We start from the raw sequence: 288,358 nt of genomic DNA on the forward strand, positions 1-288,358 counted from the left end.
CGTAGATTCGCGCGGTGGAAGGTGCTGGACGAAACGACTATGAGTGACCACCAGTACATAGAGTTTATAGTCGCTGAGAAAAATCCGAGAGGGAACATCAGGCCGCATATTGGTCACAAGAGTCCCTCCTGGAATCTCAGACGGCTAAATAGGGAGAAGTTGGTGGAGTCACTAACCGATGCTCGGGCTATACACGAGTTAGGCTGGATGACGAAGCCAACTTCAGTGGGTGATAAAGTGCGTGAGGCGAGGCGAGTAATTATTGCAGCGTGCAACTACTCAATGCCTCGCCGGCAACAAAAAAGAACTAGGAAGGGAGCTCTGTACTGGTGGAATGACGAACTAGCTCGCTTAAGGAGAAAATGCCATGCAGCAAGAAGGAAATATACCCAATCTTAGGGAGACCTTCTGCTGCAAGAAGAGTGGCAAGAAGCCAGGCAGATTTTTAAGCGGGCTATAAGGAGTAGCAAAAAATCGTGTTGGAAGGACCTGATTGGAGAAGCGGAGAAGGACCCATGGGGCTCGGCCTACAAAGTCGTCACTAAGAAATTAGTTTCGAGGCAAGGAACACCTGGTCTTGACAATCCGATCTGGGTCCGAAAGATTATTAAGGCGCTGTTTCCCCATGTGGAATCTGGCCCTAGGGAGGACTTTTCCTCTTGTGTAGTGCAAAGGGAGGAGCTTTTCACGCTGGAAGAGCTTAAAAAGGTGGCAAAGACGTTGAGGAACGGCAAAGCGCCAGGCAGCGACGGAATACCCAACGAGATCCTCAAAGAGGTAATCGCTGTGTATCCAGAGTTGCTTCTCGACGTCTTTAATACATGTCTCGAGAGTGGAGAGTTTTTCAGTGACTGGAAAACACAGAGGTTGGTCCTCCTGATAAAAGGGGATAAACCTCTAGATAAAGTCTCATCGTTTAGACCAATCGCTAAGACGCGATCTTAGCAGTTCTCGAAAAGGCGAAAAGAGTCAAAGAGGGATGTAAGAAGGGTTTTTGCGCGCTCGTTTCAATCGATATCCGTAACGCGTTCAATTCCGCGAAATGGGACATTTGTATTAAAGCAATGAGATGTAAAGGGGTACCAACGTATCTGTTGCGAATGATAGACAACTATCTTAGCGACAGATGGGTTGTCTACGAGAGCGATGCATGTTATATCAAAGAGAAAATGACTGTGGTTCAATCAAAGCAGCTTTATGCTGCCCCTGTATGGGCTTCAGCCCTCAAGATCCACAGCATCTCTGACAGACTTCTCTCGGCCCAGAGAGAGCCAGCAAGGAGAATAACGTCAGCCTTCAGAACGGTGTCTGATTGCGCTCTTCGGGTGCTTGCTAGATTACCGCCAATAGATTTGTTGGCGATGGAAAGGCAGGAGAATTTCCAGCTCTCCAATGATCTGGTAGGCAACCCGGAGCGTAGAGAAAGACTCAAAGCTTTAATCCGCCTAGAGTCAAGAAAAAGACTCGTTCTGAGTTGGCAGGAGAGATGGGATGGGGAATTGAAAGGTAGATGGACTCATCGCCTGATTCCCCACCTCGCCACATGGTTAGATAGACAACACGGTGAAGTAAGCTACTACCTTACACAAGCGATGTCGGGTCATGGTTGTTTCGGACAGTACTTCTATCGGTTTAAAATAGAAGAAGACGCGAAATGTGTGTACTGCAACGGTTCGGGTGACGACGAAACAGGGCACACTAATGACGCGGAGCATACGCTTTTTTCCTGCGGGCACTGGCGTGAACTCAGAGAAACCATGTTTTCGACCGTGGGCACTGAAGTCACGGTCGACAACATGGTTCAAATTATGTTACAGAGCGCAGATTCATGGCGCGAGATAGAGTCCTTTGTCATCAAAGTCATGCAGACAAAGGAGAAGGACAGAAGGATGTTACAACACCATCGGAGAATTCCTACAGCTCGGCTGGGCGCTCGCGGAGGACGGAGGAGACCTTAACTGGACCTCCTCTCTCTTCCGCTAGCGCTTAGTTAAGGATTTCGGATCTGGAAGTAGGTAAGGAGACCTTCACTGGCGATGTTAAGCTTGACGGCAGTTCCGCCAGGGGAGATATTTCTCGAAAGGGAGTGGTTTTTAGTAGGTCGGCTAGAACAAGAGCGGTCATCCCCACATAACCTAGGAGTACGGGCTCCAGGTATCTGACTTGGACGTAGGCCTCCAAGGTTATAGCAGATTTTCCACTTCCCACGCAAAAAAAAAGTATTATTATTATTATTATTATTACTCGATTATTTCGAAAGGATTTTATCAAATTTAAATTATTTTTAAAAGATTTTATTAAATTTAAATTATTTTTTAAAAGATTTTACCAAATATTAATTTTTTTGATATTTCTTAATTGTATGTAATTGTAAAACTATTGTCGTTTAAAAATTATTTAGAAATATTTTTAAAAAAGTTAATTTTACGAATTTGTTTATATTAAATTGTTTGAAAATATTCTACCTTAATATCTTTAAAAAGAAAAAAGATATTAAGATATTAAAACTTCCGGAAGATAAATTGACTTGGATTTTTTATTTTCGTCAATTCAGTTAATAATGACAAGCTGTCCCGATTTACCCCATGAATTCGAAAATTTGGTGTAAATGCGGACAATATTTCTATTACATTTTAAAAAGTAGGTAGTGCAATGATGGAGTGAAAAATTGATAGAAAAAGTGGGAGAGAGTAAGAGGAAAAAGTTGATGACTTGAAATTCGTAATCAACGACCCCAAAAACCCCCGATTTTTTGGGTCTCAAGCAAAGCCGATTAATTCTTAAAAATAACAGCGATATTAGATCCGCCATTTTGAATTTTCAAAATTTCACTTTGGATTCGTATTCAGGGACCCAAAAAAGACCCAAAAAACCCTGTTATGTTTGAATTCGATTGTTTATGATTTAATTATTATTAATTTAAAAGATTTTATAATTTAATCGAATTCGGACTTAACTGTATTAAAAAGAATTTTTAATAGTCTTAAATCAATAAAACACTCAGTATTTTATAGTAAGAAATGGATGTTAAATTTATTTCATAATAAATACTGTTATTAAAAATTTAGGATCCCCCATTTAAGTACGTTATTAGTTCAACGTCTCCGATTAGACGGTATTTTTAGGTGAAAGAAAAAAAAGGAAAGGTGGCAATAGTAAGGTAGAATTTCAATAAAGACACTAAGTAATATGTGTAATATGATGTTACAGGAGTCTATTTATTTAGTACTTTTAAAAAGATTAATGTTAATTTAATTACAATTGATATTGTCTTATTTTTATTACAACGAGAACGATCGCGCGCTGCCGCGCGCGCGTTTTTTCTCTTGCATTTTTATTCTTTAAATTACAGTCTTTTGTTTGTTAAGGTATTAATTTGAGTGACAGTTTCTGATAATAGGAATTTTTAAATATTATTCAATTTAATAAAATAATAGCCTATGTTGTGCGTAAAACAATTTTTTATACCTTTACACTTTTAGTTCTGTCTTTATCTGTTTCTAAATGTATCATTTCTAAAGTTTATGGTTTTGATAAAAAACAACACTTTTCTTTGCTTAAAGAAAAGCGTATATTTCAAGAATGGCACATTTTATAAAAAGTTTTGTACGATGAAGTTATAGAAAACCTTTTTATAATCAAAGTAATCTATTTTTTAATTAAATTTTGTAACATTTAAAATCTTCCATAGTAAATTTATATTTTAAAAAATAGTGATGAAAGAAAAACGTTACTAAATAAACAATTTTTAACTATTTTTCACTTAGCTAGCAAAAAAACATCTCTACTGTCAAAGAAAGCCATAAACAGAGGATATTAAATTAAAAATTTACTTTTGTTTCTTAAAATCGTTCCTACTTTTGCTATAAAAAAGAAATATAAGTGTGGTTTCTGTGAATATTATACAAAAAATGTAAGTACTCCGTCATTTCGAAGAAAATAATTTATTTCAATATATGCTTTTCTATAAGATTCATGGGATGCAAAATTTCGTTAATAATCTTGAGAAATATTATCTTTAAACTTTTTTCAAAGTTCATTTGGATGAACTGGTTGGCAGTACATTAAAATACGTACAAATAAGTGACTTAATTATCTGAAGTTTGAACTATTATTTGAAATTAGGAAATTAAAAGATCTTTGACCAATTCATAAGAAAGAAACGTGTAAAGAAATCTTACGTGTGAATCTTATTACAAAAAAATGACGTAATTTACCAATAACATGCGTCGAAGAAAGTCTTACGCGTAAAGACAGCCATACTGAGACACACTCCTTTTTTAAGAAAAAAAATATATAACGACTCAGACATTTTTATAGAAAAAATATTTACTTTTATTTCAATAATTCAGTGTAAACATAATTCTTAATTAGTAAATTAGGTCTTTGATTTCCTAAATATATAATTAATGATTCCCAAGATTATCACCTGTTAAAATACGACAACGTAGCAGATTGTTTGATAGTTCTAATACCTGCATTCGCGTTCAATTACATAAACCTTTATTAATACTAAGATTTCGAAGTAGCATGACAATACAATTGGCTCTTAATCGTAATTCATAAGGCGGGAAATTTGATGGATTTAAAGTATTCAAATACTCTGGTAAAATAGCATCATTTATACTTGCATTATCACAATTTTCGGTACTATCAACACTTGTATAAATTCGCTCACTTTTATTAGCAAACAGTTCGAGCACCTTGTTGTTAATTTCATCAACATCAACATTTCGAGCAGACAATATTGCTACTTTTGCTAAATCATCGTATTTATTATTGATAATTATTTCTCCAAATATTTTATGAATGATATCACCATTTTCTACACATTGCTCTAGTGCTAGTATATTATTATCATTATCATTTAAAGTACCATTTCCAACTGATAATAAATATTCTGAAAATTCTTTTTCACCAGGTAAAGTTCTCATATTTTCTGTTAATGATATCACCTTAAAATGACTCCATAATGTGCTAGATTTAATAGATAAATTAACTAATTCGCTTCTAGTAGCATTAACTTTAACAGGCAATAATTGTCTAAAATCACCACCCAAAAGCATAGTTTTTTCACCAAATGGCATATCAACATTCATAAAATCGCGTAATGTTCTATCAATTAATTCAATAGCATATCTTGGCGCCATTGGAGCTTCATCCCAAATAAAGACATCAACCTCTTTTAAAAATGTAGCTTCCTTAGATTGACTTTTAATATTTGATGTAGAGTCATAGAACAATGGAACAGGCATCCCAAATGTTTTATGTACAGTTTTACCACGGGGAAGTAATATTGCGGCAATGCTTGTTAACGCCATAGTACAAACACTTTTTCCTTTACTTCTTAACAAATGGTATAAAGTTGTATAAACAAAAGTTTTTCCGGATACACCTAGTCCATCAATGTAATAACATGAAGAAGATGGTATTCTTTTATCTTGGATAACTACATTTAACACTTCATTAACAATATCCTTCTGTTTGGAATTCAGTTTCACATATTGCATTTCACCAATCTCTTTATGTTGTTGTAATGACATTTTGTTGTTCGTTTGATTTTCTGTTTCAATACTTATTTCATTTAACTGTATCATTTCAAAAAAAAATTGCGAATATTTGATCCTTCATGCAACAGAAAGTTAATTATATGATTATATGCTCTTTTATGAGCTTCATTAGATGGATAATTTTTCTAAAAATCTTCAGACATAGCCTCTTTAAACTTTTCCCAAAGTTCGTTTGGATGAACTGGATGGCAATAAATTAAAATACGCAAAAATAAACGTCTTAATTGTTGTGGCATCATCCATACTTCTTCTTCTGTCAAAGCACGTTCCCATTCTTCATCATCTTCAATAAGGCCTAATGCTAAACATGCACTACGAAAAGTGTCATGTACAATATTGTTGACAGTTCGCAGATGATCATAACTTGTAGCGCCTTTAACTACTATTAAAAGTAATCTAAGATGAAACAGTTTTGATTGACTGGGCGAAATTGAATACATCTGTCCAATGACATTAAATGACCCTTTACGCTTCACCCATTTTAATGTATTTTCACCACGTTCTTTCTTAAAAACATAATAACATGGAATTTCTGCATATATATATATTGTCTAGCTTGTGGATCACGCCTATTTTAATCGAAGTATTCTAATAACATAGTCCGTTTCTGTAAAGCTTCATTTATAGCATCATCATTTGCTTCTTCACTAATGGTTACAGTATGCCGATTAATTAAATGAACAGGTAATCGGAGAATAGAATGACTTTTACTCTGTAATGGTCTACCAAATATTCTATCACATGCTTCAACAGGTGTTATTTTATAATTTTGTTTCAAAGTCACTAATAAATGCATATGCGGCAATCCACGTTTTTGATATTCAATGGCATACACATAAGCAATCACTTCGCCAAATAATTGTTCCTTTGAAATAGTATTAATAAGTTTATCTTTTTTTATGGTAAAAAGACGCGATACAATATCTGGTCTGTCAGAGGCAGTTTGGTTAGGTAATAAATTTTCCTTAATTTCACGCCAGTTTGGATTACACGTCATCGTAATAAAAAGATCAGGTTTACCAAATTTTCTCACAATAGCCATTGCATCTTGGTAATGCTGTAACATATTTCTCGGAGAACCTGTGAAAGATGATGGAAGTATTACAATTTTCCCAACTTCATTGTTCGAATCATCAGCTCTTCTTTGTAAATGATCAATTAGACCTTCGTAAGTATCTGCACGAAGTTTCTTTTGATTATTTCGACAGAAATTTGTCCTATCTTTTTCAATTTTCACATAACTGTCGACAATCCATTACTGAAATAATCTACCACCCTTTAAAAATACATTGTTGTCCCTAGAAGCCATTCTATGCCTGATGTATGCAGCTCTTGATACACGTTTATTTGTATTAGCGCAGGTCAGATTTTTGTCCCAACCTCTTGTTCCATGTAGATAAAATAAAGGGTATATCCATGGCTCAACATTGGGATTCATAGAACTTATATATTGTAAACTTTTTGTATTCTTATTATATACGGTAACATATAATTCTGGAATATCACCATCAGCAGTTGTAGTAAAAATTGCTGCAACTTCATTGACACTTTGTAAATTATAACGTCTACTATCCATCCCAGGCTTTAATGAAAATAATAATTGCATCTCAGGCTCAATTTCTGCATTATTTTCAGTCATTGTTTTTTTAATTTCTTCATGCATCATACGGTAGGACTGTGCAAATAGGTTACAGTCCCGAAGGGCTGTTTCAATTCCATCAACAATATCTCGGTTTAATTAAACATTATTCTTACAACAAATTTCGGAAGCTTCGTTTTGATGAACAATAAATAATTGTCCAAATGAAGGAGTATCGTTCCTTTCTGCATACAAAGATGTATTCATTTGATAATAAACCTGACCATGTATTTTGAAACAATATGGTCCTGGTCGTCTATTGTTAAAATTAATTAAGTTAGCGTTGAATGAAGCAAAACCAAATGAATTATTGTAAGGTCGTATGTTATGAAGAAAATGCCCAGATAATTCGTAGGTGCCATCAAATAAATTTTGTAATATGAGTAAAGGAGCAGGTAGATCTTCAAGAATGACTTCGCCATGTTTACAACAATCATGAAATGAATTTTTTTTATTAGATACTCTTTCTGCTTGGAAATGTTTAGCATTACAATGCTCACATGAAATGTTCATCGCACCAGCAAAATGTTCTTCTATATGCGAAACTGAAATACTGTCAGAGAAATTTTGATTCTGTGCAGAATCCCGTTTGCTAAATTTGCTGTAACAGTTACATTATCTTTTGCCAAAGATGTAGTAACAGTTGTAGAGGATTTTTCTGAATTTATATTTGATTTTGACACTGTAATAATACTGTCCTTTGTTTGAAGTGATTGAGGGTTAAGAATTCTATTATTCTCTTGTTTTTTTTGTCGAAACTTTTTTTAATAAGCAGCTTTCTTTTAAAGTTTTATGACTTGATGTTGTTCTTCTTTCTCTAAAGAACGTATTATTGATCTTTTTTTTACTTGATTTTCATTTTTTAAATTAGTATATTTTGTAACATTTCTTGAATCATTACAGTCATCATTAGTTTTTGATTTTATAAATAATTCACTGTTAACTTTATGTTCACAAAGTTTTACATAAGAATGATCACGTGTAATGTTCATTTCATTACAATAACCCATCTCTATATGTGACTTTGAAATAATATCAGACTGATTTTGTTTTTGAACAGAAGTATGTTTATTTTGTCGAAAGGTGCGCTTGTAAGCAACATTTCTGTCACGAATTGACGTTTTAACTTTAGAAGTAGAAATATTTTCTTCTGCTGATGATAAAGCTGTAGATGTGCTTTGGGGCCTCGTATTTAAAGTTTGCTCTGCACTAATGAATTCATTAGAATCCAATGATTCAGAGCGAACAATTTTATTATTTTTCGCTTTTTTTGTCGATATTTTTTTTGATAAGCAGCTTTTTTTTGACGTTTTATGATTTTATATTTTTCCTCTTCTTCAGGAAAATGAACCATAGCTCTTTTTTCTCCTTACTTCTCAGTTATTATTAATCTTGTATCTTTCATTCCATTGCTTGAATCAATAGAAATATTATTAACATCATTTGCTGGAATTAAAGGCAAATCTTCTAAACAACTATCAACAAAATTTTTTTTACAAACATTGCTGGTTGAATTCAACGATGATAAATTATTGTCAACAATTTTATTTTCTTCATTTTGGAAAATTTTTTCTCTAGCTCGATTCCTAAGAAGACACTCCCAATTACATTCAACAGTCATAGTTCTAATATTAGTCGACCTTACTGACGGAATAGTAATTGACAGAGTGGGGCATAATATTAAAAAATATCGATGTTGCGAATGCTATTGCATATATTTCACAAGCAAGACTATTGTTTGGTTGTTGATCAACAGTTGTGAAAACTACTGGAGGTTTAAAAGGATATCTACTTAAATATTTCCTTTGATCTTCATTTAAACATCCTTCATTAAGACTATCATAAATATAAAGTCTCATTCCATCATAATAAGTGTAAATCCAATGACCTTTCTTGATAGGTCCACTAAAAAGTATTTGAATATGCTTTTTACCTTTTTCAATCAGACTAATAAATTCAAGCGTATAAAAATACAAAGTGCTTTGCATGCTAAAAGCAGAATTTGATTCCCTTCTCAATAATTTTTCGAATTCATCAATATGAGTATCATTTAACATTCCTCCTTCAGTAAGTATACTATTAAAATCTGTAACACTTAAATTAACAGTTCCTTCTTTGTTCGACATGATTTCTTTCAATTTATTGAAAAGATATCGCTTCTAAAAAATAGTTTTTCATAAAATTAATTAATTCAGAACACATGTAAATAATGTTACTATTGTCACATTTAACAGTAACTGGAATTTTTATCTTATCCTTTCTTATTGAAGATTATTAAGAATGTAAAGAATGTATCTTCATCTATTAATATTATTAATATTATTAAATATAAGTATATTTTTGGTAAATTTTTCTGTTTTGTATCTGTTTTGTATCTGTTTAGTATCTGTTAATCTAGTATCTGTTAATAGAGTATCTGTTAATCTAGTACCTCTTGACTAAATCTCTGTTTATCAAGTATCTGGTATCTCGTAATCACATGTTATTTTTAGTACATCTTTAATATTCATAAAGTTTTTTCCAAAATAATAACTAACTACCAAAATGTTAAAAAACAAAATGTTAAAAAATCAATAATTAAGATTTAAAAAACAAATATTAATCAATATTAAATAATAATTATTACCACTATAATATAATTATGTACTGTAACGCGGCATTTTATTTGCCGCGTACAGATTAATAAATTCTTGTCATTAATTGACTTTTGACTTTTTTCTTATTCACGTCAAATCGAGAATCGACATTTATTTTCTCCTTCTGAGAATTATTCTCTTATTTATCCACTTTCGCAAAATGCATAGTTTCAAACCTGTAAAATAGCGAACCGTCAGATCGCTGGTCAACACAATTATTGTAAACATAAGAAAACTGATACTTCGATATTCTTTCATGTAAAACTTAACACCGCGAGTTCTTGACTTCTCAACGCCCGGATTACTGCAGAGATATTGCTCTGTATTCGTCCAACATGGGAAATGTTTCCTTACTTATTACTGGAAATAAATGCCGGTCATATTAATTGGCAGTAAAACTAATATCCATCGGTGGGGACATCAGCTGTCATAACACTGGCCGCAGCCATCTTGCGAACCAGTCGTCGTCGTGCAGTGCCTCTCGCGGAGACTAAACGAACATTATGAACTCTTCTCGACAGTCGGTAATTTACCTAATTACTGACTGGCGCGCATCGATTACCATCGGAAAATCTATGTAACAAGTGCGCGTGGGACTCACCACGAAGTGAAGATGCGCGTCGAATTCGGCGTCCCCGTCGGCCATTTAATTGATTCTCAATTTGACGTCTGTTAATGTCAGGTCGCAGTGGACCAATTTTGTTATAAAAATTAAATAAAATTCATATTGTGTGTAAACCTCCTGATAAGATGAGCCGAGGAACAATGCGGGGGCGTCGGCGCATCTCCGGTGAGTCTCAAAAGTAATAATGTGTTGTCTCCTGACGGAATATTCGATCAAGAATAAACTTGTCAATTTTCTTTGTTTCACGACATGTCATTTTTGTAACTTTTAAACAGGTCCCGTCTGGACCTGTAATTTCTTGTGATTAAATCAAAAACTAAAACAAACTAACTGGTGATTTCTCTTACCCCGCGCTCTCCTTGAAAAGATTAAGCTAGCATAAAATTAATTAAAATAATAGGTTTGAATATTTTTCCATAAAATATCTCTGGCGTTCGGGCATTAATTCAAACAACAAAGTAACGTGTGTTTTATTTAATTAGTTGATCCTGAAGTAAACAAAAATAAATTCTTGAAATAAAATAACCTCATTTAGAGTAATAAAATTCATAGTAATTTCTCAAATAATTATAAAAATAGTAAGACACCCGTTATAGTACAAACATCAGAATTTAAAAAATCAATATTCTACATTTAGAAATCAAAATAACAGGCAAATGTCCTGTATTCCTTTAAACCTTAACTTTAATTAAATTAATGTATCCTTTAAACTTTAACTTTAAAACTCTAACTTTAATTAAATTAATGTATTTAACTTTAACCTTTAACTTTAATTAATAAAATTAATTAAATCCTTTAAATTAATAAATTAAATAATTCACACATTATATTTACAAACTCTTCCTAATAAATATATATACAAAAAATATTAACAAAAAATTTAATTTGTATTTACATGTATTTTAATTTTAATACTTACGTACGTAACGTATGCAATGTACTTTAACTTTTTTCAAATGTACAAAAGAATTGCAACTTTTTTCAAATGTACAAAAAAACAAAACCACAAAATTCACAATCAACACTTTCAGAAAAAAATCACTCAGCAAATAACAGCCAATACTTCTTATCGAAACGATACACTTGTCACACTTTGCAAATGGCTGACAGTTGCTGACACTTGTAATATTTTGTAATTTTTCATACCAACCAAAAAAAACTATGAGTTTCACACTGAGGTGAGGTTACGTAGCGAACAAACAATTGTTTGGAAAAAAAAGATGCGCGCGCAACAATTTTGAAGCGTCTAAAATGAATCATAAAATTGAATATATTTTATTATTAAAACGAAAATTTAAAAGTGTGAGGTCACCATCATTATAAAATTCAGCCAATGAGGAACACTCATTATAAAATCAGCCAAAAATCAGCCAATGAGGAAAAAGTTCTACACTTGAAGTTTGCTGCTTTGACATCAGTAAGTAATGTCGTCTCGATTATATCCAATCAAAATAAAGGATTTTGAATTTTATCCAATCAAAATAAAGGAATAAAGGATTTTGAAAAAATAGCCAATCAAGAAAAAGTTCTACACTTGAAGTTAGTCGATCTTACGCACCTCGTTTTTAAGAAAGGATGTATACCCTTTTTTACTTTATGATAATTATACTTAAAAGGAAACTTTTACAAAATCACATTTAATAAAGTAAATCCCAATACGTAGAATTAGGATAATAGAAAAAATTATGATATATAGATATACTTCTGTTTTAAACAATAATTGGTATTTACGAAAATTAACTAATAAATGTGTGTGTGTGTGTAAATGTGTAAAAATAATTACATAATAATTATTGATTAACTCACCAATTTGTAACTTATTTAAAAATTATATTCCTTTTTTTTTGTTTCAATGGAGACAGAAAAGTCTCTTATTACTATGACTTCTTATTGCATCTATGATAGTATTTCACGTATTCACTTTTGCTTCCTTTTTATTTTTATCTTCTCTGTTATTATTCTTAATAGTCTTTAAATAAAATCTTTTTTTTTAGTTTAAAAAGAATGTAGAAGTCAAAATTAATTTTAATATTTAAAATCTTGGGGTCACAAAATTTTAAATTTGTAATTAATTTTGAAATTCTTAGTTGCACGAAGGATGAGAGAAATAAATCTTTCACACAAATTATATTCTTGAATATTTCCACTTTAAATTCTATTTATCTCGAAAAACTTCTTTAAATATTTTCTTTAATCTTTATATTTCTTTTTAATAAAATCACTTTATTTCAACTCTATTTCAACTTTATTTCAACACTTTATTTCAATCAACTCTGAATAATCATTATTATCTCAATATTATATACTTTCAATACCGTAATTAATTAAATGCAATTAATTCAAATTATAATAAATTCAACCCTTAAACTTGGGGAAATAAAATACAAAAACCTCCGCCTTTTGCGGGAAAAGAAAAATTAAGGATATGATAACGTCCGCTCTGCGGGAAATATTTAATAAAACTCGTCGATTAATTCCAAAGGGAAATCGTTCACACCCTAGAATTTGACTCAATTTTGGTAGGTGGGAGAAACTTATGCACACGGCACGCCAATACTTTATTGTTGCTAAGGAAGCTTTTTGCAAACTTGCAAATTCCTTAGTCAATGGCGTGATAGAGTTCGTTGTTCTCTATCGGATTTTACACGTGTGTGTATATGTATTCTCGTTTGATAGTAATTTTTATAAGTACTTAAAAGAGTCTTGGTGTAAGTGACTATTTTTGCAAAATTGTCGAATTCCGAGGCAGTCGCTACATTTCCTTAAATGATTTCTTTTCATATTCCTTTTATCGAGACGATAACTTAGTAAATTTTAAATACTAAAAAAAATTAAAATAACTATATTTTTATGGATATTCTCTATTATGTTCTAATAACAAATTGATGAGTAATATATATAAATGTTATACCTTAACATTTATTTATGCTTGTTTAATGTAAAGTGTACTTAATTTTAATTAATGTATTAACCCATTTTCTTTGCTTCTACACGGAGAGAAATCTGTTGCTATTATTGCTTGCAGAATCTTTACAAATTTTATTAGTCACTGCAGAATAGAATTTTAGCTTGAGGTTATAATAATTTATATACGAATTCATCTATTTAATGTAATGGAGAGTTCGATGCAATAAAAACAAAAAGCAGCTGCTAATTTTGCACGAAATCTTTATTATAAATATAAAGAGAACGTGCTATAAAAGTATTAGATTCTTTTTATAAGAATAGCTCGAACTCCGACTGATTTTCAGGCGGACTTTATACAACACAATCTTACCTGCGTATACGCACATATAACTCACACACACATAATATTTATCTGGATGGTTTCGAGGAACGGAACGCGTACAAAGCGGTGACGTTTGTAATAACATAACCTAACAATTTTCACATGTTGCTTATATATTGAAACACGAATAAAAATGCAATAATTTTTAAATAATATACTTACTATTAAATAAATATTATCTTTTTATAACAGCAACAAGTATTAAATACTACATATAATATATAATAATGTTTTACAGGACAAAGAAATATCAAATATATATATAGAGAGAGAGAAATATATGGGCAAATCTCTGAAAACTTTAACATTTGAATTTGAATTTTTTTAAAAAAATTTTTGTGAGCACAATTTTGATATTTTTAGTATTACATCTTTGACCAAAATAAATTTTATTTTTATTACTGTTCAACCATTATTTGGTTGCCTTCTATTTTAAAATATAAATTTTTGGAAGGAAAAAAATGTTAGGTTATCTGAATCGGTAACAAGATATACATAAACATTTTATCTCCTACACTTAAGTTATTTCTCAGTATCACAAAAACATAATTAAATATGAAAATAAATATAATAAACGTCTAATGCAACTAATAAGGACAAAATTACAATAAAAAAAATTAATGAAAATTTTTTACGTATAATTATTTGAATTAGTAACATGAACTTTTCTAATTATTTGATTGGCTGAATTGTTTTGAAAAAATATCGAGGATCTTAATATAACCTTGAAAAACACTAACAGTTTTATGAACGTTTAATAAATAATAAATAAATATTACTTAAGTGCCTTCCGTTGATAAATTTTTCATTCCGCGTTTCCTTTTTCTCGCTTTTTATTTTCTTTTCTCTGATTTTCTTTCATTTTGACACTTTTTATTACATTTTTGGTTACTTCGTGATAAATAACATAAAACAAATAAATGCGAAACTTCAGATTGATTGGAAAACGATTGATTTGACCAAGCTACATATTTGACGAGCGACAATTTGAATATCCACGTAAAAAAAATAATTAAATAAGAATTAGAATAAATAAAAACATATGCACAGTTTTAAATACATCTAAAGTAATATGTGCCCCAATTTTGGAGCAAATTAAATAAGAAACTTTAGAGAAATTAATGATTTGACCAGCGACATATTTTCCGTACTACACCAGTATCACAAATATCCAACAATTATTTTGCTTAAAATATAGTTGAAAATAAAAATCACGCACATAAAATTTGAATTACAATTCAATTATGCCTCTTATTTCAAATTTTATCATTTAGTTTTTTAATGTTTATTTTATAAAACCATTTTGATTTGACCAGCGACACAAAAACAGTTAAAATACCTTTAGAAAAAGTGAAAGTGACACTTGCAAAATCATGGTATAGTGAACTTTAATAAAGAAAAACATAGAAAAAAAAACAAAATAATTTATATCAATGGTGAAATCGTAATCCTTATTTTCTTTTTTAAAACATGTAAATATTTAAAAATCATTAGTTTTTATATTTAGGCTGTTTAAGTGAAAATAATGTGAGGGACTTAAAGGTTAAAAGTTCCAGAGATTCGCCCATATGTGTGTGTGAGTTATATGTGCGTATATACACAGGTAAGATTGTGTTGTATAAAGTCCGCCTGAAAATCAGTCGGAGTTCGAGCGATTCTTATAAGAAGAATCTAATACTTTTATAGCACGTTCTCTTTGTATTTATAATAAAGATTTCGTGCAAAATTAGCTACTGTCTGTTATGCTTATTGCATTGAAAGTATTTTTACAATAAGTATATGAATCTATGCTAAAAATATAAGAGAAACATTAAGCAATTTAAGTAATGTGCTCTTTCGAGTAATATTAGCAGCAGATTTCTCTCCGTGTATATAATGTTAATAATATTTAATTTAAAAAAATATTTAAAAAAAATAAAAGATCGTTGCGTTTTGAACGTAACAAATACCCCCCTTTTTTGGGCTGACGTTCCTTGGCAGCCTTTTGTTTAGCATATGATTTTTGTGGAGTTTACATATATTCCTGCTTCCAATGTTTTACAATATTTAGGTTGTTGGTGTTGCTGAAAAATAATGGTTTTTTCAACAGAGGCAAACTTTTGGTTGTAACTTTATAAAAAAAATTCGTTTCCTCTTTTTTTTGTTTTAGGAAGATTTTTAATTAAATGAAGTTTGCTTTTGTTTTATTAAAATAATAATAATAATAATAATAGTCGGAAATTTTTTTTGTATACTGATAAGTAATTTTATATTTTAAGTCACTTAGATCAAGCATGGTAAAAAAATGCTCTTGAATATGTAATTTTTTAAATTTCCCTTTTTTTTAATTGACTTACTGAGAGCTTAAAACTTACTTTAATTACTGATACATTGTTGCATTTTTTTTTACCAGGCTAGATTTTATTTGTCTTGTTTCGATGTACAATGATGTTTTTTTTTATAAAAAATTTAAATGATTAAATTGATGATTTCTGGTTTATTTTTTTTTTTAAATATTGACGAACATGATTATAAATTATTTTTTCATGATCAAATTATTTCGGATTTTAAACGTGGAGTACATAGAATAGATCTTTTGCAATGAAATGTTTTCATAATGTAAAAATTTGAGTTTACTGTAATAGTTTGTTTAAATTTGAGCACAATTTTTCTTAATTTGTCTTTGTTGATTATAAAGAATTGTTCATTTTCTCAGTATATTTTTGCTTTTTTTTTAGGAATTTTGTTGCGTAGGTTACATGGTTTTATTTGTTGTTTGATTTATTTTTTATTTATTATTTTTTTTAAGAAAACAAAGTTAAAAGCTATTTCATGTTTTTTTATTTGTATTTTAAAGAATTACTTTTTTTTATTTTGAATCATCTGAAATTTGGTACATCTACATGAAATGACTTTTACAAAATGACCTATAGGTTACTAATTTTTATTTGGTATAATAATAATGATAAATATTAAATTTTATGCTTAAATTTTGTTTAACAAGAAAAAATATGCTGAATTTATTAAAGTTGCATTCGTAACGTAAACATAGTTCGATGACTCGTGTTGGTTCTGATTATTGTAAAATTTTAAAGAAATAATGTTAATTCTTATTGTTTGACATTGTTTCTTTAATACAAGTTTTGAACAAAATCATTAAAAAAAATAACAAATACAAATTAATGAAATTTATGTCTATATAGTGCATAAAAAGAATGAAAATTTCTGATTTTCTATCCCCATACCCCCCTTTTTTGCACTGTCGTCCCTTGACTCTGTTTTTATGTGAAAAAAAACGAAATAACGAAAGAGTATTTTTGAATGATTTTCATGTTCTGTTATTCTGAAAATAAAATAGAGATTATTTTTGTTATGGGATCGTCTCCGTTCGGTGGAATCTTTGTTCCCATGGTTGTATTTGCAAGCTTGCAAAATTTCTTGTAGAATTCAATTGTTTTTCAATATATTTTTTTTTAAGAATTTAATTATTTTTTAAAAGATTTTTACAAAATGCTTTATAAATTTGAAAAAATAATATAATTAAATCTGTCATAGAGTATAATTATTTTTGTTATATACAACATATTTTGTAAAGGACTCAATGTCTGCCAATGAATAAATAAATAAATAAAATTTTTTGAAGTACACTTATTATCATAAAATGTTTGTAAAACTTTTCGAAACAGTTCAATTATTTTCGCAAGAAATAAAATTCTTCTAAGCAAAATTTAATTATATAAAAAAATGAATTAAATTATTCCCTAAGAAATTAATTATTTTTTTAAATAGTGATATTTTTCTCTGGAATTCGATTAGTTTCACAAATAAAATTTTTCACAGGAGTCTAGTTCTTTAAAAAGGTTTTTAATAACTTTCGTTGCAAGAATTCATTTATTTTTATAAATAAAAATACTTATAGTAGAATTTCAATTTTTTTTATAAAATTTTGAAATAAAATGATAGAAAATTGCATTTACAAATTTTTTTAAATTCGCCGAAAGAATCCAATTATTATTGAAATTGTTGATGAAATTCTTCATAGAAATTCAATTCTAAATCATATGCAATTACTGAATATTTTTTATTATTATTTTTTTTACCTGTTTAAATAATTTGATTCTCGGGAAATTTTGTAATAAAAATTCATTAAAAAAATGAAATTCACTTAAAATTTTAAATTATGATTGAATATTAAAATCTATTGTGAATTTTTAGAAATAATTGAATTTTGAAAAATGGTTAATCATTAAAATCTTTGAAAATTTGAATTTATAATTGTAATTTTTTTTTAGGAAATAAAATAATTATTTTATTACTCTTTCATCTTAAATTTATTATAAATTTCTTTATGTTCAATTGATTTCTTCATGTTTTATTACAATTATTCTCATAAGTTATTTATTGAATGATTATGAGTAAAGTGGTATAAACAATACGTGAGTGCTTACAAATTGAAAAAAATTTTCTTTTTTTTTTGAAGTGAGCGAGTTTTTTAGATTTGTTCTTATATTCATTAAATGATTCAATTTATAGGGGGTGTTTGAAATATTTGGCTGAGAAAAATTATTTGCTGTAATGTTGATTTTAATTGCGGTGTGGTGACAGCATCTACTGGGGAGATGATTAGTGAGATGCATTGTGAAATGTTCTCGCGTATGCATTTTTAGTTCTATCTTGTTATCGTCGCTGTTATGAGCGTCAGTAGTTGATTTCATGTGCTACGTGTGATTTATTTTTGTTTTGTTTTAATTATTTTGTAGCTGTTTTCTTTTATTCAAATATTTGTTGTATTGCAGTTTCTTAAATATGCTGACGTGAGATTTTTGTTTTTACTGTATTATTTCTGTCGTTTGGAGATTCTGTAGTCTCCAGCTTAGATATATTTTTCTAATGCTTTCCCTTTGGCTTCGTCCATAAATTACGCCACACGTTTTTATCCCATTTTTGACCTTCTCCCCCCCCCCTTTGTCACACTGCGTAACATCTGAAGGAACCCCCTCCCTCTAAATTACGTCACAATTCGTAAACCCCCCTTTAATAAATTTTTCCAAAATGAATCACTGTCAATATCTAATTTTACATAAATAAAGTACATTTTTTAATATTTTGAAAACAAGAAATATCTGATCAGTCTCGGTTTTCCATGGACATGTAATCTATTTTAATATGGGACGTTTCACGTTAAGTGTGCCACCCCGTTGGCCAAAATTGAGAGCTTCCTAAAAAATTGGTTATTCCCAAAAGTTATTCATATATATAGGTACTTTCGAAAAATATGTGGCCTTTTGAAAAATCCAATATGGCGGCTCCAATATAACCTACAAATGTATCTAAATTAAAAAAAAGCGACCTAAAAGTGCTAATAAAAAGGGATTGAATGAGGAAATCACCTATGAATTGGGGGTAAAATTAGCACAAGGATACATACTTTGTATTCTATAAGCAAAAACGTTAATTTGATATCGAATTTCAGAAAATAAATATGGCGGATCCAATATGGCGGACAGAAAAATTTTAAAATGCATCGGATTTGCTTGAAAGTTGTTACTCAGGGGTTTTTGGGGTCGCTGATGCCGAATCTGATGTTTATTTTCAGAAATTCAAAATGGCGGATCCAATATGGCGGACAAAAATTTTTTTAATTCATCAGATTTGATTGAAAGTTGTTTCTCGGGGGTTTTTGGGGTCGCTGATGCCGAATCTGATGTTTATTTTCAGAAATTCAAAATGGCGGATCCAATATGGCGGACAAAAATTTTTTTAATTCATTAGATTTGATTGAAAGTTGTTTCTCGGGGGTTTTTGGGGTCGCTGATGCCGAATCTGATGTTTATTTACAGAAATTCAAAATGGCGGATCCAATATGGCGGACAAAAATATAAATTTTTCAGGTTTTATTGGTACTACTTAGTATTAAATCAATAAATTAAATAACACATTAAGTTAAATTTGTTACAAATATTCTTCAAAATTGTTTAAACAAATATTTGTTATTTATTAACTTTTTAGTTTTTTCCATTGTACCTTGAGGGATGTAGTATTTATCTAATTTTGCAATTTATAAAGCTAATTATAATGACCGATAAAAGTTATAAATGTCAAATCGATATTTCAGCAACTGTTTAATAATCATATAATTAAACAATTAATTGTTAAATTTTTTCTAATTACACATAGAAAATGCGTATTTTCAAATCTACAATTTACTGAACAAATAATAATAAATAAGTAATATGAATGACAAATTACAGTTAAAAAAATATTTATTTTAATAATTATTGAGATAACCATTTCACGAAAATTCTTTATTCATTAAATAAATAAATTTTTCGAGGCGCACCGTAAAAAAATTAATAAATATCAATAATAACTTAATTAGATAATTATAAAAACAATTGGAGGATGAAGTAATTTATGTTTTTAAATTTTTCCTTCCTCATAGAGGAAGTATCTTTATTTTTTAATATGTGTAAAGCCGAACACAAGAAAAACTTAGGAAAAAGCATTTTTTTAACGCACCATATAAAACTTTCTGAAAATCGACATCAGATTCAGTATCAGCGACCCCATAAACCCCCGAGTAACAACTTTGAACCAAATCTGATAAATTAAAAAAATTTTTGTCCGCCAAATTGGATCCGCTATTTTAAATTTCTTAAAATTAACATCAGATTCGGCATCAGCGACTCCAAAAACCCCCGAGAAACAACTTTCAATCAAATCTGATGAATTAAAAAAATTTTTGTCCGCCATATTGGATCCGCCATTTTGAATTTCTGAAAATAAACATCAGATTCGGCATCAGCGACCCCAAAAACCCCCGAGAAACAACTTTCAATCAAATCTGATGAATTAAAAAAATTTTTGTCCGCCATATTGGATCCGCCATTTTGAATTTCTGAAAATAAACATCAGATTCGGCATCAGCGACCCCAAAAAACCCCTGAGTAACAACTTTCAAGCAAATCCGATGCATTTTAAAATTTTTCTGTCCGCCATATTATATCCGCCATATTTATTTTCTAAAATTCGATATCAAATTAACGTTTTTGCTTATAGAATACAAAGTATGTATCCTTGTGCTAATTTTACCCCCAATTCATAGGTGATTTCCTCATTCAATCCCTTTTTATTAGCACTTTTAGGCCGCTTTTTTTTAATTTAGATACATTTATAGGTTATATTGGAGCCGCCATATTGGATTTTTCAAAAGGCCACATATTTTTCGAAAGTACCTATATATATGAATAACTTTTGGGTATAACCAATTTTTTAGGAAGCTCTCAATTTTGGCCAACGGGGTGGCACACTTAACGTGAAACGTCCCATATATATATTATATATATTATATATTATATATATTATTATTATATATATTATTATTAAAATTATTATTATTAATATTATTATAATATAATTATTATTATTTCATAATATTGAAAGAACAAAATTATTAAAAATTCTACAAGGACATATCCCTACGTTTTTAGGGTCGCTTTTTCGAATGGCATGGTAAAAAAAAGTAACTGATTACGAATCTGAAGTCAGATTTAAAAAATTCAAAATGGTGGATACAATATGGCGGACAATAAAATTAAAAATGCATAGTATTCGCTTCAAATTTGTTACTTGGGGGTTTTCGGGGTCGCTGATTACGAATCTGAAATCAGATTTTAAAAATTCAAAATGACGGATTCAATATAGCTGGATGATAAAATTAAAACTTTATCCTATTGGCTACAAAGACGTTATCGTATGTTAGAATATTTAACAGGGCATGAGCAGTTAATACGATGCATTTTTAATTTTGTGGTCCGCCATATTGAATCTGCCAATTTGAATTTTTTAAATCTGACTTCAAATTCGTAATCAGCGACTCCGAAAACCTCCTAGTAACAAATTTGAAGCCAATTCATGAAGTTTTAATATTGTCGTCCGCCATATTGGATCTTACATTTTGAATTTTTTAAATCTGACTTCAGATTCGTAATCAGCGACCCCGAAAACCCCCAAGTTACAAATTTTAAACAAAGGCGATGCATTTTTAATTTTTTAGTCTGCCATATTGAATCCGCCATTTAAAATTTTTTAAATCTAATTTCAGGTTCGTAATCAGCGACCCCGAAAACACCCGAGTATCAAATTTCAAGCGAATACTATGCATTTTTAATTTTATTGTCCGCCATATTAGATTCGCCATTTTGAATTTTTAAAATCTGACTTCAGATTCGTAATCAGCGACCTCGAAAATCCTCAAGTAACAGATTTTAAGCGATTTCAAGAACTTTGGAAAATTGTATCGGTATCACAACTAAAATTGGATTAAAAAAAATACTTCCCAAAATTTTATATTTTTTGAGTATTTTTGAAAATAATAAGGGTTAAACGTCACTTTTTGGAAATTTTGACCATGCCATTCGAAAGAGCGACCCCAAAAACATATGGACATGTCCTTGTAGAATTTTTAATAATTTTTTTCTTTTAATATTATAAGCTTGAAACCGAAGTTAAAAATCAGCACATTTGGGCGTTAAAGGGTTAAAGAAATGAATTTTTTTCCATTTCCATACGTAAAAGAATTTTAAAAATAGGGGAGAGTCTCCAGTTGTGAGACGGGTTTTATTTTTGACCCGTAAATTGTAAACGAGTAAACGAAATTGTAAATAAAATACAACGTTCGAAAGGTAACAGAAATACGCAACTTTTATTAAAAGAAAGTGTAGTGTTTCGATGAACTCAAAAATGTTACGATACATTTTCCGAGCACATCGCTTTTGTCAAAAAAAAAATGTCTCCAGTTGTGAGACACTCATTAAAAATTGCTAAAATTTAATAAGTTTGGCATAAAACGTTATGTTTAGTGGAAATAATTAAATATATTAATCTTTATAAATAAGATCAGACTTTTGTCTGTACATTGCATAGAATTTGAAATTTCATGTTTAGTTTTTCTATTCGAGTAGTAAGAATTCCAAAAATGACAATAAAAAAATTATGTATGTATGTATGTATGTATGTATGTATGTACGTCTGTGTGTGTGTATGTATGTATGTAAGCCAAAATCATATTTTTGATTTTCGACAAAATTTTGAATTAATTTTTTTTGTTGAATATTGTTCAATTTTTTATTAAGTTGGTAGTGATATCGATTGATGTTTTTAAATTTTTAATTACATTAATTACATTTATTTTATTAAAAAGTTTAGAGTCATGAATTTGATGCCGATTACAAATTTTCTAAAATCAATTAACGTGAGAGTTTGCAAACAATTTCTATATTGATATTTTCAGGTTTTAAGTTTGAAAATTTCATAGTATGTATTATCATATTTAACGTAGAAAATAAAATATTTATGTTCAATATAAAGGGTATACAGTAAAAGTATCAATAATACTGAAATTTGACTTCAGCGGGCACTGGGACACAGAAAGTCCTTAAGATGCCATTAGGGCAAATTGGGATTTATGAATCAAAATTTTTTTTTTGAATTCAAGAAATTTTTTAGAAATGACTTTGAAAATAAATAACAAATTCCTGTTTATGAATTAAAATTGTTCTTCTTGAATTTTATAAATGTTTGGGGTATGGTGTTGCTTTCCAAAATTCTATCCAGGCATTACGCAAAAACGGGTAAAATGTAAAATCCCATGTGGAAATTTTTAATAGGGATATGGAAAAATTATACCATACGGTTTTACATAGGAATCAATATGGTTTCCTTTATAAAAGTAGATCCCATGTAGATTTCCCATGTGGGAATCAAAAACGTGTTATAATTTCTACTAATACATTTAACAGAGTGAAAATCCATGAAATCATCCAATATCCATGAAATACAGTTTCCTTTTTAATCGGAAAGGTATCCCGAGAAATAGCCGGGAATTTAATTCGACTAGAAAAATCGGGAATTTTCTTATCTAATTAAAAAAAGTTTTATTATATTAATTCATTTTTAAAAAATTGTTTTTGCTTTAATTTCTATTGATGTAATATTTTTATTTGTCAAAATTTAAGACCTACTTTCAGATTACAATATAGGTCTTATTTTTGATTTTAGCAGTCGTAACGTGGGGCCTACTTGCGATACAATTAGTTCGAATTAGACTCTTATATAACTCCAAAAGCTGGAGGAAAATTAGTATTAATTATTAATGCATTAATTAAAATACTACGAACGCATAAAGTACTACAAATTGACAAATACTGTTCTGTAAATCTGAATTAGTTGAAAATAGTATTTGATAGAAAAAGTCATTTACTGATTCAAATGGTAATATTTTGATAATGAAATAGTTAATGGTAACTAATTATTAGTTTTTCCCAGTCAAATTAAATTCCCAATTGGTAGATACCTGTTCAAATATATTAGTAGAAACTAAAACCCGTCGAAGACGGGTACGACAGCTAGTAATATATATTATTATATACTAAATAATAATATTTATTCGCCAAAATATGACTATCAAATAAACACATTTTAATAGCATCAACAAGAGCATTAAAAATTATTTCTTCTGAATCAATTGACTTTTTTCCACTTGACATGCTTGCAAAGGCGTATTTTTTATGCTGCCCAGATGGGTGTTGACACCGTCTCACAACTGGTGATATGCTGTGTCTCACACCCATAAATTGGCGCTATTTTGAAAAAGGAAAATTAAATTATTTTCAACCGTAGATTGGAACAATGCAATATTGCATCACAAAATATAAGGAAAACACTAAAAGAAAATGTATTACATTTACCTTTTCTAATTAATTAACTTGGAAAAAAAGTACTTTGCATTTATTGAAAGAACGCTTTTTAGTCAATTATCACACACAGTGTTGGTATTTAACAAAAACAGTTTATATATCCGCTTCGGCGTACACAAAAAAGTTGGCTCATATAAAAAGAAATGTTTTTATATAAACCAATCGGCTTTTTAATATTGCATGTTAAAAAATTGACTGTCTCACAACTGGAGACTCTCCCCTAATAAAAAACTATTTAGAAAATTATATCAAGATTCGTGGTAGAGAATTGCCGCTAAGTAAAAATTAAAAACCGTGTATAGGGTAAACCAGACAGTAGTCGGCCACTTTTCAATTTTGAATAGCTATAAAACCGTATGAGATAAAAATATTTTGATTGTTGATAATCATTTCTAAGCTTTTTTAAGTGGCCGATCACTGTCAGATTCTTACTTGTGTATTTACTAATTTTGTTAACGAATAAAAATTTATTTTTTATAAACATGATTGTTTTAATAGTTTTGTGTGATCGTAAGGAACAACATTACATAAAAGAATTCGAAAAAAATATGAAAAGGCACTTTTAAAACATTGTTAATTAAAAAGATTGCCTTAAGTGGCCGACTACTGTCGGATTCTTACTTTTTTTTGTAAATTTTTTTAACGAATTAGAAATTTATTTTTGTAAATATCAACTGTTTATCGATAAAATCGAATAACTCGAGTAAATCTTCACTGATTTTGCTCAATTTTTTTGTTGGAGAAAGAATGATAAAAGAAAGAATTATGATAAGGTTATTCAATATTTTGGATACTTTTATAGAACTGAAGCAAAGAAAACTAAACTTCTAAACGGATTTGTAAATATTAATTTTATATATATCATTTATTTGTTTCGAACATCAAGTTCATACAAAAGAGTTACTTTGAACAGAGTACAATCGTTTCAATTACAAACCTTATTAAATCTAAATCTATATTTTTAACGCATTTCTTATATAAACTATTATTGAATTTACATTATTATTATCTGGAGAATTTAGAAGGTCAAACCAAGTGTTCAGTATAATTGATTGTTCGTCGCTTGTACAGATATATTTTTTCCTAATGTTGCTATGCAAATCACACTCTATTAGTACGTGGTACAATTCTCTGCCTTTCAACTCTCGATACCCACAACAATATTCGATGTCGAATTTATAAAATTTATTTCTAAAAATAACTCTAGTATTGTAATTATTTAATAAGCGAATTTGCGCAAGAATTTTAAGAAAGATGAGTGGAAATTTTAATTTCAAATAATTTTGTATTCCTTCTCTCAAAGTAAGATGCGGATAAATTTGCAGAGATCGAGAGTTAGATACCGAATTTACATCTTCAGCTCGCAGAAAGTTTTCATATGTTTTAATTAATTTTTCTTTATTATTCTTTACAAATTCAGCATTCCATATAATCTTTTCTCCAATAAATTCGAACATTTTTTCTACTTGCAGACACCAGTTATATTTACATGGGGTTTTCGCTAGTTTTGATAAATTAATAAGTCTTAATAAACAAATTTTAGGATATCTATTATTTTTCATACTTAAAATTTTTTCAATTAGATTGAGGGTTAATTTAAATACTCTACTCGATAATTTGACAGCACCAACTTCTAATCTTAACGCGTAGTTTGGAGTATTTTGAGGGAGTAAAAGAAGTTTTTTAAAAAAATTCATTTGTATCATTTCAATTTCCTCAAGATATTTTAATCCCCAAACTTGAATAGCATAGAAAAGAGTACTAGCGACCAAACTATCAAACAATTTCGGTATTGGTTTCCAAGTGTTTAAGTCCATTTTATTTATGAGCGAAATTGTTGAGCTCGTAGCTATTTTCGCAGAGGTTATCGCATTCTTTGACGCTTCTTCGGAGGACGCAGATTGACTTTGAGGAATTCCCAAATATGTATAATTTTTTACTATTTCAATTACTGAGTCACCATAAGTAAATTTCAACTTTTTGTTTTGCGCGTGTCCACCTTTTCTATAAATAATAATTTTCGTTTTCTTTTCATTTACTTCTAGATGGTTAATAGTGCAGTATCTATGAAGGGCTTTTAATATTTTATTTAAACCTGATAAAGACTCCGCCATTAATACAATATCGTCCGCATAAGCAAGTAATATAATCTCATTATTGTGACTCATGGAAATACCTCGTATTCCTTCCAATTTTAGGAATTCCTCCAAGTCCGCTACAAAAAGTGAAAACAACAAGGGGCTGCTAACTTCTCCCTGAAGTACCCCTTTCGTTACACCTACTGGAGTTGATACGCTTCCATTATTTTGAACGGATTCTGTTGCCTTTGTATAAAAATCCTTTAATATTTTAGTTAATTTATACCCCAATCCTAATTTATACAATTTGCTCCAAAGTAAATTATGTGACACTGACGGAAAGGCGTTGCTAAAATCGACAAATAAGGCGTATACTTTTCCTCCCCTTAAGCTTAACCGATTTTGAACTAGGGCATTTAAAACAAATATATTATTAACGCAACTTCTTTGTTTTCTAAAACCAGATTGAAATTCTGGAAGTAAGTTTTCTTGTTCAACCCAATGCGCGATTCTATTTGTCAATACATTTGTGAAAACTTTTGTTATACAGTTAACTAAAGCTATAGGGCGGAAATTTCCTGGGTCGTTTATATCACCTTTCTTATGTAACATTCTTAAATTTATATTTGACCAGTTTTTTGGTACTTTTTCTTCAGTTAAAATTTTATTAAAAAGAAGATTTACATAATCGATCCATTTCTCGGGTAGGTTTTTTAAAAATTCAAAAGTAATTTGGTCCGCCCCTGATGATTTGTTTTTTTACATTTATTTAGAGCAGAAATTACTTCATATTTAGTAATAGGGAGTTCCAATTCAGTGTTACTATTTTTGTCCATTAATTCAACTAATAATATTTGTTCTGGAAATGTCTCTTTAATCTTAAAAAAATCTGAAAAAAATTTATGCTATGTGTCAAAGTCAATATTATTTTTATTATTACTTCTACTTCGGAAACCATTTATTATACTCCAAAAACTTTTTGATTCTTTACAATGTGATAATTTATCGAGAGTTGAATCTTTGTAAATCTTCTTTTTTAACTTTTGTACATTAAGATACAATTTTTTATTATTATTATATTGTTCAACAGATTTTTGATTCTCAAAGTTTTCAGTTTTACATTTTTTCAAAGATTTCTTTACAAATTTTTTCAATAAAAAACATTCGGAGTCGTACCATGGTTTGGATTCTCCACTTTTATTTTTTGTTTTAGAAACCATTCCAACTAACTTCGCTTTAGATTTTATGGCATCTGTCAGATGTTCGGCCATCGAGTTAACGCTGTGGAGATCAGTCGGAGCGCTGCATGGAAGATCACTCATTGCTTCAAAAAAATTTTCAAATAACTCATTCCTCCATTTTAAATTGCTTATTGGATTTATTATTTTTTCTTTTTTTTCTAAGGTAATGGAGATAGGAAAATGATCCGAACCTGTTATCATTTGCATAACTTCAAAATTTTTTATTTCTGAGATAGCTGTCAAATTCACCCATGCTGAGTCATTTGTAGATTTTCTATTTTTTAATACGTAAGTTAATTGACCCGAACAGTCTCCCAGTGATCTACCGTTTAGTACAATGCACCCACTATCCTCCATACAGCGCACTAACTGCCTCCCTCTTTTATTTATTGTCTTATCTGTGTTAGATCTTACGAAGTAAATATTAGAGTTCTCTGACAATATATTTTCATTTAATTGATTTAATTCCCCTATTCTGGCGTTGAAGTCCCCACCCACGATCAATGGAAAATCAGAATATTTATTATTAATTAATGTAATTATTTCGTTAAATTCTAAGCAAAAATGATCAAAATTAAAATCTGGTTTTACATATACTACACCTAGGATAAACTTTGTCTTACTAGATACGATTTTTACAAATATACATTGCTCTGTAATTTTTATAATATTATGTTTATAAATACTTGACTTTAGAGCAATAAGTAGACCACCGCTTGCTCTTACTCTCTTTGCTGATCTTACTGCCGGGCTGCTTATCAAGTCGAAATTGTGGGGAGAACAGGAGTGCGGCGGTTGACATCATCCAAGTTTCAGAGATACAAACAATGTCGATATCATTGAGAAGAGGAGACAAATCCTTCCAGTTGGACCATCCATTAATATTCCAGAAGATTATTCTAGGGTTTTTTTCCTTCGTATATAGCTATGATTTATTGACAGGGAATTTCTTCGCTTCTTCGTTGGCTGCTGCATTTCGATTTTGTGGAATTAAGAATGCTTTAAGAGGGTTAGCAGTCATTTTATCTGACGATGTTTTTATCTTTTTCTTGCTTTTATTCTTGGATCCATGCGATCTTCCTCTCTTGGTTCCGCTCGCTGTAGAAGCCATAGATATAGTCGATTCCTCACTTTCAGAGTAATACTCGGATTCTCTTTCCACTTCTGAGAGTTCCATTTTTTTCAATTGTTTTTCGACATCTTCAACATTTAACATTTCTTCGTCTACAATAATTTTCGGGCCTTTAATTATTGCAGTTTTTCCTTTTTGTTGTAATATCTCTTTATATTTGAGTAGAATTAGGTAATTATTTTTTCTTTTTTCTCTTTCCTCTTTTGAAAGGTCATTGGCTATAGCAATATTCATATTTGAAAGAGCCTTTCTGTTTTGGAATAAAAATGATTTGCAATTCGAATTATTGAAGGAAATCAAAATTGGCCGTGACCCTTCTTGTTTACCCAGTCGTTTCACATCGGTTATAGTATCGGTTGGTAGGTTTGTGTTTACTCTATGAATTATCTCTTTGACTGTGTTGAGCAGATTTTTGTTTTCATTCTCTGTGTCCGGGACTTTATACAATATCACGTTCTTACTTCTCTCTTTATACGAAATAAAATCCACTTTCCTTTCGCATTCCTTTACTCTTTCAGTTAAAAATTTATTTTCTTCCAATAAACTGTTACACTTCCTTTTACAGGTACTTAGTTCTGCTTTTAAAGTATTGTTGTCTCGTTTAATGTCTTGCAAGCTTGAATCCATTAAATCCAGTTTATTGTTGGTCTGTTTCACCTGTTCTTGTATGGAGAGTAGTAGTTTTGTGAGATCTTGTGAGTCCGAGTTATTAGTTGTTGTTTCTTGACTCATTTTTGTACGGTTTTTGAAAGCTTTTTTAAGTGGCCGATCACTGTCAGATTCTTACTTGTTTATTTACTAATTTTGTTAACGAATAAAAATTTATTTTTTATAAACATGATTGTTTTAATAGTTTTGTGTGATCGTAAGGAACAACATTACATAAAAGAATTCGAAAAAAATATGAAAAGGCACTTTTAAAACATTGTTAATTAAAAAGATTGCCTTAAGTGGCCGACTACTGTCGGATTCTTACTTTTTTTGTAAATTTTTTTAACGAATTAGAAATTTATTTTTGTAAATATCAACTGTTTATCGATAAAATCGAATAACTCGAGTAAATCTTCACTGATTTTGCTCAATTTATTTGTTGGATAAAGAATGATAAAAGAAAGAATTATGATAAGGTTATTCAATATTTTGGATACTTTTATAGAACTGAAGCAAAGAAAACTAAACTTCTAAACGGATTTGTAAATATTTTGGAATATTAGTAATTGGTATAAAATCTCGATATATATTTCAGGCAATTTTAAAACATTTCGTATTTTTTGAAATATTTAGATTTTTCCGAAAACAATTCGATTTTTTTAAAATTTTGACAAATGTAGAGCCTACACTGAAAAAAATATTTCTGTCTTAAGAAGATTTCTCTTATTTCAATCGATAATTCAATCGATAAATATTGAATTTTCGGAAATCTTATTTTCTCTCCATTTTCTATTTCATTCAATAATTCTGAAACTTTTCGCTGATTTCCAGATAACATTCTGATTTTTTCATTGACTGTAAAGAATATTTTGATTCACGTCAAGAAAATGTACTATTACATACTTGTATTTACGAATTTTTTTAATTACAAAATTATTCAAAAACATAACTCCTTTTTAAATTATTTCTTCTTCTATTATTTTTCAAAAAGAATTAACATTTTCAAAAAAAGTTTTAATTCAAAGCTTTTTCAAATTAACTTATAAAAATTTATTATAAAACATAAAGGAATCAATTACTCAAAGTCTTTGATTCGGAGTGATATATTTCTTTGTTTTATTATAATTAATAAAATTTCTATAAAATTATAAATTTTTTAAATAAAATAAAATTATATTTTATTAATATTAATATTGTATTAATTCAATCATTTTTACTAATAACAAAATTATTCACAGGATTGCAATTATTATTAATAAAAGTTTTGCATTAGAATTCGTTGTATTTTTATAGTTTATGAGTCAAATAAAAAATACAAAATTTCAGAGTTTTCTTATGAATTCTAAAAATTTAATTTTTTCCAGTACTTTTAATAAAAATCCTTGATTCTTATGTTATCTTCCTGAAATGCTCCAACCCTGCAAAATTTTCAAATTGAACATATACTAAATGTTTTAAACAGTTATTTTAATTTTCTGTATGAATAATTTAAAATTGTTATAAGGAATTTTATTAAAATTTCTTAGAATAAATTAATTTTTAAATATAATTTTTAGTAAAAAATTTTAAAATAAATATTTTTTTTCATAAATTTTATTAATTTTTTTAAAATTGAATTCTTTTAATGAATTTTATTGAAAATGGTAGATATTTAAAATAAATTAATTTCTGTAATAAGGATTTCATTTTTTATATCTATAGTAGGTTTTAATAAATAAGTGCAAAGATTTATAAAGACGAAAGTTTATTTTATAAACATTTTACAACATAGCGATTTTTAGGTTCAATGTTTAAATAAATTAAATTTACATATTTTGTAAATTTAAATTTTGTAATAAAAGTAAATAAAAAAAAGTAATAAAAGTATTGTCTAGAAAAAAAAATCTGCCTGGATATTCTGCGCATTTTTATCTCATTTTATTACTTTTTAAAGTAGTAATTAAAGTGTAATATATATTTATATGTAATATATATATATTTTTTGAAACTAATTTAACTTATTTACTTTCAATTCAGGAACATATAAAAAATACAAAAATGGATTCGAACAAAAAAACTTAACAGCATGTGACTGTTAGAAATTTAGTGGCAACGTTCTCGATAACTTTTCTCTTTAATTATTTAATAAATTGAGCTGAAATTTTGTTCTAAAGTCTAAAATACAATCAAGAAGGGCAGGTAATGTGCTAAAGTTTTGATATTTATATAATTAATTATTACAAATTACTTTAAAATTATCAATTATAATGCACGGAAAAAATGGACTCAATTTACTGAATATTTAAAAAGAAAAGGGTAAATTAAAATTAGTAAATTTGCATCTCTGACAACTTAAAAAAATAGTTTTCGATATAGAGCTAACACAAAAAATTAAAAGCGCTGCCATTTTCGCCTGCCATCTCTATCTCCATCCTTTCGGGATCGCCATTCTTTTTCCTTCTTCTGTCTCATCCACTCCTCTCTCTCAATTTCCCATTCCTTCTCCATTCTTTCCTTCTCTCTATCTCTTTCATCAAGCCTCATTTTTTTAATAGTATTTTCTAAAGCAGTAACTCGGGTCTCCAGCTTCCATCTCTCTTTGTCCGTGAAATCCTTCAATTTTTTTATCTCTTCTTTCCAATCCTAAAATAATTTAATAAAATTAGTTTTTAAAACATTTTAAAAATTTAGTTAGTAATTTTTAAAAATTAATTTTTAGAAATTATTTTTTATAATGAAATTTTTTTTGATAAAAAAAATAAATAATTTGATTTTATTTCTCTTAATAATAATTGAGTTCTCGTTATGAATATTGTTATTTCTAAAAATAATTAACCTCCTCTGAATGATATTATAATTTATAAAAATATTAATTTTAAATTTTATGAAAAGAATTGAATTACTGCGAAGAATTTAATGCCAAATTTTAAAAAGTTTGATTTCTTTGAAAAAATGTATGTGAAATTTTCATTTTTTTGAAAAATAATTGAATGTTTGTATAGGATATTATTAAAATTTTTGTTTAATAATTGGATTCTGTTGTGATATTTTATTAAAAAAGTAAAATATTGAAAATTATTTTATTTAGAAAAATTGTTTAAAGTAATTAAAAGTTTGACATGAATTTTAATAAAATTTTGAAAATAGTTTAATTTTATCACATTATAAAATCATTGATGATCAGGCAGGGTTGCCACAAATATTTAATTTTATTTTTCCCTGACTTTTCCCTGATTTCCAGACAGAATTTTCACTTTTTTCCTGACCATAAAGAATATTCTGATTCACTCTAAAAATTATTAGATACTCAAAAAAACATTTTATTACATTTACTTACGAATTTCTTAGATTGTAAAATTATTCGTAAACATCAATAACTAAATTTTTAAATAAGTATTTCATTATTATTTTTCCATAGGAATTAAAATTCTTCAAAACATTCAAATTCAAACATTTTTAAAATTCAACAACTTATAAGAATATTATTATAAAACATGAAGATATAACTTACTCCGAGGCGATGACTCGGCGTGATTGACATCTTCATGTTTTATAAAAATTTTAATTTCCATAAAATTTTTCAAAAAAAAATTAAATTATTTACAAAAATTATAATAAAATTATAAGCAAGAATTCAATTATTTTCATAATAAAATTCTTCACATGGTTACAATTATTTTTAATACAATTTTAAATAAATTTCTCGAAAAATAAAATTATCATTAAAAATCTTTTGCAAGAATTAAATTAGGTACATTTTATAAATAATGAAATTTTTCGCTGAAATTCAAAAATTTTCAAAATTTACATTTTTAATACAAGTTTTCAAAAGAATATAATTATTTAAATAAAATGTAATAAAATTCGTTGTATAAATTCAATTATTTTTACAAGTAATAAAATTTTCCACATGAATTCAATTATTTAAAAAAAATTAAAATTCGTAGTAAGAATTCATAATTATTTTCATAAATTATAAAATTTTATTGAGGATTTCAATTATTTATAATACAATTTAAAGTAAATTCCTAGAAAAAAGGAATTATTCTCTTAATTTTTTTGTAAGAATTTAATTACATTTCACGAATATAATGAAATTCTTCGTTGAAATTCAAATATTTTCCCAATCTACTTTTTTAATAAAAGTTCTCAAAAGAATTTAATTATTTAAAAAAATGTAATAAAATTCGATGCAGGAATTCAATTATTTTTATAAATAATAAGATTTTACATTATTTCAATTATTTAAAAAAAAATTTGAAAAAATTCATTGCAAGAATTCAATTACTTTTATAAATTAATAAAATTCTTCACAGGATTTCAATTATTTTTAATACAGTTTTAAGTAAATTCTTCGAAAAATGTCACTATTTTCAAAAATTTTGTTAAAATTCTTGGAAAGAATTCAATTATGTATTTTTAAAAATTCATGCTATAAATGCTTTTAATATTCAATTATTATCTAAACTTTTAACTAATATTTATTTTTAAATCAATTTTTATTGGAAAATTCTACAAGAATTCAATTATTTAAATACAAAAATAAATAATTTATTGAATAAATGAATGTTTTTCGAAACTAAATTATCATAAAGAATTTTATCAACAAATTTGAATTTTTTCTAGAAATTTTAATAAAATTTTCAAGAATAATTAAATTTTTCGAGGAATTTAATTAAAATTGTATTAAAAATAATTGAAATTCTACGATGAATTTTATTATTCATGAAAATAATTGAATTTTTGTAAAAAATGTTATTATTTATGAAAATAATTGAATTATTGCGATGTTTGCTTAGAATTTTATCAAAATACTTTTTTTAAATTATTGAATTCTTTTAAAAAATTTTATTATACCTGTAGATATTGGAAATCATTTAATTGAGAAAAATTTTTTGAAAATAATTGAAATTTTGCAAAGAATTTTATTAAAATTTTTGAAAATAATTGAAATTTGGAGAAGAACTTTATTATTTTTAAAGATAATTGAATTTTTATGAGAATTTTTTAAAATTTTTGAACATAATTGAATTTCTGTGATGAATTTTATTACTTTTGAAAATAATTGAATTTCTGCAATCATTTTTAACTTCTCCAAAATTCAATTTTTTCCAGTTGCTTAAATAAAAATCCCTGACTTTTCCCTGACTTCTCTGACCAATTTTACTTTTCCTGACTTTTCCCTGAATTCCCTGATTTCCCTGACCTGTGGCAACCCTGATGATGAATACTATTATTTATAAAAATAATTGAATTTTGTCGAAGAGTGTTGTTATTCATTTATAAAGATTATTTAAATGTTGACGACAATTTGTTTTAGATTTTTGAAAATAATGAAATTTTTAGAAAGAATTTAGTTATTTACTGTCAAAAATAAAAAAATTACGTTTTGTATTAGATTTTGTAGTGATTTCATAGTTTATGAGACAAACGAAAAAGAAACAATAATCCCTTATTTTTCCCTCAATTCCATGGCCATAAAAATTTAAAGTAAGTAAACAATTGATTACCTCATTCTTATATCCTGAGGTCTTATTTGCTGTGAAAGACTTTTGCTTTGGAGTAACAGTTTGCTGCAAATAAGGCCTATGCTGCACATACTGCTGCTGCTGCTGCTCTGAGTATTGCGGACTTATGAACTGTTGTGGGTACGCGGCTTGCTGTTCAACATATTGTGGCACTTCTTGCTGCATTTGCTGCCTATATTGAACCAGCTGTTGGTTCGGCATATTTTGCTCAGTCGATTGGAAAAATTGTTGCGGTGACTGTTGTACTGGAATTTCCTGTATCGCAAATTGTTGGTGTACTTGTTGTTGCGAAAGGTGTGCTGTATTTAAATGATTTGCCTGAAGTTTCTGCAGCGGCAGTCTTTGTTGCAGCTGTTGTGGTTGCGCAACTTGAATCGTCGGCGGTTGTTGCTGGTGTTGTTGCACTTGCGTCAACTGCTGATGCCTCTGTTGCGCATTTTGCAGCTGGAACGGACCAGTCGGAAGTTGAGATTGCTGTTGAGACGAGCCCGGGTTTGGAAATACAAGAGGTTGTGTCGGAGGCGGTGGCTGTCTCTGTATATTTTGCCGCTGTAACAATTGCTGTTGCGACGGACCAGCCAAAAGTTCAGATTGCTGTTGTGACGAGCCTGGGTCGAGAAATACAAGAGGTTGTGTCGGAGGCGGTGGCTGTCTCTGTATATTTTGCCGCTGTAACAATTGCTGTTGCGACGGACCAGCCGAAAGTTCAGATTGCTGTTGTGACGAGCCTGGGTCGAGAAATACAAGAGGTTGTGTCGGAGGCGGTGGCTGTCTCTGTATATTTTGCCGCTGTAACAATTGCTGTTGCGACGAACCAGCCGGAAGTTCAGATTGCTGTTGTGACGAACCTGGCTCAGTTACAAACGCTAGCGGCTGCTGCTGAGTTGCATTTCCTTGAGATTGTGACTGATCCTGGTTTCCGCCATTTTTTACTACAGCGCTATACATCTGAAATATAGTTTTAATGTTGATAATTATTTTTTAAACAAATTTTTTTAGTTAGTAATTTTATTTTAATATTATAATTTCTATTATTTTTTATTAAAGATATCAATGATTTGAATTTTATAAAAGTAATTAAAATATTTTTGCTAGTTCTAAGTGTAATTTAAATATGAGGAAAAAGGAAATGAAATAAACAGCGATCAAGAATTGTTAGAAGAAAACGAAATATTAGAGGAAAAAGTAAGAGAAGAATTTGCAGTTGAAGTAAGAGAAAAATACGAAGATGGTAAGGAAAAAGAGAGAGAAAATTATGAATTTGTAGAGCCTGTACAGGAACAAACACAGTCAATATTGGAGGAATTTGAAGAAATAGAAGAAATTAATGAAGAAATAGTAGCAGATGAAGAAGCAGACATTGAAAAAGAAAAAGGTACCGCGAAAGATTTGATTACGAATAAGGAAAGTGATCAGAAATCTACAGAAAATGGTAATAAAATTAAGAAGTTCAAAAATGTGAAAATCTTTGACGAATTCAACACCGAAGAAAGGGAAATTTCAAAGATGAGCTACGTTATAAACGAGACTCTTAAGAAAGTTGTAGAGGAAAACAACCATAAAAAAGGTTGTCAAAACAAAGTGTGGAAAATCGTATCTCGTTATAGAAAAGGATTAAAAACTAAGTACAATCTACAGTGTAATGAGTGTGGAGCACTTGTGCCAATTTGGTCAGAACCTAAAAGTGACGATTATTTAGATATTAATTTGGGTTCTGCTCTTGGCACTATTTCAGCAGGAATTGGTTATTCCACAATAGAAGAAGCACTCGCAGCTATAAATGTGCATTACATGAGTCCTGCAATGTATATAAAAAATCGATTTGAAATAGGAATGCATTTGATAGATATTAATAAGAATGTAATGAAAGCTGCAGCTCAGAAAGAAGCAGAAATGGCAATTGCAAAAGGACATGTAATTAATGGAGTACCATACATAACGGTTGTGGTCGATTGTGCATGGTGCAAAAGAAGTTACCGCACATCGGCATATGATGCCTTAGGAGGATGTGTTTTGATAATTGGTTATGAAACAAACAAAATAATAGATTGCATTATAAGGAATGTCCCTTGTGCAACGTGTCAACGAGCAATGAAGGATGAACGAGAACCCAAAGAACATAAATGCTTTTCTAACTACGATGAAAGTAAAAGTTCTTCAAGTATGGAAGCTGAAATGGTTGTCGAAGGTTTCACAACAAGTGAAGACAAATATGGATTAATTTATAAATATAGAATTGGTGATGGAGACAGTAGTACAGATGTATTACTTGCAAATCATGATCCTTACGAAAAACATAATGTTGTGGTAAAAAAATTAGAGTGCACCAATCATAAATTTAGAAATTTTTGTAACCTTATCGAACATGTTACATCAGTAAAAGCTCAAGATGAAGATAAAAATCCCGGCAATTCAGTGGCCCGAAGACTCTTAGGAAGCAAGAAATTAAAGTTACGAATTGAAATCATTTCAGCAATTGATAGACGCAGAGAGGATGAAACTTTAACATTTAATCAAAAAATTGACTTGTTATATAAGGATATACAGAATGTAGTAAGCCATTGCTTTGGTCAACATGCAAACTGTGCAAAACTGGATTGGCCTTGTAAGGGTAGAAATTTACTAGGAGAGGAGAATTTGATTCCTGTATTAAGTAAAAGTCATGCTTATGCAGAAATTGTATCAGGATTACGCTTGTTAGGACGTCACACAGAAAGTTTGTTGTACAAAGTTACAACAAATGTTGTTGAATCTGCCAATAACAATCTTTGCAAAGTTGTTTCTGGCAAGAGAATTAACTACACTGCAAAAGAAAGCTACACTGTACGTTGTCATGCCGCTGCAATGCAGTTTTCAACAAAACAAGTTTTAACAACTGTGTTTGAAGGTATTAACAAAGAAGTACCTCAAGTTGCAGAAATAATGGAAAATCGGCGAAAATTGAAGATTGAAAACAATAAAAAGTATGCTCAAGAAAAGAGAAGAACCAAAAGGTTCTTTAGAAAAAACAAGGATAAAGATTATGGACAAAATTCAAATCAACCTGATATATCAGAAGAATTATTTGCAAAAGAAAAAGATTCGCTAATGAATGAATTGGAAAAATATCAAATTGAGAGAGATGCAGTTGCAGAAAGAACAAAAAACCAGTCGGAATCAAGTGAGTGGAAGAGAATACGTCGTAAAATGCTTACAGCTTCAAACTTTGGTCGTGTTTGCAGTAGGCAGAAAACTACGTTGACTGGAAGTTTAGTAAAAGGAATATTGTTTAACAAAGTTGTAACGGATGCAATGGAATATGGAAAATACCACGAAGAAGATGCCAGACAGCAGTTGGCAAAGAAATTAGGTATTACAATTGAAAATAGTGGATTCTTCATAGATCCAGAGATAAAATTTTTAGGATGCTCTCCAGATGGATTAATTGCAGAGGAATTATATGATATAGATATTCCTTTGAATGCAATTATGAACAGAAAATGTAACGAATTTTCGTATGAAGTAGTTGCAGGTGGCATTGTTGAAATAAAATGCCCATACTCTGCCAAAAATATGAAAATTCAAGAAGCAAAAGAACAGATTCCTGCTGTCAAAAAATGGTTTCGTAAGGATATGAAGTTTCTAAAAACTTCACATGAATATTACTATCAAATTCAGGGACAACTTCACTGTACAAGGCGAAAATATTGCATTTTTGTCATTTGGACATTGTGTGATATGGAGATGACGGTAATTTTACGCGATGACAAATTTTGGGATCAAAAGGTAAATAAATTAACAGAGTTTTACTTACATTGCCTTCTTCCTGAAATCATCGATAGCAGACACCTGAGAGGGTTTAAACCTCGCGAACCTCAGTTCGTTCTAGATGCAAGAGAACCTTATATAGCTATCCAAAAGGAAAAAAAAGAGAAAAAGTTTAATGCTATTCTTCAGAAATGTATTGAAACTGAAAAGGAAAAAGCAAATATCGAAAGTACTTCAAAAACGAGTCCAGCAGCAAATCCTTCCCAACCATCATTAAAAAGAAAAGCAGATTTCAAAAACTGTATACAGACAACTGTAAAAAAAATAAAAGCTCACAACGATTTGGAACTTGCGGAACCATCACATGTGAATAAAATTTTAGCACCATCAGAAGAAGATGTGTTTCATCAATTAATAAATATGGAGCATTCTCAAAATGATTGGGAACTTGCGGAACCATTAAATGTGAATAACATTTTAGTACCATCAGAAGAAGATGTGTTTCATCAATTAATCAATATGGAGCATTCTCTTCAAGATTTAAAGAAAATAATACTCAACGTTGAAGTATATTTGGATGATGACTGCATTGATTCATTTCTGAGGGTATTACAAATGTACTACCCAGAATTTGAATTTTTAAGTGTGCACTATCTTACCAATTCAAAATTCATAAAACCATGTTTAAACAATATTGACGTGCAAATAGTTGGTGGAAATTCTTCCGTTCATTGGCGCTGCTATTATTTCTTCGATGGAGTTTTATACATTTACGACAGTTTATACATGCCAACGTATGAAAAACTCACCAAACAAGAACAAGTATACATCAATCGACGCTACCCAAACCTAACTCCTGACAAAGTCATACCACTACAAGTTACTCACCAAATAGATGGTACAAGTTGTGGAGTTTATGCAGGAGCATTTGCAATGTCCTTATGTTTAAAAGAGGATCCATGTACTCAAGATTACTCTATAGATTCGCTTGAAATGCGACAGCATTTTTTTAATATGATAAAGAATAAGGAAATAACCCCATTTCCATTAAAAAATGAAAATGTAATCGAAATACTAGATGATTAAATAATTATCTGAAAAAAGAAAAACCTGAGAAAACCTCAGAAGCAGCGTGAGAAAATTTAGTAACACTACAAAAATGTATTTATAAAAATTTTCAAATTTAGTTTTCAATGTATGCTGTCATACTATCTTGAGAGAATTTAATTGTACAGCAGCGTGGGAAATATTGTAAATAGAAAGACTTTCTTCAGGAAAAAACAAAATAGTGACTGGCTGAGAATGATCTTTGTTGTTTTTAACTTTATTTCCAGAGTACAACGTTGTATGAAACTCAGATGTGTGACGTTGTACAGCAGCGAGGGATTTAATTTTTACATTTACAGCAGCGTGGGATATTTTATAAGAAAAAAGTTCTTTAAAAATAAACAACAAAGTGGGAGGATGAGGGTGGTTTTGTTGTTTATAACTTTATTTCCAGAGTACAACGTCATGTGAAATTCAAATTAATATGTGACGTTGTACAGCAGCGAGGGATCAAATATTATACTAAGTCATGAAAACTAAAAGCAGCGTGGGAAAATTTATTATTAATAAGAATTTAAGTAAAAAGTACAGCAAAAAAGGCTATTAAAAGTCGTCTTTTTTGTCACTTAATTTTATACATAGTCTTAATAATTTTATTTTCAGAGTATGGCGTCATAAAAAATTAGCAATTATGACGTTGTACAGCAGCGAGGGATTTAATTTTTACATTTACAGCAGCGTGGGATATTTTATAAGAAAAAAGTTCTTTAAAAATAAACAACAAAGTGGGAGGATGAGGGTGGTTTTGTTGTTTATAACTTTATTTCCAGAGTACAACGTCATGTGAAATTCAAATATGTGACGTTGTACAGCAGCAAGGGATTTAATTATTACATTTAACAGCAGCGTGGGATATTTTATAAGAAAAAGCTTCTTTAAAAATAAACAACAAAGTGTGAGGAAGAGGGTGGTTTTGTTGTTTTATAACTATTTCCAGGATACAACGTCATATAAAACCCAGATATGTGACGTTGTACAGCAGCGAGGGATCCAATATTATACTAAATCATGAAAACTAAAAGCAGCGTGGGAAACTTTATTATTAATAAGAATTTAAGTAAAAAGTACAGCAAAAAAGGCTATTAAAAGTTGTCTTTTTTGTCACTTAATTTTATACATAGTCTTAATAATTTTATTTTCAGAGTATGACGTCATAAAAAATTAGCAATTATGACGTTGTACAGCAGCGAGGGATTTAATTTTTACATTTACAGCAGCGTGGGATATTTTATAAGAAAAATGTTCTTTAAAAATAAACAACAAAGTGGGAGGATGAGGGTGGTTTTGTTTTTTATAACTTTATTTCCAGAGTACAACGTCATGTGAAATTCAAATATGTGACGTTGTACAGCAGCGAGGGATCCAATATTATACTAAGTCATGAAAACTAAAAGCAGCGTGGGAAACTTTATTATTAATAAGAATTTAAGTAAAAAGTACAGCAAAAAAGGCTATTAAAAGTCGTCTTTTTGTCACTTAATTTTATACATAGTCTTAATAATTTTAGAGACAGTATCATTTATACACAAAAAGTAAAGTAACAAATGTTTATTTTACACACCCAATAAAAATTTTTTATTCATCAACAAAAAATTATCTTAGGTGCTTTTTATACAAAATATGAAATAGTAAGAAGGTCTATTTTACAGACAAAAAAAATGTTGGCAAATATTGTAGGTCTATTTTACAGACAATAAAAATTTTGTTATGGGTCTATTTTACAGATAAAAAAAGTTTTGTTTTGGGTCTATTTTACAGATAAAAAAAAGTTTCGTTTTGGGTCTATTTTACAGACAGAATATTTTTTATTTTTTGTCTATTTTATGGGCAAACCAATTTTTTGATTTTGTTATATTTTACAAAAAAATTACAATTTTTTGTTTGTTTTTGGTCTATTTTACTTATATAAAAATTTTCACCTGTATGTAAAAGCCCAGACAGTACGTAAGCTTGCAGCAAGCTTGAGGCAAGCTTGCCGTGCAAGATTTCCAATATTGATTTGCAAGTTTGCGGCAAGCTTGCCACAAGCTTAAAATGTACCAATTATAGCAAGCTTCATGTGCAAGTTTGCTGCAATATTGCACTAAAGGTTGCCGCAAACTTGATGTAATCTTATATGGAAATTGTTTCTTATATAAAATTAATAATTTATTATTAGCAACAAATTTATATTTAATATTTTTTTCTAACACACGCACGGAAAGTACATCATTTCTTACCTGTGTAGAGGGTGCAATTTAACCAATTTATACGGGGAGTGCCTATACACCGAAAAAAATGCCTACGACATGTATACCAGGAATTGACTAGGTTTCCTAGTTAAGAGAGGAACCCATTACAGAATCCTAGTCAAAGTAATAAAATTTAATATTAGACGTACATTGTGTATCATCATTATTTGAAATTGCTAATCAAATTCTTATTTTCAAATAAAAGAGAAAAATTAATTAAAATAAAAAAATTTAATTATTGTATTTAAACATATTTATATTTGACTTAGTATTTATATATCTTTAGAATTAATTTAAACTTATGAAATAAATATTTGACGCTGGGGGGACGCGAACACCTGAACCTAACGAATACGCACTTTGAAACCCGGAACGATAACCACTACACTAAACACGCACTTGGTATTTTTATACTTTTTAATAGACACTAGATTTTCGATTCAAAATACAATACTTAATCAGATGATGTTTTATATCTTTCAAGTACACAATTTTATCTTATATATTATCTATATCTTATATATTATTATATGTAAAAATTTCGACGATTTATATTGAAACCTAACCAAAAAAGTCTGAAAGAATTGACTACCGTCAACTGGGTCTATTTTGTGCACGCGAGATTTTTAATGAATAATATTATTAAAATGAATTATTTTAATCTGCTATTTTGTTAAATTAAAGTTTATTACATGACAATAGAGAGCACAGAATGTTATTATTTAATTCTTTGTCAGTTGACAGAAAAAAATTCCTAAAAACGGAAAATTTCTGAAAATTTTTCTTGATTACTTTAAGAGAAAAGTGGAAAAAATTGAAAAACCAGTATTTCATGAGGCTATTTTGTGCACTTAAAAAATTCAAATATTTTTCAGAAATTTGTTATTTAGTAAATAAAAAAGATTATGTGTATCATTTTTATACATTTTTGTCTTACTTTTCCATCAAAAAAATATAAATACGTTAATTAAAATCATTAAAACGATTAAAACCTGAACCGGTGCACAACGTAACTTCAAAAAATGAACTTTAATTAATATTTATAAGTTTTTCAAATTAATTTAAAAACTATTACTCTCTTTTCTCTTCAAATTACTTGAAAAGTAGGGGAGGATGGGGCAAGGATAGTTAAGGGGCAAGGATAGTTAGTTGCTGTTTTGCTTAGACGGCTTGCTCAAAAATCGCGTAATTCATAGTATATTCGCGTTTTAACACCAAAAGATGATTGTAAAAATTGCAAGTCAATCTGTCACCATTTGCGAAGTTGGGAGATTATTTTTGAAAAAAGTCTGTTTTGCTAAAATGTCAACGTAATGTTTATCATATTGTTTTCTACATTAGAATTTCAGAATATTTTTTTACGTAAGTGTTTTCCGGAGTGGAATTTCCTGCTGAATACGAATATCGTATTTATTTTCAAATTAATTCATGTCGTTCCTTAAAATTTAGAAAAAATTGAAATATGGGCTCATGGGGCAAGGATAGTTAGAGATAATATGGCACGGTAAAAGCGTGTTAATACCATTGAAAATTTTAAAAAAGTTTTAATTGTTCTTTTTAGGTTGATATACATAATGGTGCGTAATTATATACGAAAAACGAAGCTTATGACCAAGAAATTGGTGGTCGTCTGATGAATTTTAATATAATAATTGCAATTCAGAAAATGTTCCATACATATTTTTAATACTTGGGATATCAATATTGAATAGTCTAAATCCAGTAAAATAAAAAAAACAAAAATTTACTGATTTTCTATAACATTTTTGGCATTCGAATTCTTTTAACTATCCTTGCCCCGGTACTGGGACAAGGATAGTTAAAAATTTTTGTTTACTTTTTCATTCGTATCTCGTACGGATTTGAGTCTACAGTAAAATAATGTACAGCAAAATTATAGCCAAATAACCAGGCTTTCCAAAAATACTTTTCATTTGCAGATACATAATCAAGTTTGGCCGCTAGATCCGAAAAGGTCTTACCTAACTATCCTTGCCCCATCCTCCCCTATATTAGATATTAAATTGTTATCTATTTAACCTTAAAAATATTAATTTTAAGTTTTTGTAAAATGTCCTTCGAAACGATTAAAAAAGCTCCTATTGAAATGATGTTTTAAAGTTATTTACAAGTATTTAAACGATAATTTTATAATTATATTAATATATTATTATAAAATGTATATTAAAAAAAGAAAAGAAATGTTATTTAATAACTGCGTAATATATAATTTAAAGAAAGATTGCTAATTTTTAGTAGATTTAGATTTTAGCAAAATCTTAGTGTTTTATTTTACATTTTTTTGTATTATATCTACAAAAAAAACTTTACTATGTCATTCTTTTTTTAATTTACTCTCAAATAAAGCAGAAACGATTAAAAAATGTTTACGCAATATTATAGAAAGACAAAGTTTGATGCAAAAATAGCACCATCCCGGGAGCTATTGCATGTGTACACAACTTTCAATGACAAAAAATTTTTTTCTTTACCAAATTCATAGGAAACCTTCAGAAGGATGTCCACAATATATACCAAAAGATGATTTTCTTTTTTCTTTTAATTCTGAATTTTAATAAATCTTTGAATCAAAAAAAGCTATTTGGTGCATAAAAAGGCCCCAGTTGACGGTAATGTAATTAAATAGTTTAATTTCTAAAACACGAATTATCTATATTTCCAATGGTTCCGAAAAAACAGCAATTTTGATAAATGTGAAAACCCCATTTTATGTGCAAAAAGTAGACACGAAATATAATAAACAATCGTTTAACGAAACCACGATAATTATCACACGAAAGCATTAAAGGTAAATACTGTCAAAATAGAAGCAGACCAGGATTTACAGGATTGTTTTACAAGGCTTGGATTTGTTAAATCAATTAAGAGATTTTAACTACAATGATTAGGAATCCTTATTACTTTTACTAGGATAGATTAACTATAGGTTCATAGTTAATAATACCATCGAAAGTTTTTTCGGTGTGCATATATAAAGTACTGTAGTAGTATTAGTTGTAGGGAACCGCAGAACTGCGATACGCCATCTGATATCGACCTGTTGCGTCAGCCATTTTTAGTTATATCTGTTTTTAAATATATGTTTCTGAAAAAAATATAAAATCAATATGGTTGACGCAACGGAATCATTTTCATTAGATTTCATTATGATTTTTGATCCCTATAATGAAAATAAGTTTATAAATATGTCAAAGAAAGACAATCCAAAACTTTGCTAATACAATGCTTCATCTATGAAAACTTTGAGGAAAAAATTTTTTTTTTAATTTTTGAAAATTTCAAAGTGGTGTAATTTCTTAATTTTAAAATGCATGTTAAATGCATGTTAAATGCATGTTTTAGTAATTTTATTCAACAAAAGTTGTTAACCTATAGAGATATATAAGTATAATTAATGTTAAAAATTTAATTATTAAATAACCTGAGGTTTCTCAAAAAATGGATTGTTTTGATAAAAAAGAAATTATTGCTTTTGATGAAAATTCAGATATTGATGAATTAGATATTGAAGAATCAGATATTGATGAATCAGATATTGATGAAATGAATCAATTTGACGAACTTCTGTCGTCATTAAGAAAGCAATTTGAAGGTACATTTTATTAATCAACCAAATGACATATTCGAAATTTGAATATAAGTAAAAAGATATTATTTTGAACAAATCATAAATTATAATTTTTAATTTATATATTTTTTAAATTTTATTCATTTTAAATACACCAAATATTATTGATAAATCTTTAAAATTAAATAAATAAAAGCCTAGTTAATTGATTATATGATTTTAAAAACTTATTTTTACTTTTGTAGAGCTAATATAAGTTTTTATATAACTTCTAATATAATATTAACAATCTAAGAAAAGTAGAAATTGAAATAAGCATATTTTTCAGAATTATTGAAAAAATCGATGGAATCAAAAAAAAAGTCTTCAAATCATAATTTAATTAGTGAAAAAGATCCTGATGTCGATAATGAAAAAGAAATTGGTAAATAAATTAATCATAAGAATATTCATGAAAAATCGAAATATTAAAATAATAAAGCATATAAAAAAATGTTAATGTAGAGAAAAATTTGATATATATTATCAGAAACTCGTTTTAACGTTTGATTAGGTTTTTGTTAGCTAAATCGAGAAATCTCACTTTTTTTTAGTAACGTACACAAAAAATCATAATGCATAGGGGAGACTGGGGTAAACCCGCTCACTTTTTTTCAGATCGGTAAAAATCTAGAAAATTATTCTCTAAATCCAAGTTAATTTATATCATTTGATAGCTTATGATTTCTACGAAAAAATGGTTTTTAATTTATCTTTTTTAGTTTTACTTAGAGAAAGTTTTTAATACACATATACCAAAATATGAAATTGCAAGTTTCCAGGGTAAATCCGCTTACTTTATCTTTTCAAGACGAAATAGTTTTATTTTTTAAATATTAAATTTTGTCTTATTCCCGTCTTAAGTATGATTTATTATTGATAAACTATGAGTTCTATAATAGTTCTATAAATTGGTTTAATAAATAATGAATATACACTACCGTCGGGAATTATCGGTACGGTTGCACTCGCACGGCCCAAAAACATGCCAATCTTTAAATCACGATTTTTTTGTAAATACAAATGTTAGAAAATTAACAAACATAGTATTCGAAAGATTACTAAATTCTGCGATTAATGATACATAACTGAAAATTTTTATAATTTATACAAAGTTTGCAACAATCGGCAAATTTGAAAAAACAATTTTTTAAATAAATTTTTTTTGGAAATTTTTTCAACCCCTGCACATTTTTTAAAAATTGTAGAAATAATTTGAAACTTATATAGGTGTAATCATTCAAGTCTCATCTTTAATTTAACACCAAAAAAGTTAAAAAATCTTCATCAGTTATCGACATATAATATAACTGTGGATTTAAATAATATTGTATTTTATTAAGAGAAAGTGAAATGTAGTTACAATTTTGGTTTTAAAAAGTCATATATTTTGTTATTGTTAAAATACAATACGTGAAATTATTTTATTCTAAATTTTAAATTTAAAATTAAGTTAGCTGCTAACCGCAAGTGTATTCCTCATATTTCAGAATCAATTTAATTAAATCTTTTTTAAATGAGACAAAACTATACATGTACTTCGAAGAAGGACATCCAATAGCAACAAAAAAATTTGCCAAATAAATTAAGACTCAAAAATAATTATTGAAGAACTTAAAAATCCAAAAACGTTTTTTTTCTGACACCTAAAAATTCGTTTTTCATTTCTCATAAATGCGATAAATCGACTTCAAGTATTAATGTTTTGACAAGTGCAAAGTGTTTATTCATTATAAACAATTATTTTAATTCATATTTTTATGAATTATTCCCAGTTATTCCAATGTTATTGTAATTTTTTCATAAACCCAAAATGATTACGCTTTTACTCATTTTGAGTCTTTTCCCCAGAAACTCAGAATGAGTCGAAGGGGTATCATTTTTGTTTCACTTCAAAATAAGTATCATATGATACTAATTTTGAGTATAGTTTTTTTTGTGAGAATATGACTTTTAAATTGTGACGTGTTATTCTTGATTTAGCGAATAAGAACCGAACCGACCGCTAAATCGAGTTTCTGGTGTATATATATTTTATCATTTTTTAGATAATGATTTTACGCAGTATTTACAAGAAATTAGTAAAATTCATGAGAAACACACAGAAGGAGAAGAAATAACTGATGAATATTCATATTCACAAGTTAAAAGTAATGCTTCTTGTCTTGGATATACTTACAGTTGTTTACACGATAAGTAACCATCTACGTTAATAAAGTAACGTATAAGTATGTAACGTTTAAGTATGTAAGCTTAAAGAGGTTTGTTTTGTCATCAACGAGATTTTGTAAGACATCAATTTTGGAACATGGTTAATAAAAATTTTATTAATTATTATACACGGCGTTTATTATCTTAATTCGAAACAAAGAACAATAAAATATGAATATTAAATGCGAAAAATGAATTTAAGCAATTTTAGAGTTCAATTTTGAGGGTTAAAAAGGCTTTGAAGATCAACGATATGCTTTAAAATTGTCCTTAAGTTTTATACATTGATTGTTAAAATTTATTTACTGTTTGTGATATTTTTCCATTATTCTGTTGTAAAAATGGATATAATATTAATATTAGGGTTAGTCGAGGTAAATCGAAGCAATAGTTATTTCAGTTAAATAAAAATTTCTTAAAATTAGTACAGCCTTAAATTTTGAACCTTAGATGACCCCCAACAGGTTCTAAGTATTTTCCCATTTTGCGTTTGTCAACTAGCGGTAGTAGTTTAGTTCATTTACACTTGTTTTACGCCCATTAAATGCAATACAAGAGGAGAATAGTTATAAAAAAGGATACAAAATATAAAATACATTAATTAAAAGAGAATTTAAGACGCAATCTCCACAAGATCTGAACTAAATTATCCTTACCCTGTAAAGACCGTAAGTATTTTTGGGTTTTTTTGACACGCGGAACAAACTCTTGGAAGCCTTGGTAAACTTATCTTAGAAATTTTCACAATCCAATTTAATATGAGTGGAAAAATTTTATGAGAGAGATGAAGAACTTCTGATTCTAATCTTTCCGCATAGTCCGGCGTGTTGATGAGCAAAGCAAGCCGTGATTTCAAAAACAGTTGTTTGACTTTTCCAATTTCGTGAAAGAAATGTATGCCCCAGATCAGAACCCCATAAAAAACTATGCTTATAATGAAATTTTGTAAAAGCTTATTGTAAGTGTCCTATAAGTCCATTCGTGTCGAATATATTGTCTTCAGGGTACTCACAAGTTTAAAAAAGGGATGCCTAAATAATTATAAGATTACTAGATCCATGCTGTCGAATCCATATTTAAAGAACTTGAAATTTTTTGCTAATCAGCATTAGCTGATCTTGTAAAAATTAAAAATTTTGTTTTCTCTATAACCCAGGTAGAAAAATTTAATGGAAGCCTAGATATATGCTAGCGCCACCACTGGAATTTGTATGGCAGTTTATCTCGCCGACGTCTTCTAGCGCCTTGCATGGCGCGAGCACTTTCTGCTAGAATGCAACATAACCACAAATATCGCTGTTGCATAAAGTATCAACGGTGTTTGTTTTTTTGTTAAGGAAATTTTAAAAAATTTTTTAAGTAATTAATCTAACAATTTATCACCAAGAATAACAATAAATACTTTTGATGAATTAAACATATTAATTTCTCTAAATTCAAATTAGAAAACATAACCTCGAACTGGATTTATGTTTTCTTTATTTTTAATTGACCTTTCAGAACAGTTTTATTGGTTTTAAATAAGAACATAACTTTTGCAATTAAATTATAAGTGATTTTTTAATAATAATTTAAACTTTTGGAGATAATTTTCATAAACTAATATGTATATATAATTCCACAAGGTTAAGAAGTGTGATTACATTTATTAAAACGAAACGTGTAATTAATTCTTTAAATATGTATAATTTCCATTGTAAACAGATAATTAGTAAATATTTTTTATATATACTTTTATTTAAAGTCATCAAATGAAATGACATATAAGAATAATTGTTTAATTCGCGAAATAAATTTTTGGCAGGTGAGGTTATGTACATTCTGTTATGTTCGCATTCTAGCACTGCGAGCAGAATGCGAGGAAGGTGCTAGAGCACAAAAGTGTTTCAAATGCTGTCAGCGCCAATACAGCGCAATGGCGTGCGAGAGTGGCACCTTACTAGCGCCACCAAATTTTTCTACTAGGGAACCACCAAAGAGTTATCTTTACAATAATTTAAAATAATAAATATAAATAAAATTCCCTGATCATATTTATCATTTTCCGGCTTAAACCCAACTTATATAATTTGTCCCAAAGAAGCTGGTGCAAAACAGATAAAAAACATTTCCTATTGCATAAAAAATAAAAATCAAAGAATATATCTTTTCACTTTTTTTACTCTTATTTGAGAAACAATAAACTAAAAATTCATAGTATAATTTATAATTGTCTCTTATTAATATTATAACAAAAATTAACTTTGATTATTTCTTTTTGCAAACCTTAACCGTACAGAGATTATGCTCGTATTGTATCAGTACGAAATAATTAAGTATGTACGTCTTGGTACGGTACCAGTATAACGACGGTATGTCGTACAACTAAAATTATAAAATATAAGTACTCCAAAAAAGTATGAGATTAGTATAATACCATTACGTTGCACTATCATTTATGAAAATACAGCATATTCGTACGATACAAGTACCATACCGGTACACCGTACTCTGCGTGGTAAAGCGAACATAACTTTAATTACTTTACAGTTGTCAATGACATATGCCTCCAGTGCACATGGTGCAATGACTTTTTATGGAAAAGCTGACTTTTGGGATGCAATCCAAAAGTTTTAATCATTGTAACATGTGTCTTTATATTTAAATTAGAAATCAGTTGTTTAGATTCTATTAATCTAAATGTGCCAATTCCACGTGAGATTTCAGTCGACCTCTTAAAATCAGCCAAAAATATTTTTTTTCTATTCTGTATCGAAAAAAAACAGATACGTATTTCTTTTATTTCTTTATTTTTGTTTAATTGTCCAAATTTTCGAGTTATGAATTTTCGAAATTTTGCACTTTTAATTGTAGACCTATATTCAGTAGCTTACAAGTCCAAAAATATTGAGTTTAGAAAAAAGTTGTCATAGAACGAAAGTTTTAGTTTTCTTTCGACTTCTGGGAATTGAAAGCAAAAAATATTTTTCATTTTTATTAAAAAAATAAAAAAAATTATAAACAAATTAATTTTTTTTAGCTTTGTGTATGATAAATTTTCAATTTTCTTTTTTCAAAACATACCTGGAAATGATAAAAAGGTTTTGCAGAAAGTTTTAGAGTGGGTCTGACAACTTTGAATTCATTTTTTGAAGCTTTGAAACGGTCAAAATTAATGAAATTGGTCTCATTCTGTAGATAAATACTTCAGGAATAAGTATGCAAAATTTGAAAAAAATCTGACGAAAACCATTTTACGCGACTAATACCTTAAGCTCTATTTCAATAAACTGATATCTATAATTTCCGAAATCTCTCTTGTTCAAAAATGGGAAACTTAGTCGACCCTTTTTAGGTGCGCCGCGCGACTTCACAATGGGTAGCACCGCGCAATATTCTGGAAGTGACCTGCACTACCAATATTCTTTCCTTGCTGGTTTTTATTTAAAGCTTAGATTACAAGGAAAAGTCTGTAAAAGCAACAATTTTTCCAGTAACTTTTTTAAATTTTGCCAGAAGTTAAATTCAGGGTAAGAAATTTAAAAAAAATAGAATAATTTCTTTGTGTTTATAATACGATATCTTGCTTCCCATTTATCCAATGTGTGTGGCTTTAAATAGCTCGAGTTGTTTGCTGTTGCATATTTTCTTCTTGCAGTGTAGTTAGAGCCTATACAGCACGGAACGATCGCGATCGTGCTAATGCGATTGCAAATTATAAACAATTTCTGAATTGTTCTTTTTAAGTTAAAAGACATAATAGTGCGTACACTATCATTTATATACGGAAAACAAAGCTTATTGACCAAGAAATTGGTGGCCATGCAAGATGTGTAAGCTTGCACGGCAACCTTGCGGCAAGTATTAAAATGTCATAATTTTTCAAGCTTACACTGTAAGCTTGATGCACAATTGAACTGCAATCTTGTAGAAAGGTTGTCTTCTTGGCAAATTTTTAATTATATAAAATTAAATTATTAAATAATCAATTTTTATTTAATATAACATAATTACATGTATCAGACAAATTTTATTGTTATACACATATAAATTATATCTATAATTTGAGACGTATGAACCCTCATAGAAAGCTGCGTTTTTGTTCGATACTTTTATTTTATTTTAAAAATACAGTTTTATTATTTTAAGCAAGAGTTATTATTATTAATTTAATTATTATAAATTATTATCATTATTTTAGAGTGATTAAAACTACAAACTTAACATAAGAGTTTTTACAAATGTACTGGACAATAATTGACAGGGCACATCACTTTACCTCGACGTCAAACTTCCTGCTTGGTAACTTACGAAAATAATAAGAAAATAACGGGCTATAGCGAGAGTCGAAGCGCAGTCACTAACAAGTAACACTACCCAACTGCCACGTCGGGATTGACTTCTCCCAATAGAAATTTGATAGATAATTAACAAATATTTGATACGTGTTTTTTTATTTCGACAGTCATGATGTTTTAAGGGTTGAAAATAGTGTCTGAAACTTGATATTTTACTATATTCAACCGCAAATAGCTCAAATTATCAAAGTTTTTAAAAATTGGTCCAAAATGGCTGAAAATTCTTACTCGGGGGTTTTTGGGGTCACTGAATTCAAATTTGATGTCAGATTTAAAAAATTCAAAATGGCGGCTAACAAATTTTAAAAGTTGTCGGATTTGGCTGAAAATACTTACTCGGGGGATTTTAAATTGACAGATTTAATTAAATTGAAAAATTATAGCAGGAAGAAACTAAATTTAAACCTAATTTTTTTACCTTTTTTTTAACTTTTTTATATTTTTTGCATTTTTTTGTTTTTTATATTTTCAATTTTTTTAATTGTTTTTTTTTTAATTTGTAACTTTAATTTTTCTTTTTATGTATTTTTTACTACTGCAACAATTTTTCTGATTTCTGTTTTCTAAAATTTGTTTAAGGATTCCTTGCAGGTATTCTATTCAAGAACCTTTATAGGATCCTTAATGAAATTATAACTGGTGAGTTGTGCAATAGTGAGGAGTTCTTTCATACTATGGATCAAAGAAATGTGTAAAACACATCATCTTTTTACACCAGGCGCATCTGAAGAAGACAAGTTTTACGCAAAACTCGCATGTACCATCACAATTTATGAAACAGAAGCTAGAAGCTAACTGGTGTTTCATATTTGGAAGGTTTCTCAGAAGTGTAACCACTCTTATACCAGGAATATTTGAAAAGGTTTATGAACCTAGGAGCTGACAATTGATTATGAGTTAGTGACTGTATTTTTAAGATATTATTTCTTGTATGCAAATTGACATCATAATCATACAGAATAACAGAATCAGAAAAATGTTTCACAATGTTCTTCCATGGTCTAAACCCATAAACATCTAAAGGCTGTATCATACCTGTTGTACGTCTGCAGGTATCGTAAAAATTTTCAAAACTTTTTCATTGGTATCAATATTTTCGAAGTTTTTTTTTCGTTTGCCCTGTCCAGGAATCTAAACAAAGTATCGATTGTTCATCTACAACAGGTAAATATATGTTTGTGTACCATTCATTTGCTAGAGCGGATGATAATTTCGCAGATGCTGAACATAACACAACTATATTGTCTGCTTTGTTCAAATTATTTTTAACAATTGGTCCAAATTTACCTCCTTTCTCTTGCAAGACAATAAGTGGAGATTTCAGCAGTCCACTAGCAGTTACAATCGGCTGAATTGTGTAGCTATGTGTCAGTGAATTCAATGATTGAGCTTTGCACTCAACTTTTGTTTCTCTTTTAAAAGACAATGTTCTTCCGGCATGCAATTCTAAATTGAAACCTGATTGGTCTGAATTGTAAACATTATCAGGTCCAATTAAAGAAATTTGTTCCCGAATTTTGCACACAAACTCATCTGAATCTTTATTTGATATTTGAGTTTGGGTGACGAATTTGTTAATTTTTCTCTATACAATTTTGTGTTGTTGCTTAAAATTGTGAACCCATTTTAAAGAAGTTTGGAATAATTTCGGAGACAAATTAACTTTATCCCTCGCGTTCACAACCCATCGTTTTATGCTCATATCATGAATGGATAATCCTTTATCATGAGCATCTTGAAATTTATTTAATACATCCTTATAGATTTCCGACAATTTTTCAAATCTGTTTCCACCTTCTAACACTTGAGCTTCCCATCTATGAAGCTTTTTTCGATCTTGTAGATTTTTAAATTGGTTTTGAACTGTTGTAAATTTTAGATTACCGTTTTTACCTGACTTTCAGTAAGAGACGGCTCTTTTCTTATATTCTAGATCTATTGTACATTTATATTTTTTATTGTTATCGTTAATGATAACTTCTGGCTCATATTAAAAATCTTCATCGATGGTATGCTCTAGTATTACAGTTTCTTCGTCAAAACATAATGTTGAAGAAGTTTCTAAGTACAGTTGGGCGTCTGCGGCATCTTTTATAAGATTGCTCAACTGTTCTGCAAAAATTTTTTCATCATTAGTTATAACTGAATCAAAACCATCTTGTGGATCTGTAACTAACTGCTGTCGCAAAAGTCTCTGTGTATGACAGAGGATTAAATTGTTGTTTGTTTAATCTTGAACTTTCCATCCAACAATTTTAATTTTTTTTGGTCGCCATTTTGATTCCGCCATTTTGAATTTATTAAATATGATATCAAATTTGAATTCAGTGACCCCAAAAACCCACGAGTAAGAATTTTTAGCCAATTTGGACCAATTTTTAAAAGCTTTGATAATTTGAGTTATTTGCGGCTGAATATAGTAAAAAATCAACTTTCAGACACTATTTTCAACCCTTAACCCGTTGCCTGTGTCCGGCCCACGGGTGGGCCGTGAAAAAGTATGGCCATAACTGTTTCCGACCCACCCGTGGGTCGTGTTCACTATCACTCAAAATAAATATACTTTGTATATAAATTGATAGATATTTTTCTTTATATCAATATTATAAGAAATTATAAGGGTCATTAATTATATTTTAGAAAATAATTGAATAATTAGTTATAATTTGAATATATTATACTATTTGAAAAAGTATCAGATTCCGCTGGGCAGTTTGGGACAATCATGTTGTATTTTCCTCAAACAGTTAAGGGGTTAAAACATCGAGACTGCCGAAATAAAAAAACACGTATCAAATATTTGTTAATTATCTATCAAATTTCTATTGGGAGAAGTCAATCCCGACGTGGCACTTGGGTAGTGTTACTTCTAAGTACAAATTGTGAACTCAAATCTGTTTAACCTCGACGATCGCAAGCCACGGAGTATCGCTACTGAGACACATACCATCCAAACTATCTGTTATAAGGATAAATTATTTTTCACAATTTTTCTTTTTTTCTCGATAGTTAGGTTATTTAGGTTTTTAAGCCTAACATAAGACTAATTAAGTCATAAAGTAACTCGCTCAATTTTTACGGATTCATTTAGAATTGTAACTATAATTTCTCAGTTAAATTATATAGGGAAGCTTTAAAGTTTAAGGAGATATTAGATTAAGTTGATATTTCAGTACGCCAGCGCTTGGGTAGTATAACTCCTTAAAAAATAATAGTTCTAATAGAAAAGTCAATTTACATTTTAATAGAATATAATAATTATTTTTTAAAATAAATAATAGGGAAAAAAGTTCAGTAGTAACAGCTTATCAAATCAGTAAAACCTCAGAAATCCGAGCAACGATTATCCGAGATTCCGGGTAATACGAGGCACATATCTTATAATATCTTTCATCAAAAACTTAAAAAATTGTGCATTAAGAACACTAAATTCTTCTATTTCAAGTACAATTCAATCAACTGGCAATTATTGTTTTCCTTGAGAGCAATAAAAAAATATCAACAGGAAATTCATCAGATGTTTAAAAAAATGTAATTAATTCCACATGAAAATCTATCGTCTGTTGCCACCAACAGGTATTCGATTTTTTGTAGGATTTTACATGAATATATCTTTCTTCAAACACGTAAAAAATTATGCATTAAAAACACTGAATTCTTCTATTTGAAGTACAATTGAATCAACAGGCAATTATTTTTTTTCTTGAGAGCAATAACAAATTTATACTTGAAATTCATCAGCTGTTTGAAAATAATTTAATCACATGAAAATTTATCGTCTGTTGTCACCAACAGGTATTCAATTTTCAGTAGGATTCTGTATGAATATATCTTTCTTCAAACACGTAAAAAATTATATATTAAAACACTAAATTCTTCTATTTGAAGTACAATTCAATCAACAGGCAATTATTGTTTTTCTTGAGAGCAATAACAAATTTATACTTGAAATTCATCAGCTGTTTGAAAAAATTTAATTACATGAAAATTTATCGTCTGTTGTCACCAACAGGTATTCAATTTTCAGTAGGATTCTGTATGAATATCAAAAAATTTAATTAATTCCACATGAAAATCTATCGTCTGTTGTCACCAACAGGTATTCGATTTTCAGTAGGATTTTACATGAATATATCTTTCTTCAAACACGTAAAAAATTATACATTAAAAACACTGAATTCTTCTACTTGCAGTACAATTCAATCAACAGGCAATTATTGTTTTTCTTGAGAGCAATAACAAATTTATTCTTGAAATTCATCAGCTGCTATCAAAAAATGTAATTAATTCCACATGAAAATCTATCGTCTGTTGTTACCAACAGGTATTCGATTTTCAGTAGGATTTTACATGAATATATTTTTCTTCAAACACGTAAAAAAATATGCATTAAAAACACTTAAGTCTTCTATTGAAGTACAATTCAATTAACAGGCAATTATTGTTTTTCTTGAGAGCAATAAAAAATATCAACAGGAAATTCATCAGATGTTTAAAAAATGTAATTAATTCCACATGAAAATCTATCGTCTGTTGTCACCAACAGGTATTCGATTTTCAGTAGGATTTTACATGAATATATCTTTCTTCAAACACGTAAAAAATTATGCATTAAAAACACTGTCATCTTCTATTTGAAGTACAATTCAATTAACAGGCAATTATTGTTTTTCTTGAAAGCAATAAAAAAATATCAACAGGAAATTCATCAGATGTTTAAAAAAATGTAATTAATTCCACATGAAAATCTATCGTCTGTTGCCACCAACAGGTATTCGATTTTTTGTAGGATTTTATATGAATATATTATTCTTCAAACACGTAAAAAATTATACATTAAAAACAATGAATTATTCTATTTGAAGTACAATTCAACCAAAAAGCAATTATTGTTTTTCTTGAGATTAATAACAAATTTATTCTTGAAATTCATCACCTGCTATCAAAAAATGTAATTAATTCCACATGAAAATCTATCGTCTGTTGTCACCAACAGGTATTCGATTTTCAGTAGGATTTTACATGAATATATCTTTCTTCAAACACGTGAAAAATTATGCATTAAAAACACTGAATTCTTCTATTTGAAGTACAATTGAATCAACAGGCAATTATTTTTTTTCTTGAGAGCAATAACAAATTTATACTTGAAATTCATCAGCTGTTTAAAAAAATTTAATTACATGAAAATTTATCATCTGTTGTCACCAACAGGTATTCGATTTTCAGTAGGATTTTACATGAATATATCTTTCTTCAAACACGTAAAAAATTATGCATTAAAAACACTGACATCTTCTATTTGAAGTACAATTCAATTAACAGGCAATTATTGTTTTTCTTGAAAGCAATAAAAAAATATCAACAGGAAATTCATCAGATGTTTAAAAAAATGTAATTAATTCCACATGAAAATCTATCGTCTGTTGCCACCAACAGGTATTCGATTTTTTGTAGGATTTTATATGAATATATTATTCTTCAAACACGTAAAAAATTATACATTAAAAACAATGAATTATTCTATTTGAAGTACAATTCAACCAAAAAGCAATTATTGTTTTTCTTGAGATTAATAACAAATTTATTCTTGAAATTCATCACCTGTTTTAAAAAAATGTAATTATTTTCACATGAAAATCTATCGTCTGTTGTTACCAACAGGTATTCGATTTTCAGTAGGATTTTACATGAATATATCTTTCTTCAAACACGTAAAAAATTATACATTAAAAACACTGAATTCTTCTACTTGAAGTACAATTCAATCAACAGGCAATTATTGTTTTTCTTGAGAGCAATAACAAATTTATTCTTGAAATTCATCAGCTGCTATAAAAAAATGTAATTAATTCCACATGAAAATCTATCGTCTGTTGTCACCAACAGGTATTCGATTTTCAGTAGGATTTTACATGAATATATCTTTCTTCAAACACGTAAAAAATTATGCATTAAAAACACTGAATTCTTCTATTTGAAGTACAATTGAATCAACAGGCAATTATTTTTTTTCTTGAGAGCAATAACAAATTTATACTTGAAATTCATTAGCTGTTTTAAAAAATTTAATTACATGAAAATTTATCGTCTGTTGTCACCAACAGGTATTCGATTTTCAGTAGGATTTTACATGAATATATCTTTCTTCAAACACGTAAAAAATTATGCATTAAAAACACTGAATTCTTCTATTTGAAGTACAATTGAATCAACAGGCAATTATTTTTTTTCTTGAGAGCAATAAAAAATTTATACTTGTAATTCATCAGCTGTTTAAAAAAATTTAATTACATGAAAATTTATCGTCTGTTGTCACCAACAGGTATTCAATTTTCAGTAGGATTCTGTATGAAAATCAAAAAATTTAATTAATTCCACATGAAAATCTATCGTCTGTTGTCACCAACAGGTATTCGATTTTCAGTAGGATTTTACATGAATATATCTTTCTTCAAACACGTAAAAAATTATGCATTAAAAACACTGACATCTTCTATTTGAAGTACAATTCAATTAACAGGCAATTATTGTTTTTCTTGAAAGCAATAAAAAAATATCAACAGGAAATTCATCAGATGTTTAAAAAAATGTAATTAATTCCACATGAAAATCTATCGTCTGTTGCCACCAACAGGTATTCGATTTTTTGTAGGATTTTATATGAATATATTATTCTTCAAACACGTAAAAAATTATGCATTAAAAACACTGAATTCTTCTATTTGAAGTACAATTGAATCAACAGGCAATTATTTTTTTTCTTGAGAGCAATAAAAAATTTATACTTGAAATTCATCAGTTGTTTAAAAAAATGTAATTAATTCCACATGAAAATCTATCGTCTGTTGTCACCAACAGGTATTCGATTTTCAGTAGGATTTTACATGAATATATCTTTCTTTAAACACGTAAAAAATTATGCATTAAAAACACTGAATTCTTCTATTTGAAGTACAATTGAATCAACAGGCAATTATTTTTTTTCTTGAGAGCAATAACAAATTTATACTTGAAATTCATCAGCTGTTTAAAAAAATTTAATTACATGAAAATTTATCGTCTGTTGTCACCAACAGGTATTCGATTTTCAGTAGGATTTTACATGAATATATCTTTCTTCAAACACGTAAAAAATTATGCATTAAAAACACTGAATTCTTCTATTTGAAGTACAATTGAATCAACAGGCAATTATTTTTTTTCTTGAGAGCAATAAAAAATTTATACTTGAAATTCATCAGCTGTTTAAAAAAATTTAATTACATGAAAATTTATCGTCTGTTGTCACCAACAGGTATTCAATTTTCAGTAGGATTCTGTATGAATATTAAAAAATTTAATTAATTCCACATGAAAATCTATCGTCTGTTGTCACCAACAGGTATTCGATTTTCAGTAGGATTTTACATGAATATATCTTTCTTCAAACACGTAAAAAATTATGCATTAAAAACACTGACATCTTCTATTTGAAGTACAATTCAATTAACAGGCAATTATTGTTTTTCTTGAGAGCAATAACAAATTTATTCTTGAAATTCATCAGCTGCTATCAAAAAATGTAATTAATTCCACATGAAAATCTATCGTCTGTTGTTACCAACAGGTATTCGATTTTCAGTAGGATTTTACATGAATATATTTTTCTTCAAACACGTAAAAAATTATGCATTAAAAACACTGAAGTCTTCTATTGAAGTACAATTCAATTAACAGGCAATTATTGTTTTTCTTGAGAGCAATAAAAAATATCAACAGGAAATTCATCAGATGTTTAAAAAATGTAATTAATTCCACATGAAAATCTATCGTCTGTTGCCACCAACAGGTATTCGATTTTTTGTAGGATTTTATATGAATATATCATTCTTCAAACACGTAAAAAATTATACATAAAAACACTGAATTCTTCTACTTGAAGTACAATTCAATCAACAGGCAATTATTGTTTTTCTTGAGAGCAATAACAAATTTATTCTTGAAATTCATCACCTGCTATCAAAAAATGTAATTAATTCCACATGAAAATCTATCGTCTGTTGTCACCAACAGGTATTCGATTTTCAGTAGGATTTTACATGAATATATCTTTCTTCAAACACGTAAAAAATTATGCATTAAAAACACTGAATTCTTCTATTTGAAGTACAATTGAATCAACAGGCAATTATTTTTTTTCTTGAGAGCAATAACAAATTTATACTTGAAATTCATCAGCTGTTTAAAAAAATTTAATTACATGAAAATTTATCGTCTGTTGTCACCAACAGGTATTCGATTTTCAGTAGGATTTTACATGAATATATCTTTCTTCAAACACGTAAAAAATTATGCATTAAAAACACTGAATTCTTCTATTTGAAGTACAATTGAATCAACAGGCAATTATTTTTTTTCTTGAGAGCAATAAAAAATTTATACTTGAAATTCATCAGCTGTTTAAAAAAATTTAATTACATGAAAATTTATCGTCTGTTGTCACCAACAGGTATTCAATTTTCAGTAGGATTCTGTATGAATATCAAAAAATTTAATTAATTCCACATGAAAATCTATCGTCTGTTGTCACCAACAGGTATTCGATTTTCAGTAGGATTTTACATGAATATATCTTTCTTCAAACACGTAAAAAATTATGCATTAAAAACACTGACATCTTCTATTTGAAGTACAATTCAATTAACAGGCAATTATTGTTTTTCTTGAAAGCAATAAAAAAATATCAACAGGAAATTCATCAGATGTTTAAAAAAATGTAATTAATTCCACATGAAAATCTATCGTCTGTTGCCACCAACAGGTATTCGATTTTTTGTAGGATTTTATATGAATATATTATTCTTCAAACACGTAAAAAATTATACATTAAAAACAATGAATTATTCTATTTGAAGTACAATTCAACCAAAAAGCAATTATTGTTTTTCTAGAGATTAATAACAAATTTATTCTTGAAATTCATCACCTGATATCAAAAAATGTAATTATTTTCACATGAAAATCTATCGTCTGTTGTCACCAACAGGTATTCGATTTTCAGTAGGATTTTACATGAATATATCTTTCTTCAAACACGTAAAAAATTATACATTAAAAACACTGAATTCTTCTACTTGAAGTACAATTCAATCAACAGGCAATTATTGTTTTTCTTGAGAGCAATAACAAATTTATTCTTGAAATTCATCAGCTGCTATAAAAAAATTTAATTAATTCCACGTGAAAATCTATCGTCTGTTGTCACCAACAGGTATTCGATTTTCAGTAGGATTTTACATGAATATATCTTTCTTCAAACACGTAAAAAATTATACATTAAAAACACTGAATTCTTCTACTTGAAGTACAATTCAATCAACAGGCAATTATTGTTTTTCTTGAGAGCAATAACAAATTTATTCTTGAAATTCATCAGCTGCTATCAAAAATGTAATTAATTCCACATAAAAATCTATCGTCTGTTGTCACCAACAGGTATTCAATTTTCAGTAGGAGTCTGTATGAATATATCTTTCTTCAAACACGTAAAAAATTATATATTAAAACACTGAATTCTTCTATTTGAAGTACAATTGAATCAACAATCAAATTATCTTTTTTTCTTGAGAGCAATAAAAAAATATCAACAGGAAATTCATTAGCTGTTTTAAAAAAATTTAATTAATTCCACATGAAAATTTATTGTCTGTTGTCACCATTAGGTATTCAATATCTTTCTTCAATCACGTAAAAAATTATACATTAAAAACATTGAATTTTTCTATCTCCAGCTGAATTCGAATTTGATCATAATATTGTTAGAGTATTTTAGGTCATTTTCTTCGTTTTTTACAAAAAGGAGTTTGTGTTTTATATGGAAGAAAATATTTGATTAAGAATTCACAAATATTAAAATAAAATTTACGAACTATTGTTTTCTATTGTATACTTTTTTACCCTAGCTAAAAATTTAGGGTTAAGTTTTGAATATTAAGTATAAATTAATATATATATATATATATATATATATATATATATATATTTATAAAATGTATAACTGTTTCAAAAATTATATTTAATTTTTAAGATAACGAGTGAACATTTATTTATTATTTGTTTAAGTAACTTTTAAGTAGTTTGTCTTAACGATTACAACAATACGCTTAATATTTATAAGTAGTTTGTCTTAATGATTATAACAATATGATTAATAGTTTTTATGTTTGTGAATTAATAATTGATGGTATTCAGAAATAACGGGCTTGAATCTGTTAGATAAGTATCGAGGTGATAGAGATCGACGTGATATTGGTTCAGAAGATTTTTAACGTCTGTTTAAGTCTCTCCTTAAATATCTAGTGGAGGAAGAAAATTTTTCTGGACTCTCAGGAGTGTTCCTTCTTAGGTTTGATCGGTTAAAATAATATTGAGGAGAACAAGAACGTGACCTTCTCCTTGGAGATTGAAAATCATAATCTGGATCCCTTGAAGAAAATCGAGAATAATCGAATGATCTTATTGGGTGATTTTCATGATATTCATGACATTCATGACAATTTTTTGACAAATCTCTGGACGAGTATCGAGAGGAGCAAGGGCGACTTGATTTCTCTATTGGTAAATCTAAATGTCTGTTTGATTCTCTTGATATATTATGAGGAGAATGTGGTTCTCTAGAAGAGTAACTTGAATATTCTGAACATTCAGGAGCATTCACCCATGATTGTAAAGGACTTGAGAAGCGTTTGGGAGAATGAGAACGTCCAGGTATTGCACTTGAACAGTATGAGGATTTATCTAATTCTGTTGATAAATGTCGAAAATCGGTTAGATTCATTGAGTCACTGAATTGTTCTAAACTCTCAGAAGCATCCATTGACCGTTGCAATTTGCGCGATAAGTATTGAGGGGAACGAGAATGACGTAATAGTTGTCTTGAAGAGTCTAGAAACTTGTCTGATTCTCTGGACAAGTATTGAGAATTAGTGGATAATTCTGATAGGTGATTATGATAAGTTGAATGATCAAGAGTACTTCTGGATAGTTGAAATTGGTTTGAAGAATATCGAGGAGAATAAGGACGTGATGTTTTCTGAAAATTCAAATGGTTTTCTGTATTTCTTGTTAAATTTTTAGGTGCAAAAATAAAATCTTCTGCTTTATTTGAATATTCTGAATGCTGAGGATCGTTTGATATTTTCGATTGACTCAAATAGTGTCGAGGAGAACGGGATCGACGTGTTGATTTTCTAGGTGATTCATTAAATGAGTATCTAGGGGAACGAGAACGATTTTAAAGCGTCCTAGATGATTTAATGTATGTGTTTGACTCTTTCGAAGAGGAACATATTCCTTTATTTGAGTTGTTGTTGTATTTTAAACATTCAGGAGAAATTTCCGATTGTTTTATTCGGTTCGAAAAATATTGAGGAGATCGAGAATAAGGTGTTTTTGATAAATATCGTGATGAACTATAAGGTTTTCTTTCGTGACTGGAATATTCTGAACGTTCTGGAATTTTTCTTAATATATGCAATTCAGTAGGTGATGGCGAACGACATGATTTTTCACTCGATGAACCTTTATATGTTTCTGATTTTCTCGACAAACGTTCAGGGAAATCGGACAGCGAAATTGGACGTGATATTGTTTTCGGTGAATCTGAATATCGATCTAAAGCGTCATACATATATTGAGGAGAACGTGATAAATTTGCTGAATGATTTCTGTATTCTAAATATTCTAAATATTCAGGAGAATATTCTCTACATCGCATTTGATTTGAAGAATATCTAGAAGATCGTGAACTATGTGATGTCCTTTTTGGGGATTCCGAACGATAGTCTGAATCTCTACATCTAGATAATTTTGTTTGAGGATTAAAACTCTCTGAAAAATTGTCAGCAATTTTTGATTCGTTTAATTTGTTTGACGAATATTGAGGGGAACGAGAATGATTTGAAGTTCTCTTTAATTTCATTTTGCTAGTTACATCCGTTAATGTACATCGAAAGGTAGAAGATGGTTTCATATTGTGAATTGACGATTGAATTTGGCTTGATAAGCATTGTGAATTATTAAATTGAGTTCTTGTGGGTGATAATGATTTAAATCTTCTAGTTGAATGCAGCAAAGGTTTTTTGGGAAAATAGGAGTGATTTGATAAGCAATCAGGGTAGAGCAAAGACTGTAAATTAATGGATGGCTCATTTAATTTTTTCAAAAGTCTAAATATTTGTGAACGTATTGTTCTTTTGTCTGTTTTGTTATCAGTTTCGAAATTTTCGTCTAAATTTATCGAAGTATCGACAGTATTTGGTTGCAAGTCTTTTGAAACAAGTGAATCGCATGATGTAGTTTCAAGAGGTTCTAATTCAACTAAAGGTTTAGAAATCGGTGGTGTACTTTTTAAAGATTTTAAATCCTCAGAAGATTTTGAACCCTGTAGTACATTTTTTGGTGACTGCAAATCTTTTAAAACGAGCGAATCGCGTGATATAATTTTGAGTGGTTCTAATTCACCAGGAGGTTTTAAAGATTTGGAACTCTGTGTTATATTTTTCGATGATGGTAAATTTTTTGAAATGAGTGAAGTATTTTGTGAAGATTGTGGATCATCTACTTGTTGTCTAGTAAATGACGTATTGTTTAACAATTTCAAATTATCACAAGATTTCGAACGCTGTTGTGTATTTTTCAGTGATTGTAAATTCTGAAAAATTAATGAACGCTCTTTTGTATCATTTGGCTTTTGCAAAGATTGCTTACTATAACCTGGTGTTTGTTGTGATACATCTAAATTTTTTAAAATCACTGAACTGTGATTTGCACTTTGTGATAAGGGGATATCGTTAAAGGATTGTAAACCGTGTGGTTTATTTTTTGATAACTGTGAATCTTCTAAAGGCTGTAAAATCTGATGCGTAATTTTCAATGATTGCAAATTTTCTAAAGTTTGAAGCGGTTTTTTTAAAGATTGAAACTCCCCTGAAGGTTGTAACTTTGATAGTTTGTCCTTTGAAGATTGTATTGATAAATTTAGTGAAGGATTGACTTGAGTTAATGTAGATGATGGAGAATCGTTCATTGTTTTTTCATTTCTTCCATGATGATTTTCAGAATTGTTGATTAATTTTGGTTCTTTAATTTCTGTAATTCATAAAAGATATATAAATAATTATTATTTTGTACCTTATGAATAATCCCTTAATATAATTTTTATTTTTTTTAATTAAAAAAGAATTATCATAAATTAAATCATTTAATCATAAATTAAACGCATTTGGAAATTCTATGCTTTTTTATTTTAAAATTTGAAGGTTTTCATCAATCTTTTTGAGTTATTATAATTAATGTATTAGGATGATTGTTATAACCTTAGTTTTTAAGTTAAGTATGTTCTTTTACCCAGTGGGAGGTTACTTCTCGATATCTCTCGTGGGGACTGAGGGGGCGAACCCTTCAAAAAAGGGTCGGCCGCTAGAAACCGAATCTTCTGTGTTTCGCTGGGCAAAGTCCCAGGGTACAGGGATTTAGAGGGATATTGAGAGAGACGGGATAGACAGAGGCTTAACCGCGGGTCCATTCTGAAGACTTACTTCTGGAGGAGTCTGACCAAGAAAAAACCCTTCCATGGTTACATTGGCTGTGCCATGGCGATTGTGGTGCGAGTCTCGGCCACTTAATCCGTGATGATCTCGTGTCCATGGATGAATAATACCAAGGTTACCAAATCCGTCGGGTTCTTCCGTGGGGGTGGACGGGGGACAACCATCGCTGGGCATTACTTTGCTCTCGTAAAGTTTGGGAACGGTTGTGTTACAGGAGGGTCCCGTCTTCTAGACGAATCGTCCCTGTGGTGGGGCTCGAATAGACCCGGTAAGAAGCGAGGAATTGAAAAGAATTCAAAAGTTCATTTCTTTTGAATGGGCGAATTTCCAAAATAATTCAATTCCTCAGTGAAGCAAGGAAAAGTAGCAAAATCTATTATTCTTAATTGACTTCATCAAAATATGAAACGCGCATTCAAAAGAGTGAGAGAGTACAACAAATCAGTAGAAATTTCTATTCCATTGAATTGCTTTACTATAACTCAATATTTCACTTGAAAAAAAGGTTCGGTTTTGAAAACTTGACGTTAAACATTGAACACTTGAAAATTTCTTTCATTTATTTCAATAAGAGAATTTTTTATTTTATCGTAAGCACTGTGCGTTTTAACCATATTTTCATTTTAATAATTTAGCACTGAAATCACAATGAAATTCACACAACGCGAAAAATAACTAGAGGAGCTCCTACAAATAATTAGAAAGATTAGGCTTTTTCAAATTGTTTGTCAAAAGTTCTATTCCTTTTAATGCGTTTATAAAATTCGAAGCAGTCAATTGAAAAGAATAAACATTTCTATTCGTTTGAATTGACTACGTAGAATCGCTTAAAGTCGATTGAAAAGAAGAGCTCTATTTCTTATTTTTTTTCAATTCGCTTTTACAAGATTTACTTTGTCGATTCAAAAGGATAGGATTCTATATTTTTTTGGAACGTTGAGAAGCAGAAAAATTTTTTGCGCATTCAAAAAAAATTGAAACTCTTAATTCTTTTTTATCATCTCATTTACACGAGTAATAGAGAATAATTATTTTTTATGATATTTTGCTGTTCACAGAGGAATTAGGTTTTTTTGGAAATTCGACTATTCCGAAATATTAAAAAATCCTCGTTTAACAGAATATTTCTGGAAATTTAATCTTTTTCTATTCCTCGCTTCTTACTGGGGAGTTATCTTAAACGAGACTCTGAGATACCAGGCGAACTCTCAGATGTATTTTAGCCTTATCCTTGAATACAGGCTCTTCTAGAATTGACTTTCTTTCCTCTTTTTTCGTGGGATCAAAAATGGATACTACAAACTTGCAAAATTTAAATTCTAAATATGCGAGTGTTAAAGAGTCCTCTTTGAGGGATCTGAATGCTGGCATGGAGGCTACGCTTGGAGCTGGGGTGGGGACCGCAGGGGACCCAAACTTGCAACAAGTAGATAGGGTACAGCAACATGATGATGATGGCTAATCTTGACCAATTAAGGGTCGCCACGATACATGGTGAGATGGAGGGGGACGAAGTATCCCCTCCATCTCACCCTATCCTCACTTTGGAGAGGTTTCCCTCACTAGGGAAGCGATCCTGGTGGAGTGCCTGGACTCAGACTCTAGGGAATAGCTAAACAGCCGTATGCCTAGGTTTAGCCAGGCGGTAGGGGGTCTCAAAATTAAGGTGGAAGACAGCTGATCAAGCTGGTAAGGCTTGATAGGCTTGGGTACCTGGTCCTAGAGTGAACCAGGCTTCAATCTTTAAAAACATAGATAGACAAAATACCGGGGTGGATACATCCGCTTGGAGGGTGTATTCGGGAGGCGAGAGGGGAACGCACCAAGCTGCGGCTGTGTGCTGGACTCTCCCGCTTGGAGTACTGGAGAGCGACATTGAAGCTCTCTAAGCTCGGCAGTTGAAACTGTGTTTTAGACTGGGACAAATCACTCTAAGAGTGACGAGGCAAGATACTGACACAGTTGCTGGGCAGGGTACCCAAGGGGAGCATGCGATTAATTTGCATCATTGTAAAGGCGCTTCGGCGATTTTAGCCAAGACCTTGACAAAGATGCAGACATCTTTAGCCTTTATTCAAGAACCTTGGTTTTTAAAGGGGAGAATTAGAGGTCTGAACGTCTGTGGGGAGCTAGTTAGTTTACCACAGGAACCAGTTCCAAGGGCGTGACTGATCTATAAAGGTCTAGACGCTTTCCCTCTTTTGGAATTAACTACTAAGAACTTAACTGTAGTTAAGGCTAAGTATCTGGAAAAAAACTGAAATAAAAGGGTGGTAGTAATAGCGTCCGCTTATTTTCCGGGATCAGGGGATGAACCGAGATCTCGATGAACCTGCACCATCTAGAGAGGTAGAGAGGTTGGTAGATTACTGTCAAAGGCGAGGGCTCCCTTTGATAATAGGTTGTGATGCCAATGCGCACCATGTCGTATGGGGCAGCACAGACATTAATGACAGAGACAGAAGACTTTTAGATTTTCTGATAGATACAGATTTAGATATTTTAAATCAGGGTAATGAGCTGACTTTCGTTACTTTTAACAGAAAAGAGGTGTTGAATATTACGATCTGTACCAAGTCTTTGTGTGATGATGTGAGGGACTGGAGGGTGTTTGATGAAGATTCCCACTCGGACCACAGACTTATTACGTTTAGAATGGAATCGAAGGATCGGGAACATGAGAGGAGACGTAATCCTAGAAGTACTGACTGGACTTCATATATTGAGGACCTCAAGGCCTCCATGGTATACTTTCCCTTCATATAGAAGGCGGGAGGAGTTGGAGCTTGCAGCGGAATATCTGCGAGATTCTATTGTCTGCTCCTTTGAAAGAAATTGTGTAGTTAAGAAAACTGCCGTACAAAATAAAAAGTCTATAACTGACATTTGCTTTTAGGTTGTTTTTCCCGTATACAAACAAGCTAACATCAACCTAAAAGAAAACTACAGTTATAGACTTTTTTATTTTGTACGGCAGAAAATGGCCTCCAATGGGGGTAGTAAATGGTGGACCCCCCGTTTGTAGGAACATAGGAAAACAGTAAGACAGCTTTTCAATGAAGCCAAGAAACGTAGGCATCCGCGAGCATGGGATGAATATCATATCGCTCGTGATTCTTACAAGAAAGAAGTAGAGAGGGCAAGGGCTGTCAGCTGGAGGAGTTTTTGCGAGGGAATCGAAAGGGTACCAGAAGCATCAAGACTTCATAAAGTACTAGATCGAGACCCAATGGCAAAATTAACTACTATTAAGTTGCCTAATGGGCACTATGCCCAGGATAAAAAGGAGTGTCCAAAGCACCTGATGGAGGTAAACTTTAGAGAAGACTTTAGAGAAGGTTCAAAGAACAACCACGGTGTAGGACCAGCTAGGGACCGAAGATATCGGGAACACTGAAAACTAGCAGTCTGGAGTCTGGTACAATGGGTTTACCAACCAAGGTGCTTACTTTCCCTTTTTAGGAAAATCCAGCTCGATCTCAGGTGTTAGATTAGATTAGAACTTAATAGAAGTCGACAATAAAATTGCTCCTCACTGTGGAATCAAGTATAGTAATCAGAAAATTATAAATAGATTGATTTGACTATCTCGAAGGTAGTTTGTTAATTATCCAGAGAATTAGACTAACACTTAAAATCTAACCTACTAAGTTTAACTCTCCAGTTTTCTCTGTTTTTGTTCATTTTTAAAAAGTTAGGATTTTTTAAAAAAGGTGTGTCAATTGTGTCACGCTGTGATTCAAAGAGTTGAAATTTACAGTAAAAGTACTTCGAAAATACGTTACAGTTTATAATCCTGCTGTTTAAAAAATAAAAAGAAATTAACATTTTAATATATAAAGCTTATTACCCCTTGAAATCTGACTAAGACTTATGTTCGCTGTAGATTCAGAACTGCTTTCAACAATGATAGTTTCATTTTGTTCATCTATTGTCAAGTCACGATTTTCTGCAATAATGTAAAGTAAATCATTTATAATTAAAAAAATTGTTAGTAAATTAAAAAATATAAAAATTGTGACTTTAAAAGTATAATATAGAGATTGAATATATTTCTTGCTCTTGAGAGCAATACAAAATTTCTTATACTTCAAATTCATCAGCTGTTTTGAAAAAATTTATTTAGTTGCTTATGAAATTTTATCGTCTGTTATTACCGGCAGGTATTCTATTTTCAGTAGGATTTTATTTGACTATCTCGGAGGTAGTTTGTTAACTACCAAGAGAATTAAACTAACTCTTAAAACCTGACGTACTAAGTTTAACTCTCCAGTTTTCTCTGTGTTTGTTCATTTTTAAGAAAGTTAGGATTTTTTGAAAAAGGTGTGTCATTTGTGTCACGCTGTGATTCAAAGAGTTATAATTTGCAGTAAAAATACTTCGAAAATACGTTATAGTTTATAATCCTGCTGTTTAAAAAATATAAATTTTAATATATAATTATTACCATTTGAAATCTGAATAAAACCTATGTTCATTACAGATTCAGAACTGTTTTCATCATTGATGGTTTCTTTTGGTTTATTTATTGTCAAGTCTTGATTTTCTGCAATAATGTAAAGCAAATTATTTATAATTAAAAAAATGTTAGTAAATTAAAAAATATAAAAAATGTGACCTTAAAAGTATAAAATAGAGATTGAATACATTCCATGAACTTTATAACCTAAGAAATTGTTTATTCTTATTCTTATTTATTCTTAATACCTAGGAAACAAATTATTTATGTATGTTTTATTTATGTTATATTTATCATAATTAAGAATTTTAAAAAAAAATCTAAAAATTTAGATTAATTACACGGAAAAAATTTTTGTGTATCAGCTGTACCCATTATTATATCTGTTGAGACATGAGATTCTCCTTTTCGGTGCACGCGTTATATTATCCATTGATAATGTGAATATCTCGTTCTTATTGAGGACAATGTACGTTCTGATACACCAATATTTTCTCTATGTATACTAAAAAAATTTTGTTAACAAGCAAAAAGTGCATGTAGAATTTGTCATGTATTATATTTTTATTGATTATCTTAATTGTTTAATAATGCCCTTACGAGTTTAAAGAAGAAATATTTTTATTGTCTCGTAAAGAAAAATTTATTCAAATGGTTTCTGAAACTCATTGTTAAAATATACAAGTTCTATCAATTTTATCAACTGTGATCAATGTTTAAAGAAAATTTCACTATATTTCTTGTTGTATTAAGGGGGGAAACCTAATTATAACTTTCAAAAAATTTATTTTTAATTTTTTTAATTTTCTTAAAGTATATATATTTAGAAATTTTTTATTATTTTTTCTATTATTATATGACTCTTTGTGACTTTAAAAAAAATTTCTGCTGAACAAAAAAAAATAAATTGAAACTTTAAATGCGTTTTTCTCAAAAACACATTTTTTATGATTGCGTGCAGTCTAACTTAAACAAATATTTACCGATTATAATGAGATTTGGAAGTTTTATTCTTTATAAAATTACGAAGAATATGAACCACCATTTAAGGTGATATCACGATTTTAAGAGTGTTTTTTTGTCTAATTAGTGTAAAAAAAAATTGTGAAAATTTAAGGAAAAATTTCAAACACCTTCAAAATTCAAAATTTTTATTATTTTTACCTAAATTGAGGTTCATATTCTTAGAAAATAAGTTAAGAATGTAAGAAAATTTTTTTCTTAATTTTAGTTAAAAATAAAAATTGTTACACGTCACGCAATTCGAGAAAAAATATCAGGACCATCAGTGGTTATGACAGCATATCTGCCTTATTTCTGGTTAAAATAAATCAAAAGAATTTATAAACATTGTTCAAAACACTAAGAAAAAGTTGCCTAAATGTAATTAAATTTCAATTTATATTTCCCCCCCAAAAAAAAAATTTTTTTAAATCCATAAAAATGAGCCACCTAATGTGGTTTCCCCCCTTAAAGAAGACACCATCAGTCATTGATGTCATTACTATGTAATGTTAACGATGATAAAATGAATATTTGTTTTGATATTCTAAACTATTATTTATATAAAAAACCTCACAAATTCTTTCAATATATTTTATAAAATAAATTATAATTAAGCATTAATATAACAATTCATCCTTATTAATAAAATCAGATGTCTGTCTGTACATTGCTTAAAACTTCAAAATGTTAACATGATTAGTTATTATGGACATCAGAGATTCCAAAAATATTCTTAAAAAATTTAATGTATGTATGTATGTATGTATGTATGTATGTATGTATGTATGTATGTATGTATGTGTGTATGTATGTATGTCTGTCACAAAAACTTTGTACCCCAATCACACAAAAACATGTGAATCGATTTAAGTCCAACTTGGTAGGTTATTAGGTATTGACACAAGGAAGATTTATAAATTTACAGATTTAAAAAATATTAATTAGAACGAGAGATATTCAATTTCTTCAAAAAATTTAAAAAATCGAAAATTTCAAAATTTTTTATTTTTTATGGATTGCTTTTAAAGTTTCTATACTTGACTATTACATGTTATTTAGTCACATTATAGCATAACTTTGCAAAAAATAAAGCCCTATAACTAATATGTAAGTATAAAAATGTTTTCAAAAAATCGAAAATTTCAAAATTTTACATTTTTCTATGGATTGCTTTTAAACTTTCTATATTTGAGTATTACATGTTATTTGGTAACATTTTAGCATAATTTTGCAAAAAATACTATTCTACAACTAAGATGTAAATATAAAAATATTTTCAAAAACTTCAAAAATGGAAAATTTCCAAATTTTTAATGGATAGCTTTTAAACTGTCTAAAATTGAATATTATATGTTATTTAGTCAGATTTTATCATAATTTTGCAAAAAATACTATCCTATAAGAAATATAAAAATATTTTCAATATCAAAAAATCGATACTATAATTACTATATGAAGTTTAATTCAGTAGTATTTTTGGAGTCTCTGATTAATATTTTGACGTCAAAATAGTGCAATTCAAAATTATTTATCAAATTAATCTAATATTTTCAAGAAGTTCAGAAATATTGAAAATGGAAACTTTTTATGATCAAAATGATTTTGCAGGATGTCAAGAATTGTAAGTCACCTGTGATACAATACAAGCATATTATGCCACTAGGCAAAAACTTATATGTTAAAACGTTTTTTCATTTTAACTCTAGATTTAACTTTAAGAGATGTTTTGAGCAATGTAAAGACAAAAGTTAACACGGTGTCTATTTTTGTTTAACAAAATTTCCTGCTTTATCCAAATTTTTAACGGTTTATCTCTTTTTTGTCAAATTTAAATTTACTTGATTTTATCCATAAATAAATCTACAAATGGCTATAAAAATTTACTTATTTTATGAAAATACTGTTTCTTAAGTTCATATAAATATAGATTATATTACTTGCTGTCGTATACAGTTTTCTGTTTCTACTAATACATTTAACTGGGTATCTACCAAACGGGAAAAACTGTAGAAAGCTGGGAATATGTCGAACCGGGAATTTTCCTATAAAATTAAGAAAAAGTTTCATTATATTAATTAGCTTTTAAAAAATTGCTTTTTACTTTAATTTTTATTGATGTATAATATTTATGAAAACAGACCCGAGTCAAAATTTAAGCCCTACTTTCAGCCTAAAATTTAGGTCTTATGTTAGGTTTTAGCAGTCGTAACGTAGGGTCTACTTGCGATACAATTAGTTCCTATTAGACTCTACTATAACTCCAAAAACTGTATGGAAAATTTGATTTTTTTTAATACATTAATTAAAGTACTACAAATTGATAAATATTGTTCTCTGCATTTGAATTGGTTAAAATAACTAATTTGATAATAAAAAGTCAATCACTGATTCAAATAGTAATATTTTCCTACTAAAATAGCTATAATGGTAACTAATTATTATTTTTTTCCGGTCAAATTAAATTCCCTAGCTATTTCCTGATTTTCCAGATTGGTAGACACACTTAAATGTATTGGTAGAAACTAAAACCCGTCGAAGACGGGTACGACAGCTAGTTGTTATATATTAAAATTATAAAAATTTTGCTTTATGAATAAAAGTATTTTACAGCTTAAAAAAGTTATACATTTATGAACCTTGAAATGCTAATGACTGAAATTTGAGTTTCGGTTGGTTGCCACTATTAGAAGCCAACGGTGATCTAAACTGAGGCTGTAGTATTAAAAATCTGACTCTAACTTTATATATATAAAATTATATACTTTTAATATCAAAAAGTGTGAATACTTTTATTTGATTGGATTCACGAAAAACTTTAAACCAATTAAATAAAAGCTTCATACTTTGCGAGATTTAAATAACAACATTTGAATCTTTTTGGTGTAAAGTTGAAATCAGATTTTTAACAATGTGCTAAAGTTAAAAAACCTATTTTTTGATGATCGTCAAAATTATGTGCCACATACACGGTTTAATTTTTGAAAAATTACTTTAAATTTAGAGATTTATGTACACCTTTATTAATTATGTGAGGCATTCTTTGGTTCACAGTTCATCGGTATTTTAATATATACAAATGTAGAATTTTTTAGACTGTAGAACGCTGAATACATAAAGCTAATGTTTATTTCTACAGATTAAACATTATTGACATGGAATACCGCATAAATTTTTCTGTTTTCTAATTTTTAAATATAATTTAGCATTAGCATAGTAATTACTTTTCACCCGGCGAACGTAAGGTTAAAATTTTTAACACCTAGCGCAAGGTTGGGTGTTTTCTACTCAGTAATGAGTTCTTATTTAATTAATTCAAATTATCGAAAAATCAGAATTCTACTGGGTAAATACTATCCGACCTTACGCTCTACCAGGTTAATATATAAACTTGATTACCATCGAAAACTAGATGAAAGCTTAAGTTACTCCCAGATTCTGAGTTACTCCTATTTTCAATTGCTTGAGCGTTACTATTTCTAAAAATTTCCGAGTTATCTTTTATTACTTCTGTAAAATGTTTTGGGTCTTGTTTTTCTGAAATAATTTAAAAGAAATCTTATTAATTAGGTGATAATTATTTCTATAATATTCTTATTTTCTGTTAAATAAATAAGTCAACCGCTTTTTAAAATAATGAAGATGTTACAATTAAAAGACATAATTAAACATTTAAATTGTTTTGAAGCGTGGTAAGATATACATAGCCTAATTTTAGGATTAAGTTTTTTTATAACTTTACACGGTCTTTAAATCTCTTTATATTATTGCGTGGGTATTATCAAATAAAAAATTACAGAATCTTATTGGAATGATATATTTAATAATATGCAGAAGGTTTAAATAAATTTACTCAATCTATATTAAAAAAGATTCAAAAAATAGTTTTTTTGCTGAAATCTTTAGCTTTCCCTTAAGGGTTTATTTGTAGCACAGTTCTGATGTATCCATTTACAGTTTGTTAGTATAATCCTACATTCAATTCGTTTAAGCCAAATTGAATTCACATATGTGACCTGGTAAGTTAACTTTAGGCTCGAAAAAATCAAAGTTTACTTTTTCTGTGATTATTATAGAAGGTCACATATGTCATAAAATTATCATTCAATTTTTATTTAAAAAAAAGAACTTGATAAGAATAAGTTTTATTTTAAACGTTTCTGAGTGAAACCATATTACAATAGGCTACTTACAGTGGAAACTCCGAAGAGCGAAATAAATAGGGGTGAGACACGGTAAATAAATGGAGGGAGAAAAATGAGCGGATTCAGAAACTGAAATCTAAAAGCAAGAGCGTATAGTTAAAGTTATGTTTACTCTTTGTCCTAGCTTTGACCCAATTTTGAGATTATATTTACTGTCTGTCATATGACCTAATTTTGAGATTATGTTTACCCTTTGTCCTTTGACCTAATATTGAGTATATATTTAAGGTTATGCTTGCCCAGTGACCTGTCCTTGGGTATAAAGGGAAGAGGGGCAATTTTGAGGTTATGACTGACCTGTGACCTGTGAGTGAGGATATAGGGGAGAGGCGGTTGAGGCTATGTTTTCCCTGTGACCTATGAGTGGGGGGAAAAGGGGGTTTGAGGTTATGTTTGCCCGGTGACCTATGACCTTTGACCTATGACATATGAGTGGGGGATGGAATCTTGAAACAGCGGCGACAGCGATATATTTTTGTAATATAGGGAGATATTATTATTATATTGACAATTTTATTACCATTTGAAATATCAATCTTATCTAAGTCATTTTCAGCTGCAGAACTAGTTGTATCATTGATAATAGTTTTTGCACTACCTTTCTTGCAGTTTTTAGACTTGTTAACTTTTTCTTTTTTTTTAATTTTCGAATTTGTGGATCCTGTAATAATATAATGTTAATTATTTTGAAACGAATGTAATAATAAATAAATAAATAATAAATGAAGAGATTTATAATTTGGAAAAATTTTTATTTAAAAATGAAAAAGATTAAGAATATTTTTTTAAAAAGTGCATTCTTCCAATTTATTTTCAAAGGGAAAATTATGATCCATTAGTTACAAATTTTAATATTAATTAATCGGCTTCGAATTGTTAGAAAAATTTTTTTTTCTTATATTGGAACTAAACTGAGGGTGGCGTAAACATAATTTGAAAAAATAAATTTTTTGTGTACTTTATGGCTTAAATCAACTTAAGCCGTTATTCAAATGAACGGTTCAAATATTCTTGATATTTAATATAATTATACTACACTGAGAAAAAAATGCTGTTGAATCAATGACATATGGGTTTGATTAATTAAACAGTGTCATAATGGGTTGCCTAATGTATATTAAAAAATGTAAAAACTATATGTAAAAACAAAAAGTTTACTTGAACTTTTGGGTTTGCATTGTGTTTCTTTTTGATTCTCTGTTGCTTTTGTTATTGCCATTTTATCTCGCAGGGCTTCAAATTCATGAGTTTCTATGTTCAAAATTTCTATTCAAAAATAAAATTTATAATATATAAGAAGTATTATCATTAAAAAATATTATAAAGTAATTTTGAATAATATGTTACCATTATCATGAAAATGTACGAAACGTTTTATATGTTTTTCCAGTCGCATTATAGCATCCTTTAATGTTATCCTAAAAAGTGAAAATAAATTATTACGTTTGATTGTAAATCAAAAAAGAATTTTAAGTGAAAAGGATAATTTTTACTTTAATAAAATAAAACTAAAGGAGAAAGCACAATTAAGAAAATTTTGTATGCATGATTGTTTAAATTGTGTTAAATTGTCATTGCCGAAATGTAAAATCTGTATAAAGCCGACTCTCTAAATTTGAATCAGTGAAAAATCGCTGATTATGCAGCTATAAGTATGCAGCTGATTCAATCAGCATATATGGCTCATTTCATTTAAAATGTAAAATCTATGTCCCTTGGTAAAAAAAAGTTTTTAGCTAGCAAATGAATGTCATAAATTTGAAGAAAATTGTATTGTATTGAAAAACAGGAAAAGTCGCAGACAGTTTATTACAAAATGAAGTCTTGTACACTACCGTCCACGAGTATCAGGACGATTACACGTGTGATACTTTGAAAAAACATGCCATCACGTTTTCAACCATATCTCGGAAATAAAAGGAGATACAAGAAAACTTAAATACGGTTAGAAAGCTGATTAAATTTTGCGTAAAATAAACCATCATTGAAGTAATTTCGTTAACTATATTTTGAGTTGTAGAGTGAGAAAGAAATTTAAAAAATTATCAAATCTCATTTTTGTCTATTGACTTCAACTTTTTCAAAAATCTAAAAAAAATTTAGATAAAAGTTTTTTAAAAACACAGAAATCTTCGTTAGAATTTCAGCTTTAAAATAAGCCTTTGAAAATTAGAAAAGATTAATCCGTCTTTAATATATAATTAAAAATGTGAAGCCGTGTTTCGACCGATTGGTGCATTGAGATTCAACTCTGACAACTGGATTCTAACTTTGCACGGCTGCAAATGAGAGAGAAAGCAGGGACTAAATCATGCGGGGGAACGATAAACTTTCAAGATTCTTTATATTACTTGTGAAACATCATTATTTATTATCCGCAGCATAAATACGTCCCTGTTTTCTCTCCCATTCGCAGCCACGGGAAGCTAGAATCGAGTTGTGACAGTTAAACTCCAATGCACCAATCCAATCGTCGAAACTCGGCTTCACATTTTTAATGATATATCGAAGACGGATTAACCTTTTTTAATTTTAGAAGTCTTATTTTAAAGCTGAGATTCTAACGAATATTTTTGTGTTTTTAGCAAAATTTTATCTAAATTTTTCTAGATTTTTGAAAAAGTTGAAGTCAAGAGACAAAAATGAGAAAATTTGATAATTTTTTTAATTTCTTTCTCACTCTACAACCCAAGAAATAGTTAACGAAATGACTTCAAAAACGGCTTACTTTACGCAAAATTTAATTAGCTTTTTAACCGTATTTAATTTTTCTTTGTATCTCCTTTTATTTATGAGATATGATTGAAAAAGTGATAGCATGTTTTTTATAGAGTCGCTTGTAATCGTCCTGATACTCGTGGACGGTAGTGTATATAAAATTTGTTTTTGTGTAATTTGTTGTTAAAGAATAAAAAAACTCAAGTCTATGGTGTTGATTTTTATCAATTATTTTTAGTAATTTTTCAGACATTATTGTCGAGCTGAAAAAGGCACTTTTATTAAATTGATTAATATTTGAATATATTTTTATTTTTAACTCTTTGAGACATTAAGTTATTATTTAAAATATATTTTTCTATTAATTATAAGATTAAATAATTAAAATTTTATTACGATTTCATATCTAATCGTAACAGGATTTCCTTGATTGGATTTCCAATAATTGATGCAACGTTTTTAGTATCGGTTTCCTTCGTTGTAAGAACACGTAGTTTTTCTAAGAAGAGAAAACAAAATTAAGCTTTAAGGTAGTACGCTCGTGACAGTGAAGGAACATTCAGACCTCTGCAGGCTGTCTGCCTGCGCAGGCAGGCAACCTGCAGAGGTCAGAATGCTCCTTCACTCTCAAAAATAGATTTTGATAAAATGCATTTTTTGGCCTGACTGTACTGAATGCATAGTCGGCCCAATGTACAGACACACTATAACACAAGTCTTGTAAATTTTTATAGTAAAAATATATTTTTTTCTGAACTTTTTAATAGAAAAAATGTCAATAATACGCAGTTAATAGATTAGTTTTCGATCTTATTTTTTTTTCAACACTGCTTTTAAGTGTACCTAAAAAAGTGCTCTACATTTACAATCAAGAAACCAAACTTTACACGGGTGCTAACCGAGGTGCTAACATAGACGAGTTACGAGTCACAAAATTTTTGAAGACGAACAAAAACTGAACAGCAACGCATGATGGAAGTTATGACTCTTAGTGGAAAATGAAAGATCTAATCGACATCTGTTCAACGTGTCAAATAGGTTTCTCTTAAAATTCCCGTTTACTGTATCGTCTTATCAGTAATTCTTATTGCAATGCATAGTAAATTACTGATAACCAATCACGAAAAATAACACGGGTCGAGCATAATGAAAAATCTTATTTAGCAACAGTGCTACATCGCTTATTAAAAAAAAAATAAGATTAATAAACATATTGTGAACATTGCTCATCTCATCATCAGAAACAAGAATGATGGAAAAATTCATGAATTCTCTGAAAAAACCTGACAATCCACTGTGTACATTTCATGTGTATCATCTCGGACACTTACAATAAACAAACAATTCTATAACTTAAGACAATACTCATAGATACGGTGAGGCATTAGTTACTCCACTAAACTCTAGTGCGGCGTTGTGATCTTCGTTTAGACTTCATGTGGACTACAAATTCGTAAGTCTTCGGAAAACTTCGAGAAATTTAAATCGGCGAAGGCGATGTGTTACCAGCTTGTAAATGGATAAATTAAACGAGGTATAATTACGATTATCCATATGAACAACAAGAAAAATATTCAAATATCTACATATATATAAAAATTTACAAGACTTATTAAAATGTGATGAAATTTTATTATGTTACATAATAATTGAAATCGTTAATGAAAATTAAATAATGAAAACTTAACATAGATTAGTAGCAGTCAGAAATTAAAAAAATCCATTTTTACACTCTTGATTGCATAAACCTGCAAAAAATAAAAATTCCTGTTGTCTGAGATCGATAATTCACTTTTTGTAGTTTTTGGTACGCTGAATTTAAATCTGGCAACGAAAACATCCCTTTGAGTTAGGATTTTGAGAAAAGTGGGGGTAAAAGCCCCAAAAATCACGTTTTTGCAGTTTTTGAAAATTTCTACCGGGTAAATACGACTTGCTAGAAACTTGTGTAGGAGTCAAAATAAAGTCTGAACATTATAATTTACGTCGATATAGAGATATTGCTAACAACAAATTAAATCAGCCGTCAAAAATGATTTTTTTAAAGTGGACAAGCATAAGAATTGACTCAAATTGATAGTAAATACAAATATATTTTATCAAATTATTGGATTCGACTAGAATTAGTTACTTGGAGGTTTTTTGGGGTCGCTGACTGTGAATCCGATGCCAGATTTCGAAAATGAAAAATGATGGATTCATTATAATGGTGAACGAGTTTTTTAAAAATCCATCGAATTCGTACCTACACTGTAAAAATTTTTCGAAATTTTTCTTACTGAAAAGTTAGAAATATTTCGAAAAACGTTGAGAAAATGATTTTGCTATACAAAATTCGACATTTTTCAAAAAGTATAAAATAAATTCGAAACTTTTTCGAAATTTTTCGAAAAGTGAGTAAGATTAAGTAAATTTCGTAAAAAGTTCGAAATTTTTCTTACTGATTTCGAATTTTTTCTTTATTAGTTATGAAGTATTGCAAAATGTTTTAGAAAATTTTCTAATTTTGTTACAAATTACAATCTTTCTAAAAACTTTAAGATATTTTTCTACCCATGTACAACAAAATTTCTAATAATATTCATAAATTTTTCTTAAAAATGTTGAACTTCAAATATCGTATGGTTATTTATTTATTAAGAACAAATTCTTTATTTTTTAAAATAGTAAAAATTAATAATTAATGACACTACAGTTTAAAAGATTCTGGTTTTAAAGATTCTTTTAAAGTTAGTATTTCGTTGTGAATAAACTTTTTTGTAAGGTATCGTTCTGAAATATTGTGGTGAAGTGAATATTTATAAGTAAACATTTTTTTGTTGTGAAGTGAATTGTTTAAAGTTATTTTTGTGTGATAAAGAAGTGATGTATTTTAAATTTATGTTATGTGAAAATTATTAAATTAATTTATTCAACGAAATCAAAAAATTATGTGAAATAATTGTAATTTAATTGTAATAATTACCATACTTATTTATAATTAAAATTGTTAATTTATAATAAAAGAAAAACTTTATAAATGTATACTTATATGTATGATTAAATCGTTTTATCTCTATTTTGCACCCATTTATAATTTTTATGCTTATTGGAACAGCATTAATTAAATAACTGCAGTTAATATTAGTGAACAAATAATACCAAATGAAATTAAAAAACATCCTTACTATTTGTAGAGCAAAAAATCGTTATTAGCTTTGCAATTTTTCTTAATTTTTAGTTAGAAAAATATCCGAAAATTTTACTAAATATATAGGAACACATTGCTATAAATATCGAACAAAGTTTCGAAATTTAACTAAATATTTTTTTCGAAAAAAATCGAATAGGTTGTAGAAATTTTTCTTAACGTTTGGTTAGAAAAAAGTCGAAAGGAGTTTCGAAATTTATCTAAAAGCGTTGCTAGAAAATTCGAACTGAGTTTCGAAATTTTTCTTACTACTCTGTTCGGAAAAATTCGAAACAGATTTCGAAATTTTTCGACAGTATTGTTTCGAAAAATTTCTAACCTTTGCAAAATAAAACTGGCAAACAGTTTTTCGAAAAATTTCGAAAAAAATTTTTACAGTGTATTGAAAACCTCCAGACCAATAAGTAACAAATTTGAGACGAAATTGATCGATTTTTAAAAACATGTCGGCCATATTGGATCCGACATTTTGAAATTTGAAAAGCTGACATTGGATTCAAAATCTGCGACTTCAGTAATCCTTGATAAGTGATATTAATAACTTTAGCGCTTAACTAAATTTATTGTTTGAATTTTTCTATAAACGTTGAAGGGTGTACTAAAAATAAAAAAGGTAGTTTCGTTTACTAAATCTAGTGTAGAATTGTCATTTTTAATCCAATTGAGGTTCAAAAAGGCTTAAAATTTTCGTAATGTATAGTCTATGAATAAAAACATTAAAACATAAACATTTTTACAGTTTGAGATGGAGAACAATAGTAGAGTTAATCATGTGCTAAAAATTATCAAAATTTTTATGAAATTTGATCTTTAATGGACTGTAAATCTCTCAATTACCATTGATTTGTATTCTATGACATATGGATCGAAAGGTAATTTAATTACTTTTTTAATGGCACCTTATACATTATATTTTGGCAAACTTATTTTCCTACAGGTAAGTTTAAGTGACATCTCACCTCGAAAATGCAAATTTTAAAGGTACAGCAAAACAGCACGAGGGAAAAAATGAAACTATGAATTTCTTATTAAAAAAACACCTACAAAAAAAAACTGAAACTGATTGGAGCTAGGAACAGTAAAAAATTTAAAGATGGTTTTTCTAAAACTATTTTTTGAAAAGCCATGTGTTGAATCATTTTCTACCAAAATAGCTATATTTCTTTTAATTGGGTATTAATGTTTTTTTAAAAGAATTTTACTTTTGTATTTGACAAATTTTTTTAAAAAATACTCAATTCAGAAAAAATGTCCATAAATAGGATTTTTCCATTTCCAGACTGCGACTAACCCTTTAAAAAGTATATCACCTTAAGGAGCATTCAAACCTTTGCATCCTGCCTACCTTCGCAGGCAGGAGCAACAAAAGTAAAAGAGAAAGTGCATTAAACTTAAATTCACTGACTCTTTTACTCTTGTAAGTTACCATGGCAACCTGCAGATTGGCAAGCTGTAGAGAGAGGTCTGAACGCTCGATTACTTTTTTGCACAATACATTACAAGGTGCATTAGAAGTAGACTTTAATAAAAATATGTTGGCACTTGGAAATTCTTTTTGACTATGATTCTTTAATGAATTATGAGTGTTTTTGTGTAGGATGTAAAATCAATTAATGTGGGTACCCCAATTTTTTCATGATTGAAAAACCGACGTTTCGCTCTGCTCTATGTCCCTGAATGATTTAATCTTTAGTATCTTCTGTACAGAGGCATAAAAATAATATTGTAGTAATGCTATCATTACACGGAAAAAGAAGTTCGTCGATTATTCTGGAACTTCGTTCTTAACTCTTGAATACGAAGAGTAGTACGCAAAAACTAAAGGTTGTCTTGTTTAGATATGTTATTTACTATTTCTCTATAGAAATTAAAACTATTTCACCACTTCTCGGCAAAAAGTCGGGAACTGTTCAAGAAAAATGAAGATTTAAGCGAATGCAAGAAAAAATCGACTATGTTTCTCCCCTCACTTTTATCCTTGAAAGTCACATACCATTATTATTAAGTTTCTGAAATAGTAAAAGCCATATCAGAGAAGAATCGACGGCGGCTGAAACAGAACTCGCGTACCCGGGGATAGAAGTCGAACGCAGTGGGTTTGTGCGCACCAAGATTCTTTGACTATGTAGTTCCTGAATCTTTCAGAAACAGTTGCAGCCAGTGCCATGAACTTTACATAAGAAGCTTTTATGTGCTCGAACTCAATAGTTTAATTCTCCATACCTTTTGTGCCTATGTGCTTACTACATTTCATTTAAGTTACAATTCGCTGACCCCCTACAGATGTGAATTTTTGTATGAAAATAAAATTTTTTCATGAATTATCTGTGACTGTTTACGAGAAAATGTGCCTTCGCTAATAGAAATGATTTTTACGTATGTTTGGCACTAAAAATTGATCACTGACAATGAGAGTTTAAAATTTATTTAAAATAATATTTTTAACGTCAATTGAAAATTTTTAAAAACTTCATTAACTGAATACGGAAAAGATTTGTCTTGTAAAACTGTGACGTTATAATGGTTCAAATTCCCTAAATTTATTTTACAACATAAGTGAAAGCATTTTGTATTATTCAAATAATTGTTAGAAAACTAAAATTGAAATAAAAAATACTCGCATGCGATACTTTATTAATATTTGAAATAATAGGGATAAGAGGAGAGAGTGAGGCATTTGAAAAAGAAAACCAGCAATAAAAGCAGATAATTGAATTACGGGCTCGTGTGAGTGGTTGGGTCTTGTAAAAGCGAATTAATAATCGAAAATACTATTTTACGTAATTATCTGAATAGAAGATATAATTATTGTGAACTATTAAAACGTGCTATTACTGGTGTAAAGTTATTATTTGCTATAAACTCTTCTGTTGAATATTTGTCGCGCCATGTGTTTTCAAAACCATTTATATTATATATCTCTTTGAATCATTATTTTAATTTCACTATATATTTAATAAACTACGTTACATTAACTCGGTTCATTTTATTTCTTACTACCATTAAAGTTATTGTGTGTGCCCTAACAGAATTATAATTAAAATGAATTTTTAAGTGTCAATACATTTTTGTTTAACCTTACTTCTGGCGAAACGTGATTATTCAAAATAAAATAACGTTCTTACCAATAAAGTCTCCAGTTGTTTTAGAATTTAATAATTTAGTTTTGATTAATAGATTAATGCTATCTATCAAGTCATTAGATCTTTCTGATCTTGCTTCAGAAAGGGGAACAAATGTTGTCCCTAAAATAACATTCTTAAATGTTTCATCAACAAACTGCTGTGTGTTCTCAGTCAAGATGGAAGAAACTAAGGCTTTTACTTCAACTACAGCATTCATATATTCAGTTTGTGGAAAAACTGGTAAGGTAGCAAAGTAATACAAAATATGTTCTGATACTTCTCCAATATTTAAAGCTACCCATTTTTGTACTAGTACCTGAATATAAGGGTAACAATTTTATAAGATATGAGTCAGGCTCCATGAACTGGCCCCCAGTTTCACCAACATTCATGAAAATTATAACCAATTATATTTTTTGCAGCTATTATTGTACATAATGATATCCTAAAAGGATTTTAAAAAAATTTTTTAATTAAAAAAGTTATAAACAATTAAAGTTTTATACACCATTTTTCAAAAGAATTCGCAGTTTTTAGAGCTTATTTTAAAAAATTATTTCAAGACCAGGATTTAATTGACAAATATATGTACTTTTAAGAAATTTTTGTTAAATTAAAAAAAAAAAATTTTTAGTTCAAAATTCGGTAATTTTTTATAAACAAATGCAGTTATTTTAGTGTTCCAAATCGAAAAATGAAAAATTTTTTTTACATTATTAATCCTCAAACTCTCAAGAAGAAGTACGTTAAAAAAAATTTTGGTATTCTCTAATTTTGAGCAAATGGCAAAAGTTTTTGTTGCGCGCTGCGCCTTACCAGTCCCCGCGCGAACTCTGCCGCGTCGCACTGCATGCAGTGGGACAAACATTTTCAAACAATGAATTGTAAGAAAATCCCACTGCATGCAGTGCGACGCGGCAGAGTTCGCGCGGGGACTGGTAAGGCGCAGCGCGCAACAAAAACTTTTGCCATTTGCTCAAAATTAGAGAATACCAAAATTTTTTTTAACGTACTTCTTCTTGAGAGTTTGAGGATTAATAATGTAAAAAAAATTTTTCATTTTTCGATTTGGAACACTAAAATAACTGCATTTGTTTATAAAAAATTACCGAATTTTGAACTAAAATTTTTTTTTTTTAATTTAACAAAAATTTCTTAAAAGTACATATATTTGTCAATTAAATCCTGGTCTTGAAATAATTTTTTAAAATAAGCTCTAAAAACTGCGAATTCTTTTGAAAAATGGTGTATAAAACTTTAATTGTTTATAACTTTTTTAATTAAAAAAATTTTTTAAAATCCTTTTAGGATATCATTATGTACAATAATAGCTGCAAAAAAATATAATTGGTTATAATTTTCATGAATGTTGGTGAAACTGGGGGCCAGTTCATGGAGCCTGACTCATATATTAGGGTAAGTTTGGGGAAATGGCCAGTTCAAATATTTTACAGAATTTGTAAAGAAATATCACTTATTACGGGTTATTCTTCAACTTTTTGTGGTTAATAATAAATGTAAATAATAACTTGATGAAAAATAATGAAACTGTAACTGTAATCCTTGTTTATTTTTATTTTTGCTCGAGTCAAAAATAATTTGAGAATTTCAGATTTCTTGTTGCTATATTGTTATTTGTTAACATAATTTTTAATTTCATTCGGACATTCCGGGAGAGATGACCAAATGCACTTTTTCAAAAATATAAATTTTAAGATTGTTATGAAAATATTTTATTTTATGTTTCGTTATTTTCAAGTTAAGTGATCAATGTTTAATCATCGATAAAAGTTTAGACAAAAAACGCTTTTCCTTCATACCTCGGTTGAAAGTACGTACTTCCCAACTTTGGTTGATTTTCATACCCAACCTCTATTACAGCGGGAGTAAAAGAATTCTCTGTCGGTAAAAACACCACTGTCGGTAAATAAGAAAAATTCGAGTTCAATGACAATTTGATGTCAAAGTCGATGCGATTTTCCCATTGAAGCTCAATGCAAAAATCAAATCCACTTTGACACCGCCTTAACGAGTAATTTTTATCGCAATATAAAATGAGAAAAAAAATTATCAAGAAAACTTTTTATACTTTATAAATTTATTATCCACAAGCTCTGTGTTAAAGATGAATTTGATTAATTATTAAATAAAAACAAATCTTTATTTTGAGCAAATTCAACTTTAACTGTATTGAAGATAATTTCAGAAAGTTAAATAGAATAAGACTCAAAACTTATCATCCCAAGGTAAACGTTATTTGCTTTTCGGGAACAAAATTTATATTCAAAAGGTAGTGGATCCCTCTTTTAGGTTTATTATTAATTCAATAACCCCGGTTAGACGGTATTTTAATTGAAAGAATTAAAAAAAGGATTAGGTGACAACAGTTAGAAAACCGTAATAAAACACTACTTGCAATATGATTCAATATAGAATGCTCTCGTTTATTCAATTCTAAATGATCAAAATATTCATTTAAAAAAATGATACAACTAACAAGAATTTTGATAGATTCTAAATTCTTTGTGTTTATTAATTCATAATAGTTAGTATCGTGAAATATTCCTTTTATAAAATACAATAGAAAATTCTTTTTTATGCGTAATAATAATATAACAGTAATGATATCCAATAGATATTTTTTTTGTTTATAAAATAATAATTGTTATGTCTTAATATAAATCGTAATGTGTAAAAGTGTATAAATGTGTAAAGTATGTAATAATTAATAATCAACTCACCAACTTATAAATCTTTTATTTATATTAGAGACCGAAAAGTCTCCTGTTACTCTTTATAGGTGAATCACTCAGATTCATACCTGCAGTATATTCCTTATCAAGATTTTCTCTTCCTTGTTTCTTATTTCTTTTATTCTTCAATAGTTTTTATTCCTTCTTAATTATTTATGTTCAGTATAAGACTCTTTGCTTATCTTAATTCAAAATTATATCAAAATTGATTTTAATATTCAAAAATCGGGGTCACCGATTTTGAACTTTTAATCAACTCTGATATTTGCAATAAAGACAATTACAAAAAAATGCTTTTATAATCACGAGATAGAGGTTTGAAATTTAACACTCTGTCTTCCTTTTTAAATGAATCACTTTTATTTATTTTTTTAACAATCACTTTTTTATAGTAATATTTTCTTTAAACAATTCTTTTTTCTTTTTAAATTTAACTTCTTTTTAACTTTTATTCCTTTTTTAATAATATGGTAAATCACTTTTCTCACTTTATTTCTTTTATTATAACCTATTTTTCATATATAATCAAAAAATCATATAAATTATCAATTCACTTCAATTCAATTTGATTAAAATCAACCCTTATTTTGGGGACAAAATATAAAACCTCCGCCTTTTGCGGGATATAAAACTCAAAAATATAAAATCATCCGCTTTGCGGGAAAAACAAATTAACACTCTACCGATTTTCGGGAGGAACACTTAATTCTACGCAGCTTTACTGCGGGAGGAACAAATTCGGACTCGTTAGTTAAAACGATCGAAAGTATGGATCACACCTTGAAATAAATATAAAACGATAGAGTGGGGATGCCGGTGCACACGGCTCGCCAAACTTCATTGTTGCCAGGCAAGCTTTTTGCAAGCTTGCAAATTCCTTAAAATGGCGTGATATAGTTCGATGCTCTGTATCCTCTATTGACAATGTTTAAGTGTATACTTTTTCTTGGTATTTTACCAATACAATTAAGAGTCTTTTCTGTGCAAAGTAACTTATAACAAAGTAGACAAATTCCTTTTGAAATAAGAGTGATGTCCATATTCTTTCAACCAATTTTAGAATTATAATTTTAAAAATAATAGTTGAATGTTATTGGGAATGAAAACAATTGAAGAATGATTATCGTTATTTTTTAAGTTTGGATATAATTTAATTATAAAAAAAATAGTTTTAAGACAAATTAATTGATGAGTTAATTATGTAAAAATCCTTTTATGTCCTGATAATATGTGTATTGAGTACTTAATTCTATTTACAAAAGTCCCAAATTTTTAATGAAATTATACAATATAAAAAATTTTTAATTAATGAAAAAATTAAAAATAGTTACGAAATCATACGTAACACTCTGAATATTGAAATGAACGAAATCTTTTGCTGATATAATTATTTTCAAAACTTATTTTAATAAACATTAAAAACAAAAATAAAATAATTAAAAAAATTTTAATTTCTTTTTTAATACGTGCCAAAATGTTATAATAAAACTTTAATAATTTGAAGAAATAATGAAATTATGTTCATTAGAACGTTTAGAATTTTAGAAACATAAAATTAATTTTGTATACCATCAGAAAAATTCTTTTGAAAATATAATATTAATTTATCTTTTACATTTTTTTTCGTGCCTGCCCCCGACCAGAAGCACTCGCTTTGCTCGTGCATCAAATGTCGGGGCAAGCGAATATTGTTTGCAAGAGAGAGAGAGAGAGAGAAAATTAAAGCTGCACGAATATCCGCTAGAGGCGTTGAAGCGAGGCGCAAAAGTAAATAAAGATGGTCGGCTGTCAAATGAAACACGATTGCAATTTTATTAAAAAATAAATTTGCGGGCGTACTTTCGACCGTATATAAAGAAAAATACTATACATTACACGGTCAGAAATTCGAAAGCCCTAAATTACGCGATGATCATTTAGCGCAGTGCAGGAATTTCGAACTTTCTGCCCTTATAAATAATGTAATATACTATTTTATAATTTTTACAGTACTTTAAAACAACTATGGCCATCTCCCGACATACCCTATTATTATTATTATTATTATATATTATATAATACATTATAATATAACATATTATAAGATAACATTGACATGTTTTCAAATTCTTGTGTCGGGAAAGTCAAGAAGAAGAAGACGGAAAGAAGAATAAAAGGAACTTTCTTAAATTTTGTAATGTGGATTTAACTTTACTTTTTATTTAGAAATAACATTATTTTTTTATATTCTTTGCAAAATCATTTTATCTTACAATTTTGTATAATCCATTTATAAATTTCGTAATACCTGAATAAATTGACACCATGATCCAGCATATTCGACTTGGAAAACAGATTGGACATCGTTTACTGTTTGCAAACAGTAAGGACCAATAATCAGTTCAATTTTTTCAAAACAATTGTTCTCTTTTATTTTATTTAAAATCTTTGTTCGAAGAGATGAAGTTAATTTCGAACAGATTGCATAAAAAGCTATAACACCCTATTTTATAAAAGTAGATATAATATATTACAGAAAACATTACATTATACGTTAATAAGCAGAATATACAAATATACATTAACTAATTAATTTAATAAAAAAATTTTATATGGTCAGTTGGAGTAAATATAAACAAGGGGCAAATCGAAACAGTAGTTATTTCAGTTAAATAAAATTTTTTGATACTGTTTCGATTTACCCAACTTTTATTTACTCTATATATATATATATATTACAAAAAGATATCGCCGCCGCTGTTATATATATATATATATATATATGCACGGAGAGACCCACAGTTGTAAAAATTACTAAAAATGGTTGCAATGACCGGAAATAAGAGGACTTTTAGCATAATGTACTACAGAATTAGATAAATTTACAAAAGAAATAGATAAATTTACTACATGGGGAAAAGAGAAACGTTTATCTAACAAACTGGGCCTACTTCACGGCAATGACATTGAATTAACACAGGTCCACCTGTTAAATCAACATACCACGATAACTTTGCTTGACCAGAAATATGTCTGCTTGCGCATGCGCAGCGCGTGTGTAATTATGACTGATCAGCTAGGTTATGGCCATATATGAAAATTGACTGATCAGCTGCGTATATTTTTATATAGTCGTAAATGTTTTTAATGATTGCGGAAATTATCTTTCATAATGGATTTGTCAAGTGATTCATGTTGAAACAGCACCGAAAAACTAACTGTTCATCCAATCCGAAATCGGTATTAACCCAACGTTTCTCTTTTCCCCGTGTACATTGAAATAGCAAGTTTTAATATTTTATGTAAGAGTTGTAAATGTAGCAAAAATAGATTATAGTTTTCTCTAATTTAATTAGACAAAATCTGACAAATGAAAACATTTTCCACTAAAACCTACTATCCATTGTAGTAATTTTTGGTGAGTAAGTGTGGCTAGCGAGTTCAGTCATATGGCGCCTGCATTTCTATTGGTTGCTAACTTCGTCAATCTCCGTAAATGAGCCGATGCCATCCGATCATTGACAGTGACTATGTTTCGCGTATGTAAAATAAATTTGGATATTATCTACAATAATTAAATATAAACTGAAACGTAGGTCGTTCGTTATCTCAGAAACTAACCATTATAAATTAATAAATTTTGCATTTATTCCTGTCCCAAGAACTATGTCTTATAATAAGTTGTTAAAAGTATGCTTAATCCAAAAAAAAAAAAAAAAAAGTATTTCTCGGGGACTCTTGTCGAAGTGCGTAAGGCCAATAGGGCAGGAGTATAAACAATAATAAAAAAATAATAAAAAAATATTTATCCAACAAATATATAAGTGTGTGTGTCTGTGTATGTAAAAATCCTTCCAGTTTACCTCAATTAGTCAAGAATTGACGGGAAACCGGCGACAAAAATCCGTATTTTTTCTTTCAATCTTTCTTTCTGCACTTACAAACGACTGTAGTAATTTTACGTACACAATACTTCTGAGTTTACTACAGTTGTTTGGAACTATTGGACGAAATAGTAAGAAACTTTGCTAATTTGGTGAACATTTGTCGGGATTAATGACTTAGTGTAGAAAATAGTAAAAAATACAAAAAGTCCCCTTATTTCCGGTGGTTGCAATGTGAAAATAGTAAATTCTAGTGTGATTTTATACAAAAATTAGTAATCTCGGTCTCTCCGTGTGGGTTATTCTTCTGAAAACGACATTTTTGATGTCTCGAGTAATTTTTCAAAATCTACTCTTTAATAATTATCATCAATTTTAGTAGTAAAACTCAAGCATTTACTTATCATTTTAAAAAAATTAAACAATTTTATTTAACTGAATTTATGCAATAACTAATATAATTTCATCTCCAAAGCCTTTTAACATGTTTTCAATAGAACTTCTATAAGAAAACTAAATTTTTATGGTTTTTTTAAACTCTTAGAGATTTTTTAAAAATAGTGTTAGAAAGTACAATGTTTTTTCTATCATTGTGTGCAGTTTAAAATTTTTTAGCCCTCAGTTCTAGTTTTGATAAATAGGATCCAAATTTGTATTCAGTTTTAGGTTAAAATTACTTTACAATGATTACTGATATTTTATACATTAAAAATAGCCTAAACAAAAGTTTAATGCACTTTAAAATAAAGATGAGAATCTGATGTTTACTTTACCCCTATTTTATCTATAAAAAGGAGGAAAATTATTGCTTTTTTTGTTTTTAGTATTTACCTGCATTTGTTTGAAAAATTTAACCCAAATAACAATTAAATCAATTTCTTTAACTAGATTTATATTTTAATCGAACTAAATATAATTATTATTAAAATATGCAAATTATTATTTGTAAGCTGTGTAATTTTATTTTGGATTACGTTAACGATATTATTAATATAATTTTTTATTAGGAAAACTCATCAATCAAATAAAATTAATCTAATGGAGCAACAAAGTCAACTATTGCCTTTTTTCCGTGAATCTTCTTCAAAGAAGAAAAACTTTAATATTTATTTCTAAGAATTAATTTTGCGCAACCTAAAAATCTTACTCTTGAATATAAAATAAAGTAGTTTCAATAAAAAAATTATATAATTTAAAAAACTATAAATTGAAAAATTGAAGTTCAAAAGTGTCACTTTCAAAAAAATCACCCATATACACTGAGAGACCTTTTGGACTGCAGCGGAACAACGTATGAGATATCAGCTCCACTATGGTTTTAGTGCGCTGCGATACAATTTTGGGCGCGTGACAGTCCAAAATGTTGGTGAGAAGCTCACCGAAGTAGTGGGGATGCCGTCATTGGTTTGCAGCTAATCAACTTTTGGACTGTCACGCGCCCAAAATTGTACCACAGCAACCCAAAAGTATAGTCCTGTAGCGTACCACCAAAATGGTCAGTAGCAGCCTATCGAAAGTCTGCTGCTGACCCAAAGGTCTCTCCGTGTACCAAAATATTTCAAATACGACTTTTTGACATATCTTTGTTTTTAACCTTTGGAATTCAATAAGGCCAAAGAAGCATAGTGTTGTAAGCGAATCGCAATTTCAATCGTAAACGGAAGAATGAATTAAAGAATGGTATCCACATACTTTTCCTTTTTTTCAATTCATTCTTTTATTTATAACAAGTATAACTGTTGAACGTGCAAAAGTTATACTGCTGCACTGAGAAAAGTGGATATTAAAAACCTTATTATACTAGATATTAAGAAAAGATGCTAATGCATATTATCTAAATGTTATAGTTGAATATCTCAAATGCTAAAAAGTATAATCTGTAAATTTGAGGTTATGTTTGAACAAGTCTTTTTCCAATATCTGTAGATATTAAATTTGAACATCTAAGATGTTTACACATTTCACTGTCACATATATTTACCATTAATATCTAGACAATATAAAGCTTAATATCCATTTTTCTCAGTGTGTATTAGGTTTGTTGTCTTTGTCTACACTTTCTTACACTTCAACATCTAACCGGCATTAACCGGCCCCTTATAGAAGGAATCGAATACTTTTAATTGAAAACTTTCTCTATTGTTGGTAATTGTGTTTCTTAACACAATTACGTGTTGGTCCGATTCATTAAGATTATTTATTTATTAAAATGTTATCAAATGCCCCCAACTGTTTTCAATCGTATATAACTGGGGTACATTAACTGGGGTTCGAGCCCTCACAGATGCACAGTGCAGTTGTTCACGCAGCTTATTTTTTCAGATCAAAAATTAATTTTAAAAATATAATTATTTACCGACAACCATATCGGAATAATTATCTTAAGAAAAACACCTTACTCTAAACCAAAGAGTTCAATTTGTTAATTTCGGTCGTGAAAAGCCTGCAGCCTGCATAAAATTCTTTCAGCCCTGCTAAAAATAAAATCAGGAATAAAGAGAAAACGTCAGAAATTTTAATGTTTTGTGACTACTTTGACGTTTCCTGAAGCTTTTGGTTAATTCTGACTAAAGGATTTTTTATGCTCCTGTTGAATCCTGATGTTTATGGATTGCGATTATTGAGCATTGAAATATTTTTTTTTTATTTACAGCCCCTCACCGAAATATTGTCGGTAAATGTAAAGTATCGTTAAAACTTGAAATTTGTGCGTAGCCCTTTTTTCACAATAGAATCCACAATTACAAATATCTAAAATTTATTATAAAAAACATTTTTTTAAGAATACTGTAACGTATCTCGAAAACCGTAATTGATAAATAAAAAAGGATATCATTTTGGAATTTAAGTACTAAAGGATAAATTGCGTACATAATAAGAGCATATTGTTAGATGAATTCTAAGTCGATGAAAAACAAGTATATTGTTTAAATAAATATGAATATAAACAAATAAAAAGATTTTCCTTCAATTTTATGACGGTCAGTTGACCTTTTTCCAGGTAAAAAAGGGTTTCGACTTTGTAAAAAAAACCTGACTACTTTTGAAGCTTTCTGATTAAACATGACTCAAACCTGACGTTCTGTGGCTGCAATCGTTAAAAATGCAGCCTAAAATCATCAGAGATTCTGACTAAATTTCTGTCGTTTTGTGATTTTATTTTTAGTAGGGAGTGTAGGGAATAATAAAATTATTGCGCCATAGTTGAAAGAGGATGTAATACAAAATTTTGTATCCCAAATGCACAAAAATGGCGCTTTAAGATAGCAGCCTACAGGAACTTAAAGCCATTCATTTGTTCACTTGAATGAAAATGGCGACTTTTTTTCCATGAAGAAAAATAATGCATGGGATCAGCTGTTATTTTTGCACATGGGAGAACACAAATGTCATTTTCATACAAATAGAAAAGTGAATGACTTTTATTCCCTGTCGTCTGCTATCGGAAATCGCCACTTTTATGCATAGGAATAAAAAATATCGTAAGTTTTGTGAAACGAACACGTCTGAAATGAAAAGATTTTGAATCTTTAACTATTATGTCTTTTTAAAGAGATCTCATAAGATATATTATATTCTAAAACATCCTTTAAACATAGAATGCCTTTGGGTGTCTTTTGAACGTGCATGGATATCTTAAAGATTTCTTAAAATATAATATCTTAAAGGCTACATTTTATTCGATAGACTCTCTTAAAATAAAAATTTCAAATTCACAAAAATGAATTCTTAAATAACTAAGTTAATTGGCTGTAGCAACTATAATTTTTATCGAAAAATGAATATTATAATTATAATCTTACTTTTTGAGCAATTTCGATGCTTAAAGTCATTATAGTGACTTCGAATTTTAAAAATGTCATCTGTAAATAATTATTATATTTTATTTAAGATATTTTTATCATTATTGGAAACATAATAATGTAATATTTATGTAACTAAATTCTAAATAATTTACGCAAGTATAAACTTGTAAATTTTCTTTTTATAAATCTGTTCGTATCATTCAGTGCCGGCTTTAGAGTAATGCGCGCTTGTGCGGTCGCACAGGACGCCGCTATTGTGAAGTTTAACAGTGTATCTATCAATCTGGAAAATCAGGAAATAGCCGGGAATTTAAATTGACCGGAAAAAAATTATTCTTATTTATCATTAGCTATTTCAGTAGAAAATATTACTATTTGAATCAGTGATTGACTTTTTATTATCAAATTAGTTATTTTAACCAATTCAAATGCAGAGAACAATATTTGTCAATTTTCAGTACTTTAATGAAGGTATTAAAAATTTATCAAAAATTTCCATCCAGGTTTTTGAGTTATAGTAGAGTCTAATTTGAACTAATTGTATCACAAGTAGACCCTACGTTACGATTGTTAAAATCTAACATAAGACCTATATTTTAGGCTGAAAGTAGGGCTTAAATTTTAACTCGGGTCTGTTTTCATAAATATTATACATCAATAAAAATTAAAGTAAAAAGTAATTTTTTAAAAGCGAATTAACATATAATGAAACTTTTCCTTAAATTGATAGGAAAATTCCCGGTTTGGCATATTCCCGTCTTTTTCTCAGTTTTTTCCGTTTGGTAGATACCCTGTTAAATGTATTAGAAGAAACAAAAACCTGTCGAAGACGGGTAAGACAGCTAGTAATATAATCTATATTTATTAGGGGAGTATAGTCGAGGTTGGACCACTGTCTAGGTAGGCCATTCGCGTTTTTTTGTCAAGTTCACTAGCGCCACCTACGCGCATGCTTGTCGAAGCTTGTCTTAGTAAAACCTAACTTTTTGATCAATTACATTTTCGGAGGATCGAAAATTGTGTTTTCTGTGACGTCGGTACAAAAAAAGCTCAAAAAAAGTTTTGTGCATAATGTGAAAAACCATTAATAAGAGATAAAATACAAATTGAATCGCCAAGGCAAGTATGCAGAAAATTTGTGGGACTCATGGTTGAAAGAAAAACAAAGTAAAAAATCGAATCCCGAAACGTATTTCTTTATGGTTACAACAATTCGGTAATGTTACTTACTGTCAAGGTCGGACACTATGTGTTTAAAATGCGCAAAGATGAGGACGAGCTACTTCATTTGCAAAAATTGCAATTCTGTATAACTCATAATATAATTGATCATCTTATTAATATTTTTATTTAATTTTATTAATATTTTAGTGCAAAATTTTTTTTTATTTATATTTATTTTTTTATATTGTTTATTTTTATTATTTTGTTATTTCATTAAGTTACAAACTGTAAACAATAAAGAATCAATTTTCCGTAACTCCAAACATGTTATTTTATTTTTTAACGATTAATGCCCTTTGAATTTTAAACATGGCCGACCTTGACTGTAAGGACCAACCTCAACTACACGGAAAAAAATACTAGGCTAGAAAAAAAAAATAAAAATAACCATACTACCATGCGTGATTAGCTTGGAATCCATCCTATTTTCGCATGGTGCTGTGGCAAAAGTCACACAAGCCATGCATTTTTAGTAAACTCCTGTGTGATATTTGCAAAATGGGCTCATGTAAAAATCGAACCAATAGACTCCATGCATTATTAGGCTGATTTTTTTCGTGTACAAATTTCTTTTTTTTTAAATCTTTATAACTTTTTCATTTTAAAACCAATCAATTTACTTTGTACAGAAAAGATGTTCCTATTAAACAGGACTTTCCAACCATATACTTCAATTGTCCAAATTCATTTTTAAAAAAGAGTTATAAACAAAAGTCAAAAAGGTGGCCGACCTCGACTATGTTCCCCTACTATCTTATCTTTATTTATTTTTTCTATTTATATTTTTAATCTATATTTATATGAACTTAAGAAAAATGAGTGACTTTACTCCCTGTCGTCAGCTATCTAAAAGCGCCATTTTTGTGCATGTGGGATAAAAAAACTTTTTTTAATATAAAATTTATGAAAACTCAAATTTTTTTTGCAAAAGCACGAAAAGTAAATTTTCTTACGTGAGTTTCAAAAACCAAAACTATTTTTTGTATTTTTATGTCGTGAAAATAAGTAATATTTTTAATTGTTCTTGTAGTAGGTACTTCATTGTTTTCTATATATTCGTTTAAAAATATATACGTATAAATAATGATCATAAATTATATTATTTAGTCCATTATATTGCTTTCCGTTTGTTAATAATATTGAAATTTGTAAAAAATCTAAATATCCAAAAATTAGGAAAAACCTCGCCTTACAATGGGCATTGTTATGAGAATGTCGCACAAAGGCGTCAAAATGGCTAAGGCCGGCACAGATGTCATTATAATATTTTAATCAAATCAATTTGACAGTAGTATATGTGACGCGCACCCAAGAAAGGTGCCTAAGAAGCAAACGAATTGTAGGTTAGGTTCGTGTTAGATTTATCTTGATTAAAAATTTATTTTTAATTATTTTTTATTTGAAACCAAGTTTTATTGAATATTTTGGATATAATGAAAACTTAAAAATCAATTATTTTTAATTAATAACTGATTCTCTTTCTGTATTTTTACTTAAAAAATTAAAAACATAACCTCAAATTTTTTGCTTCTTAGGTACCTTTCTTCGGAGCGTGACACATATTTCAACATAGGAAAATTTGAGAAAAAAATGTGACGCACTGTGAAGAAAGGGATGTAAGAACCAAAGACTTGTATATTTATATTGGATTTTATCACATGTTTATCTTTAGTTGTTATAGAACATGAAGATAATTATCACTTCGAGTTAAAGACTTAACCCGTCAGCACTCGCGCATAGAGAAAAATTCTCACGCAACACTACTCAATCTATAGGGAACTCTTGGAGTGCGAGTGAGACACTAAAAAAGCGATAGTGCTGACGGGTTAAAGTAATCATTATCGGACTTGTCCATTATGTTTTGAGTAGAAATGTAGAGTGACTTAACTCTTACATTTATGTAACATTTAAGCTGTATAACAAATATTTAATAAAAATTAATTTATCAAATTAAAAAAGAATCTTTTTTTTCGAAGTTTAAAGATATAACACGCGTAAGCTGTAAGATTTTATTATTAAGCCCCTTTTTCGCGATTCGTCACAGATATGAAATGTATAATTAAAACCAAACCTTATGCAACTCATCAATATACAGAACTGTGGCACTTTCAATATCACTTGTGAGATTTTCTGTTGCAATAATTACAGCTACTTCACTATTATCTTCAATTTGTCCCATTGAACAGTCAGTATCATTTAAATCGCTTAAGAAATCTCTAACATTTGTATGATTTAATTTTGTTGAATTTCTCCATTCAGTCATTCGCTTCTTGAATCCATCATATGTAATTTTTACAGTAGTACAACTGCAAAGGGGAATTTTGATAGATGAATAATTTTTATGAAGAGAAGACAGAAGATAAATATATCTAACGTAGCCTCATGAAAGTGCTGATTTTAACAGCGGTATAGGCCCTTATTAACTCGATGTAAATAACGAAGCCCATATCATTCTTTTCTTATAAAGAATCACGAAGCTATTATAAAATACTAGCTGTCGTACCCGTCTTCGACGGGTTTTAGTTTCTACTAATATATTTGAACAGGTGTCTACCAATCGGGAATTTAATTTGACTGGGAAAAACTAATAATTAGTTACCATTAACTATTTCATCAGGAAAATATTACTATTTGAATCAGTAAATGTCTTTTTCTATCAAATACTATTTTTAACTAATTCAGATTTACAGAACAGTATTTGTCGATTTGTAGTACATTATGCGTTTCTAGTATTTCAATTAATGTATTAAAAATTAATCCTAATTTTCCACCAGCTTTTGGAGTTATGTAGAGTCTAATTCAAACTAATAGTATCGCAAATAGGCCCCATGTGACGACTGCTAAAATCTAAAATAAGACCTATATTGTAGGCTGAAAGTAGGTCTTAAATTTTGACAGATAAAAATATTACATCAATAGAAATTAAAGCAAATAGCAATTTTTTAAAAATGAATTAATATAATAAAACTTTTTTTAATTAGATAAGAAAATTTCCGATTTTTCTTGGTCGAATTAAATTCCTGGCTATTTGTTAGGTTTCCTTCTCGGTTAATAGACACTATGTAAAATGTATTAGTAGAAATTATAACACGTTTTCGATTCCCACATGGGAATCTACATGGAATCCAATTTTTCCATATCCCTATTGAAAATTTCCACATGGGCTTTTACATTTTACCCGTTTTTGCGTAATTCCCGGATAGAATTTTAGAAAGCAACAACATACACCAAATATTTCTAAAATTCAAGAAGAACAATTGAGCCCGCGCGTACAATAACAGCAAGTGCGCGCGGTCGAAAGGGATAATATCAGTCAAGTAGCAGTGAGAAGCCCAGAGGCGCTCACTGCTACCTGAATGGTATTATCCCTTTTGACTGCGCGCACTTGCTGTTATTGCACGCGCGGGCTCAATTTTAATTCATAAATAGGAATTTGTTATTTATTTTCAAAGTCATTTTTAAAACATTTTTAGTTCAAAAATAAGAAAATTTTGATTCATATAAACCCAAATTTGCTCTAATGGCGTCTTAAGGACTTTCTATGTCCAAGTGCCCGCTGAAGTCAAATTTCAGTATTATTGATACTTTTACTGTATATACCCATTATATTGAACATATATATATTTTATTTTCTACGTTAAATATGACAATACATACTATGAAATTTTCAAACTTAAAATCTGAAAATATCAATATAGAAATTGTTTGCAAACTCACGTTCATTGATTTTAGAAAATTTGTAATTGACATCAAATTCATGACTCTAAACTTTTTAATAAAATAAATATAATAAATGTAATTAAAAATTTAAAAACATCAATCGATATCACTACCAACTTAATAGAAAATTAAACAATATTCAACAAAAAAAATTAATTAAAAATTTTGTCGAAAATCAAAAATATGATTCTGGTTTAAAAATTCAAATATATCATTTATTTTTCATTTTTATAGTGAAAATTAGTTGTATTTATATTAAGAAGTAGCTACAGAAAGTGTCACATCAATTTGACAAAAACTTAAAAGTTTGCATTTTTTTTATTTTTTAAATTTTGTGAAATAGGCTAGAACTTTTGTTCAGCTTAATGTTTTTTAATCGGATATGGCTATAAATTTAAGTTAGACTAAGACCAAAGAGACTGTAAAGTTTCGTTTTAATCGGTCAAGTAGTCTTTGTGTTTATCCCGGACAGACATACATAATTAATTAATTTTTGAGGTGATATTATGACTTAGGTTGGATGTGATATGAACATTTAAATTATGCGATGTTCCTAAAACCAAAGATGTCATAGCATAAGTTTTTATTTACACGACTTTTATTAATAGAATGACTTGACTCTTGAGGTTATGTTCTAACCAGGAACTTTCGTACTGTCAAATCTCCATAATAATAAATTCTTATTTAATTTATGTTTTCCATTATAATGCGGTAAGTCGTCTGCTATCTTTTTTTATGTTTTATGTTGGAAATGTCTATAATGCTAAGAATGTTTTCCTATATTTCTTTTGTAGTCCTGATGAGGCATGTTCTATGGCGAAAATGCATTTCAGAATAAATATTAAATTTATACACTAAAAAAACTACATCTTCTTGGACCAAAGGCCACAAAAATTATCCTCTTTACTATCTATAAAATTAAGGTCCTTTAAAAAAACTTCAATTATTATACATACATACATAATTATTTCATTGTCATTTTTGGAATTCTTACTACTCGAATAGAAAAACTAAACAAGAATTTTCAAATTCTATGCAATGTACAGACAAAAGTCTGATCTTATTTATAAAGATATGAAGGAGAAATTCTGAATGCTGGCATACATTTGAAATATTTACCGTAAGGATACTTAAACCTTGCAATATGTAGAAGAATGTTAAAATGTTTATTAAAATTAGACTAAATAGTCTTTAAGTCCTAGTTGAAGAAGATAAAAGATGGACAAGAAACAACTGTCATGTTATATAGACCCCTAGTAGGGGAGACCGGGGCTTAACCGGACGGATTTGGTCTTTGACCAGAAAACTCACACAAAAAAATAATTGAGTGGATGGAAAGAAGAACTCGCCGAGCGCGAGACCGTAAGGGATAGTTCCAGTCAGGTAGCAGTGTGTGGCCCAGAGGCGCTCACTGCTACCTGACTGATATTATCCCTTATACAACCACGCGCTCGGCGAGTTCTTCTTCCCATCCGCTCAATTTTTGATAAAGAGTAATATACCGTTTTGATGTTCGTTCCTTCACCTACAAATTTTACTTGTTCTATTTTTAAAAAATACAGTAGCTTTGGAGATATATTGCTTTGTAGGTGACTACCTCAAAAACGAAAATCTGAAGATTGGTGGGGCTGAATCGGACACGGCTAATTAATTGAAGAATGAGACACAAATTTTCGATTTTTTTGTAGAAAATTCAAATCAATTCTTTGTTTATTTATTTGTAGGTAGCTCTATGTAAATAATATAATATAAAATGTAAAATAGATAATTAATACAATATAAAATGAATTGTAGTTTTCAGACTTGTCTGTTTGCAGCAACTCGCTTGCTAATTTGAGTTTTAAAATAAATTATTTATTTATTTATTTATAAAGTGGTTCTATGCAAAGAATACAATATAAAATATTTAATTAATATAAAACAAATTATAGTATTCGCATATTTGGTTGATTTTAACATGACGTCCGATTCAGCCCCACACCGTCATCTAATAATTAACCTGCAATATATTTTTTCTTCTTAACGTTACCAATAAACTTTTTTTCTACTAAACTCAGTCCAACTTCAGCTAATAAAAAAATTGCCATATAATATGTGCACTTTAATTATAACGATAAAAACTCAAAAAAATAAGAAAAATTTTTTTACTTTTACCATGAAAAACGACATTTTTCACATATTGACGGAAACTACTTTTACAAGAAACATGACATGTCCCTAAAACCTCATGCAGCATATACATCACGAAATAGTGCCTTCATAGGTTATTCACATTATTTGAAAATCTTCATAGTTTCGGAAATATTTGACTTGTCCTGTTTAGCCCCAGTCTCCCCTATCATTTAATTTTCTTGATGGAAAAATTGAAACGGTTCGAAAAAAACGTGTAAGATGGTAATATTAAAAAGCTTACTCAAGCGTATTATCTTTAAAATGATTAAGTTAGCCTGTTTAGTCTAGAAGTTAATCAAACAATTAAGAAAAAGGAGAAGTAATTCAAAAGACAATATAGTACAACAAAAATCCTTAACCAGAAGTTTATTGCTGAATAATCGAAGGCATTTCATTCAGTGCAGTTCCGAATAACCCAACCCATAGAATTAATTAAAACTACGTATACCCACGTATTTTTATGCTCTGATTACAAAAATAACATAGAAATTTGTCGACTAGGCCATCTTCATGGTAAAAACCATAAAAAGTCTATCAAATCATGATTTTTGGCGTTTATCTTTTATATTATGTAAAATATTACAAAATGCTTCTTTTGAATTTTATTTTTGTTTCATTTTAATTAATTCTTAATGGTTTTCAGCATGAAGATGACCTAGTCGCCAAATTTCTTCATAATTTTCGTAATCAGGGCATAAAATTAAAAAAATAATTATAAAATAAAAATTGTTATAAATAAAAATAATTTGTCTCATAACAAAAAAATCAGTTTTTTCTAATTTATACTTTTGTTTCTCCTGATTTTAAACGAACTTTTAAAAAAATTAATAGTCAAAAACACCGAGATATAGTGAGAGTCAAAGCGCGGTTGATCTAAATAAAAATCGTACTCAAATGCGCTTAACTTGGATAATTGTAAACCACAGAGACTTTTCATATAAAAAGAATTTTGGCAGGGAAAGTAATTTTTATGGCAGTTAATTGTCAGGAAAATTGATAAACTGAAACTTGTGACCACCCTAAGTTTCTACCAATACATTTAACACTTTGTCTACCAATCTAGAAAACCGGGAAATAACAGAGAATTGATTTTCACCGGAAAAAAATAATAATTAGTTACCATTAACTATTTCAATAGGAAAATGTTACTATTTGAATCAGCGACTGACTTTTTATTATCAAATTAGTTATTTTTAACTAATTCAAATGCAGAGTTCAATATTTGTGAATTTGTAATACTTTAATTAATGCATTAAAAATCAATCCAAAATTTCCACCAGTTTTTGAAGTTATAGTAGTCTAATTCGAACCAATTGTATCGCATGTATACTGTACGTTGCGACTGCTAAAATCTAAAATAAGACCTATATTGTAGACTGAAAGTAGAGCTTAAATTGAGATCTCCTTAAATTTTGACTCGAGTTTGTTTACATAAATATTACATCAATAAAAATTAAAGTAAGCAACAATTTTTTAAATGCGAATTAATATAATAAAACTTTTTTATTTGATAAGAAAATTCGCGGTTTAGCATATTCCCGGCTTGTTCTCAGTTTTTTTCGGTCACATTAAATTCATGGATATTCCCAGGTTGGTAGACACTCTGTTTTATAACTTTTGTCTTTACATTGTTCAAAACATCTCTAAAAGTGTAATCTACACGGAAAGAAAAGGTCTGGAAGAGATATCCATAAAAATATTGTTGAGCAGAATATTGTTGTGTTATCCAATTCAATGGAAGAGACAACTTTCAGAATGGAAGCACATTCCATATTCAATGCATGAGGGAGCCATATTATATTGTTGAATCAAATATGGATGTGACATCCATAGCCATGGTTGGGCTTACAATTCATGCTATGGATTTTCACATATGGCTGCCTCTTCTATATAAACTTTGGTTGGGAGATCCATAGTTAGTTCAAAATTTCGATACATGTTGCGCGCAATTCATTATCATGGCATCCATTTAAAAATGGACGTCTCAATTTGTCCTTCGCGTCGGTCTCCTGTCGAGTCTATATAATCGCGTTGTGAGTTTATTGTGTATAAATAGTGTTATAATTGTTTATTATTTATTATCGTTATTGTCTATTAGTGTTTATGTAAATTCATTTTCATGAAATATGTGTATAGTATATAAGGAATATTATATGCTCAAATATTGTAGTTGCGTGTATAGTGTAGTGGATAGCGTTAGTGTTTAGTATGCGTTAGGTCTAGGGTTCGTGTCTCCCCCATCGGTTAATAATTTATTTCGTAAATATGCGGTTCTTCAATAAGTGGTGTGTATTAATTAACAAAAATGTGTATAAAATATCTCAAGTGACATAGAATTTAATTAATTGAGTGAATCTAATTTGTTTGTTTCCCATTTCCATTACTATGGATCACCCAACCATAGATCTTTTGCTACTCCAACAATATACAGCCAGCCATAGAATATGGATGCAGCAACCTTAACTATGGATATCCCGTATTTTTCAATATAATATGGCTGTGATATCCATGTATCTGGATGTGTCAACTATTCCTTTTTCTCCGTGTAGAATTAAAATAACAAAACTTTTTAGCGTCTAAGCTTTTACTCAGTAGCATAATGCTTGTATTGAATCACAGGTGACTTACAATTCTTGACATCCTGCAATACCATTTTAATCACAAAAATCTCCATTTTTAGGGTTTCGTGGCCAAGGGCCAAAACCCTTATAGCGAGACTTCGGTGTCCGTCCGTAGTTTTTACGTCTTAAGTCTTATGTAATAAGTCTTAAGTCTTATAGAGAGACTTTGGTATAAGAAAGTCTTAAGTCCTAAGACTTAAGACTTAACTTCAGTATAAGTCCTAAGTCTTAAGTCTTAAGACAACATAACAACCGTTGCCATGGTAACCGTTGCTATGTTAATGGTTGACATAACAACCGTTACCGTTGCAACCGTTGATATAGTAATGGTTGCCATTACAACCGTTACTATGATAATAAAAAAAAATTTCAATCTTAAGTACAAACAAATTTCTAAATAAATTATTATTCATTTATTTTTTTGTCATTTTAGGCCACGAAACCCTATCATGTAGGCGCATTGCGCCTGCTTCTCTGACTGATTTTTAATATTTCTGAAATTCTTGCAATTTAATAATATTGGATTAATTAAATAAATAAATAATTCTGAATTGTATTATTTTGATGTCAAAATCTTAATCAAAGACCCCAAAAATACTACTGAATTAAGCTTCATAGTAATTGGTATCAATTGAAGCCTTGAAGCTAAAATATACCTAAATAACATCCCTAGTAGAAAAATTTGGTGGCGCTAGTAAGGTGCCACTCTCGCACGCCATTGCGCTGTATTGGCGCTGACAGCATTTGAAACACTTTTGTGCTCTAGCACCTTCCTCGCATTCTGCTCGCAGTGCTAGAATGCGAACATAACAGAATGTACATAACCTCACCTGCCAAAAATTTATTTCGCGAATTAAACAATTATTCTTATATGTCATTTCATTTGATGACTTTAAATAAAAGTATATATAAAAAATATTTACTAATTATCTGTTTACAATGGAAATTATACATATTTAAAGAATTAATTACACGTTTCGTTTTAATAAATGTAATCACACTTCTTAACCTTGTGGAATTATATATACATATTAGTTTATGAAAATTATCTCCAAAAGTTTAAATTATTATTAAAAAATCACTTATAATTTAATTGCAAAAGTTATGTTCTTATTTAAAACCAATAAAACTGTTCTGAAAGGTCAATTAAAAATAAAGAAAACATAAATCCAGTTCGAGGTTATGTTTTCTAATTTGAATTTAGAGAAATTAATATGTTTAATTCATCAAAAGTATTTATTGTTATTCTTGGTGATAAATTGTTAGATTAATTACTTAAAATATTTTTTAAAATTTCCTTAACAAAAAAACAAACACCGTTGATACTTTATGCAACAGCGATATTTGTGGTTATGTTGCATTCTAGCAGAAAGTGCTCGCGCCATGCAAGGCGCTAGAAGACGTCGGCGAGATAAACTGCCATACAAATTCCAGTGGTGGCGCTAGCATATATCTAGGCTTCCATTAAATTTTTCTACCTGGGATGTAATACTCTAGTATATAAAGTTTGAAAGCAATCCATGATAAAATGTAAGATTTGGAAATTTTCAATTTTTTGAAAAAATTGAATATCTCCCGTTATTATTAATATTTTTTAAATCTGTAAATTGATAAACCTTCTTGGGTCAATATCTAACCATGTGCCATATGTAGTTCAATCCGTAAACGCACTTTTGTGTGATTGGCAGGGCTTGGATCGACTTTAAGACTCAAAAAAAGTCGCTTTGTTCGCATAAATTTACAACAAAAGTCAAGAAAAGTCGGATAAAATTTCCAAAAAAGTCAGAAAAAAGTCGCATGAAATTTTAGAAAAAACGACAAAAAGGATACACGAAATTGTCAAAATTGTAAAAAAAAATCACATTTATCAACAAACAAATACATTAATATCAAACAATCAGGAATAAAAGTTTTAAAAAATTTAGTAAAATTCATAATAAAATTTTAATTAAGTATTTGTAACATTTTTTTAAAAATTCTCTTTAAAATGTCAATTATTTTTATAAATAATAAAATTCTTCTCCGAAATTCGATTATTTAACAAAAATTTTAATAAAATTCTTGTCAAAATTTCAATTATCATTATAAATAATAAAATGCTTCTCTGAAATTCGATTATTTTCAAAAGTAATAAAATTCTTCGCAGAAATTCAATTCTATTCAAAACTTTTTAAAATTTTTATTCAAAATTTTATAAATAATAAAATTCATCATAAAAATGTAATTGTTTTCAAAAGTTTTGATAAAATTCTTTGCATAATTCAATGATCTTCAAAAATAAGAAAATTATTTTCAGAAATTCAATTATTTTCAAATTTCTCGTTAAAATTTTTATTATCTTCATAAATAATAAAATTCATCCTGGAAATTTAATTATTTTCAAAAGTTTGGATAAAATTTTTTGCAAAATTTAATTATCTGCAAAAGTAACAAAATTCTTCACAGAAATTCAATTATTTTCAAAAAAATTTTTTAAATTCTCTTCAAAATTTCAATTACAGTCAGGTCTCGCCAAGTGTCGTTTTCAGTAAGTGTCATGACTCACAAAGTGTCATCGTTCAAGACCCGACAAGTGTCACTTTCCCCACTTTTTTTTTACCCTCTCCAATGCTAAAAATGGACTTCCCCAAACCGGTTTGAAACATAAACCAATGAAATAACCACACGGAAAAAAATTTCAGGACGCGAACGAGCAATATTGGGAATATAATTAAAATGAAGAACAACATAACCAACGTTGTGAATTAAACTTAACTACACTAGACGAAAGTTTAGCCAATTCAGTGATAGTGAGCTTTGGTTGAGTGCAATTCTTCAGCCATATTGGAAATTCTGACAGCATAAACATCAACTTTTGAGTTTTCAGTTTTAAAACATAGTATTAATTTCAATAATTTACTTTAAAATTTTTGTAATTTGAAACATTCGATTGGAAAAAATTAAAATGAGCATTTAATTTTACTTTTTAAGCAATTAAAATTGGTTCTGTCATTTTCGGGTTAAGTTGTTTTCAAGTAAAATTCAATATCGCCATTCTAACGATAATGCCAATATCGCTCGCTCGTTTTTGACGAAATGTTTAGCTGTTATGGCGAAAAATTTCTCCATTTCAGTTGTACTTTTTTTTCCGTGCACTTTTGTTAAAGGGGCGTGGCTTAGGTCACTGACACTTACTGAGACAGACGGTCCCAAAAAATTCCCAGTGACGACACTTAGCGAGACCTGACTGTATTTGCATAAAAAATAACAAAAATTTTTTTTTATAAAGTCTTAGAATTTAAATTAATGATTTTATCACTCGGTCATCTTTAATTATTATAAAACATGAAGACTCCGATTGCTCCGAGTCAAAGACTCAGAGTGATCGATTTCTTCATTTTTTATAACAATTTTTTATACGTTGTTTAATTTCAAAAAGGTTTGAAATTTTGAATTTGAATGTTTTGAAGAATTTTAATTCCTATAGAAAAATAATAATTAAATATTTATTTAAAAAAAAAGTAATTGATGTTTTCGAAAATTTTGAAAGAAATCTGTAAATAAATGTAACAGAACATTTTTTGTGGACTCAAACTTTTTGCTTTAAATTAAAAAAAATTTTCACATTTTACTAAAAAAAATCTCAAAAAAGTCGATTAGTCGCATTTTTTCACAAAAAAGTCGAAATAGTGGCACAATCCGAGCCCTGGATTGGGGTACAAAGCTTTTGTGACAGCATATATACAATACATTAAAATTTTTACGAATATTTCTGAAATCCTTGAAGTCAATAATAGTTATGTATGCTAAAATTTTTAAGTTTTAAGTAATGTACAGACAGACGTCTGATTTTATTAATAAGGATTAAATTACTTAATTACCGTTCCTGAACAATTTCTATTATTTTTCTGTAGGTCAAAGTAGTATCCTTGCACATTTTCCTTATACAATTTTCTGCAATTTCTAGTCCAACATGGTCTATATTCCGCTTCTCTTCATTTTTACAAACGTGTTTCCCTTCTTCTTTGAAAGATTCACCAACCTTTATAACTTTTGCGTGACATGGATCTTGCCTATACGCACAATAGAAAATGTCTGTACTATCAGGAGATATGTAGTACAATCTCCTTTTGAAAACACATTTGAAGGAACCCTTTTTCTTCCCTTTTACATAATACATCTACATGGAAATAAATAAAGAAATTAACTTTAATTTTTTAAAAGAAACTTTAACTTTATTAGGATAAATTAACAGAATTTAAATATGTATTCTTACAAAAGCTACAAATAAGTATTAAAATTTATTATTTAATAAAACAAGGCCCTTCTAGAAAAAATCGATTGATCTTGATTTAAAAACATTATAATTTTCTTCTGTGTGCAATTAATAGAACCATATAAATAGAGACTGTTAAAAAATTTTAAATAAGTTTAATTTCTATTCTTTATTTTCAAATGACATAATAAAATCGTCCCCAATCATAAAAATTGATACAAACGTTAAAGTACAAAATAGTATATTTCGTAACGAGTGCGAGCAGTTGTCAATTTTTGAATGAGCACTTTTTTTGGAACGAACTGTAGGCGAAGCGAAGCTTCGTCTACAATTTGTTCCAAAAAAAGTGCTCATTCAATAATTGGCAACTGCTAGCACTAGTTCCGAACGATATTTTTCATAACAAGGTGCAAAAAAGTGCCCTTTTTTCCACCGCGTTATGAAAAATAAATATAATAAGTACATAAAATTGATTAACTATTAAAACTAGAAACTTCTATTTTTTTGGATTTTGTCAAAATTATGTCCACTTTAATTTAATCTTATTTAGTAGTATTTTTACATTATTAATCATTTTATAAATTGATAAATTATTGGAATTGAAAAATTGAATTGAAAATATGAGTATTTAAAAAAGTAAAATTACAAGATATTTTATTTTTCACTTTCGATTATGTATTTTTGTTATATTAAAAAGTGTTATGGCCAAGGATTTTGTAAAGTAAAATCACCATACCTTTAAAAAAAATTACAAGACCCTATACAGCACAAAATGGGGAAAAGTAGTTAGAAATAAAGAAAAAGGGGGAATATTTATAAAAGAGGGAAAAACTAATATTTTGAAATAGGCAAGGAATAGGGGAAACATTGTAAAGCATGTTAGTTCACGTGTGGAAATTTTCTCGGCTTCCCAAAGTTGGAAAAATTAGGAAATAAAATAATTAGGTAATAAAGAAAATTAGGATCACCTTGTCATCAGAATACTCTATTTCTTTGAAATATTCTTTGAAAATATTTTCCACAACCTCCATCTTGCACTATAAGAAATTTCAGATTATTATTAGTATAAGTAGAATAACTCTATAAAGTCTTTTTATTAATATGATTATATTAAGGCGTAATATATATATTATTAATATATTATTATATATTATTATTATTATTAATATATATTAATTATATATATTATTATTATGATATTATTAAGGCGTTATTAATTATGTTAAGGCGTACTTGCGTTTGCGAAGGCAAAAAATAGGTCCCACTTTAATATTTTTTTCACAGTCATTTTATTTAAAATATTAAAAACGATTTTTGCACCTTAAAGTACATTATAAAAACAAAAAAAAAGAAATTTTTTTTCGATTTTTAACCGTTATTTACGATTTGTAGAGGGCCCCAAACATTGCGATCTCAAATTTGTAAGAGTTTGCGGTGCCCCGCATAGAGCCTCTCCTGACTGTCTAAAATCAAAAAAACAAAATTTATTCTTTAGTATACATTAATACCTAGTGGACTAACGTGATGAAATTAAAAAAAAGTAAAAAAAACGAAAATGCGGTACTTTTAAAGTCAATTTTTAAGAAATGATGATTTTGATCTTTTGAATTTTTGACTTTAAAAGTACCGCATTTTCGTTTTTTTTACTGTTTTTTAATTTCATCACGTTAGTCCACTAGGTATTAATGTATACTAAAGAATAAATTTTGTTTTTTTGATTTTAGACAGTCAGGAGAGGCTTTATGCGGGGCACCGCAAACTCTTACAAATTTGAGATCGACAATTTTTGGGGCACTCTACGAATCGTAAATAACGGTTAAAAAACGAAACAATTTTTTCTTTTTTTAGTTTTTATAATGTACTTTAAGGTACAAAAATCGTTTTTAATATTTTAAATAAAATGACTGTGAAAAAAAACATTTATGTTCGGCCCATTTTTTGCCTTCGCAAACGCAAGTACGCCTTAATGGTAACATACCCCTTATAACTTCACTTTTAAACCGGAATTAAGAATATCAGAAAATTTCTAAGTTAGCCAGCTGCACAGTAGCCTTTCCTTTTCTATTTCAATAGTGTAAATTTCCTTCCAATAGTTTTTAATGAATTACAAGAATTTGATCCATGGAAGGTAAAAATAACATAAATAAAATAAATTATTTTTTAATTGGGATATTGTTTTAATTAGCCTGAAGAGGATGACAAACCCACGTCATCGAAACGTTGCTGTTTTTAAATAAACAAAAAATATGACATATATTTATTTTATTTATGTTATTTTTACCTTCCATGGATCAAATTCTTGTAATTCATTGGTTTCCTTTTCTTCTAAAAAAAAACAAATACAAAAATAATAAAGTGAATGTGTGAATAATTAATGGACCCAAAAACTGATTGAATGTAAAAAAAGAAATTTTGTTGAATTTTTGCAGTAATTTTCAATATTTCATTAAAGAAAATGGTTCTTTTCAGTATAGCTATACAAAAAATATTATTACCTCAACTACCCAGGTCAAAAAATGAATTCTCTGGAAACTTTTCCAAAATGTTACTATTATTAGTAGAAGTGTTGATATTTAGATATTTATTAAAATATTTTTTGAGTTACATAATTTCAAAATTTTTACTTTCTTGAAAATATATTTTTTTCGATTTAATATATTGATAAGTAAAATTAATCAAATTACAAGTGTGTATAGCAGGGATGGCAACCGAAATTTTATCGGTTTCCTCTTTTCGGTATTCTTCTAAAAAAAATTCGGTTTCGGTATTTCGGTTACGGTTTTTTTTTCAAAGAATTAGGGTTTCTGTATTTGGGTTTCGGTTTTTAAAGTGAATAATTAGTTTCTTGTTTTCGGTTTCTTAAAAATGTAGGTTTTTTTGGGTTAAAGGTTTAGGTTTTTCGGTTGTTTTCCCCGGACAATATATGAATTAAAATATTTGTGTGCATTTTAATTACTTAGAATGAAATATGAGTATTAATTACTCATAATTTATTCATAAATTTGTTTTATATTTTATAAGATAGCCATAGCGATGTCAAAGAAAAACTAAAAAATTTTTGAAAGAACGTTTTTCTCCGTAACTTCTACATTTTTTGACCTAATTAGCTAAAAATTGGTACACTAGTGTATTTTTATAGGCTGATCAAAAATAATTCATTTGAAAATTTTTTTCTTATTTATTCTCAAAAAAATTTTTTTTTTTATTAATTATTTGTAATCCGCAAATTTGGTTCGTCTACTTATTATTTACAATATTAAACATACTATATGTACTTTAATATTTCTTTTTCATTTATTTTTTTGTACCAAAAAATTTTAATATTGGTGTACGGAACCCGTAATTTCAGTGCGAAATCAACACCACACTTGTCCAATTTTTAGTTCTATTCAGTTTTACTTTTATATTAAAAACCGAAAAAACGAAATTTAGGTTTTGAAATAAAGGGTTTTAAATTTTTATAATACGGGTTTCGGTTTACGGTTTTCTGTTTCAGATAATTTTTTTTTCGGTTTCGGTTTCTAGTTATCGGTTTTTTAAAAATTTCTGTTTTTTCGGTTAACGGTTTCGGTTGTCATCCCTGGTGTATAGTGATTTTGAAAGGTTTTTACACGAGCTACAAGCTCATGATGAAAAGAAAGTTGTTTTCTTTCAACTTGAACTTGAAATTCAAGGTCAAATTCTTAATTTCAATATGTCTCAAAATCAATTTTTAAAATTTTTTTCTAACCTATCCCAATGGAAAGCTTACCTTTCTTCCTATGCGTCATGTAAAAACCAGAGTGGGACCTTGGAAATTTTTCAAGAAAATAATAATTTATCATCATTTTCCTTATAAAATAGTGACAAATTATTATTTTCTTGAAAAATTTGTAAGGTCCCACTCTGGCTTTTACATGCCGCATAGGAAAAAAGGTAAGGTTTCCATTGGGATAGGTTAGAAAAAAATTTTAAAAATTGATTTTGAGATATATTGAAATTAAGAATTTGACCTTGAATTTCAAGTTCAAGTTGAAAGAAAACAACTTTCTTTTCATCATGAGCTTGTAGCTCGTGTAAAAACCTTTAAAAATCACTATACACACTTGTAATTTGATTAATTTTACTTATCAATATATTAAATCAAAAAAAATATATTTTCAAAAAAGTCAAAATTTTGAAACAGAGAATTCATTTTTTGACCTGGGCAGTTGAGAAATTTTGCCCCATATATGAAACTTAATATTAATTTTATTGAATTTTGAATATCTCTCCGGAATATTGTTTGTTGATTTTTATGAAATTTACACATATTTTAGGGGCCATCCACATATTACGTCACACTTTAAGGGGGAGGGGGGTCAAACAATTTGTGACATCCTGCAGAAAAAATGGCGCTAATGTATGTAATAGAGTGACATGGGGGAGGGGGGGGGGTCAAAAATTACCAGAAATAGTGTGACGTAATATGTGGATGGCCCCTTAGGTAAAAATTTGTAATTTTAAATAAAAAAAAAATAATTTGAAACACTTGAAAAAATTTATTTTCAATAGATTTTCTTCAAATTTTGAGAAAATGTTTCTTTGTAAATATTTAAATGTGGTAAATATTTCAAAACTCTTTGCCATGTCAAAAAACGAGATATTGTGTTTGATATTTTTTATTTTTAACATGATCGCATGTAAAAGTTAAAGTTTGAACTTGAATATCTCAAAATTTAGCATCGCAAAAGGTTTTGAAATTTTTACCACATTTAAAGGGCACCCGAAGAAATATTTTCTTAAACTTTAAAGAAATTCTATGGAAAAACAATTTATTTAAGAGTAGCAACCGGAGGATTCGAATTTTTTTAGCATTGACGAAGATTTTCTATGGTAAAAAGCACAGAAAATTACTGTAGAGGCTTAAAAATTTCCAAAATTGATGAAGAAATTGTCGTTTATCATCATTTTTTTAAAAATTTAGAAACCGTTTGTACCACAGGCCGACAGTATTTATTAAAACAAGAATCAAACAATACTTTTACGAAGGTTTTAAACGTGATCATTCTGAATTCAACGTCATAATAGACCCTGCACGTCAGATTTTCGAGGTATATTAACTTAAAAGTGCAAAAGATCACTTTTTTAATATCAAAAGATAATTGTTTTGCCAAAAGTTAAATATTTCATCTGAAAACGCTACTTTTTTTCTTTAAACTACATTTTGAAAATTTAAAATATTTTCATTTTCCTGAGTAATAGTTCATTCTGTTTACTGAGTTTGGAAAATTCTTTGAAAACTGAATAAAAACAGACCAAACTTCGATAATGAAGAAGAATATTACTACAAACCAGGATATAAATTCCAAATACTTCTGCGTATTTTCGGTACAACTGAATGCGAATACGATATCAGATTTACCAAATCGTCTGCCATATACGATTAGCTATTTTGAATTTTGGAAATCTGACATACAATTCGTATCAAGTTATACCAAAAATCTGCAGAACCATTTGAAATCTAGATTTTTATAATTAAATTCTTCTATTTTATCGAAGTTTTGTATATTTCTACTCAATTTTTGTAGAATTTGCCCAACTCACTAACAAATGAAGATTTTTTAAATATCCAAAATGAAAAAAATCGAAAAACTGAATTTATTCAAAATTTCATATACCGATTTTTGATTTTTTGTCTTAAAATTATTGTATGGCTTAACTGAAACGATACCAAAAAAAATTGGATTGGCAAAAACTTTTGAGTTTTTATTCGAAGCTCACCTTGCTGCTGCAGCTAGTCTTTTTTTTACAAAAAATTCAATATCTCCGGAACCAGATGAGTCTTCATCAATTTTGTTTTATTAAATTAAAGGTGAATTCATAAGGATTCCAAATATGTTAATAACATTTTTCTCAGAAAGAAGGAAATAATGAAAAAATTGTTTACAAATTTTTTTATTAACATTACTTTTATTTTAAAGCACACATTTTTACCTGAAAAATGTGTAAACTTCATAAAAATCCATAAACAATAGTCAGAGATATTCAAAACTTTATGAAATTAATATTAAAATTCAAGATGTCAATAAAATCTCTTTTTCTGTAATAACTTTTTGGGTCTATTAATTATTTATAGATCAACTTAAGTAATTTTTTGTATTTGTTTCTTTAGGTAAAAATGAAATTTTTTCTGCCCAGCGCTAAATGATATAATCAGATTAAAAAATATCTTAACAAATGGCGACCAAGCTACTGCACAGTGAACAATGTCAGCTATACTTACATTGGCTGTTTTCGGCGTTCACTCGGTGTGAACACCGAGTTAACGAAAGTCCAATCATTAATAATATTTATTAACATTCTGTTGGCACTATCCAATCAAGATTAACTCGGTATTAACACCGAATGAACGCCGAAAATAGCCATTAGAAACATTATTTTTATAACCTTTTATAACCGCCGTTGCTAAAAAGCTGTCAAAAGCTGTCTGTTACTTAAGGGGGGCTTTTTGCGATGCTTTTGTATATATTCAAAGTATTTAAAAAAAATGTCGACATAAAATATTAAAAAATAGAAAAAATATTAAAATTAATTGTTGGCGGTGCACGTAAAAAAAAACTTGCGCAAGTATTATCTTCAATATAAAATCAAAAAAAAAATTTTAATTTTACAGCAAAGTTTGAAAATGGCTACCAAATGTTCATGGTAAACATTTTGCACTCGCCAAAAATCAATAAAAACTTGAAAAGCACTTAAGATTGTTTTTTAAAATTTAGGTAAATATTCTTGGATGAATATTCAAGAATATTTATTCGGTTTCTCCTACCGAAATAAGCAAAAAAATATCAATTTTTTCGAACATGTAAAGTACGATCCCCTCTTAAGTATTTTAACTATTATTAATTCAGAATAATGGATTTATTCTATCACTCAGTCGTATTAAATAGTAAGAATTTGATGTAATCGATCACACTGAGTCAATAAATTAAATTAAATAAAAAAAAATTAATTAATTATTAATTAATTCTTACTATTATTAATTCAGATTCAAGACATTTTTTCACTGACATTACTAACAAGAAGTCTGATAAGTAACTACACGGAAAAAATTTTGGTGCATCATTTGCGTTGCCTATAGTATAGTTGGGCACACTGTTGCCTCGCTTTGGCGCGTCAGATGCACGAAAAAGGGACGTATGTTATCCGTATAGGTATAGTATATCGTATAATCAATTTCAAGTCTTTTGAGGTTATGATGTGTCAGCCATCTTGATACCACTATATGCGCATGTTTATTTTTTTAGGTGGAAGGGGTACACGATAGGGGAAAATTAACTTATGGGAAGTTAACTTGTGGGAGATTCTACTGTATTAAGCGCTAGAGTGATATTCGACCTGCGGTTTGGTATAGCTCGTGCACTAATGGGTACGACTAGTGTACCAAAATTTTTTCCGTGTATTTTTGCTATTCTTAATCCTGGTTTTAAACATGCACTGAGAGGTATTTCTCTATAAAATAGTATAAACTGTAGCTATACTTTTTTACATCTATATGTCATACGCCATTGGTGAAAACAACATACTCATTTCGTAAAGATAATGCTCTTTTGGTATGTTTACTACCAAGCGAGGAATAGAAAAAGATTAAATTTCCAGAAATATTCTGTTAAACGAGGATTTTTTAATCTTTCGGAATAGGCGAATTTCCAAAAAAAACCTAATTCCTCTGTGAACAGCAAAATATCAAAAAATAATTCTTCTCTATTGCTCGTGTAAATGAGATGATAAAAAAGAATTAAGATTTTCTATTTTTTTTAAATGCGCAAAATTTTTCTGCTTCTCAACATTCCAAAAAAATATAGAATCCTATCCTTTTGAATCGACAAAGTAAATCTTGTAAAAGCGAATTGAAAAAAATAAGAAATAGAGCTCTTCTTTTCAATCGACTTTAAGCAATTCTACGTAGTCAATTCAAACGAATAGAAATGTTTATTCTTATCAATTGACTGCTTCGAATTTTAGAAACGCATTAAAAGGAATAGAACTTTTGACAAACAATTTGAAAAAGCCTAATCTTTCCAATTATTTGTAGGAGCTCCTCTAGTTATTTTTCGCGTCGTGTGAATTTCATTGTGATTTCAGTGCTAAATTATTAAAATGAAAATATGTTTAAAAACGCACAGTGCTTACGATAAAATAAAAAATTCTCTTATTGAAATAAATGAAAGACATTTTCAAGTGTTCAATGTTTAACGTCAAGTTTTCAAAACTTAACCTTTTTTCAAGTGAAATATTGAGTGATAGTAAAGCAATTCAGTGGAATAGAAATTTCTACTGATTTGTTGTACTCTCTCACTCTTTTGAATGCGCGTTTCATATTTTGATGAAGTCAATTAAGAATAATAGATTTTGCTACTTTTCCTTGCTTCACCGAGGAATTGAATTATTTTGGAAATTCGCCCATTCAAAAGAAATGGACTTCTGAATTATTTTCAATTCCTCGCTTTTTTTTATTGTTTATACTCCTGCCCTATTGGCCTTACGCACTTCGACAAGAGTCCCCGAGAAATACTTTTTGGATTAAGCATAACCATTCTACTTAGAAATTTTCTATATATTAACCTAATTTGCGTCTACAGCCGACTTTATTAGGAGTACTCGCATTGCGCCTGAACCACCCGTCAATGGGTTTTCTCGCCAGAGAAGAGGGAAACTGTAGAAAACCTCTCTGAGTACAACCGGTTTATCGACAGTCGAGTTCTAATGGTGTGTACCGGACAATAATCGGCGGTGCACATCATTATACCTCGACGTCAAACCTCCCGCTCAGATTGTCTCACGTGCCGGAAAAATACCAAGCCAAGTGGGCGCGAACCAAGGATACTTATACCCTTGGTCCTTAAACGACCACCAACGCCAGGCATCTATCCGACTGAGCTAATCTGTCGGTTAATTCCTCGCTTCTTACCGGGAGTTCTTTCAAAAAAATTTTTCTCTGCTATTACAGGGTGTCTACTGAAAATATGACTTAAAATTCCAGGACATTTTCAGGACATTCCAAGACAGATTTCTTATTTTTCCAGGACATTTATATGTGTAACAGGGTTGCCACAAGTCAGGGAAGTCAAGGAATTCAGGGAAAAGTCAGGGATTTTTACTAAAAGTACTGGAAAAAATTTAATTTTTAGAATTTATAGGAAAATTCTGAATTTTTGTGTCTTTTTTGTTTGCCTTATAAATTATGAAATTGACAAGAATTTTTATACAAACCCTTCAATTTTTTCTATTTTTGACAATAATTTCTTTTTAAATAACTTTTAAATAACTTCGCTTAAATTCAATTATGTTCAAAAATTTTTAAAAATTCTCGTCCAAATTTCAATTATCTTTATAAATAATAAAATTCTTCTTCAAAATTCAATTATTTTTAAAAAATCTAATAAAATTCTTGGCAAAATTTCAATTATTTTCAAAAATTTTCCTCATTTCAATTATTTCTTATATCTACTATTTTAATAAAATTTTCCAAAAGAATTCTATTATTTAAACAAAATTTTAATAAAAATTTAACCGGAATTTAAACTTACCAATTTCTTTTATAAATTTCTTCACATCAATTCAATTATTTTAAATTTTTTAATGAAGTTTCTCGAAAGAATTCAAATATATAAAGAAAATTGAAAAAAATAGTCTGAAAAATTCAATTGTTTCGAAAAATTTAAATAAAATTTTTTTAATAATTCTATTACTTAAAAAAATGTTGACAAAATTCTTTGCAAAATTTAGTTCATTAAATTGCAATTTTAATAAAATTTTCCTATACAATTAAATTGTTTTCAATACATTTCTCCTTAAAGAATTAAATTATTTTCACAAATAATACATTTTTTATGGGAATTCAATGATTTAAAAGAATTTGAATAAAATTCTTCGCTAGAAATCAATTACTTTCTTTCGAAAGAATTCAATTATTTTTAAAAATTTTGATAAAATTCTTTATAAATTTTAAAAATTATAATAAAATCGGTCATAGAATACAATTATTTTCGTAAAATACAACATTTTTTCTAGAAATACAATTATTGTCAAAAATGTTTGTAAAACTCTTCGATGCAATTCAATTATTTTCGTAAAAAATAAAATTCTTCTAAGCAATTCAATTATTTAAGAAATTTTAATAAAATTCTTCCCACGAATTTAATTTTTTTTTCAAAAATAAACATTTTCACAGGAATTTAATTATTTAAAAAAAATTTTTTTTTAATTCTTTGTCAGATTTCAATTATTTTCAATTTTTTAATGAAATTTCTAAATGGAATTTAATTATTTTCAAAAAGTTTTTAAAAATTCTGAAAAAAGCAATTATTTAAAAAAATTTGAATAAAATTCTTCACAAGAAATTAATTATTTTCATATATATAATAATATTTTCCTCTGGAATTCAATTATTATTACAAATAAAATTCTTTCACAGGAATTCAATTCTTTAAAAAAGATTTTTAATAAAATTCGTTGCAAGAATTCAATTATTTTCATAAATAACAAAACTTATCGCTGAATTTCAATTATTTTTATAGAATTTTAATTAAAATGATATAAAATTGCATTTATTCTTACAATTTTTTTTTAAATTCACCGAAAGAATTCAATTAATATTAAAATTTTTGGATAAAATTCTTCATAAAAATTCAATTTAAAAAAAATATGCAATTACTGAATAAATTATTAATTTTTGTATTTAGATAATTGAATTCTCGGGAAATTTTCTAATAAAAATTGATTAAAAAATGAATTTCATTTAAAATTTTAAATTATAATTGAATATTAAAAACATTATAGCGTGAATTTTTAGAAATAATTTATAATTTATATATATTATATATTATATTATATTATATTATATTATATTATATTATATTATATTATATTATATTATATTATATTATATTATATTATATTATATTATATTATATTATATTATATTATTATATATTATATATTTATATATATAATTTATAAAATAATTTAAAATCTTTGAAAATTTGAATTTATAGTTTACAATATTCTTATGAAATAAAAAAATGATTTTATTACTTTGTCATCTTAAATTTATAATAAAACATGAGGAAATCGATCACTTTGAGTCTTTGATTTCCTCATGTTTTATTATAATATTCTCATAAGTTATTGAATTTGATAATTTTAATTCCTATAGAAAAATAATAATGATTAAATATTTATTTAAAAAAGAAGTTATGAATGTTCTTTAGGATCAGGGAAAAAGTGAAAATTTTGTCTGGAAATCAGGGAAGAACAAAATTAAAATTTTGTGGCAACCCTGTGTAATATTATTTCATATTACGATTAACATAATTTAAATTAACCTACTTGAACAAAAATGTTTATTTTATTATAAAAAAAAGTTAAAAATCAATATTGTTGATGGATCAAAAAAATTGAAAAGCAAAATATGGAAAATTCAAGGACAAAAGTTCAAAATCCAGGACATTTAAGGACATTTTTTCAAGTTCCAGGACATTTCCAGGAATTCCAGGACTTCAAGGACCAGTAGACACCCTGTTATTATCATAATTTTCTCAAAACTAAGTGTACAAAGAAGAGTTTTGATGGTTAGTTGAATCTGTTTATTCGTTTGGTTCTCTGTAAACAGCCAATTTCAAAAGGTACCCCATCTTGCCACAATTTCTCCCCTACAAGTATACATATGTGTGAACTTGTGTTTTTCATTATCTTAAGATACCATTGTCCTTTAAGGATGTCCTGAGGATGTCTATGTCCGTTCAAAGGACGTTCTAAAGAAATCCTTAGATTTTTTTAGAACGGACATAGACATGTCTGTAAGATGTAAGATATCTTTTAGACGTTCTTAGAACGGACATAGTCGAGGAAAATTTTGAACCTGAATTTACTCTGCAGCGTTCTAAGGTTTCATCGACAGTCGCGGAAAATAAAAAATCCGACCGACCAATGAAAAATAAAAAAATTCTGCTTCTTCCTACATGTAAATACAACCCTCACACACTGACCGATGGTATAGCTCGGTTGGTGGAATCCCGTTGCTTGCGATCACAGAGGTTAAGCCAGTTTGAGTGCGGTTAGTACTTGGATGGATGACCCTCTGTGAATATCGCTACAGTCTCGGTTTTTTCGCTGATCGAGATATATCAGACGGGAGGTTAGACGCCCGAGGCTATGTTTGTGCATTTGTGATGGCTATCCAAATGTACATTCATGACTCGACGTCAATAAACCGGTTGTACTCGGGAAGTGGGTTTTCTGCAGTTTTCCTCTCCCCTGGCCAAATGTCCAGGCGAATGCGAGTACTCCTAACCTAAGTCGGCTGCAGCCGCAAAAGTAGGGACATGGAGGAAGAGTTTGTGAGTTGGAAGAGTTTAGTAGTGATGTTGAGGAGATTGTAAAGACCCGAAAGGTTATAACAATGAAATCATACAACCACACACTAAATACACTTGTTTCGACAAATCAACTTGCCACAAACCTAATACTTACACTAATATGTTGGGTTTTTGCTTTTTTGCACGTTATGAATCTACTTTCTCATCGTCCTTATATATTAAACTGTACTGAAAAAAAATTCGACAGAATGTGCTTTTTACTTAGACAATTTTTTCCTAAGAATAAAAGCAATACACTCTCTAAATCTGAATCAGTGAAATTCCACTGAAAATCAGTGAAATTTGACTGAGAATCAGTGACTCTATTCTCGCGATTTGAATCAGTGGAATTTCACTGAAAATCAGTTTAAAATAACTGAAATTTCTGTCATTTTCCATTGATTCGACAATTAGAAAACTACTGAAAATTCCTGTAACATAAATTAAAAATTTCAGTTATTTTTAATTGATTTTCAGTGAAATTCCACTGACTCAAATCGCGAGAATAGAGTCACTGATTCTCAGTCAAATTTCACTGATTCAGTTTTAGAGAGCACGTAAAGCAATATTGTTTCTTTAGAAAAAAGTAATTTTTGCTTTTAAAAAAGGTAAAATTGCCTTAGTTAAAATTTTTGCGTTTAAAAAAAGGTAAAAATTGTTTTTTTTTAAAGAAACAATTGCTTTGCGTGTACTGCTATTGTTCTTAAGCAAAAGTTGCCAGAGTATAAAGCACATTCTGTCAAATTTTTTTTTCAGTGTGAACATTTCTTTACCGCTTGCAAGAAAAGGTGCGGTATTTTGTAAATTAAAAATTTCAAATATTTTTTCTCGACTAGTTTTAGAATTTTTCATAGTATTTTAGTAAGTGTTTAGGTTTATTTTACTGCCTTTATTCATTTTTTATTATTTTTTTTATCACATGTATAGAAAAACTAATTATTTAATTAAAACAATAAATTCGAATAAATTATTTTTTTAAATTAATTTTGAAAAATTCTTAATGAATTATTAATTATATTACTTATGTAATAATCTTGCTTATCTTTGCTTTAAATTAAAATTGTTTAATATATACGTTTCTGTTTTTTTTCGATACCGAATAGAAAAAAAATATGTTTGGCCGATTTTAAGAGGTTGACTAAAATCTCACGTGGAATTGCCAATATAACTATTGTAACTATAATAACCAATATAACTATTTAATGTCCATTCTTAAATTTACCTTTAACTAAAATTTTCCAAAAGTTGATTTTGAAAAATTATAACAAAATATTTGAAATAAATTAATTTTAATTAAATTTTAAAAAATGTCAACAATTCAAAAAGATTTTTATTATAAATATATATTTGAAAAATTTAATTACGTTAAAAAGTGATTCAGAAACAATTTTTGAAATATTTGTTTATAGTTTTTGTATAGTATTTGCATTATAAAAATGAATTTTTTTTCCTGAAATTTTCTTGGCTTTACTCACATGAGGCCACCCTGACTTTCCTCTAAAAATATAAGTATTAATACAGAGAAATGCAGTGTATTTTCTGGAAGCACTACATTCCTAACTTTTCCAGGTTAAAAACAAAATTTTTCCAGGTTTTTAATACGAAGATGTCAATATCTTCATTTTTTAATAAATATTTAATCATTATTATTTTTCATATAGAAATTAAAATTTTCAAAAATTTGAAATTCAATAACTTATAAGAATATTATTATAAAACATGAAGATGTCGATGTCATGTTTTCTAATTAAAACTTGCTTCTTTATTGCTATAATTTCTTCAAAAATTATTTTCATCATTACAATTATTCATTTCTAGAATTTTCAACTAAAAATTTTTTTTTAAGTCAATTTTTTTAATAATTTTTGAAAAAGTTCATTGAGAATTTTCAAATTTTATTTTACAATTTAATTTGACAAAATTTTGATTATTCTGACAGTCCTCAATGAAAAATGTATTAGAAATTAAAAACTTTAAATATTTTTAAAAAATATGTTTTTTGAGGAATTTCATTAAAATTATATTAAAAAGGAAAAATGATTGAAAGTCTGCGATAAGTTTTATTATGAATTTATGAAAATAATTGAATCCCTGTAAAAAATGTTATTATTTATGAAAATCATTAAATAATAATTTTAAATTGAAATTTTGTTAAAACAGAGTGGCCGCAAGATTGACTTTACCAATTTCAGACATTTTACTGACATAGCGACCGTCTTAATTTCTTTAATTGTTCTGACAAAAAAAGTTTTCCTGACATTTCCCTGACTTTACTGACAAACAATTTGTTTCCTGACATTTCCCTGACTTTACTGACAAAATATTTTTTTCCTGACATTACCCTGACTTTACTGACATGTGGCCCCTGTAAAAATCTTTAAAAACAAAGAAATTCCATAAATATTTTTAAATTCCATTCTATTTCCAGGTTTTCCATACCCTTTTCTAAATTACATACCTGTTCCAGGTTTTACAGGCTCTGTGGCAACCATGCACTAATAATAGTAAATATCGCCTTGAAAAAAATTTTTCCTTCAAAAATTTTTTTAAAAAAGTTACTAATATTTCAGAATATTTATTGTTTAAAAAAAATTAGGTTATGATTGTAAATTTTTAGAGAAAATACAAAAAAGAATTAATTACTATTAAAAATTATTAGTGTTCAAGTCTTCATTACATAAAAAAAATATATTTTTTTAATAAAGGTAAATTTAAAAAATTTCTTTTGACAATGTAAAAACTGCGGAAAAATCTAACCAGATGTTTTGTATGATTTTTAAATTGTATAATAAACGTCAAATATATTTTAATATTTTAAGTTTATAAATTCACAGTAAAAAACACTTATGACATATTTAAGAAAATAATTAGAGATCTAATACTAAAACTAATTAAAAATAATACTTTATAGAAAATTTGTTTCAAAATGAGAACTTGTTAGAAAAACATTCTTCGTAAAACAGATTTCATTGAAAATCAATTTTTTTAGAAAAAAAGGATTAGAAATTTTTTTTAAAAAATGTAACAACCTATCAACTTAAATGCCATACAAAATTATCACAGGCCTTTGGAAATTTTTTCATATTACAATGGATATGTTTGAAAAGTTTCTAAAAAATTAATAAAGAAAATGTTACGTTGATTTCAGCATTTGCCATGTTACGTTGTATAAATAATTTTGTAATACTTTCGTTCATAAAACGAGGTAAAAAATAAATTTGTTATTTTTCAAAAGTAATTATATATTTATTATTAAAGAAAATTGGCATGCCAAAATAAAAATAATTTTTTAAATTTTGAGTGCATTATACTAAAGTGAAACAAACAAAATGTGTCAAATAATTATACATAAAAAATGTCGATAATACTAAATTATAGTATTAATATATATTAATTAATATATTAGTATTAAAATATATTTTCAATAGATTTTGTATTACCTTTTTATGATTAAAAGTAAACTTAAAATATTGTTTCACTATAGAATTAAAAAATTTACCTTCTGTCAAATTTTAAAGAATAAGTGATATTTTCTTTCATACCTTTGGAAATTAACAATTTTTTTTATTTCATGCTGCAGAAGAATGAAAGCAATATGATTTTCTTATAATGTATTATTATCTTTTTATCCTTTTTATAGAGAAATGGACATGGAAAAGTGAACATAGACTATCAAAACAATAGTGCGTCTACTCTCCATTAGAAACTTCAGAGTGCGGTAGCGTATGCGTAACAAAAAGGGAAGGGTTACATACTGTCACGTCCCAAGTTCGATAATAGGGATTTTTGAATATTAAAATGTTGGGGTATTCAACTGCTAAAACACTAAAGTGTACCCTGTAAATAGGTGGGAGATTCAAATTCTACTTAATAATGATTACAACAAGAAATACTTTAAATTGGTTACTTTAATCAACAGTAATGAGTAAAAGTTACAAGTTCGAGCCGAGAGATTACAAGTAATCGGTAAGAGAGCTCGGAGATATCTGACGAGATGAGATCCTGTGGTCCATGGGTCCCCATAGGACCCTGCGCGCGTTGAGTAGAGGGGATGACTACCCCTTCCTTTGAACTTCCCTGTGACCAATACAACCCTGACGGAGTGTTATTTTACAAGTTATTTACACATTCATACTATTTTTTCATTATTTAAATTTAACATTAACAATATATAAAGTTAATTAATATTTGTTTCGTCAATTACCAAATATATAATAATCGGTTTCGCAGTTAAATTTATTCGGAGTATGATAATTACATTTTGCATCTGTATATTTAATTACCATAGAATCATGGTAACTTTGAATTACTAATAAGATATTACAATAACGTAGATAATTTGTATTATAATACAACTTATTATTATTTATTTTATTATTATTATTATTATTATTATTATTATTATTATTATTATTATTTAATTAATCAATAGATTAATTAACAAATTCTATACATGTGATTAAAACTTTTATCATTAATTAAGAGTATCAAATTATTTAACTAGTAATGAAATGGTAAACAGTAATCAATTTATAATCGTTGTTTTATAAAATTATTAGTGACATACATAGAATTAAGAATGTGAAATTCATATCAAATTTGAATATTGTAATTAAATAGAAAGCTCATTTCTTTTTCTTATGAACGAAGGATGAGTCATAGGTTTTTCCTGACGATACAATACCCTTTTTTTTATACCGGGGACTCGAGTAAGGCCCGAGTCCCACGGTCCCTTTTTTTATTGCTACCACATGTTTGGGTTTTCCAAACGGCTTCGAAGTTCGGAAATATGTATTTCTCAAAAGGCTATTTTTTTATAGAAATAAACTCTGTTTCTTTTCAATTCTAATTTTTGTGTCCTACGTGACATTTGCCTCATTTTCGCAGACTATTTCAACATCTGTAATTTTAACTATTATTCCTTTTCAAAAAGCAGCACATGTTTGGTTGCCATTCTATTTCGTTCTTTAGATTTTTTGCATGTGATAAAATTCTTTACGGAAATAAGCAAATAAATGCATGCGTTTTTATTTTACATTAAAATTCAATTATTATATTGATATTAATTTTGAATCCTAGCGCTATTACCTAGTTTCTTCCGTACGAAGAGTTACGTAGTGTTTTTCCCTATTGGAGAATTACGTGAATTTAGGCCTGCCGTCACACCTCCCGCCTTACAAAAAAAAATTGTTTACGTAGTAACAATTTTTTCGTTTGTTTTCAGTTTTTAGAATTTAAACAATGTAAATAAATCCATGTCAAGTTGAAATTGGATTGCTTAAAAGTTGACACAATGAAGTGTTAAATCATTGTATTATATGTTAGTGATTTATAAATGCATTTGTTTTTCAAAATTATGCTTTTACAGTATAATTCATTATTTTAGGGTTATGTTTTCTTATAAGATTTAGAAGTTATTGAAGTCAGTGTCACAATAATTGACAGTGTAATTTTGAAAGAAAATACTACATAATTAAGAACAATATCGAAATATATTCGTGTACAAAATTTGTCAGATAAGTATATTAATTTTATTATTTTGTGGAAAATTTTTGGGTTTTCGTTGATAGGAGTTTCCTTTGTCAAAATATTTATGTTTCAGGTGCTGAATTGTAATATTAGTTTGAATGATTTTACATGCTGTTTGAATTTATGATAAGAAGATTAAAATGTTATTTACCGTTATGGTTATACGTATAATTTGCAAGGTAAAATAATTTATGATACGTATATTATTTAATAGCTATATTGCATTTAACCTTCATTTATTTTTATTCGATATTTGTTTATTGTTATTAGGCACGTAATGTTATTTAAACATAATAATGTTTAAATGACCTTTTTTTTTTTTTTTTTTTTTTTATTTATATATATATACTATTTTTTTTTTTATTTTTTTGTTTTGTTTTCCCTTTATTATAGCTTTAATCATTTGTTTTCTGTATTTATTACTTACAGCTATTCATTTAATAATTTTAATGTGCTAGTCTTAATTAATCCAAATGAACAATTTTACTTTTATCCGTTTTTTCGTTAATACTTTTTTCGTTAAGCGAACTTAAGATTTTTTTTGTATGTTCCCTTGAGAAACGAATCGAGCTTTCTTTGTCAAAAAAAATTTTTTTTTTTTTTGTGCTTTAAGTTAACAATATTGTCTTCCTGAAAATCTACATTACTTGTTATTTGATCATAATAAGTTGTTCTTATTTTAGTTTCGTCGATTCTGACTCGAGCAAGAGCTGTATGGTGTTATCAAGCTTGTGACAAAGATTTTGGAGATATTGAATGTACGTTGAATAAAGAGGCGTTGTGGCAAAACGTACAGGGTGTAAAAACTGTAGGTTCATGAACCTGAGTATTATAGAAGAAAAATATCGAACCGGAGCTATTCATCCCAATTGTAACCATTTTTAAATGAATAGAGGTATTCAACAAGTGTCTGATGGCTTCGTTCTAATGAACCCGTGTATTTGGGAGTGATATGCGGTCAATTGAATTTTCCTAATTCTTAAAACTTTGCAGACGGTCAAAATGATTTTGCTAATGAAATTTCGGATTTAATCGGTATGTATAACTATGGAACAATTATATCTGTAAATGAATTGTTTTGCAAATGCATTAGCGATAGTTTGAGAATTAATTTTCGTTCAAAGAAAGATAAAGCATTGGAATATTTTGAAAATTTACGTTGGATAGTAAGAATATATCGATTTTTCGCGCAGAATTACGGGTAATGGCCCGTATAATTAATTAATTCGACAATATGTTTTAAAAAGATACCTTTTTGTTCGCCAGTAGTGGATTCATGGGATTTTTTAATTATATATATATTTTTTCTATTGTGAGGGGTAATTATCTCCCCAAAGCATGTTAATTAATTTCAATTTTTGTACCAGGAAGATGTTGGAGAAATAACTTCTCTGCGAATATCTAGGATACTTCATCCAAATTATTAATTTTACTAGAAATTATAGCGAGATATTTAATGAAATCATAGCATTTTTGCATGCCAAAATAGATTTTAAAGGACTTTCAAGTAGGCCTTTGCAGTTGACATATTTTTCGATATAACATGAAAATTTTGATTATTTTGGGCGAATACGATTACTTCAAAGTTTTAAAGATTACTTTCAAGATTTAACAAAATTTTACTTTCGAATAATTCACGACTTATTTGCGAATCTAAATTACCATCACATGCCAAAAAAAAGAATTGGACCATGTGGCTTTTAACCATTGACAGAGTACTTGCTGTACGAAAGACCAGCATTTGTAATTAATTTTATTATTTTAGATTTTTGCAAAAAGTCTTTAATTTCTTTTTCTTGACTTTTCCATGAAATTTTTACACTGGTTCCACTACCTTGATCAGGGGTAGCTTTCCCATTAACTGTACAAATACTCAATACTTGAGCCTTATCTTTCTCCCACGTACGGTTAACTTCTCCATTAGCTCGGCACTGTGAGCATAATTGAGCTTAATCTCGACGAAATCGCCAGATTGTAAAAGAACTCGGACAAGATGATTTTCACACCGGGGTGTGGAAACATCACGTCTCCAAGAACAAGTCTGTTCCCATAATTAATACCACAAATTTTCATTTAAGGTGTCAATATGTTCCTGAACATCCTTGTATACGGCAACTCCTACAGGTTTTACAATACGCCCAAATACCTCATGAAGGTTTACGCCAGTCGTGTTCGCCACAGTGCTTTGGGTACCACGTCTATAACAAGAACATGATTTAAGACGACTTCCGGAAGGTTTGTGTCACTCAATGGAATGCTACCGTAGTGTAGAAAACAAGTTTCATGAGAAAGCAAATTTCAACAACTTTTTCAGCCAAAAAAAAAATGAAAATTCATCAGAGAAGGAATCTTTCAAAACATTAAAATTGTGCACATTTTTACAACATCGTACGGATTTCTAGGAGAGGTATCTGCGTTTGTATTAATGACACCTGATTTATATTTAATATCGTAATCGTACTCGCTCAATTTTTTAATTTCCATCGTGCTAAACGGGAAACAGGATCTTTAAAGTTATGAAACCATACGAAAGGTATATAAATATATAATATAAATACATTAAAGTAAATAAATGTTCTGTAAGAAGAGTGAGCTTTCTACCGTACAGGTAGGGTTGAAAAGTTTTTACACAGAAAACACTTGCTAATAGTTCTTTCTCTGTTGTAGAGAAGAAATTGTGTCACGAAGCTGTTCGAAATCAGATTATTGTAAATCGTTCCATTAAAAGAGATAACCTTTTTCAAGAGGTAAGAAAGAAACGTAGCAATTAGAGCAAATTATGGGATAAATCTGCGATAAAATTCGCCAAAACCTAGAAATTGTTTAATTTTTTTTTTGTTTTTAGAAATTCCCTTATGGCAATGACTTTATTTGGATCAGATTTTACGCCGTCTTCAGAAACAACATGACTGATATAAGAAATTTTGTCGTGAAAGAAATTTGTCGACCACAGAGATAGCATTTATAATGCCAGGCCAGCAGTTTTTAAATCTATCATGCAACGATTTAGATGGAACCCTTTGGCGAGATCGAAAGTGGAAGAAACTTAGCATCGCCAAGTTGTTCGAAAATGTCAGTTATTTTTACTACTGAGTAAACAGAATAAATACTATAGAGAGAGTAAATTTTGAATCAAAAGGTAAATAGTTTATATAAATTTATATTATGTTAAATTTTAATAAATACTACTATATTTACTAATATGTATAATTACTACATTATAGCTATCGCTAACAGTTTTTTTTTTCTTCGTTTAATTTCCCGTAATAAATTATCATACGCAATTTTTTTTTTGTGTTATTGCCCTTAGAATACGCTTATTCTTCGGAACCAGGACTTGCATCGATTCTATCAATGTAATCTTTTCATAAATTTGATTTATTAATGGAAATTTTGACAGGTGTTTTGGATCGAAATTTTAAATTTATTATAGAATTCGATATTAATGGGATGTATTCTTCTCCTAAATGAAAACATTCGTTAATGAAATTTTAAACTTCACTCTATTTTCACAAAAAAGATGTAGCTATAAAATGCTCTCATATTGAATGAGAAAAATTTTTTATCGATAATTTGTAAAGATGTTTCTTTGTCCTCGCTTGACAACCATGTTCTGATCGCGGCATTTTTTGAAAAAAATAAAAATTTAATATAATATTACAAAGAAAATACGGTTTGCATATTAATAGCTGAAGTTAATTTTTAATTTGATTAAAAAGTTTTTATTTTTAAAAAAAATTAGAATTTATCGTAGGAGTAGTCTAATTTACCAATATATTTTTTTTTTTTTGTAAGAATTGTACGTTTAACAAAATTCATAATTTGAAAATGAACCAAAAAAAAATTTTTCTTTATAGATATGTTTTTGACTTACAGTTTTGATGTATCAACCTTAAATTTGCGGTCAGTTAAAATATAATAATATCCTTATACACACACATTCGAATTCACACAGGGTTTACCAGTCACAGGAAGTTGTCTGTAGTTCCAAATAATTCTCGTAGTTGCTGCCAGTTTCCTCAGGTAAGTTCCATGTAGATACGTTGATGAGTCGACATCGTTCACTGTTTATTTCTAAACCGTGTTTATTTTACATAAATAGTTTAGTAGCCTACGGTTATGAGGGAATATCACGTGGTCCTGCTACAACCGTGTTCGATCTTTGGTACTCAAACAAACACCACTAGCTTCCAGAGTAAAAAAACCACGTCAAAAACTCTTGGAAGAAAATCGAGGCTTATAAAAGATTTCACTAAGTTCATAATTGTTCAAGTGCTAATAAAATAAATTTCACAACTTCTAATAAATTTGTACAATCACTATAATGTTTTTGTTTTACTATGTTATCAATTTAATGTCACTTTAAATTTCATTGTCAAGTCTTTTATTTATATTATTTTCACTAAAAGTTTAAAATGTCACTGTTTAAATTTTCGGCACCACACTAATCAAATTGTTCCCGAAAGGTACCGATGGTTCAAAACACAAATTTTTTAATAGTCCTTTCACAGGTGCAGTATCCCACCGCTGTCACCAAAAATTGTCACGTCCCAAGTTCGATAATAGGGATTTTTGAATATTAAAATGTTGGGGTATTCAACTGCTAAAACACTAAAGTGTACCCTGTAAATAGGTGGGAGATTCAAATTCTACTTAATAATGATTACAACAAGAAATACTTTAAATTGGTTACTTTAATCAACAGTAATGAGTAAAAGTTACAAGTTCGAGCCGAGAGATTACAAGTAATCGGTAAGAGAGCTCGGAGATATCTGACGAGATGAGATCCTGTGGTCCATGGGTCCCCATAGGACCCTGCGCGCGTTGAGTAGAGGGGATGACTACCCCTTCCTTTGAACTTCCCTGTGACCAATACAACCCTGACGGAGTGTTATTTTACAAGTTATTTACACATTCATACTATTTTTTCATTATTTAAATTTAACATTAACAATATATAAAGTTAATTAATATTTGTTTCGTCAATTACCAAATATATAATAATCGGTTTCGCAGTTAAATTCATTCGGAGTATGATAATTACATTTTGCATCTGTATATTTAATTACCATAGAATCATGGTAACTTTGAATTACTAATAAGATATTACAATAACGTAGATAATTTGTATTATAATACAACTTATTATTATTTATTTTATTATTATTATTATTATTATTATTATTATTATTATTATTATTTAATTAATCAATAGATTAATTAACAAATTCTATACATGTGATTAAAACTTTTATCATTAATTAAGAGTATCAAATTATTTAACTAGTAATGAAATGGTAAACAGTAATCAATTTATAATCGTTGTTTTATAAAATTATTAGTGACATACATAGAATTAAGAATGTGAAATTCATATCAAATTTGAATATTGTAATTAAATAGAAAGCTCATTTCTTTTTCTTATGAACGAAGGATGAGTCATAGGTTTTTCCTGACGATACAATACCCTTTTTTTTATACCGGGGACTCGAGTAAGGCCCGAGTCCCACGGTCCCTTTTTTTATTGCTACCACATGTTTGGGTTTTCCAAACGGCTTCGAAGTTCGGAAATATGTATTTCTCAAAAGGCTATTTTTTTATAGAAATAAACTCTGTTTCTTTTCAATTCTAATTTTTGTGTCCTACGTGACATTTGCCTCATTTTCGCAGACTATTTCAACATCTGTAATTTTAACTATTATTCCTTTTCAAAAAGCAGCACATGTTTGGTTGCCATTCTATTTCGTTCTTTAGATTTTTTGCATGTGATAAAATTCTTTACGGAAATAAGCAAATAAATGCATGCGTTTTTATTTTACATTAAAATTCAATTATTATATTGATATTAATTTTGAATCCTAGCGCTATTACCTAGTTTCTTCCGTACGAAGAGTTACGTAGTGTTTTTCCCTATTGGAGAATTACGTGAATTTAGGCCTGCCGTCACACATACATTTGTATCAGAATGAAAAGAGCAGAATGACTATTATGTCGAATTCACAAACGTAGAATCTGTAACTTTACGAATTTGTTTTTATCGAATACAAAATTTAAAAAAATTATTTTCACGAATTAACATTGACATAATTTTTATTTTCACTAAACAATAATTGATAGAATTTTAAAATAGTCGATTTCTTATTTAGTCGAAAGTTTAAAAATCCGAAATTTAATTAAACCTAATTTTATTTTGTCGAATGGTGGTTCAATATAATGTGAATATTAACGAAATTTATTATAGCCGAATGACGTTTCGGCTACTTGCTTTTTGGCTCAAATTAAATTCACCCACAAAAATTTTCTACCAAATTAGTTTTCGGATAATTAGAAATTCGCTTAGTTGTATTTTCCTTAAAAATTAGTTTAGATTAATTTGCATTTCGAGATTTCGAAATATCGATTAAAATTAATTCTATATAATAAATATTCGATTAAATGATAATTCGAACACTTTTAATTTCTATAGAATAAAGAATATGTAATATTACTTTTCGGTTCAGTTACATTTAGGTTAGTTATAAATTCGGCTATAATAAATTTCGTTAATATTCACATTATATTGAACCACCATTCGACAAAATAAAATTAGGTTTAATTAAATTTCGGATTTTTAAACTTTCGACTAAATAAGAAATCGACTATTTTAAAATTCTATCAATTATTGTTTAGTGAAAATAAAAATTATGTCAATGTTAATTCGTGAAAATAATTTTCTTAAATTTTGTATTCGATAAAAACAAATTCGTAAAGTTACAGATTCTACGTTTGTGAATTCGACATAATAGTCATTCTGCTCTTTTCATTCTGATACAAATGTATGCAACCCAAAGGGAAACATCACGCCTAGTGTCGTCTTTGGTAATCTAATGAGAAATTTAAAGAAATACAAAAGTCACTATAATTCACTAACATAAGTAATTTCATTTTAAAGTAACTTATTAAATTTAAATAACCAAATATTTAAATTAAACATTTTAACATTTTTTAAAACATTTTTAATGAAATAATGTATTTATTTATAAAAATAAGTAAAATAAAAAATAAATAAAAAAAATAAAGTAAAAATAAGTAAAATAAAAATCTATGCTAAATTACCACATAGTTCCCAGAATGACGTCACACTAGACTGCGCTCTATAGGCCTGAGCAGAACAAAACGGGAAGCGAACGCAAGCATGAGATAGAAAAGGACAGAAGTTGGTCTGTCCTTTTCTATCGCATGCTTACGTTCACGTTACTTTTTTATTCTGCGTTAGGCTTATTTCAAGTTTCGGTTACAATTTATTTTGAAATAATAATTTCCAATTAAATAACAATTGAAGTGAAAAATGCATTATATTACTAATAATTATTAATATTATTTATCTAATTTGTTATTTATTTAATTATTAATGTAAATATTCTATCTCTCTTGCACTCATGAAATTCTGCTTTGCATTCTGTTTTCTGCTCAGCATGGGACAGCACCGTATTTAAAACGAAATTACTTATGTTAGTGAATTATAGTGACTTTTGTATTTCTTTAAATTCCTTAGATTACCAAAGACGACACTAGGCGTGATGTTTTCCTTGGGGTGCGACCTTCTGTACCAAAAACATAAGGGTGCAGTCCCATGACAGCGTTTTGCGTTGCGTTTTGTAACTAGGCCATGAGTGTGAGAGAGATACAGATATAGGTTTGCTCTATTTGCACTCATTGCCTAGTTACAAAACGCAACGCAAAACGCTGCCATGGGACTTTACACTAAGGGTGGAGTCCCATGGCAGCGTTTTGCGTTGCGTTTTGTAACTAGGCAATGAGTGTGAGAGAGATGGAGATATATGTTTACTACTATATTTGCACTCATGGCCTAGTTATAAAACGCAACGCAAAACGCCATCGATTTTATATTTACAAGAAATTTAATTTGACCGAATATCAATTTGTAAGAAACACTTTTTTGTAGAATTTTAATTTATCAGAATTGTAATTTTATAGAATATTAATATTGCCAAATCTAATTTTGGTAGAAATCTTCTTTATCACAATGATCAATGTTCTAATCCTCAAAACTCCTAATTCTATTTTTTCCTAAAATGGATGCAACGTAAATATTTGGGGCAATTTTTAAAATTCTGATTTCTGATTGGAGTTTTGAATTAGGAGTTTTGAGGATTAGAACATTGATCATTGTGATAAAGAAGATTTCTACCAAAATTAGATTTGGCAATATTAATATTCTATAAAATTACAATTCTGATAAATTAAAATTCTACAAAAAAGTGTTTCTTACAAATTGATATTCGGTCAAATTAAATTTCTTGTAAATATAAAATCGATCGAATTGACATTCTGCCAAATTATAATTCGGACATTTAAATATTCTACTAAATTAGAATTCAAATTAAGGTGCTTCTATACCTCCGGTGGATTGGTCAAGCAATCGGCTCGATGAATTTTCACGGTCGGAAAATGTACTTTCATGGCGGGTATTTTTGATTAAGTAAATGTTGAAAAGGTTTTTACTTAAAAATTTATTTAAAAAAATGATTTTATCATAGAAATTCTTTTGAGATTTATGTTAAAAAACATGTTTTATTTTAAAAGTTATCAAATTTTAATTCAAAATGTTTTAATTTTCCAAAGAAGTGTAAAAAGCCTAATGTTTTTGAAATGCTAGTACAGACGGTACAGACTGTTTGTTATGAATGTACATAACCTAGCGTAGTGTTAACGTGCTTGTGATATTATTATATTCTAAATTTAATGATTTAATTATTATTATATTAAATAATAATGAACAGACAACACAACGCTAGGTTATGTACATTCATAACAAACAGTCTGTACCGTCTGTACTAGCATTTCAAAAACATTAGGCTTTTTACACTTCTTTGGAAAATTAAAACATTTTGAATTAAAATTTGATACCTTTTAAAATAAAACATGTTTTTTAACATTACTTTCAAAAGTATTTCTATGATAAAATCATTTTTTAAAATAAATTTTCAAGTAAAAACCTTTTCAACATTTACTTATTCAAAAATACCCGCCATGAAAGTACATTTTCCGACCGTGAAAATTCATCGAGCCGATTGCTTGACCAATCCACCGGAGGTATAGAAGCACCTTTAATAAAATGTAGGTAAAGTGGAAATTCCAAACATAAAAATTAGGCTAGAGTCCCATGGTAACGTTTTGCGTTGCGTTTTGTAACTAGGCCATGAGTGCAAATATAGCAAACATATATCTTCATCTCTCTCACACTCATTGCCTAGTTACAAAACGCAACGCAAAACGCTGCCATGGGACTCCAGCCTTATGTTTTTGGTACAGACGGTCGCACCCCACCGCAATCGGATGTTTCTAATGGAGAGTAGACGCACTATTGTTTTGATAGTCTATGTTCACTTTTCCATGTCCATTTCTCTATAGTAAAAAATATATCAAGAAATAATACATTATTTATAATACACTAGCGCTTCGTCGACCGCTTCGCGGTCGACTTTTTTACTTTCTTCTCTTTTTCTATTTAAATTGTTCCTTTTATTTAATATTAAATTGTTTATTGTGACTCATTTAAAATTACCTAAATTTTTATTTAGTTTCTCTAAAGTTAAGTTAATAAAATAAAAATTGCCACTTCATAATGATATTGAAAAGAGCGACTCTAGCTCCATCTTCTAACTATGTATGAGTTTTTAAGGTACTATATTTCTTTAAGGTACTCGCACACCTCGGCTGTCTGTCTGCTTGCGCAGGCAGAAGATCGTTCACACCTCACTTTTCCCGTTAAAAAATGAGGGAATATTTGAATTTTAATAGATATTCAAATCTTCCCTCATTTTTCAACGGGAAAAGTTAGGTGTTAACGATCTTCTGCCTGCGCAGGCAGACAGACAGCCGAGGTGTGCGAGTACCTTTAGATTTGGAAATGTGAGTGTGCCCTTCTATGTTTCATTTTCATTGCTATAACTGCGAGAGTACATTCGATTATTTTCGATTTAAATTCGAGATTTTTCACTCATGTCTTTTTTTCTAAAGGATTATTATAAGAGAGAGAGAAAAAATAAGAATGATATTGCATATATTGCTTTCATTCGTCTGCATCATCCCAGGGTTAGTGTTCTAAGTCGGTTATATTACCGAGAATATAACCGACAATCATCTAGTCTTCTTGCCAACAATGCTGACAATTAAATTCTCCAGAACGTAACATAAGTTCATTTTTGTCATATCACTGTTGTAAATACAGTAATTGTTCTGGCAATTGACAGTGCCTAAAATCATCGAAGGAGAAGAAATACAGTAAATGCGATGGTCCAACATTGTGTTTTTATTTAGTAGTTGTTATTTTGTTAATTACAGAGGCTATATATTTAAAGATTTAAAAAGTACCAGAAACAAAGAATGTAATATGGAAATATTTTAAGAGCATTTAAGACAAAAACGCAAAAATAATTAAATTCTTCTGTAAATTTTGTAAACTAGAATATGCCACAAATGCTATATATATATATATATATATATATATATTAAAGGTAGGGGAGACCGGTGTGTAATGGCTCACTTTTCACTTTTTGTAATTTAACTTCGTCATTCTTGCATTAATTAAAATTTTATAACATGGAAAACTTACTCCAATATCTCAGCTTTAAAAAAAATACGTCCCAATATCACTAATACTTATTTTGTAAAACCGTTTTTTTGGAGAAATGCAAGGTGAGCCATTACGCCCAGGCCCAGGAGGCGTATTGAATCCGGAATGAATTTCTAATTTAAAACATGAAATATTATTATAATACAGGGCTCGGATTGTGCAACTTTTTCGACTTTTTTCTACTTTTCTAAAGAAATGTGACTTTTTTCGACTTTTTTGTAAACATATGCGACTAATCGACTTTTTCAAGATTATTTTTTTTTAGTAAAATGCGACTAATCGACTTTTTCAAATTTTTCAATTACTTTTCGACTCAAATTGTAAATGTCAGAAATATTTTTTTGTAAACAATATTGTTCACAAAATCATTCTTCTCTTTGGTGAAAAAAACATAACATATTATCCCGTTTCTTGATATTTTCATAGGAAATTCTCAATTTTTATAAGGAAATAATTTGCATCATTTCTATTTCTTAATTACAATTGATTTAATAAAATTTAAAGCTTTTTTAAAAATTAATGAAATTAAACAACTTATAAAAAATTGTTATAATTGAAATTTTGAGAAGAATTTAAAAAAAAAATTGTGAAGATAATTGAACTTTTGCAAAGAATTTTCTTACTTTTAAAGATAATTAAATTTTGCAAAGAATTTTTTCAGAACTTTTTAAAATAATTAAATTTTCAGGATGAATTTTATTATTTCTAGGATGAATTTTTTTTATTTATAAAGATAATTGAAATTGTGACAAGAATTTTATTATTATTTTTACAAATAATTAAATTTCAGAGAAGAATTTTATTATTTATACAGATAATTGAAATTTTGAACAGATTTCTTTAAAAATGTTTAAAAGTAATTAAATTTTGCAGAAGAATTTTGATATTTATAAAAATAATTGAAATTATGTGGAGAATATAAAAAAAATTATGAAAATAATTGAATTTCTGCGAAGAATTTTATAAAAATCTTTTTAAATAATTTTTTTTTTAATTTTACTAAAAATGTATTTTAAATAATTGAATTTCTGCGAAGAATTTTATAAAAATCTTTTTAAATAATTGTTTTTTTTTAATTTTACTAAAAATGTATTTTAAATAATTGAATTTCTGCAAAGAATTTTACTACTTTTGAAAATAATTAAATTTCTAGAATGGATTTTATTGTTTATAAGATAATTGAAATTTTTTGCAAATAATTGAATTTCGGAGAATAGTTTTATTATTCATCAAGATAATTGTAATTTTCAACAGATTGTTTTAAAAATGTTTAAAAGTAATTGAATTTTAAACAAGAATTATGATATTTATAAAAATAATTGAAATTGTGTGGAGAATTTAAAAATTTTTTTTAAAAATAATTGAATTTCCGCGAAGAATTTTCTTCCTTTTGAAGATAATTGAATTTTGTAAAAAAATTTATCAGAACTTTTGAAAATAATTAAATTTCCATGATGAATTTTATTATTTATAAAATTTTGACGAGAAATATAAAAAAAATTTTGAATACATATAATTGAATTTCTGCGAAGAATTTTATCACTTTTGAAAATAATTGAATTTCAGAGAATAATTTTATTATTTGTACCGATAATTAAAATTGTGATAAGAATTTTAATAAATTTTTTTTAATAATCGAATTTAGGAGAAGAATTTTATTATTTATAAAAATAATTTACATTTTAAAGAGAATTTTTAAAAAAATGTTAAAAATACCTAGTTAAAATTTTGCTATGAATTTTATTCCCGATTGTTTGATATTAAAGTACCTACTACATTTATTTGTAAATATTTATTACAGAAGATATTTAAAATACAAGCGCACCTTTACTAAAATAGAAAAGTTGTCAAAAATGTACGATTTAATGACAAAAAGCTGATTAGAACCATTATTCAATAAATTACTGAATTATCGAAACTTTAAATTACAATAAAAATCAAACGGCTATACTAATTTTTCAAAACCCTTTAGGGGTTTTACTCTGCTGGGGTAGTACTTTTATTCCATTAAAGTCAAGTCTTAACCCAAAAAAAATTTTTCCAAAATTGTTACACTATGTAATCACAGAGTTCGTTAGAGAGCATTTACACCTTCGGTAAAAATTTCCAGAACGGAAAATTTTTCATTGGAGTAAGAGAGACAGACTGTGTATCTGACTCTCTTACTTTAATGCAAATTTTCCTTTCTGGATAATTTTTACAGAAGGTGTAAACGCTCCATTATAAGTGTATAAATAACTTTATTTAGTGATTTATTTAGTACCTAATAACATTTAATTAAATATTTTTTTATGAAAATAGTAATTATTATTAAAATAACAATAGTATTTGGTCTAAATCATTTTCAAATTATTTTTTAATTCCTGTGGTTTTGCTTTGACATAAAAAGCACGATTTTTCACTATAGGTACATATTATTTGTGATGATTATAACGACTCACGGTATTTGGCGCACAAGTTCAAAACGTTATCCAATTACCGTGACACCAAAAAACGTCTTAAATTAAGACGTTTTTGGTGTTTAAGACACTAAAAACGTCTCAAAATAAGACACCTCTTTTTACAGTGATAGTCTTTGTTGGTCATAATCTTTAAAAAATTAAAGTAATATCGAGAAAATTTTGAGTCTTTAGAATTGTTTTTCACTTTTTCTTTTTTTTACTATTTAAAGGTTAAAAAACTTATAAGTTAACAAAAAACAATAAGGGTTGAGCAGTATTTTTTTGTAATAATTTTGAATATTAATAATTTTATTGTATTGTTATTTGATTGGTATAGAATTTTCGATGCAGAGTGTCGAAGCCAACTTCATGATGATTTTCTTTCTATTTATTTCGTTAATAAATGTCAAAAAGACAGCTGCATAAAATATACATCAAAATCAAAACATTCAACATTATTATAATAATTATTACTTTCGATTAAAAATATTTCACAATTGAAGTGCTCATTTCAAAATTTTTCGTGATTTTCATCATTCAAATATGACAATTGTCATAAATGGATATTCATATAATGCAGATCCGAGGAATGTGAATATCTTAAGGTATTTAATTAATTTCTAAAAAGTTATGATTTCTAATATTTATTTTCCTAAAATTTGAAAATTTCCATAATTTTAATAAAAGTTAGAAAATTGTTTTTAAAAAAACTAAGATTAAGAAATAAAAATTATTTTGTATATTTTCTGTTTCTCAATCAGAGTTTTGTTTATAAAGTTATAAATTTCTTTTTTAAATTAAAGAAAATTTTTTTATTATTTTTTATCACAATTTATTAACAAAATTCTGCTTTTCTTGGGAAAAAAATAATAATTTTCATCATTTTTATACTAAAAGTTCCAAAATTAATTTATTTATAAAACACTTTTACAGAAAATTTGAAATATCTTTAGGAAAAAAATCCTTATAATTTCTATTTCTTAATTACGATTTTTAACTTCATTTTTATCTTTTTTTAAAAGTTTTGTTAAAAAATTTGCATAATTTATATTTTCTATTATAATTTTTTAACGAAATCTCAAGTATTTATTTTTAAAGAATTAAAAAATTTTCGTAAATTTAATTTTCTAATTATATATCTATTGGTCGTCATTGCAAAAATTGAATATTGTTAGAAATTTTTTTTGAAAATTGTCTTTATAATAAGAAAAAGAAATTTTTAGACAATGACCTTTATTAGAAAAATTTTTTTTAGAAATTCACCTTTATTAGAAAAAAATTTTTTAGAAAATAAAAAATTAGAAAATTCGTTTTAGAAAAACTGTACCCCAATCCAAATTTATGACCAATTCATCATCCAAGTTTTTTTAATTATACTTCATTTAAAATTTATTCATAGGAATTTCTAAACAACAGTTGCCAAATTATATATGAGAGTAAGAATTTTTTAAACGTACCACCTAAAATTCAAAAAATTTATTTTTAGCCAAAATGTTATTTTTTTCTAATAGTATTATATATAAAAAAACACTATATTAAAGGATTTGACAAAAAAATGTGTTATTATTATAAACAATTAAAGTTTTTGGACACTTTTTTTAAAAACATTAATTAAAAAATCTTTTAAACCGATTTTAATGATCCAAGAGGCATTCTTTTTTATTTGAGTAAAAGTTTTGAATAAAATTTTTGTTGTAAAAAATATTGAAATTTAATAAATAAACAAATTATTTATTTATAACAAATTAGCAGAAAAGCATGTTCCCAATCGAATTTTAAAATGAAAAAAATAGTACTTATTCTTTGAATAACACTGAGTAATATTCTGTTGAGAAAAAAAATGGCACGGCTTGGATAACTGACTTTTTTAAACATTGTTAATCCCAAGCAGGTCAGGATTTGCATGCGGCGTTACGTGCAACGGCCCTTTGACGCGAGAATATAAAAGAATATCAGAGGAATATCAAAAAACCTATTAAAGTAATGTTTAAGTGTTTCTTATGTATGAAAAAAACTATAACAATTTGTTTAATTGTTTAAACAACTAATTGTTGTTATTTTTTTCATAAACTGTACTTAGGATTATAAATTTATAGTTTTTTTTCAATTGTGCAATTTTTTATGAAAAAAATTCTATTGATTATAAAAATTACTTATTTAAAAATGAATATAAATTAAAAACCGCTGCCAAGTTGTATATTTTTTTGTATAATTTTGGTGTTCATTTCATGAACACTTCACTTCCTCATAGAGATAAAAATAATATAAATATATGAATAACTTTTTATAAATATGGTAAAAGTGATTGAATTTTGGGTCAATCAATTTATTTTTAAATACCCTACAAGATAGTTACAATAATTTAATAGTTAAACAAAAATTTTCAAACAAAAATGTTGAGAAAATGTCATTTTTCACAATTTTTGGTTTTTAAAATACCAATAATTTAGAAATTAATTATCGAATTAGGTAAATTATTATATGTAATTTCCTGCATTAATTTTTGATTTTTAATTCAATTAAAAAAAAATTCTAAATTCGAATATCCTAAATATTTACTGTTTTCACACAACTTTCATTTTTTTAATGCACTATTATTAACAATAACACTGACACAAATATCTTTTATTAGTATATAAACGATTATAATCTATATAAACCTTAAAACAATAACGCAATTTAACCGAAGAAAATTTTGGGGGGTAACGGGGAGCGAACTTGGGTCCCGCTGGACTAATTCCATCTCTTATGAACCCAGCTACTCGAAGTCCCAAAACACTACTGTGTAAATTTTAGGATTTAATAAGATCTAAATGTGGGGCATGACATGCCCAACCACATACTCGGCGAATTAAGGCACTTTTCCTATGTGACGGCCGAAATTCTAGGCTTTTTTCAGGAATTTTTTTTCACAGAAAATAAAATATAATTCTATAATTTATTTTACATGTTATAATTGATGTCTAAAAATATACAAAAAAAATTTATAATAATAAATAATAATAATAATAATAATAATAATTATTAATAATTATTAATTAATAATAAATAATAATAATAAATAATAATAATAATTAATAATTATTAATAATTATTTTTATGTGTCAAAGGCGACTCCTTTGAAAATGCACGGGTAAACGGTCGCAACGATAACTTTCTTCAGTATTGTCTGAAATAAAAAAATCAAACGTAGTTTTACTCAGTAGGCTTACTGTTACCGTGTGAACCTCAATGAACAATTTATCTTAATAAATAACAAAATGGAGGACTTTTAAAATAAATTTCAAAAATCGCTTGTTTTTTTCGTTATTAATTGTTTAAAAAAATAGGAAATTGTTTATGTAAAATCATGACCGAGGTTCACACGATAGCCACTCATATATAGAATAATGCCTCCAAATTGCAAACCGATCGGTTAAATAGATTTTGAGTAAACCTTGCCACCAGTTAGAAAAAATGGTTTTGAGAAAAACGCGTTTAAAGTTTTGGTAGCTGTAGCTCGCGCCCGTGCACTGTTTAATTCTACGCGCGGTAACTTTGTTAGTTTTTCAAATATCTGTCTAAAACTTTTACATGATATTTCTAAGATATTGTACTTAAAAAAAAACAAACAAAAAAATAATATAAAATGAGAAATTTCAAATACAGATGTGCACGTCGAACCGGAAGATTTCGCTGCAAATTTACATTGGTCAAAGAAAATGGAGTATACGTTAAAGGAAAACAAAATCGACATTCTTGCAACAGTTTCAATACATGTGCCGAAAACAATAATACAGCAAGAAAAATTATGATTGAAAGATGCAAAGATCTAACACTCGAATTAAAAAGCATTTTCGATAGCGTTAGAATAGAGTAAGTTTTTATCGTAGAATAGAACGGGGCGATGCAGCCAATTGCTTCTTATTTCTGCATAACTTTTTGAAATAGTAAGCTGTTTATAATTTATAATGCTTATGGTAGTTTACTTTGGATGCTAGTAAATGGGCGTTATTGCTGCAGCAATTTATAAGTGACAGCATCATTTATAAAATCAGACTTTTGGATGTAACTTTTCTAAGAGTTATTTTTATGAAAAGTGTTTTTGAATGCAGAATTCAGTGCTGAAAACGATGGAGTAAATGAAATTGTAATATTTTTAATATTAAGGGTTTTATTAATGTTTTTTTGAAAAAGTACTCGTGGGGTTAGGTAGCCAACGCTAATAAATTTTTCGTCTTTTTGTGTTGATTCTATTGGTTCTTCTAAACGTTTGTTTCTTTTTTTTCTACATTTTTTTTAAGAATAACAAATTTATATTTCCTTAAAATGTTAAATTACATTAATGTTATTATAATATTATTCAAATGTAAATTTTTTTAACAAAAACAGTAAATTAAGGACAACTACCTTGTTATAATTCACCAATTTTAACTTTAAGTTATGTTTATTAACTATTAAAACAGTTGGCAGCCTCACCCTACGTTTTTGTAAATATGCCAAAAACGTAATCTTTTGGAAAAACGATTGTCGAAATTTTTAATTGCAACCCACGTCAAAATGTTCTATGGCAATTTTTTAACTAAAAAACGAGCTTTTTAAGGAAGCATTAAAATTAAAAAAAAACTATTCAAATAAATGCCTCGCAAAACCAAAATGTGCCATCTTGTCTGCCTCGACTCGTTCTATTCTACTTAATTATAATTGATTGATATGATTAAGATCCTAATATTTTCTGTTACCCTTAAGGACAGACTCTTATATTCTTACGTTTTTGGGGTCTGTGAAACCGAATATGACCATGAAAAATTTTGTAAATTGATCATTTTCCCGCTACCACCCTCTTTACACCCCCCACACGGGAGTCAGAAATTTCCCTGGTTAAAAAACCGGACAAATTTAAGACTAATTCGAAATTTGTCCGAAACAGTGCGGTTTATGGTCAAGCTTTTGTCAGCCGAAATTAATCCGAATAAATCCGAATAACAACAACAATAACTGTGAATAACTAGTAAATTTGGAAGTTGGTCCCATGAAGTCCGAAATTAATCAGTTAATTTTAATTAGTGAATCCGGAATTAGTCCGAAACAGTCAAAAATTAGTCCGGACAATTTAGTGAATTTTAATAAAAAAATAATTATACAAGTTACACATATTAATTATTATTACTTTAGGATTTACTTTTTTTTTATTCAAAATATTTTTCGATTTACCAATCGCAATTTTATTTACATTAACTTAAAATTTCTAACGCTTGGGGATTCGAACATACACCTATCTAACATTATATCGCACAGAAATCGAATACACTAACCACTATACCACGCTCGCATGGGAGTTCAAATTCATAATAGAATTTATAAAGTGCCACGAAAAGAAATGCCAAAAAACTAACACATCAGTGTTAATTATAATATTAAAAAAGATAACTAATAATTCTAGTGTAAAATCAAATTGACTGCAAAAGTAAATTTTTTTATTTATCATAAATAAATACCCTGAATAAAAAGTCGGACCGATTTCGAACTAATCCGGAATTTGTCAACAGTACAGTTTAATGAGGAGTTTTTCACCCTGAAATAAGTTTAAAATCAATACCGTTTTTTACACCTATTGAATCCGTAATTAGTCCGATTTAGTCCAAAGTTAGTCAGATCATATGCAACTAGTAATTATAATTATAGTTTGAATTTATCTGCATTTAATACAAATTGTTTTTAATATACAAATTCAATATATATCTAATTCTGGTCAAGTTTGTTTTTAAAATTCTAAAATTATATGTATTTTCGTTTTTTAAATATATTACTGTTTTAAAAAGGTTAATTGTAAAAAATTAAATTTATTTACATGCTTTTAAAACGAAGAAAACTGTCGAAGCCCTGATCAGAGCCCTATTTCATATCTAGTGAACACCCCACTTAGGGGTTTTGGCCAAAAATTCTGGTCAAACCCACAAAATAAAAGAATTATTAAAACGATAGTATAATTACTCCCTTTAATTGTATTCTTCAATTCTTCATTATTTTTTATTAAAAGTAATAAATTTTAGAGATTTGATTTTTTTACACTTTATTTAAACAAAGAAAACTGTCGAGGCCCTGATCAGTACCCTATCTAAAATCTAATAAACACCCTACCTGGGGTTCTGGCTAGGAATTCTAGTCAAACCCCTAAAGTAAAAAAATTATTAAATAACTAAAATAATGATTGCCTTTCATTGTTAATAACTTCTACAACAAAAAGGAATTCTAAAAACTGTATTAAAAAAAAAAATTTTAATAGGGAAAACTGTCGTGGCTTTAACCAGAACCCTATTTTAAATAGGGCAAAGTGGGGCATTTTCTGCACGGAAATTCCTATGTTTTTGGGTCGCTACTCGAAGAGTAATCTGTGGCGAATCATGCATGGAGTAGATGTTATGAATATAGCATAGACACTAACTAGCGAAAAGTATAAGAGTTCGCCTGAATATCAGTCGACTACATGAAAAGTTTCGAGCATTAATCCTAACAGATTTTTCTCCGTGTAAAACCGCGAAAGATCACCAAAAACTAATTCGTCTCTCCCTTTACTCCCTAGAACCCCATAAATACACCCCTGGAGGGGGTTAAAATACAATTTTCACGAAAAGTCAAATACGGCGTCTAGTTCTATTTTTTTGTCTCTGAAACAGAAAAAAACCACCAAAAATAAATTTGTTCCCTCCTCCACCCCTAGCACTTTAGTACTCCTAAAGAAGAGGTTGATCTTTTCGGTTTCATGAAAAGTCGTGTATACTTTTTATGAAACCGAAAATTTTAAATCCCTTTATGGGCAGTATGAGAGTGCTAGGGCGTGAAGAAAAAAACTAATTTATTTTTGGTAGTCTTTCCGGATTTAAAGACCAAAAAAATATAGGAATAGACACCGCATTTAACTTTTCGTTAAAATTGTAATTTAAGCCTCCACGGTAAGAAGCGTAGAATAGAAAAGAATTCAATTTCTAGAAAATATGCTTGAAAACGAGATTTTTGAATTATTATGAATACGCGAATTTACCTCGAAGCTCTATTTCAGGGGAACCATCAAAATTTTAGAAAAATCAATTCTTCTCTATTGCTCTCGTCGATTTGCAGATACACGGAGAGAAAAAGTTTTAACTGCTTTCTTTTGAGTCGTCATGCTAATTTTATAAAGTCAAGTAATGATAACCGGAGAGCCAGGCCGTTTTGACTTGGCTCTCCTGTTGAGTCTTTAGTTTTCGTCAGTCAAAAAAAAAATTTACTACTGATATCGATCCAGCCATTGACACTACTTGAGGCAGCCAGGCCAAAACTGCCTGGCTGTCAAATTGTGCTGACTTGGGAATCAGAGGTTATGTTAAGGGGAGAGACCGGCGAAATTTGAACCTATCAAAATATCCATCGCTGAGAGGAGCCAAATTTTTTTTTAGCATCATTTTAGATGCAAAATTATAATTTGGTGTCAAATTTGAAAAAAAAAATTTGTTGGCCATTTTCAAAAAATTTTTTTTTTTCAAAATTTGAATTTTTCAAAATCGATACGATTGATTGTTGGGGGACATCTGAATAGCTTGTAAAAAAAATTTCGTTAAAAAATATTAAAAATTGTAGAAGTAGTTCCACTTTTTAGGTTAAAATTTTGCAAATATTGCATTAAAAACGATCTTTTTTAACTATTATTTCTTATTTTTTACTCAAAATACACAAATACACTTACACACACATAATACATACATAAACACACATAAAAAAAAAATTTTTTATATTTAAAAAAAAATTTTTTTTTTTCAAAATTTGAATTTTTCAAAACCGATACGTTTAATTGTTGGGGGACATCTGAAAAGCTTGTAAAAAAAATTTCGTTAAAAAATATTAAAAATTGTAGAAGTAGTTCCACTTTTTAGGTTAAAATTTTGCAAATATTGCATTAAAAACGCTCTTTTTTTAACTATTATTTCTTATTTTTCACTCAAAATACACAAATACACTTACACACACATAATTCATACATACAGTACCGTCCGAAATTGTCAGTCCACCCATTTTCAAAGGAATGACAAAAATTTTTTAACATAAAATTCATAAAAAGTAAAATTTTTTTTGGTTTATATTTTAAAAGACAATAAAATTTTGAAAAGAATAAGACCTTACAGAAGTCATTTGGCCAAAATTTGTAGAAGATATTCTTAAAAATCGTCATTTTCAATGTTTTACAAAAATTTGAATAACTTCTAAAATAATGGACGCTTTTTAATAATCTTAGGCTTATTTTAAAGACCATTTTCTACAGAATAAGAATTACTTATAGGCATTAACCTGTAATTTTTAACTTGGAATAAGCATGACGTCAAAGTTGGACAAAAAAATTCAAAAAATTTGAAATAATATTATTAAAAGAAAAATAATTTTTGAAACTCAAACATATATTTTTATTGAATTTTCTTGAAAAATCTACACCATATCATGTTTTATATATGTTCTAGAATAGTTTTTAGTACAAAAAATTGATTTCAAATTTTTCCAACTTTTTTGTCTAATTTTGACGTCATGCTTTTTCCAAGTTAAAAATGACAGGTTGATGCCTATAAGTAATTCTTATTCCGTAGAAAAAGACCTTTAAAATAAGCCTAAGATTATTAAAAAGCGTTCATTATTTTAGAAGTTATTTAAATTTTTGTAAAACATGGAAAATGACGATTTTTAGGAATATCTTCTACAAATTTTGGCCAAATGACTTCTGTAAGGTCTTATTCTTTTCAAAATTTTATCGTCTTTTAAAATATAAACCAAAAAAAATTTTAGTTTTCATGAATTTTATGATAAAAAATTTTTGTCATTCCTTTAAAAATGGGTGGACTGACAATTGCGGACGGTACTGTAAACACATAAAAAAATACTAAAAAAACATAAACACTTTATATATAAGAAATAATAGTTAAAAAAGAGCGTTTTTAATGCAATATTTGCAAAATTTTAACCTAAAAAGTGGAACTACTTCTACAATCTTTAATATTTTTCAACGAAATTTTTTTTACAAGCTTTTCAGATGTCCCCCAACAATCAAACGTATCGGTTTTGAAAAATTCAAATTTTGAAAAAAAAAAATTTTTGAAAATGTCCAAAAAAAATTTTTTTTTAAATATAAAAATTTTTTTTTTTATGTGTGTTTATGTATGTATTATGTGTGTATAAGTGTATTTGTGTATTTTGAGTGAAAAATAAAAAATAATAGTTAAAAAAGAGCGTTTTTAATGCAATATTTGCAGAATTTTAACCTAAAAAGTGGAACTACTTCTACAATTATTAATATTTTTTAACGAAATTTTTTTTACAAGCTTTTCAGATGTCCCCCAACAATCAAACGTATCGGTTTTGAAAAATTCAAATTTTGAAAAAAAAAATTTTTGAAAATGTCCAAAAAAAATTTTTTTTTAAATATAAAAAATTTTTTTTTTATGTGTGTTTATGTATGTATTATGTGTGTATAAGTGTATTTGTGTATTTTGAGTGAAAAATAAGAAATAATAGTTAAAAAAGAGCGTTTTTAATGCAATATTTGCAGAATTTTAACCTAAAAAGTGGAACTACTTCTACAATTATTAATATTTTTTAACGAAATTTTTTTTACAAGCTATTCAGATGTCCCCCAACAATCAATCGTATCGATTTTGAAAAATTCAAATTTTGAAAAAAAAAATTTTTTGAAAATGGCCAAAAAATTTTTTTTTTTAAATTTGACACCAAATTATAATTTTGCATCTAAAATGATGCTAAAAAAAATTTGGCACCTCTCAGCGATGGATATTTTGATAGGTTCAAATTTCGCCGGTCTCTCCCCTTAACGCCTGCGTCGGTCAAGTAGTTTTAACCGTGGTCTCCGGTTGGTATAACTTTCTTTTTCTCTCCGTGTAGAAAAGAATCCAAATTTTCTATTTTTCTTCATGCGCAAAATTTTATGATATTAAAAGTTATTGAAAAAAATATGGAGTTCGAGAAGTTCTATTCTTTTGAATTGACTGGATTGACTTCTAAAGATTTTAGGTAGTCAATTCAAAAGAATAGAATGTTCGACGAGTAAATATGAAATGTTTATTCTTCTCAATAGACTGCTTCAAATTTCAGAAGCGCATTAAAAGGACTACAACTTTTGACAAACAATTTGGAAAAGCCTAATCTTTACAATTGTCTGTAGGAGCTCTTCTAGTTATTGTCTTAAAATAAAACGCAGTGACAGTTATGTTTCGAGTCGTGTGAATTTCATTGTAATTTCAATGCTAAACTATTAAAATTAAATATTAAAACTAGTGAAAATATGGTTAAAAAACGCAAAGTGATTCCGATAAAATATAAAATGCTCTTACTGACAGGAATTTTCATGTGTTCAATGTTTAACGTCAAGTTTTGAAACCTAACCTCACTTTCTAGTGGAATCTTGAGTGGTATTGAGTCAATTCAATGGAATAGAAATTTCTACTGATTTGCTATAGATTCTGATTCTTTTGAATGAGCGTTTCATATTTTTGTGAAGTCAATTCAGAATAATAAATTTTTTTGAAATTTTGGTAGTTCCCGTGCAATTCTACGCTTCTTACCGGGTCCTCCAAAGGGTGTACTTATTTATGGGGTTCTAGGGAGTAAAGGAAGAGACGAATTTGTTTTTAGTGGTCTTTTTCGGTTTCAACGCGAGACCAGAGTATATCTGCGAATTTATTTAATGACGCGGATATCTCTCCCTCTCGCCTATCATTGATTTTTCAATGATAGAATTTTTTTTGCAGAATGCTGTTTCCTAATAGCTGCTGCATTTTTAAATAATTATAATTTATAAATAATATATTATTTATATAAATTATTAAAAATAAATAATTAATTAAATAAATATAATAAACAAAAATTATAAACATTAATTTATTATTATTTAATTAAAAAATTTATTTAAAAAATTTTTTTTCTCTTGGTTGCCAATATTCGGCCAATATTGGACCAATATTAACAACCAATGATTGGCGAACCCGTTACATCCCAAGCATCAGCCCATATTGGTCCAATATTGAGAGTCAATCGGCGCCCAGCACGGCAACCAATATTGGACCGATATTGGACCGTTTATAGTCTATATTGGCAATTTCTCACTGGGTAGACTTATGCCATCTGACGCCACCACTACTTTTCAGGCAGAGTAGATGGAATTAGTACATCTCTGCGTAGAATAATACTATGCAGCGATGGACTAATATTATCTACTCGCCTGAAAAGTAGTAGTGGGGGTCCGATAAAATAAGTCTATTGGCCGCCCAATGGTATAATACTAGCAGATTTCTTTCCGTGCACAAATCTATGAAAATAAACATAATTGCGAACAAGGGGAATCGAACCTACGACCTACGGACTTATAGACTAACGCTCTAACCACTATGCTAACGACGCGTGTGTGCAGTAAAGTTTTAATATCTTAGTATCATTCAGACTTACAATTATTGAATCAAAGATGAGAAAAAAAAGGAATACGTTAAAAATAATAAATTGAAATAAAATAAATTAAACTACATTTTTAATAATTGACTTAAATAATTTAATTTTTGCATTTAACATTTTACAAGTGCTAATTATTGAATAATTTTTTATTCATAATAAGAAGTATAATAATATTTTAATAAGAATCAAATTATTGTTGAGATTAAAGTTTAAATTTTATTTATAATTTTAATTTGTTTAAATAATTTATTACTTACAAAAGTAAACAATTATGTTAAATTATTATTATCATTATTAAATGTAGTAAAAATAAAAAATGAATATCTGTAAACTAAAATATTAATTTTTTTCAATAAATTTATATTTATAAATATTCATAAATTTTTTTTATAATTTCTTTGCAGTTTATGTAAAAAAGCAATATTGGCAAAGAGCGTTTTAAATCATTCTTCTATACTCAGTCAGCACTTGCCGCTGTGGCTTGTCCAAGCTTTGACGAAACAAAAAGTCTGTATTGCGCCAGCACTAATTGTCGAGGCTCGGCTAGACTACAGCCGAACAATAGTCTGAGTACTAAGCCAGTGGTGAACAATGGCACTACACTAGCATTTCCCATCGGGATGAGCGCAAAGGGTATTACGACTCAGGCAAGATTTCGGGACCTCAGCTTCGTCTCGAGTGCGAAATTGTGTCCCATCTGTCCCTTATTTTATAGCTATCGTCCCAATCATCTATTTTACGCCCTTGATACGAAAATAACTATAAATAACTATAACTATAAATAACTATAACTATAAATCGAAATTAATTTCTTTTGATTTAATTACTAATATTCTATCATATTATTATTATAAATAATGAGATATCTCATTAAAAATTGAAGTTTAATATGTATTTTAAAGATAAAAAATATTATACGTATCAAAATTTCAATTTATATTTTGTACATTGTTATTAAGGCTTGAAAATGATCAGAAGCCTACAAATTTAAATTATAAAAAAGAAAAACAAGTAATGCTTCGCGTGAGAAGGAAAATGGGCTACAAACAACCGACATCTCTACTCAACGTTGCGGAAATAATATTTTCATCTTTCTTACCATCAGTTACATTATTGAAAGCAGTTATTATAAAGAACGATAAAACAGCTCTAATTTTTTCTAGTGCAAATTTAATAGAAAAATTGAATGAAGTTGACGAAATCTTTTTAGATGGAACCTTTAAGGTAACAATATTTTATTTAATAATAGCATTTAGAGGCCTTTTACGGTTAAAGATGTTCGTTTTTTACAAAAATATTGTATAAATTGCTACAAGTTTCGACTTTAATTAAGTCCTCATCAGGCAATTTTTTAAAAATAATAAATAAATTTTTAATCTTAAAACGAAAATAAGCAAATCAAAAACACATCTTGTGTTTGATCGCATTAATAATCATATAATAAAAGGTTAAATTTAAAAAAAAATTTGAAAACCATGATGGTAAGAAAGTTCAAGATAATAAGAAAGTTCATGGTAAAAACCATCGTAATGAAAATCATGGTAAAAGGCCTCTAAATACTATTACCAATATTATTAGAAAACGGTTCTTAAATAAATATTTTATTTACATAATTAAGTTTTTTGTCATTATAATACAATTAAATTATGATATCAAAAGCAAAACCTGGAAATAATTTCTATTTAGAGTCAGTTGGGATAAATAAAAACAGATTTGCTAAGTTTTACCGATAACATAAGTTTTTTCTTTTAAATCGGAATACTTTCGATTTTCTTATGTATTGAGTTCCGTGGAACAATTTTATGGGACAGTAAAAAATATGGGTATCATTAAATCGCAATAATCAAACTAATTAATTAAAATATACGTTATGAAACATCTATAATATTAAATCAATAGAACTTATAATAAATATACAATTACAGGTTACTCCTAGAATTCCAAAAGTTTGTCAACTTTATACCATATTGATAAGGATTATGGATAAGGTAAACTGTATACATACAAAAAGAAATTTATTCTAAAATTAAATTATAAGTATTCATATGTATATACTTATATAATATATACATATGAGTGCGACACGTTCAAACTAGGAAGGCATCTTTGCACTCTACTGTACACAATCACCAGGCCGCACTGAGAAAAGTAGATATTAAAAATCTTAATATACTAGATATTAAGAAAAGATGCTAATGCATATCATCTAGATGTTATGGTTTAATATCTAAGATATTAAAGAGTATAATCTGTAAATGTGAGGTATACGTTTAAACACGTATTTTTCCAATATCTGAGATATTAAATTTGGACATCTAAGATGTTTACATATTTGACTGTCACAGATATTGACCATTAATATCTAGATACTAAAGCTTAATATCCATTTTGCTCAGTGCATTTGGTAAAAGTGAAGAACTTTTAAATTAATGAAAACATTTCGTACATTTACCATGTAAAATCGGTAAATGTGCACATTGACCAGTGTTGGTTGGTAAATATTGATATTTCATTTTGTAACCATTTTAATTTATTATTTAAATTATCCTCCGAAAACTATTATTTATTTTGACAAGGATTACTCCCATGGCATTTCGAATTGCATAACAGATTGTGTGCTTTACAGCTGCATTTTTTGTGTTACACTTCCCCTTACAGAAACATCTTTGAAATCCTTGTCCACCAGTCAAGGATTGTAAGGATACTATTTCCCGCAAAGATATTTCTATATCTGGGACATCGTCAGGAAAAAGAAATTTTTGTCTGCAGACTGTAAATTGATTTCTGTTATAACTGTGTTTTAGTCGTCCTTCTCTAGTTCCTAATAAATACTGCAATTCAATTGAATTCATTATTTAAAATAATATTTTTCGAGGTTTCATACTTCTATTTATAACCTATTTTTAACAAATCAAATTATTTATTTTTTATAAAATTATTATTTATTATTTAAACGTATATTTCATTTCACATTCTTAACGAACTTTGTACACATTACACTTCAAACTAAATTTGAAAAATCTCGCCCACAGAAAAGTTCGAATTCTGCACCTTCGGGACACAAGTCGGATATAGGGGATGATGGGGCAAGGATAGTTAGTTTCTGTATTGTTTAAATGGCTTGTTCAAATTAGCATTATCATTCAAAATATTTTCGGGTCTAAATACCAATAAATGATAGTAAGAATTGGAAGTAAATCTGCCACCATTATTTATCACATTATCTCTGCTATTTCTTTTTTCATCTTCACTATCTGCCTAGGTAGAAATTCGTCAATTTGTTTTCTTCTAGTAGCTGTAGACTCAAGAGCGAGTTTTACTTGCCAAGACAATTTGGCCAGTCCTAAATAAATGACTGGCCAGTATCACTGGATAAAAGCAATTCCCCTTTGTGAACAGTACTTTTGTCAAGTCACTGGCCAGAAAATCTGATCATAATAGTGATAAGAATTTCTTTCCAGACACTGTCCAGTCACTGATTCCAAGAATTATTTAAGATTCCACCTAGAAAAACTGGTCCACCAGTGATAAGAAAAAATTGCCGATTCTTATTAAAAGAATTATTCTAGTTTTTTCCAAATCTCTAGCCAGAAAATCGTGATACACTGAAAAAAATAATAGACAAAATGTGCTTTTTACTCAGTCAATTTTTGCCTAAGAACAAAAGCAATACACGTAAAGCAATTTTTTCTTTGAAAAAAAAGTAATTTTTGCCTAAACTAAGGCAACTTTTGCCTTTATTTTCGGCAAAAAATGCTTTTTTTAAAAGAAACAATTGCTTTATTCGTATTGCTTTTGTTCTTGGGCAAAAATTGCCTGAGTAAAAAGCACATTCTGCCAGATACTAAGGAAAATAGCACCAGTCCCATAAAAATACACTCTTAGTCAATCATTTATAATTAGATATTTAAAATAATTTTTATGTTCCATACGGTAAAAAACAGAAAAGTCTAAAGTAACTTTATTTAAAAGTTATGATCGTTTCACTGTCAAATAATTACCAAAGTTTATATTTTTCTAAATTTTGACAAGATAAGCCGACAAGTCTCTGACAAGTGACTAAACAGTTTATCTGCTCATAATTTCTGATCATTACTTCTGACAAATCACTGGCCAGAAATTCTTGTCACAATCGGAATAGAACTTCAGTTCTTAAACTTGTAGTTATGATAAGTTACTATCTAGAAATCGTGGCTGCGTGTGGTTTGATCCCCCATGCGTGAGAATTTTTCATTCTTACTCTCTCTTCTTTTTTTTAAGTGCATATGCACTTATTCATGTTTCAAAACTCTTCCACGTAAAAAATAAGTGCATATACACGTAAAATAAGTGAAATTTCACTTATGAGTAAATTGAATTTCACTTATTTCAAGTGTATATGCACTTATTTTTTTACGTGGAAGAGTATTGACTTATTCAGATTTAGAGAGTAGATTTAAGTGTTATTAGTAGAGTAATTGTTCATTAGTCTTAAATATTTGATTAAACACAAAAATATAAATAAATATTTAATTATAAACAAAATAAAAAGAACCAGGAAAAATTATATTTTATTCTAGATTTTGAGCAGAAAACTGTCCAGTTACTGGTCAGTTACTTACCAATCACTGGCCAGATAATCTAACCATTGACTGCTAAAGCAGCGCGTTACATTTCTAATCAATCACTTGCCAGATTTTCTGATCAATCACTAATCAGAATCTAGAAAAACTTTCCATTTGTAATGATAGGGTTTTTATTTGCTGGGAATTCGCTCGCCGGATGGAGTTCGGGTTCCCTTAAATATTAATTAAATAAATAATTATCCATAGTTAATGGCGTAAAGCGCCATCTATTGAGCTTAACTTGATTTCTGTGATTCTGAGTAAAGGTGTAGTCAATAACGAGGCGAGAATTAAACCTTCGAAAGAAAAGTATATTATAATAAAATAATATTTTACAAAAAATAATAAATAATTAGAAATTATTAACAATAATAAAGTAGAAAATAATAATAATAATTCCAGTACGACGAAAATAAAATAATGATCGAGAATCTAATCGAGAAATAATAATAACAATATAATTTCGAGACGCGAGTAAATTAACATTTACTAATCAAATAATTATTAACAATAAAAATAACTAAAATGCGAGTAATAAAATATTCGAAACTAGTTTACATAGATTTTCCTTTTGTCTGAAACTATCGCATACTATCGAGTTTATAATTCACGAAACTAGTCTAGAATTCATTCCATAATCTATCATGACCGACGCGACCAAGACGTGCACTCTGAGGAAACTGAATCTGCTCTTCGTTAAGGCAGAAACAAGATTCTAATACCGGAAACGCTGCCGATATTCTTGTCCGACGCGAAAGATTTGTGAATTAGAAACTCAACGGTCGATTTCTTGTCCAGAGTGCTCCCTGAGAGAAGAAATCATCTCCGTAGCTTAGCCTCAGGTGCAATAAGAGCTCCTACATACACCTGGGGGGCAGAGTATAGGAATAGGAAATCTTTACCACGAGGTCCTCTCGTGAGAGCTCCCGCAGGGAGGTCCAAGTGGTAAAATGGCTAGGGAGTGAGTTCGTAACCATCCTTCCCAAGGAGCTCCTTGAAGCATGTCAGGCTACGTACTGAGGAGTTTGAATCGTGTCGCGAGATATAAGAGTTTCGCTCTGTCGCGGTACGAAGAGAGCGAGTGGTGGGGGGGAGCGACTGCAGGCGGCGCGAATTACGTGCGCGTTTGCTACTCTCTCCTTGCATTAACGCAGAATACGACGACGATGGCTGTACTGTACAATGCATGCAATTTGCTATATTATAGCCCATCGTTACACATTGATTGGTCATTATAGAGTTCAAATTTCTACCTGGGTGCATTAATACCAGCAAACCTTCCTAATAGTCTAATCCTTATGTTGCAACTCAAAATGAGCTCATGTTAAACGCCATATAACGTGGCGCTACCTACTAGGTTCATTTTTGTTGCGTTTCAAATTAAGTAGCGTAGGCTACTCAATTTGAACCTAGGTTTTTTCAATGTTGAAATCTCCAACAATCACTCATTTCTCTTCTAGAAATTCCGCTTCTTCCAACCTTTCAAAAATTTTAACAGTATTTGATAATACTCACTATTTTCATAATTACATACTGTCCACACAACAGATATCCCATGTTCATTAATTATTTAAGTTTCTATAACTTCTTCCTCCAGTTGTGTAATTTGACTTTTCTATACACCGATCCTTTTTAATGCCTAATATATACCCATCCATTGCCCTTCCCTTTTTTTCTTTTTTTTTGACAATATGAATTCATAATTAAAATCCGTAGAAAGTTTGTTTTTTATTTTATTTAACATCTTTTTTTCCAAACCAAGTTTCTATAACAGTTTAATTCAAATAGGCTGTTGGAGCTGTTTTTATTTTGATGACACGCAGATCAAGTGATTTGTATACAGCAGTGTTTGAAAAATTAAATGAGTTTTGCCCAATGTTGACAGAAAAATTACGAATGGTAATGGGAGACTGCGAAGCAGCTGTCATGAAGAGCATAAGGGAAACTTATTCAAATGCCGTATACAGAATCTGTTGGTTTCATTCAAAGAAGGTAAAAGTCATAAAAAAATTGTATCATACACCTTAGAATGGATTGTTTAGAAACTCGAAAATAAACAATTATTTATTTTTATGTTTTTGGTTACACACTTTCTTCAATAAAAAAAATGTGTATGTGTACCGATTTTTATCTCACTAAATTCAAAAACACAAGTCAAAAGATGTTGTTAAAATCGATAAAGATTTTTAAATAAAGAATTCATTAAAATCCAAACAACTTTGATATCCTCTTAATAGTAAATATTCATATTAGATTTATTAAAGGGGAGTGACACCTTTGACCCGAAAAAATATTGATTTTATTTATTTTTTGCTTAAACGATACTTTATGAGGTGTAGAATAGAAATGATATCATGAGAAGTAATTTCAAAGTTATTTTATGTGAAACAAATCGATATCTGGAAAAGGTGTCCAAGAGCGCTTCGAGTTATTTTTAGCACCAATGGCTATTTTTTTATCGTACACGGAAAAATGTTTGGACTATCGTCTGAACTATGCATAGTAATATAATTATATCTTAACCTGCAGATAACAGATTTGTCACTTTTGGGTTTGATGTTTTGTGAAATCTTAGTAATTGTTTTCTCTTATGCGTGGGGTACATATGTTGTACCAAATTAAAAACAACATACGCTCAATACATATTTTAATTGCGAATATGAAAATTGATTAATTAATACAAAATAAATATTTTATTAAGCAATTAATTCGAACATAAAGTTCAGGTTAAAAAAATTAATTCAGTCTTTGAAATTATTAAAAAAGGACTTCATTAAAGGTTACTAAAAATTTTGTAAATTACAATTTTTATTTTACAAAAAATCTAAATATGGTTATTTATTTATAATATAGATTTTTTGTATATATTATTATTTTTATTACAAAAAGATTAAAAAATTTTTGTATTTTTTTAACAAAAATAATGTTATTAAAAATTAGGTTAACTTCTATAATTTAAAATATATAATTTTTGAAAAATTAATAACGTGCTTATTATAAATAAATTATAGTAATTATATAGTTTTGCATATTATACTATTGTCCTATATTAGTCTTTCATTGTTGACGGAAGCTCCTTTAAAATGTTTTTTTAAAAACATAAAATTAAATCTATTATTGCGTTATATAAAGTGGAATTAAATAAAAAAATAATTAGAATAATTTTGAATTACCTTTAATACTTAAACGAAACCTTAAAAAATTAGGGAAATTGTTTAAATTTATAAAATTTATCTTTTAAAGTTTGCAATTTCAAGTACTCTGCACAATTTGTCGAAACACTGTTATTATAAAATTAATATATATTTATTTTCAACTTTAATGTTTAATAAATTTCCACAGATTCTTATTCAGCAAGTTAAGGAAGTCCTTTTATACATATTTGCAATATAAATAAATTTTAACACTCAACATTTTTAATAAGATTTATTTGAAATTAAATTATTCTTAAATACAAAATGAATAACAGTAATATAACATTTCGTGATGCCAGAAATGATAAATATTAAACTATAAACCGTAACGAGGAACAAGATAGTGGGTTTTATTTTTGACAACAAACAGTAATGGGGCTATCTTGGGTAAATCAGTATATTTAAGTACTCTATTTTCGATGCTATTTTCGTTTATTATATACGCATGGAAGTGATGATCAAAAGTTATTTCTTCAAATACTTGCATATCAAAATAAATGTCATTTTGTGAATAAATGATGTTATTAATTTTGCCAAATTCAATTTCGCTATTTTCCATGTTTAAGACTAAATACGTTCCGATACGATATAAAGTGTTTTGAATTTCCACCTGTTCATAATTCTCTCTATTATCATTTATTTCCTTTAGTGAACCAAACTTAATTGTTTCATCAAATGTTAGAGAATGAACCATGTGACCCATTTTTAATGCTTGCTTAGTAACAATAGTTTTCAACAAGTTTTTTGTGCAAGAAGTTGATTCTGCAGTAGATTTTAATAATCGATGATATGACTCGAAACGCATACCCCAAAATTTGACAACCGGCCCATGAGTTAACAGAATTTCCGGATAATGTGTTAAATTATGGAACTTTGGTTTTAATTTACCATACAAATTAACATAACCATCATTTAAATTTTTAATAATGAATTTTAAAACTTCTGCATCTGTACGAATCACTCGTGGTGACATTAAAATATCTAAAATTTGACGTAAATTTTTAAATAAGTTCCAGTGTTCATCTGATTGTTTAATTAAATCGCCTATAATTAATCCTAAGTATCGGACAAGACAAAGCATTTCTGATGCAGAGAAATACATATTAAGTTTCTTTTTGCCTTGTTTGACTTTAATTAACGGGGGCCTATTTGAGTTTTCTAATCCAAAATCAAAATTCCTGACTCTATCATTTAGATTCTCTAAGGTGAAGTATTTTTTTTCAAAAATAAATGTATACAATATACCGCCTAATACATATTTACACACGCCTTCCAGAAAATCATGCATCAGGTCAACTGAAATATTTTCAGTAACATGAAATCCACGGATTTTATTAAAAACGCAAGATTCTTTAATACCAGTTTTTCCTTCGTCATGTAGTGCAGTATCTTTTTCGTAATTACTTTTATTTCGGAGCTTCGACCTATCTTCACTTGTAAATTTAGCGTAATCATCAGAAGAAATTGTACAAATTCTACAGCAATATTTAGCGACAAACGATTCAACAAAACCTAATATTCCATTTAATCCCAAGTTATCACCTAGAATCAAAACTACTTGAAATTTGACTCGCTTCGCTACATTTCCAATAGTTATTGTAATTCCTTCTTCCCATAAAAAGTTTAATTCATTAATCAGAGTTTTAAAAACGTTTTCATTGGTACTTTCTTTTTTTTCTGAAGAATAAAATAGGGTTGAAAAAATTATACTTTGCAAGCGACTAGCTATATGGGGAGGTAAACAAGCGATAGTTACATAAACGGCACCTAATTTATTCACACCACGGTGACTTCCTAATGCATTACCTAATTCCAGATCATCAAAGAATATGTAGAGGGGCAAAATTGTGTCAACAAGAGAATTTAACGCATATTTTTTTTCCAAAAATCACCCTGAATTATGTTTGTAATAATTTTAGTTTCTTTCGACAGATTTTTAACGTATTCTGTTATACCATTAAATATGCCAGGTATTTCAAGAAAAAGTTTTAGACTATATCGAAGGGGAATGTGAACACCATACATTAAATTCGGAGTTAAAATCTCTTCATTTTCGACAATTGTGGTTGTGAAAGTTTTGCCAATTGGAAATTCATGAAAATCAGGAAAAAGGCCTCTCCTTTTTAAAATTGTAAAGCGTTTCACTTCAGTGTCAACAGCGTCAAAAACATTAGTGTATCTTTCGAAACAATTGTTTATCTTATCAAGAGAGTTCGGTGAAATATTTTCGTTTTGAAGTATATCTAATAGGTCCTTTTTTAAAGATGGTATGTAAGCATTTTTAATGAAAGTTTTAAGATAATCAATAACATCTTGCACAATTTTCCTTGGAAATCCTGGATCGCCATAAAGTGCCAAAATAAATCCCAAAATATGATTCAGTATAAAAATATAATCCATTTTTCTTTTCAATTTAAAATTGAAATTAAATTTCAACAATCAACACGACAGCTTGCAGAAGTTATTGGATTTTTTTGAGATCTGAAATAAATTTTATCACAAAGGAATTAACTTTTTTGAAAGTTAAATTATAAATCGCTTGATCAAAGAATGACCACACAGAAGCACAGAATGGTGATTGTCTTTGCAAAGCTATAAGGCATTTATAACAGTCTTCAATTGCTTGGGTGCAATTCGCGTATACGTATTTTTCGTTATTTAACGAAATGTAGAATTGAGCATTGTCTAATTGGCCAACGCAAATTACATACGGGAGAACTTCGACATCACGCTTTGACAACCATTCTTCGAAATCTTTTTGAGCTTCTTCTAAATTATGTGCTTCCTTAACATGTAAAATAAAACAATTTGAGATCTCTTCTTTAGTTACTTTTTCTTCTTTTTTACTCAAAACTGTTCTTATGCACAGAGGTAACAGAAAAAAGGCAAGGATGTCATTGTGAGTACCTTAAAAAAAATTCAATATTATTTTAAATATTCTTTTAAATATCTAATACAATTTCAAAGCATTTTACGACTATCAAGTAGACTTATTATGCTTTAAATCTTTTTCAATCTAGCTGCACTTATATTTTTTCAATTTTATTTGTTTTTAAACAATTTTATTTATTTTATTAATTTTATATTTAAAATATTTATTATTTGTCAATTTAAATATTTGAATTTATGGCATTGATAATCCAAGTCATACCAGCCTTGATTAAATCCTCGTATTCAATAAGAAATTCTTTAATTTGCAAAATTCTTGACTGCTTGCAATTAAGAAGAATTTTTTTTGCTAGTTCAGGCCATTTAGTGGAAAACAATGTTGATAATTCCGGAATTATTTTTTTTGGTATTAAACTAGTGTTAGCGTATTTTTCAATAATTTTTTGAAAATCTGCTTCCAACTATCATGAATAAAAAAGTACAATTAGTATACTGTTAAAAACAAATTTTATAAATTATCAGGGAAGTATATATTTCAGTTAAAAGGTGAAATATTTTAAAACAAAAAATTAAAACAGTATAATATATTTACTAATAGGATCCCATGAGGTGAGCACAAATTCAAAAAACTTCTAAAGTATTTTTTAAGTGTCAAAGTATTTTTTTTGTTCTCTTTATGGGATAGTAAATGAATGCGCTTTTCATGTGTCTCGTCCCATAATTTTAATTTTGTTGCCAATGTACAATTTGGAACATTCACGTCAGTTGTACAGTTTAAAAAATCTTCTTCATTATAAGTTGATTTTTCCTGAATTGGCTTATTTCCGATCAAAAGTGTTCCAGCAATTCTTAGATCTTTCCTCACTAGTTTATAATGGTTATAAAGCGATCCTCTTGCGCTTAAATTCTCATTACTCTCGCCTTTAGAATGCGGAATATAAAACAAATTTATATCTTCTGTTGGGAATAATTGGTGAATTTCTGATGCCAGCTCCAAAAATCGAGAAGGTTTTATCCTAGAAACAGTTTTTTCAATAAATATTGTTATAAAGACTTTTTAATATTTCCATAATGAAATGCGAAATTCTATGTTAAAAGAATGCTTATAAAAATCGACATGTTTTTATTATTTAAATAATAATAGTAACAAAATAAAAATAAATAATAAATATAAATATTTAGATAAATAAAAAATATTATAAACATATTTCATCTCCTAATCTTACTTGTAATTTATTGGATCGTTCTTCAGTTCATCATAAATAATTAAATTTTTAAGTCTACCGTGATCTAAAGCTTTCGAATTTTTATACACCCCAAGAATAGTCTGACCCTCCAAAGTAGAATTTAATAATTGGAAGATATCATTCTTTACAAAATCTAAAATAGTCGTTAAAATTTGTGACATTTGTAGATAACCAAAAAATTTAACAAATTTTTAATTATAGTAATGAACTACCTGAAAAAGTAACTTCTGAAGTGGTAACTACACTATTTGTAATACCAACATTCTCTTCAGAATTAACAGTAGTACCTAATATTTCGCTTGTATTTTGTGCCTGAAGAATATTATCCGTCTCAGATTCATCAATGAAATCAACTTCCATTTCTTCTATTATCAAATCTATATAGTAATAAATTAATACTTTATTTATTAATTTATTTAAAATTGACAAGAATTAAATTATAATAGTAAAATAATTACAATATAATATATATTTCATAAAAAAACATGTGTATAAATTAATCTAAGTTTTATTTATTATTTATAGATATTTTTATTTAATATTCAGCTTATTATTAGTAAATATAAAAAAAAATATCGATCTTAAAAAGGTTTTGCTATAAATGTATAGAATTTTGCATTTCATTTCGTAAACAGAGAAGAAAATATGGTTATGTTTTATTCCAATTTTTAGAATGTCATTTAGGAATTTTCAACATTTACTAAAAATACTTACCTTTGTAAAATGGATTTGATTTTTCAATCTTATTTTTTAAAAAGTTTTCCATCTTTTTTATTGCGTATTGTCCACAAGTTGATTTCTATGTTTTTGCACGGTGGTTAGGATACACAACTATTTCAAAAAAAATAATTGCTGCAGTCATTTGTTGTTGGTAGAGAATTTACATTGCTTCGCGGGCAATATACGTACCAAACAGGACATCGAAAGTCCTAAAGTGACGTTTCCATATCTGTCTTCTGTTTTATGCAACGAGAGTACTAATAAATGCAAATAATACACAAAACATTTTTCCGTGTAGCAGCTCAAGAATACAAAAGACAGCTTCAAATTATTCGAAAGGATGGAAATGAAGAAAATATTAATGTAGAAAGTCACTTATATGGTGCAGGCATCATAGATTAACAGTGGTTTCATATTTTCACATTACATAAGTTTAAATGCGTTTTTCTCGAAGTGACATTTTTCAAAACGGTGGGCAATCTAGCCAGAACAGTTTTGATTAGACTGACTTCGTCAGCTAAATCTATCACAGATTCAGAAAAACCTTGAATTTTTGTTTTCGATTAAACGGTTTAATCAGAATATTGTCCACCGATTTGCCCTACATAGAAACGAGACTAACTTCGGCGCCCTCTATATGCAACAAATTGAAATTTTTTTTTAAGTATAAATATATTTTCTTAAACTTAAAAAGTTAATAAATAAAGTCCCCCAAACCAAATTTTGTTTACATTATTCCTGTATCTTAAAAAAATTCATGAAAAACAGGTTCAAAAGGCACCTCAAAGGTACGTGTCACTCCCCCTTAATAGAAAATATTATACTACACAAAATTTGCAAAACTAAAATGTACATTTAATCAACATAAAATTTCTTACCTCCACTTGTTTAATTATCAGTCAGTTCGAGAATATTGGGAAAGCACGTGTAAATTAAAGAATGCTAATGAACTTATTCTGGAAATGGCATCAAACTTGCCATTACTTCCAGTCAATAAGTTTTTAGACGGTATTGATGAAATAGAAAAGGAAATAAACAATTACCCTGAAAAGTACCACGAAAAATTAAGAAAATTCATCAAATATCTGAGAAAATATTGGGGCCCGAAGAAAAATAATTATTGTGTTGGAGATCTTATTCACAGAACCAATAATTTAAGTGAGTCGGCAAATAAGAGACTTTTTACTCGATTAGGAGGACTACATCCAGGAATCTGGAAATTCATAAGTAAATTATTATATTATTAACTACAAAAACAACCATTTTTTTGCGTTTTTAAAAGTTTTCAGAAAAATTATATAAATTCTAAAATCTATGATATGTTTATTAATTATTATAACTAGTGCCAAACCAGTGCGCGTTAAGGCGCTCGCACAGCTCTACTGCCTGCATGAGAGTAAGAGAGAAAAAACATGAAATTTGAATTTTCTGACTTACTTACTCTCATGTGTTACCATGACAACTATGCATGCATTGGCTCGCTTTTTAGTTAAAGAAAAGGACACGTTAAAAATATTCATTATAAACAAATTTTTGTTTAGCGACACTATGTGTATAATGTAATTGTTTTATGGATTTTTATGTTAAGAGATTTATGAACATATATCTTCATAAAACAATTGCATTACACAAAGAATCGTCAATTGAAAATTTATGTATAACAAATATTTTTGACGTGTCCTTTTTTTCAACTAAGAAGCGAAGTATCCTCTTTTGGAATTATTTCCTCTTTATACACTAGTACCTCCATTTCTTCTATATCTCTACAATTATTAAAAAATGCTTCGATCCTACTTCTATCCCTATCTTTCTTCCCTTTTATCTAATTTTTTCATTTTTTTCTAAAACACTTAATCTTTATAATTTTTCTTCTATTTTACTCAATGATGATATTATCACTTACAACGGGACGCATGAATAATCTCTAGAAATCATTAGTTAGAAGTTTTAAATGATTGAATTTCATTTATTAGAATTTTCTTTTAGTAGAATTTCATTTTTTTCGAATTTTTGTTTAATCGATTCTAAATTGACCCGAATATTTACATTAACAGATTTATAAATACTCGAATTTTTATTTATGAGAATTATCATTTAACACAATTTCCATTAATGGTACTTTCCATTAAAATGAATTCTTATTTATACGAATTTTTATTTACAACAACTCTTATTTTACATTATTTCTACTTAGTCTAATTTTGAAAAGACATAATTTCCATTTCGGCGAATCTTTATTTGTCCAAATAAACATATTAACATTTGACAGAATTCTTAAAAGAACGAATGCTCATTTGTGCGAATTTGCAAATGGCCGACATAACAACATGCCGAAAGATTTCGGCGCCAGTTTCAAAACTGACCAATTAGAAAATGTTAAGAAAATTGTGATTGGTCAGTTTTGAAACTGGCGCCGAAATCTTTCGGCATGTTGTTATGTCGGCCATTTGCAAATTCGCACAAATGAGCATTCGTTCTTTTAAGAATTCTGTCAAATGTTAATATGTTTATTTGGACAAATAAAGATTCGCCGAAATGGAAATTATGTCTTTTCAAAATTAGACTAAGTAGAAATAATGTAAAATAAGAGTTGTTGTAAATAAAAATTAGTATAAATAAGAATTCATTTTAATGGAAAGTACCATTAATGGAAATTGTGTTAAATGATAATTCTCATAAATAAAAATTCGAGTATTTATAAATCTGTTAATGTAAATATTCGGGTCAATTTAGAATCGATTAAACAAAAATTCGAAAAAAATGAAATTCTACTAAAAGAAAATTCTAATAAATGAAATTCAATCATTTAAAACTTCTAACTAATGATTTCTAGAGATTATACATGCATCCCACTATTACAACCACGTATAGTGTAACGACGTTATTCAATGTGCACCCTCAATTAAATTACGGTAGTTTGTAGAATTTTACTGATTTAATAAATTTTATAAAAATTTGAAAAAAAACCATTACAGGAGAGCATTCTCCACATATTTAAGAATATTTTCAAGCAAAAAAATCAATTTTTTAACCAATTTCACCAGACTTCTCCTTTAAATGAAAATACCCCTGTTTTATAAGATTTTATTTCTCAAGCATATTTGTATGATCAAATATAATTTAAAAAAAAAATTTACCTTATAGTTTCTTTGAAAAATACCATTGAAGATGAAGAGATTCGAATGAGAAATTTAGAACAAGGATTTGTAGATGGAGAATTCTTAACACGCAATAATATCCAAAGAAATAACATAATTCGAAATGCTATACAACGACTGGAAACCGGATGGTAAAATTCGAATTCCAAATAATTTTAAAAATAAATTCTATTAATATATATAAAACTTTACAAATATAACACTCAACTATTATAATATGTAATTTCATGGGAATCCAGTTTAAAATCACATCGATTCATATATAAGATTTACAAAAGTATTTTAAACATTGAAATACTCGCTCCATCTTATTTTATTTTCAAATACTATCAGGATGTCTTACATGGATTAAGGGGGTTGACCCGTGTGATGGATTCAAAAAGTCGAAAAATTTTTTCTTCTATAAATCGCATTTATAACATATGTAGAATAAGTGGTTAGAAGGATTTTTCGATATGTGATGTCGTTAGAAAGTTATGTTGCAGTAATTGAACCGTGTGATGAGTGCAAAAAAACCAAAAAAAATTTTTTTATATAAATCGCATCTATAACTTTTGCAAAATAAGTGGTTAGAAGGATTTTTCGATACGTGATATAGACCCGCATATTTAGAGTCCAAAAATATAATTTCGAATACAACGGTTAGTTTAATTTTGTCTTGGTATTGAAGATTGTAATGCATCCCAAAACCGTTTGACTTTCAAAATCGTTTTTCTCAAAACCACGTTTTTTCAACTGGTCGTCAGGATATCTCAAAAACTTCTTGACCGATCACCTTGAAATTTATAGGGAGTGTTCAGCACATGTGGGGCTATGGCCTGAACTAGGATAATTAAAAAAGGTCACTTCGTTTTTTTTCTATACAACAAAACAGATCCAAAAAAAAATTGTTTTTTTAGAAAAAAAATTCAAAGCCGCATAAAAATTTTATTTCTTAATATTTTTAAGTAATCCTAGTTCGGGCTGTAGCTACAGTAACAGGAATTAAAATGCTTATTCACTTTTTGAATTCAGATCACTCAGTTGGTCGGAATCGTGGAGACCAATGCTGTACTTTTTTTTACATGTATTATTTCACAGCGCTGTATCACGGACTTTTTTCACTATTTTAACTTCTAAAAATTTGAAAATGTACTGAAGTACATTTACAAATTTAATAGATTATTAAATTAATATTAATATTAATAATATTAATATTAATAATATTAATAATTTTAATATTAATATTAATAGATTATTAAATTAATTAATTTAATTTTCAATAGATACTAAATGTATGGTGAAAAATCCAAAGTTGCAAGTTTTAATCGCTCCTAAAAAAAAATTCCCAAAAAACAGTTAAAAAACGGACGTCACACGGGTCAACCCCCTTAAGAAAAATTTCTCTAACTTTTTCTTGATAACTGAACAACATTACAGTAAAGGCACTCACAGATAGCAAATAAACTGACATGGTGCGAGGAATAAGTTAGAGTCCCATTAGAGCGTTTTGTAACTAAAGAATTCGTTTAAACCTTTGAATAATATAAAAAGAGAGATCTGTATAATTTTCTGATGGGTATTGTTTCACTTTTCCAACAACAGTCTATACTGGGCGCTTTGTGTGACTATCTCTCCTCTCACTGTGGTAGAATAGTTAAATAGTTGTAATAAAATAGTAAAATAGAACAGTTTTAACCAATCAAATAAATGTTTCAAACGATTTTTCTTATTATTCAAATCTATATTATATGGGAATAAATAAAGTAAAACAAATAGCTAAAACGAATTTCGAGAAAATAACATTTATTTATTACGAGCTGAGATAAACAGTACAGTAGTACTCAAACAACTGAGTTATCTAACCTAACGTGGTTGCAGAGACACCGTGCTTCAATATAAGAACTAACTTTACGTTTAAACGATCTCTGAAATACTTAAATTTACTTTCGGATAATTGTTTTGTAAAAATGTCTGCTTCTTGTTTTTCAGTTCAGATATAGAACAACTTAACTTTGTTTTCAGCTACACAATCTTTTACAAAATGAAACTTAACATCTATGTGCTTAGTTCGTTTAGTTTCCAAAGTAGACGCCATCTTTATGCAGATATGAATTTCCTCAAAAATACTAATTGGATAAACATCATGATTTGCAATTTCGAATAACATTTGAGCTAAAAAGAGGCTTTCTGTTACACAGTTTGTTAAGACAACATACTCTGACTGTGCGCTAGAAAGAGTGACAATGTTCTGTTTTTTAGTTTTCCAGTAAATCGAATTATTGACTAATTTTATTACAAAACCGGTTATACTTTTACGGTCAACAATACTGTTAGCAAAATCAGAATCTACATAGGAAATTAATTTAACTTTCGAATCACTACACTTTTTAAACTTTAATCCAAAATTCATCGTTTGCTTTAAATACTTAATAACGTACTTTAAATGTTGCCAATGTTCTTCCGAATAACTATTTTGAAATTGACTGAAATACGTGACACAAAAACTGAGATCCGGTCTAAAGCCTAGCATTATATACATTAAACAACCAATTAATTCACGTTAGGGTAATTCTTTATTTACAATGTTTGAATTAGTGAGCAGTTGTAACTTTGGTTGCATTGGTAGTTTCGAGGGTTTACAATCACACATGTTAAAACGATTTATAACTTTTTCAATTAATTTCTTTTGAGAGATATGCAATTAATTATTGACTTTAGAAATTTCCATGTCCAGAAAAGTTATCTTTTCGTTATCAAGTTCTTTTACTTTAAATGCTTGAGACAATTTATCTTTAATAAAGTTTAGAACTTTTAAAAACTTAGAAAACATTATAAGATCATCAACGTATACTAATAAAAAAGTGTCATCGCTAAAATACAAACAAGGATCTTTTTGTGAACGTTTTAAACATAAACCGATCAAAGTTTTATGAAGAAGTGAATTCCAACATTTTGGAGCTTGTTTGAGTCCACATACTGACTTGTTCAATTTACATACAAAATTTAAATCAATTTTACACCCATCTGGTTGATTCATATAAACAGGTGTGTCTAAAGTATCATGCAAAAATGCCGAACTGACATCCAATTGTTGCACAAGCAAATCATTCTCAAGACACAAGGATGACAACAATCTAATTGTAACCATACGACCCTATTGAAAATCCCCACATGGGAAACCACATGGGTTCCTATGTCAAAAACCATGTAAATCCCTACTTCCATGAAGGAAACCACGTGGTTTAACATGTGGTTTCCCATGTCAAACCATATGGGAAATTGAGACAGGATTTTAGTTAGGAATAGACATGGGGAATTTGGACAGTTTATCTATAGATAAAACCATATCAAATCCCACATGAAATCCTGCATGTTTTTCCCAGTCAAATCCTAAACCAAATCCCATGTGAAAAACAGTATTATTTATATATAATTATTTTCCCAAGTCAATCCCCAAGTGAAATCCTTTTTCCTTTTTTTTAAATTTTCCCATGTCAAATCCTAAACCAAATCCAATGTGAAAAACATTATCCACCTTATTGAATATCCCTACATGGGTATCCACTTGGAATTTTACAAGGGATTTCACATAGAATTTTATATGGGAATTGACATAGGATTTCATGCAAGATTTCACCTAGGATTTAATATGAGATATCACATAGTATTTTATTAAAGATCCAATGAAGAAATTTTCAAAGGATTAAAAATTATTTAATAAAAAATTAAATAATAAATAGTATTAATGTTACAAGTCATCAAAAAAGTAAAAAAATGATAATTTAAAACACGACCTCTGTGCTACAGGTTCTCAGCTCTTATATACTTCCAGAATCGTCTCAACAGCGAGAGAAGTAACTTTCGCCACCTAGCGGTGAAAGTATAGGAACGACAGTAATCTTTAGCATTACTAAAGAAACCATGTGGTTTCCTACGTGGGGATTTACATGGGATTTTACTTAGGAATTCATTTAGCAATTTATTTCAACGTAAATTTTCAGATGGTGGTACCAATTCCCACGTTTGATTTTCTTTGAGAGAATTCAGCTCCTACTGAATTGCTGCTTTCCAACTATTATCACTAATTGCTTCACTGTAACTACTGGGTAGATTAGAAAGCAAACAACCCACTGATAAAGCTATCATTAGATTCGCCTCAAATCCAGAATAATCTTCTAAAAAACTTGGAGGTTTTCTGTTTCTTGAGCTTCTTCTTAAGGTAGCATCTTCTTTTGATGTTTTTGTATTTTCGTCTGATTTTTGTCGTCTTTCGTCTGATATGTTTCTGCTTATGTCAAGTGGTTCTTCGATATTTTCATCTTGACTATCATAATCTGGAATAATTTGTCGAAGTGTTTGGTCCTATTTTAATTCTTCGAAGACAACATTTCTTCCGAGTACAATCCTTTTATTTTCATCGTCCCACAATCTGTAACCGTTATCAGTATATCCAACCATTATTAATTTTTTGCTTCGTGAATCTAATTTCGATTTTCTATCTTCTTTAGGGACAAGATTGTATGCGATTGAACCGAATAGTTTTATTTTACTCATGTCAGTTTTTTCGTTGTACCAGATTTCTGCTGGAGTTAAATTGTTTGGCAATACACTGGTTTGTGTTCGATTTGTAAGAAATACAGCCGTTCTTACAGCCTCGCCCCAAAAGGATTTATCTAATTCGGAATCAAAAATCATGCATCTGGCTTTTTCCATTATGGTACGATTGTACCTTTCGGCAACTCCATTTTGTTCCGGATTTCTTGCAATAGTAAATTGACATTTTATTCCATTTTTATACAAAAATTCTTCATCTCTGCAGACGTATATTCGCCTCCATTATCACACCGAAATCTCTCAATTTTTGTTCCAAACTTTGCTTCAACATGTTTTACGTATTCTTGAAATTTATCGAAAACTTTTTACAATCATGAGTAGGTGGACTTATCAGACCACAGACATCACTTGAGATGACTTCCAGAATGCGACTTGCTTTTCGTTTTCGGGTATACTTTAAACGGAAGTCTGGGTTCTTGCATACCAAGATTTCTTGACTAGTTTCCGAATTTTTAAGGCCAGTGAATTGTTTTTTCCTTGTAGGATTACTTAAAAACCAATGTCTTTAATTTAGGGCTGATATTACCTTAATAATCCAAAAAGGTGATATTTCATGGCTCACACCCAGATAGCACAACATTTTACGGAAAGTTTGCATTGCAAACTTCGCAAATTTGTAGCAAATTGTCAAATGTGTTTTCACAGAAAACTTGCAGCAAACTTTCTGAAAACTTTAAAAATTTTCAAAAAGTACATATTTTGTCAAATTTTACCTTCCCTCTTGGGGAAGGTGACAAAATGTAGTGTGCAGCTCTATATGTCATAGAAAACTACTGCGCAGACATATTAATTTACCTTGCCACACAAGTTTTCTGCAAGTTTGCTCCGCAAACTTTACACAAGGCGGACATTTACCAATTTGCTATAAATTTGTTGCAAGCTTGCAATGAAAATTTGCGAAGTTTGCATTGCAAAATTGCTGCCAATTTTTGCAAAATGTTGTGCTATCTAGTCAGTTATTTAAAAAAATATTGAAGTTCTCTGTACTATATGAATAAATAAGATGATTAAGGGGTTACGTACAGTTAGAATTTTCATAAATTCGATTTTTTTAAATTGCATTTTCTAAAAATATACCATTTCAAGAGTATTCTCTGAAAATTTGAGACAAATCGGACCATTATTTATGGAGATATAGATTTTTGAATGGAGCCGTCTCAGCCGTCACTGTGGCCAGGCGGTGGTACTTAAAACTTAGAATTCATTTTTCTTAAAACCACACGGAAAGAAATCTGCTAGTATTATACCATTGGGCGGACAATAGACTTATGCCATCTGACGCCACCACTACTTTTCAGGCTGAGTAGATGGAATTAGTACATCTCTGCGTAGAATAATACTATGCAGCGATGGACTGATAGCATCTACTATCTACTATCTATGAACTTACGATTCCTTCTTTATTTTCTTGAAATATGTATATTTTATGTGGAAAAAGATTTGTTAATAATTAGTTTAATAGTTTAATGTATGTACACAAAAAATTTCCAAAAAATAGCTTTTTTTAAGCTCTAACTGTACGTAACTCCTTAAAAATAATTACAATGTATTATTTCAATAGGTCAATCAAAGAATTTCTATGCATGTTCAATAATGAGAGAGAGTAATGAATCAATAACATGTTTCATAATGAGTTAATTAAAACAAATATGAAGAAGTAAAGTGATTCAAATACCTGCCATCATTGAATCTGAAGTGATGAAATATTTAATTTAAACTATTTACTTATGTTAAAAAACAACAATTTATTAATTTACCGAGCTTTCGTTACTTTATATTAAATTTATTGATTTTTTCTTACATTGTCTGTAAATATAAAATAAAATGATATTAGTAATTTTATTATTTTAAATTGTTCATTTACCTTATAATTAATGGTATTGATGTAATGAATAATTATGCTTAATAAATATAAAATTTAGTAAGTAGTTAGAAATATATTCTTCCATATTTTGTTATTTGTTGATAATATATATTATGATCTTGAGAAGGTAAGATTTGAATGAGAATTCAAAAGTGTGTTGTTAAAAAAGCGACGTTTCGTTGGCTAGGGTTTGCCAACCTCATCAAGCTAAATGAGATTTATATATGTAATAATATTTCATCATGTTTTAAAGTTATTTACAAGTGTTTAAACGAAAATTTTATAATTATATTAATATATTATTAGAAATGTATATTAAAAAAGAAAAAAATGTTATTTAATATCTGCGTAATATATAATTTAAAGAAATTTAAATTTAAAGAAAATCAACATACATATATCAAAAGTTGATTTTCTTTATTCTTTTAATTCTGATTTTAATAAATCTTTGAGTCAAAAATGGCGATTTGGTGCACAAAATAGCCCCGGTTGACGGTAATGAATAATAAACATAGGGGAAGAGGTTCGGTTGTGGGCATAGTTTCGTTTTTAACTCATAATTTGTGTCCTTGTAGATAATAAGCAAACATATGTATATGTATTTAAACCTAGGGACCTTAGCTAACTACTGATGAAGAAACTAAATTGATTCTATTGACTAGAAAAATTTTATTAAAAATTCAATAAAGTGGGCATTTTTCTAACAAAGAAAATTTTGGTTCGGTTATGGGCACTCTTGAAAAATCAAATAAAAATCAAATAAAAATACAAAAAATTAACTAAGTAACCATTCATTAACTACGTAAGGATGATTTTTTCTAATTTTGACATTACTTCCTCCCCATGTAAGGACATATAAGATTTCTAACACTGAACCTCAATAACATAGTCACTAGCTACGAACGACGCATAAAAATCAAAGTCTTGTCATATTAATTTCCGTGCTAAACTACGAAACTTTTAAAATTCATAAAACACTATTAAATGTTGTAAGGAATTACTTATGATTATATCGACTACGATATTTCACGATTTGTCAAGAATAAGAGTGGTGTCCACAACCGAATCAATTTAGGTGCCCACATCCAAACTTTACCATCATTTTGAAACATCATGAAAAAAAATTTGCTTGTGAACATGGTTGTGATACTTTGTATTGGAGCACAAAATATAACATATTACTGTAAATACTTCGATTTGTTGAATATTTAACAATGTTTAAAAATACATTTTTGTTATATTCAACGTGTCGAAAAATTAATTTATATGTAGTAAAAAGCACAATTGTCTAATCACTTTTGTATTCGCATCGATAACTACGTTTGGTCATAACACACACGTGACATTTGTCAGATTAGAAAAATCTCATTTCTGTCAAAAGTTCTGCGGGGGTGTCCACAACCGAACCTTTTCCCCTAATAGATAAAAAATTGTTTATTATTAACATAAGGGAAGTGTTGCGGTTGTGGGCACCTTTTTGTTTTTCCTATGTCAAAAACCATATAAAACTCTACTTCCATGAAGGAAACCACGTGGTTTACCATGCGGTTTCCCATGTCAAACCATATGGGAAATTGAGACAGGATTTTAGATAGGAATAATCATAGGAGATTTGAACAGTTTGTCTATGCATAAAACCATATCAAATCCCACATGAAATCCTGCATGTTTTTCCCAGTCAAATCCTAAACCAAATCCCATGTAAAGAACAGTATTATTTATATATAATTATTTTCCCTAGTCAATCCCCAAGTGAAATCCTTTTTCCTTTTTTTTAAATTTTCCCATGTCAAATCTTAAACCAAATCCCATGTGAAAAACATTATCCGCCTTATTGAATATCCCTACATGAGAATCCACTTGGAATTTTACAAGAAATTTCACATAGGATTTTATATGGGAATTGACATAGGATTTCATGCAAGATTTCACCTAGAATTTAATTTGAGATATTACATAGTATTTTATTAAAGATCCAATGAAGAAATTTTCAAAGGATTAAAAATTATTTAATAAAAAATTTAATAATAAATAGTATTAATGTTACAAGTCATCAAAAAAGTAAAAAAACGATAATTTAAAACACGTCCTCTGTGCTACAGGTTCTCAGCTCTTATATACTTCCAGAATCGTCTCAACAGCGAGAGAAGTCACTTTCACCCCCTAGCGGTGAAAGTATAGAAGCGGCAGTAATCTTTAACATTACTAAGGAAACCATGTGGAATACCACGTAGGATTCCATGTGGTTTTCTATGTGGGAATTTACCAAAAAAACGAATTGTGATCAAATCGCAATAATTTTGAAATTATCCGCCATTTTGAATTTTGAAAATTTTTGTAATCGACATTTTGGGTCCGACATTTTGAATTTTTTAAAATCTGACTTCAAATTCGGATTCAGCGACCCCAAAAACCTTCATGTATACTTCGCCACTCAAATCGAATTATGTTTAGTATTTTTTTGAGATGACTATATATGGCCACAGACGACAAGGTGGCACGACTTTCTCTTTACGTGTCCATTTATGAGCCATGGACTGTCAAGGGGTTAACCACCAAAAACAAAAAATAATATACATTCAAGAAAAATACTTTTGTTTTGAGAGGAAAACTTGAGAGGATATTGGAAGGGGGATTAAGATCTCGGGGATTTTTCATCTAAGTCTATGAGATTACATTTTTAGGGAGGACCGACCTTTTGGGAGTTAGAAGTTTGAATAACTTTTTACCTACATGTGAAAAAGTAGATCAAATTATATTTAAACAAAATTCAACAAAATTTTTATATAAGTAAAATAGACCAAAAACAAACAAAAAATTGTAATTTTTTTGTGAAATATAACAAAATCAAAAAATTGGTTTGCCCATAAAATAGACAAAAAATAAAAAATATTCTGTCTGTAAAATAGACCCAAAACGAAACTTTTTTTTATCTGTAAAATAGACCCAAAACAAAACTTTTTTTTATCTGTAAAATAGACCCATAACAAAATTTTTATTGTCTGTAAAATAGACCTACAATATTTGCCAACATTTTTTTTGTCTGTAAAATAGACCTTCTTACTATTTCATATTTTGTATAAAAAGCACCTAAGATAATTTTTTGTTGATGAATAAAAAATTTTTATTGGGTGTGTAAAATAAACATTTGTTACTTTACTTTTTGTGTATAAATGATACTGTCTCAAATTTATTTTCAGAGTATGACGTCATAAAAAATTAGCAATTATGACATTGTACAGCAGCGAGGGATTTAATTATTACATTTAACAGCAGCGTGGGATATTTTATAAGAAAAAAGTTCTTTAAAAATAAACAACAAAGTGGGAGGAAGAGGGTGGTTTTGTTGTTTTATAACTATTTCCAGGATACAACGTCATATAAAACCCAGATATGTGACGTTGTACAGCAGCGAGGGATCCAATATTATACTAGCGTGGGAAATATTATTATTAATCAGAACTTATTAAGTAAAAAGTTCAGCAAACAGGGCTATATTGACTGGTCTTTGTTGTCAATTAGTTTCATTAACTATCTTAATAATTTTGTTTTCAGAGTATAACGTTATATGAATGACAGGTTTCTGACGTTGTCCAACAGCAAGGGTTGTAATCATTATATTTATCAGCAGCCTGGGAAAATTTACAATTAATAATCTGTTTAAAACATTGCAACAACGTTAAATTTATTCATGATCTCCATTTTTTACTAATTTGTTCAGATATTTGCATAATTAGAAAAAAATGTTAATTTTCTAAGTGACTTCCATCAAAAGATAATAAATAACAACAGTAAATTGTTTAAACAATTACAAAAATGTTAAATTTATTATCTTCATTTTTTACTAATTTGTTTCGATAATTTCGAAATTAAAATATTTTTATTGTAAGAGTTTCACAACATAAAAAATGAACAATTATGACGATGTACAGCAGAGAGGTATTTAATTATTACATTTAACAGCAGCGTGGGATATTTTATAAGAAAAAAGTTCTTTAAAAATAAACACCAAAGTGGGAGGTTGAAGGTGGTTTTGTTGTTTATAACTTTATTTCCAGAGTACAACGTTATATGAAATTCAAATATGTGACGTTATTTAACAGCGAGGGATATAATCATTATGTTTACCAGCAGCCTTGGAAAATTTATATTCAAATATTTGTTTAAACAATTGCAACAATGTTAAATTAATAAAATATCTCCATTTTTGACAAATTTGTTTAGAGAACTGTAAAATTAGAAAAAACTGCTATTTTCTGAGTGAATTATGTCACGAGATAATAAATAACAACAATAATTTGTTTCCACAACAGCAAAAAAGTTAATTACTATTATTTACAAATTAACTTGGATAATTGCAAAATTAGAAAAAAACTGCAATTTTCTAAGTGACTTGTGTCAAAAGCTGAATAGCAACAATAAATTGTTTAAACAACTGCAAAATTATTAAATTTAATAATTATCTTCATTTTTCTAAAAAATTTACTTGGATAATTGCAACATTAGAAAAAAACTGCAAATTTCTAAGTGACTTGTGTCAAAAGATGAATAGCAACAATAAATTGTTTAAACAACTGCAAAATTATTAAACTTAATAATTATCTTCATTTCTTTACAAATTTACTTGGGGTAATTGCAAAATTAGAAAAAAAAACTGCAATTTTCTAAGTGACTTGTGTCAAAAGCTGAATAGCAACAATAAATTGTTTAAACAACTGCAAAATTATTAAATTTAATAATTATCTTCATTTTTCTAAAAAATTTACTTGGATAATTGCAAAATTAGAAAAAAAACTGCAAATTTCTAAGTGACTTGTGTCAAAAGATGAATAGCAACAATAAATTGTTTAAACAACTGCAAAATTATTAAATTTAATAATTATCTTCATTTTTCTAAAAAATTTACTTGGATAATTGCAAAATTAGAAAAAAACTGCAAATTTCTAAGTGACTTGTGTCAAAAGCTGAATAGCAACAATAAATTGTTTAAACAACTGCAAAATTATTAAATTTAATAATTATCTTCATTTTTCTAAAAAATTTACTTGGATAATTGCAAAATTAGAAAAAAACTGCAATTTTCTAAGTGACTTGTGTCAAAAGCTGAATAGCAACAATAAATTGTTTAAACAACTGCAAAATTATTAAATTTAATAATTATCTTCATTTTTCTAAAAAATTTACTTGGATAATTGCAACATTAGAAAAAAAACTGCAAATTTCTAAGTGACTTGTGTCAAAAGATGAATAGCAACAATAAATTGTTTAAACAACTGCAAAATTATTAAATTTAATAATTATCTTCATTTTTCTAAAAATTTACTTGGATAATTGCAACATTAGAAAAAAAACTGCAAATTTCCTAAGTGACTTGTGTCAAAAGATGAATAGCAACAATAAATTGTTTAAACAACTGCAAAATTATTAAATTTAATAATTATCTTCATTTTTCTAAAAAATTTACTTGGATAATTGCAACATTAGAAAAAAACTGCAAATTTCTAAGTGACTTGTGTCAAAAGATGAATAGCAACAATGAATTGTTTAAACAACTGCAAAATTATTAAACTTAATAATTATCTTCATTTTTTTACAAATTTACTTGGGGTGATTGCAAAATTAGAAAAAAAACTGCAATTTTCTAAGTGACTTGTGTCAAAAGCTGAATAGCAACAATAAATTGTTTAAACAACTGCAAAATTATTAAATTTAATAATTATCTTCATTTTTCTAAAAAATTTACTTGGATAATTGCAACATTAGAAAAAAACTGCAATTTTCTAAGTGACTTGTGTCAAAAGATGAATAGCAACAATAAATTGTTTAAACAACTGCAAAATTATTAAATTTAATAATTATCTTCATTTTTCTAAAAAATTTACTTGGATAATTGCAACATTAGAAAAAAACTGCAAATTTCTAAGTGACTTGTGTCAAAAGATGAATAGCAACAATGAATTGTTTAAACAACTGCAAAATTATTAAATTTAATAATTATCTTCATTTTTTTACAAATTTACTTGGGGTAATTGCAAAATTAGAAAAAAAACTGCAAATTTCTAAGTGACTTGTGTCAAAAGATGAATAGCAACAATAATTTGTTTAAACAACTGCAAAATTATTAAATTTAATAATTATCTTCATTTTTCTAAAAAATTTACTTGGAAAATTGCAAAATTAGAAAAAAACTGCAAATTTCTAAGTGACTTGTGTCAAAAGCTGAATAGCAACAATAAATTGTTTAAACAACTGCAAAATTATTAAATTTAATAATTATCTTTATTTTTCTAAAAAATTTACTTGGATAATTGCAACATTAGAAAAAAACTGCAATTTTCTAAGTGACTTGTGTCAAAAGCTGAATAGCAACAATAAATTGTTTAAACAACTGCAAAATTATTAAATTTAATAATTATCTTCATTTTTCTAAAAAATTTACTTGGATAATTGCAACATTAGAAAAAAAACTGCAAATTTCTAAGTGACTTGTGTCAAAAGATGAATAGCAACAATAAATTGTTTAAACAACTGCAAAATTATTAAATTTAATAATTATCTTCATTTTTCTAAAAAATTTACTTGGATAATTGCAACATTAGAAAAAAACTGCAAATTTCTAAGTGACTTGTGTCAAAAGATGAATAGCAACAATAAATTGTTTAAACAACTGCAAAATTATTAAATTTAATAATTATCTTCATTTTTCTAAAAAATTTACTTGGATAATTGCAACATTAGAAAAAAAACTGCAAATTTCTAAGTGACTTGTGTCAAAAGATGAATAGCAACAATAAATTGTTTAAACAACTGCAAAATTATTAAATTTAATAATTATCTTCATTTTTCTAAAAAATTTACTTGGATAATTGCAACATTAGAAAAAAACTGCAAATATCTAAGTGACTTGTGTCAAAAGATGAATAGCAACAATAAATTGTTTAAACAACTGCAAAATTATTAAACTTAATAATTATCTTCATTTTTTTACAAATTTACTTGGGGTAATTGCAACATTAGAAAAAAACTGCAAATTTCTAAGTGACTTGTGTCAAAAGATGAATAGCAACAATAAATTGTTTAAACAACTGCAAAATTATTAAACTTAATAATTATCTTCATTTTTTTACAAATTTACTTGGGGTAATTGCAAAATTAGAAAAAAAACTGCAATTTTCTAAGTGACTTGTGTCAAAAGCTGAATAGCAACAATAAATTGTTTAAACAACTGCAAAATTATTAAATTTAATAATTATCTTCATTTTTTTACAAATTTACTTGGGGTAATTGCAAAATTAGAAAAAAAAACTGCAATTTTCTAAGTGACTTGTGTCAAAAGCTGAATAGCAACAATAAATTGTTTAAACAACTGCAAAATTATTAAATTTAATAATTATCTTCATTTTTTTACAAATTTACTTGGGGTAATTGCAAAATTAGAAAAAAAAACTGCAATTTTCTAAGTGACTTGTGTCAAAAGCTGAATAGCAACAATAAATTGTTTAAACAACTGCAAAATTATTAAATTTAATAATTATCTTCATTTTTCTAAAAAATTTACTTGGATAATTGCAACATTAGAAAAAAACTGCAAATTTCTAAGTGACTTGTGTCAAAAGATGAATAGCAACAATAAATTGTTTAAACAATTGCAAAATTATTAAATTTAATAATTATCTTCATTTTTCTAAAAAATTTACTTGGATAATTGCAACATTAGAAAAAAAACTGCAAATTTCTAAGTGACTTGTGTTAAAAGATGAATAGCAACAATAAATTGTTTAAACAACTGCAAAATTATTAAATTTAATAATTATCTTCATTTTTCTAAAAAATTTACTTGGATAATTGCAACATTAGAAAAAAACTGCAAATTTCTAAGTGACTTGTGTCAAAAGATGAATAGCAACAATAAATTGTTTAAACAACTGCAAAATTATTAAACTTAATAATTATCTTCATTTTTTTACAAATTTACTTGGGGTAATTGCAAAATTAGAAAAAAAAACTGCAATTTTCTAAGTGACTTGTGTCAAAAGCTGAATAGCAACAATAAATTGTTTAAACAACTGCAAAATTATTAAATTTAATAATTATCTTCATTTTTCTAAAAAATTTACTTGGATAATTGCAAATTTAGAAAAAAACTGCAATTTTCTAAGTGACTTGTGTCAAAAGCTGAATAGCAACAATAAATTGTTTAAACAACTGCAAAATTATTAAATTTAATAATTATCTTCATTTTTCTAAAAAATTTACTTGGATAATTGCAAAATTAGAAAAAAACTGCAAATTTCTAAGTGACTTGTGTCAAAAGCTGAATAGCAACAATAAATTGTTTAAACAACTGCAAAATTATTAAATTTAATAATTATCTTCATTTTTCTAAAAAATTTACTTAGATAATTGCAAAATTAGAAAAAAACTGCAATTTTCTAAGTGACTTGTGTCAAAAGCTGAATAGCAACAATAAATTGTTTAAACAACTGCAAAATTATTAAATTTAATAATTATCTTCATTTTTCTAAAAAATTTACTTGGATAATTGCAACATTAGAAAAAAAACTGCAAATTTCTAAGTGACTTGTGTCAAAAGATGAATAGCAACAATAAATTGTTTAAACAACTGCAAAATTATTAAATTTAATAATTATCTTCATTTTTCTAAAAAATTTACTTGGATAATTGCAACATTAGAAAAAAACTGCAAATTTCTAAGTGACATGTGTCAAAAGATGAATAGCAACAATAAATTGTTTAAACAACTGCAAAATTATTAAACTTAATAATTATCTTCATTTTTTTACAAATTTACTTGGGGTGATTGCAAAATTAGAAAAAAAACTGCAATTTTCTAAGTGACTTGTGTCAAAAGCTGAATAGCAACAATAAATTGTTTAAACAACTGCAAAATTATTAAATTTAATAATTATCTTCATTTTTCTAAAAAATTTACTTGGATAATTGCAACATTAGAAAAAAACTGCAATTTTCTAAGTGACTTGTGTCAAAAGCTGAATAGCAACAATAAATTGTTTAAACAACTGCAAAATTATTAAATTTAATAATTATCTTCATTTTTCTAAAAAATTTACTTGGATAATTGCAAAATTAGAAAAAAACTGCAATTTTCTAAGTGACTTGTGTCAAAAGCTGAATAGCAACAATAGATTGTTTAAACAACTGCAAAATTATTAAATTTAATAATTATCTTCATTTTTCTAAAAAATTTACTTGGATAATTGCAACATTAGAAAAAAACTGCAAATTTCTAAGTGACTTGTGTCAAAAGCTGAATAGCAACAATAAATTGTTTAAACAACTGCAAAATTATTAAATTTAATAATTATCTTCATTTTTCTAAAAAATTTACTTGGATAATTGCAAAATTAGAAAAAAACTGCAATTTTCTAAGTGACTTGTGTCAAAAGCTGAATAGCAACAATAAATTGTTTAAACAACTGCAAAATTATTAAATTTAATAATTATCTTCATTTTTCTAAAAAATTTACTTGGATAATTGCAACATTAGAAAAAAACTGCAAATTTCTAAGTGACTTGTGTCAAAAGCTGAATAGCAACAATAAATTGTTTAAACAACTGCAAAATTATTAAATTTAATAATTATCTTCATTTTTCTAAAAAATTTACTTGGATAATTGCAACATTAGAAAAAAAACTGCAAATTTCTAAGTGACTTGTGTCAAAAGATGAATAGCAACAATAAATTGTTTAAACAACTGCAAAATTATTAAATTTAATAATTATCTTCATTTTTCTAAAAAATTTACTTGGATAATTGCAACATTAGAAACAAACTGCAAATTTCTAAGTGACTTGTGTCAAAAGATGAATAGCAACAATAAATTGTTTAAACAACTGCAAAATTATTAAATTTAATAATTATCTTTATTTTTCTAAAAAATTTACTTGGATAATTGCAACATTAGAAAAAAACTGCAATTTTCTAAGTGACTTGTGTCAAAAGCTGAATAGCAACAATAAATTGTTTAAACAACTGCAAAATTATTAAATTTAATAATTATCTTCATTTTTTTACAAATTTACTTGGGGTAATTGCAAAATTAGAAAAAAAACTGCAAATTTCTAAGTGACTTGTGTCAAAAGATGAATAGCAACAATAAATTGTTTAAACAACTGCAAAATTATTAAATTTAATAATTATCTTCATTTTTCTAAAAAATTTACTTGGAAAATTGCAAAATTAGAAAAAAACTGCAAATTTCTAAGTGACTTGTGTCAAAAGCTCAATAGCAACAATAAATTGTTTAAACAACTGCAAAATTATTAAATTTAATAATTATCTTTATTTTTCTAAAAAATTTACTTGGATAATTGCAACATTAGAAAAAAACTGCAATTTTCTAAGTGACTTGTGTCAAAAGCTGAATAGCAACAATAAATTGTTTAAACAACTGCAAAATTATTAAATTTAATAATTATCTTCATTTTTCTAAAAAATTTACTTGGATAATTGCAACATTAGAAAAAAAACTGCAAATTTCTAAGTGACTTGTGTCAAAAGATGAATAGCAACAATAAATTGTTTAAACAACTGCAAAATTATTAAATTTAATAATTATCTTCATTTTTCTAAAAAATTTACTTGGATAATTGCAACATTAGAAAAAAACTGAAATTTTCTAAGTGACTTGTGTCAAAAGCTGAATAGCAACAATAAATTGTTTAAACAACTGCAAAATTATTAAATTTAATAATTATCTTCATTTTTCTAAAAAATTTACTTGGATAATTGCAAAATTAGAAAAAAACTGCAATTTTCTAAGTGACTTGTGTCAAAAGCTGAATAGCAACAATAAATTGTTTAAACAACTGCAAAATTATTAAATTTAATAATTATCTTCATTTTTCTAAAAAATTTACTTGGATAATTGCAACATTAGAAAAAAAATTGCAAATATCTAAGTGACTTGTGTCAAAAGATGAATAGCAACAATAAATTGTTTAAACAACTGCAAAATTATTAAATTTAATAATTATCTTCATTTTTCTAAAAAATTTACTTGGATAATTGCAACATTAGAAAAAAACTGCAAATTTCTAAGTGACTTGTGTCAAAAGATGAATAGCAACAATAAATTGTTTAAACAACTGCAAAATTATTAAATTTAATAATTATCTTCATTTTTCTAAAAAATTTACTTGGATAATTGCAACATTAGAAAAAAAACTGCAAATTTCTAAGTGACTTGTGTCAAAAGATGAATAGCAACAATAAATTGTTTAAACAACTGCAAAATTATTAAATTTAATAATTATCTTCATTTTTCTAAAAAATTTACTTGGATAATTGCAACATTAGAAACAAACTGCAAATTTCTAAGTGACTTGTGTCAAAAGATGAATAGCAACAATAAATTGTTTAAACAACTGCAAAATTATTAAACTTAATAATTATCTTCATTTTTTTACAAATTTACTTGGGGTGATTGCAAAATTAGAAAAAAAACTGCAATTTTCTAAGTGACTTGTGTCAAAAGCTGAATAGCAACAATAAATTGTTTAAACAACTGCAAAATTATTAAATTTAATAATTATCTTTATTTTTCTAAAAAATTTACTTGGATAATTGCAACATTAGAAAAAAACTGCAATTTTCTAAGTGACTTGTGTCAAAAGCTGAATAGCAACAATAAATTGTTTAAACAACTGCAAAATTATTAAATTTAATAATTATCTTCATTTTTCTAAAAAATTTACTTGGATAATTGCAACATTAGAAAAAAAACTGCAAATTTCTAAGTGACTTGTGTCAAAAGATGAATAGCAACAATAAATTGTTTAAACAACTGCAAAATTATTAAATTTAATAATTATCTTCATTTTTCTAAAAAATTTACTTGGATAATTGCAACATTAGAAAAAACTGCAAATTTCTAAGTGACTTGTGTCAAAAGATGAATAGCAACAATAAATTGTTTAAACAACTGCAAAATTATTAAATTTAATAATTATCTTCATTTTTCTAAAAAATTTACTTGGATAATTGCAACATTAGAAAAAAACTGAAATTTCTAAGTGACTTGTGTCAAAAGCTGAATAGCAACAATAAATTGTTTAAACAACTGCAAAATTATTAAATTTAATAATTATCTTCATTTTTCTAAAAAATTTACTTGGATAATTGCAAAATTAGAAAAAAACTGCAATTTTCTAAGTGACTTGTGTCAAAAGCTGAATAGCAACAATAAATTGTTTAAACAACTGCAAAATTATTAAATTTAATAATTATCTTCATTTTTCTAAAAAATTTACTTGGATAATTGCAACATTAGAAAAAAAATTGCAAATATCTAAGTGACTTGTGTCAAAAGATGAATAGCAACAATAAATTGTTTAAACAACTGCAAAATTATTAAATTTAATAATTATCTTCATTTTTCTAAAAAATTTACTTGGATAATTGCAACATTAGAAAAAAACTGCAAATTTCTAAGTGACTTGTGTCAAAAGATGAATAGCAACAATAAATTGTTTAAACAACTGCAAAATTATTAAATTTAATAATTATCTTCATTTTTCTAAAAAATTTACTTGGATAATTGCAACATTAGAAAAAAAACTGCAAATTTCTAAGTGACTTGTGTCAAAAGATGAATAGCAACAATAAATTGTTTAAACAACTGCAAAATTATTAAATTTAATAATTATCTTCATTTTTCTAAAAAATTTACTTGGATAATTGCAACATTAGAAACAAACTGCAAATTTCTAAGTGACTTGTGTCAAAAGATGAATAGCAACAATAAATTGTTTAAACAACTGCAAAATTATTAAACTTAATAATTATCTTCATTTTTTTACAAATTTACTTGGGGTGATTGCAAAATTAGAAAAAAAACTGCAATTTTCTAAGTGACTTGTGTCAAAAGCTGAATAGCAACAATAAATTGTTTAAACAACTGCAAAATTATTAAATTTAATAATTATCTTCATTTTTCTAAAAAATTTACTTGGATAATTGCAACATTAGAAAAAAACTGCAATTTTCTAAGTGACTTGTGTCAAAAGCTGAATAGCAACAATAAATTGTTTAAACAACTGCAAAATTATTAAATTTAATAATTATCTTCATTTTTCTAAAAAATTTACTTGGATAATTGCAAAATTAGAAAAAAACTGCAATTTTCTAAGTGACTTGTGTCAAAAGCTGAATAGCAACAATAAATTGTTTAAACAACTGCAAAATTATTAAATTTAATAATTATCTTCATTTTTCTAAAAAATTTACTTGGATAATTGCAACATTAGAAAAAAACTGCAAATTTCTAAGTGACTTGTGTCAAAAGATGAATAGCAACAATAAATTGTTTAAACAACTGCAAAATTATTAAACTTAATAATTATCTTCATTTTTTTACAAATTTACTTGGGGTAATTGCAAAATTAGAAAAAAAACTGCAATTTTCTAAGTGACTTGTGTCAAAAGCTGAATAGCAACAATAAATTGTTTAAACAACTGCAAAATTATTAAATTTAATAATTATCTTCATTTTTTTACAAATTTACTTGGGGTAATTGCAAAATTAGAAAAAAAACTGCAAATTTCTAAGTGACTTGTGTCAAAAGATGAATAGCAACAATAAATTGTTTAAACAACTGCAAAATTATTAAATTTAATAATTATCTTCATTTTTCTAAAAAATTTACTTGGAAAATTGCAAAATTAGAAAAAAACTGCAAATTTCTAAGTGACTTGTGTCAAAAGCTGAATAGCAACAATAAATTGTTTAAACAACTGCAAAATTATTAAATTTAATAATTATCTTTATTTTTCTAAAAAATTTACTTGGATAATTGCAACATTAGAAAAAAACTGCAATTTTCTAAGTGACTTGTGTCAAAAGCTGAATAGCAACAATAAATTGTTTAAACAACTGCAAAATTATTAAATTTAATAATTATCTTCATTTTTCTAAAAAATTTACTTGGATAATTGCAACATTAGAAAAAAAACTGCAAATTTCTAAGTGACTTGTGTCAAAAGATGAATAGCAACAATAAATTGTTTAAACAACTGCAAAATTATTAAATTTAATAATTATCTTCATTTTTCTAAAAAATTTACTTGGATAATTGCAACATTAGAAAAAAACTGCAAATTTCTAAGTGACTTGTGTCAAAAGATGAATAGCAACAATAAATTGTTTAAACAACTGCAAAATTATTAAATTTAATAATTATCTTCATTTTTCTAAAAAATTTACTTGGATAATTGCAACATTAGAAAAAAAACTGCAAATTTCTAAGTGACTTGTGTCAAAAGATGAATAGCAACAATAAATTGTTTAAACAACTGCAAAATTATTAAATTTAATAATTATCTTTATTTTTCTAAAAATTTAATTGGATAATTGCAACATTAGAAAAAAACTGCAAATTTCTAAGTGACTTGTGTCAAAAGATGAATAGCAACAATAAATTGTTTAAACAACTGCAAAATTATTAAACTTAATAATTATCTTAATTTTTTTACAAATTTACTTGGGGTAATTGCAAAATTAGAAAAAAAACTGCAATTTTCTAAGTGACTTGTGTCAAAAGCTGAATAGCAACAATAAATTGTTTAAACAACTGCAAAATTATTAAATTTAATAATTATCTTCATTTTTCTAAAAAATTTACTTGGATAATTGCAAAATTAGAAAAAAACTGCAATTTTCTAAGTGACTTGTGTCAAAAGCTGAATAGCAACAATAAATTGTTTAAACAACTGCAAAATTATTAAATTTAATAATTATCTTCATTTTTCTAAAAAATTTACTTGGATAATTGCAAAATTAGAAAAAAACTGCAATTTTCTAAGTGACTTGTGTCAAAAGCTGAATAGCAACAATAAATTGTTTAAACAACTGCAAAATTATTAAATTTAATAATTATCTTCATTTTTCTAAAAAATTTACTTTGATAATTGCAACATTAGAAAAAAACTGCAAATTTCTAAGTGACTTGTGTCAAAAGATGAATAGCAACAATAAATTGTTTAAACAACTGCAAAATTATTAAATTTAATAATTATCTTCATTTTTCTAAGAAATTTACTTGAATAATTGCAAAATTAGAAAAAAAACTGCAAATTTCTAAGTGACTTGTGTCAAAAGATGAATAGCAACAATAAATTGTTTAAACAACTGCAAAATTATTAAATTTAATAATTATCTTCATTTTTCTAAAAAATTTACTTGGATAATTGCAACATTAGAAAAAAAACTGCAAATTTCTAAGTGACTTGTGTCAAAAGATGAATAGCAACAATAAATTGTTTAAACAACTGCAAAATTATTAAATTTAATAATTATCTTCATTTTTCTAAAAAATTTACTTGGATAATTGCAACATTAGAAACAAACTGCAAATTTCTAAGTGACTTGTGTCAAAAGATGAATAGCAACAATAAATTGTTTAAACAACTGCAAAATTATTAAACTTAATAATTATCTTCATTTTTTTACAAATTTACTTGGGGTGATTGCAAAATTAGAAAAAAAACTGCAATTTTCTAAGTGACTTGTGTCAAAAGCTGAATAGCAACAATAAATTGTTTAAACAACTGCAAAATTATTAAATTTAATAATTATCTTCATTTTTCTAAAAAATTTACTTGGATAATTGCAACATTAGAAAAAAACTGAAATTTTCTAAGTGACTTGTGTCAAAAGCTGAATAGCAACAATAAATTGTTTAAACAACTGCAAAATTATTAAATTTAATAATTATCTTCATTTTTCTAAAAAATTTACTTGGATAATTGCAAAATTAGAAAAAAACTGCAATTTTCTAAGTGACTTGTGTCAAAAGCTGAATAGCAACAATAAATTGTTTAAACAACTGCAAAATTATTAAATTTAATAATTATCTTCATTTTTCTAAAAAATTTACTTGGATAATTGCAACATTAGAAAAAAAATTGCAAATATCTAAGTGACTTGTGTCAAAAGATGAATAGCAACAATAAATTGTTTAAACAACTGCAAAATTATTAAATTTAATAATTATCTTCATTTTTCTAAAAAATTTACTTGGATAATTGCAACATTAGAAAAAAACTGCAAATTTCTAAGTGACTTGTGTCAAAAGATGAATAGCAACAATAAATTGTTTAAACAACTGCAAAATTATTAAATTTAATAATTATCTTCATTTTTCTAAAAAATTTACTTGGATAATTGCAACATTAGAAAAAAAACTGCAAATTTCTAAGTGACTTGTGTCAAAAGATGAATAGCAACAATAAATTGTTTAAACAACTGCAAAATTATTAAATTTAATAATTATCTTCATTTTTCTAAAAAATTTACTTGGATAATTGCAACATTAGAAACAAACTGCAAATTTCTAAGTGACTTGTGTCAAAAGATGAATAGCAACAATAAATTGTTTAAACAACTGCAAAATTATTAAACTTAATAATTATCTTCATTTTTTTACAAATTTACTTGGGGTGATTGCAAAATTAGAAAAAAAACTGCAATTTTCTAAGTGACTTGTGTCAAAAGCTGAATAGCAACAATAAATTGTTTAAACAACTGCAAAATTATTAAATTTAATAATTATCTTCATTTTTCTAAAAAATTTACTTGGATAATTGCAACATTAGAAAAAAACTGCAATTTTCTAAGTGACTTGTGTCAAAAGCTGAATAGCAACAATAAATTGTTTAAACAACTGCAAAATTATTAAATTTAATAATTATCTTCATTTTTCTAAAAAATTTACTTGGATAATTGCAAAATTAGAAAAAAACTGCAATTTTCTAAGTGACTTGTGTCAAAAGCTGAATAGCAACAATAAATTGTTTAAACAACTGCAAAATTATTAAATTTAATAATTATCTTCATTTTTCTAAAAAATTTACTTGGATAATTGCAACATTAGAAAAAAACTGCAAATTTCTAAGTGACTTGTGTCAAAAGATGAATAGCAACAATAAATTGTTTAAACAACTGCAAAATTATTAAACTTAATAATTATCTTCATTTTTTTACAAATTTACTTGGGGTAATTGCAAAATTAGAAAAAAAACTGCAATTTTCTAAGTGACTTGTGTCAAAAGCTGAATAGCAACAATAAATTGTTTAAACAACTGCAAAATTATTAAATTTAATAATTATCTTCATTTTTTTACAAATTTACTTGGGGTAATTGCAAAATTAGAAAAAAAACTGCAAATTTCTAAGTGACTTGTGTCAAAAGATGAATAGCAACAATAAATTGTTTAAACAACTGCAAAATTATTAAATTTAATAATTATCTTCATTTTTCTAAAAAATTTACTTGGAAAATTGCAAAATTAGAAAAAAACTGCAAATTTCTAAGTGACTTGTGTCAAAAGCTGAATAGCAACAATAAATTGTTTAAACAACTGCAAAATTATTAAATTTAATAATTATCTTTATTTTTCTAAAAAATTTACTTGGATAATTGCAACATTAGAAAAAAACTGCAATTTTCTAAGTGACTTGTGTCAAAAGCTGAATAGCAACAATAAATTGTTTAAACAACTGCAAAATTATTAAATTTAATAATTATCTTCATTTTTCTAAAAAATTTACTTGGATAATTGCAACATTAGAAAAAAAACTGCAAATTTCTAAGTGACTTGTGTCAAAAGATGAATAGCAACAATAAATTGTTTAAACAACTGCAAAATTATTAAATTTAATAATTATCTTCATTTTTCTAAAAAATTTACTTGGATAATTGCAACATTAGAAAAAAACTGCAAATTTCTAAGTGACTTGTGTCAAAAGATGAATAGCAACAATAAATTGTTTAAACAACTGCAAAATTATTAAATTTAATAATTATCTTCATTTTTCTAAAAAATTTACTTGGATAATTGCAACATTAGAAAAAAAACTGCAAATTTCTAAGTGACTTGTGTCAAAAGATGAATAGCAACAATAAATTGTTTAAACAACTGCAAAATTATTAAATTTAATAATTATCTTTATTTTTCTAAAAAATTTACTTGGATAATTGCAACATTAGAAAAAAACTGCAAATTTCTAAGTGACTTGTGTCAAAAGATGAATAGCAACAATAAATTGTTTAAACAACTGCAAAATTATTAAACTTAATAATTATCTTCATTTTTTTACAAATTTACTTGGGGTAATTGCAAAATTAGAAAAAAAACTGCAATTTTCTAAGTGACTTGTGTCAAAAGCTGAATAGCAACAATAAATTGTTTAAACAACTGCAAAATTATTAAATTTAATAATTATCTTCATTTTTCTAAAAAATTTACTTGGATAATTGCAAAATTAGAAAAAAACTGCAATTTTCTAAGTGACTTGTGTCAAAAGCTGAATAGCAACAATAAATTGTTTAAACAACTGCAAAATTATTAAATTTAATAATTATCTTCATTTTTCTAAAAAATTTACTTGGATAATTGCAAAATTAGAAAAAAACTGCAATTTTCTAAGTGACTTGTGTCAAAAGCTGAATAGCAACAATAAATTGTTTAAACAACTGCAAAATTATTAAATTTAATAATTATCTTCATTTTTCTAAAAAATTTACTTTGATAATTGCAACATTAGAAAAAAACTGCAAATTTCTAAGTGACTTGTGTCAAAAGATGAATAGCAACAATAAATTGTTTAAACAACTGCAAAATTATTAAATTTAATAATTATCTTCATTTTTCTAAGAAATTTACTTGAATAATTGCAAAATTAGAAAAAAAACTGCAAATTTCTAAGTGACTTGTGTCAAAAGATGAATAGCAACAATAAATTGTTTAAACAACTGCAAAATTATTGAATTTAATAATTATCTTCATTTTTTTACAAATTTACTTGGATAATTGCAAAATTAGAAAAAATCTGCAAATTTCTAAGTGACTTGTGTCAAAAGATGAATAGCAACAATAAATTGTTTAAACAACTGCAAATATGTTAAATTTATTAATTATCTCCATTTTTTACTAATTTGCCTTTATAATTGCAAAATTAGAAAAAAACTGCAATTTACTAATAGACTTGTGTCTGAAGATAATAAATAAAAACAATAATTTGTTTAAACAACGCCTTAAATCATCATCTGCAAAATTTTTCTGTAATGTTATTTTGAGATTCAACAAATCTTCGTGGCTTTCTACGATCCGTCGCGTCGGTTAATTTTCAGCTGAAAACTAACTTCCAGAAGCAGCCGCACGGACCCAATTGGCGGCGCTCGAATCAGTGCAGCGACTAATGGACACGCTGTCGGTAACTCCGTGGATTAAAAAAAAAGAAGATTTTATTTAAAAACGTTGTTTTTTATTGTTTTTATTCATTTATTTTTCATAACTTTAAAGATTATACTCTTTTTTATTATTTTCAACCATTTTTTTCATCATTTTCGAAAAAAAAATCAGACCCGTAGTATATGACCACTGAATAACATGTCCTTAAAGCAAAGAAAACTAAATTTCTAAACGGATTTGCAAAATATTTTGGAATATTATTAATTGGTTTAAAATCTCGATAATATATTTCAGAAAATTTCAATACATTAAATATTTTTTGAAATAATTGGATTTTTTGACAGTTAGACAAACTTATAGACTAAACTCCTTAACGGATTTGCTAACAGCATGTGACTGTTAGACATTCAATGGTAATTTTTTTGACCACATTTCTCTTTAAATATTTAATAAATTGAGCTGAAAATTTTGTAAGAAAGTCAAAAATATAATAAAGAAGGGCAGTAATGTGCAAAAGTTTTAATAATTAAAAAATAAATTATAATAAAACACTTTGAAATCGGTAAAGACGAGAAATTGATTAGAAGTTCCAATACATTAACCTTCGCGCTACCAAAGATTTTTGTATACGCGGACTACCGGCTGGCCACACGGTGTGGCCAAACGCTATTTTACTTTTATGTTCCCAAAACGATTAAAATTCATCAAAGCTTTTGTATATAGTTATGTGTTAATACAAATTAACTGAAAAATTTTGTCCAGTGAGTTAAAATGGCGATTCGATTGATTACAAAAGTCGAGCAGATATACAACATTATGTATACTTGGCCACACCGTGTGGCCAGCCGGTAGCGCGAAGGTTAAGTATTTTTTGAAATATTTGAATTTTTTCTAAACAAAATTGGATTCTTTGACATTTAGACAAACGTAGAGCCTGAAGTACTAAACAGTTTCATAAATACCCTAAAATTTTATTAATGATGCAAAAAGTATTTTGATCCCAATAAAAACATCTTTGATGTAAAAAGATCCGCCAAGTAAAAGTTTTTGCAAATGTCCAAACAATTAGTGAAATAAAAGTTTACCAAGTAAAATTTAGAACTAAAGTTTTAATATAGAATTGTAACAAATATAAAATTTAATTTAATATCCATTAAGTCCCATGAAGAAACCAGACGTTTTATTTAAAAAGTAACAATTGGATTCATAAGAAAATTGAAAAAAAGATAGACCTGTTTTTTGTTTTTAATTTCCAATTGTTTAAACAAATTAAAAATAAACAAATTATGCTAAGTATAGGATGTTTTATCCCAAGCATAAACAAATGCATTTTGAGTAAAAAATTGAAAAAAATGTACCTGTTTTTGTTAATTTACAATTATTTAACAATAATTGTTTAAACCAATTAATAAAAATTTAAAAATTATCGAAAATTCTTAACGTAAATCGATTCTGTGTAGAAAATTAAGAAAGTTTTGTATGTGTTATTTTCTTCTCCAGGTCGTATTTTGTTTATAAAATTGTTATTAACAAATTATGCGGGATAAATGTGTTTTATCCTAATTAGTTTCTGAGTTGGCACAATACTATTAAATTAACAAACTGAGTTTAGTTTCGTGTTGAATCGAAACTAAATTCAGTTTGTTGGTTTAGTTTCGTGTCGACCCGAAACTAAATTAACAAATTAGATTTAGTTTCATGTCGACTGCGAACTAAACTAAAAAAAAATAAATTAGATTTTTAAACACTTGAATTTATTTTAGTACATATCAAAAAAAATATCTGAGAAACTCAATTACCTAGTTCTAATTAAAAAATCACAGCTAACAATAAAATATTTAAAGAAATAATAGAATTATAACTTTAATAATAGATATTCAATAGTATGAGGAGACTTCAATAGAATTATAATTTATTTTTAGTTGACATGAAACTAAATTAAACGTGAATTTTTAATTTAGTTTCGTTTTAGAATAGGTCCCTGAGATTTACATGACGTACAAACATGAGAAAAATATGTTTTTAAATTATCATACATTTAAAAAAATTGTTTATTGGTAATTGCATTTAAACAATAATGAAGAATATGTTTTTTTCAAATTTATTATTTTGATATTATGAAAGTAGAAAATATTAGCTTTAAAATAAGATCTTAACTAACTTTCTATCCTTACTAGAACTTAAAATAAATAACTTTGTGTAATGTCGGTCGGTCGTTCTTCAACTGAATATCATAGAGTGGAAGAATGGATTGATAGAACACTACTGCGCATGTGTAAAACTGACAGAACACTACTGCGCATGCGTGATTTGATAGAACACTATTGCGCATGCGTAACATTGATAGAACACTACTGCGCATGCCTAATATTGATAGAACACTACTGCGCATGCGTAACATTAACAAAACACTACTGCTCATGCGTAACATTGACAGAACACTACTGCGCATGCTGCAGGACTAATTTTTGGCTACACTATAGGAAGAAGTATCTTAATTTTAATAGTATTGGTAGTCATTTCAAAGTTATTTTATTTTACCTTCTTCAAAGATCGCTAGCGTGAAAAATTCTGTTTTTATTCTTTTATAAATAAATACGTCTAAGTACATTCGTCTTTTTTTTAATATGTTTCATTTTTAATATATTTTTTTCGGGGAAATAGTTTTTCGGGGAATATTTTTAAAATATTTTTTCGGGAAGTGGGCTTCGGGGAGAAGGTCTTCGGGAAAAATGTATTCGGGCAAATATCTATTCGGGGGAAGGTATTTGGGGAAATGACCGGGAATCGGTCGGTCGTTCTTCAACTTAATATAATAGAGGATTTTGTAGAATTTTATAAATTTTTTTTTTTTGAAATAATTAAATTCTTTTGGAAAATTTTATGAAAACAGTAGATATTGAAAATCATTGAATTGTGGAAAATTTTTAGAAAATAAATGAATTACGAAATAAAATTTAATAATTTCTAAAGATAATTGAAATTTTGATAAGAATTAAAAAAATTTTTGAACATAATTGAATTTCTGCGAAGAATTTTTATTACTTTTGAAAATATGTAATTGAATTTCTGCAATGATTTGTAATTTCACTAAAATTATCCAAATTATATCGTATAATTTAAGACCTTTTCATTCTTTTTGAATCAAATTACAAACTTTACTCTCTAAATTTGAATTAGTAAAAATTTTTACTAATTTGAATTAGTGACTGACTTTTTGCTTTTGAATTAGTGAATTTTACTAATAAATAGTAATTACTACTAATTTATTAGTAAATTTTACTATTTCAAAAGCATAAAGTCAGTCACTAATTCAAATTAGTAGACATTTTTACTAATTCAAATTAGTAAACATTTTTACTAATTCAAATTTAAAGAGTACGGTCCTTTTTTGAAAAAACGGAGTTTTACGGACTTCAAGAAAAAATACGGACTTCTACGGGATTTACAGACCTAGTTCGAACCCTGTGAAAGTTATTTTATTTGAAATTAATAGAATTATTGCAACTAATTTTATTGTTTTATTTTATAATTGAATGTTTCTTAAAATTAAATTCTGTCGTTAAATTGCAATAAAATTTTTAAAAATAATTGTATTTTTCCAAGAATTTATTTAAAATTGTATTAAAAACATTTAAAATTTTGTGATGAAAATAATTGAATTTCTAAATGAAATGTTATTATTTATAAAAATAATTAAATGGGCGGTATCAATTGCCCTCAATTCAACTGTATACAGGAAAACTGCCCACAATAAACTGCATACTGGAAAACTGCATACAAGCAAATTTTAATAATAAAATTATTAAATTTAATTTGAAAACTGTATAAATCTAAACTGCATACCGTTAAACTGCACATAGGTAAACTGCACACAAGTCTAATTTTTTATTAAATTTATAAATAATTAATATTAAAAAACTCTACACAGTTAAAGTGTACATTGGTAAACTGCATACAAACTAAATTAAAAAAATTAAATTAAAAATTTATTTATTGTTTAATTGCACACCGTTAAACTGAACATTGCTCAACTGCATACAAAATAAATAAATTAATTAAAAAAATTTAATGTATCGTCAAATTGCACATCGGTAAACTGCATACATATCAACTGTATACAGCTAAGTTCTCTTCTATGAAGTTGGCAGTTGCGAATATATTCATAGAAGAGAACTTAGCTGTATACAGTTGATATGTATGCAGTTTACCGATGTGCAATTTGACGATACATTAAATTTTTTTAATTAATTTATTTATTTTGTATGCAGTTGAGCAATGTTCAGTTTAACGGTGTGCAATTAAACAATAAATAAATTTTTAATTTAATTTTTTTAATTTAGTTTGTATGCAGTTTACCAATGTACACTTTAACTGTGTAGAGTTTTTTAATATTAATTATTTATAAATTTAATAAAAAATTAGACTTGTGTGCAGTTTACCTATGTGCAGTTTAACGGTATGCAGTTTAGATTTATACAGTTTTCAAATTAAATTTAATAATTTTATAATTAAAATTTGCTTGTATGCAGTTTTCCAGTATGCAGTTTATTGTGGGCAGTTTTCCTGTATACAGTTGAATTGAGGGCAATTGATACCGCCCCGTTTGCAAAGCATTTTAACAAAAAAATTTCAGATAATTAAATTCATTTAAAATACTTTTTAAAATAATTGAAATTTTGACAAAAATTGTATTAAAATTCTTAAAAATAATTAAATTGCAGAAACAAAGAAATTTGTTTTTCATCAATATAATTGCGTTAAAACTTGAAATAATTGAATAATATTAAAAAATTCATTCTTGTCAGAAATAAAAAAAAATGTTGAAGCTTTTGTATGAGAATTCGTAATTGTTTCATAAATTATAAGGCATACATAAAAAAACATAAAAAATTCAAAATTTTCTTAAGAATTCTAAAAAGTTAATTTTTTTCAGTACTTTTTATAAAAAAACTTTTCCCTGATTTCTCAGACCTGTGGTAACCTTGGAGGAAGAGTGAACGAGAGAGAATAAGAGGAAATAAGAGTAAATGAGAGAGAATAAGAGTTAAGAAGAGAAAATAAGAGAGAATGAGAGAAAATAAGAGAGAAGAAGAGAGAATTCAATAATATTTTTGACTATTTTTTAACAATATTGTACAAAATTTGTTTGAAAAAAGGTTAAAAATTTTTGTCAAAAATTTGATAAATAAATGAAAGAATACGAAAATTTGTTGTAAAATTATCTTTTCATATTTGTTTTATTTACTTTTCAGGTATAATATACTTAGAAATAAGTAATAGTAATGATAATTAATAAAAATGATTAATAGTAAAGTCCTTGTCCACCTCCTCTTCCACCTCTTTCCACCTCTTCCACCGCGTCCTCTGCCTCCACCACGATATTTTTTCTGCGACAGCAGGTCCATAAGAAGATTTTTAACATCTTTCATATCTTTCTGCAAGCAAATAATTGTTAATTAATTATTATTATTATCAAGAAAAGCAAAATACTAACATTTCAATTAAAGAAGTTCGCGAAAATTGTTAGAAGGCTTTTTCGTTTAAAAAAATTAGAATTAAAAAATAGAATAAAATAAGACGGAATGAGAGAGAATAAGAGGTAAGAATAGAGAATGAAAGAGAATAAGAGTGAATGAGATAAAGTAAGAGAGAATGAGGGAAAATAAGAAAGAATGAGAGAGATTAAGAGGGAATAAGGGTAAACGAGAGTAAATAAAAGAAAGTAAAAAAGAATGGGAGACATGGTGTCCAGCGATTCTTAAAAAAAAATTCAAGGACTTTTCAAGGTTTTGAAGGTCTAAAATAATTTTTTTAATGTACTAATTTTCAAAATATTTGTTATTTATAATTATTATTATTATTATTATTATTATTTATTATTTTTTATATATTTATTAATTTAATTTATTAATTATTTATATTTAATTTATTTAGTGACTAACTTTTTGCTTTTGCATTAGTAAATTTTACTAATAAATAATTATTTCTACTAATTTTTTTAGTGAAATTTACTAATTAAAAAGCAAAAAGTAAGTCGCTAAATCAAATTAGTAAACATTTTTACAATTCAAATTTAGAGAGTACTTATAACCAATTCTATAATTTCTAAATTCAACAGTTATTCATAAATAACTTTAAATACAATTTATTGCTAAAATATTAGAAATATAAAAAACATCGATTTTAGAAACATCAATCAAAATTGTTTTGAAATAATTAAATTCTTTTGAGAATTTCTATCAAAATTATTGATATACAAATTATTGAATTAAGAAATTTTTTTGAAAATAATAAAAAATTTGCAATGAATTTGATTAAAATTTTTGGAAATAATTTATTTTTATTACTTTTAAAAATAATTGAATTACTGAAAAGAATTTAATGACAAATTTTAAAATAATTGATTGATTAAAATAATTATTGAAAATAATTGAAAAATTGCAATGAATTATATTAAAATTTTTAAAAATAATTGAATTTTATTACTCCTGAAAATAATTAAATTACTCCGAAGAATTTAATGGCAAATTTTAAAGTAGGGGAGAGTCTCCAGTTGTGAGACGGGTTTCATTTTTGACCCGTAAATTGTAAACGGGTACACGAATTTGTAAATAAAATACACCGTTCGAAAGGTAACAGAAATACGCAACTTTTATTAAAAGAAAGTATAGTGTTTCGATGAACTCAAAAAATTTTACGATACATTTTCCGAGCACATCGCTTTTTTCAAAAAAAAAAAATGTCTCCAGTTGTGAGACACTCATTAAAAATTGCTAAAATTTAATAAGTTTGACATAAAACGTTATGTTTAGTAGAAATAATTAAATATATTAATAATATATATTATTATATACTAAATAATAATATTTATTCGACAAAATATGACTATCAAATAAACACAATTTAATAGCTTCAACAAGAGCATTAAAATTGATTTCTTCTGAATCAATTGACTTTTTTCCACTTGACATGCCCAAAAATACTAGAAAAAAAATCAAAACAACATTTAAATAGTATGCCTGCAAAGTCGTATTTTTTATGCTGCCCAGATGGGTGTTGACACCGTCTCACAACTGGTGATATGCTGCGTCTCACACCCAGAAATTGGCGCTATTTTGAAAAAGGAAAATTAAATTATTTTCAACCGTAGATTGGAACAATGCAATATTGCATCACAAAATATAAGGAAAACACTAAAAGAAAATGCATTACATTTACCTTTTCAAATTAATTAACTTGGAAAAAAAGTACTTTGCATTTTTTGAAAAAACGCTTTTTAGTCGATTATTACACACAGTGTTGGTATTTAACAAAAACAGTTTATATATCCGCTTCGGCGTACACGAAAAAGTTGGCTCATATAAATAGAAATGTTTTTATATAAACCAATCGGCTTTTTAATATTGCATGTTAAAAAAAATTGACTGTCTCACAACTGGAGGTGTCTCACAACTGGAGACTCTCCCCTAATAATTGATTTTTGCGAAAAAAATATGCAAATAAAAGAAAGCAAAAAGAGAATAAGAGAAAATAAGAGAGAATGAGAGAGATTAAAAGAAAGTAAGACAGAATGAGAGAAAATAAGAGTGAATAAGAGGGAGTAAAAGAAATTAAGAGAGAATGAGGGGAAATGTGAGAGAATGAGAGAATAAGAGAGATAAAAAGAAAGTAAGAAAGAATAATAGAAAATAAAAGTGAATGAGAGAAAATAAGAAAGATTGAGAGTGAATGAGAGAGATTAAAAGAAAGTAAGACACAATGAGAGAAATTAAGAGTGAATGAGAGAAAATAAAAGAGATTAAGAGTGAATGAGAGAGATTAAAAGAAAGTAAGACAGAATGAGAGAAAATAAGAGTGAATGAGAGAGATTAAAATAAAGTAAGACAGAATGAGAGAAAATAAGAGTGACTGAGAGGGAATAAAAGAAATTAAGAGAGAATGAGGGAAAATGAGAGAATAAGAGAGATTAAAAGAAAGTAAGAAAGAATGATAGAAAATAAGAGTGAATGAGAGAAAATAAGAAAGATCAAGAGTAAATAAGAGAGATTAAAAGAAAGTAAGACAGAATGAGAGAAAATAAGAGTGAATGAGAGGGAGTAACAGAAAGTACCCAGTAGGCAAAAAACCATCATTGCTTTAAAAACGTTCCAGAAAAGTTTTTAGAACGTTTCATGTCTGCTAAATAATGTCCAAAAAACGTTATATGGTTTTAAAACGTTTTAAAAGCAATAGAACGTCTTTGGAACATTATTTTGCAGACATGAAACGTTCTAAAAACGTTTTTGGAACGTTTTTAAAACAATGATGGTTTTTTGCCCACTGGGTAAGAGAGAATGTGAGAAAACAAGAGTGAATGAGAGGGAATAAAAGAATTAAAAAAGAATGAGGGAAAATAAGAGAGAATGAGAGAATAAGAAAAATTAAAAGAAAGTAAGAAAGAATGATAGAAAATAAAAGTGAATGGGAAAAATTAGAGAGATAAAGGGTGAACGAGAGAGAATAAAAGAATGTTAAAGAGATGAGAGAAAATAAGAGAGAATGAAAGAAAATGAGAGTGATTAAGGATGAACGAGAGAGAATAGCTGAAAATAAAAGAGAATGAGTGAGATTAAGAGAGAATAAAAGTGAATCTAATCTAATCTGACACCGAGATCGAGCTGGATTTTCCCAAAGAGGGGAAAGTGAGCACCAAGGTTAAAGGAACCCACTATACCAGACTCCAGCTCGCTCGTTTATAGCAACCCTTAGAGTCCTGTTCTTCTCCAGAAGTCCAGTATCTCTTCTATCGATAGGTTTCTTACCTACCTTGGGGTCAATAATTGCTTGACCCGAACTAGATAGCCTGATCCTAGCTAGCGCTGGGCATTCAGATAATATGTGAGTCGAAGTTTCGTTACTTTCCCCACACAGTCTGCACATAGGTGAAACTTGTCTGCCTATTTTATGCTGATGGTAGTTCAATAGTCCATGACCCGTAAGTAGACGAACTACGGTTCTAACTGTTACATCCCTAGATATAACTTTTTCAAATAATTATAAGATATGGATATATGTGCATATATATATCTTGAACAATTAATAAATAACATGTAACATAAATACTGTATGTATATATATATATATATATATATATATATATATATATATATATATATGCAAGTTTTGAAAGTAATATTGTCCCAGTCGAAAAGTGCATATTGGTAATGATTAAGATGTCTATATACATTCAAATAATATTTCAAAGATATCTTTATATTTAAAAAATATTTTTAAAACATGTTTTGAAAATATATGGACATTTTAAAAGCAATACATATCACTGCGCACACTGGAATATATATTATAAGTAAAGAATTAAAATTTATGTATTCTATTTTAAATATTATTTAAAAGCAATGTATTTTTTCTTTTCTTGCAATAATTATAACGTTAATTTTACAAATTATGTAATTTTACTTTTTTTTGCTAAAACTCATTTTTTATAATATTATGCTATATCATGAAACTTTCCATTTTCTTTCATAATTATATTTCAGATATATAATTAATTAATAGAGGTGTGCAAAAAGCTCGAAGCTCGAGCGGGTATTTTCGAGCTTTTCATTTTTCGAGACGAGCCGAGCCGAGCCTATTCAGTTCGAGCTTGAGCCGAGCTCGGGCCGAGCTTTATAAAAAGCTCGAATAATTTCGGGTACTCGAAATTTTTGAGTACTCGATTTGATTCGAGCCCTTGAGAAAATCCAAAATTTTCTACATTAATTTTTAATTAAATTTAAAAAAAAAAGAAAAAAAATTTTTAATTTAAAAGCTCGAATTAAATCGAGTGCTCGAAAATTTCGGGTACCCGAATTCATTCGAGTACCCGAAATATTCGAGTACTCGAGTAAATTCGGGTACTCGAAAATTTCGGGTACCCGATACATCGAGCCCGGCTGGGCTCGGCTATTCGAGCTTTTTGCACACCTCTATTAAATAATCATTATCTTTTGCTGTGTTAAATTTGTATCTATTGTTTTTTTTTTTTTATTTGCATTTTGTTTATATTCGTTTTTAATACAATAGTTTAGGATGAATTCTTTTTATTACATTTTCATGCTTTTGTAGAAAATTGGAATATTTATTGCCAAACATAATTAGAAAACTTCAAAGGTTTTCTTAAACTATTCCTCATTTGTATAAAACTTTTTTTTATTTGTTCATTCTTTTATACTTTTAAAAATTTGAAATTATGCATTATTATAAATACTTTGTGAAATAGGCAATTTTATGTTGGTAAATTTGGACTATTATTGATAAATAATATTAAATTTTCTAGTACACAAATAATATGAATAGACTTTGAATACTTCAAACTCAGTATTAAATTAATGGAATATATAAGGCCAAATTTTTCAAATCAAATTTATAATTTATTAATAATTAAAAATATTTTTTAAAATTTAATAATCAAATGAAAACATCACCTTGCAATTTTTGTAAGTTGGTCATCAAAGTTGCACCACTTATTAGTGTTTTTATATGATGATAGTAGTGGTATAAGTGTTTTGCAACCATTTTATAATCAGAATAACTAGTACTTCACATCCTAATCTTATGAAGGTAATTGAAGATACTGCAATGTGGATCCATTTTTATAGTACACTGTAATACAAAATTATTATTTACGAGTCGATATTTTTTTAGAGATATTGTTGTATATACTTACGTATAAAACACTAAGTCAGCAGAAGATCTGACACTCCTCATTGCTGTGACTTGCTGACAGTTGGGCCAAATTTTTATTCTTCTTTCTCCATACGGATATCCAAGTCCAATTCTACAACAAAATATTATACAACAGCAATAGTTCTGAACTGTAGTCACCTTTTTTTATATAATAAATATACTACAAGCAAACCCTTGAGAAATCGTTTTACCAAATGTCTCCCCACGTGGGTATACATTTGGGATACATTTGGGAGACATTTGGTAAATTGCTTTATAATTCTGTTAAAAGACAGAATTTGATGAAAAAAACAATTGGAAATTGAAAAGGAACATTTGGAGAATGAAATTATGCAAATATTTTTATAAAGAAAGCTTTGAATAATTAATAATTAACTGAAATGTGCAAAAATGTCATTGTGATTTTATAGCAAGGTTATTTTTCATAATTACTTATGAAAACGGTGTAAATAAAGGAAAAAATAGTGTATATTGTTAAAAGAACGTAAAAATATTAATTACATCTATTAATAAGACTAATTAAACAATAAAACTTGTAATTTAATTAAATGCAAATGGTAAAGTGATATTAAAGTAATATCTACTTTACCAATAACTTATTCTATTTCAGCATTAGAAAGACACTAGAAACAATCAAAAGTCCCTAACGGCAGATATCCCCGCGCGGCGTTTGGTTTGACGCAATATTCTACAGGGTGTTCTTTTTTTAATGATGGCAGAGAAATGCTACTTTTATATTAAAGTAACTTACGGTTATTATTTCTAATTGTAAAATAATTACCGTTTAAATTTTTTAATTATAGTCACCATCAATATTTTCTAAAAATTAAATATTCTCACCTTTTTTCCAGGGCATGTTCCGAATAGAAAAATTGCATTTAGGAAAAAGGAGGAATTTAAATATTATTTTTATTGGCCAAAAGTCTCTATTCTTTTTCTCTTTAAAAGTTAAAACAAACATTATATTTTTTAAAAATGATAAATATTCTTAGAATTTTTCTCAATGGAGCAACGAATAAAAACATTGCGCTTTTTGTAAATAGGAGGAGGAAATATTTAATTTTTAAAAAATAAAACATAATCCCAACCCCCCAAAAAAAATTGATGCTTTTAGACGAATAAAAATAAGAAACAAACTCCTCCTATTTTCAAAATCAATTTTTCTATTTGTTGGTTAAGTTAAACAAAATGGAGAAAATACTTAATATATGAAAAATAAAACATTATAACCTCAACCCCCAAAGAAAAAATGGTTGCTTCACACCAATCAAAATAATAAACAAACTCCTCCTATTTTCAAAATCAACGAGAACGATCGCGCGCTGCCGCGCGCGCGTTTTCTCTCTTGCATTTTTATTCTTTAAATTACAGTCTTTTGTTTGTTAAGGTATCAATTTGAGTGACAGTTTCTGATAATAGGAATTTTTAAATATTATTCAATTTAATAAAAGAATAGCTTATGTTGTGCGTAAAACAATTTTTTATACCTTTACAATTCTAGTTCTGATTTTATCTATTTCTAAATGTATCATTTCTAAAGTTTATGGTTTTGATAAAAAAACAACACTTTTCTTTGCTTAAAGAAAAGCGTATATTTCAAGAATGGCACATTTTATAAAAAGTTTTGTACGATGAAGTTATAGAAAACCTTTTTATAATCAAAGTAATCTATTTGTTAATTAAATTTTGTAACATTTAAAATCTTCCATAGTAAATTTATATTTTAAAAAATAGTGATGAAAGAAAAACGTTACTAAATAAACAATTTTTAACTATTTTTCACTTAGCTAGCAAAAAAACATCTCTACTGTCAAAGAAAGCCATAAACAGAGGATATTAAATTAAAAATTTACTTTTGTTTCTTAAAATCGTTCCTACTTTTGCTATAAAAAAGAAATATAAGTGTGGTTTCTGTAAATATTATACAAAAAATGTAAGTACTCCGTCATTTCGAAGAAAATAATTTATTTCAATATATTCTTTTCTATAAGATTCATGGGATGCAAAATTTCGTTAATAATCTTGAGAAATATTATCTTTAAACTTTTTTTAAAGTTCATTTGGATGAACTGGTTGGCAGTACATTAAAATACGTACAAATAAGTGTCTTAATTATCTGAAGTTTGAACTATTATTTGAAATTAGGAAATTAAAACGTCTTTGACCAATTGATAAGAAAGAAACGTGTAAAGAAATCTTACGTGTGAATCTTATTACAAAAAAATGACGTAATTTACCAATAAGAAGCGTCGAAGAAAGTCTTACGCGTAAAGACAGCCATACTGAGACACACTCCTTTTTTAAGAAAAAAAATATATAACGACTCAGACATTTTTGTAGAAAAAATATTTACTTTTATTTTAATAATTCAGTGTAAACATAATTCTTGATTAGTAAATTAGGTCTTTGATTTCCTAAATATATAATTAATGATTCCCAAGATTCTCACCTGTTAAAATACGACAACGTAGCAGATTGTTTGATAGTTCTAATACCTGCATTCGCGTTCCATTACATAAACCTTCATTAATACTAAGATTTCGAAGTAGCATGACAATACAATTGGCTCTTAATCGTAATTCATAAGGCGGGAAATTTGATGGATTTAAAGTATTCAAATACTCTGGCAAAATAGCATCATTTATACTTCCATTATCACAATTTTCGGTACTATCAACACTTGTATAAATTCGCTCACTTTTATTATCAAACAGTTCGAGTACCTTGTTGTTAATTTCATCAACATCAACATTTCGAGCAGACAATATTGCTACTTTTGCTAAATCATCGTATTTATTATTGATAATTAATTCTCCAAATATTTTATGAATGATATCACCATTTTCTACACATTGCTCTGGTGGTAGTATGTTATTATCATTATCATTTAAAGTACCATTTCCAACTGATAATAAATATTCTGAAAATTCTTTTTCACGAGGTAAAGTTCTCATATTTTCTGTTAATGATATCACCTTAAAATGATTCCATAATGTGCTAGATTTAATAGATAAATTAACTAATTCGCTTCTAGTAGCATTAACTTTAACAAGCAATAATTGTCTAAAATCACCACCCAAAAGCATAGTTTTTCCACGAAATGGCATATCAACATTCATAAAATCGCGTAATGTTCTATTAATTAATTCCATAGCATATCTTGGCGCCATTGGAGCTTCATCCCAAATAAAGACATCAACCTCTTTCAAAAATGTAGCTTCCTTAGATTGACTTTTTATATTTGATGTAGAATCATAGAACAATGGAACAGGCATCCCAAACGTTTTATGTACAGTTTTACCACGGGGAAGTAATATTGCGACAATGCCTGTAAATGCCATAGTACAAACACATTTTCCTTTACTTCTTAACAAATGGTACAAAGTTGTATAAACAAAAGTTTTTCCGGATCCACCTGGTCCATCAATGTAATAACATGAAGAAGATGGTATTCTTTTATCTTGAATAACTACATTTAATACTTCATCAACAATATCCTTCTGTTTGGAATTCAGTTTCACATATTGCATTTCACCAATCTCTTTATGTTGTTGCAATGACATTTCGTTGTTCGCTTGATTTTCTGTTTCAATACTTATTTCATTTAACTGTATTATTTCAGGAAAATTGCGAATATTTGATCCTTCATGCAAAAGAAAGTTAATTATATCATTATATGCTCTTTTATGAGCTTCATTAGATGGATAATTTTTCTGATAATCTTCAGACATAGCCTCTTTAAACTTTTCCCAAAGTTCGTTTGGATGAACTGGATGACAATAAATTAAAATACGCACAAATAAACGTCTTAATTGTTGTGGCATCATCCATACTTCTCCTTCTGTCAAAGCACGTTCCCATTCTCCATCATCTTCAATAAGGCCTAATGCTAAACATGCACTACGAAAAATGTCATGTACAATATTGTTGACAGCTCGCAGATGATCATAACTTGTAGCGCCTTTAACTACTATTAAAAGTAATCTAAGATGAAACAGTTCTGATTGACTGGGCGAAATTGAATACATCCGTCCAATGACATTAAATGACCCTTTACGATTCACCCATTTTAATGCATTTTCACCACGTTCTTTCTTAAAAACATAATAACATGGAATTTCTGCATATGTATATTGTCTAGCTTGTGGATCACGCCTATTTAAATCGAAATATTCTAATAACATAGTCCGTTTCTGTAAAGCTTCATTTATAGCATCATCATTTGCTTCTTCACTAATGGTTACAGTATGCCGATTAATTAAATGCACAGGTAATCGGAGAATAGAATGACTTTTACTCTGTAATGGTCTACCAAATATTCTATCACATGCTTCAACAGGACTAACATATCGAGTTTCAATAAAGTTTTTTATTTCATCATATTCTAAAGAACTTGTATTATTACTACTATCGGTAATTACTACAGCAGCAGCATCATGTCCCTTAAAATATATTTATACAAATATTTTACGGATTTAATACTTGAAACTACTTCTACATTAATATGACAATTAAATAACTGAAGTAATGTAGGATTGTATGGAACAACGTATTGATTATCTGTAGTTCCTCCATTTAGGCGATCGTATTGTCCTGTATTAAGGCAGCGATACGTTGGGTATCCGTTTTCATCCATTATTGTCTCAGAACAGAATTGTTTTGGGAAACCTTTCAAACATTTACTATTATTATCTTTACACCAATTTCCACATGGGCCATGAATCATATTTTTCATAACGATGGCATGAAGTATAACATTTTCTGATTGACTTGGAATTTCTGCCAAAATATATTTGTCTACAATCTCGGGTGTTGTTATTTTATAATTTTGTTTCAAAGTCACTAATAAATGCATATGCGGCAATCCACGTTTTTGATATTCAATGACATACACATAAGCAATCACTTCGCCAAATAATTGTTCCTTTACAATAGTATTAATAAGTTTATCTTTTTTTATGGTAAAAACACGCGATACAATATCTGGTCTGTCAGAGGCAGTTTGGTTAGGTAATATATTTTCCTTAATTTCACGCCAGTTTGGATTACACGTCATCGTAATAAAAAGATCAGGTTTACCAAATTTTCTCACAATAGCCATTGCATCTTGGTAAAGCTGTAACATATTTCTCGGAGAACCTGTGAAAGATGATGGAAGTATTACAATTTTCCCAACTTCATTGTTCGAACCATCAACTCTTCTTTGTAAATGATCAATTAGACCTTCGTAAGTATCTGCACGAAGTTTCTTTTGATTATTTCGACAGAAATTTGTCCTATCTTTTTCAATTTTCACATAACTGTCGACAATCCATTGCTGAAATAATCTACCACCCTTTAAAAATACATTGTTGTCCCTAGAAGCCATTCTATGCCTGATGTATGCAGCTCTTGATACACGTTTATTTGTATTAGCGCAGGTCAGATTTTTGCCCCAACCTCTTGTTCCATGTGGATAAAATAAAGGATATATCCATGGCTCAACATTGGGATTCATAGAATTTATATATTGTAAACTTTTTGTATTCTTATTATATACGGTAACATATGATTCTGGAATATCACCATCAGCAGTTGTAGTAAAAATTGCTGCAACTTCATTGACACTTTGTAAATTATAACGTCTACTATCCATCCCAGGCTTTAATGAAAATAATAATTGCATCTCAGGCTAAATTTCTGCATTATTTTCAGTCATTGTTTTTTTAATTTCTTCATGCATCATACGGTAGGACTCTGCAAATAGGTTACAGTCCCGAAGGGCTATTTCAATTCCATCAACAATATCTCGGTTTAATTGAACATTATTCTTACAACAAATTTCGGAAGCTTCGTTTTGATCAACAATAAATAATTGTCCAAATGAAGGAGTATCGTTCCTTTCTGCATACAAAGATGTATTCATTTGATAATAAACCTGACCATGTATTTTGAAACAATATGGTCCTGGTCGTCTATTGTTAAAATTAACTAAGTTAGCGTTGAAAGAAGCAAAACCAAATGAATTATTGTAAGGTCGTATATTATGAAGAAAATGCCCAGATAATTCGTGGGTGCCATCAAATAAATTTTGTAATATGAGTGGAGGAGCAGGTAGATCTTCAAGAATGACTTCGCCATGTTTACAACAATCATGAAATGAATTTTTTTTATTAGATACTCTTTCTGCTTGGAAATGTTTAGCATTACAATGCTCACATGAAATGTTCATCGCACCAGCAAAATGTTCTTCTATATGCAAGACTGAAATACTGTCAGAGAAATTTTGATTCTGTGCAGAATCCCGTTTTTTGGCTATGAGTTTTTTGATAAGCTACATTTTTTTGACGACCGGAAATATTAGTATTTGCTAAATTTGCTGTAACAGTTACATTATCTTTTGCCAAAGATGTAGTAACAGATGTAGAGGATTTTTCTAAATTTATATTTGATTTTGACACTGTAATAATACTGTCCTTTGTTTAAAGTGATTGAGGGTTGAGAATTCTATTATTATCTTGTTTTTTTTGTCGAAACTTTCTTTGATAACCAGCTTTCTTTTGACGTTTCATAACTTGATGTTGTTCTTCTTCCTCTAAAGAACGTATTATTGATTTTTTTTTTACTTGATTTTCATTTTTTAAATTAGTATATTTTGTAACATTTCTTGAATCATTACAGTCATCATTAGTTTTTGATTTTATAAATAATTTACTGTTAACTTTATTTTCACAAAGTTTTACATAAGAATGATCACGTGTAATGTTCATTTCATTACAATAACCCATCTCTATACGTGACTTTGAAATAATATCAGACTGATTTTGTTTTTGAACAGAAGTATGTTTATTTTGTCGAGAGGTGCGCTTGTAAGCAACATTTCTGTCACGAATTGACGTTTTAACTTTAGAAGTAGAAATATTTTCTTCTGCTGATGATAAAGCTGTAGATGTGCTTTGGGGCCTCGTATTTAAAGTTTGCTCTGCACTAATGAATTCATTAGAATCCAATGATTCAGAGCGAACAATTTTATTATTTTCTCGCTTTTTTGTCGATATTTTTTTTGATAAGCAGCTTTTTTTGACGTTTTATGATTTTATATTTTTCCTCTTCTTCAGGAAAATGAACCATAGCTCTTTTTTCTCCTTGCTTCTCAGTTATTATTAATCTTGTATCTTTCATTCCATTGCTTGAATCAATAGAAATATTATTAACATCATTTGCTGGAATTAAAGGCAAATCTACTAAACAACTATCAACAAAATTTTTTTTACAAACATTGCTGGTTGAATTCAACGATGATAAATTATTGTCAACAATTTTATTTTCTTCATTTTGGAAACTTTTTTCTCTAGCTCGATTCCTAAGAAGACACTCACAATTACATTCAACAGTCATAGTTCTAATATTAGTCGACCTTACCTTTAGGCAAATGTCCTTTATTCCTTTAAACTTTAACTTTAATTAAATTAATGTATCCTTCAAAGTTTAACTTAGAACTTTAACTTTAATTAAATTAATGTATTTAACTTTAACCTTTAACTTTAATTAATAAAATTAATTAAATCCTTTAAATTAATAAATCAAATAATTCACACATTATATTTACAAACTCTTCCTAATAAATATATATACAAATAATATTAACAAAAAATTTAATTTGTATTTACATGTATTTTAATTTTAATACTTACGTACGTAACGTATGCAATGTACTTTAACTTTTTTCAAATGTACAAAAAAACAAAACAACAAAATTCACAATCAACACTTTCAGAAAAAAATCACTCAGCAAATAACAGCCAATACTTCTTATCGAAACGATACACTTGTCACACTTTGCCAATGGCTGACAGTTGCTGACACTTGTAATATTTTGTAATTTTTCATACCAACCAAAAAAAACTATGCGTTTCACACTGAGGTGAGGTTACGTAGCGAACAAACAATTGTTTGGAAAAAAAGATGCGCGCGCAACAATTTTGAAGCATCTAAAATGAATCATAAAATTAAATATATTTTATTATTAAAAAACTTTTTAGTTATTACAAACCAAATCATAAATAAAAATTATTTTTATCTTAAACTACTTTTGGTTAACTTTTAGTTAATAAATAAATTTTAATTAATTTATTTTAATTTTAAAAAAGAGAAAAACGAAAATTTAAAAGTGTGAGGTCACCATCATTATAAAATTCAGCCAATGAGGAACACTCATTATAAAATCAGCCAAAAATCAGCCAATGAGGAAAAAGTTCTACACTTGAAGTTAGCTGCTTTGACATCAGTAAGTAATGTCTTCTCGATTATATCCAATCAAAATAAAGGATTTTGAATTTTATCCAATCAAAATAAAGGAATAAAGGATTTTGAAAAAATAGCCAATCAAGAAAAAGTTCTACACTTGAAGTTAGTCGATCTTACGCACCTCGTTTTTAAGAAAGGATTTTTCTATTTGTTGGTTAAGTTAAACAAAATGGACAAAATACTTAATATTATAAGAAAAATAAAATATATAACCTCAACCCCCAAAGAAAAAATGGTTGCTTTAGACCAATCAAAATAATAAACAAACTCCTCCTATTTTCAAAATCAATTTTTCTATTTGTTGATTAAGTTATACAAAATGAAGAAAAGAATAATATTTTTAAAATAAAACATATAATCCCCAACCCCCTAAGAAAAAATGGATGTTTTAGACCAATCAAAATAATAATCAAACTCCTTCTACATAAAGAAAGAAAATTTTCTATTTGTCGTTTTAGTTAAACAAAATATGAAGCGAATATATTAAATTTAAGCTCAACCCTTTACAAAAAATATACTTCTAGCTAATAAAAATAAGATTCAAACTCCTCCTACTTAAAATTAAAGTTTACTATGAACTATACAAAAATAGATTGAATCTCCTCCTATTTTTTCGGAAAGGGTTGTGGTTAAATTTCATATTTTTTTAAAGTTTAATATTTTCTCCATTTTGTTCTATTTGAACACACGAAGGAAAAATATCTTTCATTCAGAAGGAGGAGTTTAAGTTTTAATTTAATTGGTTTAAAACATCCATTTTTTCTTTTGGGGGTTGGAAAAATATGTTTTATTTTTTAAATATTAATTTTTTCTGCATTTTGCGTTTAACTTAATCAAAAAATAGAAAAATTGATTTTGAAAATAGGAGGAGTTTGGTTGTTATTTTGATTGGTTTAAATCATCTATTTTTTCTTAGGGGGTTGGGTTTATATGTTTTATTTTTTAAATATTAATTAGATTCTCCATTTTGTTTAACTCAACCAATAAATAAAACATTGCATTTTGAAAATAGGAGGAGTTTATTTTTATTGGCCAGAAGTTTTTTTTTCTTAATGGGTTAAGATTAAATGTAACTTTTTAAAAATTAAATATTCACTCCCTTTTTGTATTGTTGAACCAATCAATAAAAAATTTGTTTTCTTTAAGTAGGAGGAGTTTGAATCTTATTTTTATTAGCTAGAAGTATATTTATTGTAAAGGGTTGAGCTTAAATTTAATATATTCGCTTCATATTTTGTTTAACTAAAGCGACAAATAGAAAATTTTCTTTCTTTATGTAGGAGGAGTTTGATTATTATTTTGATTGGTCTAAAACATCCATTTTTTCTTAGGGGGTTGGGGATTATATGTTTTATTTTAAAAATATTATTCTTTTCTTCATTTTGTATAACTTAATCAACAAATAGAAAAATTGATTTTGAAAATAGGAGGAGTTTGTTTATTATTTTGATTGGTCTAAAGCAACCATTTTTTCTTTGGGGGTTGAGGTTATATATTTTATTTTTCATATAATATTAAGTATTTTGTCCATTTTGTTTAACTTAACCAACAAATAGAAAAATTTATTTTGAAAATAGGAGGAGTTTGTTTATTATTTTGATTGGTGTGAAGCAACCATTTTTTCTTTGGGGGTTGAGGTTATAATGTTTTATTTTTCATATATTAAGTATTTTTTCCATTTTGTTTAACTTAACCAACAAATAGAAAAATTGATTTTGAAAATAGGAGGAGTTTGTTTCTTATTTTTATTCGTCTAAAAGCATCAATTTTTTTTGGGGGGTTGGGATTATGTTTTATTTTTTAAAAATTAAATATTTCCTCCTCCTATTTACAAAAAGCGCAATGTTTTTATTCGTTGCTCCATTGAGAAAAATTCTAAGAATATTTATCATTTTTAAAAAATATAATGTTTGTTTTAACTTTTAAAGAGAAAAAGGATAGAGACTTTTGGCCAATAAAAATAATATTTAAATTCCTCCTTTTTCCTAAATGCAATTTTTCTATTCGGAACATGCCCTGGAAAAAAGGTGAGAATATTTAATTTTTAGAAAATATTGATGGTGACTATAATTAAAAAATTTAAACGGTAATTATTTTACAATTAGAAATAATAACCGTAAGTTACTTTAATATAAAAGTAGCATTTCTCTGCCATCATTAAAAAAAGAACACCCTGTAGAATATTGCGTCAAACCAAACGCCGCGCGGGGATATCTGCCGTTAGGGACTTTTGATTGTTTCTAGTGTCTTTCTAATGCTGAAATAGAATAAGTTATTGGTAAAGTAGATATTACTTTAATATCACTTTACCATTTGCATTTAATTAAATTACAAGTTTTATTGTTTAATTAGTCTTATTAATAGATGTAATTAATATTTTTACGTTCTTTTAACAATATACACTATTTTTTCCTTTATTTACACCGTTTTCATAAGTAATTATGAAAAATAACCTTGCTATAAAATCACAATGACATTTTTGCACATTTCAGTTAATTATTAATTATTCAAAGCTTTCTATATAAAAATATTTGCATAATTTCATTCTCCAAATGTTCCTTTTCAATTTCCAATTGTTTTTTTCATCAAATTCTGTCTTTTAACAGAATTATAAAGCAATTTACCAAATGTTTTCGACTGGGACAATATTACTTTCAAAACTTGCATATATATATATATATATATATAGTATGGCGATAGATAGGTAACATCTGCATGTTACTTTATCAGTGAAATAAAGCACTTTTTGCCATTAAAAAAAATTGATAAATTGTATCATTTGGAAGTTTCTCATCAAAAACCACCTACTTTAAACAAAATTTTGTAAAAAAATGAGAATAAATAACAAAAATTCTGACATTATGCCAAAAAGACAAACATTATAAATGAACTCTCTAAATTTGAAATAGCAAAATTTTGACTGAATACCAATTAGTGGCTTACTGTAAGGTATCTAAATCAGTCATTTCAAAAAGAAAAATGAAGAGAAATGATATTGAAAGTAAAAAAGTAATGCAAAAAGTAATAATTTTATTTTATTATCCTCTAATTGCCGTCACAATGAAAATGTTGAATTAAAAAAAATTTATTTATAAAAAAAATTATTAAAAAATACAAAGGCCACAAAAAATTAATTTTAATATAATAATATTGCATTAAGATAAACTTAACCTTTCTTGAATGATATAAAAAATCTTTTTTCATAAAGTGAATAAAATAGCGATAGGTAAATGGATCTGTCTGTTACATTTTTTCTTTATCCTGTAATAAAGCACTTTTGTGCCATTACTGCGTAATGATAATTTGTGTAAGTCAGATGTTTCCGACCCACAATCGCTTGCATATGACGTGTTTTATGAAAACGAGAAGTAGGAAAAAAAAGAAAAAAACAAATCATAATATATTTCAAAAGAAAAGTGATAATGATCATTTTATTTCCAAATGAACGCAAAAATTGCAACTTACAAATATTTATAAAAAATAAACTTTATTAAACAATATTAATACAATGAGAAAAAGCAAACTGTATAATGTGCATAAGTTGTATATAAAGAAAGAATATATTACTTGAAATAGTAAATTAAATGTATTATATTAACGTGGCATTATTGTAAAATAGTTTTATATGTATATTTTTCAAAAATAAAAAATTGGTACTATCCTGTAAGCATTGGGACATAAGACATCTTTAAGGCATCCTTAGGACACCCAAAGGACATCCTATATAGGAATAATGTTTGAATAACTCAAAATTCTTTTCCGTAAAAAAATAAGTGCATATACACTTGAAATAAGTGAAATTCAACTTACTCATAAGTGAAATTTCACTTACTTTAAGTGTATACGCACTTATTTTTTACGTGGAAGAGTTTTGAAGATATCTGTTGGATGTCCTTAGAACAGACATAGACATCTGAAGGATATCCTAAAAGCATAATATATCCTAATAGCAAAAGGAGAAGAAAATGATGGCTTGAAAAATGTTTATACGTCGTATAAAATAAATCCTAAAAACATTTTTAAAACATGCTATGTATAAAAGAGTCAATAATTAGAATGACATTTAAAATTCGTATATGGTGAAAAAATCAACAATTAAAATGGCAAATGTGATAAAAAGAGTTACGTCAAAATAATAAAAAAATTTAGTACAAAAAAATATATGATCTGAAAAAATTTAAAAAGATAAAAAGAAAAGATTGATTTATAATATTGACATTATTGTATTGCATTAAAATAAACCTACTCTTTCGTGTATGATAGATACACGATATGATTTCCATAATGTGAAAAAGTAGCCTTATGTAGATGCATCTGTTTGTCACATTTACAGGGTGTAATAAAGAACTTTCTGTCATTATTGCATACTGATAAATAGTGACACTCTAATGTTTCTAGCCAATAATAGTTTGCATTATGCATGGTTAAAAAAAATTAAGTTTAAAAAAAATGATAAACGAAAATTTAAGAAGAAGAAATATAAATAAACAAAAAATAGAAAAGAAATTAATCATTAATATAAAGAAATTGCATAAGTTGTAAAAAAGAGAAATATATCTTTAAAATAAAATTTTAAATATGCAGAGTGGATATTTCACTTGAGTGCAAAAAGAAGTGAAACAATGTGATATTCCAGAATATTTTACGGATGTCTAAATGTATCCAGAAATTAGGATAATCCTAAGATGCCCTCAAAATATCTGTGGATGTTCCTTGAACATTCTAAGTAAATTTGAATCAGCTAAACATAACTGAGTTATAGTAGTATAGTTATAGTATTCAGCTGCGTAATTATAACTACGAATCAGCGATTTTTCGCTGATTCAAACTTACAGAATACGGATAAAATAATTACCAAATATCGATTTGGATATTCAGAATACCGAAATGCTATTGGGGAAGAAATAATAAATGTACACTGAAAACATATTTCTGTGTTTATGTTTAAAATAAAAGTATTAATAAAATTTATATCGCAAGTATTGAGTAAAATATATTTCATAAAACAAAGCAGAAATACAATGAAATAAATGAACACATGGTCAAGTATATATCAATTGAAATATAAATGTTAAAACGTAATCTTCCTTTATCAGTAATAATTTATCGCAATTAATAGTTTTCTAACTAAACACCAAGAAAATACAATTTATTTTGTGAAAAAAATTAAATGAAACATTAAAATACAACAAAGCTTAAAATATAAGAATTAAAAAATCTTTTAGCGCGTCATTTCTTATAAAAATTTAAAATATCTATACGAATATACGATATTAGAATAAAAAAGGCGAATTTTTTTAGTTTCATTGTATTTTATTATAATTATATTAATATTTTCTCTCTGTCTTTAGTGAACCATTACTGTTGTAGTTTTTATTTTGTTTCAGAAAATCACTCGTTGTAAGAACATCACCGGGAAAAACCGTGAGCGTCCTGGATTTGTACCATGTTTGTCCTGTGTATAATGCATGAACACTATTGTGCTAAAACGCCATAATATCCTAGGATTTTTATGTGATTCCCATACGGTATCCGGACAAGAAGTTCAATCCAGAAAATCCAATGTAAATGAAATCCAAAAAAGTAAAAAGCAAATAGTTTCACTTTGATCTTATTTTTTGGATTTTTTGGCCTAGTCAAAAAGTCCAAAGAAATTAAAAATCCAATGATAAAAATTGAGGTATAAAAATTTAAATGGTTGCCTTGAATTAAATTGTCTTTTTTTTAAGCTGCTCATTTCGATGACTGTGAATCGAAACTAGATAAACCTAACAATTTTTTGAAGAATTTTATTATTTCTGTAAATAATTAAAATCTTGCGATTTTAAAATTATAACATTTTAAATACCGATTTTATAGCGTAAAAAGTAGAAACGTGTCTTTTTCACGTGTTTCATTATTTATTTTGGACCTCTACTTATTTTTGATTTTTTATTTACTTTGAACATTTTTATTTTGAATTTTTTGTACTTTGGACTTTTTTTCTTGGATTTTTAGGTCTGGATTTTTTGTATTGAATTTTTCGTCCTGTAATCCTCTCATACTAACACTTATCGGATCTCAAACGACGATAATTTGTGAGACATGACAAATTACTGAATACGACACTTTGTACACAATTCTTGTCATCTATGTAAAATGGTTGAGTATAAAAAAAACTCTTCAACTCGTTTAAAATAATCATGCTTATTATAAAACGTGCAAAATATTGATATGTGAATGTACAATTAAATAAAAAGTAAAGAATATTAGTAAATCGCATTACAGCAACATTGTCTCAAGGTTCAAGTATGTGCTAATGAAATAGCAGATAATAGCAGATACAGTTGAACATTTTGATAATGTTGCTATGTAATACGGAGCAATGCAAAATTCAGCAGACATATTACAATATATTATATTTGAACTATGCACAAGAAAGTCCACAGATAATAATTATGTAATGTGCTTTATTGAAAACATCAATTTCTGGTTTGTGTTTTGTACCTCATATTCCCCTTCTTAAATTCCTTAGAAGTTGTGGTAAGTGTTGAATCACTTCAATTCTTGTTTTGCATAATACAAATTTATCCTATTTTATGTTTAATAATTTTAAAAACTATTTTTTTTCTTTTTGAGACGATATTTAATTAATGCGAAAATGTATCTTTTCAAAAATTTTCATTTAAAAATGAACTTATCTTGCGTACATTTTTCAACGTACACAATAATAAGTAAGTTTTAATGTAATGTTCAATTCAGCATTGGTTATCTTAAAAATGTTGCAATTAGATGACCTTTGCAACTGCTAAAATGAAGTAAAAGAAAGGTAAGTAGAAATTTATTTTTTCAAATTTTAATATTGTACAAAAAACTCCCAATAACGTTGAAAATTCCGCTTATCATTATTAAACTTTCTTTTTATATAGATAAGAATAAATAATAAGAAAAATTCATGATTTTAATTAGTATAAAACTTTTTAAAAAAAATTAAAGTTTACCATACAATTTTCTGTTCTTTTTTCTACAATAAACTTAGAGATAAAATTTCATCAGGTCAACAGCTATTGAACAATTGCTTAATTCAACTAAAATTTTATGTCTAGTGACTAAATTCTTTATTTGAGTTTATAAAATATTTACTTCCACAAAAAAAAAAATTGTAATTGAGTATAATTCATAATTAATCGAAAAGTATGATAAATGTGCCAATGACGGCATATTAGGTTAGAGATCAAAACGTTAATTATGGTGCGATTGATTCAGTTACGGCAACGAAAATAATGTGTATTTAGAGGCCACGTTATGGGCCATAACTAGAGCACGCGCATTCAATCAATCTTTCCATACAATTGTATTGTACCCTAGATTTGAATCAGTTACGGCGCGGCGGCGAAAATAACGTGTATTTAGAGGTTAAGTTGTGTGCTATAACTAGAGCACGCGCATTTAATCAATCTTTACCTGCGTATAATTGTATCGAGTGAGGTCGAAACTTACTCTAAATTAATATCTAGCGGTATATTTTAAATTTTTCCAATTATATTTTATGACTAAAAACAATATATAAATATATCATTAATATTCTCATATATTTGCTGTTCTTTATTGTAAAATTGTTTTTCTTGTATAATATATACCATTTATAATGTATTGTAAATTTACAAAAGACGTTACAAACATAAAAATAATATTTATGTGATTTTTGAAATTTACCATTTTTAAAAATACAATTCATTTTTACCAATCTCAAAGAGATTGATAATTTATAACAATTGTTATAAATGTGAAGACACAATTGAGAAGAAACAAAATGTCACATTTCAAATAAAAAAAAAACGCCGCTAGGTGGCCAACTTGTGCACATGCTTGTGCGTTTATCGGCATTTATAAATGGTTTTTTATCAGTCTCAGTTTTTTATATATGAGTGAAAGGTATTAGTTTTGGTTTTGTTTTTCTCGGTTTTTCTTTGGATAACTCTCTTGATTGAGTTGATTATCATTAGACTGAGAATTTTGAATTTGTATCGTCCTAACCCTACTTTTTTAAGACTCTGGATGTTTTTTTGCTTTTCTCCTGTGATAGTGAGTTTGATTTGGACGTTTATAGACTTTTGGAATAATTTTTTGGTGATCCCAAAATGGCATCTAATGTGAGTGTTGAAAATTGTGCAAAGTGTGGTAAGGATATCACACGTGTAGTACCTACTTATTGCATTGGATGCATGCTGCCTTATCACCCGGGTTGCACTTTACAGATGTCTACCCTATCGGATGGCTCATTTGCCAGATGTTGCAAACCCAGGTCAAATTCTCCGTCAACCAATTCACAAAGTTCCCATTCATCAATGAAATTTGAAGCTGTTATGAGTGCTATTGACAAGTTAACTAGAAAAGTGTCATCAAACTTCACTACAATGAATGAACAATTTTTCGACATAAATGTAAAACTTGATGACACGTTAACTAGGCTTGGTAAAATTGAAGGTAGGGTTTCCTCTTTGTCAGAACGAATAGTGTCCGTGGAGGGGAGACTTGACAAATGCGAGAATGCTCAACCTGAAAAAGTTGACCCTAAATTCACAGCTGGTGTCTGCGTCAATGAAATACTTGACAGAAATGATAGGAAGCAAAATCTTGTTTTGTTCGGTCTTCCTGAAAACGATGAACTAACTACTAAAAATTCTGATTTTTTAAAAACACAAGTTGTTAACAAGTTAAAGGGTGTTTTGAGAGCTGTCGATCTTGATAATTGTAAAATGTTCAGAATTGGTTCAATGACACAGGTTCCACGGAGACCTCGACCAGTAAAGATTGTGTGTGTGTCGGAGTCAAAGGCGATGGAGATACTAAGGGCCTTCATTTCAGTAAAACGAGACCCAGCTCATTCCTCAAAACTGGAAAATTTGTCTCTTACGAGAGACAAAACGATTATGGAGAGAGAGGAGATTCGAGGTGTGCAGGAGGAGCTGTCAGCGCGTCGGAAGGAGGGAGAGGCGAATATTGCCTTGGCCTACCGTCGCGGAGTTCCAGTCATCATCAAACTCCCCCCCCCAAAACGATCAACTACCACTGTCACATTGCAAGTAGGCGGGGATTTAGCAATGTAGAGGTGTCTCCTTCTCAACTTGTTACAAGTGCCGTCCCATGTAAACTGTCTTCTCCTCTCACGCAATTGTATTACCAGAATGTTAGGGGTTTACGAACGAAGTTGCATGAGCTTCGTCTTAGTTTGTTAATTAATAATTATAGTATTTATGTTTTCACAGAAACATGGCTTAACGCAAATATAAATTCCACTGAACTTGGTTTTAATAACTTTGATGTTTACCGTCATGATAGAAATGTTGCAACTAGTAATAAAAATAGAGGAGGTGGTGTTTTAATTGCTGTGAATAGAAGACTTCATAGTTCATTATTAGTTACTGAAGATTCTTTTACGGAACATTTATTTGTTAAGTTTAGAGATAATAATAAGATATATATTGTTGGTTGTTTTTATATACCCCCAAATTCATCTATAAGTGTTTTTGCGGAAGTGTGTAAAATTATTGAGGATGTACACGACCAGTATAGTAGTGCCATATTATTGATACTGGGTGATTTCAACTTATCATTTTTAACTAAGTTTTTTATTGGTGAAATCTCGCGATTAGATTTAGATAGAGAAATTACACTCCAACAGAAACAAATAGCTTCTCTTTTATTTGATACAATTGATTTTGTTGGTCTTTCACAAATAAACAGATCATTGAATACTCATGGATCAATTCTCGACTTGATCATTTGCAACATAGATTGTTTTACAGTTGGGATTCCGAGTGATTCAATTTTACCTGCTGATAATTATCACCCATCAATATTAATCAATGTTCTTCCACTTAGTTTAAATATTTATAATACTAATTTCTCACAAGATAATAAAGCAGTATACGATTTTAAAAAAGCAGACTTAGCAAGTATTGTAACCATATTAAATGACACTAATTGGAATTTGTTGCTTTGCTCAGAAAATGTTGACGAAATGGTTACTGAACTTTATAGTTACTTATATAGTATTTTTGATATTTATGTTCCTTTGAAATTTCTTAAACAATCTACTTTCCCGCCGTGGTTCACAGTGGATTTGAAAAACTTAGTCATTTTAAAAAGAAAAGCTCATTTAAATTACATCAAGAATAAAACGAATACTAATTACTTGTACTTCTCGAATTTAAGAACTAAATGTAAAAAAATGTCTAAAATTTGTTATACTAATTTTATTGATATTACTGAAAAAGCAATTATGGATAATCCTCAACATTTTTGGAAATATGTTAATTCCACTCGACGTGAATATAGCATCCCTGCTCAAATGTTTTTCAAGGACGAATCTGGAAATACTCCATCTGAAATATCAAATCTCTTTGCTAAGCATTTTGAATCCGTTTATTCTTTGCCTATAACACACGAACCAGATTCGTCAATGAATATTAATTTAGGTTTTGACGTGGATCTCAACAAAATATCGGTTAACAGAAATGATATTTTAAAAAAAATAATTGAATTAAATATAAATAAGGGGGCTGGTCCGGATGGAATACCACCGGTATTTATTAAGTCATGTGGTTGTTCTATTATTGAACCATTATTCATAATTTTTAATAAGTCTCTTAAATCTTGTGTGTTTCCATTGGAGTGGAGAAGGGGAGTGATAATTCCGGTCTATAAGTCTGATGATAGAAATTGTACACAAAATTACAGACCTATAACTATTCTAAGTACTTTTGCTAAAATCTTTGAGAGTATTATTTACGACAATTTGTATGGGTCAATCTCAGGAATATTAATCGATGAACAACACGGATTCGTGAAGGGAAGGTCGACGATTACTAATCTTGGTATTTTTACAATTTATTTGTCCAATTTCATTGAAAAGGGTTATCAAGTCGATGTTGTTTACGCTGATATATCGAAGGCATTCGACAAGGTTGACCATAAGATATTGTTATTTAAATTAAAGTCTCTAGGAATATCAGAGAACATGATTGAGTTTTTTAAGAGTTATCTTTCTAACAGGTATCAAGTAGTCAGGGTTGAAAATGAATACAGTGAACCATTTTTAGCGACTTCTGGAGTGTCACAAGGATCAAGATTGGGTCCTCTATTGTTCATTTTGTATATGAACGATATTAAACCAATTTTTAAACACTCCTCGTTTTTACTTTACGCGGATGATTTGAAGTGTTATAAAATTACTAAGCCTCTCACTTTCTCTAATGACTCACGGGATTTACAATCAGATTTAAAGAGTCTGGATAAATGGTGTAAAAGTTGTCATCTTAGTATAAATATAAATAAAAGTTACGTTGTTTCATATACAAAAGGTAAAGTCAATTTATATGATTATTCTATTGATGGACATATTTTAAATAGAGTCACTAGAGTCAAAGATTTGGGAGTATTGTTTACTAGTGATTTTTCTTTTAATGACCACATCACAGAAACTGTTTCAAAAGCATCAAAGTCTTTAGGATTTATTATGAGGTGTGCCTCAGTGTTTCATAAATTGGTGACTGTGAAAACCCTGTATTTTACACTTGTTAGATCGATACTAGAATATGCATGTATTATTTGGTCTCCTTTTTATGTTTTCAATATAATTAGAATTGAACGCGTTCAGAATAGATTCCTGAGATTTGCCGCAAGGTTGTTGGGTATACCTTTTGATTTTCATACGCATGATTATACTGAGTTGAGAAAAGTATTAAAAATTCCTTTATTAACCTCGAGATTTCGTTTCTGTGATATGACTTTTTTGTATAGGCTTTTAAATGGTGCTGTGTACTGTCCTTCTCTATTATCAATGGTTAACATAACGGTTCCTAGATTGATAACTAGATACCACACACTCTTTACAGTAGCATTCCATAGAACTAACTACGGTAATAACTCTCTTATTGATCGTATTTGTAGGGAAGCTAATTTGATCTCAAATGACATCAACTTCTTTGATAGCAATGCTCTGAGATTCACGTCAGGACTACGAAGTATAATTCTCGAGTCAAATTAAATAAGAGTCTACCTAGAAATTAAGTATAAATTTGTTCCATTTAATTAAATTAGTATTAGGAGTACTTTGTACAAAAGGGCATGTCCCGTTATTTTCAAATAAAAATAAATAAAATAGCGAATTCGGTAATCTGCTCCGTGCAAGAGTGCTCCAGTCTGCTCCTTATGATTTTACTATAGGAAATCGAGCATGCTTGCTACTCCTTCGAGGAGCAGATCTGAGCTTCTAATCAATGGCCGCCAAATGCGAGAGGCGCCAGCTGACAGGGAGCACAAATAAAATAATAAAACTGATAAGTTTCTAAATAGATGAGATAAAAATAATTCTATTTTTCATTGTAGCACAATACAATAAAATATATTATATCAACAAAAGTACATTACCTTATTATTTTTTTCTATCTGAAATCCGAAATTTATTTACATTATGCAAGTCTTTTTCTAAATTGAAATTTTTTATTACTTACCTGCATTTTCATCTATTATAACATAAATAATTTTTTATGCACAAAAAACATTGAGTTCTTTACATTTATCATCAGTAAACAAAATTTTTAAAGATGTTAGTATAAAATTAAAATACACATTAGAATAATATAAATGCACGCCAGTCCATATGCAATGTATTTGTCTTTCTTTTTTTTCGTACATATAGGTTTTGATAATTTATGAAATAAAATAAAGTGCCTAATAAAATTAAAAAAAAACATATTATTTATAATTACTTTACAATTATGCAAGAAAAAATTACATTTACACAAATATACAATTTATAGTTGTATATAAATAAAGACCATGTTACCCAATATATTATTGCTCACGAGAAGACTGGGGGCGCCTGACGATAGGCTGCCGCGTGCATTCACTATGTGTATTTCAATATTTTAAAAAAAAAACTTTTTTTGCATAATTTTGACAAAATAGCTAGCTGCACCCAAACTTTATGTTATTTTCTACCTATCAACAACTTTTCATGCAAAAATATGCATAATTGTCAACGTGAGAAGTCTGCCAATTTTCAATGTTAAAATTTGTAATTTCTGACGTCATCAAGGTTCAAATGGCCTTAAGAAGATTTGCAGCGCAGAATAAAACAAGAATTGCTTTAATTAACTATAATAATAACATATGTATTTCATTCTGAAGAAACACTTTGAAGTTAGTTTTTATGTATGCTTTTGTTATTTTTTTCTTTAAAATATACAGTTTGACAAATCGAACGCAGGTATTTTTTATGAATTATAATAAAATAATATTTGAAATTAGAAAATTTCTAAAAAATTATGATTAAGAAATAAATTTTGTTTATTATATGCTTTTATTTATGACAAATTTTGTTTGACTGATCTAAATTATGCAAATTTTTCTCTTTTTTATTTATAAAAAATGTTAAATTGTTAATTGTTAAAAATTACGATTAAGAAAAAAGGAAATATACTCATTTTATGCCTAATTTTTATTTCTTAATTACAATTGTTTTAATAAAATTCAAAGTTTTTTAAAAATAAAAGAAAAAATTTTTATAAACGTTGAAACATTCATGATATTTTCGTGTCTTAACACTAAGGGGCCATTCATAAACCATGTAACCTCTTGAAGGGGAGGGGGGTCAAGCAATTGACTACGACAAAGGGAAAAAATGGCGCTAATAGGGGAGAGTGGGGCAAGACGGGGTAGCGGGTAAGACGGGGTACCGGCCCTATTTAACAAACGTTTTTTTAACCAATCGCGATTATATTTTACACAATACTGCACCGAGACGATAGTTTCTTGTTTATAAAACCTAAAAGCCATGAGAACAAATCTTTTATCTGTTTTACTAAAAAAACTGTTTTCGACGATTTTCTTGTCATTTTTTCACTTTTTTAGGAGACGTTTATTATTTAATAATAACAGTTAATGAACTGTATAAATTTTTTTCTAACTGTCAAGCGTTACAGAAGAAGAGAAGCATATGTTTTTTTTTCTTTGTTGAATCGTAAATTGCAGTAATTAATCGTTTTATTAAATTTCGTAGGTGCGGGCAAGATGGGGTAGGGGAGAGTGGGGCAAGACGGGGTTCACAAATTAAGCAAAAAAAAATAAGAGAAGTTAAGAAAACTACTAAAATCAAGACTGAATAAAATAAGAGTGACCAAAAAGAAAAAAGCTTGTCAGGTTAAATCATCAATTAGCGATGGTAAAGTAGAAAATACACCTTGTCTCTATTGTAATGGTTATTATTTAGACTCAAATGAAGGCTGGCCTGCTTTTTTTGTCTGCGGCCAATGGGCTCACTGCAGTTATGCATGAAGATGAAGATGCAACTTTTACTTGTAAAATTTGTCGACAGAAATAGGTTGTTTTTTGTTAGTACCCCATCTTACCCGCCGGTGGGGCAAGATGGGGAGATTTGCAATTTTTTCAATATTATTAATTATAAGCTTTTTTAAGAAACAGATAGCCTTTGTACGCCTTTTTTACGAAAGACTGATTTCCAAAAATGATAATTAAAAATAATAATAAAGTATATATTCGATAATTTTCGTTTTTTTGCGCTTTAAACCTTAAGTATCCCGTCTTGCCCCACTCTCCCCTACATGTAATAGCATACTACGGGGGGAGGGTCATCATTCCCAAAAAATGGGGCTACGTGGCTTATGGACGACCCCTAACAGATGATAGTAAAAATTAGAAGTCAATCTGCCACCATTTGCGAAGTTAGGAGTTTATTTTTATAAAACACCTATTTTTCTAAAATGTCAACGTAATCTTAATCACGCTTTAATATATTCTTGCTGAACACGAATATCGTATATATTTTCAATTAAATTCACGTTGTTTCACAAAATTTAAGAAAAATTGAAATATAGGTTCCGTACTCCCCCATGGGTCAAGAATAGTTAGAGCTAGTTTGGCACGGAAAAATCCTGCTAATGCGACTGGAAATTATAAAAAAATGTTTAATTGTTCTTTTTAGGTTGATATACACAATGGTGCGTAATTATATGTGACCTGGACAGTGAAAAGGGACCTTACGTGCGAAAACAAGTTTTCGAGAAAACAGCAGTTAAAGTTTAACTTAGAAAAACCCTTGTAACTTTTTTAAATATTAATATTTTTTAATCAATTTAGGCTTATTTTCTTCACCGTGAATCACAGTATCTAAATAAATAACATACAAGTAATGAAATTTTTTTTTTACTAATTGTTTATATAAATTAATAACAAACTCCCTAAACATAGAAAAAATAATCTAAGTTTTCTAACTTGCAACAATAAGTATAAATAAGTGACACATGTTTGTAAGGGTTTTTTTCGCTGATTACGAATATGATAACAAATTTGAATTTTAACTGTTGACAGTTGTCAAAGAAACTGTCAACTTTTCTAAATAATAAAAAGATTATCGTCTTCGTTATTTTAATTTCTATAATTAAAAAAATCAGTTTTTTCGTATTTTTACTCTTGTTTTTTTAACTTTAATATTTTTTTTTAAAAACTTCTAATCAACTTATGATTTTTTGGTTTTCACTATCTTAAAGAGCATTTCAAACCCTATCCGAATCAACAAAAAAGTAAAAAATGATTTTTTGACACGTAAGGTCCCTTTTCATAGACCAGGTCACATATACGGAAAAATGAAGCTTATTGACCAATAAATTGGTGGTCGTCTGAAGAAAATTGGTTAACTTTCAGGTTCTAGTTCAGACGAATTTTTATTCAATATTAAAATTTAGAAAATGTTTAGAACATATTGTTATTACTTTCAGATATCAATATTAAATAGTCTAAATCCAATAAAATAGAGAAAACGAAAATTTACTGATTTTTTATAACATGATCCGAAAAGGTCTTACCTAACTATTCTTGCCCCATCCACCCCTACTTTTATTCAACATACAATTCAAAAAATATTTTATACAGTTCAAATTGTAGAAAATTAAATTAAAACCCTGACCATCGTGGGGTTTATACAACCGTCTTAAGCCTACAATCTTGGCTATACAAGTGTTTTTACAACCGTAGAACATTTGTTACAAACATTTCTTAAATTTTACTTAATACTAAATTTTTGCGCCTACAGAGCGACTTAAAAATTAGGAGTACTCGCATTTGCCTGGATGGTATAGGGACAAAAGATCCAAAACAAAAGGTCCAAACCGAAAAGTCCAAGACTTTGAAGATCCAAAACACAAAAAGTCCAAGGAATTAAATATCCAAAAATAAAAATTTAAATTTAAATACTAAAGGAAACAATTTTTCAATTCAGACAATCATTTTTTTTATTTACACTTGAAGTTGTTAAGTTGTTCGAATAACCGTCTTTTCATAACAGTTTCGGTCAGTTTAGGTTTGTCAACGTAGTTCAAAATTTGTTGTGTTTCAAAATTATTGAGTAATTATATTTAAAATGGAAATTGAAATTTTAACAAAAGGCAAAACGAGATATTTACATGTAAGTGGATATTTATACACAAAGCACAGTTCTGGAGTTGGGACAAAAATATATTGGAGATGCAAAGAAAAAAAGCAATGCGGCGCTAGGGCAACTACAATTAGTATAGGAGATAATGTTGAAATTCTTTCTGGAGGAGATGCCGACTCTCACGGTCATGCACCAGATCCTGAAGAAGTAGAAGCTCTCAAAGAGAAAATTGATCTAAAAAGACTTGCCGTCGAACATCCAGAATGTCCACCCTCGAGAATTGCTAGAAAACTGCAGAACATACCTGATGCTGTATTACACTGAAAAACTGTTGGTAGAGCAGTTCCACTATTGACTGTTGTGCAGCGCTACTTAACTTTAAACTCACAGCTCTATCAAAATTAGGCGAGTTGCTCTCCTAAACTTGACTACTAATGGCGTTGGCGAGCGGCTGCTTGACAAAAAGGTCAGCAGCTCTATCAAAAAGGAGAGTTGCTCGCCCAAAAAGGAGAGTAACTCGCCCAAAAATAAATTGAGCTGTGCGTTTCTTTTTAACGCAGCAGTTCACCACATTGGGCGAACAGCTCTCCTAACAGTATTTCAGTGTAGCAAAACTTCCTGAACAATGTGCGCTCTTGCGTTTGTACCTGCAACGGATGTGCCTAAGGTTTTTGATATATTTTTCGACCAAGTACCAGAGGAATTTGTCCCTGTTGCAGAATACTTCGAGGTTACAATTTCAATAATTATTTTAATATATTACAATGTATTTAATCATGTATTATAATTATAAATTGTTTCTTCTTAGGTTACTTATATTCGTGGCAAGACTGCTAGAGGTAGAAGAAAAGCTGTGCCTGTAAGATACGAGCCAAAACTGTGGAACCAATATGATGCCGTTCTTCAAGGAATCGCGAGAACAAATAACGCGTCTGAGGAATGGCATAATAGATTCCAAGTTCTTCTTGGACGATATCATCCGAGCCTATACGCTTTTTTAAACGAATTGCAACAGGAACAAGGCGAAACAGAATGCATGCAAAGGCAACTTCAGTTGGGTCAAAAAATAAGGGCTTTGCCGACAAATTATTTTTCAACAATAGAAAACCGGATTTTTAATATCGTATCACAGTACGATCAATACGTGCAACAAAATGAAGAAATTAAATATTTAAATACATTGGGTTACCACTTACATTTTTAGGTTATACATTTACATTTTTATATATTTAACAATTCAATAAATTTATCCTTCTTTTGAATTTATTTTTTTTGGATCTTTTGTACGTTTGGAACTTTTAGTAACTTGGACCTTCTGTCTATTGGATTTTCTGTCTATTGGATCTTACAAATATTGGATCTTTCAGTTTGGACCTTTTGTCTTGGATCTTTTGGTTTGGATCTTTTGTACCCAAATCGCCTGGATCACCCGTCTAATGGGTTTTCTCGACAATGGAGAGGGAAACTGTAGAAAACCTCTCCTGAGTACAACCGGTTTATCGACAGTCGAGTTCTAATGGTGTGTACCAGACAATAATCGACGGTGCACATCATTATACCTCGACGTCAAACCTCCCGCTCAGATTGTCTCACGTGCCGGAAAAATACTAAGCCAAAAGGGCGCGAACCAAGGGTACTTACCCTTGGTCCTTAAAACGACCGCCAAGCGAGGCATCTATCCGACTGAGCTAATCTGTCGGTATATTAAACTATTATTATCAATATTAATAATAAAAATGGAAAACATTGTTTGATTCAATTAAATATTTTATTTGTCTATTATCTATTACTTAGATATTTTTACCAAATTTGCATTACTTAGGTCAAATAAATGGAATAATTCAAATTAATAAATATTGCTTCAAATCAATTATTATGAAAATTGCTTGATTCAGTAATTCATGTTCTTTTAATTAAAATATTTATTTGAATCAAGAAAATAATTTTTCCAAAGAACTACAGATTTGTTTGTATCAAATATTCATAATAAATCATTATTTTATTTGAGACTAATATACCATTAATTGGGTAAAATAATTAATTATTATTTATCCCAAATGCTTCTAAAGACTCACATGCTTGGAAATATTAACATTAACCCTTAAACCATATATACACCCATATTCTAGCTTTTTACTCTAATATCTCATTTAAATTCGTAAAAATTGAACATGTGTTGATATTGGACAGTACATTTTGTACTTAACTTCATGTATCGTGATTGATATTAGTCTGTCAAGTGTCTTTGTGTATTTGATAACTTTATGAAGTTGACGGCGAAAAATTTCTCCTTGTCTGACACCCAGTTTTTGGTTTAAGGTGATTTCAGTAGTTTAAAAAAACCCTTTTTTAATTATTAATATTAAATAAATCATTATGAAACCTATTTTCCTTCAAAATAGATGTACTAAGCAATATAAGATAATTTTTCAAAAAGATAATATCCTATTCCAGCTTAAAGAACACACTTAAAAGTCCCCGGGTGTCGCACACCCAGTGTGCGATTTAAGGATTTTTTCGTAAGTGCACTGAGAGAAAAGAGAACGCGTTGCAGCACATTTTCGATTCATGTTGCGCGACTCAACCTGATTTCAGATTCGTAATCAGCGACCCTGAAAATTCTCAAGTATTCAGTTTCAAGCCAATCTGATCAATTTTTTATTTCGTTGTCCGCCATATTGGATCCGCTATTTTGAATTTTGGAAAACTAATGTTAGATTCGTAATCAGCGACCCTTAAAACCCCTGAGTAACAAGTTTCAAGCAAATTCGACGAATTTTGAAAAAAAATTTCCGCCATCTTGGATCCGCCATTTTAAATTTCGAAAAACTGATGTCAGATTTGTAATTAGCGATCCCAGAAACCTTAGGGTACCAAGTTTCATAAAAATGCATTAAAAATTTTTTCAAGGGGTTAAATACGTCAAATTCCAATTTCATCCAATATATTTCTCCTTAATCCATTTTAAATACTTTAAATTCCATTCAACATCCAATCAATCGAAATTTCAATTTTATCCAATATTTCTCTTCTTATCTTTTAAATAAAAAAATCAAATGCTATTCAAAACAGGAAAAAAGTAAATGTCAATTTCTTTATCCTTTAAATTCAAAATGAATAAAACTATATCAAATGGTAATATAATATTTAGAAAAATATAACTATACCACTCAAGAAACACTTTAATTAACTCTCTACAAATTGCAGAGAAATTATATAAAAAACAGAAAATATCTAATGTTATCCAAAATAAAAAAAACTATATCAAATAGTAATGTGATATATTCAAAAAATAAATATACCACTCACGAAGCACTATCGTTATCTCTCTACACTACATTGAAAGAATTTTTGGGAGGCTGCAGGCTTTACATTAGTGCCGCTAGAGCTCGCTGCCTCAAGCTCGCAGTTAACCTCAAAAAGGCGAGAATCTACTCCGGAAAGGTAAGCAGCAACTCCTCAGGGGCAGCAGCTCACCTTTCGGGAGTAGATGCTCGCTTTTTTGAGGTGAGCTGCGAGCCCTGAGCAAGGGGCACTAATTTCGGACATTAAAAGTCAGCAGCCTCCCCAAAAATTCTTTCAGTGTACATACAAGGAGAGATGTCCCAGTTAGTCCCGTGAGGGGAAGTAGCCTTCCCCCACCATACGGCACACCAAGTTGAAACTGAGTTCCGAGCAACCCTCACAGCGGAGATCGCTCGGACCCTTAAACCCTCATTAAGTAAAACTGTTAATGACTTTTTCTATAAAATATAATTTTAACATTTTTTTGGTAAACAACATATGTATAAAATCGTGAAAAAGTAAGGAATTTAAATATGTTAATTTAAAAGTTAAAAATGTTACTATTTAAAAATTTATATTTTTCATTATTAATAGAAAAGTCATTAGCAGTTTTCCTTAATGAGGGTTTAAGGGTCCGAGCGACCCCCGCTATGAAGGTTGCTCGGGACTCAATTCCAAGTAGCCCTCGCAGCGGGGGGCTCTATGTCTCTTCTAACGGCGAACAGACAAACTAAATGCGAACAGACAAAATATATATATATATATATATATATGCAAACGGAATACGGACTTTAATATTGTTAATTTACTTCTAGAGTACTCAATTATACAGCCTCTATTATAATTATTACTAATTGAATTAAAATTATTATAATTTTTTTTATTCAAAGAACACTTATTCTTTGACTGCTCTATTGTTACAATCTTATTATTATTTACATTATTCCAAAGGTGTGTCTTCAAAAAATTATAAGAATTTGTTTTTTCATATTTCAAAAGACGCTTCTAATCACACTCTACAATCGAATGTCTCATATTCGATCTTCTCATCTCTGAAAACTGACATAGACGATTATCTTAAAACATTTTTTAAATGCTGCCTCATTTTGTTATTTATGCTTTCGTAATTAACAGTGTTTACGAGGCCTTATACGGTGTAAACAATTTTATTCATTTTGACGACGTTTTGATACATTGAGTATCCTCTTCAGGTCAAATAATTAAAAATAAAAAACAAACAGTCGTTCAGTCATTTCATCGAAAAAAAAAAATAATAATAATAAATTAATGGAAACCCTCTTTATGAGGTGTTTCTGTTTTCTTTTGTTTTTTCGATGAAATGACGGAACGACTGTTTGTTTTTTATTTTCAATTATTTGACCTGAAGAGGATACTCAATGTATCGAAACGTCGTCAAAATAAATAAAATTGTTTAAACCGCATAAGGCCTCGTAAAATTTATTACAACAAAATAAATGAAAACGGATGTAAAATTTATTAAGGAATATAAATTCTTACTCCATCATAATACGTACAAATCCAATGACCCCTCTTTTTGATTCTCTTTCCAAAATTTTTCCAAATTCATAAATATGATTATCACTTAACATTTTTTTATTATTAAGTATTTCTCTATATTCTCTAGCACTTAAATTAACATGGCCTTCTATTCTCGACATTTTTTAATCAATATTTTCTTCTTAATCTAATTTTAATTCCAATTTGTGGGGTTTGATAATAATAATTACGTTTTCCCAATTTATATTTTCTACATCACAATTTCATCAATTCTTACAAAATCATTGTCTCCTATATCAATAATACAAACCAATCAATATTTAACTCATAAAACAATATTCAAGATTTCAACTAATAAAGTGTATTTAACTCCATTTCAAATAAGCCACATTCCAATTTTATCCAATATTTAATTATTTAACCAACATATCAATATTTAACCAATCAAATCATATTTAACCCATAAAACAATGCTTTTGAATTCAACAACCAATATTCTATTTAATTCATTTTCAATATGTCAAATTCAAATTTTATTTAATATACATATCCAATAAGCCCTAAATTCTATTTTATCCAATATATATTCTGTTTAATATATTTCAAATTTGTCAAATTCCAAATTCATCCAATTTACATATCCAATAAGCCTAAATTCAATATTATCCAATATATTCTATTTAATTTATTTCAAATTCGTCAAATTCCAATTTTATCCAATATATTCTCTTTATTCTATTTTAAATACGTCAAATTCCAATTTCATGCAATATATTTCTCTTTAATCCATTTTAAATGCATCAAATTCCAATTTCATCATATATATATATATTTCTCTTTAATCCATTTTAAATTTTAAATACTTTAAATTTCAATTTCATCCAATATCCAAATTTTAATTTTATCCAATATTTCTTTTCTTATCTTTTATTTCATCCAATATCCAAATTTCAATTTTATCCAATATTTCTTTTCTTATCTTTTATTTCATTTAATATCCAAATTTCAATTTTATCCAATATTTCTTTTCTTATCTTTTATTTCATTCAATATCCAAATTTCAATTTTATCCAATATTTCTTTTCTTATCTTTTATTTCATCCAATATCCAAATTTCAATTTTATCCAATATTTCTTTTCTTATCTTTTATTTCATCCAATATCCAAATTTCAATTTTATCTAATATTTCTTTTCTTATATTTTATTTCATTTAATATCCAAATTTCAATTTTATCCAATATTTCTTTTCTTATCTTTTAAATAAAAAAAATCAAATGTTATTTAAAACAGAAAAAATATCAAATTTTATTCAAAACAGAAAAAAATGTCAATTTCTTTATCCTTTAAATTCAAAATTAAAAAAACTATATCAAATGATAATATAATATTTAAAAAAATATAACTATACCTCTCACGAAACACTTTAATTAACTCTCTACAAATTGAGGAGCTGTATCGAAGAACTCGCTCGACGCTCGAAAAAAGGGGATAATACCAGTCAGGTAGCAGTGAGGGCCTCTGGGTCGTTCACTGCTACCTGACTGGTATTATCTCTTTTGTTCGAGCGTCGAGCGAGTTCTTCGATACAGCTCCTCAATTGTAGAGAAATTATACAAAAAAAAGAAAAGAAAATATCTAATGTTATCCAAAATAAAAAAAAGTATATCAAATAGTAATGTGATATATTCAAAAAATGAATATACCACTCACGAAGCACGATTGTTAACTCTCTACACTACATACAAGAAGTGATGTCCAAGTTAGTCCCGTGAGGGAAAGAAGCCTTCCCCCACCATACGGCACACCAAGTCAAAACTGAGTCCTGAGCAACTCTCACAGTGGGGATCGCTCGGACCCTTAAACCCTCATTAAGGAAAACTGTTAATGACTTTTTCTATAAAAATACAAATTTTTTAAAAAGTAACATTTTTTATTTTTCATTAACATATTTAAATTCCTTACTTTCTTACGATTCTATACATATGTTGTTTACCAAAAAATGTTAAAATTAAAAAAATTTATTATTTTTCCAGATACATAGAATGAAGTTAACTCTACCAAAAACCATACCTATTATTAAATAAATATTTAACTTAATCTTTAAATTTTAACATTTTTTTGGTAAACAACATATGTATAAAATCGTGAGAAAGTAAGGAATTTAAATATGTTAATAAAAAATAAAAAATGTTACAATTTAAAAAATTTATATTTTATAGAAAAAGTCATTAGCAGTTTTTCCTAATGAGGGTTTGAGGGTCCAAGCGACCCCCGCTGTGAAGGTTGCTCGGGACTCAATTCCAAGTAGCCCTCGCAGCGGGGGTCGCTTTGCTCCCTCTAACGGCGAACAGACATACTAAAAGCAACAGACAAAATATATATATGCAAACGGAATACGGACTTTAATATTGTTAATTTCTGAAATGCATAAAAATTTGAAATCAAAACAATACACTGTTACAGTATATTGATACATCAGGGCTCAAACAAGTGCAAATATTAAAAAATACGTACTTTACGGACCAATCGCTGACAAAAGTAAAAGAACATTTTACTTAAAACTATAAATTAAATTTTTCATAACCAAAAAGCATGCCGATATCAATAACTTCGAGTATTCGAATCGGAGTCATCGATTTCTTCATGTTTCATAATAATTAAAAATCACCAAGTGATAAAATCATTATCCATTTAATTATCATTTTCAAAAATTTTTAACTAAAATTCTTCTTAAAATCGATCATTTTTAATAATTTTCGAAAAAGTTCTTTGACAATTTTTAAAATCTATTTGTTTACAATATTTAATTTTACGAAATTTTAATTATTCGTAAATTCTTCAATCAAATATGTATTAAAAAACTGTCAAAAGAATTAATTCTGCAGAATTGTTAGTTAAGAATATGAAAAAAATTGGACAAGTGCGAGTTGTACTCGCACTGCAATGGCGGGTTCCGCACACAAATATTAAAACAATACTTGCAACATTGATCGGTAATTGGTAGAATTAAAATAAACAATTATAAAAATATATTAAAATCATTTGATAAAAAAAAATAACTAAAAAAAATTAAAGTATTGTATATATCTAATATTGTAAACAATAATAAGCAGAGGAACTATAATAAATTTTGAAAATTTTGTTCCTCTGCTTATTATTGTTTACAATATTAGATATATACAATACTTTAATTTTTTTAGTTATTTTTTTTATCAAATGATTCTAATATACTAGGGGGGCTTCGCCCCCCTGCGCGCTTCGCGCGCCAACCCCCTATTTTTTTTACTTTTTTATAATTTCTAAATTCTACATTCTTCTTTGAACTTGCTTCTTTGAATTAATAGCATTGATTAATATTAGTTTTAATAGCATTAAATATTAATATTGGTTTTTAGCCAACTTCATTGAAATTAAATATAAGTTAAAATTTATTTAATTTAAGTTAATTTAAGTTAAAACAATTATATTTTTAGATTTCAATGAATTTGTTTCCAAGATACACTACGGGGAAGTTACCAAATTCGTATCTCAAAATCTAAATAAAAATAATTAGTTTTGCTGTATACATAGCTTATAAAAAATTATTTATGTTGAAGAATAAAAATATATTTATGGTTTGATATATTAGGATTATAAAAATATCTTATTTATTCGTCAAATATATTACGATATATTAAATCAACAATTTGGAATAAGCATATAAATTATTCAAAAATTTCGGTCCATACGATATTATTGATATCTTTTTGATGTTCCTGATCATTATCGTCAGAACATTCAATAAATAAATTGTTAGGATCTGTGCATCTTGATAAAGCAACATATAATTGGCCATGAGAAAATAAAGGTTTATTGAATAAAATACCCAATTTTTGAAAACTTTGACCTTGTGATTTATTAATTGTTATTGCAAAAGCCAAAACTATAGGAAACTGTCTTCGGAACAAAATAAATGGTAAATTTGAATTCTCCCCGGAATCTAAAATTATCCTTGGAACAAATGCAGTGGTACCTTCTTTACTTCCCGTTATTATCAAAACTTTTATATTAAATTTATGTAATTCCAAAATTTTTAATCGGGTACCATTGCATAATCCATCATTTATACTTATGTTTCTTATCAACATTACGATTGCCCCAATTTTTAAAATTAATTTATGTACAGGTAAGCCAGGAATTTTTAAGGAATTTAAATATTCATTCGGAAAATTTAATTGCACACTTTCATCACTTAGATCCATTCCTTTATTTTTTACATAATCAATACTATAATAAATTTTTTCTTTTTCAGAAATTTTTTTCAATATTTTATTATTTAATTTAATAATGTCATCATTATGACATGCCAGGATTGCAAATTTTGAAACATCATCTTTCAAGGTAATTTTGGAACCAAAAATTTTTGTGCAAACATCATCAGTTTTCCATTCTTTGGGTACAAAAAATGGATTTATTTTCCCTTCCCCAATTTTTAAAAGAAATTTTGAAAATTTTGTATTACACGTTCTCATATTTTTTTTTAACTTGAAAATTATGAAGTCTTTCCAAAGATGTGAAAATTTTATTGATTCTTGAACAATTAATTCTCTGCACCCATTTTTTATTACTGGTAGGATTTGTCGAAAATCTCCACCTAATATTATTAATTTTCCTGCAAAGGGTATATTTTCAATGTGACAACAATCTCTTAACGTTTTATCAACTATGTCCAAAGCTTTTTTTGGAATCATAGAAGCTTCGTCCCAGATTATAACGTCACATTCTCTTAATTTACATTTGTCAGATTTTAATTTTAAAAATGTTGTTTCAATATTTGTTAAATCTAGTGGTAATCGAAAAGTTCTGTGGCTTGTCATACCACCAGGTAACAAAATTGATGCAATTCCTGTCCATGCCATTGACAAAACATTTTTTCCAATTGAAAGAAAATAGTAAATTAAGGTTTTGTATAAAAAAGTTTTTCCTGTACCTCCAGGTCCATCAATAAATATCAATTTATAATTTCCTTTAGTTATATTTTCAAAAATTAAATTTTGATCTTTATTTAACAAACTTAAATATTTTAAAAAAACTTCTTTATTTTGTTTCATAAATAATATTTTTTCTTCCATACTGATCAAATTTAAATTTTCTTCAGGTTCAGGTAAACCAAAATTAGAGCACGTTAAATTTTCTAAGTTCAAAATATTATTTATTTCAATTAAAGCATTTTGTTCATTATTATTCTTAAAACCTTCGCAGAAATATTGTTTAAATTTAATCCAAATGTTATATTGAGAAGGGGAATTATCAGCAATAAGAAACCAAGCAAAAAATTTTCTTAATTCTGTGGGCATCATTATGTTACATGCTTCCTCAAAAATTTTAAAAACTTGATCGTCAGTTTCGATTAGTCCCATGGCTATAGCTGCGCTTTGAAAGGAATCATAGGTCACATTTTCATACCGTTTTAAATCTGTGAAGCAAGTTGCACCTTTGACTCGATTTAAAATTAATTTTAAATGAAACCTCTCAATGTCTTTTGGACTTACACTATTAATTCTACCCAAACATTTACAAAAATTTATTCTCTTAATCCACTGTTTTTTATTTGAATCGAAATAATAAAATTTTGGTATATTAGAATATTTAATATTTATAGCATTTTTATCATTTATATTTAAATTGAACCAAGCAGTGAGAGTTGTATTACAATTACCCTCAATTGCTTCTTTTTCATTATTTTCTTGAAAAATTATTTGTTGTTGATTTTCAGTATGAACTGCTAAACGAATAACAGAATGTGACCGCCCTGATAAGGGCAATTGTTCTATTCTCCACGCAGCTTCCATAGGACTTACGTATCGTGCATTAATGTAATCCGTAATTTCGTCATAAATTTCATGGTTCTCTCTTTTCAATCCAATAAAAGCTCTATCATGACCCTTATGCAAATATTTATAAATATACTTAATGCTCATGATAGAGGCGCAATATTCAACGTTAATATGACAACAATATTTTTTTAAAAGTATTGGATTATAAGAAACAACCATAGAATTATCTACATTTACAAAATCACCATTTAATTTTGAATTATATACATATAATTTATCTTTATTATTTCTGCGTCTGTATTTTGGGAAACCATTTTTTTGAATTTCAGTAGAATTACAAAAATCTTTTGGAAATTTTTTTGAACAAATATTTTTATTATTTTGTAAACAAATAGAATTTATATTATGAGGACCATGTAACATAAATTTTAAAACTAAATCTTTTAAGTCATTATCATTTTCCGGAATTTCTGCAGAAATATGTTTATCTATATCATCCGGTGTCAATAATTTATTTTTATAATTTAAAATAAACAATAAATGGCTATGAGGTAGTCCTCTTTTTTGAAATTCTATAGTATAAACATATCCCAAAATATCCCCGAAAATGAAACCAGAAAGTATATCTGCAATTATACATTTTAATTTTGCATTAAATAATCTTACAACAATATTAGGAATATCGTTGCATGATGTCCCTTTTGGAAAATTTGAAAGAATCTTTTTTAACTCTGGCCAATTTGGATTACACGTTACAGTTATGAATAAATCTGGTCTACCAATTTCTCTATTGATAGTCATTGCATCTTGATAATTTTGATGCATATTTCTTGGACTTCCAATATGAGAAGATGGCAGAACAAATATATTACCTAAACGTTCTTTATTAAAATTATTAGAGTTATTTATTGCAGAATTTTTTACATGATCTTGCAATCCTTGATAACATTCTACTCTTAATTTTTGCTGATTATACCGAAAGTAATTTAATCTCGTATTTTCAATTATTATATATGCTTGAATTACATATTGCTGAGTTAAGCGCCCACAAAATAAAATGGGATTAAATTCAATATTTGGACGATAAGCTAATCGATAAGAATAATATTGCAAAGCTGTTAATCTTTTACTACTATTACAATTTTGTTTTAATTCAAAATTCCACCCCAAATCTCCATAAGGGAACATAATTGGAAATGTTAATGGATCTAAGTGAAAAGACAATTTATTTAAAAATGTAGTAGACTCTTTACCATCAGGAACATTTCTAGGATAAATACATATATCAAATTTTTCAGGAATTTCCCCATCTTTTGAAATAATTAAGGCAGCACATTCTGCAGTTCTTGGTTTATTATATGTATGTTTATTTAAATTTATATTAGTTAAAAAATATAAGTTATATTCAGGTAAATTTTTATCTCGAGATAATTCATATAAATGTTTGTATTTTTTTACATATGGATTTTCATTCATTATTTTTGTTAAAATTTCCAAATGACTTTTAACTAAGTTTTTATTAAGTTTTAATCTTTTATTAATAGCTTCTAAATCATCGTAAATATAAATTTGACCAAGAATTGGAGATTTTCCTTTTTTTGCTAATAAAGAATTTGGAATAGAATGACAAACTTGTCCTTGAATTTTTAAATTATAAATTCCTTTTTTGAAATCATTTTTTACATTCGCGTTAAAACTTACAAAAGAAAATCTACTATTATAATAACGTATTAAATCTCGAAATTTTGTATCAAATAAAAGAATTTTTAATTTTTTATTATAATTTTTTAAAGGAGATATTTTTATTTTTCCATTATGACAACAACTTTTATATGAGAATTCTATTGACCAAAACTTTGCTGAACAATGTGGACACGTATAATTCATTTCACCAAAATCCAAATAACTTATTTTTGAAAGGTAAATGTTCTTAAATTTTTTAAAGACTTGGTTTTTCCTTCTCTTACAAATTCTATTTTCATTCATATACATTACTTTATCTTTCATTCTTTTTTTTTCCAACCTATTTTCATTCAGATTCTCAATCAAATCTTTTGCACGTTTCTTTTTCATCCTTTCCTCATCCATTTCTTCTATACAATCACTTTTCCTTTTATTCATTAAACGTTCTTTCGTCATATTTTTAACAACATTTAATTTTCTTTTATTCTCTAATTGAATATGTGATAAATTACTGTTATTATTTTTTTCACAAATAGACTTTTTATTTTCATTGTAATAAATAGAATTAGAAATTTTTTTCTTTTCTTTCCAAAAATCAAAATTCAAACAATCTAAAATATCATAATGTCCATGATCTAGAAATCCAGACAGTAATAATACTAATTTCATATTATTGTTCCTATTACCATATTCTTTAGTATTATTAAAGGCTTCATGATAAACTGAAACATGCACATTAAAAATTGATACGAAAGCTTGAATTTCAACCTCCCCACCAAAAATAGAATTTTGCGACATGTAATTTTTATAGGAATTTTGATCATAAATAATTTCTGCATGAGATTTGTCTCCAATTACAAAATTTGCAAATGAAGACCAATTTTGAAGAATGTAATTAACTATTGTATTTCGAACTCGTTTATGATTTTTTTGGTCATTATATAAAAAATAGGAAAAAGATCTGAATAAGCAATTACCATCTGCTACAATACACACTTTAATATTTTTATTGTTAATTAAATGTTGTTCTATGTTTCTTTTCTTATCCAACAAATTTTCTCGCTTTTTTCCACTACACACTTTACTCACATTTTTACTCATTTCATTATCATCACATTCATTATCCAAAAATTTGGATAATGAATGTGATGATAATTTATTTTTTTTCAATAAACTGTCAGTTTCCAATTTTTCAAAAACCATGTCTTTATCCTTTCCATTATATTGTTCCACATTACTCAAATTTTTAATCAAATTATTTTCTTTATCATTCACATGAATTAAACATTTTTCAAATTCTTCCTCGCATATTTTTTCATTCATTATTTCATTATCATCACATTCATTATCCAAATTTTTAGATAATGGATGTGAATCTAACATTTTCTCATTTCTTTTCAATAAACAGTCAATTTCCAATTTTTCAAAAACCATGTCTTTATCCTTTCCATTATATTGTTTCCAAAAATTAAAATTCAAGCAATCCAAAATATCATAATGTCCTCCATCCAGAAGTCCAGACAATAATAATACTAACTTCATACTATTATTACTATTTCCATATTCTTTAATATTATTAAAAGCTTTATGATAAATTAATACATTTACATTATAAATTGAGACGAAAGCTTGAATTTCAACTTCCCCACCATAAATACTATTTTGTGACATATGATTTTTATATGAAATTTTATCATAAATAACGTGTCCATAAGATTCATCCCCAATAATAAAATTCTCAAATAAAAGCCAATTATCTATTATGTAATTAACTATTTTATCTCGAACTATTTTATGATTTTCTTGACTATTATATAAAAAGTAAGAAAAAGATCTGAATAAGCAATTACCGTCTGGTGTGATATTCACTTTAATCTCCATAATTATCAAAATCCACAAAAATCAAAGGGTCGATGAAAATTTTTCTTTTGTATTCGAATCCAGAAGTTGAATTTTTCCAAGAATTTTGTAATTCTGAACAGAATGATTTTCCAAACAAATTTAAGAGCTCGATCAATAATTTGTTGTATTCCAATAAGGCTAAATAAAAAATTCGAGACATTTTTAATTTTATAAATTTGTCAACCACAATAAATTTTTAAATTTTCTTGAACAAATACTTTTTTTTAATTTTAACCAAAAAAAGTTTTTAAAAACATAATTTTACATATAATAAATAAATTAAATATAAATAAATATAAATAAAATAAAAGTTTAAATTATAAATTAATTTCTAATCAATTAAGACTCTAAAAAAATCATTAAAAAATAAATTTATTAATAAATTTAATTTTATGAATTATAAAATTTCACATAAAATTTTCTTGAACAAAAAATCTTTGTTTAAATTATAAAGAAAAAAAAATTTTTAATAAACAATTTCTACATTATACAAAGTATTTAAATATAATTAAATGTAAATAATTTTAAAAAATTTTTAATAATTTAAAATTAAAACTTGTTTAAATTTTAACCAAAAATTTGTTTAAAACAACAATTCTATACATCAATAATATCGATCAATAATTTGTTGTATTCCAATAAGGCTAAATAAAAAATTTGAGACATTTTTAATTTTATAAATTTGTCAACCACAATAAATTTTTAAATTTTCTTGAACAAATACTTTTTTTTAATTTTAACCCAAAAAAGTTTTTAAAAACATAATTTTACATATAAATAAATTAAATATAAATAAATAAAATAAAAGTTTCTTCTATAATTATAAATTAATTTCTAATCAATTAAGACTCTAAAAAAATCATTAAAAAATAAATTTATTAATAAATTTAATTTTATGAATTATAAAATTTCACATAAAATTTTCTTGAACAAAAAATCTGTGTTTAAATTATAAACAAAAAAAAAGTTTTTAATTTTAATTTTTAAATTTAATTTTATGAATTATAAAATTTCACATAAAATTTTCTTGAAAAAAAAATCTTTGTTTAAATTATAAACAAAAAAAAAATTTTAATAAACAATTTCTACATTATACAAAGTATTTAAATATAATTAAATGTAAATAATTTTAAAAAATTTTTAATAATTTAAAATTAAAACTTGTTTAAAACAACAATTCTATACAATGAAATATAATTAATTAAAAAACAAATTGAAATTTTTTCTAATAATTAAAAATTAATTTATAATCAATTCAGAGTCAATAAATAAATAAATAAATAAAAAAGGTAGATGAAATTTTTTTACTTTGTATTCTAATCCAAAAGTTGATTTTTTCTAAGAATTTGTTAATTCCAAAGAGACATGATTTTCCAAACAAATTTAAGGGCTCGATCAGTAATTTGTTGCATTCCAATATAGCTAAAAAATTAATTTGAGAAATTTTTAATTTTATGAATTTGTCAATCACATCAATTTTTCTTAAACAAAAAATTATAACAAAAAAAAATTCTAAAAAACAACTTCTACATATAAATAAATTAAATATAAATAAATATAAATAACTTGAAAATTTCTTTTATAATTATAAATTAATTTGTAATCAATTTAGACTCATAAAAAAATTATTAGAAAATAAATTTATTAACCACACTGTAAAAAAAAGGAAATAAAAATTAGTAAATTAATTTAATTAACACATTAAGTAAAATTAATTAAAAAAAAAATTTTTTCTAATAATAAGAAATTAATTTATAATCAATTCAGAGTCATAATCAATTCAGAGTCAATAAATAAATAAATAAATAAATCAATTCAGATTAATAAATAAAATTTTATGAGGTTGATGCAATTTTTTTACTTTGTATTCTAATAGAAAAGTTGATTTTTTCCAAGAATTTGTTAATTCCAAAGGGACATGATTTTCCAAACAAATTTAAGGGCTCGATCAATAATTAGTTGTATTCCAATAAAGCTAAAAAATAAATTTGAGAAATTTTTAATTTTATGAATTTGTCAATCGCATCAATTTTTCTTAAACAAAAAATCTTTGTTCAAATTATAACCAAAAAATTATAACAATTTCTAATTATAAATAAATTAAATATAAATAAATATAATTTTTTACAATTAAGTTAATAAAAAATAACCTCTATATGTAAATAAAAGAAAATAATAATTAGTAAATTAATAAAAAACTTATGTTTACAAAAAAATATAAAATAAATATTTTATTTTGAAACTTGTTTATCCAGTAATTTCTTTTTTACAATGAAAAATTAGAAATAATTTTTAATTTTGTGAATTTATTAATTTATGAAAACAATAATTCGTAAATTTTTGAAAACATTGTTAATTATTAATTTTTAAGAACATTAATTAATTACATATAAATAAAAAATTAAAAAATTAACAACTTTTGATTATTAATTAATTTATAATGATAAAAAAAACTATTGGAAAATAAGGTTTGTAAAGAAAATCATTAAAAAATAATTTTAATGATTTTAACCAAAAAAAAATTTTAAAAAACAACATTCACAAAATGTTTTAAATATTTTCAAAACTTACTGGGATTTATTTCATAAATAATTTTTTATTCTTCCGTTGATTGAATTAATTCCAAAATAAATTATGAAGATTAATTATAAATAGTTAATTTCAAATATTAAAATTTTTATCGAAATTTAAAAATATTCTATGAAAAATTTATCTGTAATATGACATATTTCGAAACAATTAAAAATCGAAAGTACTCTCTGAAGTTATAACTTCAGTTTCATTCAAATTCAAAAAAAACAACATTGACAAAATGTTTCAAATATTTTCAAAACTTACGGGAATTTATTCCATAAATAATTTTTCCATTAATTGAAATAATTCCAGAATGAATGAAAAAATTAATTTTAAATAAATAATTTCAAATATTAAACTTTTTATCGAAATTTAAAAATACTCTCAAAAATTTCTTTGTAATATATTTCAAATTTGAAAACAATTAAAAATCTAAAGTACTCCCTGAAGTTATAACGCTCATATTTATTTAATTTTGTCAAATAAAATTTATAAATTTTTGTAAAAATGTCGAAAAAACGTTCAAATGAAAATTCCAGTCGAAATGATCAGAAAAAGATAAAAATCGATGAGAAAATAAAATTTAAATCATCTCAAGTTCTAAAAGAAAAAATTAAAATTGGAGATAAATTTGTGTAAGTTAAAAGCTCATTACGTTCCTTACAATGTTTTTTTTTCTTACAATGAAAAATTATATTATATTTTGAAATTTGAATATCCATAAATTTTTTTTACAATACAAAATTAGAACAAATTTATTTTATAACCAATTTATAAAAAATAACCTCTACTTATACAAAACTTTTAATTGTTAATAATTTCACTTTTTACTCAATGTACTTTTTTAAATAAATTAATTTTTTTTAGTATTAATCTCATTTTTTGACACTCTTTTAAAAAATATAGTTCAATCATTGGATATGTGGAATTTGTGGAGGAGATAAAAAATATTAATTCCAACATTACAAATAAAGATGGTTCACAAGGATACAAACTGTTCAAATTTATAGTAAATAATAATGATAATTGTCGGATTTCTTGTATCGCTTGGAATAAAAATGCTGAGAAATTTTCTAATATTATTCAAGAAAATCAGGTAAAACCATTTTATAGTTTACTATAAAAATAATTACAGTAAATTAAAATTACACTAAAGTTAATTTACTTAAAAAAAAGTAACCTATATTATAACCTATAAGTAGAAATTCGTATATTCTAATTAATTTAAATTTTTACAATTCAAATAAAAATTCTAATTTATTGAAGAAAATTCTTCTTCAAAATTTAATTTAAATTTAAATTTAAATTTTTACAATTCAAATAAAAAATTTTATTTTATTGAAGAAAATTCTTCTGCAAAATTTAATTGCCAAAGAAAGTTCAAATTTCAACGATGGGAATATGAGTTATGAATTATTGTTACACAATTTTACAAAATATAACACGTTTGGAACTTTCGAAATTTTAAAAGAACAAAAAGAAATTAAAGAAACTCCATTTACTAAAGAAAGTATTTTAGAAAATACTGGATTCGTTAGTAAGTTTTCTAAATCATTACAATTGACATTTTATAAACTTCTTTAAATGTAAAACTTACATTTTACATTTCTTAAAATACTTAATTTATTTAATTATAATTAAAAATAGAAATTGAAGGATACTTAAGAGATGAATTTATTCCCATTAAAATAAATTCTCATCAATACGTTGGAAGTTTTACAAATGGAGAAAACAAAATCATTATAAATATTAAAAATTTCTCTGTAAATTCAAATTTCGTTCAAGGACAAAAATTGGAAATTATTGGTCAATTATTTAAAAATGGTATACTTTAAGCATTGAATTAAATATACTTAAATAATGATAAAGTATTCGTAAATATATAATTTAATATCCAGATGACAATAGTATTGGAATACAACTACAAAATAATAGTCAAATTAAGATTCTAAAAGAGATATCAGCAGATATAGAATTTCTGATAAATGGAGGAGAATTAATTTACGCAAATAAGAAAAATACAGAATAATAAGTATTTTCTTTATTGATATGTATTTATAAATAATGATAAAAATTTATATACATTTTTTAGGTTTCATAGATTTTCAAACTTTTTGGTAAAATTTTCTTCATTCTGTTCTATAAAATTTTTTACAAATTTTACTAATCCTTTTTTACAGATTTTGAGATGCGATTTTGGTTACTTCCACGTAGTGCATCTTGGAAACAATTTCATTAAAAAATTTTTTTTAAATAAGTTGATATAAATTTTTCTGTAATGTTGAACATTTAATTACATTTTAATGAAATTGGCTAAAAACCAAAACATTAATTTATATTTCTTACACAATGGTTTTTAGGTGAAAAAACCCCATCATCATCTTCTAACCTTTGACAATAATTTGACCGTTGACCTAATCTTGACAGAATTTTGAGAAGCGGTTAAATAGGGAAAGCGGAGGGTTATATAAGGGAAATGAGGGAAGAGGGGGGTGGTATAAAGGGTAATAAGGGAAATGGAGAAGAGGGGGCCATGTAAGAAGGGTGTAAAGAGGGGTGGTAGATAGGGGGTATATGAGAAGGGGGTAAATATGGGATTGTAGAATGGGGGTAAAAAGAGGGAGAGGGGGTATAGAGGGGTAAAGAGGGTGAGAGGGGGTAAATAGGTAGTAAAGGGGGGAGAGGGGGTTAGAATTGGGTAAAAGGCGGAGAAGGGTAAAGAGGGTGAGAGGGGGTAAGGAAGATAGAAAGGGAGAGGGGGTTAAAAAATTTCTGAATGGGGTAAAAGGCGGAGAGGGGGTAAAGAGGGTGAGAGGGGGTAAGGGGGAGGGGGTAAAGGGGGGAGGGGGGGGTTAGAAACTTTCTGAAACAGCGGCGGCGGCGATATGATTTTATATTAATAGGGATAGATTTTTATAATTGTTTATTTTAATTCTACCAATTACCGATCAATGTTGCAAGTATTGTTTTAATATTTGTGTGCGAAACCCGCCATTGCAGTGCGAGTACAACTCGCACTTGTCCAATTTTTTTTTATTTTTAGTTAAGAAATTAAAGTCAGAAAACAATCTCTCATTTATTCTCTTCAAATTTTACTCTCTTCCTTAAAATATTTATTGCCACGTGTTTAAACTAAAAAAAATTAAAACAAATTTTTTTTTTGAAAAAAAAAATTTAAAAAAATTTTTTTTTGATTTTTTTTCAAAAAGTTTCTTAAATAAATTTTTTGTCGTCAGACTGTAATAATACACTAGGATACAAATTTTCAGCTCATTAGGTAAAATAATGTAAAAGTTAGGAAAAGAAATTTTTTTTTAAAAAATTTTTTAGTTTTTCCTTGACAACGCTATGGCCATCATTACATATCAAGTTCTCTATATTTTTCCTGTAATATTCGAGTAAAAATACACCAGCATGCAAAATTTCAGCTCTCCATGTCGAATAGTTTAGAAGTTAAGGGGGGGGGAATGGTCACTTTTTATGCATTTTTGGCCAAAAATCTTGTTATTTCCTTGACAACGCTATGCCCATCACGTCCAATCACATTCGCTATATTTTTCCTGTAATCTACGAGTGAAAATACATATCTGGACCAAATTTGAGCTCTTTAGGTCAAATAGTTTAGCCGCTAGGGGGGGGACACGATTTGGCTACGGACAACAGAGTCTCACCAATAGGGTTCCGCCGATACACCGTAGGTGTACGGAACCCTAAAAAATCAGATTTTCAAAGATTACAATTTGAAACCTTTTCAAAATTCAATTATTTCTAAAAATATTTGTTCTAATTCTTTTAATATTCAATTATAATCTAAAATTTTAACTGAAATCAATTTCCATGAGAAAATTTTACTAGAATTAATTCAATCAACAAATTTTTAAGTAATTTAATTCTTTTAATGAATTTAAATAAAATTTTTAAGAATAATTACATTTTTTTAAGGAATCCAATTAAAATTGTATTAAAAATAATTAAAATTCCTAATAAGAATTTTATTATTTACCAAAACAATTGAATGATTGCGAAGAAATTTATGAAAAAAAATGGTAAATAATGAAATACCTGTGATATTTTTATTATTTTTTGAAAATAATTAAAGGTTTGTTTTGAATCTTATTAAATTTCTTTTTAAATAATTTAATTCTTTTAAGAAATTTTATTAGAATAGTAGATACTTATTAAAAATCATTGAATTGAGATCAATTTTTGAAAATAATAGAAATTTTGCCACAAATTTTATCAAAATTTTTGAAAGTTATTGAATTTTGGGGAAGAATATAATTATTTCTAAAAAAAATTGAAATTTTTACAAGAACTTTAAAAAAAATTTTAACATAATTGAATTTATGCGAGCTGTTACATTCTATTATAAAAGAAAACTAATAAAATAGCATTAAAGTATATATATATATATATATATATATATATATATATATATATTATTAAGTATTGTTACAACAATAATAATAATAATAATTTGGAATGTCCCAATATATTTAATATTATAATTATAAAGAAATTGGCAATCTTTTTGGGACTATAATAAGACATCAAACACATCTTAACGTTTTCCAAAAAACGGTTTTTTCCTTAACGGTCTTCCAAAAATCCACAAAACTGATTGTCCTATACGCCCAGTTATTTCTCTTCCAAATTCACCAACATATTCAATAGCAAAAATACTTAATAATATTTTTAAAAAATCTTTATTGATACCTAAAACAAATGTTAAAAATTCTAAATCTTTCAAACAAGAAATTATTAAACTAAAAATACCAGATGACCACATTATGGTCTCTTTGGATGTAAAAGCGATGTTTACTAACATTCCTCTAAATTTAGTTTTGGATAGTATTGAAAAACGTTGGCATATGATTGAAAAAAACACTGAAATGACTAAAATGGAATTCAAAAATAGTATTGAATTTCTTATGGATTCGACTTATTTTTCTTTTAACAATAACTATTATAAACAAATTTTTGTAACCCCTATGGGATCTCCTATTTCGTCCACATTGGCGGATATAGTAATGCAAGATCTAGAAACGAATGTTTTCAGTAATTTAGATTTTAAAATTTTATGTTATTTTAGATATGTCGATGGCACTTTTCTTATTATTCCTAAAATAAAATTAGATATTATTATTTCTAAATTTAATCATTATAACCCTAGATTACAATTTACCTATGAAGTTGAACAAAATAATTCTATTTCTTTTCTAGATCTTCAAATTATTAGACTTCCTAACAATTCAATTGTTACCAATTGGTTTCGTAAAAGTACGTTTTCTGGTAGATTTCTTAACTACCTATCAAATCATCCAATCACACAAAAAATTGGAATTATCAAAAATTTGGTAGATTCTGCCATTATACTTTCTGACAAAAAATTTCATTCAAAAAATTTGAAAATTATTGAGGAACTTCTATTACTTAATAATTATCCACTAAAATTTATTTCTAAACATGTAAAAAACCGACTTTTTTATTTGAATAATATAAATAATAACAATAACAATAATAATAATACTTTTAATAATGATTTTAAAGTGGATCGCTTTCGTATTGTCTCTCTTCCTTTCCATGGTAATATCTCTTACCAATTCAAAAAAATTCTTAATGATTATAATTTCACAACTGTGTCTAGATCAATGTCAACTCTAGACAAATTTATTAAATTAGGAAAGGACAAATTGCCAATTTTGAATAATTCCAATGTAGTATATAAGATAGATTGCAAAAACTGTGATCGGACGTATGTTGGCCAGACAAAAAGAATTTTAAGTACAAGATGTAATGAACATAAGACTAATTATAGATTAGACAAAAAGTTCCATTCTGTAACTTCTAACCATAGATTAAAACCAATTAATGGAATCTTACACGATTTTGATTGGGACAATGTCAAAATTTTACATCGTAAATCAAATCTAACACAACGAAAAATTGCTGAAATGTTTTATATAAAAAAAGAACAAAAAAATTGTTTAAACAAAGTGCCTGATTTGATTAATTTAGATTCTACGTATAATAGACTAATTAAATTATTATAAAATTTTTTTAAAAATATTTTTTTGTTTTTTTAATTAGTTTTTAAATTGGATAAACTTGTATATTATACGACTTTGGTCTTACATCACATTACGTTTCATTGGCATTATACTCTATTATAATACAACCTGTTATCTACTGTATTTGTATGAGATTTGTTTGTTCAGATAATGACGGTGTTTTTAAATTGATGGTTCTTTTAATTTCATTTTTTTCGAATTTTTTGCTTTTAAATTTTATGAAAATGAAAAGGTAATATTTTTTAATATAGTAATTAATTTTGAGAATAAATTTTTAATTTCATTATTTCTTTTAGTTGACCACCTTTTTTATTCACTCTCATTTTCTTGGTTATGTTGCAAAAAACCATTTTAATATGTAACTCAGTTTTTTTAATTGGTTAGTTCTCTTTACTTTTTGTAATTATTTTTTTCTTTTTATATATATGTATAATGTAATAAAATTTTTTAGATTATTAAATTCTGATGAGGGGATCGGTACCGATCTCGAAACGTTAAGATGTGTTTGATGTCTTATTATAGTCCCAAAAAGATTGCCAATTTCTTTATAATTATAATAATAATAATAATATTAATAATGATAGAATATGTGATTTTAGAAAAATTTTAATTTTAAATTTCAATTATTAAATTTCATATTGGGATTTTGACCCCAAGTTCTGCCTCCTCCATATCCTCTACGTTGTCCTCTGTTAAAACCCCCACGAAAAGGTTGCCTGTATGGATTCTGAAACAAAACATATGAATAAATTATTATTATTATAACCTACCTAGGACTACATTTTTAGTTCCATGAGAAACTAAAACTATTTTTAAAAAATGCACTTCCCACAGAAGCTGGAATAGAAGCAGCATTCTGTCGCTGTAATGCGAGAATCCTCTGCTCTCGCATCTGTAAATTTCTCTCCCTCATTCTAATTGATTGTTCCCTCTGCTGTTCCAATTCTTTTACTTTCAATTTCAACTGTTTAACTCTTTCTGTGTTGTCTTCCTCCTTCTTTTTTTGGTCATATTATCTCTCTTCTCATCCTCCTCTATTCTTCTTTTCATATATTCTACTTCTTTCCTCTCTTTTTTCTTCCGCTCTTCTTTTTCTTCTGTCTCCTCCTCCTCTTCTCTCTCTTTCCTTTTTTTTTCTTTTTTCTCTTTTGATTCTTTCTTTTTTCTTTCTCTTTCTTTTCTCGCCTTTCTTTCTTTATCTTCTTTCTATTTTCTTTCTTTTTTCTCTAATTCTACTTTTTCCTTCTCTTCTTTTTCTTTCCTTTCTCTTTTCTCCTCCTCCTCTTCTCTCTCTTTCCTTTCTTTCCTTTTCTCTCCTTTCTTTCTTTATCTTCTTTCTCTTTTCTTTCTTTTTTCTCTAATTCTTCTTTCTCCTTCTCTTATTTTTCTTTCCGTTCTCTTTTCTCCTCCTTCTCTTCTCTCTCTTTCCTTTCTTTTTTCTCTTTTGCTTCTTTCGTTTTTCTTTCCTTTTCTTTTCTCTCCTTTCTTTCTTTATCTTTTTTCTCTTTTCTTTCTTTTTTCTCTAATTCTTCTTTCTCCTTCTCTTCTTTTTCTTTCCTTTCTCTTTTCTCCTCCTCTCTCTCTTTCCTTTCTTTTTTCTCTTTTCCTTATTTCTTTTTTCTTTCTTTTTCTACTCTCTCCTTCCTTTCTTTATCTTCTTTCTCTTTTCTTTCTCTTCTCGTTTCTCTCTCTCCACCATTTCCCTCTCTTCTTTCTCATTTCTTTCCGTTATTTTGTTTCCTTTTTTCGTCGGTGGATTTCTTGTTTTCTTTGCCGGCCTCCCCCTGCCTCTTTTTTGTTTAATATTGCGCGGATTCACTGAAAAAGAAATAAATATGTATTACAAAAAACGTTTAAAATAATTTCAAAGAAACTGCTCTCTAAATCTGAATAAGTGCATATGCACTTATTCATGGATAAAAATTCTTTCACGTAAAAAATAAGTGCATATACGAGGTATTATTCCTGAACTGCCCCAAAAATAAAAAAAAGTTCTTGGATTTCCTTTATACTTTGGAAATATGTTACCCTAGTAGGTACAGGTTTCTACACCAATTTACAGGTCCAACCCCCCACCCCAATCAAAAGGGTGGGGGGTTGAAATTTCAGCTTCAACTCGAACATGCATTCTTTAAACATTTGTAGTTTCTACTTAAATTATTCAATTAAAAAAAGTAAGTAGTGTTTTAGAAAGGTTTTTTTGTGTACTTTTAAAATATTTTATTTATATAATAAACACTGTTCATATTTTCAAAAATTTTAAGAACAAATTCAATTATTTTTTAAAATTTTAATAATTCCTTTTAAACAATTCAATTATTTTTTTGAATAGTAAAATCTTTACAAAAATTAAATGATTTTCAAAACAATTTTAATTGAATTCCTCAGAAAAATTTAATTTTTAAAAAAAATTTTAACACATTTCGAAAAAGTTCCATTTTTTTCTCAAATTTTAATAAATCCTACGAAAAAATTCAATTATTTTTATAAATAGTAAAATCCTTTGCAGGAATTCAATTATTTTCAAAACAATTTTAATTGAATTCCTTGGATGAATTCAAATATTTTTAAATACCATTTAAATACTTTTAAATATTTACACAAATTAATTTTTATAATTAAATAATTAAAAATTGTAATGACCAATAGAAATTATCAGAATTTTTTTTCACTTCTTTTCATTAAAAGAGTCGAAGACTCGGAGTGATCGATTTCTTCATGTTTTCTAATAATGAAAGATGACCGAAAGATAAAATCATTTTTTTATATTATAAGAAATATTTAACTCAAATTCTTCTTTAAATTAATTATTTTTAATAACTTTTGAAAAATTTCTTTGAAAATTTTCAAATCCGTTTGATTAAAATTTAATTTTACGAAATTAATCGATTATTCGGAAATTCTTCCGAAAATATATATTAAAAAAATTAAAACTTCAAATAACTGAAAAAAAATTCAATTAAACTTTTTCAGAAAAATTAAATCTTCACAATTTTCAGTTGAAAGTATGAAAAATTCAGATTTTCAAAGATTTTAATTTGCAACCCTTTCAAAATTCAATTATTGAAATACAAAAAAAATATTTATTAAATAATTGCATATTTTTGAAATTGAATTCTCATAAAGAATTTTATAAATATATTTTTAAATAATTGAATTCTTTGACGAATTTTAATACAATTTGCAAGAATAATTATATTTTTCGAGGAATTCGATTAAAATTGTATGAAAAAATAATTGAAATTCTGCAATGAGTTTTATATTTTTATTATTTATGAAAATAATTGAATTCCTAAAAAGAATTTTATTATTTACAAAAATAATTGAATCCTAGTAAAAATTTAATTATTTATGAATTGAATGATTGCGAAGAAATTTATAAAAAAAATTTCAAATAATTGAATTCCTGTGAAATTTTGATTGTTTTATGAAAATAATTAAAGGTTTGCCTAAAATTTTCTTAAATTCTTTTTAATAATTGAATTCTTTTGGCCAATTTTAATAAAATAGTAAATATTCAAAATCATTGATTGAGGAAATTATTTGAAAATAATTGAAATTTTGCCACGAATTTTATTAAAATTTTTGAAAATAATTGAATTTCAGAGAAGAGTTGAATGATTTCTAAAGATAATTGAAATTTTAACGAAAATACTAAAATTCAATTATTCAAAGACAAAAATAATTTTTTAAAATTGAATTCTCATTTAAAGAATTTTATCAACAAATTCTTAAATAGGTAATTAAAATTTTTTTAATGACGAATTTCAATAAAACTTTTAAGAATAATTTCATTTTTTAAGAAATTAGATTAAAATTGTATTAAATATAATTGAATCATTGTAAAAAAAATTTGATTGAATTGAGAAAAGCTTTTGAGTATATAGTACATTGTACAACTAGTGGCGAAAGTGTTATTTTTCGAGAGTGAAGTTTGCGGCTCGAGCGTAGCGAGAGCAGCAATCACTCGAGAAAAATCATTCTTTCACCACGAGTTGTGCACTACGATTTCTCCAACGCCTTGCGAGGAAAGGTTTCTTCGTGAGTTTCGTATAATTTTAATTTAAAATGTTCTTATGTTTAATATAATAAAAGACGAATGTTTTGAGTGGGAAAGAAGTTAGATACAAAATAAATCTCGGTCAAAGAACAAGAAAAAAGAATAAATTCATGATTTACTTTCGCCACGCCAAATTTACTTTCGCCACGCTCTTCAGAGCAGTTGAGAAAAGTTCTACTTTCGCCACACTTTTCTACCAAGAAAAGTACTCCTTTCAGAGCAAGTGTTGGAGAAATTTAATTTTCTTTTTTGGGTTTTGTAGATGGTCTTGTCCTCTTCAAAATCCAGTTTGAAATTTTAAAAAATATTTAAAATTATAAAAATAGGGGATGATTTTCTGAAAATAAATAAGATCAATTTTCTCAAAAACACCACCTTTTTTTCTATCCAAATTTTTACTACAAGTTCTAAAAATAATTATGAACATTTCCTGTGAATTTCAAGCGGGCTAAACCATTCTGACAATCAGGAGAATTTTTTTTGAAATATTTATTTTCACAAATTTTCAAATTGCTAACGTTCACGTCAACAATGTTATAGCGATTCATTTGTTTTTAAAAATGCAAGTTAACAATTTGAAAATTTGCGAAACTAAATATTTCAAAAAAAAATTCTCCTAATTGCCAGAATGGTTTAGCCCGCTTGAAATTCACAGGAAATGTTCATAAATATTTTTAGAACTTGTAGTAAAAATTTGGATAGAAAAAAAGGTGGTGTTTTTTGGGAAAATCGATCTTATTTTTTTTTCAGAAAATCATCCCCTATTTTTATAATTTTAAATATTTTTTCAAATTTCAAACTGGATTTTGAAGAGGACAAGACCATCTACAAGACCCAAGAAAGAAAATTAAATTATACTCAAAAGAAAAAAAATGACAAGCAAAACAATTTTTTTTACTATTCATTAGAGTTTTACCACTCAAAGTTCAAATGTCCGTAACTTCTTTAAATTTATCTTTTTTGAAAAATAAAAAAATACGTGTCTCTTTATTTTTCATGTACAATAACATATTTTAGCGACAGCTAAATCTATAACTTGAAGTTAGTCGACCTGCCTGATTTGAAATGGATTCAGTCTATGAAAATATATTTATGAAAAGATTCATAAAAATTTCTTTGGTTTATTTCTAAAAAAACAATGAGTTTTGTTCTAAAATTGTAATTGAGAAATGGAATTAGTGAAAGTTATTTCCTTTTTTCTACAAATATCAAATTTTTTATTGAAATAATGTAAAGTTTTTAAATTTTTTCCTAAAAGAAAGTGATAATTTTATAAACAAAATTGAAATTGTGAAACGAAAAATAGACAAAAATGGGTATATTTTCTATTTACTAATTTTAATTTTTGAGCAACTTTCAAATTTTTCTTAGAAAAATAAATAATAAATTATAGGATGTGAATAGTACAAAATTTAATAGCATGAATTTTTTGATTTTATTTCACACATACCTTCTTCCATTTTTTACTCTTTTTGCTTTGTTTTTTAATTTAAAAATACGTATAATCCACTAACTTTAAATTGTCACTTATAGGTTATTACATTACCCTTTTCTTTTACTCTTGTAAGTGAAGTAGTGTTAACTCTGGGTCATCTGTTGACAAATTTCTAGGAACTTTATTGAAAAACTAGGGATTTTTTTTAATATTATATTCTAGCACTTAAAGCACATTTCACACGTTATGGTAATTCACCAATTAAGAGCGAGATGTTTACTGATTTCGCCAATGACAACTGACAGCTGAATTGAAAAATTAAAATTACATTTAAAATCGAGTGAGCACCACTGCTGACTCTAGAGTTAACTCAGGGCGAATGCCGAAAACACCCATAGAGATAATAGTGGTAAACAGACGTTCCTTACCTAAAAAACATACATTTTAGCATATTTTTAAGTTCTCGTGAATTGTCAAGTGTTAGTTTCACTACAATTATTTTACAGAATTCGTTTCAATTACATATATGTAGATAGAAAGTGTTTAAAATCCATTTAATTTGCAAAGACATTGAAAAGAAAATGCCAAATTTGTTTCTCCCATAAGAATTGCATTGCGTCGTCTGTTTGTTTTCCCTTCAATTATTATCTGACGTCACAACTGAAATAGCCTAGGAAAACAACAATACAGCTGTCGGATGAAATTGTGTCACTCAGTGTTTAAAAATTGTAAATATAAAATGAAAAGTGAGTAGTTTGAATATTAAAAAAATTATATTTATAAAATCAATGTTGCGTGATAAAAATTTTTAAGTAAAGGTAAGATTGTATATTTAAGTATATATAGATATGTTATATTCATTTAGAGGTTATGTTTTATGTTTACGAAAGCATGTTTCTTTACTTATATTTAATTTCCATATTTGAAAAGTTGAAAGTAATTGTTTGTTTCCTTAATTTATATAATGGAAACTGTGTAAATTATTATTCTTTATTGTTTATTTATGTTACAATGATCAAAGTTTGTCTAGAAGTTTTTAAAATCTTTGGTTTAGTAATTAAATTCTTTCGAGAAATTTTATTAAAATAGTCAAATAATGAAAACCCTCTAATTCAGAAAATTTTTTGAAAATAATTGAAACTTTGCAATGATTTTTATTAAAATGTTTGAAAATAATTAAATTCTTGTAATGAAAACTATTATTTATGAAAATAATTGAATGTGACAATGAATTTAATTAAAATTCTCAAAAATAATTAAACTTTGACGAAGATTATTGTTATTAAAGTCTTGTGATAAATATTCTAATTTATAAAAATAATTGTATTTTTTTATAAACTTTTATTAAAATCTTAATTTAAAAATTTATAATTTTTCTTATTATTTATTTACGTATTGTAATTAATTTTGAAAATGTATAAATTAATTCATATTAATTTTCAGAGTTAATTGCCATCGCGAATGAGTCGCATAATTTAACGTTTATAGCACAGTTTCCGAAATCCAGGTGAAGGTTCGGCGTATTCAATAACGTACCTATTCATTCAAAGTGTACACAATCCTTATTTGCCTTCTTCTCTCAATGTTCATCCGGGACTTTACAACAATCATCACAACATTCATGTGAGCGGATCTTTGCAGCATACTGAACAAGATAGGAGTGGACAAGTAGACACGTTGCTGATGAAACCGGCCTTATGTCGGAGTTTCTTCTTTAGGAATTATCGCATGGTGAGCAAATTCATCTTTAATTTCAATATTTTTTGCAGTTATTTATTTTCTTTTTTTTAATATTTGAATTAATATTTTTTTATTGATTCTAAAATAATTTTTTGCAATGTCCATTTTTACGGTACTAATTTTCAATATATTTGTTATTTATAATCAAGTATAGTAGAGTAAGTTATGTTTATTAGTTTTCCTTAATAAGTGTATTTCAAGTAAATTTTTACTTACTCTCTAAATTTAAATTAGTAAAAATGATTACTGATTTCATTTAGTGACTGACTTTTAGCTTTAGAATTAGTAAATTTTACAAATAAATTATCATTTCTACAAATTTTTTAGTGAAATTCACTAATTAAAAAGCAAAAAGTCAAACACTAATTCAGATTAGTAACCATTTTTACTAATTCAAATTTAGAGAGTACTTATAAAGAATTTTATATTTTCTACATTCAACAGTTATTCATAAAGAACATTAAATACAATTTATTGAAAAAATATTAGAAATATATTGTGACGTATGATTTTAAACTATTTTAATTTAGTATAAAAGTTCTGCTTTACGTCAGGCAAAATCCGACGCTTTCAACAAGATAATAAATGAAATTTAAGTAAATAAATTTCGCCGTCAGGTGCCAATTAATTTTAAGCTCAATTAATAAACTTTACTCGGCTCGACTAACAACAATCTCGACTCCTCTGAATTTACTCTTTCACCCAAAGGAAATTCTGCTCGAACGATTGGCAAGCAGAAAATACCAACGACGAGACACGACTGGCACAGTACTTTTAAACGACTTACCCACGACGATGACCTCTACGGTTGACTCGGATACTCGTCTTCCTCCTGGCTCTTAGGCTAGTCTTCCCTTGACAAGAATCTCTGGTCCTCAAAAGAAAGGAGAAAAGGGGGCAAGAAAACTGAACTCACAATCACTATTCAAATTTGATTTATTTTAAGCTTCTCGCTCCACCTCACAGTTCTCGACTCTACTCGAAGAATTTGCACTTACAAACTCGAATAAGGATCACTCCAAAATCTTATAACTAAAAAAAAATACACAACTAGAAAAAGAAATTAATTAGCGGCAAAGGACTAATTGTACCGGCGCAGCAATGTCAAATTTCACAATGGCGGCGAAAGTATTGGACACCTGTCGCGTCTACTTTCTCCGCACTTTACTCGTCTTCATCTTCTTCTCGTTCTCTAGAAAAACGGTACTGGCTCCGCCACCTATCACTTCTATTGGTAGCTAGCCGCGCGACCCACTTTCGCTCTTACTAGTAGGTCAGCCGGCAGAGCTAGCTTTCTCTAATTACAATCGATTTTGGGCATCTTGGTTTGGGACTTTCTCCGACGGAGGGCATGACGATTCAGAATTTCAGTAATATTAAGAACTTGACAATTCACATCGTCACAATCCCCTCCCCATGACCGGTACTGTCTTATACAGGACCGTCATCACCATGATGATTATGGCACTGCTACTGGCTCTCCCACTCTTCCTGGCCCTTCCTCTTTATCTGGCTCTCTCATTTTGTCTGGTTCTTCCTCTCTATGGCTCTACTACTCTCTCTGGCTCTTCTACTTTTTCTGGCTCTTCTACTCTCTCTGGCTCTCCTATTCTTTCTCTGATTCTTTCTTATGTCTCCTTTCATCCAACAACTGTCGAACCGCCAAGTCAATTGTTGACGCTGGGAGTCCCGCCAACGCTTTCGTTAGTTGGAGGATTTTCTCCACCAAGTCCTCCTCTTCCTCCTTCACTTCGGCGCTTGGTTGGGCTCCACTGACTACCTGGTCTACAATTGGTTCTGGCTCGGGAATTTCCATTTCGTTGGTTGGTACTTCTGCCTTTATCTCTCCTTCGGCTCCATCGTAGTTATCTGACTCCGATGAGATCTCGCTATATGACTCGTTCCTTCCTTCCGCTTCCCTGGTTCCCAACACTGGGACGTGATCCTCCATCGTTCTCCCTATACCACACGATACCTGTGTGGCGACGGTACGCCTTTGCACATCTTGGGCAATTTCTCTCCGCAGGCTCTTTACTGGCTTCGGGTGTCTTCCATAGTTCAAGAACGCGGGGGACGTCTTGGTTGCTGCTTGTGTTGCTGTGTTCACAGCGTGGCGGAACTCATGAACATGGAGGTCCCAATTCCTATGATCAGCACCAATGAAGGTGGAGATCATCGTTTTAAGAGTCCTGTTGCTCCTTTCGACTGGGTTGGCTTGCGGATGGTAAGGTGGCGTTGTGATGTGCTTGACTCCATATTCTTCGAGTGTTGACTTAAGAATTTTGTTGTCGAACTCCTTACCGTTGTCGGTTAGTAAATACTCTGGCGTTTCCCATCTAAATAGGACCAACTCCTCGAATGCTCTGGCTACCGACTTCCCATCAGCTGACCTCAGTGGCTTCACCTCTATCCACCTCGAGAACAAGTCCTGGAACACCACCAGGTACTTACAATGGCTCTTACTTGGTGGAAACTCCATCGTATCTGCTGCTACTACGGCCCACGGCCTCTCAACAATTCTTTGGCCCATTAGTCCGACTGGTCCGGCTTGAGACACCTTATGTAATTGGCACTGGAGACAATGTGTTACGTAATTGTGTACATCATTCCATATGCCTGGCCAATAGTACTCTCGTGCTATTCTGTCGTAGGTCTTCTCAATACTCAGATGTCCGGCTGAAGTTTGGGCATGTCCATCTTCCATGACTCTCGCTCTGTATTCTTCTGGCACTACTAATTTCCAGCCGTCCTCATCTCCGTTTATCGGCAATAAAAGTGGGTCACTTCTGTGACGATATAGGTTCTTGTTCTCAACGATCCACCCCGGGAACCTCTGAGGATGCTGGCTCACCAACTCTCGGCGTTTGAGGTACCACTGATCCTCAATGGATTCAAACGCGGCTACTGACTCTTCTTCGTCTTCTTGAAGCCTGGACAATGCATCAGGGACATGATGTTGTGCACCTCGTCTGTGAACTATGTCGAAGTCCCATTGCTGCATTTCCAAGGCCCACCTGGCTAATTTTAGGGCACTGTGATCTGTGATCACATGGAACTTTTACCCTTCAATATACGGCCTGAACTTCTTGATCGACCACAATAATGACAGACACTCCTTTTCTGTCACACTGTAGTTTTTCTCGGCCTCGGTCAGAACTCGGCTAATGTACACTATTGGGTGTTCCCCGTCCTCAAACTCCTGTGTCAGTACGGCTCCAATCGCGTAGTTGCTGGCGTCACACTGGATAGTGAAATTCTTTGTGAAGTCAGGTCGGGATAAGACTGGCGCAGATGTCAGCTTTTGTTTAAGCTGTTCAAAGTCTTCTTGTTGCTCGTCTTCCCGTTCCCACGTTCGGCCCTTGTGCAGCAATTTCAGCAGCGGTATCTTGATTTCACTGTCATTTTGAATGAAACGGGAATACAAACCTACCATGCCCAAGAAACGTCTCAAGTGTCTTACGTTCTTTGGCTCTATATAGTTTCGTACTGGCTCAGTCTTGCTCGGGTCTGGCCTCAGACCTTCTCTGTCCAATAGGTAACCTAGGTAAGTTACTTCGGAACACCCGAATTCACACTTGTCCGGGTTCACGACTAACTTGGCTCTGTTCAGTTTCTGCAACACTATCTCTAACCACTTGACGTGTTCTTCAAAAGTATCTGTGACTACAATAATGTCATCCAGATACCCGAAGACGCATGGCTCTACTTTCGGTCCCAACAATGCATCGATCATCCGTTGGAACGTCATCGGCGCGTTCATGAGTCCAAATGGCATTCGGCGAAATTGCCACAATCCTGATCCAGGTATGGCAAAGGCTGTGTATTTCTTACTCTCTTCGGCCATTGGAATTTGATGGTATGCTAGCTTGAGATCAACCTTCGACAGGTATCTGGCTTTTCGAAGTTTATCCAGGATATAGTCGATAGATGGCAGTGGGTAACAATCCTTAATTGTTACTTTGTTGACATCTCTATAATCATTACACTGCCTAAAGTCGTTCTCTCCTCTTTTCGTGATTACTGGCGCACTTCTCCAACGGCTGGCTGATGGCTCAATGATCCCAAGCTTGTACAACTTTCCGGCATTACCTTGGGCCCAAGTCAACATGGCTGGCGACATCCGTCTTATTCCATGTTGTACTGGCGTTTCGTCCGTAACACGTATATGATGTTCCGTCAGGTCTGTCATTCCGTGTTCTTCCGATTCTGGCAACACCCACTTGTCTACAATGGCCTGAATGATGCTCTTTTGCTCATCGTCGAGCGCAGAAATACCGGCACATTCGGCGAATATTAGTTGTCCACACTCGTCTCTTTCTTTCGGTCCAAATTCATGCCATTCTCCTTGGAAGACTCTCCACAATTCTTTTCTTAACCTCACATCCATATTCCAGGCCTTACAGAAGTCGATGCCCAAGATGATGTCTTGTGTCAAAGTGTTCATTACTTTGACTCCAAAACGTTGTGCATGTCCGTCGACCACTATGTTAAGGTCCAAAATTCCGGCTGCTTCAGTAATACCTCCTGTCGCGCTCCTTACCACTGTTCCACACGACTGGATACGGCTCTTATAAGGTGCTGCCACACTGGTGGTGATTACTGAAATCATCGCACCAGGGTCAAACAGTGCTTCGAAATGGCAGTCGCCGATTGTCATGTCGAAGAAGTACCTGTTCTTCGTCCTAGATCCATCGATGTCCTCTCCATCACTTAGGTTTGGGTCAGCTGTGACTCTCACAGCTTCTCCCCTCCCCTGGACTATAGGTACCGGGATCACATCCGTACCTTTTATCCCACACTCTTCAGCCTTTTTCTCTCTTTCGTTTCGGTAGAGTGAGTTCTTCTCACTCGATCTTTCTTGACTACAATCTGGCATGAATTTGAACGCATTGTCTTCTATTAGGTCGTCCCTACCTATGACTGGCTCTAAACTTTCCTTAACTTCTTCCCCTCTTTCTAGTTCTAATTCTCGCTCAGTTTTTACCCAACTACAACTAGGCGTGAATCTGTCTCTATACTCGCTGTTTATCTTTACTCTACATGGCTCATCAATCTCGGCTCTCTTTTCTACTACACACGGCTCATTAAGTTCGGCTCTCGTCTCTATTACACTCGGCTCACACGATTCGGCTCTACACCCCTCGACAGTATTATTTACTGTCCTGTTGGGTTTGAGGGGGGTACAGGGCTGCTCTGTGCCCCCCACACACTGTTTCCCAAAGCGGCTCTGACTGACACACAATTTGGGCAATTTAGGAAATTGCATCCTGGCCTCTTACATACCAAACACGCTTCTGTTTGGGCTGGCTTCAGAGGGCATTGATTTGCATAATGCCCCTGTTGCTGGCAAGAAAAACAGGTTCTCTGGGGGCAATCTCTGGCTCGATGCCCTATAGTCTGGCAGTGAAAACATGCCCCAACGAACTCTTTGGGGGTACTTTGGGCTTGTGTACCATTTTGCCCCGGCTTAGATCCTTTAGGACCTAAGGCCTGGGGTAATTTGGTTTCATCCCAGGTGGAAATATCCCTGGATAAACCATTGGGTAGGCAAATTGCATTGGCATTTGTACTTGTGCTTGGGTTGGCGTAGTACTGGCAATTTGGCCCTGGACCATTGCTGGCTTTTGATTCGATGTTGCTGGGCTAATGGCCTCAACATTCTTCTCTTCTGGCTTACTCGTTTCTTTCTTGACCTTCTTACTCTTCTTCTTCTTTTTCTTCGGCTTCTCTGTTTTTGTAGAGTGATCGCTCTCACTCGACTCTGACTCCTTCTCTAGTGCTGCCACCTTCTCACTTTTGACGTGCTTCTGGCTACTCTTCTTCTTCTTCATGGCTGCTGCTGGAAAACGCATCTTCTCTTTGGGTAGTGGTGGGGCGAATCTTTCATCTAAATCCTTGGCCTTCTCGAAATCTCTCAAAATCTTCTCCATCTGGCTCAATGTTTCAAAATGGAGTCTCTCTAGTTGGCGACGATAGGCTGGTGTCAGACCTTTATAGGCCATCTTGACCTGCTGTTTCTGGCTCAATGGTCGTCTCATATGACCCAAGATTAGTCGGAAACTGGTCAAATATTGGGAAATTTTCTCCCCTTTTCCTTGTGTTCTGGCTCGAAGTTCGTCTATGACGTCGTCATCGTCAACTGTTACCAAGTACTCATTTTTGAAAGCCCTCTGGAATGACTTCCAAGAATTTATTTCGCGGCGTAACGACCTAAACCAACTGCTAGCGGTTTTCTGGAGAATAATTGGCAGTGCTTGCAAGATTTCTTGGTCTGAAAAACCTGAGTTGGCCCTACAATCTTCCAATCTCTCCAGAAATTCTTCGGCATTGTCTTCATCTCCAAAGAATTTTAGGTCCCAGTCTTTCAGTGTTTTTATCACTTTGGATCTACGGCCTGGCCTACATTCTCGATTCTCCCCACTGCTGCTCAACCTCTGACTTAGATCGCTCTCGATTTCGGACTCACTCGAAGAGTCATCTAAGCACGATCTTTGGCTCTCCCCCACTCTTTTTCCTGTTCTACGTTCCCTATACACTTTTCTTATAATTTTCTCGTTCGATCGGTCATTGTCCTTACTCCTACAACTACATCTGCTGCTTACACGACCCTCTTCACTACCACTATACTCGATCTGCCTCTCTACTTTGTCTCTTTTACCCCTACTTCGGCTCTCATTGTTTTTTGGGATTCAAGACTGGCTCTCCATTTTCTGGCACTCTCCGATGATTGATACTAGAGTCACTCATGCTATTTCGGCTTGACTGGCTTCTTGGGGCGGGTGTGGGCCTCACTCTGTCCTTAATTTGGTGATTGTGTGAGGTCTCGGCTAAAAGGGAATTTCTTTGAGGGGACACTAATCTCGATTGCTGGTGGTGAATCAGATGGTGCCCCTCGGCAACCTCGGCCCTACACTGGCTTTGTCGTAGCTCCCACCCCCCTTCCGAATACTGGCGGTCCATTTTCTCGGAATACTTCATAATCTTCTTTATTTCGGGTGATAAACCTAAACGCGCGACTGAATCACGGAGGCTCTGGACCACTGGGGCCATCGTGGCCGACTGAATAGTATGGGGTGCTGTCATGACCGTGCTTGTTGTCATACTTAACTGAGCATTCGATGTGGTGGGGGAAAACGTTGTCATGCTGGCGGTTGTCATGATTGGGGTTGGGGGTGTAATATTTGGGGTGGATGCAACCACCCCGACGATAATTTACGAATGGGAATTTGTCGAACTCTGGCTCTGGAAAAGATTCCATTAAGAAAATTTTGTCGGAATTTCCCAAATCATAAATGTCACTGAATGGCACATTGATATCGTCGATTTGGGCTAATCTCATTTCGGCTCGCAGTAGTCTTTCTTTCAACACTTGTGACGAACCACTGATACACAATTGGTGTCTTAGTAGGTTCGATACTACTTGGCCCATTTGCATAATTTTAATTTTTTCCCATGCTTGGCTTACGCATGGTACTTCAATTAATTCGCTCATGCGTCTCTTGTAGTCTTGCACATCGCTCATTGCCTTTGCCATTTTAAAAAAAAATTTTAAAGAAAATTTTCTAAGTTTGAAAAATTTTAAATTTTCAGGGGGTGCACAATTAGTATATACGGCACTGTGCTGTCTTAAAGCAAGGACGTGACTACTCAAGGAGGGCCCCCTTGTAAAGATTTTTAAATTTCTGGCGGACTGGTGGCTCGACTCTCCTTCTGTCTCTTCTTCTTGTTCTCTCTCTGTGTGTAGCCGCTATTACTACTACTACTAGGCCACTCTTTCCTGGCGCGCGCAACTTTCTCTCGGCTGTCGAAAATTTAAATATCCCGGCGCGTCGTTTCTCTCGACCGTCCGGCGCACTATTTACAGTCACGTGACTAATTCGAATTTTATTTCCGGTCTAACATGTGCTCGGCATAAAATTTTGGGGAAATTTTTCATTTTGCACAAGTTGTGGGGAATTTTACTCGGATTTTTCTCACAAAACTGGCTCTCGACAAAAAAAAAATTTTAATTGTTGAATTCAATTTTTATCACGGCAGGAAATTTTTTACAGTCTCAAAAAAAAAAAAATTCTAAAATTTAATGGCAAAGGCACTCTACAATTTTATTTTACACAATTTTTGGCAGTAATTTACTCATAATTTATGAATGAATAAATTTGGGCATTGGCAAGATAAATTTATGAACAATCTGGCAATGGAAATTTTGAATTTTCTTGTCAAGGACAAAAAGACAACTTATCTGGCTATGACAAATTTGAAAATTCAAAATTCTGGCAATAAAGTCACATCAACAAAAAAATAAAAATCTGACAAACAATAATTTATAGTCGTGTCTCGGTTCGAGCCTGGCTTCACGTTGGGCGCCAAATTTTGTGACGTATGATTTTAAACTATTTTAATTTAGTATAAAAGTTCTGCTTTACGTCAGGCAAAATCCGACGCTTTCAACAAGATAATAAATGAAATTTAAGTAAATAAATTTCGCCGTCAGGCGCCAATTAATTTTAAGCTCAATTAATAAACTTTACTCGGCTCGACTAACAACAATCTCGACTCCTCTGAATTTACTCTTTCACCCAAAGGAAATTCTGCTCGAACGATTGGCAAGCAGAAAATACCAACGACGAGACACGACTGGCACAGTACTTTTAAACGACTTACCCACGACGATGACCTCTACGGTTGACTCGGATACTCGTCTTCCTCCTGGCTCTTAGGCTAGTCTTCCCTTGACAAGAATCTCTGGTCCTCAAAAGAAAGGAGAAAAGGGGGCAAGAAAACTGAACTCACAATCACTATTCAAATTTGATTTATTTTGAGCTTCTCGCTCCACCTCACAGTTCTCGACTCTACTCGAAGAATTTGCACTTACAAACTCGAATAAGGATCACTCCAAAATCTTATAACTCAAAAAAAATACACAACTAGAAAAAGAAATTGATTAGCGGCGAAGGACTAATTGTACCGGCGCAGCAATGTCAAATTTCACAATGGCGGCGAAAGTATTGGACACCTGTCGCGTCTACTTTTTCCGCACTTTACTCGTCTTCATCTTCTTCTCGTTCTCTAGAAAAACGGTACTGGCTCCGCCATCTATCACTTCTATTGGTCTATCTATCCATCTATCGCCATCTATCTTCTATCGACCCACTTTCGCTCTTACTAGTAGGTCAGCCGGCAGCGCTAGCTTTCTCTAATTACCATCGATTTTGGGCATCTTGGTTTGGGACTTTCTCCGACGGAGGGCATGACGATTCAGAATTTCAGTAATATTAAGAACTTGACAATTCACATCGTCACAATATAGAACAACGAGTTAAATAACATCAATTAAAAATTGTTTTTAAATAATTGAATTCTTTTGGGAATTTCTTTTAAAATAGGAATGAAAAAAAATTTGAAAGAATGTGGTTTTTACTCAGGCAATTTTTGCCTAAGAACAAAATGAATACACGAAAAGCAATCGTTTTTTAAAAAAAAACAGCAATTTTTTCCTTTTTTAAGTCAAAAATTGCTTTTTTCTAAAGAAACAATTGCTTTTCTTCTTTGGCAAAAGTTGCGTGAGTAAAAAGCACATTCTGTCGAATGTTTTTTTCAGTGAATTGATATACAAATTATTGAATTAAGAAAAATTTTTGAAAATAATTGAAATTTTGCAATGCATTTCATTAAAATGTTTAAAAATAATTTAATTAGTGCGAATAATTTAATGATAAATTTTAAAACAATTGATTTTTGCAAAAAAATTTATGCAAATTCTATTTTAAATAATTGGATTAATGTAAACCAATTTTTTTTTAAAATAATTTAAAGTTTGTGTAGAATTTTTTTAAAAACTTTTGTTTAGTAATCAAATTCTCTCTTGAAATTCTATTAAAATTGTAGAATATTGAAAATCATCGAATTCAAAAAAATTTTTTAAATAAATGAAATTTTGCCACGATTTTTATTAAAATTTTTGAAAGTATTTGAAATCTTGTGATAAAAGCTATTATTTATGAAAATAATTTTAAAAATTGGCAATGAATTTTATTAAAATTCTTTAAAATAATTGAACTATGTCGAAGATTATTGTTATTGAATTCTTGTGATAAATATTGTAATTTATGAAAGTAATTGTATTTTACAATGAATTTTATTTAAGTTCCTGAACAGAATTAAATTTCGGCAAAGAATTTTTATATTAATAAATATAATTGAAATATTGACGAGAATTCAACATAAAATATCAAGGAAATAAATCTCATTTTTAAGAATTTTAATTTTTCCAGGTCTTGTCATCGAATTCAAAGTGTTTTCAAAGAGCAAAGAAAAATTTAAGTACTTTTCAAGGTTAAAGTATTATATATAATTCGTTTAAAATTTTAGACGATTAAAATCTTGATTTAAAAATTTATAATTTTTTTTATTATTTATTTACGCAGTATAATTAATTTTGAAAATGTAAAAATTAATTTATATAAATTTTCAGAGTAAATGGCCATTGCGAATGAGTCGCAGAATTTTAAGTAATAGCAGTTTCCAGAATCCAGGTGTAAGAATAGGCGTATACAAAAACGTACCTGTTCCTTCAAGGTGCACACAATCCTCATTTGCCTTCAGAATCCCCATCACAGTCTTTAAGCACGTTAACACAAAATATCGTTCGTCGCACATATGCATCATGTAAGCGGATCTTTGCATCATCCTGATAAAGATAGAAGTGGACAAGTGGACACGTTGTCGATGAAACTGGCCTTAAGTCGGAGTTTCTTGTTTGGGAATTCTTGGAATGTGAGCAAATTCATATTAAATTTTAATCTTTTTGTAGTTATTTATTTATTTTTGTTAATATTTTAATAAATGTGGACGTCCAAATGAAAAGGGCCTATATCGTCGGTTCTAGTTTTCGAGATAATCGCAATTTAGTAATTTTGGAGCAAAATCTTAATTTTTTATTATCAATCTACATTAGAGCTGTGCAAAATTCAAAACGAACCGAGTTTTGTTCGATTTTGGGGCGCTAAAATGTCGAATGTCGAATATTGGACATCCGAACTGGGCTAGTTCGAATGTCGAAAAACCGACATTCGAACGAAGCTAACTCGAATGTCAAATTTTCGACATTCGAAAAAATTCGAACAGTTCGGTTCGAATTATTTTGCACAGCTCTAATCTACATGTTTTGACAAGTCGAATCATGCAGTTTTCATTAATTTATCGATAATTTAACTGTTTGATTTTCACTGGTTTTCAGAAAAATAAAGAAAGCCCATTTTGTCGGTCATTTGCAAAAGTAATCTGTATTTTAAAAATAGAGGTGTGAAAAAATTTAAAACCTCTTGATTTTTCATCTTTAAGTTACCCTGGACTGTAAACAATTCTTATCTGAATAACTTCCCAGAAGAGCCAGAGATATTAACGTTAGAGTCTTTTTTCATAATTGTCGAAATGAAAATTTGGATAATGCGTCAATTTTTTCATAATGAAGACTGTCAAAAAATTTTAAATAAGTTTAATACCTATCTATTCTTTTTCTTTAAATGACACAATAAAATTGTACCTAAGCATTAATCTTGTAAAAAATGGTTTTTTAATAGAAGAAATGTCCTTTTTAGAAAAGGGCCCATATTGTCGATTTTTCGTATTTTCAAAATTAAGAGGGGGGATGGTTTTAAAAATTAAAAACCTGTGGTGCGTTCACGTAACTTTCACTTTCAACTTTCACTTTCAACTTTCACTTTCAACTTTCACTTTCAACTTTCACTCTCACTTTCAATTTTACCCAAAAAAATTTTCACTTTCAATTTCAACTTTCACTTTCACATTCAATTTTCACCCAAAAAATTTTCACTTTCAATTTCACCCAAAACATTTTCACTTTCAATTTCACACAAAACATTTTCACTTTCAATTTCACCCAAAAAAAATTTCAATTTCACGCAAAACATTTTCAATTTCACCCAAAACATTTTCACTTTCAATTTTCACCTAAAAAAATTTTCACTTTCAATTTCACGCAAATAAATTTCACATTTAATTTCACCAAAAACATTTTCACTTTCAATTTCACGCAAAACATTTTCACTTTAAATTTCACTCAAAAAATTTTTCTCTTTTAATTTCACCCAAATCATTTTCACTTTCAATTTCACGCAAAACATTTTCACTTTCAATTTCAACAAAATATTTGTCACTTTCAATTTCACCCAAAAAAATTTTTAATTTCACGCAAAACATTTTCACTTTTAATTTCACCTAAAACATTTTCACTTTCAATTTAACGCAAAACATTTTCACTTTCAATTTCACCCAAAAAAATTTTTAATTTCATGCAAAACATTTTCACCTTCAATTTCACCAAAAACATTTTCACTTTCAATTTTCACCCAAAAAAGTTTTCAATTTAACTCAAATAACTTTCACTTTCACCAAAAAAAATTTCACTTTCAATTTCACCCAAAAAATTTTCAGTTTTAATTTCACCCAAAAAAATTTTCACTTTCAATTTTCACCCAAAAAAATTTTCACTTTCAATTTTTCACCCAAATAACTTTCACTTTCAAATTACACCAAAAAAATTTTCACTTTCAATTTCACCCAAATAACTTTCAACTTTCACGTTCAATTTTCACCCAAAAGAATTTTCAATTTCATCCAAAAAATTTGTAATTTCACCACAAAATTTTTCATTTCACTAAAAAAAATTTCACTTTTACTTAAACCATTTTCACGTTCCCTATCACCTAAGAAATTTCCACTCTCATTTTCATTAAAAAAATTTTATTTTCACTATCAATTTCACCAAAGATTTTTTCACTTTTACCCAATAAAACAAGCTTGATTTAAGCTTGCAACAATCTCGCATAAATGTTGTCAGGCTAAGAGCAAGATTTTTTCTTATAGGTGGTTTTTAGCTTATTGCCTAGCATCTTTGATTAGCATCATAAATATTAAGTGCCCAAATAAAACTATTCAGCGACAAGATTGCTGTTTATTCTTTTCCTATTTGTGAGATATTTGTTATTTGAAACAAACATACGGAAATCTTGCTTGCAAGCGTAGCAAGATTGTATTGGAAGCTTGCCGTAATCTACAGTACTATCTGGAAAATATAAAAATATAATTTTTCGTTGTAAGTTTACTCCAATATTGCAGAAAGTTTGACGTCATTTTATCAAAATACTGCGGCCTTCTTCTAGGTGGAACATTTTATGCAAACTAATGACAAAAAATATAAAATGGAGCTGAAATTTATACAGTTAAAATTTGTTACGCTTAAGTATTTTTACTTGTATATTTTAGAAAAATTGTGTTAAATCGCAATAAAATTGATTTTATTTATATTACGAAAGAAAACTCATCCATTTTGAACACATAATTTTTATAGTCTTGAATATAAAAAACTTAAAGAATAGGTACTTATTTCGCTGATATATTAACGAAAAAAATATATTAAATTGATTAGAATACGATTTTTAATTGCAAACGGAACTATTGGTGAGAGATAATTACTCGCAATGAAGTATATTTTTAATTTATTTATAAGTATTACCAAATTGTTTGAATATATTATATAATTGATTTTTAATGTTGTCATTTTATATCATAGTCATTTAAACCGACTAATATTTTGTAAATTAACAAATTTGTGATTTTGAAAGAGATGCGTTAATCTTTTATTTTTTAAAAAAATTAAATAGCTAAGATAAAGAAATCTACTTCCTAAGAACATCAGCATACTTAAGATAGCTTACAAAAGTCCCAAGAATATCTGATAATCATGATATCCTCAGAACGTTCCAAAAATAACCTAAAAAATGAAAGAGTTAAAATAATAAAAAATAAAAATAAGATAAAAGGTTAAATTATAAATAAAAACGTTATATTAAAAGTTATAATCTATTTTATTGTAATGTAACATTGGAACAATTTCATTAACGTATTATTTTAATGTTTTTAAAAAAACAAATTGAAATGGTAAATGAAATAAAAGGAAATTAAATAAAATTATTTTATAAACAAATTTTAACAAATAAATCAAATTTAAACTTATTCTGAATTTTTTAAGTATTCATTTTGTTGTTTTAATAGGTCAGCGATTTCCTTTAGGCCTTCCGATAGGATTTCATTCCTCTCATGTTCTACTTCTAGTCCTTCCTTCTGCAGCTTTAGATCTTGCTCTTTTAAAGCAATTTTTCTGGCAAGTAAATCATACGTTGATTTATCTATAAAATTAATGAATTTTAAAACTCATTGCATTAGTTACTTAAAATATTGAATGTCTAAAATTAAAATATTGTATAAGAATTGATACAGAAGTAATAAATTTTTAAATGCACGGAGAAAAAATGCTGTTGAATCAATGACATATGGGTTTGATTCATTGAATAGTGTCATAACGGGCTGCCTAACGTATATGCTATTGTTTTGAAAGCAACGATTCTAATGATTCGATAGTATCACTTTCATTGAAACAAAAGCATATTTCTCAAATTGACAGTATACTATGTTAATATAAAGGTATTCCTTTTGAATCAATGAACAATATTTTTAAATTTAACAGCATATGCTTTTGAATCAATGTATAAAGTTTTTAAATTTAAAAACATTATTTTTATGATTAAAAAACTTGTACTTTTAATTTTTTTTTAGTTGTTATCTATTTAATAACACCATACTGTTAATTCAAATTCTTTATGCGGTTAAAGATATACCAACGATAAATTGAAAAAATGAAATTTTGGTTCACATATTTTTTACATATTATAATTAATTCTCACACTTATGTTCTCACATCAGTTTTATTTATTTTCAATTTTATACACTCACATAAACATCTTTATTATTTTTTTCATATTTTTCCAACGGCTAAACACACACATGTACACATTCAAACACACTTATCTTTTTTAGTCAGAAAAATACGGCTTTTCCCAAGCGTTCACCCATCCATGTACTAAGCGCGACCAACGCTGCTTAACTTCCATGATTGACGAGAACCGCCGCGCTGCAATATAATACATTCGCTTCTCGTCACCATTGAGCACATACTTTGTAGTTAAATACCGTGCTCGAGATTTTTCTGATATAAGTATATAAAAGAATTTATATTTCAGGGAATTTATATTTAATTAGTAATTAATTAATTAAAAGAATTTAAATAATACATTTTCATATTGAAATCTCAAAAGCGTCAGGTTTAATAAATATATGTTGATAAGTATTTCAATAAGTTTAGTACATGTCAATGCCTCAAATACATAGTGTTCTTATTTTTATAGCATATGCTATATAGGCAGTCCGCAATAGCGCCACACATTAAAACGAAAGCATATGCTTTCGTTTTCCAGAGCGCGCATCTTTGAAGCAAACAATTTTTCGTTTGATTTAAATTTACACGCATTTTCTTCAAATTTATCTATTATATGCTTCAAATGAAAAATGTCAAAGAAGCAATAAATTATTCTTTTGCTACATACAGATAAACTACAGAAACAATTTGCCTAATAGAACTAATTCTATAGTACCATACTTCTAAGTCAGACAGTTTCATTTTTTCGTTTTAAGCAATATACTTTTCGATTAATGAACGTGTTATTGAATCAGTGACGGGAAATTCAATAGCATGGAGCTATTTTATTCAACAGCAATTTTTTTCAGTGTGCGAATGCTCATAACCTCGAAAACTCAAATTCATGAATGCTCAAAACCTCAAAAACGCAAATTATAATTTTATCCTTTTTAAAAATACCTGTAAATTTTAAATCTTGACCTCGACTTTTTTTGGGGAAATTGTCTTCTGATTCTTCTGCCATGAATTTTTCATTGTTATCTAAGTATATATTTAATAAAATATATTTTTTAATTTTAATGCAATAGAACAAATTTATGGTTTAAATAACAGTTGCAATAACTATAATAACTGTTTTTAAAAAATTATAAATTATACCAGTTTTTAACAGAATATAAGGAATGGAAGTTAAATCTATATGAAATAATTGTTTAAAGACGATGGTTACCGGAAGATTTATTTTTTTTTGAAAATTTCTTATGAAAATCAGTTTTTCTTTTACGTTCTGCTGTCAAGTCAATTCCTAATTCAGCATCAAAGTTTTTAGTATTGCCACTTACAGATGGTTGGCTTAAATTAGAATTTTTTAGATCATCTTAATACTCTTCGGAGTCATCGATTGAAGAATTTGTATTTTCCCTACAAAATAGTTTTTTTTTAATGAAAAATTGAGTCATAGTGATAGATCAGAATTGACTCAATTTTAAAATTGGTTGTAAAATATAAATGCCAATGGGACGAATCTCGGCCCAGTAACTGCATTGAAAAAAAGTTCTGATTGTATATACAAAAAAACCTATTTTTAACTACAATTTCGTGTTAAATATGCCCAAACTAGATTTTTCTGGATAATTTAACCAAAATTCTACTTAATCTATCAAGAATTTTGATTTTTTAATCTAGAATTGACAAGCATCAAAAATGCGTAAGGCATGCAGGTCAAATTGAAATTTTAGAATAGTCAAAAGTATTATAGTGCTAAAAAAATTTAGAACTTTGAACGAAAACTATGTCCCGAGTTAGAACTGACGACATTTTGACTCTACTCAATTAAAGAAAAATTCCGAAATTACTTCGGGTTGTGGGATTTTTGTACATCTTTAGTATTTTGGTTAAAAACAATATGTGAAATTTATAATCATAATTACTTCTTTTCAATTTCAGATTTCTCTTTCAGATTCTTCTTTTCCGAAATCTGAAAAAATAGTATAGATAAAATTAATAGTATAATAGTTTTTACCACACGTTGTAAATGTTGTCTAAACGAACGTCTCAGTAAGAGATTTTTTTCATTACATTTATAATTTAAATATATTTAAGGACCCCGCACAAAATTAATTAATTTTGACTTACTATTAATTCATTGTGAGGTCGCTGATTACGAATTCGATAACAGATTTTGAAAATTCAAAGTGGCGGATGCAGTAGAAGTAGAGGAGAACGGGGCGAGGCAGCCAAGATTTCACATTTTGGTTAGCAAAGCAGTTACTTAAATAAGTTTTTTCAATTTTAATATCGCGTTAGAAAGCTTGTCTTATTGGCTACAAAATCGCCATAGAACATTTTAACGTAGGTTGCACTTGAAAATTTCTACAACCCTTTTCCCAAAGGACCACATTTTGGCATTTTTGAAAAAACGTGGGGTGAGGCGGCCAACTATTTTAATAGTTAAAAAAACACAACTTAAAGTTAAAATTAGTAAAACATAACAAGGTAGTTGTCCTTAACTTACTTTTATATTGTTAGCAAACTTCAAAAATTTACATTTGAATAATATTATAATAATAAAATGAATTAAATTCAATTTAACATTTTAAGGAAATATAAATTTGTTATTTTAAAAAAAAGGTTTATAAAATTCAATTTAATGTTTAAAATGTAGTGGAGCAGGAAAAAAAGAGAAAACATTTAGAAGAACCAATAAAATCAACACAAAAAGACGAAAAATTTAGTGTTGGCTGCCTAACCCCACGAGTACTTTTTTAAGAAAACATCCACAAAACCTGTAATATTAAAAATATCGCAATTCCATTAACACCATAGTCTTCAGCACTAAATTCTGCATTAAAAATCACTTTACAAGAATTTTATTTGTGTAACTCTATTAACTAAAATCACCAAAATAACTCTTAGAAAAGTTACATCCAAAAAGTCTGTTTTCATAAATGATACTGTAATTGCTAAACTGCTGCAGCAATAATGCCCATCTGTTAGCAACTAAAGTAAACTACCATAAGCAGTCTACATTATCAATAGCGCACGATTTGAAAAAATTATGCAGAAATAAGAAGAAATTGGCTGTTTCACCCCGTTGGCTGCCTCGCCCCGTTCTCCTCTAACTAATTTTCTAATCTTTAATGAGTCTTATTGTCCATTCATAAATCATTCAATATCAAATTTGATGAATCATTTTTTATCCTTTTAAAATTTAGAATTGAAAAATTAAAAAATTGTATTATTTGTGGCCCACAGTAAAGTCGAAAAATAAAGCGTGCGTCCTTTTAAATTTGATTTGTAATCAGTGACCTCAAAAACCCCTTGAACTCAAGTCAGAAAATCATATTCTGCCCTGCCTTGAAAAAAGTTCGTTTTTATGGTCCTGTGTAATTATAAAGAAAGTGTTCAGATAAAAGATATAATCTATTTAATTTCAACATTGAAATAATTTTTTAATTAATGACTTACTGAAAAGGGGTACACATTATTAAGGTATTTCAGGGAAATTTCATATCTTTAGCATGAATAGTTTTGATTATTATTTATAAAAATATAGGAAACGATTTTCGACCAATTAACGGCAAGACAAAAGTAATGCATTTTGTGCGATGTCCTTTTTTTCTGAAGAAGTGGTAAAAATTTCTTTCGACCAAAGTTTTTGAATATTTAAATAAGAATAAGGTTATAAATTATTTTATGTTTACTTTATTAAAGGCTTAACCACAAATGATACTCCTGAATTTATATTTTACTAATAAATATTAACTTAAAAATTTTAATAAAATGTAATAGAGTCAGTTGGGGTAAATTTTGGAGAGGATAAGATTAGAGGAGAAGAATTAGAATAAGATTAGCACAAAACAAATAAAAACTATGGGTAAATCGAAATAGTGGTAATTTCAGTTATTCAAAAATTTTAAAAATAAAGACAGCCTTAAATTTTGAATCTTTGATCATCCCCAACAAGTTATAAGTATTTTTCCATTTTCATTGCATAAAAAATTGATAATCAAAGAAGACACCCTTAACTTTTTTGACTCTTATTTAAAAAAAAATAAACTAAAAATTCATAATAAAATTTGTAATTATCTCTTATTAATATTACAACAAAAATCAACTTTGATTTTTTTCGTTTTGCAAACTTTAATTAAAATAGGAGGCTGTTTCTATTCACCCCTATAAACTGAAAATTCGGGGTAAAAAGAAGCAGAATAATTTCAACAACATTTCTTATAATAGAAAGAGAGAAAATTGTTTCTGTTAAACTTCAACACTAATTTCAGCATTATATATGAGAATGCGAGAGAATAGGAGAAAAAAACGTATATATATATATATAAAAATAATAAAAATAAAAAAAATAATTAAAAAAAAAAAAAACAATAAAAATAATAAAAATCGATTTTCACTTTTTTATCTGTTCTTATAGTAAATAAACCGCTCTTTCCAACGCAATAAACCGCAGCTTTCTAGCTGCATTAGTTTTCTCACAATTTCACTTCAAAGTTAGGTACTTTGACAAAAAACAGTGCAAAAAACTAACTTGGTAAACTTCAAAGTCGTTTTTCTCGAAATATTTTTTTCGGACCGTAGGTCCCTTTTAACTGTCCTTGTCACATATATATATATGTGTTATACAAAAATACCTTTTCCTTTCGCTCATTACGAATCAGTCCAAACTCTGGCACTTCTTCAGTACCGAATCTTTCTTTGGGGACAAGTTGTTCTATTATTATTTGCTCTACGTCTGTCAACTTCACTTCATCTCCTTTTTCTTCTTTCAAAAATGTTCTTCTTTGAAACTCCTTTGTTATTGTACTTCTTTTTAAATCTACCCAAGACTAAATTTTTAACTTGATTAGATTAAATTAAATGTTATTATTTATCTAAAAATTATTACAGGGTTACCGCAAAACTATAATTTTATTTTTCTAACTAGAGGAGACAAGGTGCAGTTGTTATAATTTTGATAAAATCAGTTACAGTGATTAGAGTTTAACTCCAATTTGTTTGGTCATATGATTAAATGAAGCGTATATAGATTTAAAAGGCCATATAATTGATTTAGCTCTATATCTATTATTTAATTAACAGCGTGTAAATTGTAACAACTGCACAAAGTGCGTGTCGGTTGTTACAATACCAAGAATCATCTATAACATTTTTAAATTGAACACAAATAATTTTTTATAAAAATTCTTATTAATTATTCATCATTTTTTGCTCGATGTAATAATACGTGACAGTTACATAAAGAGGGCAGTACTAATATTGTTGCAAACTGAAAAAAACTTTTAAAAAATTTTTTCATTAATTTTGAAGTCGAATTTAGAATTAATATTGTTATTTATGAAAATAATTTAAATTTTGGAAATAATTTTATTAAAATTTTGAAATAATTGAATAATATTAAAAAATAAATTCTTGTCACAAATAGAAAAAAAATTTAGGTGTTGTATTAGAATTCGTGGTAGTTTCATAATTTATGAGACAAACAAAAAAGACATCAAACAATCAGAATTTTCTTATGAATTTTAAAAATTTAATTTATTTCAGTACTTTTAAAACAATCTGACTTTTCCCTGATTTCCTTGACAGTTGGCAACCCTGATTATAAGCTTTGCATTTCAATATTCCAAAAATTCAAATAATAATAAATAAATATTCAGAAAATTCTCAATGATTCGAGGATTTATAACAACAATTATAACTGATTAAAATATTTTTAAACAGTTAAAGTTTATAATAATTACTCTTTTCCAACTATCGGGATCTTTGACTGCTCCTCTTGGTACCATATTTAAAATGTTTGTCAGCTGGATGTACAGTTTGTCCTGTATACAAATATCAAATAAATATTAAAAAAAAAATATTTTTACTAAAAATTATAACAAAATTTTTTTTCATTTTTAAACAAGACTTGCACTTTTAAGGTTAAAAAATACCAACAATTATATTTTCATTAAAACGTATAATGTGCACAAACACATTATGCATGTTATATATTATTATATATTATACTATATATTAGAGTATTACTATAAAATAATCATAAACATTAAAATAAAAATTAAATATTTCTTTAGAATTTATAATTATTAAAGGTTAAAAATAAATAATTTACTGCAGTCTCTTTGTAGTTATTGCCAACAATTTTTCCACTGGACAAATCCTTGTGTGTAAGCATAAATCCTACAAGTTTATTCTGTTGTTCAGCATTAATATGCTTATTATTTTTTTCGAAAGCAGGATTCATCTTTTCCTTTTAAAAAAACCTTTTTAATGCCTTTTTAATTTTTTAGTCCGACAGAGAATGTAAACTAAAGTAAACAAGTTGTATCATTGTCAAGGTTATGCGATATATATTTTTTTAATAGGTAATCATTATTAATTTATGATTGGTTATGATTTTTTAAAATTTTGGCGTTAAAAACCAGAAATTTGTTTTTAGCCCAAAAAATTAATATAAAAATTGGAAAAGATTTAGAATAAATTTCTTTTCTCGTTTTATAAGCACTGTATTCTAGTGTACAATTTAAATTGTTTGGAGAAAAGTTTTTAAGTTTGTATCATCGTGAAGATAAAATTCGTTAAAATATAAATTGTTTTTAAATAATTGAAAACTTTTTCTTAGTTTGAAACTTGTCATAACTTTTGACATTCAAATAGAGAATGAATTATATCCCGTCAATAAATAAAAACTAATTAATTTAAGTCGTATTAAATATAATATAATTGTTTTTTATTAAAATAATTATAATGGATGAATTTTTAATTATTCAAATGATAGAACGACAAAATGAAAATTCAAGAAGAGATTTAATTAGACAAAGGCGACATCTAAGAGATACAATCAACCCCTTTGATTTACCAGAGAACGAATTTCGAAATTTATATCGGTATAATTACAAATTAAGTTCCAAATAATTTTCTAGTATTTGTTTTCTATTTTCAAAAGTAATTGCTGTTGAAGTTGCCTTTAACAAGTTTTTTTTGTTAACAAATGCAATTATATGAAAAAATTAAGTTTTAATTAAAGCATACACAAAATTTTAATTCATTTTAGGATCAAGCATCTTCATAAAAAATAATTGTCTTCATTTAAAAAATTGATTATACATTTAAAATTACTCGCTTAATATTATTTATTGCTGAGGTTAAATTAATTCGTTTTAAAAAATTTTCAACAATTATTTCGAACGAATTTTGTAAAATATTCGTTCGAATTGCTAACGAAATGTTTTAATGAAATTTTTTTAAAAGTCTGCTCGAAATTCGGAAGTAATTCGGAACGTAATTATAATTTTTTGGGAAGAATATATGTACAATACATGTGGGAATTACTGACAAGTTTTTTATCCAACTTTTTAAAAATTCTTCTTGAAATTCAAAAGGAATTCGGTACGTAATTCTTCCCCAAAAATTTATTAAAAATTTTTTTTAAATATTTGATTTTAAAAAATTCTGAAAGCGGCGTCACTATAAAGCTTTCTAGGAAGAAGTTATTTAAGTAAACGAACAGTTATTGAACGAGTTGTTGAAATCTATTCATCTATTATTTTTAGATTATCAAGAATGGCAGACAGGGATTTCATTAATGTCTTACAACTGCATATGCCACAAAATCAAAGAAGAAATGCCATACCAATTCACATTAAGGTTTTAGTCTATTCTCATCTTTCTTGGACAAAAATATTTGCATATAAAAATTTACAACCTAATTGTTGCTCTATTAGTTAAAACTAATTAGGTTTTTGCCGAGACACTACGCTATTGTATTTATATTCAATTTTCTCCTTTAATTTGTAATTGTAATCGATTTTTTAAGATTATTTAAATTATAATTTCAGCTAATCTAACATTTTAGTTTCGGGATTGAATTCAGTGCAGTGCCCCGATAAAAGAATTTTTTTATCTTTAATTGAATAGCGAATTTCGAAAAGGGCTCAACTCGGTTTTTTGAAATGTTACAGAAGACACAAAAAACTGTTATTTTCAAACAGCTTTAATTAAAAGAGTCCAGGTTTTTCCGTAGTAACTAGATGCTATTTCTTATGAGAAAATGATAGAAGAATTGTCCTTAATAACAGTGAGTTGGAGAAAATTAATATTATAGTTGTCAGAGTTCAGCCCTTTTCGAAATTCATAAAAAAAATTTAATCGTTTTAATAATAAAAATATATTCATTAAATGCTTTACAATTGAGAAACAATTATTTTATATTTTTATTTAATTTTAAAATGTAATAAATTTTTTTTGAGCTCAAAAACAATTAATTCAGCATTAGGTTAGAAAACAAACAATCTTAGGTTAAAAGTCAAAGGAAAACACACTTTAATACATTTTTCTCCGCTAAAAGTAACTCAAACAAAATTCTTCTTTTAAAAAAACGTTATTAAATATGTAATAATGCAAAGAAATACAAAAAAGTGAATTTTGAAAAAAAACCGAGTTGAGCCCTTTTAGAAATTCACGATTCAATTATTTTAAAGTAATTTTTCGAGTTTATTTTACCTATTAATTAATTTTATTCTATCTAATAAATCTCACTTCGGATTAAAATTTAGAGTAAGGAAAAAAAGTTCAATGAAAAGTCGGAAACTTTATTTTTATGTCTTGCATGCGAACAGTATTTCTACACAGATATTTGAATTATCCTGCTAAATAAATATACTTATACTCCTCTTTCTTTAGCAATTAAAACATTTCATCATTTTTTGACAAACTTTTCTCTTGAAAAAGTCGGTAACTATTTCTTATGACAAATTAAAAGTTAGATAAGTGATAAGTTACATAAGTGATGAATCTTAAATGGCGGTTTCTTGGGGTCACGATGAAATCAACTTAAATAAAAACTTTCTTGACACTGATCTATATAGTAACTGGATGGCGAATGAGCTGCCAAAATTTGTGACTGTACCGCTAAATTGTAAAGGGTATAAAATTTTATAAGATATATAGGGGAGACTGAGGTCAACCCGCTCACTTTTTGTCAGATCGGTAAAAATGTTGGAAATTATTCTCTAAATCTAAGTTAATTTGTATCATTTGAAAGCTTATGGTTTCTACTAAAGAAATAAAAAAGAGTTTTTGATTTCTCTTCTTTAGTTTTATTTAGAAAAAATTTTTAATTCACATATTCCAAATTTCAAAATCACAATTTTCTAGGGTAAACCCGTTCACCCCTCGGGGTAAATCCGCTCACTTGACTTTTTCATGAATTTAAGGTAACCCCGACAGTTTGTTTTTGTAAATATTAAAATTTTCCTTATTTCTGTCTTCAGTATAATTTATTTTGGATAAATTATGAGTTCTATAAGCAATAAATATTGGTTTAATAAATAATAAATAAATATAGGTTTCATGAATTGCAAATTTGCATTTAAATAGTATTATATTTTATTAAGAGAAAATAAAAAGTGGAATGTAGTTACAATTTTGGATGTAACAAGTTATTAATTTCATTATTGATGAAATATAACAAGTAACATTTTAAATTTAATCGAACTGGCTGAAGACAAGCGGCTTTAGCCCGATTTCACGTGAGCGACTTTACCCCGACTTCATGTGAACGACTTTACCCTGAATGTATTTCTTACATTTCAGAATATATTTAAATAAATCTTTTTGAAATCAAATAAAAGTATTTATGTACTTCGAAAAAGGACATTCAATTGCATAATATATATTATATATAAATTAAGACTAAAAAATAATGATCGAAAAACTTAAAAATCAGAAACGAAACTTCGTTAACATAAGTTGAATGTTAAGTACTATTCACAGTATCAATATCTCCATCTGAAGTTTAGTTCATAGCGTCAAATCGCTAGTGAGCGGGTTTAACCCAGTCTCCCCTAGAGTAGAAATTTAAACCCTCTTTTAAATCTGCTAAATAGAAAATCGAACCTCTTTTAAACCTATTTACTTCTCAAAACCCTATTTTCACCCTTATTCACTCTCTTTTTAATCTCTTTTCAACCTCCATCAAATTTTTATCAAAAATTTGGAACCCTTTTTTAAACCTCTGTTAACTTTTAAGAACTCTATTTATTCTTCTAAACCCTCTTCTATAACTTCTATACATTTTCAAGAACTCTTTTCATTCGTCTAAACCCTATAAAGAAAATTTTTCTAATGTGACGCGTTCTGCGTTTGCGTACATTTAAATTTTTTAAAATTATTTTGTTAAATTAATTTTAAAAATATCAACAATTTCATATTTTCATTTTCTTATATCAAGTAAAAATGTTTTTAAAACTACTTTTTTTTAATTTTGAAAAATTGGCCGATTGTTTTCGGTTATGAGATAAAAAATGTTTTTCTATGCTCATTTCGACACCAACTTCATAGGGATCTTTTAATTCTTAAAACAATATTGAGATTTCTAAAGCTTTAATTATTTAAATAGTTTAAAAATAATATTTTTTCTTGAGAGAACGACATTTAGAGGTAAAGAGGTTCAAAAAAGGGTCTAAATTTCGACTCGGGGATCTTGACTAGTTCCAGAATTTTTCAAACACAGTTTCAGGTACTTGCCCTGAACTTTTCAGAAAATATTTAAAAACTCATCATAAAAAAGTAATACAAAATCACTTCTGACAATAAATTATTGCTCTTTCTTGTACAGTTTTGTACATGAGAAATAGTTCTCAACTTTTCCCAGGCTTAATTTTTTCGGGTATATAAGTAACAATACACTAGTACAATTGAGGGGTTGGATATATGCTAAATGGAATATGCGTGAAAGTGGAAGTTTCCACGTAAAGTGAGACAATTTTGCGCGAAGGGACAACGAAAACTATGCGCGTCCCCTTATGTTATCTAACCCCTCAATCCTCTTACATATGTATATATATTTTCAATATAGCAGATATTTTTAATGAATTTCATTTTATAAAATGTAATTTAAATATTTTTGTATTTAAATATTGATTTATTTAATTAGATACTAACAACAATAAACTTATTGGCTCATGGATCGTACCAAAGATTAATTGGGACGAATTTTAATAATTGCATGTCAAAAGCAAGTGTTAGTTCTTGTTTACATAGCACTTTAAATGCATTTAATGAGGTTGGTCATAATTGGATTGTTTTTCCTGAATCAAATGCCAAAATCGAAACTATAAAAAGAAGGTTATCAATTATTGACACCAAAAACATTTTTTTCTTTTGATTAGTTACATTTTAACAACGTACACTATTTTAAGTTTGAATTTACTATGCAACTAGATTAAATATTAATTATTATTAATTAGAATTAAAAATTTTGTTAACTTATATAGATTTCTCGAAAAATTTAACTTTCCTGGTGTAATTGGCGTTGTGGTTGGCACTCATATTGCATTAACTGCAGTTAATAACAATATCGAAGAAGTTTATTTCAACAGAAAAAGATATCACTCTATCAATACTATGATTGTAAACACTTAATCAATTAATAATTAACTAGCTATAACCTTGCTGCAAGCTTGACAATGGTTCTTTGGACTTTGTGCAAAAATCTTTCTAGAGATGTCCCAATATGATTTTTTAAAAGTTCTCTTAATAACGTAAAATTGTTTTACATAAATGCAACTGAAGAAAGTACTATGTTTGGCCAAAATATATACTGATGAAGACATCCTTTAAGTTTGTGGACAAGTATAGGACGAGATTTGGACCCAATTATACATTATTTTTGTCATGTTTGGGACTTGCTTTCCAGTGTTGCCATACCCGATGGCTATGATTGCGGAAGCGCAGGCGCAAAAATGCGGATTTCCATTTCAAAATGCGGAATGTTTAAAAAATTGTTTTAAAACACTATAGTATAGTTTATAAAATGAAAATAAAGTTGGAAACTTTAAAAGTAATGTTTTTTTTCAATTTTTTCAATTAGAATTTTGTATTATTTTCAATATATTAAGTAACATACAAATTTTTAGAATTTATTACATTTTGATTGTATATTAAGGAAAAATCCGACAAACAATCGGAACAAAAGTTAGTTCAATGTCACAATTTCGTATTTTAAAAGAAAGGGTCAAATTAAATTAAATTTTTTTTTGGTAGAAGCATAAGGGACTTAATCTTCTATATTTTGAACAATTTAAAGTTATATTTGACTAAAAATTATAATTTTTTATCAATAATAAATTATTTAAGTAACATAACCTAAAATTTAACAAATGTTTGTTATTGACAGAAAATTGTAATTTTTATTCAAATACAATTTTCAATCGTTTTAAATATTTAAAATTAAATTCTTGACCTTTCCACCAAAACGAATTTAATTTTAAATTTGTCTTTTTCCTTTAAATCACAAAAATATGACATTGGACTAACTTTTGTTTTGACTGTCTATCATATTCTTCTTTAAATGAATAAATCACATTTTTTAGTATTAATTTTTGCAGTATAAAAATTATAAATTTTCTCATAGAAGTTTTTTAAACCTATCATAGATTTGTCATATCTTTATAATATACACATAGAATGCTTCGTACTTCAATATTTCTATAGTAGTATCACATAATTTTATTTAAAAAAGCAGAACTATTGTCAAAATGCGGAATTTTTAGTGATCCGCAATTGTCAATGCGGATTCCGGATGAAGGTCTCGTTTTGCGGTGTAAAATGCGGAAATGCGGTGTATCTGGCAACACTGTACGGAATATTTATGAGGTCTCTCGATTTTCAAACATTTGCTTGCAGGACAGTTTGCTTGGCAACTATAATATTCTATTCCTTTTTAATTTTTTCAATTTCGTGGGGAATTGAAATATTTGATTACACAGGCACACAAAAAAATAAAAAAGTCAAAACCCAGAGGTCACACCCCCCTATCCCCATGTTTTTGGGGTCGCTGAAACCGAATATGACTATGAAAAATTTTTTTCATCGGCCATTTTTCCGCTACCACCCCCTTACACCTGCTCCCGGGGGTTGATATTTCAGTTTAAAAAAAAGTGGAGTAGGGTGTCTATTCCTATGTTTTTTGGGTCGCTAAAACCAAAAAAGACTATCAAAAAGAAATTCTTCCCTCCCTTAACCCCCTGCAACCCCCTTAACATCCGAAAGGTGGGGGGGCGAAATTCGAATTTTCACGAAAAGTCGATTACGGTGTCTAGACCTACGTTTTTTGGGTCGCTGAAACCAAAAAAGACTACCAAAATCAAGTCCTTTCCACCCTCGACCCCCTACAACCCCCTGCAATAATTTTTGATAATTAATATTTAATTTTCAATTTCCCAAAAATCGGTTCGTTTTATTTGAAAAAAATTATTGCAGGGGGTTGTAGGAGGTCGGGGTAGGAGAAGATTTGATTTTGGTAGTCTTTTTTGGTTTCAGCGACCCAAAAAACGTAGGTTTAGACACCGTAATCGACTTTTCGTGAAATTCGAATTTCGACCCCCCACCTTTCGGATGTTAAGGGGGTTGTAGGTGGTTAAGGGAGGAAAGAATTTGTTTTTGGTAGTCTTTTTTGGTTTTAGCGACCCAAAAAACATAGGAATAGACACCCTACTCCACTTTTTTTTAAACTGAAATTTCAACCCCCGGGAGCAGGTGTAAGGGGGTAGTAGCGGGAAAATGGCCGATGAAAAAAATTTTTCATGGTCATATTCGGTTTCAGCGACCCCAAAAACATGGAGATAGGGGGGTGTCACCTCTGGGTTTCGACTTTTTTATTTTTTTGTGTGCCTGTGTTATTTATTAAATTTATAAAATAGTTATTTATTTTTATAGTCGAATTGCGAAATTTGTACCATCGTTAAAAAGTAGTTGATAATTCTAATCCACCCTGTTAAAAATCGGACTCCAACTTAACACCGTATGATTGAAAATTATATACTTTCAATCTCAAAAGGTGTGAATACTTTTATTTTATTGGATTCACTAAAAACTTTAAACCAATAAAATACAAGCGTTCACAGTTTGCGAGATTAAAATAAAACATTTCAATCTTTTCGATGTAAAGTTGGAGTCCGATTTTTAATAGGACAGTAATCTTCCATAAAATGCTATATTTAATTGTTTGTCTCCTAAGTGTTGTTAAAAAAAGTTAAGAAAATTAGGAATTTAAAGTTGAATCATAATCATTTGTTTATATTTTATTTGCATGTCAAGATTTGTGGATTATTTTCATTAATAGAATTAGTAAATTATTATTATATTTTTATTAAATTAGTAAATTATCACTTTTGTAAAACCAGAAATTATAGAATTAGTTCGTAATAAAAATTCATTGAAGTTTAAATATACGATTTATGACTTTATCTTACTAAAATGAATACCTTCATCATAACAAAATTGTTATAATACATTAATAAAAAATCATACGTAGTACGCTACAATGGGGCGCTACTTGATTTCTGCGTCACCTAACCTGCAAACTTCGAGTTTCAAACACTTTACCCACATTAACGACATTTGTTGCAAATGTCGTATAAATATGGGGCATAATGGCTCACTTTTCGTTGTTTAACTTCATCATTCTGGCATTAATTAAAATTTTATCATATGGAAAACTTAGTCCAACATTTCAGCTTTCAATTAAAAAAAATTACGTCCTCATATCACTCGTACTTTTTTTTAGAACAATATTACTACAATATTGACAATTTTTTATTCTACTGGCAATTTATGCTAAAGAATATTGAAAATGGAACATATTTAATTTAAACTATAAACATTTTCATGAAATTATCAAATTTTAAAAAGTTGGATTGAAATACAAACTACATTTATTTAAAAAATCTATTTTCCAGTTTTTTTAAACAAAGGGTTATCATTTGTACTTATTAATGTATAAATTGCAAGAAATTAAACTTGTCAATTATTTTATTAACATTTCAAAAATAATAGGTTTTTCTTAGTAGAATAAGCAGGCCAATACGCCCCGGCCAAAGTGATCCATTACGCTCCGAGAGTGCTTGTAAATTATTTTGTTATTTTTTGTTATTACCCTAACTTTACAACTATTTTTTAAAAAGATAAAACAAAAAACAAATACTTTAAAAATTTACTTTCAAGTATCAAAATCA

The 288,358-nt window shown here is 28.1% G+C and overlaps 3 protein-coding genes across 3 annotated transcripts; 2 read left to right on the plus strand and 1 right to left on the minus strand.

Annotated features, from left to right (window-relative positions):
- Positions 1 to 31,779: 31,779 nt before the first annotated feature.
- LOC122499978 (transcription factor SPT20 homolog) lies at positions 31,780 to 198,381 on the minus strand. The gene is made up of 3 exons (XM_043608601.1): positions 198,351 to 198,381; positions 35,087 to 36,052; positions 31,780 to 32,219 (listed from the first exon to the last, which is right to left on the minus strand). The coding sequence occupies exons 2-3, from the start codon at positions 36,050 to 36,052 to the stop codon at positions 31,968 to 31,970; spliced, it is 1,218 nt and encodes a 405-aa protein (XP_043464536.1). The 5' UTR covers positions 198,351 to 198,381; the 3' UTR covers positions 31,780 to 31,967.
- LOC122499983 lies at positions 68,268 to 69,354 on the plus strand. Its single transcript, XM_043608608.1, has 2 exons — positions 68,268 to 68,702; positions 68,983 to 69,354. The coding sequence occupies exons 1-2, from the start codon at positions 68,268 to 68,270 to the stop codon at positions 69,352 to 69,354; spliced, it is 807 nt and encodes a 268-aa protein (XP_043464543.1).
- LOC122499979 lies at positions 165,092 to 173,612 on the plus strand. Its single transcript, XM_043608603.1, has 3 exons — positions 165,092 to 165,397; positions 167,315 to 167,459; positions 173,486 to 173,612. The coding sequence occupies exons 1-3, from the start codon at positions 165,133 to 165,135 to the stop codon at positions 173,529 to 173,531; spliced, it is 456 nt and encodes a 151-aa protein (XP_043464538.1). The 5' UTR covers positions 165,092 to 165,132; the 3' UTR covers positions 173,532 to 173,612.
- Positions 198,382 to 288,358: the final 89,977 nt, after the last annotated feature.

The sequence above is a fragment of the Leptopilina heterotoma genome, unplaced genomic scaffold (genome assembly GCF_015476425.1).
Source record: "Leptopilina heterotoma isolate Lh14 unplaced genomic scaffold, ASM1547642v1 Lhet_180, whole genome shotgun sequence".
Lineage (NCBI taxonomy): Eukaryota > Metazoa > Arthropoda > Insecta > Hymenoptera > Figitidae > Leptopilina > Leptopilina heterotoma.

What these genes read in the sequence shown, in the direction of transcription:
- LOC122499978 (XM_043608601.1), bottom strand. Translation starts at nt 36,052, where the DNA reads ATGTATAGCGCTGTAGTAAAAAATGGCGGAAACCAGGATCAGTCACAA. An exon ending in CCTCAGGATATAAGAATGAG is followed by an intron (nt 32,220 to 35,086) that starts GTAATCAATTGT and finishes AAATTATTTTAG; the next exon opens with GATTGGAAAGAAGAGATAAA.
- LOC122499983 (XM_043608608.1), top strand. Translation starts at nt 68,268, where the DNA reads ATGAACCGAGATCTCGATGAACCTGCACCATCTAGAGAGGTAGAGAGG. An exon ending in AGGACCTCAAGGCCTCCATG is followed by an intron (nt 68,703 to 68,982) that starts GTATACTTTCCC and finishes CCCCGTTTGTAG; the next exon opens with GAACATAGGAAAACAGTAAG.
- LOC122499979 (XM_043608603.1), top strand. Translation starts at nt 165,133, where the DNA reads ATGGCATCAAACTTGCCATTACTTCCAGTCAATAAGTTTTTAGACGGT. An exon ending in AGGAATCTGGAAATTCATAA is followed by an intron (nt 165,398 to 167,314) that starts GTAAATTATTAT and finishes TTTACCTTATAG; the next exon opens with TTTCTTTGAAAAATACCATT. An exon ending in CAACGACTGGAAACCGGATG is followed by an intron (nt 167,460 to 173,485) that starts GTAAAATTCGAA and finishes TTATTTCAATAG; the next exon opens with GTCAATCAAAGAATTTCTAT.